We start from the raw sequence: 271,537 nt of genomic DNA, 5'->3' as shown, positions 1-271,537 counted from the left end.
TAATGAATTACCACTAGGAAGCGTTGCACGACGTCTTGGATCATGCGGGTGTCGTTTCTCCACGTAATCACTTTCTCGTTTCGTCTACACAGCGCCCCGTTCAGCCCAATACCAGAAATTGGCCATAGGGCACTATCGATTGGCATTTGTTGTGTAATCCTAAAAAATGGTGTAAGATTACAACAATCAGCTGTGAGGAATATCAAGACCAGCCGCTGTATTACGCGCGTTTAAACGACATCGACTCCCAACATTCCTCATAACCGCGCCCCTCACTACGCCCAAGCCCTTGTCCGACACGTGGCGAACCCCAAGGATGGGGCGTACCCTCGGCGCGTCCTGCAGCTTGAGCCTCCTCGGAGGCGCCCTGCGTGCTGGCTGCGCCAACGGGCCGCCGCGACCGATGCCTCTGGCCGCGGGCTCTTCGCCGGCGTCGGGGTCGGACGCTGATCCGGCAGCGGCGCCTCCGAAGCCCCACTCCCAAGGCGCCCAGCGTACGGCGGGCAGGCTGATGAAGCCCACCAGGCCTAGCACGAGCACCAGCAGGCCCGAGACGAGGCCCCAGTAGACGAGGTAGCGGAGACCCTCCCAACGTTGCGAGCCCGGCACCAGCAGGAGACCCGTGGCCGGAGACCCGGGGCCGACGCCGTCGGACGCCGCCGCCGCCGCGACGACCTCGGGCCGCCGCACCTCAGTCGCAGCGCGAACGCTTTCGGTGGCCGCCGCAGGGATGTGGCCCTGGGTGGCCGAGCGACACTCGGGCTTCGCGCGAACTCCGTGAGAAACGGGCGCCTCTTCTATGACGACGTCTTCGGCCCTGGCGGCGCTGGAGCGGGACTCGCGGGCTCGAACGAGCATGGTGCTTCTGGCCGAGGACTGTCAGCTTCGTCTCGTGCGACACGAGAGCGCTCGTGTCTGCTTCCTTCTCGTCTTTGGCGTTGGCTTGGATAGCTTGCTTGCTTGCTTGGCTAGCGACATATGTATGGCGGAGAGGTTGACCTCTCGCGACCCCAAAATAGCGCCACAAAAGGTGTAACGAAGGTCTGATAGATAAATAAAAATACCCTCATAAAAAAAGGTAGCAATGAGTGCAGTTAGTGGTTGTAGGATAGATAGGTTAATGAAGAACGAGTGAAGAAAAAGTGTAGTTAGCCCCGTGAATAGTTAATTAAAACCTAATTAAAAAGTCCCACTTGCACCCTGAAAGCACAGGAAAGTGCCCTATATAGGTCCGCCGTACGTCAACATAGGAAAGTGACGTTTGGTGGGTACGTAGCAACCAAGTGTTGTGCTGGGAAGGAGTACTTTGTGTAATACTTAATTAGGATTAGTTAAGGGTCTAATAAGATCATAGAACGCCCATAACTTCGCTGCAAATAGAGCGATGAAGACGAGGCTTGAGCAGCAGACACAAGTAGTAGGCGCGTAGCGTGACGTGTGCTTCTCGCTGTGCTCTCGAAGTGGCGCTCGTATCGCGCCTTCCTGTCCTTCCTTCGCTACTCTCCTCTCATTAGGCGCTCGCTTGCGCCGACGCGTTCGGACACGTCGGCAGTCGCCTGTCGATAATTCGGCAATTACGGAAGTAATTAAGAAAATTAAATTGACGTTTTAATTAGTGGAGAAAGGCGGTCGGGTCAAATGGAAGAATCGAAGTCCCTCTTGCGAATTTGACTTTGAGAGAGGCTGGTTCACCAGCCGAAAGGTTAGAAAATATACTGCGCAAGTAGAAAGTGCGTCGCACTCTTTTTTTTTTTTTGTTCCTTATTCCACCGGGGCCAGCGTGATTTACATGCTACTGCATTGTAGCAGCATGTAGTATTTCTGAACGTATTTATCTGAACGATTCGAGGCTACTACGTCAGCGTTGTGGAAAACACGCCGGCCATCTCAACGCGCTTTCACGCACGCGGGTCATTTACAAAGGCTTACTATTACGTCTGTTGAGGCCTGTAACGTAGTGATTAGGGCACTGGGCTTCGGCACTGGATGGCCAGAGCTCAAATACAGCCGTGGAAACATTTCCGTGTGCTGCGCTCACTCACGCGTATGTGACAAAACTCGCGCTTCGAAATGTCGTTGAAACCGCCGGTGGTAGCTAAGGAAATGCTGCACACATTAAAAATAGTACACCAAACGGTACATTATGACGGCAATGTGTTTATGATGGGTGTGAGATGCCTCTCCCTACCAACTTTCCATTGAGACCCTGTGCTCATATTTAGGTGCACGTTAAAGAACCCCAGGTGGTCGAAATTTCCGGAGCCCTCCACTCTCATAATCATATCGTGGTTTTGGGCCGTTAAACCCCAACAATTATTATTACCAACTTTCCATAGAAAAGTATACTTTTCGCTAGAACAGCGGGTGTTGTAGTGAGTGTGTACTAGCGTCTGGTACAGGCATTGCCACAAGTTTCCATATGCCGCAATTGCGAAGTTGCTTCTTGAATTCATCCCTATGAGTGTCAACAGGTGATTTATCAGGTGATTCTAGTTCATCGTGTCACTGCGCACAGTTACAGATACCAAGAAAAGAAATGACGACCATGGCATAAGATAACGATTAGAGCATTGGCTGCTGTGGTTCGGTAGTTTGAGTTTGGGTCTCTCGCGTCGGACATGCATATTGTAATTTTATGAAGAAAAGCAAAAATAAAAACAAAAAAACACCGGGCTATCTAAGCATTGTGCCTGGGATTAGCCAAAGAAAACTCACGAGGTCCCTTATGCATTCGCCTAAGACGACTCGAAGGCGAAAGCCACCTTCTTCTTTTTCTTCTCAGTTGGCTGCATACCGCTTGATACCGCCTCACCCGTCGAGACCTTTCTACGTCTAACATGGTTTTGCGCTGCCTCCGGGATGGGAGGCCTTGCAGGCTTTCTGCACCTCACGTGATTTTGCAGTGCCTCCGGGATCGGCCGAGCTTTGAACAGGCGATGATGTCATGTGATGACGTGATCACGTGACGTCAGAAACTTTAGTGATCTGTGACGACATGATGACGTTACATGATGACGTCCTCACATAATGATTTTTTGCACCCCTTTGTGTTCACGCCGACGGTCACTTTTCGCGTTTGATGAGGCATCTAAGGCTTTCGTATTAATAATTCTCATTAAAGAAAGCCTTCCATGGGTGTTCAGCTGAGAGCTTACTCCAAGACTCCCTCCCAATAGGCTCACATATTATTGCCATTATCATCATTATTACATCTCCGCAGCGCTAGTGTTTCCAGCAATCTTCGGAGTCGTCTCCGAACAGCCGTGCCTACGTCCACTATCATTAACCCTATAAGGGGTGGCAAAGTTAGGAACGGGGCTTTTGACTGCTAAAACAACAACAACAAGTAGTAGTAGTAGTAGTAGTAGTAGTAGTAGTAGTAGTAGTAGTAGTGTAGTAGTAGTAATCATCATCAACCATCATCACTACTGGGCATTTCACACGCCTAGACTGTTAGGCTCCAGTGACGCCATAATCTGTAAAAGGAACAGCCCGCAGAATAGGGCTTCTCCGCACTGGGACGCTATATGCGGAGAAGCCAGCTCCCATGAATGCCTTTCGGTTCAGTTGTTTGCGCACACAAGCACGAATTTCTGTGGATTATGAAACTTAGGCGCACACCAGAAACACGTCGGCTTTGAGATGTGAAGCATTTTATAGCGGAGTTCAATCCGGTGGTGGTGTGCGGCGTGACCGCCCTTACGTACTGCCCATCGTACATTACAGCGTAGTCACCGGCGCTCGCGTAAGCTCTAGAATGTGCATAGCTATTCGCATCGCGCAGGCGATCTCATTGATATCGTCGATAACATTCGAGAAGCTTCCAATAAACAAAAGCAAGCCTTTCGTTGAGAGATAAAATCGCGTAACATTTGTTGAAAAGTGCAAAACTACCACACAGAAGAACGTATAATTCTGGGTGCGTTCCAGTTCTGGCCAACATCGTAGACAGTCTACGCTGCCAGCTAAGAAGAGAGAATCGAGCCCCAGTACTCCGAGAAATGCGACGCGTTTAAATGGCGTCTGCGCGACGTGACGCCACCTTACGTCGACGAGAGAAAGCTAAAGAAAACAAACAGAATCATTATTTGCTCAACTTTTATCGTGCTAGAATTTACGAAAAACAGAACGTAGCTTACATTAAGCGCGCGAGAAAGCGTCTACTTGTCGGCAAACGATCATACCGGAGAAACTTAAGCATTGCGCTCAGCCGCCATCTTGTTTGAACAGCAAAGTAGCCTTCCTCGTAACCTGTCTCCGATGCTGTCTTCTTGAATATGTCTATTATGCCGGCTACGTGAGAATTGGAACGACACATTGGGTGGCCACTGTCCGCTTAGCTGTCTATTTTTCTGATGGCGCTAAGTTTGGAACACACCCACTGACACGTATTTCTCCATGTCGGACATCGTCACTCTCATCGTCACCATCATAGTGGATGTTCACCTGCAAAGGCCAAGACCTATTTTATGGTCTAGTAATTAAGGTGCTCGAGTGCTGACCCGCAGGTCGCGGGATAGAATCCCGGCCGCGGCGACCGCATTTTCGATGGAGGCGAAAATGCTAGATTCCCGTGTACTTAGATTTAGGTGCACGTTAAAGAACCTCATGTGGTCGATATTTCCGGAGCCCTCCACTGCGGCGTCTCTCATAATCATATCGTGGTTTTGGGACGTTAAAACCCAACAATTATATTCTATTAAGACCTATTTCGTGTATATCCAACAGCAGTCACGTAGCCCCAGTCGACTTCCCACCTCCCTTCATCGATGACTCGACTTTCTATCTAGACATTCCTGAGGCGACAGTTCACGGCACACGAGATGCTTTTTTAAACCGAAAGCTGTTATCAGATCACAACGGCAGTGGGGTAATTGTCCGCCGCCGCCGGTGTCCGTAACCACTATCGCGCGTAATAAGAAAAAAAAAATGAAACGAGAATAAAATTCATCAACCTGGTCGACGGATCCCACCGGTGGTGCGTGTTATTCTTTGCTTCCACCCACCACCTACGTAACCATTGGTAAGCAGCCACTCTGTGCACTCGGCCACGGCTTTTTTTTTCTTTTTTTCATGGTATTTATTATAATGCGTATTTGAAATGATCACAAACGCTGTGACGTAGTGATGCATTCACTTAGCGACAATAATCGCACAAGCACTGCAGAAGCATTCAAAGGCTCGCATGCATATATACTGTGCAAGTCCAGAGTAACAGGAAAAGTTCTTCAAAGCTTGTCACACAGGGAGGCTGGTAAGGATGAATACCTCATCAAGATGGGATGCCAGTCTGGTCTGACGTCAAGTTCTTCGTAAATGTCCTTTAGATGGAGAGCCATACGCATGAAATGCATACTTGAAGCAGTGGTTAGTTCTGCATTAGTCTGTGGAAATCGGCCACGGCTTTGGTGACTGTGGTGGTGTTTGGGGCCCTTACATATATTATAGCGAAAGCTGTTATGAGATTACAAGAGCCGATTTTGGCGCCGTAGTTGTCCGCTGCCGCCGCCGCTGCCCGTACCCGAAGAAAAACTGAAGATAGAAACAAATTCTAGGAACGGATGAGATTTGAAGCCCGGCCCCGCTGCATGGCAGTCAAGTATTCTACCACAGGGCCACGCTGGTGCTTGAAACTTCTCGCAAAAATCCCCTATACAGGTCTTATGTCGGGCAAGCAATCGTGTTAACATATGTGATAGAAGAGTAAAACAACGACCAGGCGTCACACAATGTGGATTGCGCAACGAGTGACCGGGTCGTTCATAGCTTCCAACCCATTACAAAAGGTTCAGCCATAATTCTTCATCGTAATCAGCCACGGCACAACAAAGTGCACATAATGACTCACAGATGGGTAGCGGGTACCTCGATTATCCGCATAATGACGAATAATGGCATAGTCATGGGTGCTTCCCTACTTCGTGAAAGTTACAATTATTTATGGTGTAGTGGGTACCTTGCATGTGTGCTTGCATTTGTTGCCCCAGGAAAATCGATTATGGGCTCTAGAAAGGCCGCTCTTCCCGCTTTCGCTGTGACTGTGCTGCGTGTTTCGAGCAAACCTGGCGATTTTTTTTCCTCGCTTAACGAGACAGAGAAATATTTAATATGAAGGGCACAGAGGGCGCCACGAGGTCGCATTTCTTCCGCCACCTACTAGGCGCTAGATGAATGGGAAAGCGGAAACACTCAGTTAACCTGACTCGTCATAAGTAAAAGAGACAACGAGCAGAAAGCGGCCACTCAATTCCTCGTGCGACTTGATGGGAAACTTGATCCCGAAGAAACTCCCCGCGCACTCTAATGTTTCCACGTTGTTCCAGACTAGTTAAGTCTAACTGCATGAAGCGAAATATCAGTCAGGACACCCTGTTCACTCATGAATTCACATTCGCACGAAGGAGTGACGCGCAAAAGCCACCACCGTCGGAGTTCTTTGAACGCCACGCATTAAAGAGAAAAATCCTGTTCACTGATGAAGATCGGATTTTACTTTCGGTTGTTTCAGAAAACTGCCTCCCTCAGTTTTTCCTTCTGTTTTCACGATCCTAATTTTCTAGAAGATGCAGGAACGAAAAAAAAAGCGGAATAAATATAGAGCTGTGGTAAAACCCGCTCGACGTCCTATGTAACGGCTTTTCAAGCTTCGATTAGACTTCCTTGCCTTTCTCTCTTTTCTTGTCTCGCGTGACGGCGATACCGCAGCACATTCGCATTATTTGTCGCAACGCGCGGAACTAGAGAGGAACGAGCACCAAAAAAATAAATGAGTAAAGCGATGGCGGGGGGAGTCGAAAGAAAGAAAAAAAAAGCAAGCAAACGCGAAGTCTAGCATTCTGCAGATGAACCCCGGCGCGCCTTCTTAAAAGCAGGCACATTAAGAGCCCGCTTCCGAAGACAGAAATGACGACTTTCTCGTATTCATTTTTCCGTTTATTTTTTATTCGCGGAGTTGCAATTAGAATAGCTCACGCGCCGTAGGGGCGCGCAAGGAGCTGAAGCGGCGCTGCATTAACGACGAAAGTCTTGCAAGACGCCGCGCAGGGCGACATCAAATCGCTTTCGAACGACGACGCGCGCATTTCAAAGTCGTCCAAAAATGGGAGGGCGAAATAATCATTATGATAGGGGAGGGGGTATTCGCATGGAAGAATAAGAAAGACACGCAAGAGGCCGTGGGCACATAGGGGGGCAGTGAGAGAGGCGAAGGCTTTGGGATGGAGTCTGCTCGAGAGAGAGTGAGAGAGAGTGAGTGAGATAGAGAGAGGCCTGAGTGAAGGTAGAAGCAGGCAGGCCAGAGGAACGCGACGGTGGGGGCCGTGCGGAGCGACTATCTATTTCCATTGCACGTCGTCGCAGATGGAGAAATGATTCCCTGTCTCGCTACTTGCGAGGCGGCGGCGGCCACATATGCGCGCCGCGTTTTTCTCTTGGCGCTTCGAACAGAGCGACGATGTATCGAAAGGCGTCGTTCCCTCACGGTGCCGACGGAGCCCTCCACGCCGGCACGAGGCAAATGAGCCGTGGCGATTCGCCGTCGCTATCTCGCGATGTCGCAGCCGCGTGCTTCGCCTGGGTTCCGTACGAAGGAACGAAAAGAAAGAATCGAGAGAAGATGGAGAATAATTTATAAAAAACAAACAAACCAGAAAAAAGAAAGCGGCGACGAAAGAAAGCCTGGAATCGACCGCGAGAGGACGTGGGGAACCAAATATGCGCGAGAAATCGACGGTCGTTTCGAACACGACGCCGATACGAGTCGGCATTTACGTACATGCGCGTCGGCGTGTACCATATGTTACTTGCATGGACAGAGAATAGACAGGGAGAGGATCGCGCGCTATTTCTGTTGCGCCGCCGTACGCAGCGCCACAGGTTGCACGAATGCGACGATAAACCGCAGGCGGGAACGCTACACGCATCGAAAGCGATATGCTTGCCACATTTCCCGCTGCCGCGTCGCAGATAAACAACGAAATATACTGCGAGGCAACGCTCTTAGATTAATTTTTTTTAATCCAATTGTAAGCACGAGGTTGCCGAGTTTTTGAGAGCGCTTTACTTGCCACTTGATTTCTTCTCTGCGCCGTACATACGGGTACGCGCTTTGAGCGGGGCTTCCCTATTTTACGACGTGTCGCTCATAACGGCCACGCATCGATCGTAATCTATGCCCTACATCCGCACGTCCAACTTACGGCCGCGCCACATTTCTTTCAATCGTTTTCATCGCACATTTCCATCCGGCCACCCAGTGTTTCACGGCGTTCCTTTCTTTTTTATCTCCGCACGCCAAGCCAGTCATTACCAGAATCGGCACATTGAAGGCTGTGTACAAATATATATATATATATATATATATATATATATATATATATATATATATATATATATATATATATATATATATATATATATAATATATATATATATATATATATATATACGTAGCGATCATAAAAACTGAAGAGAACAGAAAGAAGAACGGGAAGGAAGATGCGCAACGACGATATTTCCTCCTCCTCCTCCTTCCAGCACCCGCTTTTATTCCCAGTCATCCTTTCCTGCCGTTTAGGAGGTTGCTCGAGCTTTCCCTACCACAGTTTCTATATGGTCGCACCGGCTTCGAGCGGTCCCTTTTATGGGTTCCATCCGCGAGTTGACACGTTTCTGTATTTCTTCCACGTCTTCCCGCGGCTTCTCTCCTTCACATCTTCAACAGCCCCGATCCCAAGGCAGCCCCTTCCGCCTCGTTTTTTTTTTTTATCGGCTGCCCGGATTTACGATCAATTAGGGCGAAAACGAGATAAGGCGAAAAAAGGAGGCAAAATGGACGAAAGGGAGGACGACGTTGCGCCCCTCTCCCCAAAACGAGCGGGAAAATGAGCGTCGGATTTCTTCCTGTCGCGACGGCTGCCGTCGTAAAAAGATGGACGCAGTGCGACACGGACAGTACGAAAAGACAGCGCGAGAGACAGCGTCTAAAACCAAAGCGACTACTTCAGAGACGCGTTAACGTAAACGAAAGAAATAATACAGGCATCGACGATGATGCGGTTCATGCACCATGCAGTTCATGCATTTATTTATTTATTTATTTATTTATTTATTTATTTATTTATTTATTTATTTATTTATTATTTATTAAGTTGTAAAGGTGTTTATTTGACAGCACTCGGCGACGATGCGTAATGGCGACGGTCAGGGCAGAGCACGGACTCCCAGCACGAGCGGCGTTCTTTCAGAAAGGAGCCGAAGAGGACGACCCACTAGAAGGCGCTGGAGATGGAGACCCATTAGAAGGTTCCAAGGCTTCGCTACAATTACCCCGGGTACGAAAAGAGAGCCGCCCGGCGACATAAACAGTCTGCCATTATGAGCGGGTCCTGGTAGGCCTTGAGACGCTCCACGTCGACAATGTCGCGCCCTCAACGGCGCATATGTCCGAAGAAGGTTCGATGGGTTCGATTAGGTAGTTAACCGGAGATGTGCGTTCGACGACACGATAGGGGCCCTCGTATTTTGGCAGCAGTTTTGAAGAGAGGTCAGTTGCAGTGGTAGGGACCGAGAGCCGTACGAGCGCTCCAGGGAGGAACGTGGGCTCAGAAGTGGTGGTGTCACCGCGAATGCTTTTCTGCCGCTCTTGTTCATGCGTTGTAAAGATCTTCGCAAGCTCGTGACACTCTTCAGCAAGTCTGACCGAGGCAGAAATAGGCGCACACCCAGATGGACCCGGCTTGCATGGAAGGATCGTGTCGATTGTGTGCGACGAATATTTGTGGGATTCTGCGAGACGTAACGAAAACACTGGGCGCCCGTGCTGTCTTCGAGTTAACAGAAGATAGAGCGACTTCAAAGCACATGGTTTCAGATTAGAATTCCTAGAGTATACTTAGCTAAATACGATCGTCATGAAAGCATACATTAACACTGTTCTGCTTAAATGATCAATTCGTTCAAATGTGTCTCGTGGGCGATTTTGTTTCATATTCGTGTTGTGCCCTTCATAGCTGATACAGTATTTCGCCGCTGCACACTAAAGTTCCTGCATATGGTAAGATTGGACTTGTCCTCAGGGATCCAGGTATCCGCAAGCTATATCTTTCTGCAGCTTTCTGTCTGAGTTGTACTTCCTAAATGACTGGGACCTAGAGGATTCATTCATTCATTCATTCATTCATACTCTTCCTCCACGCTTCAAGACGTTTCGAACGAGGCGGCGATATTGAAATGTGTTCGCCTCCACCATGGCGTCGCGTTAACGAGCGCACGAGCTTCGTCTCGCCAACTCAACGCCCTACAGCGAAGGCAAATCTCGTGTCAGCCAATCAGGAACGAGATGCTGCTGCGAAGGGGAGGAAAGCTCACCCATCGTACGCATGCGTGAAGGGATAAAAATCTTGTATGCGGCCTTTGATGTACAGGAAATAAGTAGAGCGCAAACAAAGGCAATAGCATAGTAATACGCATACAAAAGCGCCGCCCAAAGGAAGCGTCTACGTACGCATTTGTATACAACCTGCGCGTACGTTTTTACTACTTATCCATACATCTACTATCGACTACGCTGCTTCTAAGCGTGCTGTGTAACCTGCGTGCCTTACCCGACAGTGTAAGCGAAACTCAATGGGTTGAGGTACTACATAAAAACGGTAAGCGTTCTGAAGGCGCTGCGGTAGCTTTATCCACCGCAAATTTGTTCATCTATGGACAAAAAATATACTACTAAAAAGCATCCACACTACGTATTTGCATATGTTCACTCTTCAAAGGCACCACGGACGTCACCGCTAAGAGGTCCATACTTTAGTCCATTTTGCCGGATTTTATATATATTTTTTTTCGCTCCTCGACTACGTCTTGATCGGGTAACAGTTTTATCTAGCGAACTTGCTCCCCATCTTGCGTCAATTTGCTTTCTGGGCCATCGTGGCGAATTTTTAATCAGAGGCGGAGAATTCCTGACATGGTTTTCGATCGATCTACCAAAAAATTCAATAGAGACTGCTCGTGTCGCAGCGTGATCGAAAGAAGATCAGCGCTCCTTCTTCTTCTTAGCTTATTTTATACTTTTTGTCGGTGAGCAGTTCATCATTAGTTGGTGAGCAAGACCGCCGCATCGACGGAACTGCGGAGGATCTTGCGAAGTATAAGGAAAACGGTTCGAAGCGAAAAATGTGCCAACGTGTATTTTCCGAGGTCCCTCCGTTTTTCTTGGGAAAGTATGGAACCGCTAGAAAGACCGAAGTAACCGCGGGAGTTTCATTTAAGTGTTGTCGCTGCAGAATAAATCTGACATCGTAAAAAAAAAAGCGCACTCTTGAGCTAGGCTGCCGCGGCGAAACGTGCGGTTTGACAGGGTCTTAAAGCCTTAATTATGCGGTTTTTGAAGAGACAGTAATGAAGTATATTGCGCAATACCTTAGTCTTTACTGGTTTATTTAGTTATTAACATACTGCAGACACCAAGAAAGGACAGAGAGTATAGTAGTGGAAGGGCACACTTTTAATTAGCCTAATATTTCACTTCTTCGCTCTTTTCTAATACGTAATTCCCGTCCTTTCATGTGCCGATGTACAGACAGCGTCCAAGCAGGTAATGCGAAACATGAGCGAAAAGTACGAAATAATCAATACATTAACAAGTGACCTTCGCGACAAAACGATGCAGACAGGCTACAACGCAGATCGCCAATGAGTACATTTCACTCCTTTACATTACTGGATTTTTTTTTTTTCATGAGCACAGAGTTCTGGCGAACACTGGGTCAGTTCACAGAGTAGCGGTACCGCGTCTGTCCAGCTGTCAACGGGCACCGTTATTAAGGTCAAAAGATGTAATAATAATTCGTATTTGGGAAGAAAAAAAATAAGTTTAAGTGTTCTGCGACCATTGATGCAAGTCCTTATTTACCATTATTTGTCATTTATTTTTGTGGCCAACTGCATTCGGTGCGCCTGAACTGTTTCTTTCCCCTCATTTCACCTTCAGACCCCTTGGTGAATGTATAAAAACGTGAACCATGTTTATCTCTCCCATACTGAAGCTCTCGAAATATCGCATCACATGTGACATACCCTACCAGTCATGGACAAAGTCACACTGTGTGATGCAGCACCGTCCAGCAGGTACGGTCAGCGAGCCAGCTACGGCTGATCGACAGGACCAGCACGGCACGAAGCCACAGGAACCCCGTACTAGGCCCCAAACCACAAGAGCCCTCGATAAGACCAGACTCTCATAGCAAATAAAGCGTAACCTCTCTTTCGCCATGCAGACCAACGCGAGTTTTAAGCTCAAGCACAAGGACACACAAGGACAGCCCACACAGGCAGCGTCGCATGCATCCTTATGTGCTGTGTCCTTTTGTTCTTTTTACGCTAAAGACTTGCCTCGAAATTAAGAACCAGCACATCGGAACCATGGTACTTCGCCGCACGGTAAACGGGAGTTTTTTGCCATTCTTGTCATATTATTGCAAGGATGACGCAACAACGGTAACAATAACCTCGACGTGCGAGCCACCCTATAACTCTAATGTAATGGCGAAGGTCCCTCATGGTGATCAGTAATACGCCGTTATCCGCACAGCTAACCACTAGCTGTGAAAATTCGATCAACAACATGGGAAAGCAAAGAGGAACAGAGTGACTTCAGCGACTCTTTCCGTTGTAGCAATGTAGATGCGCTGAGTGAAGCACAGACGAGAAACGTAACAAGGGACAGGACTAGTGGTGCTTCACTCAGCGCATCTACATTGCTATGCCGTACCAACTAGCCCAAATTGAAGCTTTGCTGAACGTTATTCCGTTGTATATTCGACAGCAGCATTATCTTACAGCACAGACTGCCGCCGTAATGTCCGCTCATTAACTATACGACGGCATTGCTAGCGGTTGTAACTGTACATAAAAGGGCGCGAAATAATACAAAGGAGTGAAGAAGTACAATACGAAGCACATGAAATTGTGGCCTCCAATACTACCGCGCTGTCCTTGCTTGAGACCGCTATTTCTTTGAGCTAAGTGACCCGTATAGCCTATATTATAGTCCGCATTATATGAAAACTAAAAGCGCCGTTTGGCTGAACTGCGCTGTGACTTTCTTTGCGATCGAGGCAACTTTATTTCTGAATGTTCTGTAAGCGTACCACCTTTTATCGTCAGGCTCATCGTTACCATTGGCTCGCATCGATATACTGACGAAAAAAGACAGAAGTATAAGAAGCCCCAGAAGATAGGCGCGCATCAAGTTCGCTGCCCCACACTGATACTAAATGATACTAACAAACCATTCGCGTAACATGTGCTTTCTCTAATCGGTGTCTGGCGTCGATACTTACTATATGTCAATACATAACAGTGATACTACATTGCACGAACAATTTTGTCGAATCGAGGACTCGGCCTGCTATGACAGAAAGAGAGAAAGTGGACGAACGGAAGAGCACAAATAGGACAAAACACCGGCACGGTATGAGGCGCGCGGACGTACGCGTATAGAACTTAGAAAAACAACGCCAGAAAAACAACCCCCATAATGAAATGAAAAATCGACAACTCGGAACCTCCGTTTCCAGCAACGAAACACGCGCCCCAAATCCGCTGGGTGCCCACCTATCCACGGGCAAAAGCTAAATGCACTTTCACAAAGGAACGTAAAGAAAACGACACGAACAATATGAAAGATAGAAAAGCGGCATAGAAACGGGACCGCGCTATCACGAACCACGCTGCAACGCCGCGCCGTTTGCATCGATGCCAGCGTCTGGCTTTTTCTTCACGCTCCAGAGGAGATCAGCATCTTTTACAAAGGCGAACGAAGAAGAAGACGAAAAGAAACAAATGAGTAAAAAAAGAAGGGAGGGCGGCCGCCTGCGAGCCGAAAAGGAAGTAAACCCACGGGCACGAAGCAGGCTGCGCAAGATGCAAACTCGTGCATCCTGCGAGTGACGCGATAGGAAATAGGGTGCTCGTGAGAATAGCGCTCTTTTCACGTCCCCCCAGAGGCACTGCTCGCTCTAGCTCCTGCGTAAAGGGGGGGCCTTCCCCGAAAACCTCTTGCCTCCTTTCTTGTACAACACTGTTTGCTTTTTATCCTCAACGGTCTGTACCGCTTGCGCCAGCGCGCGTCCAGCGGCGGGTTTGCAAGCATCCCTATATACAACGCGGTTCCACTCTGTTCTTTCCCGTTCAGAGCCCATTCGACACGCACCGTCGGCGCACAACATTGCAGACATGCACCAGGCGGTGAAGCGTATGGTCTCATTGCTTATATATATGTATTTTTACCGTGACCGTTTTTCGGCAGATTATCGCTGCTATCGACTTATCGCGTGGCGCGCGACACACGCGCGCTATATCCGCTAACCCGAGAGCACTGTCTCCTTTTTTTACAGCGAAAGAGCCCCGTCCATGTGCATAACCGCCGTGGTATAGCTTACGAGATGCAGTATCGCACTGCTAGGGCGCGGGTTCGATTACAGACCGCGGCGGCCGCATTTCCATGGGGGCGAAATGCAAAGAACATCCGGGCGCTTGGATTTATGCGCACGCTCCCAGGTGGTCGAAATTAATCCGGAGACCCCGACTATCAGAACCATATCGTGGTTTGGGCACGTGATGCCCCAGCAATGATTACCACTCTTATTAGCCCTGTCTACTTAATCACACAACGCGCGCGGCACTTTCCTAAATGTAAGCGGGGCACAAGCGATTTTTGCGGACTGTACGAATAAGAAGCAAATCTACTTGTTCCATGAGAGCAGATTCGATTGTGCTTGCTGCTATGATTGTAATCTCAGAGCTTGTTTTGTCCTTACTTCTTTTCTTTTTTTTTTTTGGTGGGGGGGGAGGGGGTATGAGTTGGTCCAATAAGGAGTTCAGTTCTTCGCGCGCACCTCTTAACGTGACGCGGACTAATTCAGCTACTGTCGTTGCCAAAGTAATCTTTATGTTTACCATGCACAGCAGGTCCCAACTTAGCTTTTACTATGGGACTTCCTTATACCTCGATCAGTAAGGTATTTTGTCAAATAATAATCCAGCACCTCCACCACTTATGGGCAACAGCTTTATTCCAGTTGGGCGAGCTATCGCGCACCGATGATGATATATACTGATGAGGAAGTCGTACAAATGATGACGATATGTCGACGTGACAAAGATGAGTTACTGATTTGTTGCGCTCACAATATCGATTGGTTTGTTGCGTGAATGATTGATTAACTGATCGACTGTTTGGTTCTTTTGCACCGCTACAAGCAGACAAGGCAACAGTGCGGTGGTGTGCCCCTCTTCTTCGTCCTACGCCTTTGCGTACTGTTTCCTTTACAAACATCATTATCACTGCTGCCCCCTAACATATCCTACACATATGTCTTGACGCTTATTACAGCGGACACGTTATGTTTTTCGTTATGCCATTGCGCTTACACAAAACTATTATCATCACGAATGGCCTGTACCTTTCTAGCGCTTGCAACGTAACAACTCGGCCGGTGCGTGCTCTCTTTGTTCTGTTCTTCATCTTCTGCTTCGCTACCCGAACATGTGCGCTGGGCTCCCGCTGCGTCGATTTCTCCGGCGTGGGATGCAATAACTCAGACTGGCGAGAGAGCGAGTACAGGGAGAGAGAAAGAAAGAGAGAAACACAAATATAGAAAGAAAGAGAAAAGAGAGGAATAGATAGAAGGAAAGGGAAGAAAGAGAAAGGACAGAAAGACGGGGAATGAAGTACGCAGAGAGAGCGAGAGAGAGAGAACGAAATAGACAAAAAGAGACAGAGAAAACAGAGAGCCCGGGAGAAAGAGAAACTAAGAGAGAGATAGAAAGAAAGAGGGAGCGAGAAATAAAGTGAGGGGGAGAAACAAAAGGGAACAAAATGAAAAAGAGATAGCAAAAAAATACAAAGAGAGACAAATAAATAAATAGAAAGAAACACAGACAGTGAAGAGATAGAAAAAACAGACAGAACGGGAGAAGTAGAAATAAAGAGAGGAAGAAAGAAAGAGAAATACTAAGAGAAACAAGGAAGGCCGCCCAGCGCCGATGTTTCTTCAGGCTTGGCATCACTACTGCGATGCTGGCTTAATTTTTTTTTTTTATTGGAATATCCAAATATACATAAAAAATAAGATATAATTATGGTCAAATTCCACGAAGCCTTGGTGGTTTATACACAGTAATGAACGGTCGGACAATGGAGCAGAAAAACATTAAGTAAAATACGTTCGAAACATTGGGGCCACATAGGTTGGGAGCCGACGGAGTAACGTTGAATAAAAAATCGGGGCATATACTCTCAGATCGCTGGATCATATATTTATTGTACCCGTCAAGCGCTTATAGAGGTAAAACATACAAAAATATAGTAATGTTGCATATTATCTTGCCTTAGAGGATAGGCTGCCCTGAAACGTGTCGCGAGCTCGTTTTAAAAGCAAATCCACTCCTAATAATTAAAGTATTTTTTTCATGAAGACGCTGTAAAGTATTGCTAACATAAACAGCACAAGCCGCCTTCCAGGGAGAAAGCACAACTGTAATCGAAAAAAAAAAGGATAAATCAGAAAGTGAAACAGAAAAAACGTTAGGACAATCGGAGCGCAGTGGCAGAACGGAGGGATATCCATAAAAAATACAAAACAGGACGAGATGGCGAAGGACGGCGGCTAAAATGAGCATGCGGAGGTCACACAGACGCGATGGCCTTTGGAGGGCCTCGTACGGTGTTCGGATATCTTGGCTTCGGCAGCCGCGGCTCGACCGAGGGGTGTCGCCAGGAAGTCGGGCGCTAAGCGCTTCCGGCCCCCGCAGAAGCCCTGCTGCAGCGCTTCCGCATGCGACCGATAGCGCCGAAACGCCCCGCGCCGTTAGACCTCGCGCGGTGGTCACCACCTCCGCTTTCTCACGCAGACTTCGTGTTTTTTGTTTCAATTTTCTCTCTGTCCACGCTTTTCTTTGCACATTACGAGAGAACAGCGGTCAAGAAAAAGAAAAGAGAAAGGAAAGAACGAGCCGAAGTTTATCGACGTCGAGTTTCGCCACTGCGAGATGGCGATGACACGCAAAGCGTCGATAACCCCCGCTTAATATATGCATAATGCACAACGCGCCGTTTTTGCTCCGTACGATTTTTGATACAATAATAATCGTTTGGGTTGAACGTCTCAAAACCACGACATTACTATGAGGGACGCCGTAGTGGGGGGCTCCGGAATTTTCGACCACCTGGGGTTCTTTAACGCGCATCTAAATCTAAGCACACGGGCATCTAGCACTTCGCCTCCATCGAGATGCGGCCGCCACCGCCGAGATTCGATTCCGCGATATTCGGGTCAGCAGTCGAGAACCACAGCCACCACGCAACCGCGGCGGATTCATTTTTCATACAATAATTCCGATTTCAACGCGGCAATCTTAACGCGTAATCTACACTGAGCTTTTATTTTAAAGGTGGACGCTTCAGCAAACTAATCACAACACTTGACTTTATACGTGTGCATGTGAACTTATTTTAGTTACCTGCAGTCGTTCTCGAATATTTCTTACTGATGTGCTGTTGGAGCGTGTTTTCGCAGATCTGGTGTTACAGTGAGTGAAATATTTTGAGCCATTTTTTCCCTTTTTTGTACTTTACGTTTTGTTTGGTAAGCGAGAAGCAGCAGCCGGTGCCGCCATTAAGGCACCGACCACTCCTATACATCTTCAATAAGAGAAAATTATTATATGCAAAAGAACTTATGACTCAAATAACATTTTATTGGCTTTTCTATGCGCCCGCAGTTACACTGCGTATGGACAGAAAAAACATGTTCAAGAAGTCGTTCTAATTTTTCGTGCGATGTAACTATACGTCTTCACGCTTCAGTTTCAGTTATTGAACGTACTTGGTTGGGGGGGGGGGGGGGTACATACTTATTTATTTTATTTTATTTTCAACTCAGGGTGTCTACCGAGTTGACATTTCTAAATTCCCTGAGATTTCCAGGTTTTCCCTGAGTGTTTTTGCTAAAATTCCCTGAGTGAAACAGAACTTTGTTTTATGTCGAGATGGGTAGAGACCATATCGCTCGGTGATGTTGATGTCACTTTCTAATACGCACGTTAGAAAATGAGAACGACTTATTAATCCCATTTGAATAGTACTAGAACAGATAAACCTCAATAAAGCGAAGTTGGTAAAAGCGGCAACTCACTTAATTATATCGAAACTTCGTTAAACTGAAATTCGACCTTTCATGCAAGGCATAGTTACTGAAGGATTAATCTTAACGAAAATGCCACAAGAATGCTCGACTAAATATGGCAACATGAAAGAACTTTTTTTTAATTTTTTTGCTAGGAAAAAAAAATCAATTTGTTGAGCCTGAGATGCAGCAATCACAGTTAGATGCCTTGCCAGAGTGTCACATGTAAAGACGAAAGAAATGCTGGTTTAATGCACTGTGGAATTGCGCTTGTTCTGCTGCTGCAGGTTGTTGTCAAATCCTCGCGTATTGCCCAGAGCAATGCAACGCCTTTGCTATCATGTTGCCCAACCGAACCATTTGCTCTCCACGAACGCACAACATTGAAAACTATCCCACGTTTGAAAAAAAGTCACAGTTTCACCGTGAGAGCAAAATAGTAAATCCGATAGCAACAAAGAGGAATTTTATATGAATGTAGGCTAGCAGCTCGCACTTTCAGGAAACGCAGCTGCTGCACTAAGAGAAGTGCCCTATCTATGGCTCAGGGGCGGATTCAGGTACATAATGAGGGGAGGGGAGGGGGGGTACAAAGGCTGAAGCCACCGCTCAGCAGTGCATTTTGGTGGGTCACGCATATTTACAACAGCCCAGAGGGGATTATGGCGGTACCTAAGAAGCCTTCATTGTAAATGTGCATAGGGAAGCAGGAAAGGGTAGAGCGATGAGAGAGGTAGAGAGCAGCGACAAGATTACCCCTTTTTGCAGTGGCAGGCAAAGTAACCTGACAAAGGGGGCACACTCAACAGGCAGCCTGACAAAGGAGGTGGACGACAGGCACTGAAGGGAGGGGGGGGGGGGGGCGATCGCCGCTAACGCCCCCCCCCCCCCCCCCCGGGATCTGCCACTGCTATGGCTTCAACGGAAGTTTTGCAATTAGAGCACAACACCTACAAAGGTATGAGCCGTCTGCTGATCCCCACTAAAGATACCGCGGCGCACGCGACCACGCCCGCTGGTACGAAATACGCACTTCCTGTCGGACTCACGCAGCCCCCCCCCCCCCCCTTCCCAAAGCGCCGCTTCTATCTCCATGTGCCCATCGCGCGAATGAGACGGTCGGCTCGTTTCATCTCTGCTTAAGCCCCGTTCGTCAGCAGCGCTCGCGCACTTTCACTCGCACATGGAGTATACAACGCGCGGGGTGATGTAATCGCGATTTGGACTTGATAAGGAAGATCATGGCGAAGGCAAAAACATTCGTGTCGGAGTGTCTATATAAATGCTATCGCAAAAAAACAAAAAAGCAATATAACTGCGGGCTAAGATCGCATGAAAGCACGGCAAGAGCCTGAATTACGGCACCTCCGATTATGGTGGAAACGTTACTGTTTTCCGACATCGCGCGCCGAATCGAGAAAGTGGGACCCGTGCCGGTGTCGCGAATTTCGGTCGCCGCTATGCCTTGGCTCTGAAAAAGTTTTGTAATTCGGCTTTGTAGCAAACATCCACTTGGTGTGGCTGGTAATTGCGAGCTGCAGCCCCCAAAAATATGAGTCGACTGCCTAAAACTTGTTTCAGCAGTGCCTTCATCGGGAAAAAAAGAAAGAAAAAAGCTTTCACTTGCTGTGAATGGGCCCGTTAGTTAGGCTCGCCTGGAAATTTATTCTATTCTTCACGAAGTCCCAAATAGCATCTTTGAAGCTCGGGATCAGAGCGAGTGAGCTCTCCGATAATAGCCAACAAGCGTCGTCTTTTTCTCGCCGATCGGGATGGCTTGCAAGATACAAGCCTTGTCGAAGACATCCGCTTCCTGCACGATTGCGATCGCTTGCAAGATAACTCAAGCTCGTTACATCTACTGCTACCGCTTCTACAACTAATCATGCTTGTTACTTGACACGCGGCGATAACAAAAACACCATATCGGGCGCTAACGCACAGCACGCGCGAGAAAGATTACAGAACTACACCGCGTACTCCCAGAACACCCAGACAACATTGCGCGATACGATGTGTCGTGGTTCGCGGTTCCCGCATGCCACGCATTAGCCGGATTCTCTCCCACTTCACCACTTCGAAAGGCGATGACAGCATCGAGGTGCGCCACTTCCCCGCAGCCGCAGCGGCCGTTTGATTTGAAAAATGCGTTCAAAAATATCGAGCAAGCGCTACTGCGACTTTCGTCGCCTTTCAATAAAGTTACTGTGGATTTTCCCTGATGGGAGCACAATTTCCCTGAGTTTTCCCTGAGAATTTCCAGACTACCCAAAATCCCTGAGAATTCCCGGTTTTCCCGGTTTTCCCGGTCGGTAGACACCCTGCAACTACTGCAGCCAAATGCAGGGCTATCGCAATAGTGGGGTACATACAATAGGAAAGAATAACAGTAACATCACAAGTTATTCAACAGAACAAATATCGCCACCTCCTAAGCACAACCGCGCACAAAACGAGAGAAAAATAGGACATTAATGTCCTTCAAGTGCCTCTAAAAAATCTGATATGTTCATTTCACGAACCGAACCAGTTAGATCGTTCCAGTAAACAGTAATTTTCGGAAAAAAACTGTATTTGAACATATTAGTACGTGCGAAAAATGACCTGATGTTAAGATTGCGACCACGTCTAGTTGGCAGAGCATTAGCATACACGATGTGATTATCATTAGATAGCCGGCATGACGAGTGAACATAAGAGCGCAAAAGCTTCAAAGAGTCGATATCACGCCTAGTGCACCATGGAGGTAACTTCAAAGATTTCATTGCAGATGGGGGCGAAAAATCATGATGATAGCGATGAAAAATGAAGCGAACAGATTTCCTTTGGACAGATTCAATTTTATTCACTTCACACACTTTGTATGGATTCCACACACACGAAGCGTACTCTAATGTAGGGCGGATCAGTGTTTTGTACATTAGTAATTTGGTGGATTTTGTAGTAATTTGGTGGATTTTGGAGATGTATAGATGACGCACGTCTTAAGTAACCTAATTTTTTAATGCTTTAGATGTAATGTAATATATGTGATGCGACCATGGCATGTTGTGTGTGAACATAACGCCAAGGTATTTGCATGTCTGTGCTCGGGGAACTGCGATGTTGTTGAAGGAGTATACATATTGCGATGGAGAATGGCTGTTCGTGAAAGACAAAACTACTGTTTTTTGGCACTTTATGCGCATCTGCCAATCCAAGCACCATGAACAAAACTGCTAGAAAGAATCCTGAAGTATGACGTGATCATTAGGAGAAGTAATTACCTGGCAAAGTACACAGTCGTCGGCGTAGAGGCGAACTTGGGACCTAATATTGCTGGGAAGGTCATTTATAAAAATCAGAAATAACAGGGGACCCAGAACGGAGCCCTGTGGGACACCAGATGTAACATTTACTGCTGAGGACGACATAGGGAGAGATATACAGAAAGAGGTCCCTCATGTGAAGACTGCTACAGAGTTAAGGGATCAACTCGTACTGTAGGTGAGCAACAAGCAATACTACTACCGATGCTGCTACTTCTAGTACTACTAATAAGTTTCGCACCTTCCACATAATTACGGACATAAATACCCATTACTTGATGTAGTTATTTCGTTTATTTGTTTTTGAGACCTCCCATGTATATTAAAGGACGTAATAGGGGAAATATGGTGGCACAAAATACAAAGCAGGGGGAATAAACGTGCCAAGCAAATGACAAGTAAGTATCTGCGTGGCCGAACGAATAAAGAGGTACAATAATACTACACCAGAATCGTGGTGTAACAGAAATATAAGCCTACGACAAGTTTACAAACGCAGTGCTGGAATATTTTCGGCCAGCATTCTGTTTCAGAAACCGGCGAATCAAGAAACTGAGCTGCGGGAATTGTTACGACAAAACAACGAAGGAGGCGAGGGAGATGAGTAGTAATAAAAGCAAAAAAAAAAAAGTTTCTCATTTTAAGTGTTAAAACCACAAAGAACACCGTAGCGGGAATTAATTCTGACCACTTGCGGTTATTTAACGTTCATCTCAAGAACACGGCTGCGCCTCGCCTCTATTCAAATGCGGCCCATGTGGCCGGGAATCGAACCCTGCACCTGAAGCGGCGTGGCGCGATGCCATAGCACTTACATAGGCTACCGTGGTGAACGAGCTCTTACCAAAAAAAGAAAGAAAAGGACAGACGTCATTCCCGTTCCCGTAGCAGTTAGTTTCCAGCATTTACGACATTTAAGGCTGCAGTCTAATCTACTTAGCAGAATGGCCTATTAGGCTAGCCTGTGGTAGATAATCTTAGGTTTACAACTCGAAAGGGACGGCATTTTCGTACTCTTAGAAGCCACTTTGGTTTGTTCTGTCTTTGTTTTCTGTACGCATTGTTACTCCCTTCTGCAGCACCTTCGGGCGTTGGAGGTATTCTAATAAATAAATAAATAATAAATAAATAAATAATAAATAAATAAATAAATAAATAAATAAATAAATACGCCAATTTCATTATTCATTTTCTGAACACGAGCTAAATCAGTAGCGCCGCTACACGAACGCGACGACATTTAAAGATAATTATTATCGTCATGCTAGAGGCGAGCGCATAAAGCAGGCACTTCTAAGTATTGGCCGGTGGCTTTGCGATACTTTGAAAGAAATATGGACGCTAGCAGAGAAGACTGAAGACAAGGAGCCACGCTGTGAGCGAAGAATGCATAAATGATGGGAGGAAAGATACGAGACGGCGCTGTAAAGTAGAGATAAAACGGCGGCCGCCAATTCGGTGGAGCGAGACATGTAATGCGTAGGACAGATAAGCAGTCGGCGGTTGTTACATAGTTACAGAACGAGCGACAAGCGAAGGGAAGCATAGTCGCAGCAGGAGCTTGATGTGGGCGAGTTGGTGAAGCATACTGGTAAATGTAACGTTGCGCAACGTACACGAGGACGTCCTCGTGTACGTTGCGCAACGTTAAATTTTACCAGTAACCATAGTCGCGGAGGGCTGGAGATTAGACAGCGCGGTCAATTATCGAGTTCACACGCAGAATATGCGAGTGCAAATGACACAAGGTGGATGTTATGGGAGTTGGCTGGGATTTTATGCAACGGAGAGCGATAAAGTAGGGCGGAAAGGAACCGTGTGATATTGTCAGGAAAGACGCTCAGAAAGGCGAGGTAGTGATTTCGCTTTCTACGGTTGCTATTAGGGGTGTGCGAATATTCGAGTTTCGAATTCGAATCGAATAATACCTAATCGAATAATTTGATTCGACTTTCGAATAGCTAGCATTCGAAGTTTGGAATAATTCGACAAGACGAATATCTAAAACCCGACAAAGGCCAATGGTGCAACTTTGTTAGGGTGGGGTGGCTAAAAACTAACCCTAACATCATTACAGTAGGCCTTTCGTTAAAACTTTCATCCATATCCTGGTTCAAGAGCGAGCTACATGTTTATTGTAAAAGAGATTATGTCGTTTCTGCACGTCGTGGATCGAGAAAAGAAGGCTAAGGAACAGGCTGGGAGGCTGTCGAACTGCTAGCGTCAAAAAATAACCCGCACACTCAGATCTGATAGTCATGAGGTTCAAAAATGCTTCAATGCGGCCCTGATCCCAAGAAAGGATGATCCTCTGAAATACTGAAAAGAGCATAAAACTGCACTTTATCCATGGCATCGCCAAAATTGCTTTGCCATTCCTTCCCATCCCTGCATGCTACAGAGATGCCCACAAGCGCATGTTTTCAACTGCAGGAAACACCGTAAAATTTCGGCGAGAGAGCCTGACGCCAGCTCATGTGGAACAGCTTGTGTTTCTGCATGATAATTTGTAGTCTTTCGGTAGCAGTCACTCACAGCGTTATGTGCTCGAGGACATGAGCAGATTTCATTTCTTTGTTCTTTCTTTCAATGTTGAACAAAATTTTTCATATTCGGTATTTTTGGCCGCTCTTCGGCACTATTCGATTCGAATTGGATTCGAGATGAAATTTCACTATTCGCACACACCTAGTTGCTATATCTTACCGCTCTCTCATTCTCTCTCTCTAAAATGCAACGTTCATACAAACTTATCCAGTCGTTGTCCCGTGAGACCAATTAAACGCTCGGCATGCATCTGAATAGCGAAATCGAAGAAAGGTCCCGAGCATGGTTTCGGCTTTCGGCGAGGAGAGTACTTTGCTTACTTTAAAAAAAAAAAAATTGTTTCATGCGCCTGCCAAAAAAGGAGCACAGCGCTGACATGTCGACCAGCGACCCCGGCCATGCACTCCTCCACACCGGCATCTTTCGGCACATGAACTCAGCCGGTGTTCGTTCAGTAGCCCCTAGCCCACACACCGAACCTATATACCGCACAGCGCTGCAAATAAACAGAGGCAAAGCGCGCTCGGGGCCCATTTTTCACGACCCAATAACCGGCCGTGTTGTTCCTCGAGGAAGAGAGACAAAGAAAACAAACACGAGGCGCCTCTGTCCCTTGCCCCGTCTACTATACGGCGTACCGTATTTTCCCTACTGCAGACCACACCCGGAGTAGATAGACTCCATAGGAAGTACAATGGGACTTAGAATATCGCGTAATGTCGTCGCAATACTTATCGACGGTCATCGTTGCCGTTGCTGTTTTTCTTGGCCCTCTTGTACGCGGCAGTATTTTTCCATATAATTTAATTTAAATAACTTCTTTGGTAAATTAATACGGTCCTTATAAACAGTACGGAGTAAATAGAAGCGTACCGACTTCAACATCTCCAACTGTAACCCTACACGCACGTACGTGCCTCGTGTCTTGGGTGAATAGTTGTTTCGGTAACTACAGTCCTCATTCCACAAATGTCACGTAATGAGATTTCACGAATGAATTTTCGGTACCATTACAGTCGTTTCTCAACAGAAAACTGCGTTTTGCCTTTCGCTTATTTCTTCGTTGAAGCGGTAGAGTATTTGATGAACATCGTTGCACTTGACGGCGTTCTTACGCACGTTCTCACAAGCACAATCACTGAAGAATAGCCGCCTAAGTTATCGCAAGTTGGCATGCCTCCAGTTGAAACAATGCTGCTGCGCTACTGTGATACTCGGGAAATTCATTTCGGTGTCAGGTATACATGGGTCAGGTATAGCGCGAACGGTAAAGCGGTTGCGGCCGCAGTAAGCTCTCACTTATCAAGCGCTCCTGCGGCCTTATTTATTTATTTATTTATTTATTTATTTATTTATTTATTTATTTATTTATTTATTTATTTATTTATTTATTCATTCATTTATTTATTTATTTAAAGCAAGATGAGCAAATAAAAAAAATAATGGTGCAGTCCCGAAGAATATGTTGGAATCTAAGTGAAGCGAAGCTTTAGTGAAGCGGTTACTGAAGTGGTTTACTGTACATATAAATCCGACAAGTGCACTCGTGCTTCTTTTCAACGTATTTAAGGCGTAGCCGGAAGAAGCCTTGAAAAAATGAATAAGTGACGGACAGAATATTTGCTTTACAGAAGCGCTGTGGTGGCCACTGTCACGGACAGCTGCGAAACGGGCTTTTCCTAAATAAAACAAACATCTAAATCTTAATAACACGGGCGTTGGTCCTACAGGCCCTGCAGCTAGGTGCGTTAGCGGTGCTTAGCGACCACGTTAACTGCTCATCACAGTGCACAAAACTGAGAAACTGCTCGCATAAAAGCCCAGAATGTCAGTTGGTTGGTTTGTTGAAAAAATTTACTGAGGTCCTGCAAGGCGCGCGTCAGCGCGCAGCGGGCTAACTCCCACGTCGGGACCGTCAGGTCAAGCCTGCCGGCCGCTCAGTGGCTGACCAGCTCTAGCCCAGAATGTCAGTGCTCCCGTGAATCCAAACTGAGGCATACAGTATGTAGTCGACACGCAGACAGCTCGCGGAAATTCGGTTTCCGAATGTATATAATATCATTAATACTTCTTCTTGGGCGAGTTGGTTCATATTGTAGATTAAGGGGGTAACAGCGCGAACACACACCCACCGTGTCGTCTCTCTTGTGGGTGTGTGTTCGCGCTGTTACCCCCTTAATCTACAGAATGTATATAACACTGGCCGCGGACTACGGCCTGACGAAATACGGTGCATAGGCCGGAGCCGAAAGCGGGGCGGCTTCTGCTCATGGTCTCGTTGTCTACGAAGCGGACGGCGAGCAACAAAGTTTCGACCCCCGTGCAATAAACCCGCCAGCGCCCTCGGCCCGAAATGGCGACCGCCCGCGAGGGGGCGCTCGTATCTGTACGACGCCGTGTCAACACTGACGTCAGCCGAGACGCAAGCCAGCTGCAGCGAAGACAAGGGCTGCGGTGCCTTTTTCTTTTATCGATATACTTTAGGGAAGCGATGTACGGGGGGGCCTGAAATATAAACGCTTTCTTTACGACTGCCTGTATCAATAACAAAGTACAGGGTCGCAATAACGACGCCTTCTCGTTGTTGTGTGCTCTCAACAAACAAAATAAAAAATTCTGATTTAGAGGCTCGTCATTCCAGTCGCTTTCGTTTTTTACGTTCTCGTAATTTTGGTGCGGCAATGTCTCGGTATCCGTTATTGTAGAATTAACGGGGTAAACATACACTTAAATTCCCACCCCTCAAAAGATCAAACAAGCGATGAGAAGTCAAGTAAACTTTGGACAAAGTCTTCGTCAGGGCAGCAAAATGCAACAAAAAAAGGAAGAAAAAATCAATAAGGCGTACGAATGCTGTTGCACGAAAATGAGTGAAAGAATCTTTAGGGCAAAACTGTTTGTTCAGATCCCGAATAAACTCCCAATAAAACGAAAGAACCGCCGACAAAACCCGCGAATGGCCAGGGAAAAGGTACAAACACTGTGTTTCTTGCGAAAAAAGTTCATTCCTTGAAAAACCTGCGCTCTAAGTGCGCTTGCTACTCTGATATCGTTGGAACATTCAATAAAACTAATTCAATAAATTACGCGAACTTATTGGAACGCATGATTGCGTCACTGATATACACATGTGGCAAGCATCTTACGCATGGCGTAGTTCAGCTGGACTCGGGCGTAAAACGCCGCGCCCTACGCTGTATGGTACGCGTTACGTGACACCTTATAAAAAAGAGTCCCGATTCTGCGCATGGTAAATAGTAGTTAGTGCGAATAATGAAGAGCGCACGCACGCGCGCGCACAAACAAGCGCACGCACAAACCGACGCACACGCACGCACGCACAAACACACGCTAACGCGCGAAGAAAGCGTTATTTGTCCAGTGTACACACTCCTCGCGCAAAGTTAGTTAGTGAGGATCTTCTGCTGTTCACTGCAAGGATTTACTACCACTGGGCAAAGTCAGCAAATCCCATGCAGCCAAACTTAACCCAGAGGTCTTGACTATTCGTATAGCGTGGCGTTTCTATACCAGCGTCTGTGTTGCCCTAGGACGTTAAACTCGCCGAAACAACAACGCACTAATTGGGAGCAAAGTTAGGCGTAGCACATGCTGAGCCTGTTTCGTCCATCTATCCGTCTGTGTGCATGAGTGTGTTGATGTGCTAATCGTTGCTCCAACCTGATCCGACTTGCTCACCAACTGTAGTCCTACTTGCGCACGCTGTGATGCCATCCCTCCAATGCACTCACGCACGTTTGCGAAAAGTAGCAGAACACTCTTGTGAGAGAAAACAGTGGCTCAGTTCGCGGTGGTCAGCAAATGACAGCTAATATAGGCAACATGACAGACACTGAAAAAGGTGACGAAGAGTTTGGTCAATATTCAGGTTTTCTTTTTAAACATTTATCATTTATAGTTTCCACTCCTTTCACTTTAGGTGTCTGGCTACGATGATGCCGAGATCACAGCGATCTGTCCATTGGCAACAGGCAATGAAGAACATGTCGTAAAACGGATCACTAAGAAACCCAAACCCCTACTTCAATTAAATCTGGTGTTATTTTTACTTGCACGATAATGTGAAAATTAGACACGGAAATTATAGTGACATTATATTGTAGCTGTTCGAGTATCCAAATTGGCAGCATATAAAACTGTAATTCGCATATTATCGTGCTTAATTAGCAAACTGTATTAATTAATATTATAATGAGAACTAACAGACAATAATGCCAAGGAAAGTATAGGGGACGTTATTTGTAGTAATTAGAATATAAATGTGAAGAAAGCAAAGTGGACGAAGACATAACTTGCCGCCGGCAGGGACCGAACCTGCGACCTTCGAATAACGCGTCTGATGCTCTACCACTGAGCTACGGCAGCGGTCATCCTCTCGTCCACTTTATGAGGTACGCATGTACATTTAAACCTAGGAGTGTTAGCCAGCGCCGATCGCAGCCATGGCAGCGAGTGTGGAACACTCTTTTTCTGCCTATTGGTGTCACGTAGCACGCGATCTTTTTATGACCGGCAGCTGACCAATAATCCCTCGCATGCTACCTGAAGGCATCAAGTCTGCCAGATCGAGACCCTCGCTATGAATGAAGGAAATTAATACATTAATTAATGTTGTATCGAAGGTGGCTAAATCATAAAAATGAAGTCCTTACAATATTGTAGCTGAGTAAAGCAAATTCACTTAAAGGGGTCACGAACCACTTTTCCAAGTAATGATCTAATGATCTTCGTATCGGAGTTTGCTGCCTCCTGAATTGATTGCCGAAAAAATTTCTCGAATCCGTCAAGAATCAGCGGAGTTACGGGGGTTTGGCGCACGCTCTCAGCGCTTTCTCTCTTTTCTCGTGCCGACGAGTGCACTGGAAGGTAGACAGGGAGGGATGGCACGGGGGTAAGAAGTTACGTCAGCGCGCGTCATGAAACGCGATCGCTCTCCCGCTGTGATCCGCACGCGCGAGTGCGGCTACCGTGTAAAAGTTAGCAGACTGAGGAGTGCGGCGCGGGCAAGTGGCGGCACCCCGTGGCAAGAGGCGCGTCTCATCCGGCTATCGGCCAATAAGCATGCTTTGTCTCCGCGACGTCAACGTGCAGACGCCCCGCCCACCGACGAGAGTGAGAGCCGGCCTCTGTTTGAAAAGAGGGCGCCTGAGGAAACGGAAACTTCGCGCTCCGCTTGTGGCCTTTACGCGGCGCGCACGACTGTAATATTTTGCAGAGCAGTTCATAGCCGTGTCAGCTTTCCGCAGGTTGTGTTTTTTCAACAAGCCCAAGGGGTGCTTCATGACCCATTTATACATGCCCGCGGGAACACAGCTGCACGAACAAATATTTCACATTCAAGGGTTCTGTGAAAGCGAAACTGACGCCGATAAAGAACTGCACACAATATCTTGAAGTGTGGTTAATATGCTCAGAGAGCAAACGAATTTGTTCGATATATAAAAAGAAGTTTAGGGCTGTCCGCTATTTCTTTGGGCAAGGCTAAAGACCGAGTACTTAAGTCAAAGTGAACTCAGTCAAGGGGACTTGATCTAGCTTTTCCAAGTTCATAGAACTTGTCACTGGCCGCTTGTGTGTGTATATGACCTTGCGCGAGTTGTGCTACAGAGAGTCCATGGCGACGCTGTTACATGTCACAACACGGACTCGTAGTCTGGTCATTGCACTAAAGACGACTGTTCTTACATCCCACTTGCACATTCTCCAGCAAAATTTTGCGGGATGCGAAGTCTCCGAGAAAGCCATATTCCCGCTTTGGTTGGTTGGTTGCAAAACTTTATTTGGGTCCTGCAAGGCGCGCGTCAGCGCGCAGCGGGCGACTCCCGCGTCGGGACCGTCAGGCCAAGCCTGCCGGCCGCTCCGCGGGCCTGCTGGACGGCCCAGAGCTGGTCAGCCAGGAGGGAGCTGCGGAGGGGCGCCTCCCACCTGGCCGAAGCAGTAATGTCTGAAAAAATTGCCTCCAATGAAGCGTTCAAGCCTGTCAATTGTAGTTCTCTCGACCTATACAGATACCCGCTAGATTAGAAGCTTCACGCACTAACAGGTTAGAAATTAGCATTCGCCGTGGAGCCAACGACCCGTAAACTTTTGCCGCCGGGTGTACGTAACGATTTAGCTGCAATCACTTAGATGCGATAACACCGCAAGAAAGACACGCAACGGCTTTTCCTGAAGTGCGGCCCGTTCGACTTCCAGGGAAATTGGTTTTGACGACCCTCGTTGGTTTTAAGTTTTGCAGCCCTGGTGCAGACAAACAGTTGCTGCGTCAGGTTTGCCCATGGGCGTCCGGAGGGCGGTGCAAGGGAAGGGGGGCACCCCCGCCCACCCCTGGAATTTCGGATAATATTTTTCTACGCAGTAGCAATAAGCTACGCCGGTTGATTAGCACACTCAGGTCCCGCATATCCGTGTGAAACGCCCTTCAGAATTGCGAGACCTTTTCACGTTACACACCGTTGACTAATCTTGCCGGTCATGTCACGGCAGTGAAAGACAGGATGCCCCCTTCTCCCTGCGGATGCACCCCCCGGCAAAAAGTTCTGCACCCCTTGCATTTGCCGCTTGTCAGTCGCTTTTGACTTAACTGAATAAGGAATGTGAGCATTCCTCTTCTTCTAGCTCACTGCTTGAAAATATGTAGTCTTTAACATTTACATGTCGCGGTCAATATCCAGTGTTCAGTTCGTGTCTGGATCGTCCTGCGCGGTTTTATGTCTGTCGTTTAGAGCTGTCACATCCGTACATTTTGCATTGCCTAAACAAACGGGGCCGGTATTCATAAAAGGTTCTTACGCTCGAATTGTTCGCAAGAGAAAATTACGGCCAATCGCGAAGCTGGACATATCATTATCGAAGGTCGACGAGGCAAAACAGAAAAGAAAAGAAAAATCTTACTAAAGTAAAGCTTTTAACATTCAGCCCCACGCCTATTACTTTAGAATATCATTTGATCTTTGCTTTGAAACAGCAATAACTTTTTTAAATAAAATAAAATATAAATGAAGGATTTCTTGTAGCCATTTCTTGATGACAGTTACCCCTGCCCACTTGGTTGTTATGATAGAATAACACTATATAACTTGTTATTATTTCATCCTTTTGATGAAGCTCTGCCTCATTCTTCGAACATAAGCAACTAAACCATTTCTTAAGAGAAGCTAATTATTCGTCCTTGAGTCATGACAATTGGGTTATTGACTTCACATAGACGACTTCAAAGATTTCGAAGAGCAAATTACATCACAGTGGTCCGAAATAAGCTAAACCAGTTGTGTGAAACGCAGAACTGTAGGACATTCTCTGGGCCCGATCTTTGACTCAAATTCCTTTAACGTTTTATCAGACTCCGATGAAGAAGGCGGAATCAGAATGTTTACGCAATCGTTCGAATCACCGCAGCGCTGGCACAAATTAGCAAGTCGAAGAAAATCCACAGAAGAAGCGATTGGTGGCTCGAACAAAGCGAGGCATGGGCCTGTCGGTTCTCAATAAGGAATCGACGCAGAGGAGAAACCTAGGACGGAGATAGAGGGCGCAGTTGGGCGCACTGAACACGGACAGTCGGTCGACCGCACTCTGCCGCAACAAGCAATAGCAAAAGGAATCAAAACAAAAAAAAAGAAAAAAAAGGAGTAAAGGAAGCCTAGGATGCTCAAGCTGCAAAGCAGATAGATCCGAGCAGCTTCGATGCCTCTGTTGTCCCACTAGTTTCTCAAGCAAAAACAAGGCTAACAAAGCAAAACTCGATAAGAGGCAGGGCGGTGAATCCCTGCGAAACCGCGCCCTGCTCAAGGACAACGTACACGTATAAGCAACGGCAAACACCGCAGGATTCCCCGCCTGTTTGTTGTTTCTTCTTCTTCTCGGGTTTCCCGTCTTTCTCCGGGCTGTCTTTTTAGTGAGACAAACGGGCCTCGGCTCGAACACCGGGGATCAATGCGGGAGCGCGGTCGCGATTGAGGCCCACCGCCGCCGAAGAGCGCAACCGAGGAGAGAATTCCTCGATGGTGCAACTCCCCCCCCCCCCCCCCCCTCCTATACAAGCGCTTCTCTCGAACCGATTGCGGGGCAAGCCACGAGGGATGGACCGAGAAGACCCGTGGTCGCCTCGCCTCACAACACCGTGCAATGCGGCTGAGGCTGTGTGTCGCACTGTCAGCCAATCAGCGACGAGAGTGTGGGCTGTGTGTGGGCTCGCAAGTTGTGATCTATGGTCAGTAACATCCTAAGAATAAATGTACGCTCCGCCCACAGCCGTCGCAGTTGCGCAAAGAGAGAATTTACATAAAATTCGCCGTCCAATGGCAACTGACTATTTACGTGACGTCAAGCACCTCTCGCGTATTTGGTGACGGTGACTTTCCCCGCACAGTGGCAAACCATCGCTGGTTATCGGTCGAAAACTGCAACTCCCTGCCAAATTCCAGAAAATATTCCGGCTTCACTGCTAAGCCAAACGTAACATTTTAACAAGGCACGGCGAACTTTTACATCGTTATAATAGTAGTACTTACATTAGGAGCGAAAAAGCATTTATGGTTAGGACGTAAACCACCTAGCATGACTGTCTTGCACAGATGAATGACAGGCGTGTCGCACTTTTGGGGGCGATAAGTGGAACACACTTGCAAAAAAAAATTTACACTTGTGAAGCGTAACTAATGTGAATACAGGAGAATGCACGCAAAAAAATGTTATCTATTACTATTTTTGGTGATGTCACATATATAACTCTCCTCTAAGATCCACGTCAACCCTCTTTGGAGAATCGCGCCTCCCACTACACTACGAAGAGAGTAGGATTATGTTTAAAAGAGAGTTAACGTGCGTCTTTAAAGAGCGTTTTATATGTAACAGGCACTCTTTTTTTTTTTAAGAGTCTAAAGCGCGAACACATGCGTAAGTAAACCTATAAGCATAGGCGAGGAGAAGACAGTGCTACCAAGGAACCTTGAAATGAAGTAAAGCAGAAGTTGTTGCTGGGCGAGTCGGTTCATACTGAATACATCACTTCTTTTCCGGTACGCTTTCTCGGTTCGCGTGTGCATGTGTTTACGCTTTATTTTGATGTATTCAGTACGAAAACCCTTGCACAACAAGACGTAGAATATGGGTCCTTAAACTTGTTGCCATTGTTACTGTACAGCCCATTAGATTTCTTCTACCACGTAAGTTTCAGTAAGCTTAACATCTCATTTTTGGTTGGACGTAGGTTTTATCGACTAAGTGAATCACATTTACAAAATTTTTCTACTTAGGAGAATTTATGTCGAGCGAGATAATAGTGAAATCTTTAAGCACAATGCTTCCGTTCAATCGGCGTCGCGAAGACGATGTTCAGAGGCGGTGTGGTCCTTGTTACTTATTGGCTGAATGACCCGCAGCTTACGCTGCGCTGCACGCAATTGAAAGTGAGCACAGTATCGTGGTTTCGGAGGTTGGGACCCGTCGCCACCCAAAGACAGCAGCCGGCGATGCGGATTTTTATTGCACCGAGCGGCCGACTATAATCCGCCAGGCTCAAGCTTAGGAGGGCAAGTGAGGCGAAGGGGAACACTTTGTGGGGAACGGGCACATCTGTTCCCCTGGTGCGGGCGGCCTGTGGAAGACAGGCTCTCGCGATTGCCTCGCGATAAATACAGAAGGCCAGCACTCCTTGCACGCACTATCAGTCTATACACAGTATCTACAGCAATAAGAAAGGCTGAGAATTGTGTGCATACAGTGTGCACCTTTATCACTTTCTTCAGGGCTCTTACCGCTAGGTCTATCATGAACGCTCATTATTAAAGGCAAGCCCAATTACGCGCGAAAAATGTTGTCATATGGTATACAATAAGAAAGAGAGATATACAAAATTAAGGAAAGGCAGTAATGTCAACATGAACTGAAACATCTGGTTTGCTACCCACACTAAGGGGAGGGGGAAACAAATATGGAAAGAAGAGCGGAGAGAAGGGCAGGCGCGCAAAACAAACAAAACGAAAATGAAAAATGATAGGTGAGGAGCAGGAGTACTATAGTCTGTCCAAAAGGCCGCTGCTGAACAAGAAAGATGGCTGATCCCTGTCACAGGAATCGGCATAACACGAAAGTGAAACGTGTCGTCACAGAAGTAGTAGATTGTTTATGGTGCATTGGTATATGAGAGCTTGTACAATGTCTACTGTTGTTTGACAGATATAACACCACTTGATGTGGATGCATCTCACTCCAGTTGACGCCTAGTGGCACATCTCCGTACCGACGACTAATGCCCATGATCATGATTTAACCCTTGCGGTAGCTGAAGTTCTTAACATATACGTGGACACCGCATGTGGTGAATCCAGCGCAAATGTGACATCAACAAGCACATAATAAACACTGATACCCGATATGCACTCCTTCAAAGCGTCGTGAAACGCGAAGAGAAACGCTACGCGCGTCGTATCTTCCTTCTAACCTGGCCGTTAATCCGCCTTTTTCACGACGCGCCGGCGCATGCGCACTCCCCTAGCGGAAATGTCGCGAAACGTCTCCCCACCCTGAAGGCTTTGCTTCTGGCAATACCGGTTCTGCAATACTGGTACCCCTACCAAAACGGCAGAGGGCAGCACAGGAAATTGAAAGAGGCGGATTTTCACAGGGCGAGCGTCGGAGAGCTATTTTTCGATATGGATGGATGCTATTAGCGAGGCTTGGGCTAAAGCCACCACCTTGCGGTGCGTTAAAGCGTTGACGAAATTACACTTATGTTGGAAACGCGCCGAATGGGACGTTCGTAGCAACTGCGCGTTTTTTTTGTTTTTTTTTTGTTTTTTTAGCCTGGTGGCACACATGTCACCACCCCGTTATAAAGGGGACGCTCATAGCATCCATCCATAAATCAAAGATCACTGTGAGAGAAAAGTGTGAAAGAAAAAACGCGCGTTCATGTAGCTTCCGTTATGTGTTTGGCAGTAGCTCATCATTTCCAGGGGAGCAGCCACGCCCGCTTGGATAGAGCCTATGTTGGGCCCGAGCTCATACCTCTGTGTCAAGAGTATCGTGTGGAGTGCGTGTCATTTAGCGATCACTGCTTAGTCAGTTTCTTCATTAATGGCCGCAAAGGAAAAAAGTTTGACTGGCATCAATGGAAATTAAATTCTAAATTGTTAAATGACGACATCTTTTCTGCGGATGTCGAAAACAGCTTTGAAAAAATGGAAAGTGATAGACCAAAAAGGTGGGGAGAAAAGTGGGAATTGTTTAAACAAGAAATTAAATTGAAAGCATTTGAGCGTTCGACCGCCATAAATCGAAAAGCAAGAGAAGAAGAATCACTCCTCAAGGCTAACTTGCAAAAATTGTTAATCGAAGAGAATGAAAGACCAGGCATGTTTGCTGATGACATCCGTGTGGTGAAACGAAAGCTGGAGCAGTTTGACATAAGCAGATATCGTGGTGCACTTGTGCGGGGAAGAATGGAACGCATAGTGGCTGGTGAAACGCCGACAAAGAGAGCACTTGGCTTAGAAAAGTGGCATGCGCGACGCAATCAGATGACAGAAATCGAAATTCAGGGTGAAGCCGATCAAATCGGGAATGCCTTCTATGAACACTATCGTGGATTGTTCGCAAGTTCTACTGTAGAAATGGCGCGATATGAAAAAGAGTTTTTGCACATGATGCCGAGAGTTAGCGATGAAACTAAGGCAGTCTTAGAACATCAAATCTCTGTAGAAGAAGTTAAGTACACAATAGAAAAAATGAATGCTGGGAAATCGCCTGGGCCGGATGGATTAACGGCAGAGTTTTACAAAACATTTAAGCATGCTATTGCTCCAGTTTTAGCGGAAGTGTACAATGAAGCTTTTGGCCTTAACTGCTTGCCAACGTCGTTTTCAGGATCGCACACTATTCTAATTCCAAAATCAGAAGACCCGATGGTCCTCCGTAGTGACAGCATACCGCTCCACATAGCATACCGTTTAACAAACTGTGATTATAAAATTTTTATGAGAATTCTAGCGAAACGTCTCCAAACTGTCATTAAAGAATTAGTAGGGCCGCATCAAACATGTGGCATTAAAGGTCGATCAATTTTCACGAATATACATACAGCACGCAGTGTACTAGAGTGCTGCGACGTAATGGGAACCGTGGTGGCAATGCTGCAAATCGATTTAGAAAAGGCCTTTGACAAAGTCCCTCATGAAATACTTCTCTGTCTTCTAGATTATGTCAACGTAGGAAAAGTAATTAGAGACGGAGTGGCTATGGCGTACCGCGATTGCTCAACACAACTGATTGCCAATAAGGTTGCCGGTGCGCCCATCAGTGTGTAGAGATCTGTGCGTCAAGGGTGCCCCTTATCTCCGCTGTTGTTTTGTTTATACATTGAACCATTTTGTCTCAGCGTTATAAACAGTGAATGTATACGTGGATTTAAACTGCATGAGGTCGAAGTGCGGCTTCTCGCCTATGCAGATGACATCGCCATTCTTTGCACTGACTATGAGAGCATTACACATGCGGTAGAAAAGGTTAAGCAATACTGTTCTGCAGCCGGAAGTACGGTGAATTGGGGAAAGTGCATAGGTTTCTGGCATGGTGAATAGCCGCGAACCCTGAAATTTTTGCTAATATCCCTTTCGTTAACAAACCCGTGAAATATCTCGGGGCGCCCTTACATCACTACAAGGACAGTGACCCATACTGGCAGGAACAGGCTGCTGAGTTGCGTGATCGGACGAACAAATGGAATGGATGGAAATGGTCAATATTTTCTAGAGCAACTGTATGTAACTTATTTTTGGTGAGTAAGATTTGGTATGTGCTTCAGGTTCTTCACTGCTCGAAAATTAACATCCAAAAATTTCACCGTGTTCTTTCAGTGTTCGTGTGGGGGTCAACATGGGAAAGGACAAGTCGGACTAATTTGTTCTTGCGAGTCAGAAATGGGGGGGCTGGGATTGACACACCTCTTTTTGCGCCAGGTTGTAAATCGCTTTCTGTTCTTACGCAATGTACAGGACCCTTTTCTGCGCACTGTGTGCCAGCTTCGCCTGTGCAAACGGTTGCCGAACATTGCTGTATCCACGAAATATTTGCCTGGAAGCTTGCATGAATTTTTAAAAGAAGTAGTTTTAACTAGTTATTTTTTGTCCGCTCGCTTTTCTTTCGATTATCTTTCCACTGTGGCACGGAAGAAATTGTACAAGGACCTTTGTGACGTTGTACTACCTGTACCGCTGTATAGAACCATTTACCCTGCGGGTCGATGGAGAAATGTACTAAAAAGGGTCAAAAGAATGATGGTACCTGCAGGAATGAAAACATTCTTCTTTCAACTACATTCAGGTACACTTCCTGTCAAACCTTGGCTGGAGGAAAAGGGCATGTTTGTGCCATGGGGAACCGATTGCTTAATATGCAGAAAAGTAGAAACAATAGACCACATGTTCCTCGACTGCTGGGACGCTGTGTTCTCTATGGGACGTACCAGCGTACCATAAAAAAAGATTTCCCCTTAGACCCCCCTGGAATTCGATATCTCTCTGTTGAAAGTGATGATGGGACACCTTTTGATCTGATAATGTTGATTACACTCCACAGCATATGGAAGTGCAGGGTGGCCATACGGCACGCTGATCTGGACGCCCGTCCGGCGCGCCAATACTTCAAAGAAAGCGTAACCCGTTTTGTTGAAGAACAAAAACTTCTTGAAGATGTTCCTGATTGGTTAGATCGTGTAGAGCTTCTTTTACAAATGAAGGAGGTTTAGAGCGTCCTCATTAGTCCCAGTATGGCCTTTCCTTTTATTCCTGTCGATCCCTCTCCCTTTTTATACATTCAGTGTTTGTATTGCAAATAGCGATTCTTCTTGTGTTTGTTTGTTTCTTGTCAAATGCAGGCAATAAAGAAAAAAAAATTGGCGGTAGCTCAGTTGGCTAAACGCACGACAGCCATCGTAGCGGAGAGAGAGGTCATGGGTTCGACTCCTGTCAACGGAACTTTTTCTTATAGTTTTTTTTTTCTTTGCCATTTGATGGCGTTCATTTTGCCGACGTATTTCCGTGACGGAAATACGTCATGAACCTCTTGGTGGACCCCGGCATTAAACGCTATCGTGTTAAAATAAAAAAAAAGAACCAGTAAGACCTTAACAGAATTCCGGCGCGCCGACAGTTTAGGTCAGCATTCTAGTACTGACTGCTCCAAATGGGGCCTGTCGTCAAGGCGGGCCAACACGGCCACTAGCGGCAGCCTGTGTGCGCCATTGCGAGAAACAGCGACAAAGAACTTGTTCTTCGCTGTCACAGTGGTTGCAATCAGTACCGTCGTCCATGCCTATTTGGAAGGCAAAAGATTTGGTGAAATTGACACCAATACACATTCGGCAAAACGAGTATTCTTTGATGGCTGTAGAGACAGATAAACCAGCTCAACTAAACCAGGGATTTACTGAAGTCATGAGGCAGAAACTAATTAATCACTCACGCATGAAGTCATTATGCGAAAGATGGTCACACGGGATCTGACACTTGCTCCGACTTTCTCGGTCGCCTATTGTGTCGTTACTGAAATCCAATGAAATCAATGTTTATTTTCCCTTCCTGGAGAGGACATGAAAGGGGCAGCCTCGGCAAAGATCTCAGCAATGAATAAAGCAAAAAATTTAAAAGCAATGAAGATAACACTAAGCAGCTCAACGAGGTGACGCTCCCTTTACTGGAAAGCAGTGGACGGTGTGCTCAGCACAGTTGATGGACCTGAACAAAACTAATAAATACATACAACATAATGTGCATCAAAGGGGGGAAAAAGTTTGTCAGGGAAACACAGAAAAGAAAACAAATACACTACGAGAAAACTGCGAAGAAGTTTGTTAGCAGCAGATGCGGGCGAACGGGCTGCGGTCAGCAGCGTTCTACCAAGGGCAGCAGCAACCACGAGTTCATGCCGATGGCGATGCCACTGAGGCATTCTTCTTTACAACAAAGCTAACATTTTTCGTAATTGGTGACGGTACAAGAAGAGATAACATATTTTAATGTCAGCTTGCGGAAGTGGCAATATCAAAAAGTACAAAATCGAGATAAGTTTCTTGATTGTGAGAGGAGCTGTTCTGAAGCGTTTATACTGATAATAGATGGATAAATGAAGGTATCTACACTGATTTCGTTCAGAAATGTGGGAAGGGTGAAGCTTGGCATGTGCTCTCCGTAACTTGTGCAACAAATTTCAAATTTCCAGCTTTCAACGTTCTTTAATTGCTATGCGGATGTTGGAGATTCCCTAAAAGAGTTAGCGTCTTGTCTTTCTGGCGGCTGCTAGTTTGTAGAGACGACACAGTCTACATTTGGCGATACGAAACTATTATTAACATAGGTGCAGAGTGAGACAGACGTGGAATCCGCCGAGGCTGTCGCGATAACACTTTTCTAAAATAAAAAATGTTCATATTTTTACTTGTTGTACACGAAGCCGAAACGCCATAAATAAAGAGAGAAGACAGCATCGTAATTATTTGAGTGTGGAAACATCGTACAATGCTATGTGACGTAGTTTATTGTTGGTCACGAATCTACTACAGAACACTCGAGTATCCCTTAAAATATTTTCTCAGTATTAAAGGGGTCATGAACCACTTTTCCAAGTAATGATCTAATGACCTCCGTATCGGATTTTACTGCCTCCCGAATCGATTGCCACAAAAATTTCTCGAATCCGTCAAGAATGAGCGGAGTTACGGGGTTTGGCGCACGCTCTCAGCGCTTTCTCTCTTTTCTCGTGCCGACGAGCGCAATGGAAGCTACACAGGGAGGGATGGCACGGGGGTAAGAAGTTACGTCAGCGCGCATCATGAAACACGATCGCTCTCCCGCTGTGATTCGCGTGCGCGAGTGCGGCTACCGTGAACTGAGGAGTGCGGCGCCGGCAAGTGGCGGCACTCTGTGGCAAGAAGCGCATCTGAACCGAACGCCGCTCTCGATTTATGTCGGCTATCGGCCAATGAGCGTGCTATGTCTCTTGCGACGTGAACAGGTAGATCGCGACGTCAACGGGCAGACGGCCCGCCCACCGACGAGAGTGAGAACCGGCCTCTGTTTGAAAAGAGGGCGCCTGAGAAAACAGCAACTTCGCGTTCCGCTTGTATATCCTTTACGCGGCGCGCACGACTGCAATATTTGGCTGAGCAGTTCATAGCCGTGTCAGCTTTCCGCATGGTGTGTTTCTCAACAAGCCCAAGCCCTTCATGACCCCTTTAAACGCCAAGTGTGGTAAGCGACAAAACGTATTCCACCTGCGCGCTGTATAGCGACAAAAGGCGACGCTGAACCTTTAACCTTCGCGGACGGAATTAGAGCTTTGGCTTTCTTAAAATTAAGCTCGTTGTTATTACCCGCCCAATTATTATGTTCACGCCGAACTAGAAAAAAAAAAGTAAGCATAACTATGAGCTAATAGCTTCAGTTAAGTATAAAATATAAAGAAATGGGCCTGGACGGCTGCTTTAAGATCTCATGAAGTAACTAGTGTTAGCGCCGTTGAATAACAAACAAAGTAAACGAACTGCTTTCCCGACTGCTAATGAAATGGCCATAGCGAATGTGCTCGACTACCATTCGCATACATGCCTCGTTGCGAGGACCATGTAGCAGCTTGGCAAGCGATCGAGCGAGCCGGAGCGAATTTCTAAATGTTGCAATCCTCCTGAATACTTTCTGCGTAGTGACACAGTAGGAAGAAAAGCAAAACTGGTGGGAGAGAAGATACTACAACGAATTACCTAAGGCAGTCCGAGGTCCGGAAGTTTTCCTTCCTGTGATTTATAGGACCCACAACAGCAAAACGTGAACAGTCAGTCAGTGCTTCTTTAAATAAAGGCAGCTTAACGATGCAGGAAAATTGAACCAACTAGCCCCTCAAGACGTCCTGATCAGCTTAACGATAGTTCCCACTATCGCGACACTTTCGAATAATGCTATGCTGCACAAAATCCAGAACGGAACGAAGCACGTCGGAGTGTCTGAGTAGCTCAATCAACCCAGGCTCAAGACTTCACTCAAGCGGCAAGCTATAAGTTAGAAAAAAAAAAGAATAACAAATACACTGATCGCCGCTTGCAAGAGCCAATGCGTCAGGCACTCTGCAGGTAAGCTACCTAACGAGGGTGAATTGGAGCAGTCAGGGAGCAAAGGTACAAAGGCAACTCGCTCGAAAAAAATAGGCGACGCGAACGAAGGGCTTTGCGCCGCGAACGAACATCTGCAAGTCAAATTGGGATTTCGAGAGTAGCGAATCTCGCGTAAAAGATTGCCGATAATGCGGGCAAATCATTAGGGTTCCTTCAAATTTATCATACAGTATGCAAATGCAGAATAGACGAAGTGCCCGTTGTTACTACGGAGACGAACTTTAAAAAATTAATAAACAAGAATGGTGCAAGTATAAAGCGCGACATTTGGTGCACATTCGATGTGTCCGCGTGCAGCGTATGAAAGAAGTAGGAGAGCTCTCAGATATGCGCGCACGATGTTACTTATTTGAAATCGAGTTTGCCTATTTCTCGACGCAGTTTCTCCAGGAATCAATCTACGACACCTAAATTGCAGCGACGACGAAATAACACGTTATTTCTATAGAATGGAGTTCGCTTTCCAAAATTTTCTAGAGCTTGAAAGCACACTGGATCCTGTCCATTTTCACTCAAAAACAGTGCCGAGCTTTACATTTTGCTCTTCAAGACATTGGTATGATTGAGAAGCGCTAACCTTTCTACATCAATACCATTCGCATTATGATGTTTGTAGACGCTATTTAATTCTATTTTTCACATCCTCTTCTATGCCTCAATGCTTCTTCTCTCTCTCTCTCTCTCTCGCAGTAGCCCAGCTTGAACTCAAAACAAAGCTGAGATGACACCTTTAACTTTTTGTTGCTGTCTTCAAGAAAAGACCCTTCACTTCATAACCATTAAAAAAGAATACTGGCAGTGCATCAAATTACCGTAATAGCTTTAAACTTTTCTACTGTATAGTTTCGCTTTCGCTTCCCAGCGAGCGCATGTGTCGTGACGTCATGATACAGGTGGTCACGTGTGAGCGACCAGCTGCTGGCGTTTCTAGCACTCGCACCGGCTGGCTCTCTCGTTTTTCAGTTATGTCGCTACGTCGGGAAGCGCAATGACCACGTGTACGCGCGAAGCTTCGTGTAGGTGCCTTTAAAAATCACTTCGGAGTTGCGATCGCTCATCCAACTTCAGAATGATGGGTTTAACAGAGTCATTTGACTAAGGGTCGTCCTTCTGGCTTCAGACTACCTTCCTGACTTTCCAAGTTGAATACATTGGTCAAGGTACTGCGTCACACATGCTACGTGCTTCGTAGCTTCGGGATACGAACGAATATATACGAACGTCCCCTTTCACGAACATTCCTGCCCCTTGCGTGCTTCAGCAGAACTGATTCGCCACAGATGCTAATATTAGCAATGGATATTCGCGTGGCCAATATATATATGGCCACGCGTTTTAGAAAGACGAAACTTTATAAGAGAGATGAAAAATGCTTCCACAGGGCCGTGTCGCTGGAGCCAACGATTGGACGAGTTTTGTCTTCTCGATGCCTTGAAGCAGACAAGACCACTTGTCGAAAAGATGGCTCCAGTTGAAGCATTTTTCATCTCTTCAAGCCCCCGTCTTCCCCTGAGCTTCTGCCTTATTTAAAACTTTACAAGGAAACAAAATCACGGAGATTGCACAAATCCACGTACCATCTATCGTTTCCACGTCAACTGAAAGGTCGCGACGCGGGAGTTTCTTCTAGAAATATTTACATACTAAAAGCTACAGCGATGACGAACCGAAGGGCTCGAGCGCTTCTTTTTCTTAGTAACAAAAGAGAGGTCGGAGAACCCGTCTCGCGCATCGTTCCGGCCAAAGGAGCCGCGATTAGGGCCGCTTAAATGGGAGAAGAGTCGCGACGCAACAATCACGACCGCGCTAAACTCGACCGGAGCGGGGCGCGCATCGGCAAGGCAAGCAGGTGCGCCAATGTTTATAAATGTTTGTTCGTGGTCGGTGTTTGCGCAGGTAGTATGCGTAGGCGAGCTCGCTGAGCCCAGCGGTCATCGTGACCGCCCCGCACGGGACGGCAGCCGCATCTCCGAACAGCGCCAACACCTGTCGGGGCACGCCGCCTGAACACGCATGATACGCGCCGCACGGTGTGTGTGTGTGTTACACTTCTTTCCAGCGTTGAAGCCAGTCTACCTCGACAGTTATAAAGACAGGTTCGAGCATGCCTCGTAAGACGAAGCGTGACGTAACGAAAATGTGGCGGCTCTTCTGACAAGTTCACTGCAGACGAGAGAGACAATGACGACGAACTTGGCCTGAACTTTCTTGGAAGGCACGTCAGTAGGCATCGCGCAGTTTCCGAAAGTAATTTTCCTAATATCCTTTTACGAAGCGGCTACTAACGAAGAAGCGTCAGCGTGTTGACCTGTATTCGGATGCCTGTCTGTAATAAAGATGCAGCTTGCACAGTGCTCACGGATTGAAACGTGCCATCAAAACGTTTATTATGACGAGTGGTACGCGCAGTTGCTCGAGATGATTGCGTCATGTCACTACGAATGTGGCCGCTAAAGGCGATGTCGACTCTGATGTAAGTGTTCGAGTCGAGAATACGCCGATACCACACGAACTGTATAGACGCTGGAAACGAAAGTACGTGCATTACATAGCCCTAAATGGTTGCGTTTTGAGCACTGTACGATGTAAAGCGTTCCGAACATGGAAGCATACACCTTGGCGATAATTCGTGTCCACAAAAGACAACTACAAATGAACATTTCGTAAATTAAGAAAAATTTTAGAAATGTTGCGGAAATATTTCTAAAATGTTCCGCTGTGGAAGTATAAGCGAACAGTCAACTTACACGGAAGGTGGGAATCCGCCCATTTTGCGTCCACTGCCGAACGAAGGCCTCTCCCAGCGACCTATAATTCAGACTACCTCGCGCGAGCCGATTCCATTTTATCCCTGGCGGACTTCTTAGTTTCGTCGCTCCATCTCATTCGCTCCTTTCTCTCGGTATCCATTCCGTTGCTCTATCAGACCCTACGCATTACGTGGCAGGCCCATTTCTTTCTCTGTACGTCAGCTAGAACACCAGCTAACCCCGTTCGTTCTCTGGTCCACACAGCTGTCTTCCGGTCTTTTAATCTTACGCCCATCGTTTTCGGTTACGCCGCGCAGTCCTCGGCTTCTTGTCGCGTTCCTTTTTTGCTCTCCACGCTTCTGCCCCATACGTTAGGTTATAGATAGGCAGAATGAAGTGATCGCGCACCTTTAGCTTCAAGCACAGCTGCGCGAACGTTCTCGAATCTTCCTAGTGAATTCGCTTATTCTCTGGCATGATTATCGCTCAACGAGCAGGTTCTAAATGTTCCTTGTATATGTTTGACTTTATGTTTCACATGCAGACGCTCGCAATTTAAAGCTCTCTTTATTTCTCGAATGAAGCGAACCGCGGTCACTCGTGCTTTCCACCGACGATTCCGTCACCTGAAATTTTCATAGCACGCGGCAACACAAAGAGGCTATTGAGCTTCCCTTGCGCAGTACCGCATCTAACGTTACCCTTGTAAGAGCGGTCTTAATTTCCTATATAGTACGCGCACTACACGCCCAGTCGCGCTCAATATGACTTGCCTCACGAGCTCAAAGATTGCGCATGGCTTCAAATTACCTTCATTTCCACAAGTAGATGACATTTTCCTATAATTTTGGATCGTCCCCAAGTGAAAGAACAACAGCGTTTAGCTGTGAGTATAACAGCTAATGGAGGCCATGGGTGATCTTTGAGCTCTTGAGGCCACGCACTCCCGTGTTGCAAGTCATACTGAGCGCGACTGTACATGCCTTCAGCTACAAGCGCTCGACCCATGAACCAGCGCCGGCGGTGAGTCCCGTACAACGAAGGCAATCTTAATCACTCCGGAAGACAGCGCGGCCTCAATTTGAATTAGACTGTACATTGCATTATGTAGCGTGTTATGCAGCAGTGACATGCATTGCGCATGCCATTTTTTTTTCGCGTCGTTTTCGTAAGAAAAATTCCGTGTTTCTCATCTATGTACATATGACCACTCTCGATTCCTTTTTTAACCTACCATATCCAGCTGCCGAGAACTAGGTCGCGGGTGCGATTCCCAGACACGGCTTCCGCGGTTGGTAGTGATTACGAGTGCCAAAATCGTTGCAGTACCGCGGCTGGTTCGCGTGCACGGTGAAGAAGTACCTTTCAGATAATCCGAAACAATCCAGTCCTCTAACCCACTGTAGGCTTTCAGGCCGCTAAACTTATTATTATTATTATTATTATTATTATCATTATTATTATTATTATTATTATTTATTATTATTATTATTAAACGAACCTGAGACGACTGATCAGCATCGTCATTCTTTTCGCACCCACAAGAGAAGTCGTGCTCGCACGAACGACGAGTCGGCACGCATAAAACAGAGTGGGCCCCATATATGAAGGCGCACTGGTTAGGCGCGTAGAGAAGTTGCATGCTAATGCTCCGGAGAAGAACATCTGCGTGACTCGAACCGAGCTCGGCGTGACCGCGTTGCCTTTCTTAATCGCAGCAGGTGATCGAAGCTGTTGTTGTTGTTATTGCGGCTGTAGCAGTGAGCAAAGAAGAAGCGTGCGCGGAACACGTTTCGCGGACTCTCGAAATTGAGCGAACGCTGCAGGTGACGCCGCTGCGTGCACTCGACGTGCCGGCGAACGCTTTAAACGTGTGTGATTAGCATTAGCGCCAATCGGACGGCGGTCGGTTCGCGGCTGCGTGGAAAGAATACGCACGTCCACTCGACTTCTGAGCGCCGCACAACGTCACGAACCGGCCGGTGCCACACGAATACATCGCGCAATTCGTTCAACGCGGAAAAGCCTAACGCAGAACGAATGTATAGGCCTAAGGACATGCTAAAAATGCACACTAAATTAAATGTTAGTCTAACGCGAAATACGCATTACACTGTTTCGGGCGGTGCTTGCAGGAGTAACGTTCGCAGCCGCGAGCGATCGAGGTATATAGTTCATAGGTAAAAAAAAAAAAAAAATGTGACGTCAGGCGGCATCCTGAACGCAAATGCAGCCAAAATTCTTGTGACGTCAGATACAGATACAATGATCTGAAATGATTAGATGCAAAAATTAAAGTAAACTCAAGGTCAGTTTGCAGTGAATCAACGTACATTAAAGTGTCAGGAGTGAGTGAACTGAACCAATAATTATTCAAGTGACTTGAAAGTCCCGTAAGATAACATGCTTTCGCCTGTGATCTAAGCGTGAGCTAAAGGGAACCGGTAGTATTTTCATATTAGGAGAAGTAATTAATGGTCGTATTTGTTTTTGAATGTTAGGTCTCCCGGTGATGAAGCGGAAACACTGGATTCTTCTTCCTCCTTTATTGGAAATCAAACACAGGTCTCGTTTTAAATAGCTTCTTGCGGCGTAATTCCTTCTAGTTTGCTCAAATTTATAGTTGAAAAGAAAAGCTAGGACTTAATTACGTCTCACGCCGTTTTTGAAAAAAAAGGCAAGACGACGCCAGCCCTATGAAGTAAACATGACAAGACTATCCAGAACATGCACGAGTGGACCAGTAGTTTCTATTTTACCTGAAACGGCTTACATGACAGCTTTGAGATAGAGGAAATATTGTTTGGGCAAAGTGAATGAAAGAAATGACCGATGAAAAAAAATTGAAAGAATTTTAACACATCCGATTTTGCTAGAATAAGCAAGCGCGTCTAGACGATGAGAAATTTCCGTACCAGGATACGCTATTTCCATAATGCCCGCTCTATTCAGAAGACACAGGTTTACCGTGCGGCATCGTCAGCATATCTTGTCAGCTGCTTTCGCGCTCTCACAATCATTATTCTCCACTGCTGTAGCATCGGCATTGTTGCTGATATTCAGCGTGTCCGTTGAACGTGCTACTGCGCCAAAGACCACGCAAGTCAATTGAAGTGATTGAACATTTGACACGATGGGCCACGGTGATCTTTAAACGGAAGAAAAGGAATCGAGAGTGGCGCGATATCCATAAATCTTTTTAGTTTTCTTTGGAATAAGGTGGATGCTTGGGCTGGTTGGTAGTACGTATTTGACGAGGAACACATTTTTCGGTGCATACCGAACAGTTGAAGAAAAGTCATAACGTGTTTCCTGTCCTTGAAACGTAATTCCGCGCACTAAAAGAGGTTTTTCTTGTCATATTTCTTTGGAAGATGTCATGGAAAATGTCACGGCCTCTCAACCCACTACCACATAACGATCAATTGGTCAAAATCTGCTGCTGTCGTTTAGCCTCAAGCTGCGCAAGAAATACCGCCAGATTGGCTCCTTATTGGTCACTTGAACTTGCTTGGCTTACTTCTTCGTGTGTGTTTCCAGGTGAGCTTCCGTTGTGTTTTGTTTTCAAAGAATCAGCTACACCCATGGAATAAAGAAAAGAAAATAAAGATCACAGGCTCCCTCATGCGATTGCCTAAGACGACTCGAAGGCGAAAGCCAACAGGCGTGGCTAAGTGGTCATCATCGCAACCGTCATGTTCTTCGATGACGATGGCTTTTGCCACCATTCGTGTTGACGACGACGACTACGCCGACGGTCGCGTCTCCCGTTTCATGAGGCACCTAAGGCTCTCGCCTTAAAAAAAGAAGAAAAAGCTGCGCTGATGGTATACGCCCTTGGTCAGCGAATCTTTGAATCTTTTGGTTCTCGCAGTACAGTGAGAATTCAGGGGTGGAAGCGGGCTTGAGCGTTTTGGAGCAGCTCAGGGAGCAGGCATAATGCTGTTTTGGAGCAGCTTTGGAGCACCAAAATGTGTGTTTTGGAGCAATGCAAGTTAATTTTGGAGCAGAATTGTAGGGTCAAACATCATTGTTGTTTAATTTTTATTTCTGGTAAACACAAGAAATTCCAACGATTTTAGAAAACATTCAATATTGATGAACCAACAGCACTTCAACAAATGATATATATACGCACACGCGCGTACGTGTTATCATTAAAACATCACAGCTGTGATAGAGCAATGACTCAGGAAAACGAGATAAGCGATGTTTTGAATAGCTACACTTGACTAGACTGACAAATGAAAAACGTTCATGGTAATGAACGTTTTTCAGCAGCGGCGTTTTTGCGCCGCGTTTGCCGGGTTGCTTTTTCGTCAAAAGCCTACGCCGGCTACAAAAAGTTCCTTCGAAATGCGCGGAGGTCAGCGCCGTCTGGAGGCATTGGAAGAAACCAAACAAACACGCGTCTGCACCCTAAACTCCACTTCTCGGACGAGCGGACGATGCGCCGCGCGAGGCGTTTTCTTTTCTACTTCGAGTAGGAAGACGCGGCGGCGCGATTTTTGAGATAGCATTCATCAAAATGACGCGCGCGACCCTCCGACCACGCGTCAGTCGCGCATGATATCAAGCCATTAGGGACGCAACAGCGCGATTTCGCGAAGGCGTTCGTCAAAAAACGCGCGCGTCCCTCCAAACGCGCGTAAATGGCGCCAAAAATTGCGCCACGCGCTTCCACCTTTTCCCTTCAAGTTCCAAGATTTGTCAATTATTGGTGTCGGTTATATGCACGCAAATATGGCACTTGAGGTGCGATGATACTAGATGTCGCAAGTGCACAATTTGTATCCCGTGGTTCTGTTTTCGTACCACCTCACATTCGTCTTTTCAGTAATAAACGTTCCAAGTGTCTATCTTGTTCTTTTTTGTATATTTCTTCACTCGCCACCTCATGTACAAAGCCACACACAGCCACGGCGGCGAGCGGCATGTCATGTTGTGCTGCGGATGGTACGAGCTACAGCGTACTCGACCACGAGCCGAGCGCAGGTTCTGACGAGCCAAAATCGAACAACGTGACCGATCGCACTAGCGAGACTAAGCTCGTCGCTGCACGAGCGCGTTTACATGCTGCATTTATAACGTCTAAGGGCTTGTGTGCAATGCAACAAATTCTGCACATAGAGCGGCATGCTCTCGCTAAAAAAAATGAGTTTCAGAAATGGTCCAACCGACTTACACAAACCGAAGCCCTGTGAGTGATTTCGCAGTTGGTAGTGGCCTCATTGACCGCAAACGGATAAAACAAATTTTTCGTTTTCATGCAGACTTATGAAACAAAATCCATGTTACACATTCAGCTATACAGTGGTTTCTTTATAATGCAAAGTTTCTAATAATGGTCGCGCGTTTACATTCGCGGCAGCTGCTCGCACTATCTTCATGGCTTCACATCAAATTAAATATTCGCAGTAAATAGAACCTTTTCGACCTTATGAAGCGTGAACGCACTAACTTTTATTCATGTTCGCAATCCGGCCACGATGACAACAACCGCCTCGTGCGCGCAGCGCACCAAAAAACTCCGCTGCCGCCGGCGTCACAATCGAAATACGGCTGCACAACTCACTTTCTTGTTCGCTAGGTTTTTTGCGCCTTCGACAAGGTCGCGAGAGCGCGCCAAGTGATGTGATGATGATATAATGATATAAGCTCGCTTGGGCGCGCCATGACACGGATGACAGCGGCACATGAAGGCACCAAACGTAGCCTCGGTGATCGGTTCCGGCAGCGCACCGGAGCCCATCGCGGAGGCCGTGCCCCAAAGACCGCTTGGGAGCAGTTTTGGCGCAATAATGCGTTTTGGAGCAGGATGGCGCAGCAGAAGCGCATTGGCGCAGCGTGGCGCAATTGGCGCAGCACTTCCACCCCTGGAATTTGAACTTGCGAACTTGATACTAGAGGATCAGCTGCGGGAAATACCGACTCAGAACGGTGTCCCTTACCCGGAATGCACGCTGCATCAGTTAGAATTCTTCCGTATTGCATTTTTCAGGCTAAGAGGCACGTTGACAAGAGCAGCAATGAATTTCGGTGCAGATTTTGAGAATACAAATATCCGAACTGGTTCAAGGCACAATTTTCGTAAATGTCTCTAAATTCATTAATGATAACTAGTCAAGCGAGGTGATTAATCGTACTGGATTTTATCACACAAAATGTGACTGTCCCCGACGTAAACTGCAGCTACAAAGAGTGATAAAGAGAGATGCTGCGAATGACGTATTTTTCGCCAACTCAGAAGAAACATGCGGCATAGAGAAGTTAACATACGTGTTTATAGGTGCTATTTGTTCAGAGCAGCTAAAGAAAAAGAAAACAAGAAAGAAGATCATTTGGCATGCACATTTATTACCTCTTGAACACGCACTCTAAAAGCGACATCGTCATCTTCGCACTCTCACCCACGTCGGTGGGCAGCCTGAAGATGTCAGTGAAGGGACAGCTTGCACTAAGACGCACTGAGCGGCTCGATACGTGCCTGCACAGAGCAGTGGGGGCCAATAGCTGCAGGACGGCATTAGCGCGACGGTCTGTTCGACAATTCCAGCGCGTGACGACACGTTCGGAACCGAGGCATTCAGGTGGATGGCGGCGGGGTGACGTCAGGTAACGCACATTGTCGACGCGCTCTCGGTGCAAGCGCCGGGCAACGCGCGCTGACCGCACGTGATCAGACTCGCGACAGGATGAAGAGAGTTCGCAGGAGTAGTGCGCATGATGACGAGTACCGTACGACGAAGCACTGCACAGAAAGAAATCGCACACATCACTGGCTTCGTGAATGCGTCAAAGGGCGTCGCTCTTCGCTGTACCGTGTCTTCGAGATCTTCGTCGCACAGAGCCGACATCTGCAGAAACGCGTGTTTCGTGATTGGCCAAGCCCCTCTGGTTACTGATCACCGACTCACAACAGGCTTACAAGATGGCAAAATGAACAGCTCGGGAAAAGCGGCATCCTCCGTGTTGCGGGTCCGGTAGACTCGATGCGAGCACCGATGTTCAGGCGGAGAAGGCGGACGTCACCTTCTTCTGCATGACGACGAACCCGATGGCGATGACGAAGCCGATGGCAACCACGATGCCAACGGCGGTGCACATGTACGTGCTGTGCGTGGATAGCAGCGGCTTGGGTGCGGCACCCCCGCCCTCGGCTTGCATGAGGGACGCCTGCGAGCCCTCGAACATGGCCAGGCCGACCAGCGTGTTCAGTGTCCACGGCGGAGGAGGCCACGCCGGGGGGCCTCGCCCAGTGTGTCTCTGGCTGGACGAGGTCGCAAGTGGAGCAGCAGCAGGAGCACAACGCGGCGCACGGACCAAAGCTTCGTCGTCGTTGTCTACGAATTGCTTGGCGGAAGAATGCGCGGTGCAGATGGCGATGGCATTAGCCCTAACCGTGCACTCGCGCTCGTTGACCCTTTAGAGACATGCACCAGCGCACATAAACACAACCCGTTCGTCCTCGTTTGAGCGCCCGGATATAGGGGCTCTGGCTTTTCGCTCAAGGTCACTAGAAGGTCGCCGATAACGGGAGCTAAAGGCATTACATGCTTAAAAACCCGGACGCGCTGCGAGTAATAAATTTCGAACCTTTTGCGAAGACACGCAGCTACCACGGCAATGCCTCTCATGATCTACCTCTACATAAAAATTACATAATTTGAGTGAAAATCGATGTTGTAGTTCGATTGTGCGGTTAGCTAATGTATTCGCACGGTATATAGTCCCCAAGTGCAGTAAAAACATTTTGCACGTTATCTGTAAATGTAAACTGAAGTTATTATTAAGCTTAAAACTACTAGTCTGCTTAGGTGATTATTACAGAATGGCAGCACAGAGGGCGCAGATAATATCTTCAATAAATAGGAGCCCGTACCATACAAGAAACGCTATTAACTAGCAAAACACAACGTCAGGTTTGTGGACATGTACTTGGTTATGTTATTAATACGAATGTTTCAAAAAGAAAAAAAAAAGAAACCAGACAGACAGAAATAGCACAGGCGATATTATTTTCGTTTCACGAGTGGAACAATCGAATTAATTTGCGAGTTAGCGTTTGTCTTCACATCACCTTTCTTTGTCCCTTATATTTCAACGGGCGCAATTCCTTGCCTTTCTTGCGCATGTCGCCCAGCGCCGCAGTCCCAATATTTGCTGTTAGCCAAATATAGCCCAGAAATCAGAATTCTCGGTTGATCTTTATACATCTACGCTTATACCACTGCCAACGAAAGGTGCCCATGGTCGCCATGATGCCCCCGGGACTGTTGTGTACCAGCTAAAGGTACGGGATAAAGCACGAGGGACATTGGCGACAAACTACCCTCAGGCGCACGCAGAATATTACACACAGGGTCGTTCTTTCCACAGCTGTTGAAAGCGATATACATACGTACGAACGCACACCTTACGCCCACGCGATGATAGAATCCTGTCCATCAGACTCCATTTATATACATATGTACCGGGATCCCTTCATACCCAGATAGATACTTATACGTCGCATGCATACGTCTATCTATCACTATTATAGCATCCCTTTTCACCTGCGCCAACATCCGTCCATCCATGTATCGGTGTCCTTATATACCAAAATCCATCCGTCCATATACCAACGCCTGTCCATCCGTATACCGGCGTCCATTCATCCGCGTACCATCCACCCATCCTCCGTGCATTCAACTATGCATGCATCTGAGTGCGCAACGTTGAGCGCCGCGTGCACTTTACGTTCGTCCTGCCGCGGTTATGGCGGAGGAGTCATTAGCCGAGGTTAGAGCGCGCACCCAGCGAGGCCCTCTCGCCGCAAGCATCTGTCAGCTCGCGATACGAGCCGCACCCGGACATTATGCGCGCGTGATTAGACGTTGCCCACGAAGAGAGCGCATCACCGTCCAGCCAACAACGACTATACGCGGGAGGATGGAAGGCGAGCTCTTTGGGTGGCCTCGCTACCGAGTCAGTCACCGGTCATGAATGAGGAAAAAAGGGCGGCCGCATGCGTGTGTATGTACACACACGGGGTGACGCGGAGAAATTCGGTTATAATAGAGACGGATCAGTGTTGACGCCCACTGCTGCTTCGCGAGGTGATTCGTTAAAGGATCGAAGTTACAGTATCACTTTACCACGCGCTTCTCGCACGGAAAATTAAGGCAGTTAGCGAGCACGGAGGTCGGAGCGCAAAGGTGGTCCACGAGCGTCGGTACCGGCTCATGGGTACAAAAAACCGGCATCGGCGCTGAGGGATGGTATAAAAGGGACGGCAATTTATTAACCATCTCGTGAAAACTTTCACCTGAGCTCTCTTTAGCGTTTGCTAATAATAATATCTGGGGTTTAACGTCCCAAAACCACGATATGATTATGAGAGACGCCGTAGTGGAGGGCTCCGGAAATTTCGACCACCTGGGGTTCTTTAAAGGGACACTAAAGGCAAATATTAAGTCGACGTTGATTGTTGAAATAGCGGTCCAGAAACCTCGTAGCGCTGCTTTTGTGCCAAGGAAGTGCACCTAAATCTAAGTACACGGCCCTCGAACATTTTCGCCTCCATCGAAAATGCAGCCGCCGCGACCGGGATTCGATCCCGCGACCTTCGGGTCAGCAGTCGAGTGCCATAACCACTAGACCACCGTGGCGGGGCCGTTTGTTAAAAGGACTGCCACTTCTTGTTACGTGTGTAACTCGCTCTCAATTCACAGTTACCCCGGCTTGAGAACCTCTGGTCGACGCCGACTTTTGTCCACCCCCTCTCTCTCTCTCTTCCCGGGGGACAAATGGGAAACCTACGCCTCAGCGCCACATAACGAGTTACGTAAACAATCGTTTCATTATACCACCTGACATTGCTATATATACGTATTCACGCTCGTACAAGGCCTCCCAACAACGATATGTGGGGGTGACGTTCCGTTGCTGCTGCCGATGTACTCCTCCTTATCATGTGATCTGCGGAACTCCGTACCACGCGACTCCTGTGCACGCCATCGCCTCTTAGCTCGACGCCTGATCTTTGCACTATTTAGGGTTTCAACGTGATCGCATTAATGACTAGCTTGTCCCTGAAGAGATAGCTTACGCCGTTAGTCAGTAACATTGTTTCAGCTTGGGATTCGGCGAGGAAAGTGCTAAAACATGAGAATAAACCACGTTTACGGAGAGCCGAAGCTCCAGCTCAAAGCTCTGCAGGAAAGCCTGCTACAACAGTACACGGCTGCGGGTCTGTCACGACGAAGGATTAATCGCATTTCATTACATTAGAGAAAAGAAACTAAAACGACAAAAGAAAGCAAAGAAGAAGAAGACACACTTTTGAGGCAATCACTGAGCCGCGTGCAGATGACTCTTAGCGCGATCACTCTTGCGTTGAAGCGGTGACAACAGCCGCTGATTTACGGACGCCTTTCTGCTTATAGTCCCTCTCAAACGAAGCACATTCTGCAAAAAAAAAAAAAGACGGAGAGAAATATGTATAAAGGTGAACATAACGATGGAAGCTAGGCACCCCTATAGCAGAGCGATTCGTTTGAGCAGTAAAGACAAGGATAATAAGAACTAAAATTTTAAAAAGAGAGAGAATAATAACAAATAACCGTATAAAAGTGAACAGCAGTGCCAGATAATCCCAGCGGCGCTGATGAGAAGCCTTGTTATTAGCGCGTCCTCAAATTGGAGCAACCGAGATGGCAGAGTCCGCTTAATTGAGGTAACGCTGACACGGTCCCCAAAGAATAGAAAACAAAAAAAAGAAAAGAAAGACGCTAATATTTCAAACTAGAAGCCACAAGAGATGGACCTCAATAAAAATAGGCAGAAAATGGGGGCTCAGTGGCTTCAGGCAAGAGGGACCAACACACGCCATTATATTTTCGTCTAGCAGCACGCATATCGTGGTTCCAGTCACCCCTCTCCCCCTCAGGGACACGCGCAAACTTCACTAAAACCGTGCAGCGCTGTTGAAAGTGCTCGTGAAGCCTGAGTACAGTACTGGAAAAAGTAGCGCCAAACTCTGACAGGCGCTTCGTATAGGGCACTCCGCACCATTTACCGTTCAAAACAATACCTATACAGAAAATTCTTCTAACGGACAATTGCTGCGCCAATAGACAGTCTTAGAATATGGTTGGTAGGGCATGGCTTGCTCGGGTGCGCGCGCTATTCTCGAAATATAACGTGCTTAACCAAGAGGTTAGCGTATGACGCATTCGCCGTGGCGAAAAACGCGTAAAGCAAAGCTTTGCATGCGCAATTATAAAGCTGCCTGTTATACAGACAACTTTTTAATAGGGTACGCAAATCTTTGCGTTCGCATTTGTCGCCACGGCGCATGCGTTACACGCTAACCTCTTGAGTACGCGCATTATATTTCGAAAATAGCGTACACACCCGAGCAAAACTATAGCGCTAAGAACCCCATTCTAAAAGTGTCTATGTCTTGCCTCGCATCGTTGTGCCTGCGTCTTACCGTGTTTGTGCACAACCATATTGTGGCCCCTGCGAAACGTCATGTCGAACGAATTCAACTATATATGTATGTACTGACAAAGAGCGCGAGCGTCGGGCTGCAGAGTCGTTACTCGCAGCGGACGACGCAGCAATAGCGGAGCAGCGCAGGAGACGCGCATTTAATCCGTACACACACGCGGGACATCGCTAATTGGCTCGAAGCCGAGACTTGGCTTCAGAAAATATTTAACAAACGGCCGCAAATATTTAGAGCTTCGTCCGTACAGGCCGATAGATCGCGTGTCGCGCCGTTGCCGAAGCGGTGCACATTTTTAGAAAGACGCCCCGCTTAGCTCCCGCCTCTCCTAAACACTGCCGGGCACGCTGGCGCACTACGTATATAGGCCCGGGCCCAGCACAATTATTCACGCGCACACTTCAGTGGCAGACCCCGGTCGGCGTTGCAGCGAGCATCGCGAGGGCGTCGGCCGCCATCGCTAATTGTTCGCTCTCCGCCCACGCTTTCTTTTTTCCTTCCCTCTCCCCCACGTGTGTAGAGAGAGCAGTGGCCCGCGGAGATACACCGTTGCGGGTTGAGTCCACCGGGGCAAGTTCGACGGCGTAAGCGAACCCTCGCGCGCACACAAACACGAGCAGCGAACACTCTCCGCACTTTTACTTCGTCTGCGTTGAAGAGGACCCCGCCCTTCGGCGCGAGCACGCACGCAAGCCGGTCATTACTCGTCCTGAAATGCGGCAAACACTGTGTACCGGCAGCATCCGGTGGCGGTGAATACTGCGACAAGGACCATTAATCATTCCCCACAAAAATGTTTAAGAAGACGGGAATTTACGGAAAACCAGGGCTGTCGTGGGTTATGGGTTTATAGTTTCGATTTCGAAGCTTCACTGTGCAGTTTGGTTATTACGACCAACACAGTGATCGACTAAACTGGAAGCGGCATAACTTCGCACGGCCTCTCATTATAGGGAGCATATATCGCTTAATTAACTTGAGCACAGAGAGAACAGGACATAGAAAATGAGCTCAATCAATGCCACTCGTAACGGGAAATTTTGTGAATTCACGTGCGTCGAGAAACAACCTACTCAGAACGTTGGCACTACAGAAACGTTGAACATAACCCAATGAAAAGCCAAACGTTGCAGGTACGCAAACTATCGCGGAAATCAGCGGGCAAATACACGGACCAAGAAAAGAGCACGGCGCTCTTCGGCGCGGGTGTGTTTTTGAGCCGGTGTTCATGCTCCAATCATACCCACTCTTGACGGAACGTGCAGCACAAGGCGGCAGAGAGCATAGGGAAGTGATATTGTCGGTCTGCCGGGGTGATTCAGCCAAGCCATCATAGACTATCTCTGTGTCCCGAACGATTGCAAGAAAGCATATCAAGGAAATACGCATTTTGTGACGCGTAAGATTCGATAGATTACCTACCGAACTCTCAGGGACCGAGCACGCCAAGTTCGTACGCGGCCGTTACGTTGGAGAATAGAGAGGATTGAGAAACCAAAGGTTGATTAACACTTAATTTGTCGAGTTAGCGAATCTTCAAAGTCAAGAAACACTCATTCAACAACGACGGCGGCGGGAAGAGCCGTCGGTATAGTAAAAATATCATATAGAGTATAAAACGAGGCTGCTAATCTCAACACGATACATCGCATGCATGTTCCAACGTAACCGTTTTCTGCTGGCGAAAGTTCCAGAATGCCCTGCACTACTGTTCGCGTCGCTCACAAAATCAGGTTTCATGGGCAATATATTTACTGCATGCGAATCTTCCCAAATGGAAGTAAACTGGGATTTCAGAAGCTGGATATACGTGAAAGTGTCCTCAGAAGTTTCACTAAAGTGTGACAATCAATCAGTTTAGACTGATAAGTTCTGTCGCTAATTTCACTATCATAGGTTTATTAATAGAGCAGTAACTCAAGTGCAAAACTTCATTGTTAAATATCGCGCCGAAATCTTCGCACGTGACGTCACGCATTTCAAAGTGTTTCTTTTTTTCGTATTTTGCCGGCATTGGCTCAAGGAAATTATCTGAACCTTGATATGTTAAGTCTCGGACCCCACCAGAAGAAAATGTGCATCATTTTTAACGATTAGGAACTACGTCGGCTCCAGTAGACGCTGTCGAAATCTATGACGTCACGGCGATCGGTGCGGGAACGCCGAAACGTCCCTGTCGTTCCTTCTCTATCCTCGCCGTATAAGCGCTGTTTTTCCCTTTCGTTATGCAACAAGTGGCCCAACGTCGTTCACTTCTGAAACTGTTATACACGTTTTTATTGCGCGTGTTATATCACTCTTAACTCAGAACTGGAGCTTTTCTGAGAAATTTCGATAATCCATATAACTTCTTTCAAGAAATTGATGGCCTAAAATATAACCTTACTTCCTACAGTGAATGAATTTCAGCTTTCTATTAACCGCAACGAAACACTCAATGAAATTCGGTGCAGCAGATATCGAACCCACGTATTTAGACAAAATCTCTTCTTCATACATGAAATAATAACGGCAGTCGTCTATCTTTCGCTGCGTGACAATCACGGGTTCATGCACGATTGAACAAGAGGGCACTGTTTCTTTTTGTAGCCTCACCCCTTCAACACCGCTTCACCGCAATGCATGACAGGCGCAACGTGACCGTTAATGAAGAATCGTTCATGTCCGTTCCTACGTTCAACCGACACGCATCTCATTAATTCGCCTTCCATCTCGCTAATCTCCTCACGTATCGAATCGCGAAAACGCCGAGTTTAAACGGCGACGGCTTCTACGTAAGAGGGCGACGCCACGGGCGACTTCTCTGTCAGGCGATTGACAACGCGAGGCCAGGGGCAGACAGCTGAAGCGCTGCTCGTCTCTGAGCCACTCAGTTCGTTGCCCGGGGCGCCGCGCAATTTGGCGGCGGCGGCTTCAGCGGCCTACGCGCTCTTCGACTGTATTCGTGCATGCTGCGCACTCTAATTACCACGTTGCAATTCTGTCGGAAGGAGAGTCCCTCTTTCTTGCTCCCTTTCGCCGCCCTCCCGAGTGCAGGCGGAAAAGAGAGCCTCGACCTTTCGCCGGCGTGTCGTGCAGCCAGCCGGTGGCGATCAGCTGCCGCCGCTGTGTGTGTGTGCGTGCAGTGGAGAGGGAAAGTTGTTGTTGGCTTCACCCAGAGATGCTCCGCCGAGCGATAGAGTGAAATTGCTCCCGGCCGCCCGTGGGCTCCTCGGCCCGGACGTCGCCGCGGCAGCCTCCACCGAGCTAAATTGCGATGAAGGCCGGGGGGGGGGGAGAGGTGTCTTCGCTATCTATCTATCTATCTATCTATCTATCTATCTATCTATCTATCTATCTATCTATCTATCTATCTATCTATCTATCTATCTATCTATCTATCTATCTATCTATCTATCTATCTATCTATCTATCTATCTATCTATCTATCTATCTATCTATCTATCTATCTATCTATCTATCTATCTATCTCGTATGTATGTGTGTAATATTATAGGTCGCCGTAACCAACACCGATAATCACTCGTTTTGTCCCAGTGAAGCGAAAAAAGACCTCGGGACCATCGTGCAATCGAACGTCGCAGCAGCATAACATCACAAGAGCGCTGCCACTACACCTTGCAACCACCCTGAGTTGCGCAACTGTTTGCAAGGCAGTACTGAACGTTCCTAGTTTACATGCGTGCTCATCCATTTCGTCGCACAGGTGTAATCTGCTTGCCTTACCTTAATCTCTCTTTCCAGCGGCGTACAGTATCGACACTAGTCGCCAACTGAGCCTCAAGTCGCGCGTCCTCGCACGTTCCCTACCGCTGCACACATCTATATTTACTTCGCCATGGAATTATAATAATAACTGCTGAGGTTTTACGCCGCAAAACCACGATTTGATTATGAGAAACATAGTGGAGGGCTCCGCAAATCTCTACCGCCTGGGGTTCTTTAATGTACACCTAAATCTAAGCACGCGGGCTTCCAGCATTCTGCCTCCATCGAAATGCGGTCTCCAAGGCCGGGATTCGATCCCGCTACGTTTGGCTCAGAAATCGAGCACCATAACCACTACACTACCGTGAAGAGTTGAACCATGGCATTAAATTCTTGCAACTATACTTATCAGCATAGCAGGTAAGTCGTCGCAGTGCTAACCTCGAAGACGCGGGCTCGATTGTCGACCAGAGCGGCCGCATTTCGATAGCGGCGATGTGCAACGATATCCGTGTCTTCCGAGTATGTTAAGGAACCCTAGGTGGTGAGAATTATTCCGGAACACCCCCTCCCCCCCATTCCCCCCTTCAGTACAGCGTGCCGCATAATGATAACACACCCGCCACGTTGGTGTAGCGGTTATAGTGCTCGACTGCTGATCCGAAAGGCGCGGGATCCAATCCCTGCATGCCACGGCGGCCGCATTTTCGATCGAGGCCGAGATGCTTGAGGCCCATGTATTTGGATTTAGGACCACGTTAAAGAATCCCAGGTGGTCGAAACTTCCGGAGCCCTCCACTACGGCGTCCTTCTTAATCATAACGCCAACAATTATTATCATAATGATATAGTGGTTACGGCACTCCGGAACTCCGGAAGTTATTATTGCTAATTCTTGCAACGCTTCTCTAAGGCAGGCGCGCGTTGTGCGACTGTGTTTTACACGTCTTCGTGAGCCCCCTAACAGCTTTATTCTATATATACCTCAGGCCTTTTCTGCGATTCGATTCCACTCCTCTCCTCCCCCCCCCCCCCCCTCCACACACACACGCACGCACTTCTTTTCAATTTCAAAAACTGAAAAGTGAGGAACCACAGAGTTCAGCCCGAGGCAACCAAACGCTCTACTGCGCAAGAATTCAGCCTGTCGTGCTCGCTCGCCATGTAGCGTGCAGAGAGAGAACACCAGCGCACTAATCTGCAAAAGCGGAAAGCAAGCGCGCGTCGCGACGTCGTTTGAAATCACGCGATGCGTAACGGACTGCCCTTCGGTTGAGGGGAGCCGCACGCAACCCTCGATCCGGCTGCGTATCTTTTTTCTATCTCCACCCTTGGCTTCATTCGCGCAAAGCTACTCGAACCCTCGTCGGCCTGTGTTTCATTTCCTGTCCTCCCCCCTCCCTTTACAGCCACGCATGCAGGGTGCAGCCACGCGAGACTTGTTGCTGCAGCGCCCTATCGCGCCTCTTTCGTGCGCCGACTGCGCGCGCTGTTTTGACGACTCGCTAATAAAGGCGTCGAAAGACGACAACCACAGGCGTCGCCTATTTGCCTGCCTGCAGAGTTAGGCCTTCGTTCAGGTCTTATTTATTTATTTTCTTCGGTGACTCCAGCGTACGCGACGCAGTGCAAGCCAATTTCCTAGGGCACCGATAAGCTCCGTTACTCGAAGGAGAATGACACATAGTGACGTGCTTTTTGAGGATGCAGGCCGTAGCGGTTTGTTCGGATGACAATAAGAAGCGGCGGTTTCTTCGTGAAATGGGCACAGTGCAGGCTCAAGTGCGCCGTTGCTTTGAGTGCCTGGCGGCGCAGTGTTATACAGGGTTGGCCACATTTAGAGGAAGCACCTAATTAGTATCCAAAAACCTAGAGAAGTCGATGTTCAGCGCCATATTAAGCAGGCTTATCAACACGATCATAACGCGACGTTGAAGGCAAGTTCCCCTCGTCAAGTAGAAGAAATGTTCCGCTTGTACCGGCTCGGATACTCTGGTGTTTCCATTAAACCTCGAACACGGAGATTTCCCGCAAAAAGACTAGGCAACGACACAACGTCAATTTTAGAGTTCGTTGTTTTCCTCCTCCTTTTCATTTCACCGCGGTGACCCATATAACACAACTACGGAGCCTTGCCTTCGATGTCGACACTTAGGCCTGAGTAGTGGATCGCGTCTCCCGTGAGAAATGACGCGCACCGATCGACATACGATGCGGCAAGCAACCTGACACGAGGCAAAACAAATCTGAAATGAAAACTGCGTCGCGTAATATTGAATGATAAATAAAATGACAAAAACTACCTCAAGTCCAACAAACTTTTGAAAACTTTTTTATGCCAACGTAAATCTTTTTTCTTTAAAAAGATTGCCCTAACGAACAACTATAAGCGGCAACATCCATACATTTTGCCGACGTTTGATGATCTTCGTAGACTATTATTATTGTGGCCTGCTTTCAAAACGTACATAGAATTAAAAGTGAGGAAAACAAAGCAAGGAGCGGGCCTGCCATCTGCCACCAAAGGAGGCACAGCGCCTGCCTAAAGGGGCGACAGAAGCGTAGGTATGAAATATGCAATAAATATATGGACAGATGAGAGAGAGAGAGAGCTCTATGCCTCGAGTAAAACAGCCAGCTCGAGTAAAACAGCAACGCAAATACAGTACGGCGGTAGAAACCGAAAGCAAAAAAGATAACTGCAAGCCTTGATTTAAAAACGATGCTAAAATTATAACAAACGTGGTCTCCGTGCAAACTATATATATATACATAGCATCCAAAGTTCTACAAGCCCAAATTGATCTAGCAACATTGAAGTATCTTCCGGTCGGAAAATTACAAAGAACACCGTCACATGCTGCCACACGAGTCGACACCGGACAAGAAAAAGATAAAACAAGTAACTTTTTGTTTGCTCCTTTCTTTTTATTTCTCCGCTCTCATTCGGAAACAGCGACAGAGTACAGCACGCCCGCGCTCGCAGCGCGTCAAGCTCGCAAACATCGCAGCATCGCGTCTGGCGCTCTCATAAACTATACATGACATGTATCCGGTCATGGGCGTAGCATAAGCCTTCCTCGGCGCTTCATTCCCGTCTCGTGACGCCATGATAGACGACCAGACATGCTCGTTCCTGTGTTCGCCAATGAAGAAAACCGACGAAAAAATGAACAGCACCGCAGTAAATACCAGCAAAAACAAACAACACTCGCTCTCCGAGGAATGTATTATATTATACCGCGCAGAGGAGCGCGCGTCGCACGGTCTTCGAGGGGGCTTTTGAAGCGGCGAGTAAGCCATGCGCCACAACCACGCTCAAGGGGCGCGCCCGATATTTCTGCGCATGCATGCATGCATGCATGCGCAAAACGCGTTTTTCTCGAACCGTGGGGTGTACGTACACGAAGCAGCCAGCTCGACCGATTGGCCTTCGTGTTTTGTTTTTTCCCGTTCTAGTATACGCGCCTCAGCTGGGCGTCCCATCTCTCAGCCCTTTCTTTCCGCGGCCACGGAGCAGGCATTTCCCACGGCGGCTGGTGCATGCATGGCCGATGCATGCGCGCGTTGATTTTGCTTTTGGAAGCCGAGACGCAGGCGTCGGCTCTCCGTGGTCGCCCTGTAAGGCGTCACGGTGCCCATCTCGAAACGCACCAGCCGGCTGATGCCTGTTGCTCTTGTTCCTTACGCGAGCCGCTGACGACCGAGAGCGGCGCATAGTTGGCGTGCCTGCCGCTTCGTAGCAGGGAAGCGTATCTTCCTGCGCCCCTTTCAGTCGCGTTGTCTCCCTACGAAGACGCACAGCCGCTGTAGCTTAGTGGATGAGGTGCTGCGCTGCTAAGATCGAGGACTCGGGTTCGATTCCCTGTCAGGACGGCCGCAGATAGGTAGGAGCGATATTAAAAATAAAGAAATAAAACAAAATAAAAAGAAAACAACCGTTTACTGTTTATTTAAGAGAGGAGATGGGAAAAAGTGCAAACATAGGGATGTGAGCCCGTTGTTAGACCGACTGGATACACCGCACTGGAGGAAGGGTGCAACGGTGAAAAAATAGTGTAGCGTCTCCCTTCTATATTGACTTAGGTTCACGTGAAAAGGAACCACAGGCATATTATTTTTCCCACATTACACGCAAGTTACATTTCAATATTTTCGATCGGTAGCGACATGACCAATTTCAAACATCGCGCTAACTGTAAGGGAAGCTATCTGCTAACTAAAGCAGTGCAATACTCTTTACCAATAAGAATACAATGCGAAATTCAAACAGATGTGCTATCATGCTTGAAGAGAAGTTAAGTAATTTCCGGGGTTTTATGTGCCAAAACCACGATAATATAATGAGGCACGCCGTAGTGGAGGACTCCGGAAAATTCGACCACCTAAGGTTGATTAATGTGCACCTAAATCTAAGCAGATGGGCCTCTAGCATTTTCGCTTCCATCGAAAAAGTGATCGCCGTGGCCGGGATCCAAACCGTGCCGTTCGGTTCAGCAGCCAAGCACCGTCACCACTGCACCACCGCAGCGGCTGTGTTGCCCTGTATCACTGTTGCCCGGTATCAGCTTTCTTTCTATCATCAGGAGCCTGTAAACTTAACAAACAGCGCATCAATGCGTAACAAATACTTCAGATAATTTCACGACGTAGTAAGTATTACGCAAGTGGTCAATATCAGTATAGCTAATCACATCTGTTATTATGAGGACTGGCTCGATATAGAAGGTGCGGCTTTTAACTTCTTTCCGTGCTGGTTTTACGTAAGTCTTTCTAGCAAAATACATCCACATGAACGTTTGACCCTTTTCCTATTTTCACCCTCCAGGACGAGCTCCGACAGCTTAGTTTGCACGACGTAATACAGGGCAAAGCGAGAGCGAATAACGAAGAGTGCGCGTGCCGCGCTCTCCTTGTCCTTTTGTGGAGGTGCGCTCTGCAGTGCAGCATCATGGATCCAGACGAACTAGCCCGGTCCCATATCTTGCCACAGCTTAGTGTGCAGCGGGCGAGAATTGCTGCTACAAACACGCCATAAAAGAGGAGGTAGAAAATCTAACAAAAGAAATGTGAAAGATAGAAATTAGGTTCAGGGCAAAAAAACCCAACGCAGGGTATACCTTTGCCATTGTGACGCGTCAGCTGCAAAGACGGCGATCGTTCGATGCTTCCTTAAAAAACCTTGAAGCAGTTCATTTTGAGTGAGTATTTGTGAAGAACTTGACCTGCTTTTAAAAAAAAAACATTGTGGAACAATATTTCTAGAAATTCTTAATAAATCTTACTCAGAATTTCTGCCCTTCCGTCATGGAGATGGAGCGATCTTGGCTTCGGGTCTTTTGAGAAGGGCTGCAGTTTGAAATGTCCTTTAGAGGAATGCTCGTTTTAGGTTCCATAAATCCGTAGTCGGCAAGGTGAAAGACAGACAGCGAGTCTATGGTATAGCTAGTATTAGTATAGTATGATTGATATTAGTAAAGTAGGTTACCTCGACTGCGCATGTAATCAGGCAGAAGCGTTTCTACCAGTACATAGATCGCTATTTCAACGCACTGAAAACGACAAAAGTTAGGAAGTAACACACAAAAGAAGCATCGAACACACGAAAGAATACAAAAAAAGCACCCCCCGCCCCGCCCTTTCCCGCCTTGTAATGCTTTGCGGCGATGTAAGTATTGAATAAATTCATCATCCACCGCACTAGCCAGGCTCATCCGCGGTCGAAACACCCGTCGTTAAGCACATGGCTTCATTGTCAACTTCCACACCGTCCGGAGTTGCTGAACATGGACCTTAATTGTAGTACTTGTTTTTGCACTTAAGCCCCGTCGAAATGCTACGGCCACGGACCGAACTCCAACCCGCACCCTTGCGCAACCGACCGAGCCAGCCGCGGCGGGTCCGTTTTGTGGCTCTCATCGGCAGACGCGATATCTTCGGCTGCACTGCACAGATGAGGCGACGAGACGCTTACACTAAATGCCGGCGGAGGAGAGACTACGGCAACTTAGCGCGCACATTATTCATCGTCATGCGGGAGGGCAAGATGGGGGGCTGCCGACGGCGCAGCCAGTTCGGCGAACCCGTCGTCTCACTCCCGCGATGGTGACGTCAGCCGTCGCCCCGACGCGGGAGTGACGGCAGGCGGAAGTCGGGGCTCGCGCACCACGTGCTCCGCCGATACCGCGCAAGACACCGCTGGCCTCGCGTGCCCCGCTATCCTGTGTTTACAAGGCGGTCGAATTTGTGAGCATCCGCCGCACCGAGTTTAGAGTTCGAGGAAGGCGAATGCAACACGTCTTGTCGTCTAAAGGAAAAACAGGCTGCCGATAGTGTGCAACCTACTGCTCTTGCTGGAGGAAACTGCCGAGTTTGTAATCAAAAAGGCGGTGTGGAGCACGAAGAAAAGGTTCCCATTCTGAAACGAAACAAGCCTCAGCGGCGACTGTATGGACGCTGCAACTTTCATGGCGAGAGAAACGTGGTGACAACAGAAAAGCAAGCAGCACAGCTCCACTTTGACCGAATTCCTCACATCACGTAAAAGGTGCAAGGCGTGATGAGGTGAGCAGCAAAAGCTACATGAAGCTACGTGATGTAGCAGACAGTGGTTGGGGTACAAGATTTGATTATCGGGCTGGTCCTTCACAAAGTGAAGTCCTCGCATGAAGCGTTACTTACATCCATATATTAAAACATACAGATCCCATACAGATAAAGACTCCAGATTTGATGACTTCGCTCAACCTACGCTTGATCCCGTCGTGTTGCGGTGCATTCCGGACTCCTCACCTCTTGTTTCAGCGGTCGCCATCGATATGAAGTTGACCTCATCTCAACTTCGTTACCGAGGTTGACGTCGTGTACCCAAGCTTAAAGGGGTGGTGCCACCAAATTTGTGGCTTGCGCGTTCTTTGCTGTAGGTGTTTCCTATAGCTCTAGGAAGCATGATGCACGCACCAAGATTCATGTATTCTCGCTAAATAATTTAATATAGCCTTTTGATGTGGACAACTTTCGGTTTCGGTTTCTGGGCGCCGAGGTTGGGCAGTGACGTAGAAGTGTAGGAGGCGTGGTCGCGTGACCACACAAGGCTGTGACGCACATAGCCAGGAAGCGATCGAAACTCGGCGAGTTATGTAGCAACCGATGCTTTGCCGGTACTATAGTGAACTAGAATGTATTCTAGTTCACTACAACCGGTACGTACGTTGCGGAAGTGGCGGAGGTCCGGAGGTCACTCACGCTAATACAGTAGATTTGGTGTGACGTCACTACAACTTTCGTTTCCTACAGATCTACGTCAGTGTTGGCGCGCTAGCGATGGGTTTCGATCGGGAGAATGGGCATTTAGGTACACTTTGGCAGAAAATTAAAATATATTCTAAACGTTTGCTGTGTCCGACCCTTCGTGTGGAATGTCCTTGCATACAGAGGAAACCCATAACAGGCTTGTTATAGCCTCGAAATTTGATGGCACCACCCCTTTAACTTTACTTATTGAGTTCAAGGCCACGCACTCAATGTCAAATGCGTTTCACAGAGCGTGACTCTAAGTAGACATGTTCTAGTGCCTCTTGTACAGGAAGCTCGAGGTCGTACGATACGGTAAAAAAAAAGGGGACAAAAATGATTCTATGAAGCATTCACTTCATAGTCTTAGCTGCGAAATATACTTTCAAGGAGCAGTGAAGCCTGAATAACCTATTCAGGCTTCAGCGTGCAACTCAGACTACCATGTAATTTCCACACGCCAGCTGCACCATGTAGAAATTGACAGCAGAATGTAGTAACCACCGTCGACTCGGTGTTCATTCAGGAGAAGTCATGAACATAACTATTTGTGCAAACTCTAAACTCGACTCAACCGTGCATTCAAATCTTCCTCAAGCTCACGTGTGAGACTGACGTCAACAGTATTGGCGTCACTCAGAGACTTCGTGAAAGACGCCATCCTCACAGCAAAAACTTTTCAGCGCGCTACTAGGAAACGAAAGACGACGCAGACAGCACCACAGGGCACAAAGCAAGCGCGAACTAACAACTGTTCATGTTACAAAATCACGACGAAATATATGACGAAAAAAGGAGAGGGGGTAAAACCATTCACACATGCGCAAGAAACACATCAGGGGTAATCCTATCCTTAATATGACGCCCACTATGGAACAGCCACCTGGCTCTTCTGGCCATCCTCACCTACATTCTGCGAGGTCATCTCGACGTAATGTGGTCGAAACCTTCGGGAGTGTGCGTACGTGCTTATGCCTTTCTACCATCGCGTCTTCAATCGATATAGTCTTATTAATGTGAGAACGGTGCCAACATAAAACCTGATGAGCCGGCGGAGTTGTCAAACATGAACTCATCTGACGTATGAAAATAAGTTCTGACGTATGATGCGTAAACAAAGCCGTTCAGTGACAGTGCCAGCGCTAACACAATGGACGCATCTGGACCCAGAAGAATCTCTTTCAAAGCTTGCGTTTTGAGAAAAACGATGTCGAATAAAAATAAAGGAAATTCCACTCTGTTTTCACCGCGCACCGGCATACTCGTATCACAGGGAGGAGGAGGGGGAACACAAAAGGCATAAGATTCCGTATTCGAGCATTCGTATCAAACATAAAGGTGTGGTGCCTCGGTTTCAATTTCAACTAGCGCCGCAGATCACTCCATGGGCGAAGCGTTGAATCGGGGCAGTCGGAAACGCGGTCCTCAATCGGCCACCGCTGACGAACTGGGCAGAAAACGCGACAGGGAATAAGCCGACCGACACGCTTACCCGAGACCGCTCGCGTAACTGTATCCGCTCAATCTCTCGCCCTCGCTTGACGCTATCGCAGTGCCCGGAGGAGGCACCGAACCTGACACGAGAAATGCGATTCGAGCACCGGTTTGGTCCGTCCCTTTGTGCGCTGTAACGTATAAAAAAAAAAAAGGATTCTCACAAAACTAGACTCGGTGATTCGAGAACACGGAAGGCGATGGATATGTCGAATTCAGGGGAACTGCCGTTGTTGGTCCACTGGACCCGTACGCGACCTCTGTGAACGGGCCACCACAGATAATTAGACAATATGGCAGAAGTCTCCAAGCGTTCACAACAGGTTTCCGGGCTCCGCGCACGGTGGAGGTTTTATTTACGAGCGGCTATCTTATGGGAAGCTTTCGTTGTTCACTGCGACGTAATATCCAACGTGGCCCTCTGTGTGACATGCACTGTATGTCACATTGAGTTAAGGCCTCGTTGGATACGACGGCCGCCCCAACGGGGGTTTCGACAGCGGTGCGACGTCGAAACAGCGCTAGTCGAACGTGTTGAGTACCGCTTTTTTCACACCCACTTCTGGGCAGGTTTATCCAGGGGCGTAGGCAGATTTTTTTTTTTTTGGGGGGGGGGGGGGGGGTGCACGTCCTTGATCTGAAGTGGGGGCTGGGCAGGCAGATGTGGTCAAGTGTCATTTTGTGCTCTGTTTGCCATGGCAAAAAAATAAAATTTGGGGGGGGGGGGGGGGGGTGAGGCACGGGCCTGGTGTGCCACCCCCTGGCTACGCCACTGGGTTTATCCAATATGTCAACGAGCATTAAAAAAGATCGATCGAAACTTCGTCTCCACAGTTTTCCAGGCTACAACCGAGCGTTGGCTCAAGAGTGGCCACCATGCACTGACGCTGGAATGGTCAAGGATAGACAGTTAACAATTTTTAACGATTACCCCGGAGATGTTAGCCTGCATCGCCTGGCTTGCTACTCCATGTGACGGCTATTGAATACGATATATACAGTGATTAGGTAAACACACAAGATGAGCCAAATCTCGACGTCAAGTGCGATGAGCTAACGTCATTGCGTTCGTGTATAGTATGCAGCGATGAACTCGTAGCTAACCCGTACAAAGCCATAGGTGCAGTTGCTTTGTAAACGACCATTCGTAGAAACGCTCCCGTGTCCTGCTGCAAGCCGGCCTCCACTGCAGTGTCATAAGCAGCCATGAGCAGTAGATACACGGTGATGGATTCCACAAAATACTGCTCCAATTCACACGCAACACAGGCCTTACGGCACACGCATAATAAACACCGAGCATTACGCCTTAAGGACAAATCTTCGTAGCAATAAAAAGAGTGAAACGTGAGATGAGCGTTAGAAATAACAGAATGGCTATATTCACCTGTCCGACACTGTGCAAGTGTGGACCACGACTTCAGAGTAGAAAGCGAGCTTTTAGCAAACGGGCGAAAACTACACGATTCTGACAATACGAAGTATATACGGAGGAAATTGCCGCGGCACACTGCGACATCGTCGTATTTCTGGAAAGAGTTGTTGTGTGCGTGATTAAAACTTTCCCCTTCATGCGAACTCAGTGTGTTTGCGATTGCATCCTGGTTCGCCGACGTGTTTACATCGCCGCGACAGAGCGTCGGCACCGGCGGCGAGTCTCGTCCCGCGAAAGAGCGATCGCGTTTCTCCGGCGATGGGTCAACCCGACACTGGTACACGTCAGGGACACACCAGCCGAACGGGAAGGAAATCACGCCAGCAACGCGAGAGAGTGCGAGACAAGCCGTCAAACGCAATCCGCAGTATCACTTCGACGACGATTACGAGACATAGACGAACAGGAAAATAGCTCAAACACGACTATAGTTGTTTCGTGTTCGTGGTCTACGTTTCTCAATACGAGCGCTGTCATAGCAAAACTTGAGGACGCTTGAGCTTGACCTTCGAGAGTAGAACGTCAATAGCGTGGTCGGGCCCTTTAGCACATCGTGGTCTCATTCGCTCGCTACGCTTTCCTTCTAAGTGGAAGCCTTGCCACGTGGAAAGCAGCGCCTGCGTGCGTAACATTTCTAATCCATAGGTCTATTTTCACGAGGCCGTAGGAAACAACTGACTTAACAGTCGGTAGTGCTTTTACGTACCAAATGGCACAAGGGGCGTTGTTCTCCCCGTAAATACTCCCGCATGAACACTACGGCGCTTACGTTCGTTATTTCATCGTTAATGCGACAGATTGACCTGATCGTCTCTCCGCAATGTTCTTGCTTGGCCTACTCGCACAATCGCTGCATTCCTTCTCTCCGCCTTTACGTATCGGCAGGTTGTGATAGCTTCACGTGACCGCCTGCCTCGCCTGTATCGCTCGGACATGTCCAGGCTCGCGGAATTTTCACACGCGCAGGCGCGTGTTAGCGGAAAATAAAATGGCGCGATAGCTTTCAGGTGTCTCTACGTTAAAATTTAAATTTCGATGGACCGAAAATTCTCTTTTCGATTTTAAGAACTTCCCGGTTTAACGAAATAATTCGAGCGCACATATCACTTCGTTAAATCGAGTTTCAGCTGCATCATGATTTTTCGCTCACAACGAACGACGCCGACACCGACGCCGACACCGACGCCGACACAGGAGTTTATGTGAAACGAGCTATTTAACGTTGTCGCGTGAAAATCGTAATGAGAAATCAACTGGCCCACTATTGCCCTGCAAGCAAGAATCCACAGAACGAGCAGCAACTACCAAGCGAATTGTTTCAGTGATTATGGTTCTTTTAAAGTGCTCCTGGTTGTGCAAGATAGCACAGTTTGAATCCTTAAATTTCTTCCTTGATTTGGCGGGCTCTACTCACAACAAATAACGATGTTTACTTGACCAATATAATAAATAGTTAATTACATTTTGAGCAAACTTTATAACGGTATGGGTTGGAAGCAGGCCCGTAGCCAGGGAAAGCCCCCCCCCCCCCCCCCCCCCCGAAAAAAATTCCTGGCTACGGGCCTGGTTGGAAGTTACGAATCATAGCCGATGAGTTCGCAAAGCCAACACTTCAAGCAAAATCTGAGAACGGCGCTCTATTGTAGTCTGACACTTGCTTCTCTTATTTAACGATTAGAAAGTTCTATGCAATGAACAATAAAAATAACCAAGACGGCAATGTATATAACACCGCACACTTGGGGAATAAGAATCTTGTAGCAGGTGACATCTCGAAAATTCGTGCCAGGAGGATACCCTTCCTATCTCATCGCCATCGGCTATGCGATTTGCAAGTCGTAATGTACCGCTCATGATAAGCTAAAATGTGAATTCGTAAAGGTGTCGATTTCCTGCGCAGGTTCTTTGACTATCCGAGTTTATTGACAAGAAATGTGACTGTGTGGGCTAGTTGGTCATGACAAGAGCTGTAGCGCAAAACCGGGTACGAAGTTAGAGACGTGAGTTGGGCTAGTTGTTGCCTATTATAACTGCAGACACAATTGCTGATTAGATCGCGAACACAAATATGCGCTCCGTCCTGTCTGTCGTCTCTACCTTGTTCGTTGTTTTTTTGTGCTAATCAGTTATGTCTGCGGGTACGAAGAGCGTAGAACGCACGAGGACGATAGCTACTTTTTTAAATACAATTTTTCTTCTTTGGTTTGTCTTTGTTCAGTCTGGTATCTTTGCATTGCTCATTTCCACGTGCTCTTCTTTTCAGGCGTTCTTTTTTTTTCACGTTATATACATATACTCGCGATCTGCATAATAAACTCAATCGGAGGTTGGCGCTCGTACTCGTGTGTTCTATGTTCTTAGTCCCCGGTTTTTCGCTATAGCTCTTGTTATTCACATCACTTGTGCTGTAACGAGCGATTCTTTAAAATTTTGCGAAGTTTAAAAAAAAATTAAGGCAGCTGCGCAATAGTGATGAAGGAAGAGCGGAGCCTTCTTTGTTTCTACTTAGTTTGCTCTATTTCTTTCGTTCCACTCTTCTCTCAATTTCTTTTAAGTCTTTTTGGTCTCTGTTGGTTTCTATTTCTCTCTCTCTCTCTCTCTCTCTCTCTCTATATATAATATATATATATATATATATATATATATATATATATATATATATATATATATATATAGATATATATATATATATATATATATATATATATATATATATATATATATATATATATATATATATATATAATTCCAAAGAAACTTCTGCAGGTCCGGTGCACATGTAGTTGAAGAAATGAAGGAGCACACGTAAATGAGTAAAAATATGCAATTTTCGTAAGTGTGCTCCTACATTTCTTCAACTATATATATATATATATATATATATATATATATATATATATATATATATATATATATATATATATATATATATATATATATATATATATATATATATATATACGCGCTAGAAAAGTAGAGACCATTGATGATGACGATAGTTTATGCGAACGCGTAATGGCATGACGAAAAGCATAACAGTTCCTCTGTCAAAAAATGCAAGAACACCGTATCGTGATTTTGGGGCGTAAAACCCCAGCAGTTCTTATTACTGCATACATATTCGGCACGCTCTTGTGACACGCGCAGGAAGAAGCGCAAGAGCAATGGGCGGCGCAGTCCATTCGATTTGTCACGCACAGCGCACCCCTCCGAGATGCATGCACCGGGCCGACTCCGGGAGTCCAAATATAGCAGCGAGATTTGAGCGAGCGATTCAGCGAGAAGTCACAGCGACGTGTCCCGCGCTCGTTGCCACTCGCCTCTGGGCGTGTCGTCGTCGTCCTTGACCCTCGAGAGAGAAGATGCGACCGTTATAGCGCCGTGGGGCCTCACTCGCGTGTATCACTTAATAGCGTGCAGCACTTGCGGAAGCCAGGGACTCGCACCGTGCAGCGTGTCGCCGCATCAATTCCACTGGAAGTTGGAAGACCGCCGTAGAGTTTCCTGCAGAAATTACTAGCGATTGGAGGCATATAGGTCGGCAAAAAAAAAAAAAAAAAACTGGAGCTCACCCATGACTCACTCAAGAAAATCTTTTTGCTCGTAGGGCTCACTCGAACTTCGACTCACCAAAATTTTCCTCAACCGGACTCAGTCAGACTCGGACTCACCAAAGCATTATTCACCCGGACTCACTCGGAGTCACACTCACGGCCCGAAAGTCTGAGTGAGTCGACTCATGAGTCAGTTTGTCGACCTACGCTCGGAGGTACAGTGTGAGGTCGTAATGGAGGTAATAATGTTTAGTGCGTGTAGCGGTACACTGCGTTTCACGTAGTTTCATTCCTTCTCCGTAATGACTGCATTTATTTGCAATATAGTACGGACGTGTGTGTGCGTGTGTGTGCGCGCTTGAAATCCCCAACATATGTTGCTGTGCGCAGCCAACCAAGTCCTGTCAACCTGCCTGTGAGAGCTTTTCGCCTAGGGGACCTTCAACTTGTACACTGGAAATTAAATTGAATTCATCTTGCTCTCCTACCTAAAATTGCCAAAACTTCACACCTCTCGCTTCAAGCGGCCTTGTGACTTTGCAAATTGGACATTTCCAATGAAATAATGAGCAGTAGTGCAATGATCCGCCGCGATTATGCCTTTCTGCGAAGTCGCATTGCCTTCTGCGTTTAGGAAAACAAGACCAAAACCAAGCTCGTAAGAGTTAAGTATTTCCATAGCCGGGCAGTCGGAGTTCCTTCGGGTGATATTATGAACTTTACGCAATATCATTACGTGCTATCTTTTCGTGGCACAGTGTAACTAGCTCAAACAGCCTCAGAATTAGGTATTCTGTCGGATCCAGAGATTCATTCGCATACAAAATTTGTCACGATCAAAAGCAAGCCAGTGCACTGGATTATCTGAATTTCGAACGTCGCAGAGAGACGCCTCTGCCAGGCTTCAAGATGCCTGCCGCCTATTCTTCGTTTTTATCACAAAGTATAAATAAGCTGGTAATGCAAAGTTATATAAGGCTATCCAACTGATCGGCAGCCAAGCTAACCGGCAGGCTAAATAAGTTGCTGCGGCAGATCTTTGCTGAAGAGGGCGCCGAGTCACACGTCGTTACGACCCGGCAAGTGCACAGGCGCCGTCGCCAATTTGTGCCACGACGCCCGGCAATACTCCAGCGCGCGGCCTCTCGCTAATCAGCTGCTCATTTGTTCGTTAACGACGTTTCACTTCCCAATGTAACCACGCGCCTCCTGCGACGAACGCTTCGAGGTCGCCAGAGAGACTCCCACGGCGGGTTCTCTCCAGCCCGTTACAAAAGCTCAGCCAAATACGTACTGCTATAGTCTTCTTTTCGTAGTAGTTGTCGGAAGAGGTTTTTTTCCTTTCTTTCTTTTTTTATGGAAGTAAAAAATAAAGAGGTCTCGTAAACCACCACGCTCCTAAATTCAACGAGGTAGTTCGCACGCGAAAGAGCATGCGAACCGTTACTTCGCCATGCTTTATTTCACGCATATGTTGCTGCACGTAATGCCGTCGTCAAATGTATGTGGAATAAAGAAACGAAGGTAAGGACTGAATACTTCCTCAGCCTCGGCACAGCATGGTATTCCGGTTTCATTTACGTCGGTGAGGTTTATTGGCGTAAAAGCTGCTATACATACGGTAATTGTTAAGCATATACGGTAATTGTTACATTGTTACAAGCATATACATATACGGTAATTGTTAGCGGGTAATCTTAATACATGCGTTCACAAATTGCCCGGTAGTTGGGATTTCTCAAGTCCCAACTCCCGTAATACATTTTTCGCCGATTCATTCATTCATTCAAGAACACACATCGCCCTGATGGGCACTATTACAGGTTATATATTAGTGTAATCTCTCGGTGAGCGCAACATTTAAACGCCAGTGATCGCAAAAGCAAAACCATGCATCAGAAACGAAATTCGAGCGCGAAGAGGGCTTAGAACAGAGGTCATGCACTACGTAGTACCTCGACAATATGAAATTTGTTGCAGAGACTGCCAGCTGCTGCCAACTACGCGTTGTAGACTGACCCAGGTGTAATATCAACGCATGTGTCGAGAAATATGCCCATCTTTGTAAGCGAACAACCATAGGCGTGTGAAGTAGCATGCTTTCGACGACCCTATAACCTAACCGATTGCGTGTTCGTGTATGAATACCGCCACACTCGTGGCGTTTCGACCGAAGTAATTCCGAGCAGGCTAGATTATACCATAGAGAGCTTCGGCTGGCCATGTAGACGAAAGGTGCATTACCATGCACTGTCAATGAAGTTCGTTCAAGTCCAGAGTTAAGGACTAGAAAGGTGTCGGGGGTGAGACGTTGTGCGCAAACAGGTTGTTTGCTCACACTGCTTGACTTCATCAGGAGTTTTTTTGAAAAAGCGCAGCAGCCCCGTTAAAAGACGTTCATCCCTTCAACAAACACTGTAGCGACGAGCCGAGTGACGCGTGCATCAGTGTTTACTCTCGGTTATACGGAGATCAATCGTTTTGAATCGACGAACTCTCGTAGACGAGGTGGTAGTTGAACATAACTGCCATTCATCCATCCATTTATGTATTCATGCATTTATCCATCCCCTGCTGTCCACATTAATACAACTAAGTTCCAGTCGAAACCAAAAACAATAACGTGCAGTGTGAGGCTGTTTGCTACTTTCGCTGCCGATAAGAACGTTTCTGCACGCGAATCTTGCAAACTGGAAATAACCGTCACGCTTGACTACGTCGTTATATACGCTGCTGATCACGAGGCTGCGGGTTCGATAAGCTACTGCGGCGGCCACGAAAACAGTCGTGTGCTATAGCACAGTGCCCAGACTGAAGAACGTGACACCCTCAATGGTTAATCCAGAGTCCCTCCCAACCACGACGTCTCTCAGACCTCCGGTGGCGCTTCGGAGGGTGTTAAGGGCAACAAACGATTCAACCACGTCGTGAAACTTATAGAGACACGTGTAAGTGGAACTCAATCACACCTAACGGTACGTACCACAAGTGGAAACGTGCATTCGGCACTACCACAACTTGAGGTCCACTTTTGACACACGCGGGCTGTAAACAACAAACATTAAATTCTTTGCGAGGAAGATGCGCTGAGGTGAGCTGAATGGGATCCAGCCAGGCATAACCAGTACAATGCCCGACAGAGTTAATAAGGAAGGCGATACAGGCGCGTTCCCGTTAACTATGGCAGTGAACGTACCCAATGAAGAGGGAGCGAATGCGCCGCTTCGACAGAGAGCGTCGTCCGCCGCATCGCCTCCCACGGGCCCCAACTTTTCTTTGCGAGAGGGCAGACGAGAAGGGAGGAGGGCGTGCCTCGATGCAACGGCATTTCCGGAGAGCGACGGAGTCGTCAAGTGGCGTACCACTACTGCAGCCGGAGACAAAGGCAGGCCGAGATCACGCGCTACGCTCAGTGGGAGAATGCAGCAGTAGTCTCCAAATGATGAGGCCGCCGAGACCCGGTCAGCAGTCGTCTCGTCGGTCGGGGGCGGCGCTTTTCTTTTGAGTTGACCGCGCTCGCATCCTCTCGAGCGAGCTTCGGTGGCGGTACGCGAGAGCAGAAACGACGCCGTCTCAAATCTCAATGTGTACGCGTTCTTTTCTTTATCCTTTTTTTTTTTTTTGCGCGACACTTACTTGACGAGAACGAAAACAGAGCCGACTACGGAAACCTCGCGTGAGATAGCGAGGAGACTGATGAAGGCCGGAAGCCCATAAACAAAAGGCACCAAAGGTGGAGGGCGAGGACCGGCGAGCACCAATGCAAGGACAGACGCGTACAATAAACAAAACAAAGCGTAGGCAAGAGAATGAGCAAGCAAACGCGCGCACACACAGAGGAAAAGAAACTCGGGCAACAAAAGTCCAGCGGCAGCGGCAAACGCTCCGTGGGGACACCAGTGTGCCGAGACTGGCTTTGATGGAGTGGCCGAGGCGAGCGGACAGGCAGCGGCAGGCCACGGTTCACGTGCTCTCTCGAGGAGGGAGCCGCGACAGACCCACAGCTCTCGGGAATGTGCGACGTCTGACTGAGGGCGTGTCCGCGAAGCGAAAGAAAGTACGCGCCGAACATCGCAACACCAAAAGAAGAAAGTGCGGTAAGGTTCGCGCTCGACCCTCCTCCCATCTCCGCCGCCGCCCCCTCGCTTCACACGGTCGCGACTCGCAGCGAACACTTGGATGTCCTCCTCCTCTCAAGCCGGGGGGCCCCACTCGGGCAAAAGGGAACGACGGGAGCCGATAAGCTTTCGCCACCGCGTGTTAAAGGACGGCGCGCTGTTTAATGAGGCGTCCCGCTCGCGACCTGACCCCGCCGTCGAATCGAAGGGACCCAGCGCACTGACGAAAAGTAATTACGGCGCGAATTTACTGCGACGACAACGCGAACGGCCTCTCTCAGGTGGGCTTCCGAACGTAAATAAAGCGAGATGCAACGACCAACTCGCGATTGTTGACCGACGCTGCGCAGCTAGTCGATCACAAATGCCTAGTACGGATACTTGGGACTCGCGGAAAGAAAAACCTGTAGCAGGGTCTGTGTAGGTCGCGAGTTCATGGTTTGAATATTTGACAACTCGTTTAAGTAACGTGGTTCAAGGTAGCAAATCAAACAGCATTTAGTTTGAGGACAGTTGCCAGGAATTGAGATTTCTGTTCTTAGTGATGAATGTTGGAATGTATTAACTTATCTTTTCATTTGTTGCTTTTCTGGCGGAGCGCCCATTTTTATCCTGCCAGTCTTCGACAACAAAGTTTGTTTTCTACATGCACTTGAACATACATTGCCCAAGTGTGCCGTTTGAAGAAATGTTGAAGTCGACGAGATTGCGTAATGGCAACGCAATCTCAAAGCTTTTCATAAATACAAATGTTTCCTGCTCCATTACACTTCCCTACCTCTTCGCAGACATTAACGTCTTCTAGAGTAGAGTATTTTGCAATAGGATTGGAAGGTGGCTGCGCAGCACGTACGGCAGACACTTTTTCTAACCTAAACTACCGGTCAACTCCTATGACCAGTGTCCCTGCAAACTTATCGAACGCATTACTGATTCACGCCTCGTATCTTTGTCGAATCAATCCAACATGACCTCAAATCAAACAGGGCTCGTTTCTTTGTTAGACACAACCGAACGAAAAGAACAGAGAATGAAGACTACGAAGCTACAGGCGACATCTGTGGTTAGGATATTTCATGAAATAGTCAAGAAAGTCGACGGAAAAAACAGCCGTAGTTGTTTTTTCATCCACTTTAATCTCTTTCCATTGATATCATTATAGCTACAATACAGCTAAAGACTATACAATGCTCCCTCTACCATCCTTGCTTTCACTGACCGTTGATTTCATTAGGTCGAATCAAATACGTCTTTCCTACTGCAAAAAAGGCTTCAGAATACACTTTTAGCGTGATACTCGTTTATGTTCATCATAAACAGTTTCTTACTAGCTTTAGATTGAAGATTTACAACTGATTTGAACTGATTAGATTTCGCTCATGCCTTGAAATGATGTATCACACTGTCTCGTTCTAAAGATGAAAGAGTTTAACATTAATTTGACATCCTAGATTCAATTATGTACCTTCTAATTAACCGCTTCGAGAGAGAGATAGATAATAAAACGAGAGAAAAGCAGGTAGGCGAACCAGAATTGTAGCATCCGGTTTGCTACTCTAGACTAAGAGGAGGGGGAATGGGAAAGGAAAGCGGAGAGAAGAGCAGGCGCGCGATATCAACACGCCAATGACTGTATAGTTTCAAGACTGTTTCTTGTCAATTCAAGTGCACCCTATGGATCGGTTTAAGGACCGTTACCATTTCGTGTTTACATTTATGACTCACTGGTAAGTACGAACTGTTGCATTAGGCTCTTTGCTGATGATTGCGTGCTTTGTAGTCTATTCATAACACGCGTGACGTTTCTGTTCAGCACTTTATCGCACAGTGAAGTGGTGCGGTAAGTTACATATGAAAGTGATTTGCTGCCCAATGTAAACCAATGATGGCAACGCACTGCAAAGATGTCAGCGAAAACGCTGCCTAATAATTCGGCATTAACCACCGTCGCTTCATAATTATATCTTGACATCGAGGAATACGCACGGCTCAAACATGTAATTAACAACGGTAATCGCATGCTTGCAGTTCGGCACTGAAATTGCACCTCCGTTCCCTCAAGTTTAAAGTCTGACTTGTAGACGACGACCAGTTAGATCGAAGTTAGAATGTGTCATCAGCGCATTTGAATCCATTGAGAACGGCCACACGCCAGTTATTAATTGCTCCGGCTGCCCTATAGCTTCGTCAATGAGATATACTTTAAGTAGACAGCCAGAACTTCAATCGAGCCGCAAGTATTTAAACTGAAGCCTAGTTCACAAAATTGGCTACACTAACCCAACTTTTCAGAACAAGATAGTATACACGCAAACCGTCATTTACGTTTGAGAGCCAGCGGATGTTTAGGTAACCAACCACGCCCACGTGGAACGCTGGCAGCAAAATAAACCCAAGTCGTGTGTTTTACACATACAATAGAATATTTATTGCATTAGACAGAACGTAAACTAGCACACTAACACTACATCAAACAGCAAAAAGAATCTAAAAAAAAAATTAGGGAGGCGACGAAAGCTACATTATTGTAAATTCAGAAAACTTGGAGGAATGCTTGCGCTTGGTCAATATTTGTCTGAGTGTTAATCAGCCTTGCGTGGTCTATGGCATCCAGCGTAAAATGTGACGCGCAAATCATTGCACGATCACAAAATCAGAACGAATGTCTTACAGAAAAAAATTAAACAACTAGAAAGTAATAAAGCCGTTGGTTCGAGAAACTTGGCGATATATGGTCGCCGTCACCGGTGGAGACAGTGACGGATCGGTAGAGAAAAACAATAAGCGATCCTTTAAACAAATGATCAAAACTTTCCGATCGAGGCTACGGACAACATGAGAAATCGAGTGTCCTTTCGCGATTTTAAAGACAACGCGCGCCCGCAATCCCCAGATCCGATCACTGATATCAATAATAAGAAATGGCATAACACGTCGTCGTGTGTCATTACGAGGCCAGGCATTATTCCGTGGTTTCTACGCGTGGCCATTTCGGTGCACTGCAACGGCGCGCGAATATAAAGAAGAAAAAGAGGCTCACCTTTCGCTCGCCTGTCGCCTTTTGACTCGTCGAAAGGCCAACGTAGGGTCCACACGACGAGCTAGGCGACAAAGAAGCCTCAACGTCTGCGAAACTGTCACAACGAAGGGAGGGCTTTTGGAATCGGCACGTTCACAAGTCCAAGCGCGACACCAGCGAGCACGCCGCGCTGTTCCGAGTCCGCAAAGCAAATTCACGCGCTTTCCCGCCTTCGACAGCGCAGCGCGAGGCGCGACAGCGGCGGCCGGCACGCTAGGACGCTTGTCCTAGCACCCGACGCAGACACAACACGGCCATGGCCTTCGCCAGACGCGCGGCACGAGACGAATCGTCCGGGCTGTACACTGCGAAGCCAGTCTGCCGACATCAACGGCTGCGGAGAGCGCGCGCGGGCAGCAGCCGCGGCGGAGCGACGCACGCCGGGAAGACCCCGGGAGAATCCATTCGACGTCGCCTAGGGGAGGCTTCGATTGCACTGCGCCAGATCGGCCCTCCTTTTGAGAGACGCGTGCCGACAAAAGAAAGAACGGTGGTCGTAATACTGGCCCCGTGCCTTTGTGACAAAAGCCGTGCGACTTTCGGCTTCTCTTTCTGCGTGCCTCCGTCTCACGCTCGATCGTCCCGCTCTGCTCGTCTGCTGTAAAATGCCACCGCGAAGTCGCGCTCCCAGTTTTCGAAACTTTCGGAGAGTGAAGAGAAGGGGTCTCTATTGAAAATAAAAGAATAATATAAAGCGAAGAAAAATATGCATAACGGCCGCCGTGCCTGTGTCCAGACCAAGACAGGCCAGCGGGCTACGCGGTTTCCTGTAGTGGCCTGTCATGCGCAATGACCCGTAGGTGCCGGCGAAGGTGGCAAATGGCGCGAAGTAAGCGCAGTTCACGGACGACATCCGACAGGGTAGGGAACCATGGAAGATTTACTTCGAGTACATTACCTTTCTTTTTTTCTTTTCTTTCCTTGTCGTTTCGAGCACATTCGACGAGGGAGGGAAACTACCAGCCCACGGTGATCGCCGCGAGAAGGGCGGCGCACGATTACGATTCAATTGATTCCTCTTAGAAAGACTAAACTGAACTACGGGTTACGGACGTGCAATGCCCGGGAATAAAGAGAAAAATTACCCAAATGTCCGAGTGCTCCTTCTGTGTGTACGTATTCACCTGTATAAACACGAAGAAAGGAATCGAAGGAATGAGGGCGCATTCATTGAACTGGGCACACACAACCTCTGAGCATGGAAGAGACCAACCGATTCAATAACGGCTTCGCTGGCTGGCTGACTCGCTCGTTGGGCTCAACGTCTCAAAGCATTGACCGTTCTGTAGACAAGTATACAAATTGAGAATCAGTTCTGCGGAATCCCTCAAGGTGGCGGAAGGGTCAAGAAAAGGTAAAGGACAACCACCCATTAGTAACACGGAGCCACAAGGAAATCCATGCGGATTTCTCAGAAAGAAAGGTTCTATAGTTGCCGAAAAATTCGTCCTGGTCCGGGGACGGAACCCAGGACCAACGCCTTTCCGGGGCGGTCACATTACCAATTGAAAGAGCCACCGCCCCATAAAGGCGTTGGTCCCGGATTCGATCCCCGGAACAGGACGAATTTTTCGCTAACTAAGAAGCTTTCTTTCTGAGAAATCCGCATGGATTTCCTCGTGGCTTCGTTCTAGGTCGTTGTCAATTTCCCTTTCACAACTGCAAATTACTTGGACATCCGGAGTTGTTGAGGTTGTGCAGTGTCGAGTTGCTGTCGAATCTTCTGTTGACTCCAGGGGCGTAGCCAGGATGTTAATACATTTGCCTCGTCATTTTAACGCGATAGCGTTAAAGGGAGAGGTCGTTTCGCAGAAATGTCGGTTTCGGCATCGGGGACGGCGTCGTTGGTTGTGAGTGAAAAATCAGCGTTTTCCGTGAGCGAAAATTCGAGATAGATGCAAATAAATAAATAAAAAATTGCGGCTCAAGTGCGAATCTAACTCAGGACTGCTGCGTGGCATGCAATTAAGTGTTCTACGACAGAGCTATTCCAGTGCTCATAACTGCTTCGCAAGAGACCCTGTACGAATATGATGTAGTGCGAGGAGTCGCTTTAACGCGAGTAATACTGCGTGGCACAAGCGTACAGTCGCACCTGGCGCCAGAACATTTGAATTGCGCAACGAGTGGTTGGTTTAAAGGCCCACTAATTACAAAGCGCCCTGACATAATTAACCATCGTCGTCAGTAACAGCATCAACAACGTGTGCATCGGCGCAGGTGCTCGTGTTACGGGTAGTGGGTAATTCGACAATTCGCGAAAGAAAGAATTAAGGCGCAGCTCACACCGTCATTCGCAACTGTATACTTGCGCAGTAGGCTTTATAGGATGGTTTGGAACGGCCAGTGTTACGCGCACAGACGTTACTTTCGTCGCGGCGCGGTTGAGGTGTCCATCCAGAAGCGAAGCCAGTCCAGCGATTGAGAAGGCGATGCGAACGGGGCCCCATCGCGTGCTACTCTCGAAGGCAAAGCTCAAGCGTCCTCCAAGTTTTTTTTTTTCTATGAGAGGTAAGGATAAATTCCAGCAACTGCAGCAAGCAGAGTGTCGGTTTACGATCTCGTAATTATTTTATTTGTGACGTAATGCAGTCATGCACAGGCGCGCTCGGTTGGCGGCAACGCCCCCTGTGATAGGATGTATATATAAGAGCGCGTTTTCGTTCAATAAACATTCCTTTGACGCACTCGACCCCGTGCAAGCCACATGGTGTCAGAAGTGGCCGGACTGCAGCCGATGTACGCAGCCGGCGAACGAACAGCGGACGGGTAGCAAGCCAACAAGGGAGGCTCGAAGGTCCCAACCAACTACAAGCATGCCGAACGGGGAACAGCGCCAGCAGGCCAGCGGTCCAGTCACCACGCTATTGCCACCGCCGAAAGCCCTGGACATCACAGGAGACGTATGGCAAAGCTGGAAGACATGGCGGCAGGAGTTCGAGCTCTTCGCAACGGCAACATACCTGAACCAGCAACCGAAAGAGGTACAGGCAGCCACTTTTCTCATGATTATTGGAGAGGACGCGCGCAAGACGTATAGCACTTTTGATTTTGCAACTGACGAGGAGAAGTCGGACGTAGAAGTACTGAAAGTGAAGTTTGAGGCATTCTACAAACCAGCTCTAAACTTAGCCTACCATGAGTTCCGCTTTGGAAAGCGCGACCAAAAGGACGGCGAAAGTTTCAACGACTGGTTGACAGACCTACGAGTGCAAAAAGTTGCGAGTTTGGGCAGCTTGAAGAGCGTATGCTGAGAAGCCGTATTATTCTCGGAATTAGAGATAAAAAGCTTCAAGAAAAGCTAATCTCCGAAAATGCTTCTTTCACGAAGACCGTAGAAATGTGTCGCTCACGTGAACAAGGCAAAGAACAATGTGAGGAAATACAGGCGCGCCCGAAAAGCGATTACGCAGCCGAGATGAACGCGCTATCTGAAGCGAAAGGTCGGCGTTGTACAAAGTGCGCAAAGGTTCATCAGACCGACCGTGTGTGCCCAGCAAAAGGACGCAGATGCAGGAAATGCGGGGGAAGGAATCACTTTGCGTTAGCCTGCAAGAAGATGCAAAAAAGATTCCATTCGAAAGAGCAAGCAGTAGCATCTGTCGAAGCGCAAGAAGGCGATTTCTGGTTAGAAACGCTATCGCATGCCCGTGGAAAAGACGACCGCTGGACGGCTACCGTTCAGATAGAAGGAAAGCCTATTTTTTGCAAGCTAGACACAGGCGCAACCTGCTCGGTTATAGCACGTAGCCAGCTGCAGAAAATAACAATCAGCCACTGGATTGCAACGTTGTTTTAAACACATTCTTTGGCTTCCAGAAAAAAGCAACTAAGCAAGTTAGTCTTGAAGTAGCAACGGGAGAAAGAAAGGTTCTGACAGTTCTTCGTCGTGGATGACGACATCGCCGTGACCTTGAGCGGTACAGTCGTCGAAGAGCTTGGCTTGCTCCAACGAGTCTGCTCAATCGAGCAAACGGAGCTTTACGGCGCTGCCAAGCCTTACGAAGACGTGTTTGAAGGTCTAGGTCAACTCGAGGGCATCGTCTACCATCTAAAGCTCAAGCCCGGTTCCCAAGGAGTAGTGAAACCAGCACGGCGGATTCCAATAGCATTGCAAAGCAAGGTGAAAGCTGAGCTCGACCGCATGGAGACGGCTGGAGTCATCGTGAAAGTGACGGAGCCGACAGAGTGGGACAGCAACATGGTCGTTGTTACGAAAGGAGAGAAGGTACGCATTTGTCTTTACCCTTCCGACCTGAACAAAGCTCTTCTTCGCGAGCACTATCCAATGCCAACATTGGAAGACATAGCACCTTCGATCAGTGGGGCGCAGTACTTTACAACTTTGGACGCAGCCTCCGGTTTCTGGCAAATCAAGCTAGATAAAGAAAGCTCTATGTGCACTCTATACGGCCGGTATAGGTTTTTACGCATGCCGTTTGGAATCTCGTCGGCGCCGGAAATATTTCAGCGTGCCATGCACAGAGTGCTAGAAGGCCTCGAAGGCGTAGCAGTTGTCATGGACGACATTCTAGTTTGGGGCCGAACTAGAGAGCAGCATGATGTTGTTATGCCAGGGCTCCCAACCCAAACTTCCTTGCTTCGACAAGGAATTTAAGCTGGTAAAACGTCTGACGCAACCAGCGTCAACACCCGCTGATGCCACGAAGCGGGAGTCTTACGCAATCCCCGGCAACTCCGGCGATGAGGCTGACGCAACCAGCGTCAACACCAGCTGATGCAACGAGGCGGGAGCCTTACGCAATCCTCGGCAACTCCGGCGCTGCGCCTGACGCAACCGACGGAAATCTCTCCCGCTACGTGCGGCAAGCCCTCCTCCCCGCGGATCCGGTTCGAGCCAGCGACCAACGGCGGTTCCTGATTGGAGGCTTCGCGCTCCTGGCTGATGCAAGCGATCGCCCAGGGCTATAAAAGAACCAAGCTGCGCGGAGAGAGAGAGACAACGAGACAGCGAACGAAGAAATCCCGGGTGGTCGTCGCACCGCTGTGCGAGCCCCAGTAAGCTGTCGGCCCCAGCGCCGAATATGTAACGCCTCTGTATATATGTATTTAAATTTGCCTTAACTCACCGTCGCCTTGATCGCTCCGTCTATCAGCTCTGCGCAGAAGCAGTCGCAAGCTGAGACACCTGTTACTCAACAGTGGATGGCAGCTGCGGGATCGGCCGGCGTCAGCTACCTCGATGCGGTGAGTGCCTGATGTTTTCCCTTCAGTTCACCAGACTTCTCTAGCACAGGTTATCGTAGTTTAGAGAAGGTTGTGTGAAGCATTGGAGTGAGCTTTGATTGTTTCGAGCCAAGTCGGAGCGCTTTGAAACCAAAGTTAATGCGGAGGGCGTAAACACGGCAGGTTGAGAATTGCTTGCGTGTCTTTCTAGTAGACTTATATGGGATACGGCAAGTAGATTCTAACGAGGGCAAATAGCAAGAGGCTAGTGTGAACGATGGAGAACCTTAAAGTGAAGGAACTCATCGAAATTTGTGAAGAACTCGGCCTTACTCTGGGCCGTGCGAAGCGAAAGCAGCGATCCTTGAGATCATGCAGAAGGAGGGAGTAACGGCTGAGGAAGTCGATGAGGCCTGGACGGATATCAAAGAACGCCGCGAGGAGGCCGAAAGACGAGAACGAGAACTTCGTGAGCGTGAAGAGACGGAAAGGCAAGAACGCCGCGAGCGCGAGGAGGCCGAGAGACGAGAACTCCGTGAGCGCGAGGAAGCCGAAAGGCAAGAACGCCGCGAGCGCGAGGAACGCGAAGAGCGCCTCGAGATGAAAAGAATAGAATTGGCACTCCGTCAGTGTTCGCAAGCGCCTAGCGTAGCTTCTGCGACGGTTCAGGCTAGTGGACATAGAATTCGGGACCAACTGCCACCGTTCGTAGTGGGCGAGGACATGGCGAAGTATCTCGTGAAGTTCGAACACGTCTGCGATAGGAATGGCATCGAGCGGTCTCTTTGGGCACAGAACCTGTTAGCTCTTCTCCCCGGGGAAGTATCCGACGTGATAACGTGCTTGTCGAGGGAGGCGTTTGAGAGCTATGACGAGGTTAAGGAGGCCCTGTTGAGAAGATATAAATTGTCACCCGAGGCTTTCCGGCAAAGGTTCCGGTATGCAAAAAGGGGGAATGAGTCACACGTTGACTTCGCGTTTCGTCTTAAAGCCGATTTAATTGAATGGCTCAAGGGCGAAGATGTCTATGACGATCGCGATAAAGTGGTAGAGTGCATAGCATTGGAGCAATTCTACCGCTGTATCGAAGATGATGTCAAGCTTTGGCTGCAGGATAAGCTTGGAGAAGTACAGCTAAACAAGGCAGCAAAGTTAGCTGAAGAGTACTACACTCGTAGAAACTTGCACAGTAGGGCCGTGCGTGTTGAAAAAGCTGAGAGAAAAGAGGGCTTTTCAAAAAAATTCGGCAGATCCCACGCACTGTGGGAATCGATGTAATGCGAAGCAGCCAGCAAGGAGCTGCATACATCGCCTTGTTTGTCTTTGAGCCAAATGAAATCATACATGCCATGGCATCTAGTCCACCATATATCTCATGGCCCCGCCACGGTGGTCTAGTGGTTATGGCGCTCGACTGCTGACCCCAAGGTCGCGGGATCGAATCCCGGCCGCGGCGGCTGCATTTTCGATGGAGGCGAAAATGTCTGAGGCCCGTGTACTTAGATTTAGGTGCACGTTAAAGAACCCCAGGTGGTCGAAATTTCCGGAGCCCTCTACTACGGCGTCTCTCATAATCATATCGTGGTTTTGGGACGTTAAACCCCAGATGTTATTATTATTATTATTATTATTACCATATATCTCATGTTTGCCATGCACGCATGCATGCACAATAGAGTGTACACCATGCCATTGAAACGCATATTCTGGTATATAAATGCATGACCTGTCGTTTATGTTCGTCACGCACTCGTGTCATGCCATACCAATTTTGGCATATATCACGTTAACAAAACGGCCGGAAGCGCACCATGACAGTGGGATGTAAATAATACCGTACATGACATGCATAACACGATTCGCATGTTAAGACCTCTCATTTATGTTCGTCATACAGTCACATCGCGCAATACCAATTTTGGTGTATATCAAAGGAGCAAAATGGCCGCGAGTGCACCATGAGTAGAGCATGTAAATCATGCCATACATGACATGATTATTATGGTTTTTCATGTTACCACCTGTCACTAATGTTCATCACACAGTCACATCGCGCAATACCAGTTTTGGTGTATATCAAGCTATCGAAACGGCCGCGAATGCACCATGAGCGTGGCATGTAAGTCATGACATACATGGCATGCATGTCATAGTTTTCATGTTACCATCTGTTATTCATGTTCTTCATACAGTCACATCGCGCAATACCAATTTTGGTGCATATCAATCTAGCGAAACGGCCACGAGTGCGCCATGAGCAAGGCATGCAAATCATGACGTACATTTCATGCATGTCATGATTATCATGTTACCACCTTTCATTTACGTTCGTCATACAGTGGCGTCGCGCAATACCAATTTTGGTGTATACCAAGCTAGCGAAACGGCCGGGGATGCATAATGAGCGCAGCATGTAAATCATGACATACATAACCTGCATGTCATGATTTCCATGTTACCACCTCTCATTTACGTTCGTCATGCAGGCGCGTCGCGCAATACCAATTTTGGTGTGTCAAGCAAGCGAAACGGCACGAGTGCGTCATGAGCATGACATGTAAATCATGTCGTGCATGTCATGCATGTCATGATTTTCATGTTACCACGTCTCATTTACCGTCGTCGTACAGTCGCTTCGCGCAATAGCAATTTTGGTGTACATCGAGCTAGCGAAGCGGCCGCGAATGCATCATGAGCGTGACAATTAAATCATGACATACATGACATGCATGTCATGGTTTTCATCTTACCAACTGTCATTCATGTTCTTCCTACAGTCACATTACGCAATACCAATTTTGGTGTATATCAATCTACTGAAACTGCCGCTAGCGCAGCATGAGCGTGGCATGTAAATCAGGTCGTACATGACTTGCATGTCATGATTTTTATGTTACCACGTCTCACTTACGTTCGTCATACAGTAGTGCCACGTAACACCAATTTTGGTGTATATCACGCAAGCGAAACGGACGCGAATGCACCATGAGCGTGGCATGTAAATCATGACATATATGACATGCATGTCATGGTTTTCATCTTACCAACTGTCATTCATGTTCTTCATACAGTCACATCGCGCAATACCAATTTTGGTGTATATCAATCTACCGAAACTGCCGCTAGCGCATCATGAGCATGGCATGCAAATCAGGTCGTACATGACTTGCATGTCATGATTTTCATGTTACCACGTGTCAGTTATGTTCGTCATATAGTCATGTCGCGTAACACCAATTTTGGTGTATATCACGCAAGCGAAACGGACGCGAATGCACCATGAGCGTGGCATGTAAATCATGACATACATGTCATGGATGTCATGGTTTTCGTGCTACCACCTGTTATTCATGTTCTTCATAAAGTCACATTGCACAATACCAATTTTGGTGTATACCAATCTAGCGAAACGGCAGCGAGTGCGCCATGAGCGTGGCATGTAAATCATGTCGTACATGACATGCATATCATGATTTTCATGTTACCACGTGTCAGTTATGTTCGTCATACAGAAATGTCTCGTCATACCAGTTTTCGTATGTATCCCTCCATTTAAACGGCCGCGAGCGCCCCGAGACCATGTCATGTAAATCATGCTGCACATGACATGCGCGTCATGATTTGCATGTTAGGACCTGTCATTATGTTCGCCATGAACTCTTGTCACGCCGTACCAATTTTGGCATATATGTAATTAACGGAACGGCCGCAAGAGCCCAAAGGCCGTGGAATGTAAATCATGCTGATCATGACATGCGTGTCATGATTTTCATGATATGACCTGTCATTTATGTTCCTGATAAGGCCATGTTATGACACACCAATTTTGGTATACATCCGATTAACGGAACGGCCAGGGAGCCCAAAGGCCGTGGAATGTAAATCATGCTGTTCATGACATGCGTGTCATGATTTTCATGATATGACCTGTCATTTATGTTCGTGATAAGGCCATGTTATGACACACCAATTTTGGTATACATCCGATTAACGGAACGGCCAGGGAGCCCAAAGGCCGTGGAATGTAAATCATGCTGTTCATGACATGCGTGTCATGATTTTCATGATATGACCTGTCATTTATGTTCGTGATAAGGCCATGTTATGACACCAATTTTGGCATACATCCGATTAACGGAACGGCCAGGAGAGCACAAAGTCGTAGGCGGCTAGATAGATAGATAGATAGATAGATAGATAGATAGATAGATAGATAGATAGATAGATAGATAGATAGATAGATAGATAGATAGATAGATAGATAGATAGATAGATACGCTCAAAGTCGCAGAAGTTCGCTAAGAAATGCTTCGCATTTAAAAACCTGATGACCGAAAACCTGCTCCGCACCGTAATTTCAGAAAAGACCCGTCTTTTACGAAGGAGACTGTGAGGGAAGGGCAAACGGAAGCGCAGAAGTCGAGTGAGTTTCCCAAAGAGCGCACTGATACTACACGGGCGTTTGAGTCACGGAAGCCGCTAATCTGTTACAATTGCAAAAAAGAAGGGCACATCGCGGTAAATTCTAAACAAAAGGTTGCTTTCGCAACGATCCGTGAATCAGAAAAGAACATGCGGTTGTTAGAACCGTATATTCAGGAGATTAGCGTCAATGGGAAAACGTGTCGAGCACTTCGAGACTCAGCGGCAACTATGGACGTTGTCCATCCTTCATTAGTGTCTCCGAACGACTTGACAGGAGAATGCGCATGGATCAGGCAGGTCGCCGAGGAGCAGAGCACTTGCTTACCGATCGCTACGGTGATCATTGAAGGCTCTTTCGGTAAGCTTCACACCGAAGCGGCTGTGTCTGCCGCTCTCCCAGATTGTTTTCCTTATCTTTTTTCGAACAACTCGGAGCAGCTTCTCAAAGAGCAGGGTAAATCGTTCTTTCCCAGCGTTGCGTACATGGCCCTCACGCGATCGCAAGCGCGGAAGCTTTCACAGGAACTTGATCTCGTTCCATGTAGTACGCCACCACCGGCAAAAGTGGCCGAGCTGCGTGACCTTGGCAGCGAGTCGAGCGAGCCTCGGACAGAAAACTCTCGGGGTGGGTTACTCGAGCCACCTGCAGCTGAAGCGGGTAGCGTCGTCTCCGTCGGCGGAGAAACCGAAGTGGCGCCGTTGGGCGAGGCGGGCAATACGCTCAAGCCTGTAGCTGAAAGTTGGTGTGAGCTGTCGAGGGTTGATCGAGCGACGCTCATTCGAGAGCAGCGTGAAGACATCTCGATAAAAGCGCTAATGGAAAGCGTAAAATTGGGAGTAAAGAAAAAGAATGTTTCTTTTTATGAGAAATCTGGGCTATTGTATCGTAGCTACATAGATGTACAAGGTCGCAGGTATGAGCAACTCTTGATACCGCAAAAGTATCGTCGCCAGCTATTGGAACTTGCGCACGAAAACGCGTGGGCAGGGCATCTCGGCTTGAAGAAGACCAAGGCTAGGATTTCCCTTGAGTTTTACTGGCCGAAATGTTGGAAAGATACCGAAGACTTTGTGCGCTCTTGCGACACTTGTCAGAGGGTGGGGAAATCCACGGACAAGTGGAAGGCGCCCATGAAGCTTGTGCCAGTTATAACAGAACCTTTTCGGCGCCTAGTTATCGACATTGTTGGGCCTTTGCCGGAGTCAAGGCAAGGTTGTCGATACATACTGACTGCCCTCTGTGTGGCAACGAAATTTCCAGAAGCGGTACCTCTTAGGGAGCTCAATTCTCCTCACGTCGTGGACACTCTGCTCTCGATATTCGCGCGTGTCGGATTTCCTTCTGAAATTCAGTGTGATAATGGCAGCGTCTTCACCAGTTGCCTTACCTCTACCTTTTTGGATAAATGTGGAATCAAGGTGGTGCACAGTTCGATCCATCACCCACAATCTAATCCGGTAGAGCGTATGCATTCAGTTCTGAAACGTATACTGAGAGCTCTTTGTTATGAGCACAAATGCGACTGGGAAGCATGTATTCCTCCCGCTATGTTTGCTCTGAGGTCTGCTCCTCATGAGAGCACTGGCTTTAGCTCCGCAGAGCTTGTATATGGCCGGAGCTTAAGAACACCTTTGCGAATGCTACGCGAATCCTGGGAGGGATATGATGAGGACCCGAATGTAGTTGCTTATGTTCTCGACCTCCTTCAGAGGCTCGGAAAAACAAAAGACCTTGTGGAGAGCCACATGAAGGCAGCGCAAGTATTGTCGAAAGAATACTACGACAAATCAGCAAAAAAACGTACCTTCGAAGTGGGAAGTCAGGTAATGTTGCTGCGGCCTTCCAAGAAGAACAAGCTTGAGGTTCATTGGGAGGGGCCCGCTAAAGTAATATCGAAGCTTTCCGATACCAACTACGAAGTGAAATTAGAAAAGCGGTCTAACAAAATTTATCACAGCAACTTGATGAAACCGTACGTTCAACGTCAGGCGGTCGTAAATCTGCTGTTGAATGCTTCAGAGGAGGAAGGAGCAGAAATTCTGACTTCTAGCGATGTAAGCGAAAGGGGTTCAGAGGTGATGTTGGAACAGTTGAACCTGGAGCCAAGGTTAAGTCAAGTCCAGAAGGAAGACTTGAGGAGGATTGTTTCTGAGTTTAAAGACGTGTTTTCCAGCCGTCCCGGAAAAACGACGGTTATTAAGCACGACATCGAGCTAACATGTGAGGAACCAATCCGTAGTAAACCATATCGATGTTCCCCTGTGCAGAAGCAGATCATGAAAGAGGAAATCGATAGAATGCTTGAGTTGGGAGTCATAGTACCGGGTGAGAGTGACTATACATCTCCTCTAATATTGGTTCAAGTGCCGGGAAAGGATCCTAGGCCATGCATCGATTATCGGCGCCTTAACGCCATAACTCGAGACCAGACCTATCCGATACCAAATCTAGAGGAAAGGGTGGAAACAGTGTCAAAGTCAAACTACATTTCCACGCTAGACCTCGTGCGAGGTTATTGGCAGGTCCCTCTTACCGAGCGTGCTAGCCGATACGCCGCGTTCGTTTCTCCATTCGGAACGTATCGTCCACTTATGCTGAGTTTCGGACTGAAAAATGCGCCTTATTGCTTTTCGGGTCTAATGGACCGCGTTCTTAATGGCCTGTCCGAGTTCGCACTACCGTATCTCGACGATGTCGCCATCTTCTCGAACACCTGGGAAGAACACGTCGAACATTTACGAGTCGTGCTGAACAAGTTGAAAGAAGCGGGTCTTACAGCGAAACCTGCTAAATGTCACTTAGGATGCGGCGAGGTGTCTTACCTGGGACAGGTTGTGGGGCGTGGCCGGCGTCGACCTTCAGAGATCAAGGTAGCCGCCGTCGTGAACTATCCACGACCAACCACCAAGTCTGAGATAAGGGCTTTCTTAGGACTAGCGGGATACTATCAGCATTATGTGCAAAACTACTCTACCATTGCCAGCCCTCTAACTGACGCACTTCGAAAGTCGGAGCCAGTTAAAGTGACATGGGACTCGGAGAAAGAGAATGCGTTTTGCAAGCTTAAACAAGCCTTAAGCGAAAAACCCGTTCTCATGGCGCCTGACTTTTCCAAGGGCTTTATCATTCAGTGCGACGCGAGTGATCGCGGAATGGGAGCTATATTGTGCCAGGAAGATGACACTGGTCACGAAAGACCAGTTTTGTATTTAAGCCGAAAACTGAGCTGCAGGGAAGAGGCATATAGTACCTCTGAAAAGGAATGTGCCTGCCTCGTGTGGGCCGTTCAAAAGCTGGCCTGTTACGTCTCCGGTTCCAAGTTTGTGGTCGAAACGGACCACTGTCCTCTAACCTGGTTGAATAACATGTCGTCCAAAAGCGGCCGGTTATTAAGGTGGAGCATGATACTCCAACAGCACAACTTGAACGTTCGTTACACGAAAGGAAAGCTAAACGCGAACGCAGACGCACTGAGTCGCGCGTTCTAATCAGTGCCGTCTTCGGCTATCCTTTCGGGTTTTCGCTGGCAAATTGGGGCAAAATTTTGTCCTCATTGCGGCCTCAGCTGAGCGCTTCCGTCCTGAGTGATCTCAAGGGGCCAACATTATTTTGAATTCTGTTTCATTGCGTTTGTTACACGTGTAATATTTTGAGTTCTGTTTTTAAGAGTTTTGGTGTCTCACATGTGCCTCTTGATATAGAGGGAACAAAATTTCGTCAGAAACGTAGTTAGGAATATATTATTCTATTTATGTCTGGTGTTCTGTCGGGTGACCGAGGGCACTTGCTTGTGTCGTGTGTTGTTTGTTGTCGGACCGTTCTTGACAAGTTGCAGAACGATCAACAAGTGCTGATACGAAAGATCGTCAGAAGAGACGAGCAAAGCAAGTCGACACATCTTGGCGACAAGCCACTGGAGCCGGGATCCGGCCTGGCGACTGGGATCTGTTCACGGAACGAAGCGTGGAGCCAAATGTCCCCATGGCCCTGGAGGTGAACCTGGATGGACCTGGCGAACGAGCGCGCCCGGCATCCGAGCCACGTGGAAGCAGCTCGTCTTTCCGGCGCATTGTCTGGCGGCGGGGGTGCTGTTATGCCAAGGCTCCCAACCCAAACTTCCTTGCTTCGACAAGGAATTTAAGCTGGTAAAACGTCTGACGCAACCAGCGTCAACACCCGCTGATGCAACGAAGCGGGAGCCTTACGCAATCCTCGGCAACTCCGGCGCTGCGCCTGACGCAACCGACGGAAATCTCTCCCGCTACGTGCGGCAAGCCCTCCTCCCCGCGGATCCGGTTCGAGCCAGCGACCAACGGCGGTTCCTGATTGGAGGCTTCGCGCTCCTGGCTGATGCAAGCGATCGCCCAGGGCTATAAAAGAACCAAGCTGCGCGGAGAGAGAGAGAGAACGAGACAGCGAACGAAGAAGTCCCGGGTCGTCGTCGCACCGCTGTGCGAGCCCAATAAGCTGTCGGCCCCAGCGCCGAATATGTAACGCCTCTGTATATATGTATATAAATTTGCCTTAACTCACCGTCGCCTTGATCGCTCCGTCTATCAGCTCTGCGCAGAAGCAGTCGCAAGCTGAGACACCTGTTACCCAACAATGTCTACCTTGAAAACGTCCTCCGACGCTGCCGAGATTACAATCTGAAATTGAACAGAAAGAAATGCCGTTTTTTGCAGGAGTCCGTCCGGTATCTGGGACATGTTTTGACGCGTGACGGACTGAGCCTGGATCCACAGCGGCTAGAAGACATCTTGCAAGTCCAGACGCCATGCAACCAGAAAGAGCTGCAGACGTTCCTGGGCATGGTAAATTTTGTCTCTCGCTTTATTCCGAATATGTCAGACCTAATAGCACCGCTTCGAGAACTCTTAAAGAAGAATGTCTCGTGGCTTTGGGAGGACCGCCAAGACGCAAGCTTCAAGGCTCTGAAGGAAGCGCTTACGACAGCCCCTGTACTAAGCTACTACGAGAAGGGCAAACCAATTAGGCTATCGGTAGATGCCAGTCAGAACGGAATTGGCGCAGTAATCATACAGGACGAGCATCCGCTAGCGTACTCGTCGCTATCCTTGACGGAAACACAGCAAAGGTATGCCCAGATCGAAAAGGAGATGCTGGCAATTGTTCACGGATGTGAAAGATTTCATGACTATCTTTTCGGGCAGCCCGAAGTTGTGGTAGAATCGGATCACAAGCCACTAGAAATGATATTTAAGAAGCCGTTATGCCAATGTCCTCTAAGGCTTCAGCGCATGCGCCTCAGCCTGCAAAGGTACCCGATAGTCGTCAAATACACACCCGGAAAACAACTATTTGTTGCTGACGCTTTATCGCGGTCCCCGAGCAAAGCACTATTGCAAGAACAGTGCCTGAATTATCAGTTGAACACCATTGCTCACCTGCAGGTTTCAGACAGGCGGCTGAGCCAAGTTCTACATGAGACCGACCGGGACCCTGTGATGGTGAAACTTCGACACTACGCAAGCACACAGTGGCCGGAGAGCAAAGCTGACGTCAGCAGCGAGCTACGTTGCTACTGGAGCTTCCGCGACGAGCTGCATACGCAAGATGGCCTCGTGTTCAGAAGCAACCGCCTCATCATTCCTGCGAAGATGCGCAGCGAAGTTCTTGCTTGCCTTCATGCGGCGCATGCACTCTAAAAAGTAAAGGAGGAAATGGGGGGTCGAGGTTACTCCTTTAGGGGAGTAACTAACCTGCCACACCCATTACTCCTTTTTGGGGGTAACTGCGACGGGACGAACCGTTACTCCCCGTAGAACTTGCTCCTTCAGGGAGTAACTGACTGGAGCAACGGATGCTCTTTGTGAAAACTCCCACGGGAGCAACGGTTACTCTTTCTCGATACTCCTCAAAGGAGGAACGGATAGTCTTTTTCGATACTCCCACGGGAGGGACGGTTACTCTTTCCCAATACTCCTGAAGGGAGGAACAGATAGTCTTCTTCAATACCCCCAAGGGAGCGACAGTTACTCTTTTCAATTACTCCTCTAAAGAGCAGCCGTTGCTCCTTTCCTAAACTCCTAAAGGGAGGAACGGATGCTCTTGGTCAATACTCCTATGGGAGTGACACTTGCTCCTTACAAATACTCCCCAGGGAGGAAGAGATAGTCTTTTTCAATACTCCCAGGGGAGCGACGGTTTCTCTTTACAAGGAGGAATGAATGCTCTCTGTCAACACTCCCACGGGAGCAATGCTTGCTCTTTCTGGACACCTAAATGGAGTAACAATTACTCTTTCCCATTAGTCCCGCAGGGAGAAATGGACATTATCTCTCAATACCCTCATGGGAGCGACAGTTACTCTTTCACAACATTCCTCATCGGAGCAGCATGCAGTTAATCATCCTCAATGCCTCTCGATGGAGTAACGTTTGCTTGTATTGAGTGCTCCTCAAGAAACCAGCAATCTAGCTCTCCCATCGGCAAATGAAAAAAAGTTGTGAGGAACATGATTTTCATCGGGTTGCGCCAAGTCTGACACAAATGCTCCAGGAGAGGGCAGAAATCCAGATCTATTTGTGAGAAAAATACTTTATTGAAATCAGTCTGGCTGTTCACTGGCTCAAGATGGTTAGAGCCACACGGACGAGTGACGTCGGCCGCAAGACGCTCTGAACTTTCAGAACTTGACACAGGAGATCGAAGGTCCGCTGAGCTTTCTTGCTGAAAACAATGTTCAGCGCCCAGTATAGCGCGATTTGTGTGGCAATGGCTGCCAAAAGGCTAGTCTCCTTAATAGCAAGGCCCTCCAGGCGCACAATAAATTCCCTTGAAGTCAACAAGCTTCCATTGTATGTCACTGTCGGCACATGATGCGTCTTGGTGGGGTCCTACAAAACAAACCAAAAGGCACATTTTAACACAAGGCTTGTTGCTTCATTATTACAGCAGCTGCTTCATGTAGCAACAGATAAAACCTAATGCTTTAGGACACACTGACAAATAAATGAAATTGCAACTTATTTGCAAAACATGGTTCGACACTGGTAAGAACATTCTTAACAAGTCAAAGCACTTGCAGTAAGGCTACAGGTTTATCCACAGGTTAGAGACTGGTCTCGTTTACACGGAAGCCAATTAATTGGTTCTGAAAACAAACAAACAGGGGTATTTGCTGTTTGCAGGCAGCACGTCATGAGCATACTTTATAAAGTAGAACCCTGCTGATACATTTTTCAAGGCCATGTGCAAAAAGAATGTAGGAGCCAGGAAATGGGGAAAAAAGTAAAAGTGAGAGTCGTAGTGAAATCGACAATCATATCTCAGTGGTTATTGATGAAAAAAAAAATGTGCAGCGTTGGCTCCTGTACCTTTTTTCCATCTGATCAGCACAATGCGAGTAAATTCGTTGTGGTAGGTGGGAGTTGAGCTGTTAGAATGAATTATCGACTTGAGAGACTTACTTTCCTGCCCTAATTAGATACCCATTGTGCCACGTGGCTCCTACCATGATAACTTGAGTGTACATTTTTTCCGAATAAACCCAGTGTCTTTGGGTGGCCAGCACCTAAAACGGTATCTTGAAGCGACCTTCCGTCGTGATCCTTTCACATCCATAAACAAGATTATCGCTGGATGCACCGGCGGTAATGCCACGAGCAATGACGTTCTCAGCTCACTTGCTCAGCATTTTCGGCATAGTGCCAGGTTGGTGTGGCTTGTAAATGGCCGCATGTCTCGCAACAGTGAAAGACCAAAAACACATCGCTTTCTCCTAAACTTCACCACCACTGCACGCATTGGCACACTCGGCCATGATCTCATCAATCGACAGAATTGTGGAGTTAAGAGCTGCATTATCGACGAAAACATTATTGTAAGCGATTCCATTGGAGGCATAAAAGAGCCGAGCATGCACAGCATGCTAGCATGACTACAGCAATGACTTGCAAGTAAACAGAGTGCGAGAAGACCATGCCTTCTCTGGTCTTGGTGGCCTTAATTTTGCCAACACCTCGCACAAAAAACATTTTAGAACTATGTGACCTTACAGATGGCTGTAAATTGCAAAAGATGATTGAATAAATGTTTAGGGGTAAAATAGACTTCAAATATTCCCGAAAAAAATTGTGAAGTTAGAGAAAAGCGATTTGTCGCATGTTTGACCGTATTTTTCATACTGATGCGGTCCAAGTAAAAATCCTCGTCATGCGGCGTTTGATAGAAGACTTCGTCGTTAAGTAATGAGGAAAGTCTAATGAAATAATTTTTTTTGTTTTAAGGAAGAAAATAATTTTTGAATTTGGCCCTCCGAACGCGGCCTGCATTTTATTTTGTTGCCACTTCGCCGCAAAGCACGTGGTCGCCCTTCCAGCTGACACTCGTCACAGGCAGCGGCAAGATGCGAGATGTATGTCAGTGGCTCGTGAGTGCTCGAAAGTCTTGTCGCGTTGATCTCAGGGCGACGAGTAATCAATTCGCGTTACAATGTGAGCTTGCTTGGCGGGCCCAATGGGAAGTATGGACGCCCGAGAGCAGCCTATGGCGTCGTTGGCACAATGTGCTAGAGGCCGTCTGCACAACTAGCATACACATACTGAAAGAAATAATGCACATTGTATACACGTTTTTTCGGGGTATACGTGTTGTGCAGACGGCCTCTAGCACATTGTGCCAACGACGCGTCCATACCTCATTGGGCCCGCCAAGCTCACATTGTAACGCGAATTGATTACTCGTCGCCCTGAGATCAACGCGACAAGACTTTCGAGCACTCACGAGCCACTGACATACATGTCGCATCTTGCCGCTGACTGTGACGAGTTTTAGCTGCAAGGGCGACCACGTGCTTTGCGGCGAAGTGGCAACAAAAAGAATGCCGGGCACTTATGGAGCGCCAAATTCAAAAATTATTTTCTTCCTTAAAACAAAAAATGATTTCATTAGACTTTCTTCATTACTTAACGACAAGTCTTCTATCAAACGCCGCATGACGAGTATTTTTACTTGGACCGCATCAGTATGAAAAATACGGTCAAACATGCGACAAATCGCATAAGTTCACAATTTTTTTCGGGAAGATTTGAAGTCTCTTTTACCCCTAAACATTTTTGTACTATAACACACTTTCCTGAAAATCATACTACTATTAAGATTGGTTAGAGGGAGTTCGAGATAGCAGAAGAAAAAATCACGAACATTGAAGAGTTTTGTAGTTTTTGAAGATACGTAGCTGGTAGTGAAACACAAAAATTTCGGAATTAGTGAATAGGACATCTAAACAGAACCTCTGCGATAGCGCCAGCGTGGTTTCAAAGCTGAACACAGAAAAATAGATTTTATATACAATTTTCTATTAGGCGCGGTTTAACAAATACAAGCGAACTTCGAGGGGGCGCCATGATCGTCAAAATTTTTATCGAGCAAACATGTTTTGCCACAATACTCTATGTGGCACAGGAAAAAGGCACAAATTTTATCAGCAAAATCTGCGATGTGCGAGCGCCACGTCTGGGACACTTGGGATGGAATGACCCAATAATAATATCTGGGGTTTAACGTCCCAAAACCACGATATGATTATGAGAGACACCGTAGTGGAGGGCTCCGGAAATTTCGACCACCCGGGGTTTAACGTGCACCTAAATCTAAGTGCACGGGCCTCAAACATTTTCGCCTCCATCGAAAATGCAGCCGCTGCAGTCGAGATTCTATCCCGCGACCCGAAGGTCGCGAGATCGAATGACAGGGTCAGCAGTTGAGTGCCATCCATAACCACTATACCACCGTGGCGGGGCTTATCCATTGAAGTTGCAACTAGCAACTGAGCAAAGAGGCTTATCCATTTGAGAGGCCTGTTTTATAAAGAAACTGACTACGAGCAAGACTTCGATTTGGGCGAGTTGGTACATGCTTAGCTGGGGAAAAACAGCGCAAAAAAGGACGAGGACGCAGGAACACAATACACTGTACGAGCGCTGAACTTACAACTGACATCTTTATTGCACCAACCGCTCGTTTTTACAGCGCATCAAGCCGAGCACGCCATTCCAATCAAACCGCCAATCAAAATCATCAGGTATGCGAACTACATTGTCACTGAAAGCTATCACACGTACATGAATTACACCGTGCGCATGCATCTTCCACACTCAGATAAAATGAACAAACCAGTTCCTAACAAGGATGAACAAGCAACAACAACAACAACAACAACAACAACAAAAAAAAAAAACCAGCAATACCTTCCACGTTTTCTATGATGAAAGAAGTGAGGGCTAAATTCGGTACAACAATGTTGTCATCAAGGCTTAGATGGGACCAAATTTGGCAATAACGTAAAATTTAGCGCTGCCGGATTTTTTATATATATAGAGTATGGACGAAGCTCAAAAATGTAACCCAACGCTGCAGTAATCGATGACAAACGCTGCTGCAACCGCTACAACATGAAGATCAAGCACTCACCGTTAAACCGATGGTGGAGACGTCAACTTCAGAGAACATGTCCAACTCCTTTATATGTTCCATTGAATCCCGCCCCGTCCACGGCTCGTCGAAAGTGACGACGGCATTTCTGTCGCCGTATGTAACGAGACACTTCGATGACATTGGGCGACAACGGCGCAAGACAAAGGACAGTTCTCAAGCCTGCCGCGGTACATGCATTCGCTCACACATACACGGTGTAGTGTCTCTACGACTCGATTGCTCTAGTCCTGAAACACCCAAAAGTGAAACGAAGCCAGTGATTAAAACAAAACGAACTTATTTACTGATACACCAAAATAGGAAACGTCTACGCAGCTCGAAAGGTTCGCTGGCGACTGATGTTTTGCCGGTCCGCTGGGCCTGGATTCTCCTCCTTGCACCACAAACACACGCACACAAAAACAACCACCGACACTGGCATGGGCGTCAACAGGATTTTGCCATGCTTCTGCAGTTCGTCCTTCGAGGGAGTAAAGCGCCCTTTTTCATGGGCGCGTCAACAGGATTTTGCCTTGGGGGGGTGCAAACCCGTGTTACATCGCGTCTGGGGGAGGAGGGGGGAGAGAGAGAGAGAGCTGGCATAGCTTGGGGTGGGGGGGGGGCAAGTGCCGGTGTGGCTTGAGGGGGGCAAGTGCCCCTTTTGCACCCCCCTGCCTATAGCGCCCATGGACACTGGTGCACGTGGTGTCCCCCGTTTTATGGCCCACTTCGGAGTGGAGAACAGTAGCGGTTTCAGTCAGGCGCGCTTTCAATGTTCCAAGGCCACGGTCGCGGGGGCCGTATGCTAGACGCGTGGCTTCCCAGCACTCCGAAACAAACTGTCCGCGCCACACGGCACGTATCCACGTGCATGCGGTCCTCGCTGCCATGACCGCTGATTTATCAGTAGCTCTACTGATGTTTGTAATTTCTGCTGATTCAGTGAAAAGGCGACGGAATCTACTGCTTTTTGGTCTTTTTAAAAATGAAAGGAACCTCTACGTTTTTTTTAGTAAAGTTTACATTAATATGATATCACCAGACAAACAAGAAATTTCCTTCCTTGCGATGTTCTCAAACGCAGCACTCCTTTTGACTGACGAGCCATAGACACCATAGAGTTTCATAGAGTAAGTATTAGGAAGCTCTATGTTATGAGCAAATACCAGCAAGTCGTGAGACAGAAATGTGAATGCACAACGCGCGCCACAGCTACGAAACCACAAGCAATATATCTGGCTCTCGCGCCAGTGCCCCATACCCCGTGCGAAGAAGTATGGACCCTGGAATAAGGGAAGTATGGGCCACGGTGCACCGGTCTGGACGTATACATACCGTCGGGCAAACAGGGCCCACCTCCACCGTTCAATAAAGGTCATCCTGTCATCTCTCTTAACAATTTTATTTTAGTTATTTATTCATCCACTTATTGCTTACAAGAAACGAACGAGCATTGTCACGGCCACTAATATACATTTTCCAGGAACTGACACTTCGCAATGCACTTAACGTGAAAATATGCTCAGTAGTGAAAGGAGATCTACCCGCTCACCCCCTCACCCCCGCGTCCCTCCCTCTCCTTCTCGAGGCATGCGGGAGTAAGTGTTGCCATTCGTCCTCCCGTTCCTCTCATTTTGACGAAGGACCAAGCAGTTACCCTCCGAACTTTGCGCACGGCACGCATGCTTCTGCAGTTCGTCCTTCGAGGGAGTAAAGCGCCCTTTTTCGGATGAACTGCGCAGTTGCTCCCGAAAACTTTTTAGAGTGATGGGGCCCCCGCTCCACTGGTGCCCCCCACACAAGAACATCAAGCCGACGTGGGCCCCGCAGAGCCACAACTGCGCAGAAGCGAACGTAACCGCCGGTCACCTCGAAGATACCCAATGCCGGAACATTAGCTTTTTTTGTTTAATAGAAAGGGAGATGTGACGTAATGCAGTCATGCACACGCGCGCTCGGTTGGCGGCAACGCCCCCTGTGATAGGATGTATATATAAGAGCGCGTTTTCGTTCAATAAACATTCCTTTGACGCACTCGACCCCGTGCAAGCCACATTATTAAAAGCCGGAAATTAGCAAGTTAAAAGAACGAAGCACGACGCTTGCAAATCCGCTATTCCGCAAGTTTAGTGATCAAGAACTGCTCTGAAACGGACGAACTTGATGCACGAGTTTACAGATTACAGGGAATGGTTAATGATCGCAATAGCTGAGAGAAAAGCCTACTCCTGAATTATCGGTGCAGTCGAGAGCGGTGTATATATAACGCACATATTGCGTCCGCTTCCCATGTTATAATACGTACGCACTTTACGAAACGGTTACGTTCTTATATATTACAGAGCTGGAATTTTGACACTGCCGCTTCTTTTTAAGTTCGCATGTGGGAAAATTGACGGCATAAATAAAGAATTACCTCTTACAATCGCTATATTTTTATCTTTTGTTCTAATTATACAAAACGTCGCCTCCAGCAAACGCCGATCAAAGGGTTTTATTTGTCGCCATGTATATGTATAGAAGCAGCGCCGGTAAGGCTTCCTAGTGGGTCATGTTAACGCCTTCTCTTCTCCTCCTATTCATCATTCAAAATATGCAGGTTCGTGTACTCGGAAACAACTACCGACAGACATACACATCTACGCGTTTCCTTTGCAGCACGAACGCAACGCAGTTGTTCCTTTCTGCGGAGGCGCAACTTTTCCATTTTCCGAGTGAGGGCTGAGTCGAAGTAACTGTGTGTTGAAAACGGTGCACAAAATTGCTCAGTCACGGTTGTGATCAACATTTTTAAGTTTATGCGAGGTTCATTTAAACAGTGTAGCCGCTATTAGGGTTGTTGGAGTTTCCAGCCGGTAGAATTAGAAAAAGAAAGGGGGAGGGGGAGGTGGGGGAGCGCACCCTGGACCATAGATCAGATCATATTATCTTCGTAATTGTAGTGTATAGTACTACGCTCGCGATTTTTTTTTGGAGGGGGGGAAGGGGGGCATATATCACGGTTTGAACATAATGCTCGATGTTAGGCGTCCTCAATTATCTCCAATATAGTAGTGGCCGCACTTCTTTCTTTTGTTACATGGTGGTTCTGAGTTCGCCAGTGCTGACATTTTTTAACCCCGACCAACCAGTGCGGTTGGAATGCGATGCATCACCGTCAGGTTTAGATGCCGTCATCTCGCACCGCATGGGCAACGTGGATAAGCCCATTGCTTTCCGCTCACGCACATTGACACGCGCCAAAAAGAATTATTCTCAGCTCGAGAAGGAGGCTCTGGAGCTGGTGTTCGGAGTAGCAAAGTTTCGAGACTACCTGCTGGTCCGCGAGTTTGTGCTGGTGACGGACCACCGACCACTAGTGGGTCTTCTACGGGAAGCTCGACCGGTGCCTCCAATGGCGTCGGCACGTATCCAGAGGTGGGCCCTCTTCCTTAGCCAATATCGGTACCGCATCGAGTACAGGGCCGGGAAGCAATACGCCAACGCAGACGCGCTTAGCCGCTTGCCAGCGCCGACAACAGATGCGGGTCACTCAGGCACCTTACCAGAATACGTGCTGTCTACCGAGCATCTCGACAGTTCTTTCGTGCCAGCGGGTGCTTTACGGGCGCTGACGAGCGCAGACAACGATCTCTGGGTTGTCCGGAACTTCGTTTAATGGATGGCCTAAACGCCTCTCACCATGTCATAGTTATCTTCAACATTATTTTTGCTAAAGACTGGAGCTGTCGAGCGCAGAAGGCCTGCTCTGGGGTGATCGAATTATCATACCCCGCAAAGCGCGAGGGCACATGCTCGCTAAGCTACATCGGTCACACCAGAGAGCGTCGGCGATGAAAAGACTGGCTCGGACGCTGTTCTGGTGGCCAAGTTTGGACGATGAGTTTGAAAATCTTGCACGCTCGTGCATCTCATTTGTACAAGCGCGACCAATGCCACATCGCCAGGCACCTATCAGTTGGCCAGAAACTGGGAGGAAGTGGTCGCGGCTTCACATTGATTATGCCGGGCCAATTGAAGGACGCATGCTGCTGATAGTTGTCGACTCGCACACAAAGTGGATCGAGGCACTCACGGTCAGGTTGGCAACCACCGAAGTCACAATCACGCGGCTTCACGAATTGTTCACGAAAGCAGGGGATCCTTTTGCTGTTCAACCGGCATATCCGTGACGTCGATGGTTGACATAGCTTCGAAGAGCGTTGATGGGGAAGCTACATCCGAAGGCATCGGTGATCGAGACAGCGCATCGGCGTCAGAGTGCTTCCTGCCCGATCTGTAGACAACGCGAATGTCATACTCTTGTAAGCGGAGCGCCCATCGGCCGAGGTGACCTGGCGGATCTTTCAGCGAAAAAAGCCAGCAAAGGGCGTGGTGGTCGGTAACAACGTCGAAAGCACGACCATATATGTATGGACGGAATTTGCCGAGAGCCCAAATGATGGCCAAATACTCCTTTTCTGTCACAGAATAGTTCGTTTCGGCCTTTTTCAAAGTGCGACTGGCGTAGGCGACGACGTACTCATCGTAGCGGCCTTTCCGCTGAGCTAGGACTGCGCCAAGTCCGATGCCGCTAGCGTCGGTATGGATCTCCGTAGGTGCTGTGCGGTCGTAATGTCGAAGGATATGCGGTGAAGTGAGTAGGCGACGTGGTTGCTTGAAGGCTTCGTCGTACGAGGTTGACCAAGCGGACATACCGCTACTAGCCGTAAGCAAATTCTTCAGTGGTGCTATGATGGTTGCAAAATTACGTACAAAGAGCCGGAAATACGAGCAGAGGCCTACAAAGCTGCGGAGCGCCTTAAGGGTTGTGGACTTGGGAAACTTTGGCTTGCCGTTTTGGCTTGCCGCAAACAATTGTGTCAGATAACGGGCCTCAATTCGCAAGTCAGCAGTTTGCCCAGTTCATGACGCACAACAACACAACGCGTCTACGCAGTGCCCGTACCACCCACGGCCTATTGGCCTTGCAGAGCACGCAGTCCGCACTATAAAGGATGGCCTTCTCAAGCACTCGATGATGAACGATCTCGAAGCAAAACTAGGCTACCGACGTACCCCCCTACCGTGTGGCAAGTCTCCTTCGGAAATGCTGCTTAGTTACCAAGTTCGTTCACGCTTGGATACTTGTGTGCCATCTCAATCTCGGAGTCATTCTCAGCCTTCCAGATTGCAGTCCGGTGACCCGGTGCGGGTGCGACTTTGGCCACGGAAGGCGCTGGTGTACAGGCGTCATCAAAGGAACCGAGGGCTCTCGGCTGGCAACCGTCGACATTTCAGATGGGCCAGCTAGGTGGCACTTGGACCAGATTCAGCCAGATTCGCCGGCGGGTGTCTATGTCACCCGTGGCTCCAACGGCGGAGGTTGCCGATTCGGTACCGCCGAACCCTGCGAACGGGGAACCGCAGGCGGCAGCACGAGCGGAGCGGTTAAGCCCTTCGACTCCAGTACCCAATGACACCGATCCTGTTTCTTCAACAACGTCGCCAACAGCTTTTCCAGCCGAAGAGGCTCCCTCCAGTCCACCGGTCTTACGGCAGTCTACCCCAGTACGAAGACCCGTGCAAAGACTGTACCTTTAAGAGAAAGGGAGAAGCGATAAGAACTGCAATACCAACACGTGTCAAACATGTTCGCCATCCTGTGTTACGTCATAGGCAAGCAGCCTGTATATATTTCGTTGCCTGCCAAATAAAGCTGTTCTGCGTCTGTTCCTGGTCCGACTCTGTCACCCGATACAACAGTGGTAATTGAATTTGGCTGTTCCATACTAACTGAAATTCTAACGAAGCAATGAAGGATGCTCTACTGCACCCCCGTGACATTGGCGCAGCTAGAAATAATTTGCGAGAGCGTTATACGGCATCGGTGAAAGAAAATAAAAGAAACGTACTTAATTTTATTCCTTTTTATTATATAACATACTCTCAGGCCCTTGCCCAAACAATATGTTAGTCATATTTCTACTTTAATAAAGCCAATGGCTAGTTGTTTCGTTCATTGTGCCATACAGGCAGAAATACGAGTGGAAAGCAGGCAGAGAGGGCGGTATATACAGCACTCAGATAATTTCGGAGGGTGTTCCGACACCGAAACACCCCCCGCCCCCCTCGCATCTACACCCTGCCCAGTGACTACTCTCCCATTTTATGATCATTTGCTAAATGCAAACAGCGTTACTCTTCAGTCTGGCTGAAAATATTTACACAGATGACAGATGCCGGCGCATTATGTGCCAACGTTTAATTTGTCCCGCGTCATAGCGTGTGACGGTGCCTGACTCATGCTGCAAGAATGACACTCACATGCGGGCCAAGTAACTGATCGAGGCGCGGAATGGCATAAACGGAGCGCGCATTAGTGTATACAACCCGAGAAAAGATTAGGGGGGGTATTAAACAACGACCGCGTATAATGACTTGGTTTGCGTAACGGCTCTTAGCGAACCTCGCGGGAGTAATGAACATTAATGATCACAAATACAGGGTCTGAATAACTGTCGTCTCTTCTTCGCTCGGGTTTTCACTTTGTATTATTATTAGTTCTTGCACCGGCGGTATCTCTAAAGCGAGTAGTGCGCGCGAAGCAAGCACCGAAATTAGTGTGTGCTGCCTCTGAAGGAGACCTCGCGAGAGACGCTTAGCGGGCAATTAGCCAGCCGCTACATGGCTTGCGGTCGTTTTACAAGCGTACAACGGAGCACCGAGGCTCCCCTGACGAATCACCTGCACGCTGGCGACCCCCCGGAGGTTCCCACAATTGATGGAGGCATGCAGACGCTGAAAAAAATAACAACAGGAGAGTGAGGATTTTTTTCTTCTACTACGTTATACGCTGCGAGGAGGCAGTTTTGGAAATTCAGATGTCACACACAGTAAAGCTTGTGTCTGTGTATGCGTCGTTCGTATTGCGTGCGCCAGACATTGCTTCGTGCACTTAAGCTGCACTCTTTCTGCGCAGTTGCTCGATCCGGCCATTCGTCTCAATTTGCAGAGCGATCAGTCGTAAATGGGTTTACGTAACTCCTAGGTGGCCGTACTCTCGTGGATTTTCTTTTTTTTTTTTTCGTAGCATGTTCTTTATCGACACAGAACGAAAGGAAGCGACACGAAAGAAATTAAAAAAAGGATGAACTCGAAAGAAATCTATAGAAATGAAGCAGCACAAATAGATGAAAGAAAGGGGATTGACTGTGGAGGAGACAAAAAAAAGATAATATTCAGTGAAGACATAAAACAATGGAACGCATTACAAGAATATAAGGAAGCCCATAAACAAAAGAAATGAGGAATTCGACAAATATCATTCGGCGTTGTACTCTTTATGTCCGTGGACGTGCACTCCAGATGCGTGTTATTCCATATGCTGTTCCGCACATGCTATTAACATGTGGAAATAAAATGCTACATGTTATTCCACATGCTATTTCACGCAGCTGCCAACAAAGACGGGTGATGTGAGTCGCAAAGTGAACTTGCGAATTTGTAGCACTGCTTGTGAACTTTGGTAAATATTTCCTGTAATGAATTAGCTGAGCGCTGTTGATGTACTTGTTGCCCACCTCACGTTACGTGATTTGTAAGACGCAAATTGTGACATGGTCAACCCTGCGTGAACTGTACAAAAGAGTCATAAGCACGAAAAATAGCAGGAACTGCGATGATTCCAAAGGACCTCACCAGCTTTGAGCCTTGAAAACGAACAAGCGTGGCACATAGTTAATGCGGTGACGATTTTGACATCAAGGTTTAAAGGGACACTGACGTCTAACCAACAAGGCCAGAAGTCAACCGTAGCTAATCTTGGAGGTAGTGAAATACTAAACTGTACTTTACAGGTGAGCTGCCCGTGTGGGATACTGGGCACAAAATGACACTCGACCCCACTTACCTGACCAGACCTTCACGCCGGATCACGACGTGCCCCCCCCACCCCAGCCCCCCTCCCCGAAATAAATTTCTGCCTACGCCACTGGTCACCATATGACGTCGTCATGACGTCACAGATCGTAAAAATTTGCGACGTCATATAAGGTGATGCCTCATCATGACGTCATCTCATGACATCTTCACCTGGTCAAAGGTGAGCCGAACACCGGGGAATTGCAAAACCAGGTGTGGTGCTGAAAGTTGCAGTGCCTCCAATCCCAGTGCAAACCACGTTAGGTGCAGAAAGCTTTCAGGGAGGTGGGAGTGTTGTCAATGCAGCGATTGAGATGAAAAGGAAGATGGTGACTTCGAGTCGTCTTAGGCGACTGCACAAGGGACCCTGTCAGTGTCTTGCTCCGCCCATAACGAACCAATTTGAAAATTTATTTCTGGAAAACGTTCCTGGATGGCGCCTTACAGCTTCAGGTGTGTAAACAAATTTTGAAATGGGGACTGCTGAAGGTCATTCAAGCGACATTAAGTGTTGGAAGAGACAGCGTTACAATCTTCGTAGTATTCCTCATCGAGCAAAAATGTTTATCTCGAGTCATTATCTTTAAAGCCAATAACTGCCGCAAAATTTTGCACCACAGAAACAGCCTGTAGATTAAGGTAGTGTAGATGTGGAGCAACCTCAGTGACAAATTTGATACACCAGTGGATGCATCGAAAAAAATATGATAAATGTAGACATTTCGATAGCGATAATACTAAAAAAATGTCATTACAAATTGGCGGGACTGACGCATACAAACAACGCGCCGCCTTTCGCTTCACCTGAGATTGAAAAAAAAAGCAGTGCGTTAGATCGGTCTAGTAGGCACTCCCTTAGGTGTAACACCGATACCGAAACAAAAGAAGGTGTGCATTGTAAAGCCAATTACCAAGGTGAACAAATTTTGCACCTGCATTGAAAATACCGATTTTCTTTTTTTTTTTTCTTTTGCCGGTACAGGGGACGAAGTGCCATCATGGCAGAACGCCGAGCGTTTCGATTCCACGTCTTTTTGTGCATAATTTTGATTTCACCAGTCAAGTGCGGTTTCCTGCTGTGCTGCGATGGAGGTGAAGCCCCACGCGAGACCGCCGGAGTGCCCGCGGGTGTTGCTTCCAGGAATTGCAACAGCGCCGAGAGCGACACTGACAGCGACAACACCGCGCACTACTTCGTCAGCAGCGAAGAATCCGGTGGCGAGACCGAGCTGGTGAGGAGCCACAAGGCAACGAGACGATTTCTGAGCACTTCATTCAATTTGTGTGCGTCCACCATGCGAGCTTCGCACGATACCGAAGTACTAAACGTCCTCTTCGCGCCAGTTCTCGCCAGAGACAACATAAGATGTATGAACCGGCAAGCCGTGTCTGTACAGCTAGAGGCACTGGTGCCAAACGAAATAAAGGAAGTCAAAGTGAATACCCTCAAGAACATCCTAGCGAGTGACCTTAATCACGTGGCTGCGCTGGACACATTGCGCGTTACGGAACGTTACGTAGCTTAACTAACTTACGGAACTTAATGGTACTGAAGTCCGCTCTCATGTACCGTTGGGCAAACGAGTGAGCACTGGGGTAATTTATGATGTTGACGAAGCCATCACCAACATCGACCTGCCAGTCCTGATCAAGCCTGCGTCGGGAGAGGCGGCACCGTGATCGCAAGTGTGTGTCGTATCGGGACGTCACGATGCGTAAAGATTAAATTGTAAGGGCGGATAACTCCGATCACATGTAAAAGTGGACCACATCCGACGCCCAGTTCGCCATTTTGTACCGAAACCGCTTCAGCACTTGAAGTGCACGAAGTTAGGTCACGTGAGTAGTGTCTGCACGAGCGCTACTCTTTGTTCCCGATGCACTTGGCCCCACACCACAGACACGTGCCCGGCCACGACAATGGAATGATCAAATTGCAGCGGGCCTCATGATGTCTCTTCGAAGGATTGACCTGTCATTCGAATGGAGATAGTAATAATGAAGAAAAATGTTAGAGATCACTCGTCACACCGGGAAGCGGCTACTTCCAATACGCGACGATGGTCCCGTCGCCGGCGGTGCACCAAAGCCTCCAAAGCCTGCTTGCCATGCGAACAACGTCCAAAACCACCTCTGTCACTCAGGCCAGACGCTGTCGGCTATAAGCACAAAGGCGCTTCTACCAGCAATGGAGCTAACGCTTCGTTTTTACCACACAGACCAAACCCAGCCGCCTCTAAGCACAGGGACGCTCCTACCAGCAATGCAGTTGAGGCTTGACGTGAACTCCCTGAGCTACACTCGCCTAATGAGTGAGGACAGACTTTGACAGCAAGGGACACTTCGTCTGTATCTTATAAATTGACGGACGAAGATAGACAAGTCGTCGGCATGGCCAGTACTCTAGTGAGTGCTACTCGTGTGCTGCTGCGCAAGATGCAGACACCGATAGCTCGAAGCGTGTTGAAACTGCTGGACACCATCACTCCAGTTCTTGCAAGCTTTCAGAATTACATTGCTTGAGAACACTGGCTTCACCGTCGACAAGATTTTGGGGGGCAAGGGACCGCGCATAAAAGTTGCATACAAGTTGTATAAATCAACGAATGCGCTGCTCTAATTTCAGCCACGGGACTGACACACCGTCTGTGATGTCAAGTACGGAACTGCTGTTACGTCGACGGCAACAGTGACATTTCTCTCCTCCTCTCTGACTTTCTTCCCCCTCCCCCTTCCCCAGGGCAGGGTGACCTACCGAGCTCACCCCTGGTTAGCCTCCCTGTCTTTCTTTTATCTTTATTATATCTCTCTGTCTCCGTTCTCTGTGGAAATGCGCATCAGAGTTGTACGTAACGCGTTACAAGTAATCCATTACTAGTAATAAATAACGTTTTCTTTTAATTTGGTAATATATTCGATTACTTTTTAGAAACATTTAAGTTCTGGGTAATTCAATTACATTTTTTGTAGTTGATTACCGGTTATCTGTTATATTGTTTTCCAAGATCAAGTTGCAACCAGTCTTCTACGGCAGTTCTCGTCCCAAAAAATATGCGACCGCTCAGTAGGGACCCCTCCGTCTGACAGGACGAGGGGGGGTGGTCCCCTACAGACTCTATTTTTTCAACTTTTCCTTGGTCTTGCCTGCAATGCCCTACTCGAGCGCCAACAACAGCGAAGCGCCACGCTTCGTAGAGGATATGGACACTATAGCATCGAAGCACTGCGCAACTACGAGCTGGTGCGGAAGGGTTTGCGTATACGTTATATCGCCCTGCCCTCCAGCGCATGCAGTGAGAGTGTTCAGTGTAGCAGTTGACTTCTTAACGAGGAAACGTGGAAGAATCAGCGACGACAACTTTGAAAAACAAGTCCTTTTGAAAGTTATCAACGTGTAACACTATATAACAGGAGCCACAGTAAGCCTCCCCGCCTTCACGCAAGCCCCCAGCTTTCTCTCGACCCTGAAAGCCACAGTAGTTCGTCGTAGTCTGAGCAAATGTGTGTTATTGTGTTACAGTAACAATATTTTGAAGGAAAGTAACGCAAAAGTAATCGATTACATTTCTGCAATTGCACAGTTACTTTTCTGGGGCTGTTCTCGACCACTGTAATCAATTACATTTTAAAGGAAGTAATTGTAATTGTAATCAGTTACTTATATTTTGTAACGTGTACAAGTCTGGTGTGCATGTATGACATACCAAGTGGGGCATCAATAAGCACAACCAGAATGTCTAGAGACAGAAGAAGAACCTCAATTTACGCACGCCTGCCTACCGTGATTGTGGGTGTGCCCGATATTTTCAAAATATTGTGGTTGTGTTCTGTCGAAACCACACGAGGCAGTGGCAGTGATGGCTCTGAGTGCGTGTGCTCACAAGTTCCCTTGTTTCCTGGTGCCAGCTGGTGACCGATCGAAAAAGCAGTCGACAGGTCTTATGCTCTATGACGAGAGAGAGAGAAAATTTATTGAAAGGCAGAGAGGTCGGCCTGAGCTAGCGCGCTCTAGCCTGCTACTCTACACAAGGGAAAAAGGAGTGATGAGGGGTGATGATGGGGAGAGGAAAGAGTCATGCGTGTGTACAATAACCGTAAACCACAGGGGTTTCGCTAGAGTTTCGTGTCCAGTCCTGTGCTATTCAGAAAACCTATAACAGCCTTGACAGCAGCTGCTAACATTGCCGGACTCAGCGTTTCCACATCGATTCCTGCCAACGTTGAAGCGAGCGTATTTCGTTGCGACACGTAATGTGGGCAATCACGAAATAGATGCTGTTGTTTCATGCACTTGGCAGTGTTCACAGTTCGGGCTGTCCGCACGGCGGATGAGGTGTGCATAGCGGCGAGTGAATGCAACTCACATACGAATCTGGTGCAGCAAACTGGCGTTGCTTCGGTTCATTCTAGCCGGGAGGCGAAAAGTCATTTCAATTGGATAGCTTCCCGTATCGCAACAGCTTCTGCAGCTGTGGAAGACGACTTGCGATCTAATTTGTAGTTCCGGAAGGTACTCAGATGAGAGATCGCAAAGGCCGCAGTCGAAACACACGGAGCCGCAGATCCATCGGTGTATGTGCAGAGTCGTCGTATCGCGGAGTCAAATGTACCAAGGTGAGTTGTTTGAGCGCAGCACAAGCAACACGACACTTCTTCATAGTCCCGGGTATGTGAAGGGACACCAGTGGTCTGTTCAGCGTCCACGGTGGCACTGCGGGGATGATGACTAGCTAAAGTTATGGTGAGGCTTTTTAGAAAAGAACATAAAATAAAGCGCCTCTGCCCGTTCCACCGAGGTATAACAGGCGTAAACCAATTGAAAGAAAATGAATAGGGCTTGCGCCAACAAATGTGTTGCGTTCTAGAAAAAAGAAAAAGAAAGGAAAAGGAAATTATATCCTATCATCTAGCGCCTCCCCAGCTACGAGAACGTACCCAGACAGCGAAGATCTATGTTCTTATAGGGGTTACATATTTCCTTTACGCTCTTGACTGAGGGGATGATGACTGGTGTAAAGTCAGAAGGGATGACGTGCCTGTGTGTATCGAGGCATCGTGAGCAGGTGCAGCCTGGTCGATATTTCTGTAGCGAAGGCAAGAGATGGGTTGCGTGTCGGGTCAGCAGTCGAAGGTGGACTCGAAGGGGCTCGCAAGATAAGTAAACCTCTATAGGGCATGTACACGTCTCATCTATGGTGCCAGAGGTCGATGTAGACCTTGGAAGCCCTAGGCACGTTCGCAGCGCTCGCGCTTGAAGGCTCTCCAAAGTACGGACGCATGTTGCACGCATGCTCGAAAGCACAGGTGCTATGTACCGCAGACGAATCAATAACGTATCTGAAGAGCTGTAATTCTGCAATCTGTACGAATCTGGTTACAGCGTTCCCTGGCCTTATAAGGGTTAAGAGCTCGCTTACAGATGTACAAGCACAATGTCGCAACCATCCTCACAGAACAAATAAAGTAACAGCGCGAATGAAACAAGGACGACAAAGGAACGAAGACCACGGGACAAGCGCTGACTGCCAACTGAATGTTTATTTCAAGAAAAACCAGCCTTTTATACATTCTCAGAATGAACATGCGCACAACAAACACTCGCTAATCACATTCTCAATCTTTCTTTTAAGAAGTTTATTTCTCTCTCCGAGAGTAGCAGAGAGGGCGAACTGATACACTTATCACCTTCGTTATGGATCCAAAAGGCCTCTAAAATTTCCCTTTCCTTCTTAGATTTCCCATTTCCTATAAATTTCGTTTTTGCAAACATGGGAACACATGCGCACTTCTTACAATGGTCAACTAAATGACTGCCATATCCATTTCTTACATTATTGCAGTGCTGACGCGCGCGATCGTTGAAACATTGTCCAGTCTGACCTATATAAACTTTTCCACAACTCATGGGAATCAGATAAACCACATCACTCGTGCATTCACTGAAGCGGGTTCTGTGTTTAGTTGCGGGTTCTGTGTTTAGCAGGTTCTGTGTTTAGTTAAAAGGGCAAGACAAGAGACCAGTGCATGTAGTTCCATACTTGCACAAGTTGTCACACAATCTTAAGAAAGTATCAAACAGGCACAATGTTAACTTGCTTTTCAGTGCGCCTTGCAAGCTGTCCTCGATATGTGCACGCATGAAACCAAGAAACAAGTCTCCCGCATGCTCCACTAAACACAGAACCCGCTTCAGTGAATGCACGAGTGATGTAAAAATGGATATGTAAAAATGGAATAATGTAAAAAATGGATATGGCAGTCATTTAGTTGACCATTGTAAGAAGTGCGCATGTGTTCCCATGTTTGCAAAAACGAAATTTATAGGAAATGGGAAATCTAAGAAGGAAAGGGAAATTTTAGAGGCCTTTTGGATCCATAACGAAGGTGATAAGTGTATCAGTTCGCCCTCTCTTCTACTCTCGGAGAGAGAAATAAACTTCTTAAAAGAAAGATTGAGAATGTGATTAGCGAGTGTTTGTTGTGCGCATGTTCATTCTGAGAATGTATAAAAGGCTGGTTTTTCTTGAAATAAACATTCAGTTGGCAGTCAGCGCTTGTCCTGTGGTCTTCGTTCCTTTGTCGTCCTTGTTTCATTCGCGCTGTTACTTTATTTGTTCTAATTATGAACCAACTAGCCCACATCAAGTTGTTACCATCCTCACAGAGTACCCGCGAATACGCCACGAAACAAATGTAGGGTGTCGCAGCTGATGAAGTGTGGCAACTATTTTGTGGATGCACTGATCATTTATTAAGGCGAAAGTTTTAGATGCCTCATCAAACGCGAAAACTGACCGTCGGCGTCGGAGTCCCGTGGCGTCGGGGATGTGTGATGCAAAATATCACCGTCACGTGATGACGCCACCATATCACGTCATCATGACGTCATAGATCGCAAATATGTGAGACGTCAGCATTACTTCCCCGTCACATCACGCGACGTAACGTCATATGATGACGGCGTCACATGACATCGTAGTTTCGTCAAAGTTGGGACGATCACGGAGGCACTGCAAAAATCACGTTAGGTGCAGAAAGCCTTCGGAGGGTGGCGAGGCAGGATCAATACGTTGACTTAGGAGAAAAAAAAATGCCCCCGAAGGGAATCGTAAGGAAATGCGAATGCATTTCTTGCGCCGAGAAAGGGTATCGTTGCTGTCAGACATTCGCCTTCACCGACTTCTGCCACGGCCGCTAAATAAAAAAGAGGTGCGGCCTGCCGAACGCTCTTTTGCGCCGGTGACAGCGCTAGTTCTTGCTCCCGCCGCCGCAGCGCTGCACAACGGTAAAGAAAACCCGCTCGCACAGGCGGCCAGCCGGCTGCGTGCATTCGTTTTAGTGTTCATTACAGTCGCCTCACGTTGACCTGTGATTGCATTTCGGCTATTTATGAGCAAGACACGCCAGATGACGTATCAGTATGGTTTCCTTTGCGGTTATGGCTACTATACGCGAGAAGTGCATGCTCCTATGAAGATACACCAATAAGAGTGCTGCACAGCGATGCTGCCAAAAGATAGATGGATGAATGTAAAACTTTATTGAACAATCGTTCTTTTTTTTTTCTTCTACTGGGAAAAAAGGTGGTCCACTGCTGTTCGATGATGTTCTCTGTCGTTTGAATGCTCTAGCTTTTGTTACTCTGTGGACGACTTCCTCATTGCGGGGGATTTTTTAGAGATGCGGGATTACTTTCTGCTCTTCAAAATAAACTAGCGTGACATGGAATATCTCCCACGTATATAGTTGCTAAATCTGGTGTATATCTGCTTCGCATTGCACCAATAAGTGCCATTTTTAAATGACACCCGATTCAAACATGAGTTCTTACCGTTGAACTACATTATTGAAACACAGTAAATACAAACGTCTTGCTTACATATTGTAGCAAAATAGCAAATTGGGCGAGTTGCCGCGTACTCACCTCCTGAAGAAACAGCGCAGATTGAAAAACGAAAAAAAGAAATGGCAGAAAGACACACAGAGCTGCACACCGAACTGGAGGTTCATTGGGTTTTAACTCTCGCGTTTTAACGCAGTCTTCCACGGCAGGGCTGTGTAGGCGGCCGTCCAGTCCAGAGAATCCTTCCGCGATCGACTTCATTCCACTCTCCACGCTTTCTGCTTCAGCAACTTCTGCACCCAAGGCATTGACAACTTCTTTTCTTGAGCTTTGACACTCGTCTAGTCAATATTGTTTGCTGTTCGATATGGAAGGAGTAGGCAAAACACGAACAAGTGGTCTACCTTTCAATGAGGACGCGGCTAGCTTGTAAGCTGGAAAAGATGAAAATATGGTCGGCACGGCTGTCGCTCGCAGCACCTTGCGCTCTACCTTGAAGTCGTACTGCTTGAAGTGAACGAAGTGAATGTGCGACTTCTGTGAAATGTTCAATCACATTAAGCACTCACTGATAGAGCCAACGCAACAGAAAACCCGCACCTTTTCTACCTCGTAAGCAAGTGTACGGCTGCTCATTTACAGCAACAGCGTTTGCTTGCGCTCGCCCGAGCCAACGCCCCGAGCGTTCGCTTGCTAGCGGCCGCTGTTTACCGATGTGCAGCGCCCCCGCGGTAGCGTCTCAAAACTCTGCATATCACGCGTTCCCCATTGAAAACGCACCCATTCGGCAGGCCGCACCTCTTTTTTATTTAGCGGCCGTGCTTCTGCCATCGCCTTGAGAGGCGCCCAGCCAGCGAACGGTCGACAGTGAGGCGCGAGCGGACAGGAGAGTGGGGCGCCAGCGTTCTCGGTTCGGCGTTGGCGTTTCACAGCGGCGTCTCGAGCACACGTTTCCGGATCTTCTTGAGAGGCGCCCAGCCATCGAACTGTCGAGAGTGAGGCGCGAGCGGACGGGAGAGTGGGGCGCCAGCGTTCTCGGCTCGGCGTTGGCGTTTCACAGCGGCGTCTCGAGCACACGTTTCCGGATCTTCTTGAGAGGCGCCCAGCCATCGAACTGTCGAGAGTGAGGCGCGAGCGGACGGGAGAGTGGGGCGCCAGCGTTCTCGGCTCGGCGTTGGCGTTTCACAGCGGCGTCTCGAGCACACGTTTCCGGATCTTCTTGAGAGGCGCCCAGCCAGCGAACTGTCGAGAGTGAGGCGCGAGCGGACGGGAGAGTGGGGCGCCAGCGTTCTCGGCTCGGCGTTGGCGTTTCACAGCGGCGTCTCGAGCACACGTTTCCGGATCTTCTTGAGAGGCGCCCAGCCAGCGAACGGTCGAGAGTGAGGCGCGAGCGGACAGGAGAGTGGGGCGCCAGCGTTCTCGGCTCGGCGTTGGCGTTTCACAGCGGCGTCTCGAGCACACGTTTCCGGATCTTCTTGAGAGGCGCCCAGCCAGCGAACTGTCGAGAGTGAGGCGCGAGCGGACAGGAGAGTGGGGCGCCAGCGTTCTCGGCTCGGCGTTGGCGTTTCACAGCGGCGTCTCGAGCACACGTTTCCGGATCTTCTTGAGAGGCGCCCAGCCAGCGAACTGTCTAGAGTGAGGCGCGAGCGGACAGGAGAGTGGGGCGCCAGCGTTCTCGGCTCGGCGTTGGCGTTTCACAGCGGCGTCTCGAGCACACGTTTCCGGATCTTCTTGAGAGGCGCCCAGCCAGCGAACTGTCGAGAGTGAGGCGCGAGCGGACAGGAGGGTGGGGAGCCAGCGTTCTCGGCTCGGCGTTGGCGTTTCACAGCGGCGTCTCGAGCACACGTTTCCGGATCTTCTTGAGAGGCGCCCAGCCAGCGAACTGTCGAGAGTGAGGCGCGAGCGGACAGGAGAGTGGGGCGCCAGCGTTCTCGGCTCGCCGTTGGCGTTTCCCAGCGGCGTCTCGAGCACACGTTTCCGGATCTTCTTGAGAGGCGCCCAGCCAGCGAACGGTCGACAGTGAGGTGCGAGCGGACAGGAGAGTGGGGCGCCAGCGTTCTCGGCTCGGAGCGGCGAAGCACTGCACCTACCCTCTCCTACACTCTCTCGCACCACATGCTCCGGTTGCTAGGGGCGAGGATAAGCGCGCGTGCCCGCAGCTGTTGCTATGGGAGAGGGCGCCGCAGACAACGCCGGACGCCTGACATAGCCCGACTAAGAAATGCATTCGCATTTAAAAAGAAGACGAAGGTGGCTTTCGCCTTCGAGTCGTAATAGGCGAGTGCATAGTTTGAGTTTTTCGAAGGAGTTACTTGAAGACATTTATGTTCTGCATTCGCAGCCGCTACTCCAGTTCTACGCGATATACGGCCATCCGGGAAGGTGATTCCTGCCTGTGGAGTATGAAAGCCTTGCATCAATTACACCATGAACAGAGTGCCACTTTCACCACAGTGGAATTCTGGATGACGTCAGAAAGGGTAAAGCGGCAATATGTTGGCAAAACAAATGCGAGCCACTCAGACTCTCTCAAAAAATACTTTTTTGCTTAAGGCTTGCTTGTGCTCAGACTCACCAACATGTTGTACATCTGTGCTGACTCGTACACAGAATCACTAACATTTTCTCAGCCATGCTCGTTCGGATTCGGCATCATTAACTCGGTTGGGCTTATTTCAACTCAGACTCGCTAAAACCCAGCTTAGCTTGGCTCACCCGGACTGAATGTTACCGAAAGTTTCCTCGACCGGACCAACTCAGACTCAGCCTCACTGCGTCACCCAATTTTACTCAGCCTGAGTCCTAATGAGTCGACTCGTCAGTGAGATTTAGGTGCACGGTGGGCCTAAGCATGAATACACGCCCGTTTAGGCCCATCGTACGTTCATGACCACCGGCCGGGATTGAATCCGCAACCTGATAAAATACCGCGAAATGTACAGCTACGCGTAGCTATATGGGAAGTGATGTATTGCTCCGTATACTATGGGTAGAACTTGGACAGAAATGCGTGCGTGTGAAAGTTCCATTGCAAAGTAAACTCCTGCAAGAGAATTGCCCATTGTCACAACATTTTCCTTATTTATTTCAGTAATTCTGCAATCTGTACGAACTTGTTCGTTTTTGTTTTTGGATAACCCTTCCTCATCCTCCTCCCCCCTTTTTTTTGGCTGCAGAACTTATAGAATGGAGTAGCCGAGGTGCTATAAACATTAACCTCTTTACAGCAAGCCAGTTGAAACAGAACAGAAAAATGGGTACATGTGTGCTTTAAAATAATGCACTAAGTAACGGTTGTGATTCTGGAATGCGGTACCACAGAGTTTGTAAGCAACGTTACGTTAGCGTAGATCTACATTAACACTGTATCAATACTCCTTAACGCTAATATTGCACATAATCGGTGCAGTTGCCGGCGTCGTTGTAATATCGACCTCAAATACGTGTCATCACTGGTCGCTGTACAGTAACAATCAATTTATTTTGTAGAATATGAGTGATATTGTCTGATAATGAATGTTCGCGAGGGGGATGCTGCACATCGGATAAGAAGTAACGCTCTTGTTTGTATACTAGTTGGCGCATTCTTTAACTCGTAAATCGGCAGCACAACAAAACAAGGACCTATAGGAAAGAAACGTACGCAGCACCATTCTCGGTCCTTGTTTTCTTGCGCTGCCGATTTACGTGTTACACAAGAAGCACTGCGGCGCCGCTGCCTCTCTCTGTGATCTGTTGACGCTTCCAGTTGTCGGAAATCGACATCGCTATCCGATAGGATATACTCCGTTTCATACGTCAGTGGCAACGCTATGTACACTATGCATGAAGTTCGGTCAGCCAAATGTGTAAGACCGCGCGTCTCGTGCGGTCGTTCCTCCGCGATTCGCTCCGGCTACGCGCTACCCGGAACTAATCGCTGAGGTCGCGATACGAAAACAAAGAGAGGCTAAGCGATCGAGAGAAACCGGTCTACAACCGTTTAAATAACGGGCTTTGTTTAATTGTGAAGCACAAAGCATCTTCACTTATTACCCTGTATAAAAACGAAAAAAAATGTCATTACGGGTGGTAAAGCCATTAAACCATTTCTTTGTGTGAAAGCATCGACTGCAAGAAGTCGCGCTAGCTTCCATAGAGTCGCACCTGATATACGAAAAGCAGTACTCGTGGTTAGCTCAGTTGTGGTGCAGCGACTGCGCCAGAGAGGCGTTGGTCCCTGTTTGCACTGGCGTAGTCAGGGAGAGTTTGGGGCGGGTTTCAACTTCGCCGAAAATTTTCAATTTTGCATACAAACGCACGCATGAGCAGCATACATCGTAGGGTTGAACCCCTCCCAGCCGGAAAAATTTCTGCCTACGCCCCTGCCTGTTTGAATACCCTGATTGGGACGAAGTTTTCTTCAGCTGCGAAACTTTCTTTCTGAGGAGTAGTTTAAGTTTCCTTTCGTCGGTTTGTGCTGCTCCGAGTCAGATAACCATTGTCCCTTTGATGCCGCCGTTTGAATTCGTAACACGAGGCGACGGCACCAAGAGGAGAGAAATACTGCAACGATCCTGCAAAGGAGGGAAGAAACAAGGACGACAGTCGATGCATTCCTCACAGACATAATGGCGCCTCCTGTCCCTTCCACAGCTTCGAAAAGAAAAGCGGGTTTCTTATTTCGGTTCCTGCGGCCTCCTTTCCGCAACAGGCCACACTCTACGTGCGGAGGACGAGAAGAATTTAAGGGTCGCATCCATTCTGACATGAGCAATGGTCGAGCAACGCAATTTCGCACGGCGCAAACAAAAAGACGGAAGAATGGGAAAGCCGACTGAGCCGTACATCTACGCCGGGCCTTGCCCAGGGCGTCGTGTATACACCCGTTATTTTGAGCCTCAATGCCTCGTCCTCCACACCGAACCCGAGAGGGAAACAACTCCAAAGCCGCACGAAGTTCAGGATTTGATTATAGATTGCCAGGGCGGGCTATAGTTCCGAGGAATATGTTGCGGAAGCCTCTATAAATCCTTCTCCGACGTTCCTTTCGATGGAATAAAATGAAAAACGGCCAGGCATGGAGACCCTGGAAATAGCTTTATCTTCTTATTTTTTCTTTCTTTTTGACTGCACACAAGTGCAGAAGCGAGGATGCATGACTATGGGAACTTTTGCTTGTAACATGCGTGGCTGTTCCTGCGCAAGCTCACTTTTTATTGACTAGTGTCTTTTTTTTTTATTCTTCATTTCTGCACCTAGGGATGTTTTTACATCTTCCCTCAGTCCGTCATCGCCGTTTCCATCTCTCTTTATCTCATTTCTATCCTTCAATTTTTTTTTAGCCACGACGTTTTTTTTTTTTTTTTTTTTTTTTCGGGACTCCTCAAAATTGCGGCGCGAGAGCAATCCTTTCGTCTTTCCGGAATACGCAGAAAACAGGACGCACTCGGCTTCGGAGGAGATCTCCTTTGGTAGGGAGACAAAAAAAAAAAAAGCCTAACAGGAAATCACTTTTCGCATCCACCCGCAGAAAAAGGTTTTTCAGCGCACAAGACGTGCCCTACGGAAGCGCCGAAGCAATGACGAACAAAACTTCGCTTCCAAACAGAGCTCTTTGTTTTTCTACCCTTTTCGTCTTCACTCCTTTCCTCTGTTCTCTGTTTCTTTCCTTATCCTACGAACTGCTCCCAACGCGTGACAAGATGGAGTTTCGTTCAAAGGTCGATTCGTTCGCCGCTCAGAAAAAAAAGCAATATGTGCATATCTACGAATGCGCTTGGAAGTGAAGTACCGCGTCATGACAACGCAAGAGCAGCCAGAGATGGCGAGCGAAAGTTCGAATAGGCAACCCTCGCTGAGTCAGTATTCCGGGATAAACAAAACCACCACGGGTCCCTCTTTGCGTCACTCGTACGATTTTATTGCTTCTGTTTCCTTCAACGATCGTATTGGTTCCCAGAACGAGACACTTTTTCGAAATGCGTCAGCATCGTTCGGGTTATTCTCCTCTAGACCAGCCTTCATTCGCACGCTTGCGTCATCACCCTTTCCCTCTCGCTCATTTTTATTCTCCCGTTCTCTGTCTTTCTCGCACACACAAACGAAAACCTGTACAGAAGCTCACACCACGCTTAACGCGCTCGCACAGCCACACAGGCGACCAAACGTTTAATCCATATACGCTTTCTCAGCTCACAGTATCCTCGCCTTCGAAGTACCGCAGCAGACTCTAAACAAAGCCAACGACGATGCAGATATTCACGTTATAGCTTATTTATGGCGAGGCTTTCCTGACGCGCATAAAACATCGGCGGTTCTTTTTTTTTTCGAGAACTAAACCTCGTTGCCATTATTTATGCGCCGTCAGATGCAGGCACTGTGGCACGAGGTTTCGTGCGAAGCCACTAACTTACTGAACGACGCAGCGCGTTGTACAAGCGCGCATGACGACGTCTTCGTCGTTTCCGCCGTTGTTAGTCGCCCGAGCCAGAATGAATGACCCTTAAAGCAGCGCATGCAGAAAGTGCTGAAAGTTTAACGCCCGTGTTTCCGTGCCATGCATGCTGGCTCGCGTTTCCGTCAGTGACTCCGCAGCGACTCACCGTGTTAGCAGGCGTCTGCATAATAAAATGGAAAGATTCACTTAAGGGGCTCTTTGAAGATGCACCGGCACTGAGCGCGATTATATTAATTTACGGGCTATAACGTCTATAGCGCCGTTTACATGAATGCGACTAATGACGTATCGCATCGCAATTATAGCACGTCGCCTTCGTGTATACGGTTTTAATGCGCTAAAAAGGCGAGTCAAATTAGTGCACCAGGAGAGATCGAATCAAGACGGGTAAGTCTACTTAATTACGAGGCCCACGTGAACGCTCTCGCATCGCATCAAGGGAGAAAGAAGAACTGAGGTGGCTGCCGGTGTGTACTACACTCACCAGGGTAACGAACTCGCCAGAAACATACTCTTGCGTCATTGTTGCGGCGTATAGTGTTACGCTGAGGCGCTAGGAAACGCGATATGCTGCCGTCACATTCACCTATTGGTTGATGGCGCTAACTAAACACACACACGCATGAAAGATTGACGGAAGAAGCCCATAATCGCGACTAGCTTTATTCCGTAACGAAGCAAACATGATAACGCATGCGCGTTAAGCACCGGCCTAATACGATGAAGCTGTCTCATTTCGACTATAGACATTAAACAAAATGAACTCTTTTTTGGAAAAGCGTCATCTCGGGCCGGGGAAGACGTTTGTATAACGCGACGACTGCATCGTATGCATAACGGGCAAGCGGACTATACTTTAGTGACGTATGTAATTGAACAAGTCACGAAGAAAAGTATCTGATTACAACAACAGTTACCTCATTCAAAAGTATAACCGCTTACAGTAACGAAATACTGCACATAAAAGAAGTTAAGCGACCATGGGTTCTTTAGCGAAAAATTACATATACCCCTCAGATATGCATCTCCCACTCCTGTGGTAATTTAATTAAATCTAATACTGATGCATACAAATCAATGTGAATATCATGGCCAGCTGCCACTGGAAATACCAATTAAAAAAATAATGGTCATTAGCTATATGAGGTGAGTTCTCGAAAACATCGCGGCATTCACGCTATAGAAATAATTTATCCTGCAAAGTGCGTTTTCAGCGCATTAATAACAGCGCCAGTAACACGCTTAATAAGAACTTGTTGCTGGCCGAGTTGGTGGTATACACAACATCTTGATTTTTGCGCTAGGAAAGGCGAACACATGAGAGAAGACCGTACAGGCGCTTCTCTGATGTGTTCGTCTTTCTTAGTGCAAAAATCAACACGCTTAGTTTTCTTCGCCGCAACTTCTCCCGTGTCACCGTATCTTTGATATTGGAATATGCGCTGTGTCCTGTCGTCTGTCTCGTGTTGTTTTGCTTGCGCTGAACGTTACTCTGGACACGCACCAACTAGACCGTCAAGATATTGTGTTATACGTTGATGATCTTTCAAGTTTTCGACGATTGCATCTGTTGAGTAGAATAGAAAAGTGCAGTCGTATCCCGTAAGTATTACTTAATATGTGCCCGGAACATTGTACAAGAAGTAAGGCAACATTTGGAATTCGATTCATTATTTGCGTATGTCTATCAAGGCGAAAGCGTTATACACCCTTATTTCGACCTAAGAAAAATAGACTAGAGCTTATTGTTTAACCTTTCGACACCACAATTGTGGCTTCTGTACTAAAACTAGATCAAGTGCATTCTTTCTGAGACGCATTTCATTCCATCATTCACTTTAACGCGAGAAATCTTCGTAAACACTTTGACATATTTCACGATTTTCTCACCTCGCTAATTTGCTCATTTTCATTGTTTGCCATAACTAAAACTTGGTTATCTGACGATGACAAATATTTGTGCTGCTTTCATAACTAGAACTATGAATATTGCAATAGGATAACGAGCAATCATGGTGGTGCAGTTTCTTCCGATATTGCTTATCGAAGAAGACGATGTAACGTAACCGTTGCTAATTGGGAATCTGTTTGCATTGAAACAGATAACTGCTTTCTAACTCGAGACAACAAGCATTTCATATTTGGCTGCATATACCGCTCTCCTTCATGATCAGTTACTGAATTCTGTACCAGTCTTGACCATCTTTTGCATACAATTTCACTAGACAATAAAAATGTTGGCATAATGGGCGATAATAATATTAACTTACTGGATGAAGTATCGTCTACCTGTATTACCTGTATCTACTTGTACGTGTATTACCTATGCTATGGAAAACAAAACTGCGCCTACATACAGGACACAAGAAGAAAGAAGTGCACGGGACCAGCTTTCTTCTTGTGTCCTGTGTGTAGGCGCAGTTTTATGTTTTCCATGTCTTACCAACTAGCCCCCCACCGTACGCTTCTTAACTATGCTAGTTTATTTCATGGTTGAGGATATGAATGCTTAAAGGGGCCCTGCAACACCTTTCTGAATTATATTGGAATAGTCTCATTATTGACGTATGACTCTTCACGAGTCATATGCCGCAAAAATTTTTCGAATCCGTCAAGTCTAAGTGGTGTTACCAAATTAGAGAAATCACGTTCCGCAGCTTTCGCCCTCCACTCAACTCCGCGAGCGCGCGGAAAGCTTCGCGGGGCGCGAAAGGAGGGAGGACGGAGGTGCGAGGAGGCGCCGAAGAGTTACGTCAGCGCCGGCGGCATTTTTTTTCTTCATTTTTTTCTCTCTGGCGTCTCGGCGCAACCACGTGGTCTGTGGCGCCACTTCCGGTCGGCTTGCGTGGACGTCGTCTACATCGCACCGTGTATCGCGCGCGCTTGAAAACTGCCAGTCGGTTTAGTAATGTTGGGTGTGCACCTCGAACTGCCGTAGTGTTTTCATTGCTCTGCAAAGCATGGACGCAAACCTGCGTGCGCGTTTGGAACGAATGACAGCTGAGATGGGTTTCGACCCACACTCCGATACACCGCCTCGTCGCACTGCTCGCGCTTGAATCGTATTCAACACGGCAAAGCTGCGTGCACCCTTCTCCCAGTGGCGGTACTTCGACGCTGTTTGCTCTTCGAATGCGGGCGCACAGCGAGTGCGGGCTGACAACAAAGAACTAAAGACTAGAAGAAAGGATGGTGGGGCATCGGGCCGGCGCGGACCCATACCCCGGCTGTCTGCAGCTACCGTGAAAATGCGAGTCTGGTTGCTGTGACGCGGTTTCTCGGGAAGGTCAGCCTACGGGGAGGATACGCCGACGTAACACTTACCATCAACTTAACATCAATACCACATATCACTTTGGATCTCCACTCCCTCTCTCCTAGCTCATGTTCTTCCTTTCTTGGAATTCCTCTTGATAGTAATTTAAAATATCAGAATCATAATGCTGACATAAAACAGAAAATAACTTATGGTTATTAAAACGCGCCCTTACTTCTCACATACCACAGTACTGTCTCTTTATCACTATTTCGTCCATTCCCATTTTACTTATAGTATAATATGTTGGGGAAATACTTACAATAGTCATATTGCGTCTCTCCAGATGGTGCAGAACCATGCTATAAGAATGCAGCTCACACTTTTCCAATGTCAACTCACTATTACACGAGAAAAAACATCCTTACCATTGCTGAACTCACTAAATACAACCGAGGTATTTTTTCTACAGAATTATTAATAATAAACTTCCGCCGGCCATATTTATGCCTTCTAACTTGATTGTTTATAGTGTAAAGGCGTTTATTGACGGCGGGATTGACGGCGACGATGCACAAAGACGACAGTCACGACGGAGCGCAGACTCGCCGACTCTCACGAGCACGAGCACGAGGAGCGTGCTCTCCGAGAAGAGACGAAGAGGACGACCCACTAGAAGGCGCTCGAGAGGAAGACCCATTACAGCGTACCAATGCTTCTCTACAATCACCCCGGGTACGAAAAGGGAGCCGCCCGGCGACCCAACAGGTGGTCATTATGAGCGGGTGATGATAGGGCTTGAGGCGCTCCACGTTGACAATGTCGCGCCCTCGACGGCGCATGTCCGAAGATGCTTCAATGGGTTCAATCAGGTAGTTGACCGGGGATGTCCGTTCGACGACACGGCAGGGGCCTTCGTATTTGGGCAGTAGTTTGGAAGAGAGGCCAGTTGCAGTGGTAGGGACCGAGAGCCATACGAGTGCTCCAGGGAGCAATGTGGGCGCAGAAGCGTTAGTGTCACCGCGAATGTTCTTCTGCCGCTCTTGGTCATGCGTAGTAAAGGTCTTGGCAAGCTCGCGACACTCCTCACCAAGTCTGGCTGTGGCAGAAAGAGGCGCACACTCAGACAGATCCGGCTTGTATGGAAGGATTGTGTCGATTGTGTGCGACAGGTACCTGCCGTACAATAAGAAAAAGGGTGAGAAACCAGTGGTGCTTTGAGGGGCGGTATTTTAGGCGTAGGTGACGAAAGGCAGAATGGCATCCCAATTTGTGTGATCGGTGGCGACGTACATCGAGAGCATGTCGCCGAGCGTGCGGTTAAAGCGTTCGGTGAGCCCATTCGTCTGCGAGTGGTAAGCAGTAGTTTTGCGGTGAACGTTGCACTCTTTGAGGATGGCTTCGACGACTTCCGACAAGAAGACACGTCCTCGATCGCTGAGCAGCTCCTGGGGTGGACCGTGGAGCAGCATGAACCGGTGAAGCAGGAAGGAGGCTACCAGGGGCGTACCCAGAAATGTTTTTCGGGGGGGGGGGGGGGTGTTCAACCATACTTTATGTATGTTCGTGCGTGTGTTTGTATGTGTGTGTGTACATTTACACATGCAAAACTGAAAAATTTCGGGGGGGGGGGGTTGAACCCCCCCAACCCCCTCCCCCCTTGGCTACGCCTCTGGAGGCTACATCGCGCACTGTAGCCGCTGGGAGGGCGGCAGTTTCGGCGTATCACGTGGTGGTCTACAGCGACGATGGCCCAGCGGTTACCAGCCGACGTCAGAGGAAGTGGCCCATACAAATCGATGCCAACGCGCCCAAACGGCCGGTCAGGGCACGGTAAAGGTTGCAGACCTGCTGGTGACTGGTGCGTTGAAGTTTTGCGGCGCTGACAATCGATGCAGGAGCGAACGAACTTCTGCACGTAGCGGTACATCCCTCGCCAAAAGTACCGTTGGCGAATGCGGTGGTATGTTTTCGATACCCCAGAGTGCGCACACTGCGGATCAGCGTGGAACGATTCGCATATGTCAGAACGCAGACTGCAGGGTACGACTAGTAGCCACTGGCGGCCGTCGGCGTCGTAATTGCATCGGTGAAGGAGGTCGTCGCGAATGGCGAAATGGTGGGCCTGACGATGCAACGCGCGAGTGGATGGTCTTGCCGATGGATCAGTGAGTGTGATGGGCTTCTTGAGAATGAGGAAGAGACAAGAGTACGTTGCGTCGAAGACAGTAACGTTCTCCAGAAAAAGGCGAGGCTGTTTTCTGTTTTTTCGCTTTATGGAGAAACTCACAAACATAGCACACACAACATCGAACACTAATAATAAGACGACTCTTTACAACCTATGAAATCAAAGAAGACACATGAACAAGTTTAGTCCCAGCGTGAATGAAACAGTCTCACAGGTGAGTTCTATGCGCCGACGCGGGACACGTCGATGTGGAAGGTATGTCAGCACGGGACTGCCGTTGTCGCTGGAGTTCGGTGAAGAGCAGGGCACCGCTCACGTGGATGCCTCGACGGAGATGGCGTGGAACAAAGACCGTGGACGCCGAGGCCACGCAGTCTTCTACTCGAACGTGTGGGCAAGGGACCACAACCAAGCACTCGGGCCTACACCCGACGGTGTTACTGGTGGCTGCGGTAGCTCCCGGCTGGCTCCATGGACTCGGCGTCGAAGTTGAGGCCAAGCGAAGCAGGCCACTCCGACCCTTGAGCTCTGCCAGGCACTCGGGACTACACCCGACCGTGACGCTGACGACCAGCCTCCACGTTCCTTCCGCTCGATCGAACACTGCCGTCTAAACTGCCTCGCACACCACGCGCACGCTTCTCGCGCCCACCTTTAGCTACGTCATTCGGCCCGCCAACTCTTTTCCACTCGTGGCCTCGTGGCACAACCCATCGTCATCTTCGTCTTCGCGCGCAAGTCTTGCCGCTGCACTTCTTCCCGTGTCGCTCTGTCCATGTCGGCTCCGTCACACCACACACGATATTCACGCACTTCTACCATCACAGTGAGCAAGTCTATCAGTGAAGCGATCCATTGATCCTTGCGCTGTTCGGTAGCGATGGTGTGAATGTCGATGGAAGAAACGGCATTGTGAGACATTGAGCTGTGGGTATTGTCGTCAGGCAAAGGGGAGCGCGAGACTGCGTCGGCGTCAGCATGCTGGCGTTCGTTGCGGTACAGCACGCGGATATCGTAGTCCTGTAGGCGGAGTGCCCAGCGGGCGAGGCGGCCTGATGGATCCTTCAATGATGACAACCAGCATAGTGCATGGTGGTCGGTGATGACATCAAATGGGCGACCATAGAAATAAGGTCGGAACTTCGTAAGGGCCCAGATGATCGCCAGGCATTCCTTTTCGGTGACGGTGTAATTGGTCTCGGCTTTGGTAAGCGCGTACGACTTGCATATGCCACGACATATTCAGGGAACCCTGGTTTGCGCTGCGCAAGGTCAGCGCCAAGGCTAACACCGCTGGCGTCTGTGTGTACCTCTGTAGGGGCCGTAGGGTCGTAGTGGCGTAGTATGGGAGGCGACGTCAACAAACGACGGAGCTTTGCGAAAGCGTCGTCGCACTCTGACGACCACGAATTGAGGGGCCCGTTACTTCCGAGGAGCTTCGTCAGCGGCGATATGATAGTCGCGAACTTTCGAATGAAGCGCCGAAAGTAGGAACACAGTCCTACGAAACTGCGCAGTTCTTTGACGGAAGTAGGTTTGGGGAACTCGGTCACGGCCCGAAGCTTGGCTGGATCGGGGAGAATACCGTCCTTGGAGACGACGTAACCGAGTATTGTCTGCTGCCGTGCTGCAAATCGGCACTTCTTTAGATTCAGTTGCAGACCGGCGTCGCTCAAACGCGTCAAAACATGCCGCATACGTTGAAGATGCGTGGAGAAGTCCGGAGCGAAAACAACGACGTCGTCGAGGTAGCATAAGCATGTGTGCCATTTAAGGTTGCGCAGAACGGTATCCATCATGCGCTCAAAGGTGGCGGGCGCATTACACAGCCCAAACGGCAGGACGTTGAATTCGTACAAGCCGTCAGGCGTGACAAAGGCGGTATTCGGTCGAGCGTCATCAGCCATAGGGACTTGCCAGTACCCTGAGCGCAAATCGAGAAATGAAAAGAATTCTGCTGCTTGCAGGCTGTCAATCGCGTCGTCTATCCGCGGTATAGTGGATACACGTCCTTACGAATGATCTTGTTGAGTCGTCGGTAGTCCACACAGAACCGCACAGAACCGTCCTTCTTCGCAACAAGGACGACAGGAGACGCCCAGGAGCCGTTAGAGGGTCGAATAACATCGCGTCGAAGCATGTCGTCGACTTGCTCGTTGATTACACGGCGTTCTGTGGGAGATACGCGATATGAACGTTGCCGCAGTGGCGGCTGGGCGCCAGTGTCGATGTGATGCGTAACGGTGGACGTGCGGCCGAGAGAAGTTTGAGCGACATCGAAAGAAGAGCGAAATTCTTCCAACCGGCCCAGAAGCTGGGAACGCGGACCGGCGTAAGGGTGTCAGCAATGGAGGAACCAAATACATCAGCCGGTGATGAACCAGACGTGGAAACAGCGCCGAGCGTACTGGAACTGTGGCAGTGCATTTCATCTGGTTCGTCCATAACTTGTGCGTCTTCGATGGGTTCCACGCTGCCGAGACATTCCCCTGGCCCCAACGTGACACTGTATGGGGATGGATTGATAAAAATCACACCATCTCCCGCTAAAGGGGACCATGAGGCGATGCGAAGCAGTGTTTCGGCATGTAGAGCCCGCGTTTCAGAGGTGGAGTGGTGAGGGGGAAAGGGGAGAGGGGAAGTGGAGAGGGGAAAGGAGAGGGGGAGGGGAAATGGAAAGGGGGAGGGGAAAGGTGATGTGGAGAGGAGGAGGAAGGGGAGGGGAGGAGAAAGGGGAGGGTGGAGGAGGAGTGGAGAGGGAAAGTGGAGTGGGGGAAAGGGAAGGGGAGGGGTAAGGGAAGTAAGAAGGGAAGGGGACAGGTGATGTGGAGAGGGGGAGGGGGAGTGGAGAGGGGAAGCGGGGAAGGTTTGCGCATGCGCAGTAAGGGTTGTCACGCCGCACACCAATACCAACGGTTTGAACTCCGCTATAAGATGCTTCACATCTAAAATAGAGGTGCTGCCCTGAGTAACTTGCACGGTCGCGAAAGGCACCAGCAAGCCTTTCCTCGTGCAAACATGGTCAGATGGCGAGAGGAGTGCAACGGTGTCGGAGAGACTGGCGCAGTAGACTGACACCGCCGTTGAAGAGTTTGCAGGCACCTTGGTGTCGTCTTTGACGAGTACCTCGCCCGCAGCCGATGGACTCTCTGCCGCCGTCAAATCAGAGAATGGCGACAGCTCTATTTCGGCTGGTGCACAATGAGTTACGGCGTCGTGGCGGGAGAGAAAATCCCATCCTAGGATGACGTCGTGAGAGCAGGCACAAATTATGATCAATTCGACGGCGTACAGAGCATCCTGAATAATGACGCGGGCTGTGCACACCGCTGTAGGGTGAATACTTTGGGTGCTGGCTGTACGGAGGGAGAGCCCGGAAAGTGGCGTCGTCACTTTTCGCACTAATCGGCTAAGTTTGGCGTCCATAACGGATACGGCGGCTCCAGTGTCGATAAGGGCAGGTGCGCGAACACCGTCAACAAACACGTCTATCACGTTCGATGGGCTTCGCTGAAGGCTTTCGCAGTTCGATGGGGTCGCAGCCCTTGCCTCGTGGACTGCGACGAGTAGTTTTGCTAGTCGCGTGAGACCGGACGTGGCCGCATCGGCAACAGTGAGCGACGTCGTGGAGACGGTGAACGGCGGCTAGATGGTGCGGATCAGGACGTCGTTGACATAGGTTGCGCTTGGTCATAATAAGGGCGGCTTGATGGGCTGGTGAGGGTTGATGCTACCCGAGACGGCTGCACGCGATTTCAGTAGCGTGCGACGTGACCGGCGCAACCGCACGCAAAACAGATGGGGCGGTTGTCGAAAGTGCGCCATCGGTTCGCGGGTCCCATCCACGTCGCAGAACGGGATGGACGAGGCGGCTGGTGATGTATGCGTTGGGGGCAGCAGTCGGGGCCTGGGGACGACATCGATGTATGTAGGCGGCACAGCCGCGTCGAAGGCCTGAGGTCCGACGACGGCTTCGGCGTAACTTCGCGGGCCAACCACAGGAATCGCTGGGGCGGCCTGGCTACAGCTTGCGCGTAGCTTAGTGGCGCAGGAACTGGAGGCGGCTGGTGGTATTCAGGAATGACCTCCGCGATTTCTTGCTGAATCGCTCGGCGGAGGGGACGCAGAAGTGTAGTTGGCGGCTGGTCAACATGCTGCGGTGGAGCGAAAGCCAGTAGAGAGACCTGGCGGGCAATTTCCTCACGCACGAACGACTTGATTTCGGCAATCAAGGTGGAGTGGTCAGAAATGGCCGACAAGCCCGCGAGATCAGCATCGCGTGATGGCGGTCGGGCCATCAAGCGCTGCCGGCGCAGCTCCTCGTAGCTTTGGCACAGCGTGATGACCTCTGCCACTGTGCGAGGGTTTTTGGCCAGCAGCATGGTGAAGGCATCGTCGTAAATGCCTTTCATGACATTCCTGATGCGATCAGACTCCGACATGTTCGCGTCGGCTTTCTTGCACAAGTCAAGGATGTCTTCAATGTAGCTCGTGAACGATTCACCTGCCTGCTGGGCTCGTTCACGTAAACGCTGTTCGGCTTGCAGCTTACGAACGGCAGGGTGGCCAAACACGTCGACAATGGCGGTCTTGAAAGCGGACCACGTCGGAAAATCGGATGCATGGCTGTTGTACCACATGCCTGCCACACCCGCGAGGTAGAAAACCAAGTTGCTCAGCTTGCCTGCTTCGTCCCATTTATTGGGGACACTCACCCGTTCGTAAATCGCGAGCCAGTCCTCCGCGTCGGTGCCATCTGCGCCGGTGAAGACAGGAGGGCCGCGGATACGGGGGACACCGGGACAAGCGGTCGGAGCAGGAGGCGGCGTTTGCTGAGCGGCGTCTTGCAGCATGGTAGATGGCATGGTACGAGATCGAAGCTCCAGGGGCATCGAATCGAGACCGAAGGTATTTTGACGGTACAGCACTCTCCACCAATTTGTAAAGGCGTTTATTGACGGCGGGATTGACGGCGACGATGCACAAAGACGACAGTCACGACGCAGCGCAGACTCTCACGAGCACGAGCACGAGGAGCGTGCTCTCCGAGAAGAGACGAAGAGGACGGACGACCCACTAGAAGGCGCTCGAGAGGAAGACCCAATACAGCGTTCCAATGCTTCTCTACAATAGTATTACCTTATTCGCGTTGAACAACATTTTTCGTTTACACAGAATTCGTACAAATTATGGTTAACCAAACTTTCACCTCAATTTCGTTATGGAACACTCTTGCACTTATCATGAAAACTGCAAGATCACTACAGCAATTTAAGAAAGAGCTAAAAATGTACTACCTTGGCGCAGACAAACCAGAATAGTTACTGTTTCGTTCATTTAATGTGTGCTTTGTTGTCGGTGTAGTTTGAATAAAGGTTAATAAACTGTTGTATCGCTTGTTTTTCTTTTCTCTATTTTTTGTTTTGCGGTCATGTGATATGTTAAAATCGTAATATTTTATGTAATCACTTGTATATTTTATTCTGCTAGTGTTATGTTTTTTGCTGTAATGCTACTTTTCGCTACGGTTGCTTTTAACTGTTTACTACCATAATCGTCTTTGTACAGGATGTCCCGATACTGTCTCTGACTATGGGACCTTCTTCTGTATACTAAATGCTTGTAAAATTACTGAACTTTTAATAATAAAATTCTGATTCTGATGCCTCATTAATCGAAACATCTGGCGCAGTTGGCGTCATTACGAGTGGTAAAAAATAAGAAGAAGAAGAAGAGGAAAGCTGTCGCTCGAGGCGCGGGAGCTCTGCGCTTACTTCTTTGCGAAAGGATTAAGCCAAGGCGATAAAGACGACTCAGGAATTTGTCCAGAAAAACAGTTGAGTTTAGAAATGGATTCAACTGTGAACTTGCCTCGCGCATGCGTCTTAATCCAGCATGCAGAACTAGTGTTGATGTCAACAAAATACTTTAAAAACAACCCGAACAAGTAGACTTTAATGCATGCCTGATAGCCTTTTTTAAGTCGTCTTAGCGTTAGGCTCTGTCACAGTGGTCTAGTGGTTATGGCGCTCGACTGCTGAGCCGAAGGTCGCGGGATCGAATTCCGGCCTCGGCGGCTGCATTTTCGATGGAGGCGAAAATGTTTGAGGCCCGTATACTCAGATTTAGGTGCACGCTAAAGAACCCCAGGTGGTCGAAATTTCCGGAGCCCTCCACAAATAATATCGTGGTTTTGGGACGTTAAACCCCATATATTATTATTATTATTATTAGCGTTAGTTTAGGGACCACAGAGATTTTTTTCCACGTCTTATGCTTGACTCGATGGAAAATACGCTACTGCAACTTATAGGCAAGTAAAACTGCGCACGTTCATACGCCTAAGATGTCTCGAGGGCGTAAGCCATCCGGTGTGGCTATTTTACCGCGCATTTTACATCGCGCGAATGCCGCAAGAACGAAGTGAATGCCCAGTTCGTGCGCTGATGTGACATTAGAGAGTTTTAGTGCCGGGGACCCCAAGCGGCTCGCGCACGCGTACGCTCGTGCGTTCCTTTGTTCCTTCATTTTCCATAGAAAATGGAAAGGAATGCAAAGGCTTGCGTACGCAACTTGCTTTGGGGCCCCGGCAACAAACTTTGTTCTTTTGTTTCATTTCGCTCATAGGGCTCTCGCCTGCTTTACATTCAAGGTCACGTTCGCATAAAACATATATCCTAAGTTTCAATCCACATATATACCTTATAAAGTGGACGGGGAGATGACCGCCGCCGTAGCTCAGTGGTAGAGCATCGGACGCGTTATTCGAAGGTCGCAGGTTCGGTCCCTGCCGGCGGCAGGTTATCTTTTCGTCCACTTTACTTTCTTCACACTTTATATTCTAATTACTACAAATAACACCCCTATACTTTCCTTGGCATTGCTGTCTGTTAGTTCTCATTAATATTGTGTCTAACAAAGAAAACGAGCCCTTAAAAAGTAATCTTCTTTCCTTCATTCATAGCGAGGGTCTCGTTCTGGCAGACATGATGCCTTCAGGTAGTATGCGAGGGATTATTGGTCAGCTGCCTGCTCGTAAATAGATCACGTGCTACGTCACGCCAAAAAGGCAGAAAAAAGAGTGTTCCACACTCGCCGCCATGGCTTCGACTGGCGCTGACTGACACTCCTAAGTTTCAATCCACATATATACCTTATAAAGTGGACGGGGAGATGACCGCCGCCGTAGCTCAGTGGTAGAGCATCGGACGCGTTATTCGAAGGTCGCAGGTTCGGTCCCTGCCGGCGGCAGGTTATCCTTTCGTCCACTTTACTTTCTTCACACTTTATATTCTAATTACTACAAATAACACCCCTATACTTTCCTTGGCATTGCTGTCTGTTAGTTCTCATTAATATTGTGTCTAACAAAGAAAACGAGCCCTTAAAAGTAATCTTCTTTCCTTCATTCATAGCGAGGGTCTCGTTCTGGCAGACATGATGCCTTCAGGTAGTATGCGAGGGATTATTGGTCAGCTGCCTGCTCGTAAATAGATCACGTGCTACGTCACGCCAAAAAGGCAGAAAAAAGAGTGTTCCACACTCGCCGCCATGGCTTCGACTGGCGCTGACTGACACTCCTAAGTTTCAATCCACATATATACCTTATAAAGTGGACGGGGAGATGACCGCCGCCGTAGCTCAGTGGTAGAGCATCGGACGCGTTATTCGAAGGTCGCAGGTTCGGTCCCTGCCGGCGGCAGGTTATCTTTTCGTCCACTTTACTTTCTTCACACTTTATATTCTAATTACTACAAATAACACCCCTATACTTTCCTTGGCATTGCTGTCTGTTAGTTCTCATTAATATTGTGTCTAACAAAGAAAACGAGCCCTTAAAAGTAATCTTCTTTCCTTCATTCATAGCGAGGGTCTCGTTCTGGCAGACATGATGCCTTCAGGTAGTATGCGAGGGATTATTGGTCAGCTGCCTGCTCGTAAATAGATCACGTGCTACGTCACGCCAAAAAGGCAGAAAAAAGAGTGTTCCACACTCGCCGCCATGGCTTCGACTGGCGCTGACTGACACTCCTAAGTTTCAATCCACATATATACCTTATAAAGTGGACGGGGAGATGACCGCCGCCGTAGCTCAGTGGTAGAGCATCGGACGCGTTATTCGAAGGTCGCAGGTTCGGTCCCTGCCGGCGGCAGGTTATCTTTTCGTCCACTTTACTTTCTTCACACTTTATATTCTAATTACTACAAATAACACCCCTATACTTTCCTTGGCATTGCTGTCTGTTAGTTCTCATTAATATTGTGTCTAACAAAGAAAACGAGCCCTTAAAAGTAATCTTCTTTCCTTCATTCATAGCGAGGGTCTCGTTCTGGCAGACATGATGCCTTCAGGTAGTATGCGAGGGATTATTGGTCAGCTGCCTGCTCGTAAATAGATCACGTGCTACGTCACGCCAAAAAGGCAGAAAAAAGAGTGTTCCACACTCGCCGCCATGGCTTCGACTGGCGCTGACTGACACTCCTAAGTTTCAATCCACATATATACCTTATAAAGTGGACGGGGAGATGACCGCCGCCGTAGCTCAGTGGTAGAGCATCGGACGCGTTATTCGAAGGTCGCAGGTTCGGTCCCTGCCGGCGGCAGGTTATCTTTTCGTCCACTTTACTTTCTTCACACTTTATATTCTAATTACTACAAATAACACCCCTATACTTTCCTTGGCATTGCTGTCTGTTAGTTCTCATTAATATTGTGTCTAACAAAGAAAACGAGCCCTTAAAAGTAATCTTCTTTCCTTCATTCATAGCGAGGGTCTCGTTCTGGCAGACATGATGCCTTCAGGTAGTATGCGAGGGATTATTGGTCAGCTGCCTGCTCGTAAATAGATCACGTGCTACGTCACGCCAAAAGGCAGAAAAAAGAGTGTTCCACACTCGCCGCCATGGCTTCGACTGGCGCTGACTGACACTCCTAAGTTTCAATCCACATATATACCTTATAAAGTGGACGGGGAGATGACCGCCGCCGTAGCTCAGTGGTAGAGCATCGGACGCGTTATTCGAAGGTCGCAGGTTCGGTCCCTGCCGGCGGCAGGTTATCTTTTCGTCCACTTTACTTTCTTCACACTTTATATTCTAATTACTACAAATAACACCCCTATACTTTCCTTGGCATTGCTGTCTGTTAGTTCTCATTAATATTGTGTCTAACAAAGAAAACGAGCCCTTAAAAGTAATCTTCTTTCCTTCATTCATAGCGAGGGTCTCGTTCTGGCAGACATGATGCCTTCAGGTAGTATGCGAGGGATTATTGGTCAGCTGCCTGCTCGTAAATAGATCACGTGCTACGTCACGCCAAAAAGGCAGAAAAAAGAGTGTTCCACACTCGCCGCCATGGCTTCGACTGGCGCTGACTGACACTCCTAAGTTTCAATCCACATATATACCTTATAAAGTGGACGGGGAGATGACCGCCGCCGTAGCTCAGTGGTAGAGCATCGGACGCGTTATTCGAAGGTCGCAGGTTCGGTCCCTGCCGGCGGCAGGTTATCTTTTCGTCCACTTTACTTTCTTCACACTTTATATTCTAATTACTACAAATAACACCCCTATACTTTCCTTGGCATTGCTGTCTGTTAGTTCTCATTAATATTGTGTCTAACAAAGAAAACGAGCCCTTAAAAAGTAATCTTCTTTCCTTCATTCATAGCGAGGGTCTCGTTCTGGCAGACATGATGCCTTCAGGTAGTATGCGAGGGATTATTGGTCAGCTGCCTGCTCGTAAATAGATCACGTGCTACGTCACGCCAAAAAGGCAGAAAAAAGAGTGTTCCACACTCGCCGCCATGGCTGCGACTGGCGCTGACTGACACTCCTAAGTTTCAATCCACATATATACCCTATAAAGTGGACGGGGAGATGACCGCCGCCGTAGCTCAGTGGTAGAGCATCGGACGCGTTATTCGAAGGTCGCAGGTTCGGTCCCTGCCGGCGGCAGGTTATCTTTTCGTCCACTTTACTTTCTTCACACTTTATATTCTAATTACTACAAATAACACCCCTATACTTTCCTTGGCATTGCTGTCTGTTAGTTCTCATTAATATTGTGTCTAACAAAGAAAAACGAGCCCTTAAAAAGTAATCTTCTTTCCTTCATTCATAGCGAGGGTCTCGTTCTGGCAGACATGATGCCTTCAGGTAGTATGCGAGGGATTATTGGTCAGCTGCCTGCTCGTAAATAGATCACGTGCTACGTCACGCCAAAAAGGCAGAAAAAAGAGTGTTCCACACTCGCCGCCATGGCTTCGACTGGCGCTGACTGACACTCCTAAGTTTCAATCCACATATATACCTTATAAAGTGGACGGGGAGATGACCGCCGCCGTAGCTCAGTGGTAGAGCATCGGACGCGTTATTCGAAGGTCGCAGGTTCGGTCCCTGCCGGCGGCAGGTTATCTTTTCGTCCACTTTACTTTCTTCACACTTTATATTCTAATTACTACAAATAACACCCCTATACTTTCCTTGGCATTGCTGTCTGTTAGTTCTCATTAATATTGTGTCTAACAAAGAAAACGAGCCCTTAAAAAGTAATCTTCTTTCCTTCATTCATAGCGAGGGTCTCGTTCTGGCAGACATGATGCCTTCAGGTAGTATGCGAGGGATTATTGGTCAGCTGCCTGCTCGTAAATAGATCACGTGCTACGTCACGCCAAAAAGGCAGAAAAAAGAGTGTTCCACACTCGCCGCCATGGCTTCGACTGGCGCTGACTGACACTCCTAAGTTTCAATCCACATATATACCTTATAAAGTGGACGGGGAGATGACCGCCGCCGTAGCTCAGTGGTAGAGCATCGGACGCGTTATTCGAAGGTCGCAGGTTCGGTCCCTGCCGGCGGCAGGTTATCTTTCGTCCACTTTACTTTCTTCACACTTTATATTCTAATTACTACAAATAACACCCCTATACTTTCCTTGGCATTGCTGTCTGTTAGTTCTCATTAATATTGTGTCTAACAAAGAAAACGAGCCCTTAAAAAGTAATCTTCTTTCCTTCATTCATAGCGAGGGTCTCGTTCTGGCAGACATGATGCCTTCAGGTAGTATGCGAGGGATTATTGGTCAGCTGCCTGCTCGTAAATAGATCACGTGCTACGTCACGCCAAAAAGGCAGAAAAAAGAGTGTTCCACACTCGCCGCCATGGCTTCGACTGGCGCTGACTGACACTCCTAAGTTTCAATCCACATATATACCTTATAAAGTGGACGGGGAGATGACCGCCGCCGTAGCTCAGTGGTAGAGCATCGGACGCGTTATTCGAAGGTCGCAGGTTCGGTCCCTGCCGGCGGCAGGTTATCTTTTCGTCCACTTTACTTTCTTCACACTTTATATTCTAATTACTACAAATAACACCCCTATACTTTCCTTGGCATTGCTGTCTGTTAGTTCTCATTAATATTGTGTCTAACAAAGAAAACGAGCCCTTAAAAAGTAATCTTCTTTCCTTCATTCATAGCGAGGGTCTCGTTCTGGCAGACATGATGCCTTCAGGTAGTATGCGAGGGATTATTGGTCAGCTGCCTGCTCGTAAATAGATCACGTGCTACGTCACGCCAAAAAGGCAGAAAAAAGAGTGTTCCACACTCGCCGCCATGGCTTCGACTGGCGCTGACTGACACTCCTAAGTTTCAATCCACATATATACCTTATAAAGTGGACGGGGAGATGACCGCCGCCGTAGCTCAGTGGTAGAGCATCGGACGCGTTATTCGAAGGTCGCAGGTTCGGTCCCTGCCGGCGGCAGGTTATCTTTTCGTCCACTTTACTTTCTTCACACTTTATATTCTAATTACTACAAATAACACCCCTATACTTTCCTTGGCATTGCTGTCTGTTAGTTCTCATTAATATTGTGTCTAACAAAGAAAACGAGCCCTTAAAAGTAATCTTCTTTCCTTCATTCATAGCGAGGGTCTCGTTCTGGCAGACATGATGCCTTCAGGTAGTATGCGAGGGATTATTGGTCAGCTGCCTGCTCGTAAATAGATCACGTGCTACGTCACGCCAAAAAGGCAGAAAAAAGAGTGTTCCACACTCGCCGCCATGGCTTCGACTGGCGCTGACTGACACTCCTAAGTTTCAATCCACATATATACCTTATAAAGTGGACGGGGAGATGACCGCCGCCGTAGCTCAGTGGTAGAGCATCGGACGCGTTATTCGAAGGTCGCAGGTTCGGTCCCTGCCGGCGGCAGGTTATCTTTCGTCCACTTTACTTTCTTCACACTTTATATTCTAATTACTACAAATAACACCCCTATACTTTCCTTGGCATTGCTGTCTGTTAGTTCTCATTAATATTGTGTCTAACAAAGAAAACGAGCCCTTAAAAAGTAATCTTCTTTCCTTCATTCATAGCGAGGGTCTCGTTCTGGCAGACATGATGCCTTCAGGTAGTATGCGAGGGATTATTGGTCAGCTGCCTGCTCGTAAATAGATCACGTGCTACGTCACGCCAAAAAGGCAGAAAAAAGAGTGTTCCACACTCGCCGCCATGGCTTCGACTGGCGCTGACTGACACTCCTAAGTTTCAATCCACATATATACCTTATAAAGTGGACGGGGAGATGACCGCCGCCGTAGCTCAGTGGTAGAGCATCGGACGCGTTATTCGAAGGTCGCAGGTTCGGTCCCTGCCGGCGGCAGGTTATCTTTTCGTCCACTTTACTTTCTTCACACTTTATATTCTAATTACTACAAATAACACCCCTATACTTTCCTTGGCATTGCTGTCTGTTAGTTCTCATTAATATTGTGTCTAACAAAGAAAACGAGCCCTTAAAAAGTAATCTTCTTTCCTTCATTCATAGCGAGGGTCTCGTTCTGGCAGACATGATGCCTTCAGGTAGTATGCGAGGGATTATTGGTCAGCTGCCTGCTCGTAAATAGATCACGTGCTACGTCACGCCAAAAAGGCAGAAAAAAGAGTGTTCCACACTCGCCGCCATGGCTTCGACTGGCGCTGACTGACACTCCTAAGTTTCAATCCACATATATACCTTATAAAGTGGACGGGGAGATGACCGCCGCCGTAGCTCAGTGGTAGAGCATCGGACGCGTTATTCGAAGGTCGCAGGTTCGGTCCCTGCCGGCGGCAGGTTATCTTTTCGTCCACTTTACTTTCTTCACACTTTATATTCTAATTACTACAAATAACACCCCTATACTTTCCTTGGCATTGCTGTCTGTTAGTTCTCATTAATATTGTGTCTAACAAAGAAAACGAGCCCTTAAAAGTAATCTTCTTTCCTTCATTCATAGCGAGGGTCTCGTTCTGGCAGACATGATGCCTTCAGGTAGTATGCGAGGGATTATTGGTCAGCTGCCTGCTCGTAAATAGATCACGTGCTACGTCACGCCAAAAAGGCAGAAAAAAGAGTGTTCCACACTCGCCGCCATGGCTTCGACTGGCGCTGACTGACACTCCTAAGTTTCAATCCACATATATACCTTATAAAGTGGACGGGGAGATGACCGCCGCCGTAGCTCAGTGGTAGAGCATCGGACGCGTTATTCGAAGGTCGCAGGTTCGGTCCCTGCCGGCGGCAGGTTATCTTTTCGTCCACTTTACTTTCTTCACACTTTATATTCTAATTACTACAAATAACACCCCTATACTTTCCTTGGCATTGCTGTCTGTTAGTTCTCATTAATATTGTGTCTAACAAAGAAAACGAGCCCTTAAAAAGTAATCTTCTTTCCTTCATTCATAGCGAGGGTCTCGTTCTGGCAGACATGATGCCTTCAGGTAGTATGCGAGGGATTATTGGTCAGCTGCCTGCTCGTAAATAGATCACGTGCTACGTCACGCCAAAAAGGCAGAAAAAAGAGTGTTCCACACTCGCCGCCATGGCTTCGACTGGCGCTGACTGACACTCCTAAGTTTCAATCCACATATATACCTTATAAAGTGGACGGGGAGATGACCGCCGCCGTAGCTCAGTGGTAGAGCATCGGACGCGTTATTCGAAGGTCGCAGGTTCGGTCCCTGCCGGCGGCAGGTTATCTTTTCGTCCACTTTACTTTCTTCACACTTTATATTCTAATTACTACAAATAACACCCCTATACTTTCCTTGGCATTGCTGTCTGTTAGTTCTCATTAATATTGTGTCTAACAAAGAAAACGAGCCCTTAAAAGTAATCTTCTTTCCTTCATTCATAGCGAGGGTCTCGTTCTGGCAGACATGATGCCTTCAGGTAGTATGCGAGGGATTATTGGTCAGCTGCCTGCTCGTAAATAGATCACGTGCTACGTCACGCCAAAAAGGCAGAAAAAAGAGTGTTCCACACTCGCCGCCATGGCTTCGACTGGCGCTGACTGACACTCCTAAGTTTCAATCCACATATATACCTTATAAAGTGGACGGGGAGATGACCGCCGCCGTAGCTCAGTGGTAGAGCATCGGACGCGTTATTCGAAGGTCGCAGGTTCGGTCCCTGCCGGCGGCAGGTTATCTTTTCGTCCACTTTACTTTCTTCACACTTTATATTCTAATTACTACAAATAACACCCCTATACTTTCCTTGGCATTGCTGTCTGTTAGTTCTCATTAATATTGTGTCTAACAAAGAAAACGAGCCCTTAAAAGTAATCTTCTTTCCTTCATTCATAGCGAGGGTCTCGTTCTGGCAGACATGATGCCTTCAGGTAGTATGCGAGGGATTATTGGTCAGCTGCCTGCTCGTAAATAGATCACGTGCTACGTCACGCCAAAAAGGCAGAAAAAAGAGTGTTCCACACTCGCCGCCATGGCTTCGACTGGCGCTGACTGACACTCCTAAGTTTCAATCCACATATATACCTTATAAAGTGGACGGGGAGATGACCGCCGCCGTAGCTCAGTGGTAGAGCATCGGACGCGTTATTCGAAGGTCGCAGGTTCGGTCCCTGCCGGCGGCAGGTTATCTTTTCGTCCACTTTACTTTCTTCACACTTTATATTCTAATTACTACAAATAACACCCCTATACTTTCCTTGGCATTGCTGTCTGTTAGTTCTCATTAATATTGTGTCTAACAAAGAAAACGAGCCCTTAAAAAGTAATCTTCTTTCCTTTATGACGGGACCAGCAACTTTAGCAACTGCTTTAGCAACTTCAGCAGCATTCTAAATGTTCGTCTTCCTTTCTGTAGAGCTAACAAGTGAACAGCAACCGCGTGTCAGCAGAAATAGCTGCCAAAGAAAAAAAAAGGATTCAGGACTACCGGAGGCGGAATCCTTAGTGTCCGCATTGATTCCATTGCATCCGTTAAACCTCTTATGATGTTTCTCAGCGTAGGCGGCGTAGAAGTCAGGCCCTTCATACCGGAGTCATACACGCGAAAGTAAAGCATGTACCGCTGCAGTATCATCGTCAGCCTGACTGCGTTGGCCGGACTGCAAAGGCCTCTCCGTGTTTCTCCAGTTAACACGGTCTTGTGCTTGCTGCGGCCACGTTATTCCTACAAACTCATTCATCTCATCTGTTCACCTAACTTTCTTCGCCCCCTTCGTCGCCTTTAATGACCGTCGCTTATTTTTCCTTTACATTACATGCCCTGCCCGAGCCGATTACCTCTTTCCGATTTCTACTGAGATGTCATAAATAGGCGTTTGTTCCCTGACCTACTCCACCTTCTTCTTGTCCCCTAAAAGGGTCCTTTTTGGATCACTTTTTGAATATAGCCAGAAAACACGGCCAATCAGTAGTCAAGACTCCTGTGAACTTGTGAGACAAATTATAACGCTCCACGCCGCAGGAAACTTACAGTTTAATTTCAAGAACAGCTTGAAATCGCTCGCCTTCTCTCTGAAAACTAGGTAGCCGAAGGGAAAGATGGCGTAGACGACGGGAGGGACACGGCCATTGGCTGATTTCATGATTGCGGAAGCATCTTTCTTGAGAAAGGGAGGGAGAAAAATACTTCAATAAAACAGTAAGATTTTCAGGGGCTCTCAGCCTATAACCTCGCTGGCGAACTTCTTCAAAGCCTACTCAACGAAGCTCGCCCTTGCTCATCCGATGCGATACCTTCAGTCACCCAGTTTGGGAGTAAAGTTAGACGGGATGGAATGAGGAGCTGGGCGAATAGGTTAAGATTAACCTGAAGAGCAGCTCAGAAGACGACCACACGCGACATAGAAGACCGGAGGACAGGCGCTGAAGATGGGTGTTCGTGGTGAGGGATGCGGCCGCAGTTCCAGAGTTTGTGTGGCGAGTCAAAGTATTATCCGCAGCACGCGGATTGTGCTGGGCCGTCAGTGGCAAGGCTCTATATCAGACGGAGTTGAGCCGGTGTCAGTAGGCCGTCCGTAAGGGCTTGTCCTCTCTGAAACTTTGGTGTGACCTTCAATATAGCGATGTTTTCAGATAGCGAAATCGGCCTGCTATACAGGCGCACAAGAAAAGTGTGCTTTACAGCCAGATGTACAAATAAACGTTAAGGGACACGATCGAGAACCGTTTTAAGTCAATGAAAGTACGTATGGTGCTAATATTTAAAAATTGAGCGGCGAAAAAGGGAGCATATGGCGAAGTGTACGACGGGACGGGCTGTACTTGGCCACTCATTAAGGCAGCAACTAGACATAATCGATAGACGACCTGTCCGCCACGGGGGTGTCGCGGTTACGGTGCTCGGCTGCTGACCCGAAGGTTGCGGGTTCGATCCCGGCCGTGGCGGTCACATTACGATGAAGGCTAAATGCTAGAGGCCCGTGCACTCTACGATGTCAATGCACGTTAAAGCACACCAGTTGGTCGAAATTTCCGGAGCCCTCCGCGACGCCGTGTCTCATAATGATATCGTGGTTTTGGAACGTAAAGCTTCAGATATTATTATTATCGATACACAACCTTTCGCACTGAGCGATGTGGTTGGGCCATAGCCACGCCTTCATATCCAGAGACGTGCTGTCAGCGCTATCCGCGATCGCTTAGTGAACGCAAATTAATTAAACTACCTGCAACTGACATCAATATTTCCTTAACCACGTTGCAATATTAACGGTTACAGCTCATAGTCATTTGGCCTGCAAGTGCATGAAAAACATTTCTTTAGACTCTATCCGTGGTAATCTTGGTGATCCGGGTATAGGTTTCGGACTCTGCCAACAAATACATTCATTGTAGTACACTGGCGACTGTACGTGTACAACGCTCACGAAATGAAACGCGACATCAGAAATTTAACAGCAACCGGTATGCACGATTGCTCGACATAACCACGTTATCACTACGAATGCGCTAGCTATGTGTGACGTTAGCTCTTATGTAAATACACGAGCCAATGAAAGCGTACTAGCGGAAACGAAAATACGGGCATTATATAGCCCTCAATTGTCGCGCTTCATTGAGTGAGCATCGTACGAGGTTATTCAAAAAGTAAGGGCCGTTTGGTCCCCATAAAATTAATATTCGTTAGTAAAAATTTTTTATTGGCCGGATTAGTTCAGTACAAACCTACTTCACTTTTTTATATAATCACCGTTAACTTCTAAGCATTTTTCGTACCACTACACCAGTTTCTTTAGTCCCTCTGCATAGAAGTTCGCCGCCTGGGAATTTTTCGCTGTTTGAGTTCGTCGGTAAGCATTTTGAGTACGCACCTTGCGCACTCTTTTCTACGAGCTTTTCAGCTACAATCATGCAAATTGTAGTGCGGCCGACAAGAGGAAGTTCATCCGACAGACCACTAACTGTCCGTCGTCGATCTAGTCGCAATTCCCGATCCACTTGTTGAACAGTTTCATTGGTCTGGATTCTGGGCCTGCCACTCCGCTCTTAGTCAAGCCCATTTGCGTTGCCATTTGTGAAGTCTCGACATCATTTTCTGACCTTTCCTTCACTCATCACTTCAAGTCAATAAACTAGGCACAGCTCTCCACAACTTTGAGAAGCTGATGATCCTTTTGCATGCAAAAATCGAACTACAGCTCGCACTTCACAACAAGCGGGAGCAACGATTTTCGCAGACATTGCATTCCCCGACAAGCAGGCTACTACTGAGCCAGAAAAATAACTTCAGTACCTTCGCTAAAAACAAACAGATGGCGCTGCACAAATAAATCTTTATTCTGACGTGTAAATATTAGGGGTGTGCGAATGGGGAAATTTCACCTCGAATCGAATTCGAAACGAATAGTGCCGAATAGCGGCCAAAAATGTCGAATATCGAATCGAATAGTACGTTTATACGAAGTGTGTACCGCCGGCTACGGCAACACAAAGAGAAAAATCAGGGACGCTACGGCGTGCCGACAGTTTTATTACGCACTCGTTCGGCAGTGGCTTTTGTTTCCGATTTTATCGGCACGCAAGCATGTGGATAGAAGAGCCGCCATTCCAGTCAGCAGCGCCACTCCTAACCACCTAATGACTAACAGAGCGGGTACGGTAGCTAGCTTTTTCCCCATGGTCGCGCAATACGGCTCATCACGGCAATGTTGTGCTTCAACGCCATGGGCGCTCCGGGCCCAAAAATCTTCGGGCACCCGTTCACAGCAGCGTTTTAACTGCGTGCCGGAACGTTGGGAGTTTCTCAACGAGTGGTTCGGTGCGGCAGTGTCAACTTCCCAGCGTGCATGAATTTTTACATGCAAAGCCAATGACTGAGGGTTGCGCAGGCAAAAGCCAGGACTTTTTACGGCGCTCGCGGCATACGCGACCGAACTGCGCAAGAAATCCGCGCCTTCGTTTCGGGAACGAAGTTGTGAAGAGCTTGAGAGTTTTCTCATGTGTTCTTCTACGTGCGGAAATGATATAATCTCCTTTAAGATCAGCATGCGCTCGCTTTTGAACCAGGATGTCGGTGAAAGTTTTACCGAAAGGCCTACTGTAGTTACGTTAGCGTTAATTTTAGCCACCCAACCCTAACCAAGTTGCGCCTTTGGCCTTTGTCGCGTTTTAGATATTCGTCCTGTCGAAATATTCGAAACTTCGAATACTAGCTATTCGAAAGTCGAATGGAATTATTCGATTAGGTACTATGCGATTCGAATTCGAAACTCGAATATTCGCACACCCCTAGTAAATATTTAAATATTAGCAGACGGCCCTTACTACTTGAATAACCCTCGTATATGGTGTTTTTATTATTTATTTGTCTTTTTTTCTTATTTGTATGTTTATACCATATCAATTTCATAATAATGCAATAGGCTGCTCTAACACAGCCTACCTTCCTGCAGGTCTTTACAAATAAAATAAAATCCAACTCCAACCGTTGACATATATCAAACTGGCCCCTAACATTTACCACATTGCTACTCTGTACTGAGCATTCCAATAAATTCACATAAAGTTCGTGCTCGACGCTTCACCACTTTATGACGGCATCATTTTGTTCGTGATTTTATGCAGCGGAGAAAAAAGAACAAAGAAAAATTCCCATTCCGTCTTCTTCCTCCCCGGTGCCGGATTTCTTTTCTCGGCAAAAGTGATAATCCTAGTTAGCAGCGAAGCTCAGGCATTACTTGTACAAACAAGAAAGCGCTGCTGTGGTCTCGGCATGTTACACAATAAGGCCTCATAGCGGCCACAGGAAGTGCGGTCTCCCGGAGCTGCCGTGGTCACATCAGGTGCCTCGTTCGCCGCCGTAGTGCCGTGCTGATCGGAACCTTGCCGACCAGGGAGTTGTGCATGGCTGTGGCCAGGTCGCTCGACTAAAAAACAAAACAAAAAAAGCAAATAGTGATGCCAGACATCCGTAACTGCTATCATTATTATTTACATTATCGCCCAAGCAGAATTCGATTAGGAGCCAAGTGTGAAAAGTAACAGAAGTGCGGTGCTTAGCTAAATCAAGAATAAGAAATTGTGCGCCTAGCTGATTCGCATTATGGTGATGTTACTCTTATTTGCTTTACTTGCATTAGACTCAGTGATTAGATATGTTGTAAACACCCCAGAGGGTAGGGAATACATTGTTACAACAGTACGATGCAATTCAATAAAAATACCAACAGTAGGCAACTTATTTCTTTACCTATGTAATTCCTTATACTCTAAAGGCCCTCTCGTAGAGGGTATTACGTAGGTGAGGGAGAGGTATGCAGCATACTAAAATTCAAGTAGTGTATATCAGGCAAGATAAAAAAAAGGAAAGGTTTTATGCCGACGCACCAATAAATCATTTTATGATATAGGACATACTGCAATATGTCACGTAAGCAGAGCACGTGTTAATGCTATGCGATAAAAATACCGCAGTTATACACTGGAGGACACGGAAATATAGAAAGCATGCGGAATAAATAAATAAATAAATAAATAAATAAATAAATAAATAAATAAATAAATAAATAAATAAATAGATAAATAAATAAATAAATAATCGCGTTACAGATGATAAGTAGTCAGAGATGAGATACGAGCAAACAATTTTCTAAGATTTATTCGAATCGTGTTCTGTACCAATGTTAGAAGTTTGGCTTTCCGTACAGCTGTGCAAGAATGTGGGTATCTGGATGTGCGACAAAAGAGAAGTTTTAGTTCGGAAGAATGGCCACGACGAGAGAGTGTAGCGGACGGGGTACGCAAGAAATTGTCTAGAAGGGCCGGGCGGTGATAAAGTTTATGAAAGAAGGTGACACGCGCTATTTTGCGACGAACTGACAAGCTCTCGAGTTCAGCACGTTACTTTAACAGAGTGACGACAGTTGTACGGGAACAATCTTAAGTTGTAAAACTGGCTGCACTATTTTGTAAATTTGTATGGCTTATATATCATGAATAAGGTACTCCTGCTCAGAGTCCCATAAAGATAACGCGAACTCAACCTCTGAGCAGCTGTAGAATTGGGTATAAAGAATGCAATCGATGGTACGCTATACTTGGCCTTTCCCGGCAGGAAGATACAGCGTTGTGCCGTCTGCGTTTGGGTGCGGCATTCACCAACGCCAACACATTCAAGATCGAGATGGCCGAAGCGCCAAGTGCAACGACTGTGCTGTGGAAGAGACTATTGAGCACCTCTTGCGTTACCGGCCGTCTTACGCAAACGAGAGGCTTCAGCTGCGTACTGCTCTACATCAGCTACGCGAAGACGCTTTCACCGCCGAGAAGATATTGGGACCATGACACAGCTCATCACAGTTCGGAAAGGCGTCGAAAGTGCTGCTGCGATTTCCTAGGAGTACCGGACTGATTCACCGTCTGTGATATGAAACGCGGAACTGTTGTTACGTCGGCTGCAACAGTGACTTCTCTCCTCCCCTATCTTTCCTAACCCTTCGCCAGTGCAAGGCAGCCTAGCGGACTCAGCCGTGGTTAAACTGGACCAAGTAAAGTTGTTTCACTCACTCACTCACTCACTCACTCACTCACTCACTCACTCACTCACTCACTCACTCACTCACTCACTCACTCACTCACTCACTCACTCACTCACTCACTCACTCACTCACTCACTCACTCACTCACTCACTCACTCACTCACTCACTCACTCACTCACTCACTCACTCACTCACTCACTCACTGCTTTTCTTTAATCCTCCTTATCCTCATATAACCTTTGAGCGAATTAATGCACCCTATGCTAGTTTCGTAGTGTAAGTTGAAACATGTCTTACATTACGGTTGATGAGGCCAACACAGCAGTTAGCAGATGCAAGGATTGTTTCGATATCTTCACGTAAAGTCGCTTCAGAAACGGAGACCTAGCTACTTGTGTTCGAAGTTATTGCAATGTTAGTGTTTCAGAAGTAGGAAGTTCTGAATTCTGGAAGTTAAATTAGTTAAATCCATAAATTAACTCTTGGAGATATTTAGAGTCACGAACCAAGCTTCGCACTAAGCGTTTACTATTACTGATTAATCACAGAAGAAACATGACGATGAATTACGCAGCCACTTGCAAAACGTCTGATTCGGGATGAAATTCTGCCTGGTAGGGCGGTAATAGAGACGTACTAAATATAGTACAGATACGAAATATTATTTATTACAATACAGAGAGACAGTGAACTGCTTCACAATATACTTAAGAGCATGAACGTTGAATCATCCATTCGATGAAAAAAAATGCTTGATGTGGCGTTCAATTCGTGGCTCTCTCTTTATGACGGATGCAGCCACATGAAAAAAAGGTTAATCAGAGTTAGGTTGTCTACCCTACAGGGGAAAAAGGATCGAAAGGCTGAAAGACGGAAAGTAGAGGAGGAGAGACGTACGCACTTTCCGTTGACATACACACACTGAAGCGCTCATTGCACAGTTCGCCCGAGACGGTCGTACACACTGTGCTCCTCGAGAAGCGCAGTAGTGGGCGTTTGGCGGACTCACGAGCCAGGCCCGCAGGACCTCCCGCAAGGAACTTGTCCACTAAAAGACGTAAAACTCTCTGAAGGCCAAGCCTGTCATCTTCGTATTAGGAGCATCTCCGAAAAGACGCTTCTTTATATTTTTTTTTATAAGTACGTTACTATAGACCATGAAAGGTTACAGCGCACATAGACGGAAACGAAGGAAGAATGCACAAGACATAGCGCTGAACTACGACTGATACTCTATTTCTGATGGAGCTAACTTATATAGGCTTCACAAGCCAATGACAGCCCTCTTTAAGCCAAGCACCAAAAAACAAATTTAGAATAGAACACTCACCATTTCGCACTCCGCCTATGGCTTATGAACGTTAAACATTCATCTTCTTTTTTTGATAGTGTCAGGGAAGAAGCTCTCACGCAGTTTCCTTTGTGACGATCAATTTCATAAGCGTCTATTACTTCTCGGGTCAGCTCGTCCTTCTCTTTCCTGAACACTGCCCGAAAAGCGGTTCACAGGTACAACTTCTACAGTGAAACGACAAGTGGCCTGAAACGATAGCCTTTCCGACAACATTCTTGTACTCCCTGAGCCTCTATAGTTCAGACACCCACCATACTGTCCAATATACATTTTCCCGCAGGTCAAGGGCAGAGAGTAAACGACGCCATCGTCACAGTTACAAACCGTTCCCTGTGTTTCTTCGAACATCCTGCTTTCTTCTTGGCATCAGAATAGACAAGCGAAGAAATTTTTGGAATGTTTAAGGGCGGAAAAGATTACGTCTACACCAGCACGCATGCCTGTCTTCTTCAGATCGTGCGCGACTTTGTGTATGTAAGGCACCACAACGAACTTTTCTTTTTTCTTCCTTATCGGCTGGCCCTGCTGGTCACCGTTTTCATCTCTTTTATTTATTTATTTATTTGTAGATACTGCAATCCCACATGAGGGATTATAGCAGGGTGGGATGTACAATCATAGCAGGACGCGAGCCACTGACATGACCATACGGCACTGGTACCCAGCCGAAACCAGGCGGGAAGTCTGAGCAAGAAAACTAATCTCTGTTAAATGGACACATGACTTCTGTAGAGAATTTCTTAAAGACGCTATAATGCCCCGTTTTACAAGCTTGGTGTGATTGGAGGGGTGCGGGAGCAACGGTTTACTGGCCCTTGGTTCATACAACCAGCAAACATGTCCTATAGTGAAATGAAGCCTGAGGTCAAGAAACTTAAGAGAGCTATCCACCGGAAGTTCGTGCGTTAACTGCAGTGGATTACGACATTCGATTAGGTATGTCGATGACTATCTCGTTATTGTGAGAGCTGCTGCCGAAAAATTTCAAGCGTCTGTTTCGCGTGTTTTGGCCATTTTTAGCGACTGTCTTACCTTCTGCAGTTGACGCACGAACTTCCGGTGGATAGCTCTCTTACTATTACACCATTATGAATCAGTACCAACTAGCTCGCCTTTCCGTTTTGCTTCAGCTCTCTTAAGTTTCTTTTTAACAGAGATTACTTTTCTTGCTCAGACTTCCCGCCTGGTTCCGGCTGGGTACCCGTGCAATGTGATCATGTCAGTGGCTCGTGTCCTGCTAAAAGAGATGAAACATGGTGACCAGCAGGGCTAGCCGATAAGGAAAAAAGAAAGAAAAGTTCGTTGTGGTGCCTTACATGCACAAAGTCGCGCACGATATGAAGAAGATAGGCATGCGCGCTGGTGTAGACGTCATCTTTTCCGCCCCTAACAAACAGTCAAAAATGTTTTCGCTTGTTAATTCTGATGCCAAAAAGATGCTTCGCTTAAAAAGGGCTGTCATTGGCTTGTGAAGCCCACATAAGTTAGCTCCGTGAGAAATGAAGTATCAGTCGTAGTTCATGTCTTGTGTGTTCTTCCTTCGTCCCCGTACATGTGCGCTGTAATCTTTCATGATGCAGCACCAACTAGCCCACCAAGCCTTGCTATAGACACTCCCCTATTACAGCGATGAAAAGCCGTTAAAAAAGCCTTCTCGCACGCGGCATAGCGTAAAATGCGTCGCATAACAGGCTTCACTCCCGACTTGTTTTCGAAAGAAGTAAAGGGTGGTACACTAATACTGACCGGGTACCCTGAGCTGAGGAAAAGGGGTAAATGGAATAAAACATAATAGAAGAAGACGCTACAAAAATAAATAAATAAATAAAAAATTCGGCAGATCCCACGCGTTGTGGGAATCGGTTTCATGCGAAGCAATCAGCGAGTACTTCTATGCTGTATTTTGTGGCTTTGAGCCAAGCGTTACGAGGTGGATCGACGTATTTCTGTAAGTGTAGTAACTGTGAGCACATCGTGGGCTTACCAGGCACGTCGACAACACTGGCGTTTAAAAGGTATACCTTATGGTGCGACGTAACGTCAGCCCTCACGTTAGAGTACATACGTCAGTATTGTCACGTGGTCGTGACGTCGACGAAGGCAGCAGTCAGCACGTCCGAGATGAAACTCTTTATTAGGCCGAACTTGTGGCCGGGAAAATGAAACTCCAGCTTACAGCAATAAACTGATAGCGGCGAACAGAGCGTCGACCGTCGATCAACGGACAGGCGGTGAAGCGCGTCGGTATTTAAACATGTGCCGTCGAATATTCCAGCATTATCGCTGGCGGTCGTGCAAATTCTAGAATAAGCTTGAGTGTGCGCGTCTTGCGCGCAATCTTAACAAAACGATCTACAATGATCGCGAAGGTTCTCGAACAATGAGGCGCGGTTCGCGCTGAGCGTTGCTGACAGTCTTTGTGGGCGAAAACCGAATACAGCAAAAGCGATAAAGAAACTCACGTGGCAATGCCCCCCTCTGAAAAAGCGTCGTCCCGATGCTTCAAACAGAACACGGGGAGGGGTGGGTGGCCAATACATGCAACAATAAACAACAGGAATAAAGCAAGAAAGTACAATAAACAATAAGCAAAAGTACAGTCCTCAGATTCACTAACGCGCGTAATATGGCTTGAGGCGCACGACATGGACGACTTCAGGTCGCGCACGGCGCCGCTGAGAGTTCGTAATGCCGTCAGGCACAACCTCGTAGTCGAGGGCGCCGAGGCGTCGAAGTACCCTGTACGGTCCGAAGTATCGTCGAAGAAGCTTCTCACTAAGTCCCCGTCGGCGTATTGGCGTCCATACCCATACACGGTCACCCGGTTGGTATTCCATATGGCGTCGTCGAAGGTTGTAGTGGCGGCTGTCAGTCGTCTGCTGGTTCTTGATCCGTAGGCGGGCGAGCTGTCGTGCTTCTTCGGCGCGCTGTAGGTAGGTGGTCACGTCGATGTTTTCCTCGTCCGTCACGTTTGGTAACATGGCGTCGATCGTCGTTGCCGGGCTCCGTCCGTAGACCAACTTGTATGGCGTCATTTGTGTTGTTTCTTGTACGGCCGTGTTGTACGCGAAGGTCACGTACGGAAGGATGGCGTCCCATGTCTTGTGTTCGACGTCGACGTACATGGCCAGCATGTCGGCGATGGTCTTATTTAGACGCTCGGTGAGGCCATTGGTCTGCGGGTGGTAGGCGGTGGTGCGGCGGTGGCTCGTCTCGCTGTACTTGAAGATCGCCTGAGTTAGGTCCTCAGTAAAGGCGGTACCTCTGTCTGTGATGAGGACCTCTGGGGCGCCATGACGCAAGACGATGTGTTCCACCAAGAACTTGGCTACCTCGGCGGCACTGCCTTTGGGCAAGGCCTTTGTCTCGGCGTAGCGGGTGAGGTAGTCAGTCGCCACGACGATCCACTTGTTTCCGGTATTGGACGTCGGGAACGGCCCCAGTAAGTCCATCCCTATTTGCTGGAACGGCCGTCTAGGTGGCTCGATAGGCTGCAGAAGTCCGGCTGGCATGGTGGGCGGTGTCTTGCGTCGCTGACAGTCCCGGCAGGTCTTTACGTAACGGGTGACGTCGGCAGAAAGGCGCGGCCAGTAGTACTTCTCCTGTATTCTTGCTAGCGTGCGAGAAACACCCAGGTGTCCAGACGTCGGGTCGTCGTGGAGAGCCTGGAGGACCTCTGGCCGCAATGTCGAGAGTACTACGAGAAGGCAATCGGCTCGAAGCGGTGAGAAGTTCTTCTTTAGGAGAACACCGTTGCGCAAGAAAAAGGACGTCAGTCCCCGCATGAATACCTTCGGAACAACGGTGGTCCTGCCCTCGAGGTAATCCACAAGGCCCTTCAGATCCGGGTCGGCTCGCTGTCGTTCGGCGAAGTCGTCGGCATTTATGGCTCCCAAGAAGCTGTCATCATCCGGGTCGTCGGGCGGTGGTGGGTCGACGGGGGCACGAGACAGGCAGTCGGCGTCTGAGTGTTTCCTTCTGGACTTGTACACGACGGTAATGTCAAACTCTTGAAGTCTTAGGCTCCACCGTGCGAGGCGACCTGAAGGGTCCTTCAAGTTAGCTAGCCAACACAAGGCGTGATGGTCGCTCACAACTTTGAAGGGCCTGCCGTAGAGGTAGGGGCGAAACTTTGACGTAGCCCAGATGATGGCGAGGCACTCCTTTTCTTTTGTGGAATAGTTTGCCTCTGCCTTAGACAGCGACCGGCTAGCATAACTGATAACCCTTTCCAGTCCACCCGTCCGCTGCACAAGGACGGCGCCAAGTCCTACGCTGCTTGCATCGGTGTGAATCTCCGTATCGGCGTATTCGTCGAAATGCGCAAGTATCGGAGGTGTCTGCAGGAGTCGTTTGAGTTCATGAAATGCTTCGACTTGCGCTGTTTGCCACCTGAATTCGACGTCGGTCTTCGTGAGCTGCGTTAGTGGCTCGGCTATCCGTGAAAAGTCTTTGACAAAGCGTCTGTAATAGGCGCACAAGCCGAGAAATCGGCGCACGGCCTTCTTGTCGGTGGGTGGCGGGAAAGCGGCGATGGCAGCTGTTTTCTGCGGGTCTGGGAGCACTCCAGTCTTGCTGATCACGTGACCCAAAAACAAGAGCTCTTGGTACGCGAAGCGGCACTTTTCTGGCTTCAGGGTGAGCCCGGAGTTCTTGATTGCTTGAAGTACGGATTGAAGTCTCTGGAGGTGTTCGTCGAAGTTCGAGGAAAACACAACGACGTCGTCCAAGTAAACAAGGCAAGTCTGCCACTTCAAGCCAGCTAATACAGTATCCAGGACTCGTTGGAAAGTCGCAGGTGCCGAGCAAAGACCAAAGGGCATGACCTTGAACTCGAATAGGCCGTCGGGTGTTATAAAAGCGGTCTTTTCTCGGTCTCTCTCGTCGACTTCGATTTGCCAGTAGCCGGTCTTGAGCTGCATCGAAGAAAAGTACTTCGCGTTGTGTAGTCGATCCAGGGCGTCGTCTATACTTCACTTCACTTCACTTTTATTTCCTTAAAGACCCCCTGTAGGGGTATTACATAAGGGGTGGTGTATAACAAAAAAAGAACTATACAACGGTGTTTTTAATGGCTTCTGCAAACATAGATGGGTTAGTGATGGCACAAATGGCGTGAGGCAGGCCGTTCCAGTCCTTTGCTGCTCTTACGAAAAAGGAGGCTTGGAATGCAGTGGTCCGGGTACGTGGTATTGCGACTTGTAACGGATGACCAGTGCGATGGGATATGTGCGGAGGGGGCGTGATGTACGGTGGATGATTCAGTGAACTGAAATAAAACATATGAAAAAGAGAGAGGGTGGCACACTGTCGGCGTGAAGCAAGGGTTTCCAGACCTGATTCCGCCTTTAGAGATGAGATGCTGATATCGTATGAATATGCAGAATGAATGAACCTGGTAGCCCGATTTTGAAGTGATTCGAGTTCTCTTATGATGTATGATTGATGAGGGCTCCAGATGGAGGATGCATACTCGAGTTTGGACCTGATAAACCTTTGGACCTATACGTGGGAGAGGGTACACGTCCTTTTTCGTGATTTTGTTCAGGCGACGATAATCGACGCAGAAACGTAGGGTCCCATCCTTCTTCTTCCCTAACACCGCGGGTGACGCCCACGGACTCTTTGAAGGCTGGATGACGTCGTCGCGTAGCATCTCGTCGACTTGTTTCTTTATCGCGTCGCGCTCTCGAGTAGAAACTCTGTAGGGGCTCTGACGGAGTGGTCGAGAATTTTCTTCTGTTATAATGCGGTGCTTCGCGAGGGGCGTTTGTCGGACCCGCGATGACGACGAGAAACAGTCCTTGTATTGCAAGAGCAGGGTTTTGAGCTGGTCTTGCTTGGCCTTCGAAAGGATCGGGTTGACGTCAAAATCCGGTTCGGGACCTCTATTCGTCGAAGCAGGTTCGGCAGCATCGAAGAGGGCGAAAGCATCGCTGGCGGCTACACATTCGTCGAAGTAGGCAACCGTCGTACCAAAGTTGAGGTGCCTATATTCGTGGCTGAAGTTTGTCAGCACTACTTTTGCTTTACCGTCACGCAGCTCGGCTATACCTCGTGCGACGCATATTTGACGGTTCAGGAGTAGGTGCTGATCACCCTCGATGACGCCTTCAAGGTTCGCAGGTTTTTCGGTGCCGACGGAAATAATGACGCTGGAGCGCGGCGGAATGGTCGCCTGCTCTTCTATCAGATTCAATGCATGGTTGCCTGGCGTCGCGTGGGGCGGGAGCGCTTTGTCCGAGTTCAGTGTTATCGACTCAGACCTCAGGTCGATGACGGCGCCGTGGTCACTTAGGAAGTCCATTCCAAGTATCACATCCCTGGAGCAGTTTTGTAGGATTACAAAGCTCGCAGGATAAGTCCGGTTATTGATGGTGACTCTCGCCGTGCAGACACCAGTCGGCGTTATCAGGTGGCCTCCAGCTGTCCAGATTTCGGGTCCACTCCAAGCGGTCTTTACTTTCTTCAGCTTGGTGGCGAATGGCCCACTGACGACGGAATAGCCGGCCCCAGTGTCGACGAGAGCGGTGACGTTGTGGCCGTCGATGATAACGTCGAGGTCGCTAGTTCGTCGTCTTGCGTTGCGGTTGGGTCGCGGCGTCGGGTCACGGCTGCGTCGGTATGTTCCGCTGCTTCCATGTTGCGTCGTCGGGTCTTCTTCGGTCCGCGAGGTTTCGTCGGCAGGGCTTCGTCTGCTTTGCGTCGTGTTCTGAAGGTCTCGTCGCGTGGTCGTCGGCGGCGGCCGCGGAGGATCTTCGGCATTTCGTCGTACAGCAACCGCACCTCCATCGGTTGCTGGCCTTAGTTTCCCGGATACGGGCTAGGCGACCGGCCCCGGTTTGGGCCGCTGTACATCTGTCGTCGCTGAAGGGAACGGTAGCGTCCAGGCGACGGCGAACGCGAGGTACGTCGAGGTGCCCATTCAGTGGTGGCCAAGTAGTCGGCGATGTCACGTGGCAGCTCACCATGCTGTGGAGGCGGTGCATTGACGGCGAAGCCACGTAGGCCCATCTGACGGTACTGGCAGCGGCGGTATGTGTGGCCGGCTTCCCCGCAGTGATAGCAGAGCGGTCGGTTGTCAGGGGCACGCCAAACGTCGGTCTTTCGGGGGGCGCAGCGTTGTCCTGTCGGCGGGCGGTATGGCGTCGGTGATGCTGTCGTCGTCGTTGATGTGGTGGGCATGGTCGGGGTGTTCCTGGTCTTGTCAGGTAGAGGCCCGTACTCCGGTGGTAGACCTTGTTGCCTACGGCTAGCTCGCTGGTCGTAGCTGGCTGCAATGTCTTCTCCACGCTGTGGGCTGGGTTCACGGCTTGACGGGGGCGTCCGGATCATGAAGGAACAGCACCTCCACCAGATGTCACGTGGTCGTGACGTCGACGAAGGCAGCAGTCAGCACGTCCGAGATGAAACTCTTTATTAGGCCGAACTTGTGGCCGGGAAAATGAAACTCCAGCTTACAGCAATAAACTGATAGCGGCGAACAGAGCGTCGACCGTCGATCAACTGACAGGCGGTGAAGCGCGTCGGTATTTAAACATGTGCCGTCGAATATTCCAGCGTTATCGCTGGCGGTCGTGCAAATTCTAGAATAAGCTTGAGTGTGCGCGTCTTGCGCGCAATCTTAACAAAACGATCTACAATGATCGCGAAGGTTCTCGAACAATGAGGCGCGGTTCGCGCTGAGCGTTGCTGACAGTCTTTGTGGGCGAAAACCGAATACAGCAAAAGCGATAAAGAAACTCACGTGGCAGTATTATAGAAACTAAGTGCACTTTATGGTGCAATCATGTGAATATCATATGTAACTTTCGTTATAGTATTTCTCCGGGGCTTACCAATGCTTCAATGTCGCTTGCTGAATCATAGGAATACAAATCTAATGTTTATTAGACTGCTATAAAAGTGGAGCCAACTCAGGAACCACAGACGTTAATCTGATATGACGCCTGTATCGTAGGAGTAGATATGTAGCGTTTATTGCTTTTTTTGTAAAATTAGATAGCCAGCACCACAACCACAGTTGACGCTGCACCGACATTACCCCTGAATAGGCTGTTTTTCCAAAGCCGTTTATAGACCTGGCGTGGCTCTGTGGTAGAATACGTGATTGCCACGCAGAATGCTTGGGTTCGATTCCTGCTGGGATACTAATTCTTATCCTTTCCATTCGTCGGGTCAACGCTGCCGAGGTCGGTTTTTCTTAATGCTCTCGCATTTAAATTACCAATGTCTGCAATCGCCGTTCCAGGGTAGATACAAACTGTCAATCACCTGTGGCGCATATCGGTACACCGGGGCCCCTGGTCAACGGGTACGTGCCACACGTGTCTGGAGGAAAGGGTTCGACGACGTAAGCGACAGGATTTTCGCGTTATTCATGTCAGGACCCGACAGTCATATTCGTCAAATCTTCTTACCCTCCCATGCCAATTATGGTCTACACCAAATTAAGGAGGCGATCATGAGAGCACCCAGACGTAGGCGGCTAGATAGATAGATACGTAGATAGAAACGCTCAAAGTGCCAAAGGTTCGCTAAGAAATGCTTCGCATTTAATAAATAAATGAGGAAAAAACTGCTTATCAGTCAGAAGACTAAAAACACGTTCGACGCTTTTTTTGCCGAGGACGGTCTCGGTCAGTGCCCAAGGACAGGAAACGCAGAAAAAAAAAAAAAGATGGGCGATTGTTTCCTTACAGCTGTATACAGTATCGCATTTAGGGTTGTTGGCCATTCTGATAGGAAATGAGTTGGCATTCGTGAAGGCCACGCGAAACAGAATGCGGCGCGGAAGCTTTCGCTCAACTCGAGATATTTCCGGTGAAAGATATTTCGCGCAGGCGCGCCATGCCCTCAGCAGAACATTACAAGAAACGAAAAAGGAATCAAATGAAAAATTGGGAGATGCACAGTCACTTGAGCACTGTTGCCTAGAGTGTTTCAGCTTCAATTATTTAAGTCAATAATATTGTGCAAAATGCCCAAGTGCAAGGTGTTCACTCCGCCACACCGGTTCGCGAAGCGTATATTATCTTTATTTCTACGAACATCGAAACTGAACCGGAACGAAATAGAGCCAGTTGAACACGAGACCAAACCTAACCCTTTCAGACGTTAACACAACGTAATTGACACAACGCTATTTAAAGGCGCTCGATGTTACATTGCAACAAAAATAGTGTTTTAATACGTTAATTTGTGTGTTATAGTAATTAATCCGAATTAAATTGTAATCAAAGATCTATTTATCCTGAAGTCATTCTGGCTCTGTTTTTGCGGAACTAGAACAAAATCTCAGGATATAAATACAGAGCAAATTCGTTTTCGGCTATGTTCATTCTGAGCAAAGAAAAATTATACTTTTGTCACGGCTCGCGGTAAGTGGCACGTCGAACTACTCGTTGAACATGGTAGTTCCTTCAGCAAAGTGACTATATTGAACAGTAGACTGAAAAATTAACGTAAATGAAGACACATTTATTATGCAGGAGGTTCAATTCATCAAAAGATCAATGTATGTGCGCTTCCTTAGCCATTAGTCGGCACAACTAGCAAAAACAAGTGGTGTACACAATTGTGTACATAGCGTCCCAAAGGGCTAACCTGCATCTTCTTTTCGGTTAGTCCCCGTGACCTAAACGAGACCTAAACTGCTCCCTGACCTTGGCGTTCTCGATGCGATTATGCAGCATTCTCCCTTTGCGACCAGTGGCATTCTTCTACTGTGTGTACATGTAATACTCAGGGATTGAAATAGGACAATTCAGAGCTCATTAATGCACATGTTTTTGATTCTACCGTCTTCAGTTTGGGTCATATCGGCGCGATTTCGACTCGAACGCGTAGATCAGAGCCAACAGCTGCTCTAGTAACGCGCAATATTGCCACAACGTGGAAGCAAATTTCTCAATGTCTCGGCAACGTTGTGTCAACATTTGGTGCTACTAGTTTCTTTGGAGACCAGATTCATCGCGACGTGACGTGGTTATCTCGAGCAATTGCACATAGAAGCCGTTATACTAAAAAAATTTATGTCGCGTTTGAATCCGTGACTACTCTACATTGAAAATCAGACTCGGTCATGAAATAAAAATATAGTAATACAAAAGGAACAAGCCATAGCGCACGCTATTCTAGGTGACAGTGAAAATTGTATGACGCTGCTGAAGTATGACATTAATATTATGATAATTTTTCTTACGTCAACAGTGGTGCGTGATCTTACATTGGAGTTCGCTTCCTGGAGGCTTTCGTCTCGGAGCTTGTTCCTGCGTTGTTCCATTTCGTCCTCTGCATTGCACCAAACGCAAGTGATCCGTGAACTTGTGTAGAAAAAGGACGTTGTCACATACAGAAAATCCCCCCCCCCCCCCAAAAAAAAAAAGAAGCATCCACATGCTATTAATACGCGGAGACAGCACAACTGAAATAACTTTTACAACTGCGGCACTTTTTTACGTGGCAAACAAACGCCGCGTTGTCAAGAAAGTATTGGTGCCAATTAAGCGCACTTTTGCATTACGCTTGCTGCCTGGAGGCCGATAATTTATTTCAATTGAATGGTACGTGGTTATCGGAACTCTAAAAACACAACAAATATCCATTTCCCTGCTTATCGTATATCTCGCGAAATACATGAAGAACGTGAACTGCCTATTGATGTTCCTATGAGTCACACACAAGTGCAATATGTGGAGATCAACTTCAACTACTTAAATGGATGCATCTGCAAACGCGAAGCCCTAGGCGCACGCGCAGCTTCTTCTGCCATTCGACCGACAGCAGGCGAGTATTTCGAGCACCGCATCCGTTGTCACCAATAATTGAGGAGCTGGCAGCGATCGATGTTGCTCCGAGGTACGTACAGGAATTAAGAACTTGTAAGCTTGTCGTCCTAAACACTCCCGGCGGTGTCTTTAGCGGCTCATGGAGAAGGGACGCGGGTCGCCCAATGCGGGCTATCACGATTGAGTCTGCCAGCCAAATAAAATATTTTAGATCGCACAAGTAGAAGTGAAAAGAAAACAAGAAAGACAGAACGCACACCAGTCAACTACTCGCGCCATCCGAAACATTTGCTTACAGTGACACACCAACAAGTCCAAACTGCCACTACAGGAAAATTACCTCTTCTGGGGTAGCCCAGGCTGAACACGACAGAAGATACCTTCCACGTGCGTATCACCAAGAATGATGAGGCTGCTGGACTCGTTTGCACTTACAACGAATGTGGCTGGCCACAAATTGTGTAAGGTTCAGAGACACCCGTCTGTTGGTCTATCGATAGCTCCTCAAGCAGCACACAGATCAGCGTGTTTCAAATGAACCGTTATCCCGCTATGTTGGCGGTGGAGGCTTGCCTCGTCGGGCTAGATTGAGCACTATAGTACTCGTGTTCAAAGGATGCCCTGCATCAAAAGGGCGCTTACTAGGGTGCCCCGTATACTGAACAACGAAGTAGCGACTGGAAACCTTATTGCTCCGTATTTGAGCTTTTTACATTTGAATACCACGCGAGTCTAGACACGCGCTGCGGCCGACTGCGTACATCGAGACGTGCTGACAGCTGATAAGGAACTCGGGCGCGAGCGCGCTTTATCGACGACGACGCACCTCTTGTTCTTCAAATACCCAGCCCTTCTGGAGGGCGTCTAGGTCGCGCTGATCGGCGGAGTTGCGTTGGACCTGCTTCAGACGCCCACGTTTCTCGAGTCGGAAGGGGAGTCGCTTGGCTTGAGTGCGCGCGGCGTTGCACCTGCTTCTCGAATCTGAGACCGGCTGTGTTTCCTCTAAACTGCAGCCGAGCATCGCTGCGTCCTTTTCCGGCGTGGCTAGCCGTGTCCGCAATTGATACACGTGACGGCGCTGTGATGTTCCCAGGGGTCCATCAGATCACCGTTGTGAATACCGTCCCTGGCAGCTATTCCCGATATCGTTGTTAACTGGCAGGACCAGATGCGCTTTTCGGGTGGGAAGAATGGTAATGTAATGGTCGATGGAAGTCGTTCCCGGATTGCACGGGCTTCTGCAGGTACCTGGCCTTCTGGGAAGTGCGCAGACAGCATCGTCCGGGGTTCGAATTCGATGAACAGTTGTGCTGGTAATTACTAATTTGCCCCTCTTCAGAGGCGTCGATTTGTGACAACTTTTTTTGCATTGTGGCGCGTTTGTTTTTCTTTGAGTCCGTCTATTATTGTTCGAACAGCCCGCTCCACTAATAATCCATTTGATAGTGGGTGGTATGGCACCGTCCTGACATAGCACCTGCTATTTCTGTTCTAGTCTGTCGTGACTGCTTTCAGCAGTATACTTCTATCCATTTGGTTTCCGCGTCAACTAGGACGAATATTAGGCAACAGAGCCTGCAAAATCAATGTGCAATCATCCCCACCGCTTCCCTGCCTTGAGCCACGGAGACGAAAATTTCTTCGCATGTATCTTAGCACTGCACGAGCTGAAAGCAGTTTCGCACCGTCCTTTCAATGTCTTTGCCTGATACAGGGTACCAGAATAGCGTAACAGCGAGCTTCCTCATGGCCCCGACACCTGGGCGTGGATTGTGCAGCTCGTTATGTAAACACTGCCACGATGACTCAGGCACATGAGACCATAGGCCTGCGCAGGGTTACCCTTCAGGGGGGGGGGGGAGGGGGAAGGGGCGAAGGTTCGTCGCAGCGCCCCCTTTCCAAATTATGTCAATGTATGGCGCTGACAGTGCGGCCCCCTCCCTAATATGCCAATGTGTGGGGCTGACTTCGCGCCTCCCCCCTCTTAGGTGAATAGGGGGGCGGCCGCATCACCCTCCCCCCCCCCCCCCGTGCGCACTCCTATGCATGATGCCACACGATGACCCCAGCGAATGAGACTATGGTTCACGACAAGCTGGTGTCGGCGGGTGAAGTACGGCAGCAGATGATGCTGCTGCTGCCTTGCCAGATATGATCACCAGCCGTGCTCGATCCATTATCGAACTTGCTGAAGTGCATATGTGCCGTCCTCCGGGGTTGGAGCATTCACTAGGTTAGAAAGAAGGGCGCTTGCATCTAAACCATGTACAGTACATATTCCATTACCTCTTGACTTTCGCGTTCATGATCCCATGGCAAAAGCAAGCGACTAAAGGTGCCTGCATTGCCATTTTGGTATTCCTGATTGTATTTCTAAGCCGATAGAAGAAGCGTCGGACGCTGCATTCGAGCTTCCGCAATCCGCGGAATCGGCTTCTTGGGGTGGAAGAGCTTGGTGAATGGCTTATGATGCGTCACTAACGCGGAACAGTTACCCAGATGGAAATCGCGGAACTTACAAATTCCAAGCACCATGGCCAGCCTTTCTGTCTCTATTTGGGAATAACGGCGTTCTACGTAAACTAGGATTAGGGTTCTTGAAGGCAATGCTATTGGATGGTCCACAGCATCAGTGCGATGTGATAGTACTGCATCTAAGCCATTTGATGAAGCATAACACCCTAGCCGCAGTTCTCTTGCCTTTAAGAAGGCACAATTCGCCTTTAAGAAGGCACACATTGCTTCCTCGAAAGCTCTTCGAGTTTAATGCTATTCTTTGCTGCCAGCTTTGTTGCGTATTTGCTGCCGTCGTACCGGAAACATTGGACAGCCTTTGCTCTCATGGGGTTCAACTTGTAGGCGACCAATCGATGCAACAGCCAACTCCCATGTCGCTTGTTGCTTTGCTCGCAAAATTGCTTACATGGAGTTTATACTTCATGATCTAACATTATAGCATAACGGCTGGATATCGTCTCACTTCTGTTTTGTTAGTCTTTTTTTCTATGCAGGCAAATTCATCTGAGCCTGCTGAGAACAATGTCGGGCTGGAAGATGAACCAAATGCGCAGGATGAATTTCCTGTAACGGTCAGCCAGGTCCGCGGTAATTAGGAAAGTAGTCAAGAGGCTCCTGAGGGTGTTGAAGTAAACAACCTGCATAGTGGCCTCTGTTAGCGTATTGCAAGAAATTCGTCAGTAACGCCACCTGGTCTCTTTGTAAGCAGATTGCAGGCTTTGTTGTTAGTTCTTACTGTTGTTGTAACAGCCGGACTGACATGGACACAAGTGGATGGCTTGCTGAAGCTGCTTAACGCTATACTTCGAAAAGAGGTTTTTACATCCGCTTAAAGGTGTACTGACACCAATTTTCGCAGCTGACTTTACTCCGTCATACAAATCTACTTTATACGAAGACGGCTGTGAGCAAGTGGGAAGCTCCGGAAATGCTGAGAAGGTATTTTATGTTGACCATTAAAGTAAATTTTAGCTTGGCACACCTTCTGACGACGACACTATAGCGTGACGCCCGGCTACAGTAACAGTTCTGGTGACTTCACGCAACAGTATAGCAAGGTGCGGTGACGTCAGGAACCAAAACAGACAAACTGGCGTCACTAACGAAGCCCCGGAGCGGAGTGGCCGTGCAAGCGCCGCAATGTATTGCGTTAGCACTCGACGAGAAGCTCATAAGGTGTCGTGACGTCATGGGGCGGAAGGAACTAATACCAGCTTTCAAAATCATGTCGTAATTAATTTTTCAGGGCGCACTTACGCTTACCATTACACCTTCTAGGCTCTTCAGGGCTTGGTCTTTCATTTGACACAAAAAAAAAACGACAACTGAAAATTTTCGCGTCATTCAAATTTCGCAGCCTATAGGTCATGTTCTTTAAACTGTTCTTAAAGTGTAGACAAGAATTTAAAGCCCCAAACAAAGGGCCGAGATTTACAAAGATATTCGATTTGCAAGCTGCATCGCCTGTCTGCATTGCAGTGAATAGAAGCTTGTGCTTCACTTAGAAAAGAAGCTAATATATTATCACAATAATTTCATTGTTCTCCACATTGTGTGGAAATACTTAAATACACCGAACAGATGAACACCATATCAGTTATCAGTGTACCTGGGATGCCATGCCAATGGGCCCCTCTCGCACATCTGCAGATGTGCGTTTGCCGTGCACCAAGCTTGTGTGCCAGCTGTGTGCTAATGACTGTTTCAAATCGACTTTCAATATTTATTTCTATGTGAGGGCATTGCATCAATTCAAGACAATGCAGAATTTAGGGGCTCTTATATTTAAATACATAATTTGCACACTGTTCCTTTGAATTTTTCATATATTTCTGTATCTGTTGGGCATGTATGAACATTTGCCTTGGACAGTTAATATAGAATCTTGTACATATCAGTAGGCAGTAGAAAATCTTTGTGCTATTGTAACCGAATATAAATACTGAAATAAAGTGTTCCCACTGCTGTTTGGCTTTGTTTGTGTGCCTTTTGTTGGTCATCAGTTCCACATTGAGTACAGATTTCGCTTTCACAATAGGCTGCAGGGTTGTCTTGTGTTCTCTCATGTGCTGGAAAGTATTTGCCTGGGCTAGCCGTGTTGTGCTGCGATCGGCGCTGACTAACACTCCTAGGTTAAAATACACATATACACCCTATAAAGTGGACGGGGGGATGACCGCCGCCATAGCTCAGTGGTAGAGCATCGGACGCGTTATTCGAAGGTCGCAGGTTCGGTCCCTGCCGGCGGCAGGTTATCTTTTCGTCCACTTTACTTTCTTCACATTTATATCCCAATTATTACAAATAACACCCCGTATACTTTCCTTGGCATTATTGTCTGTTAGTTCTCATTAATATCTAGATATAGTAATACGTAGGGCGAAGAATAATAGAGGCTTTCCATATTAGAAGAAAGAGAGAAGGGTGCGTCAGTGAACCCTCTATAAGCCTGTCGGATAAGGAGTACGCATATCTCAGTTCTACATGCTACTGTTGACTTACGTGGCCTTGCACGTGCACCTTTTAGAATTTTTGTGTGGGTTTTTGGTGTGGCATTGCGGTACGCTGATAAACTTTGACTGTGACACGTTGTATTTTTGCTGGACACTAGATAGGTCGACTACGTTTACAATAAAATCAGTTGTGAGTCGCCTGTCGCTTTCGTTCCTTCTTTGTGTCCCGTCTTCCGCGCAGTTTGCTAGAAGACGAAACCTTACCAACTCGCCGAGCTTTCGACGCTTGTTAAGCAGTCAAAACGGGGTATTAACTGCGTTTTGACTGCTTCATGAAATGCTCTTATGTAGGGATGCGCGAAAGGTTAAACAAAGCAGTCAAGCGAACTTTTTTTATAATGACATCAGAAGTATTCTTAAAAATGGTGACTCATTAGTCTCCACAATAGATACATGCTCAGCTGATATAACAGCTCTAACTGAAACGTGGCTCTCAGACGACGTGCTTGACTCTGAACTTTTTGATAGTAGCGAGCGGTATTTGGTATATCGCTGCGATGGAAAAGAGCGTCGTGGTGGTAGTGTACTTCTTGCTATCTCGAGAGGTATCCCATCATCATGCATTCACATGAGTTCGAACTTAGGAACAGTTCGGGCCACAGTAACACTTAACAGCCAAAAAATAATTTTAGGTGTTGGCGTCCACATTATTTTTCATCCTCATTTATAATGATTTACATGATGTAGTTTCTACCATTACAACAAAGTTCCATTCTGCGCACTTTTTTTTCCTGCTTAGTGACTTCATTTTTCCTAACATAACATGGAATGATGGCCAACCTATCTTATCATCCTCTTCTGGCTCTCAAGAGTTTTTGGATTCTTGTTCTACTTTTTCCCTATGTCAATTGGTAACGCAAGCCACAATAATTACGCCAAACACTTCTAACATTCTTGATCTCAACCAGTAGTCTTGAATATGCATCGGACACTCATTATTTACCAGGTATTATAGTGATCATTTGATAATTACTTTTCACCTTAATGTTCCGTTTCAAAAACTTCTAAAAAGCAAGAAAATTATTAGAGACCATAAAAAAGCCAACTATGAAGCAGTGAACAACGAAGTGTGCGAATTTGTGGATGAGTTTCTGAAGGACTTTGATAACCGTACTGTGCAGTCAAACTGGAATATGTTCGCGGCTGAGGTAGAGCGTCTAACAAACACATTCCAACCCGAGCCATTCCAACCCGTGTAATCCACGCGCGCCTTGGTACAACAATTCTTTAAAACGCCTGTCTAACAGAAAAAAGAAAACGTCTGTATCGTTCGGCAAAGCAAACGCCCACTGATTATCGTTGGAAAGTTTTCGCACTTGCATCTAACGCCTATGTAGCCACTCTAAAACATGCTAAAGAAACATTTTTATCAACCACATTGCCATCTATGCTAACAACCAATGTCCGAAAATTCTGGCGAGTCATACATCCGCTTTCCGATAATTTCATCACCCTTAATGGTTGTTCCGGCAACCCTCTTCCAGAAAGGCATTGCGCAGCTATCTTGAATAAAGTTTTCGTAAACAACGTCTCGCGAACTACCGATATTACTCTGCATGTACTGAACAGCTATAACTATTTACCGATGCCTCCGATAATTATCGAGGTTACCGGTGTAATTCGACTAATAGATTCAATGAAGATGCATTCGTCACCTGGGTTTCACAACATCAGTGCCAAATTCCTAAAAAAACACTTCGTATAGCTCTATTGTATCAGCTAAAATTTTCCAGCAATCACTGAACACATCATCTCTCCCACTGGCATGAAAAACAGGAAAAGTTATTCCTTAACATAAATCTGAAAGCAAAACCTTACCTAGAAATTATCGTCCCATACCATTAACTAGCACCTGCTGTAAATTACTAGAACATATCATTTTTACTAACCTGGTCAATTTTCTTAAATCGAACTAATTTTTTACACCTTCACAACACGGATTTCGCAAAACTCTATCTTGTGAATCTCAGTTATCGTCTTTCACTCACAAACTACCCCAGATACCTGACCTTGCTGATTGCATTTTTGTAGACTTTTCAAAAGCATTTGATAAAGTAAGCCATAGACTTTTACTTCATAAACAAAGCATACTAAACCTTGAGCGTAACCTTCTAAAATGGATTGAGTCGTTCCTTGTTAATCGTTCCCAGTTCGTAACAGCTAATGATCATGACTGACCACTTAGTATCGTTCTGTCCGGAGTGCCACAAGGCTCGGTTCTGGGACTGCTTTTATTCCTTATTTATATTAATGACAACTTCGGCAGTAACTTCTAATATACACTTGCTTGCCGACGACTGTGTAATTTTCAAAGAAATAACTACCCCACAAGATATAAATACTCTTCAGGCCGATCTTAACAACATCTGCAACTGGTGTCAACAGTGGCCAATGGAGCTTAACATTAACAAATGTAAGTTTATGAGGATATCTAGATCGAACAGCTGTCTGCCCGTGTACCATCTGAATAACACTTCTTTAGAAACTACCAATTCATATAAATACTTGGGTGTACATATAACATATAACATAACATGGAACAAACATATTGTGTACATAACTAATCAAGCCAACCGTTTGCTTGGTTATTTGCGCCGTAACTTTTCTCGCGCTCCATCGATCGCCATTAAAATTACTACTTTATAAAGCATTGCTAAGGCCGAAGCTAGAGTATGAATCAGTTATATGGGACCCCTATCACGACGACCTAACTCATTCCATCGAACTAATCCAAAATCACTCTTGTCGTTTCATTCTTTCGAATTACTACCGAATGGCAAGTGGATCCTCAATGAAATCACGCCTGGGTCTTGAGTCACTGGCTACACGCCGTAAAATTTCTCGTTTATCATTTTTTCATAAAATTTATCACCATCCTACTTTACACTGGGAATTCATGTCACGACCATATTACTTGTCTCACCGCATTCATCACCAGCACAAAGTTAGAACTTGTTTTTGTAACACTACATGCTTTTCAGAATTATTCATCCCTCGTACGTCACGTGAATGAAATGACCTTCCGGCTGATATTGTGTCTATTTCAGTTTCAGTTTCAGTTTATTGAACGTATTTGGATGGGGGGTTACATATAGGAAACGAAACTTCTCGTTAACAACGAGAAGTTTCGTAAAGCATTAGCTAAAGCTGTATAGTAACAATCACTTGTATGAACTAATGTTACCTGTCCGCTTATATGGTGTGCTATTAATGCTACATCTGTCAGCCTCATGATGTCATTTTTAAAAAGTACCTGCAGTCTTGTTTTCAACGCTATTTTACATGCCCAGCAAATGTTGTATATTAAGCAAATAACACACATTTTATTTTTTCAAATTTTTCTTCATTTTCTTGTTGTACAGCATATTGACATACTCAGCTAGCATTGTATGACTAGCAAATATCGTAATCGCGGTTTAATGTTACCATTGTTAATAATCGCACCTTCTCAGCTATTTCCCCTGTAACCCAATCCCCTCTGTAATGCCGAAAGGCCCTGAGGCCGGGTAAATAAATAAATCAATTCGGACGTTCCTCGGAGCGCGCCGAGCGCGATGCCCCGCAAATGTACGACGCAAAGGTAACTAAAACGACATTCGCGTTCAGCCGAAGCGGCCGCTGGCTTTCAGAAGGCCGTGCTCACCACCCACAATCGCTTTGTTGGTACGCAATAAGGTATTGGCTCAGACACGTGGGTATTGAGCCGCGGTCACAATGTCAATGAAGTCGCGAATGACGAAAATTGCGGTTATTGCACTGCTCTTACACAAAATAATTACTGGATTTACATATCCCTCAAGAAAACTAAAGCGCATTGATGTAACAGACATTTAATTATTGTTTTCGTGATACTTTTGATAATTCGTCATTCGGCTAATTCGGACAGTTTTTACGGTCCCGTGAAATTCGACTCAACGAGCTTTTACTGTAATCTAATTAGAAGCACCGATAATACTCGAGATGTTCCAGTATATTTTGAAGGCGCTGCCCGTGCTTTAGCCGCTCAGACACGGCTATTACGGAGGAAATCAACAATTACGCGTGCCAATATTGGGAAGTTTCTAAGCTCACTCACTGAGTGACTCCAAGTACTCCCGCATCTCATCTTTGGTCTTCTTTGGATTGTGGTCCGATGTAGACCACCCCTGCGGGAAAATAAGAAAACGAGGGTAGTGGAAATAACATTACATACTCATCACGTGTTATGTATAAATATCAGGGCAAACGCCTGAGCGGAAAAAAATCAAGTGAAAACAATCGCAACATCATGCTACAGCATTTTGTGACAAACTGCACCTGCCATAAAAAAAAGCTATAGCATGATGACGCGACTCACTACGACTGAAAACGTCATCTTTTTACGTGCATACTTGTTGCGCCCCCCACGTGCATTCCTCTGCCTTTATGCTCCTTCACAAGACAAAAAAAAAAAGAAAAAATCACAGCATATCCACGGAGTGAATGATGATGAGTGGGCGAAGCTGCGGAGGTTCATCGGTAAACCGTGAATCTTCCGTGAATTCTGCCCAGTACATCATCACCGACGTGAGATCGGGCGCGTTTATACTAAAGGTTCGATGAGTTATGACGACTTGCAGCGCACTTTAATTTTACATGTACGCTGTGAATTTTCATTGTTTAGAAAACCATTGCTTAGAAAACATCTGGCGTCTTTCGTTAAGCAGCTGGCGTCTTTTCGTTTTGCTTTAGAAACATCTGGCGTTCTTTCGTTTTGCTTTTACAAAACATCTGGCGTCTTTTGTTGGTTTATTTCATCAATCAACGGCGTTTTGAACAAACTTTTTATTGTTTAATCACGCACAGGAGAAATCTCACCAGGCACTACCTTGGAGGTAAAGAATGGCTGCTAATGGCAATGAGAGACACAAGAAGTCGGCTTTTAGCTAACGCTGCGAATTTTTTATTGTTGAACAACGCACAGGAAAAATCTCCCACCGGCACCACCTTGCAGGTCAAAGCGTAAGACTGGTTACATACTACGCTACGAGGGACGAACGGGTGCCGCTATAAGGAGCTTCGCCCCTAAAAATCACACCATCTCCCGCTAAAGGGGACCATGAGGCGATGCGAAGCAGCGTTTCGGCATGTCGAGCCCGCGTTTCGGAGGGGGGAGTGGAGAGGGAAAGTGAAGAGGGGGTGGAGAGGGGGAAGGGGGAGTGGAGAGGGAAAGAGGAGAGGGTATGAGAGAGGAGTAGTGGAGAGGAGAAATGGGAAAGGGGAGTGAAGAGGGGAAACGGGAGAGGAGATAGGGGGAGAGGGTTTGTGCATGCGCAGTAAGGGTGGTCACGCCGCACACCACCACTACCGCATCTAAAAAGTCTGTTGTACCGTCCAAGGGCATAGAAACCACGGCGCAATGTAACCATATTCACTCTGACGAAGGCCGGTTCACCGGCCGCAGCGTGAGTTAATAGATTATCAGTTGTTTTTGTTTTGTTGAACGTCTGTATCTTTATTTGCAAATAAATAAATAAATAAATAAATAAATAAATAAATAAATATATAAATAAATAAATACATAAATAAATAAATGTATTTTAGCCAGAAAGCGAAGCAATGATTGCGGTGAACCACTGTTCAGACGAGTTAATCGTCAGGTAACTTCAGCGCACATACGGCTGTCCACGTGTATTTCTTTTACGTCGAAGTTCAGGAGCCGAAATTGATGACAATAAAGTGAAATGTGTGTTGGCAAAATGGGCAGACGTTCCCATAGAGCGCCGAGCAAATATTCATCTATATTCTGCTACCATGAAAAAGGGAAGAGCAACGTCCTTGAAAAAACCGAAAAAGCAAATAATTTCTTGATACTCTGATTCCAACTTGTCGTAACACTCCAGTGCTGGTTGATGCAGTCCTATAATGACAGCTGGAGTTTTCAGAAGCAGCCCAATGATTCAAAGTAATCCACCAAACAATCTAGTGAGCACTTCGTTGAAAAGCAGAGACAGAATGCGAGCAGGCGAGCGAGTGAGAGATAGAGAGAGATGTCCGAGGTACCGAGCGTAATACTGCGGGGCTTTGCTATCAGGGAGCATTTTCTTTTAAGTTGTAACGGCGTAGCGTACAGTTTCAGTGCACCATATACAGGGCTCCAGTCTGTTACAGTAACAGACCTGAGTAACAAGAGTAAGACGGAGAGGCATTAATCTACGTGGGCAGATGAGATTAAGAAATTTGATAGGGATAACGTCGTTGCAGCAAGCACAGGACCAGCTTAATTGCAGAAACATGGAAGAGGCCTTTTCCCTGAAGTTGGTGTATAGTCAGGCTGCTAACGATGATGATACGCAACTCTGGACACCTTTCCCCGTCGGTCTTGCATCTTTGAAATGTTCATACCTGATCACTCACCATTTTCTCGCGAAAGGTCATTCCAGCCAAAGGTCTCTCGCGGGGCGACACCCTGTGTCTTGCCCAAGGAAAGGTGTCGTCGGCGTCGCCGTCTGCAGGTGAAGGCAAACCAGGAAGTTGGAAAGAATGCGTGAAAGGTAAAAAATTAAAAATAGAAGTGACCCTACATAGGATGTAGAGGAGAGAGTAATGTTCTATCAGTTTTTTGAGGGAGTACAAGTTCGCGGAACAGAACTGGGTGCGTTCGAAATGCACTGAGCCGATAATAATGAGCTAAATCAAATTTTACTCTCGCTGCCTCTCACGCAAATGGAACGCGCTTTATACTCACAACGGCCGCGCACATGCGCGTTGCACGCTGCAACACGACCAGAAGGAAAAGAAGGCTATACCTAAAAGTAGGGACATTTAAGTGGAAAAACCTTGAATAAGATACAGCACATGTAAATGTAAGCCTCAGCTGCCTTCAAGCAACTGCGGCCGTACGGCGACCGACTGCCTGCTTCTTGGGAATTGAGCGAACAGTGCTCCAACCAGCCATTTTCCCTGAGTTTTTTTTTACTCTCATAACGTATAAATTCTGTTCGCTGAAACACTTATCACGTTTGCAACGACCTTGATTTGTTGGTACCCATAACGAGATAGCGATAGCGCTTTCGTTTATGCTTCCCCTCCTCTGTTTCTACGCTGTGCTCTGGATTTATGATCATATTTTCTACTAACACAATAAGGCTCGTGTGATTCGATTTACGTTCGTGCCATTAAAGAACCCCTCTGGTCTAAATTTATCGAGAGCCAACGACTTTGACGCCATTCTAAGCGTACTGAACCGGTTGGGAATGTCAACACAGCACAGTTTGGTTGTTCGTTGAACACTGCGACAGTGGTTAAAAGAGAAGAAATTAGGACGAAGTGTCTCGCTATAGCCAGAACGAAAGAATGGGAATTGTCTGAGGAGCTCGTTGCTCAAATAGACACAGCCAAATGAATTCAACAGACGTTTAAGCTTAGGAAAGCATGGGGCACATTGTTTGCAGTCTTTAACGGTACTGTAGTAATTATGAGGTAAATTGAACTGAATTGAAGTGCATGAGAAGAAACACCTTTTCCGTCGGCAGGGCCCGGACACAGAGCCTACGATCTACGTCTCCGATGCTTTACCAATTGATCTACGACGGAGGGCGTTCCCTCGTTCATTCCGTTGGGTATTTCTGTGCGTTTAGTCCCTGGAAGTGTAGCCAGCGCCACTTGTTGCCAATGTGGCGATAGTACCAGCTACAGTAACAGCTACAGTTTCACCGAATCACAGGGTGGCGTCTTTTTTCGGCTCCGGGCCGCATTTTCTTCGCTTAAGCACAACTTGTGCAAGGGCCAGTGTGTTAGACACTTGTAGAGCTACAGGTAGCGCAAATAAGCCGGGTAAGAACAAGTGCTTCGTAGAAGATGGTAAGCAAAAGCGCAGACTAAGGCGGCATTCACATCAGCGACAATGTGACAAGTCCGCGACTGGCTGCAGAGCAGCGTACTCGTGTGTGCCGATGTTCACACCGGTTGATCATGACGCTCTCTTTGCCACACCCGCGATCGCTGCTAACACTGTTCATTCACTGGCAAAGGTAACTCAATAATAAAATAGGGCAGGAAGAGCGCATGTGCAAAGACATGACACAGAAGGAGTATCTACACATGCGTGCTAAGAAAACTATTTTCCCTATTATATATTAAAACCTACTCTTTAGTCTTGCAGATCTGTTCACTGAATTGCATATAGCTCCAAATTACTTTGTTTAGACGTTTCTTGCAGTCACACAAACCGACGTACTGCATGCGTCCTGACGGCAGAAAAATCCAGCGCAAGCAAGCTGCCAGGGCTTACCTTCTTGAAGGACGACGTCACTCGAGCCTCGGCTTCTGGCTCTACTCGGGAGTCGCGCAGATGAGTTGCTACCAATGAGGAACGGTTGGTCCTGCGAAAATATTAACAAATCGAGGCGGCCCGCTATATCATCAGTGATGAAAAAAAAAAAAAGCAATAGGCGACCTTAAACCTCCATATAAGTGTCCTTAAAGGCGTTAGCCCGTAGTGTTTGGTGAACTTTCCGATGACTTGGTTAGATGTGACCTTCAATTTTTGGTAGTCGACTTCCTTAGCCTCGCGTAACCCTCTAGGAACGGCTTATTCACCGTCATCCACTTCTATTGTTCACGGAGAAAACAAGCGCACGGCCCTTGTCTTTACAAATCGTCACTCGCTAGATTTGCAGCACTCAACGCAGCTAGGGTCACTCGTAGTGTCCGAGAAAAGAAACCTCGCGATAAGCAACGTCGCGCAGGCCACGCCAACACGGAGTACGTTGTAACACAGGCCGACGACGCTCGCTGTCCGCCGGAAATTCTATGACGTAGGCTGGACATATCCAATCAGGTCGGTCGCCAGTGCCGCGTACAAGTCGAAAACTCGTTCAGCTGCACCGCCGCGATCTGTAGCGACTCGCATGTTCAAAGTCGTGCAATGAATTATACGCTTTACACAGGGAGCTTAAATCTGTCTGCAAATGACCCATCGGACTTGCTTTACCGGCTTAACGCGTTTGCACCAAATCGTCGAAGTAGCTTCAGGGTCATTTTAACGTACGAGGTCTTTTATTCATTTCTGAAGCGTATTCATGCGCAAATTCTCTGACGAAATATATGAGCGTTTTAGTCACCGTTATGCCTGGTCGCCTAAAGCGACCTTTTGCGACGAAGATATCTGGACCAGCGCGCTCTTCCGCAACGTTTATTGTGCACACATCGAAATGCACGCCACCCTAAGATCTCAGGCTAAGTGAATATGCCTTGCAAATTCAACGACTACAGTGCGTCCATTGCAATGTCTCATAATGTAAACAATTAAAAGATAATTAGTAAAGGTCCGTTAGTTAGACGATTTAGGATTTAAAATGTTCGTGCACGCGATGTCTGCTGCGAGGGTAACCGAGCTCATTATGCTCTCAAAGGCGAGTTTCCAAATTCTGTATAATCTAAAAAAAAAGAACAAAAAGCTGCACCCTCTATAGCAGGGGTCTCAATCTTTAATCCCCCAATGGGCCGGAATGTTGAAGAAGGTGGGAGCGGAGCTGGCGGAGGATAGGAATAAGTTTGAACAAAATGTCAATAATAATAATAATTGTTAGGGTTTAACGTCCCAAAACCAACATATGATTATGACAGACGCCGTAGTGGAGCGCTCCGCGTATTTCGACCACCTGGGTTGGGTTCTTTAACGTGCACCTAAACCTAAGTACACGGGGCTCAAGCATTTTCGCCTCCATAGAAAATACGGCCGCCTTGGCTGGGATTCGATCCCGTGGCCTGCGGGTCAGCAGTCGAGCACCATAGCCACTACACCACCTTGGCGGGTCGAACAAAATGTCAGCTAACATTGCCATTTCAAGGAAAGCATTTCCCATATTTTATACATGGGTCATTACTGAAGGGGATTTAACATCGGATTTCGAGAAACATATTCATAGTGAACTCCAGAATGACTAAAATCTGGACGCCGATTCTGAAATATATAGTTTTTGTTCCACGGTTATGCTTTAACACATGGTGACCGGATGGGGCGCCTCATGAAAAAACTGCTTGAGGCCAGTTACGTCCGTGTAGCTCATAAACATACTTATTGAAATGATATGTAAAGTATGGGACGAAGACCGTCATGTACGGCCCGGGCCGCTAGCGAACGGTGCGTGGGCCGCGTGTTTGAGACCCCTGCTATGTATCTTTACGCTTAAACATTTTTTGCAGAGTAGCAGATTCATCGTTGCGGAGCTTGAGGAAAAGAGAGTGTCTCGTTATGCGACGTTCAAATGGCCGTGTACCGTGGAGTGGGCCTCCTCTGCGATGGTCCTCTCCCGCGACCGCCGCCTGAAGTTCTGGTTGGGTGAAGGATTGCCGACTCCCTTGCCCCACGGACTGTAGCGCTGCAAATCGAGGAACTGGCATGAATCTTCGAAGTGAGGCAGCAGCTGATCAGCGACCACCAGAGCACCTGTTACGTGAAGTTGAGCTAGTCTACCGTTGGAAGGGTTGGTGACCAATCGTCATGTAGCGTGTGCGTGAGCAGTGCTCGCGACAGGACAAAGGGGAGTACACACAAGTACACAAGGCGCCCGCAGCCCTCGCAACTACTTGATAACAATATACATTCATATCAATGTACAGGAAAGCGGCGCAACACCGGACAAAGACGTACAAGCGAACATATGTTCCCTTGTCTGCGTCTTTGTGCCGTGTTGCGCCGCTTTCCTATATTTAGCTATGCAAGAAATAGCCCAGCGACGAGTTTTATTAGTGACATCAATGTACCTGCGCACCTTCAAGCGTCGAAGATAAGAGTTGTAACAAGGCGTGTTGTAATTGGTGCATTAGCATCACATTCTTTGATGCGCTCTATCAGAAAGCGGCCTCGTGTTGGCTCATGTTTGGTTGACTGATGCAGCCGTCTTTCTTTTTGTCTTTTTTTCGTTCATACGCGAAGCTTCTGTTCCTTTTATAGTTTGCTAATCCGCATGGTGAGACAGAAGTGTTGTTACGAAAGAGTTGCAAGCACCCACTTTTTGAACCATTCCCTTCAATGTGGGAAAATACGGGGTGTCCCAACTATCGAGCAACATTTTAAAAAAGACAAAAGGCGTTACACTGATAAAATCGCTAGTGCATATTTTTCACAGTACACCGATGTAAATGTGACTATTTTTTGTTAATAAAATCTAATTAATTGATTGCAGTGGCTTTTGTCACTTGAGAAGTGCTTATATATTATAAAGTGGTCAATGAGGAATTTCTAAGCATTTTATGGGACATGTGACTGAGCAGCTTTCCGAATCGTACTATAATTGCGTGCTAATTTTCTTTCTGTTTGTAGAAGGCACGCGAAATATAAATATACCACGTGACTGCAGTTCGACGCGCATCAAGAAGCGGCGCCCTCACACAGGCTGACTGTGAGGTAGCCAGGATTATGGAAAGAAACTAGGAAAGAAAAAAAAATGAGGAGCCACTCCAAGCCTACGTTCCTTGCCTGCGGAGCATTGGTGTCTTGGTTCAAATCCAGCTTCCCGTGAAAATAGCGCTATAGCGCTAGTGCTATGCCTACCACGCCTTAGACAATGCAACGCATCGATTCGGTCTTGGCATGAAACGAACTTTGACAGCTCGTGTTGCAGCGTCGATAAGGCACACGGATAGTTAGCGAAAAACATTTTGCCACGAAAGCCAATGGCCAAAGTCAGGCCGTGGTCAGAACAGCCTTCCTACCGCGTTATCAGGGGGATTGGTCGTCCGTTAGGCGTGGATAATGACAGTGGCATACAATAGGCTTCCAAAGCAACGTCTAGCGGCGTCACTGCTCTTATCGCAACTGGGGGCATCCGCGGCCACAACACTGCTACCCCCGCTTCCGCACACGTGCAGAGCTCTCGGATTGTATCTGTGGTTCGTCATAATGTAACTATTTGCTGACTAGCACTGCTCCGGGCCGAATGAGGAGCGCATGCGCGCACGTGTCCTTGCCGCCGCCGCTGGCAAATCCGGCGACAAACTACCTCCGCGGGCAGCGTCTGCCCCCAGTAACGCATAGCTCAGCCGCGCGAGCGTCGCGCCCAAACTTCAGCTTGGATTCCCTATGGACCAAGGAATTTGTGAAAAATTGCCACGCTTTCTGTTAGCGCTTGTCCAATACCTATGTCGAGATACAGAACGCTGAACCTTGTGACGAACAACAGGCAAAGCGATTGTTTGCACTAAGGTTATTTCAAGGCGCTGACATGTGGTATTCTTCATATCTTGCGTCATTTCTTTACCAGCCGGAAAACATTAGTACGTTGCTAAAGTACGTTGTACGTTGTTGTTAATACGTTGTTGTTGTACGTCGCTAAAGATAGCTGGCTAGGTGTCACCTAAACATGTCTGAATATGCCTAATTGGTCATCTAATAATTACGTGAGTACTTCTAGAGTTACAAAACTGAGCAATTAAATATTAATGAAAAATTACTGACGGCTACCCCCAGTAGGCTGGCAACGATATGTTATAGGTTTTTTCTTCGCGTGCTGCAGTTACCCCCTTTAAAAAATGTTGGAGTGGCTTAGGGTCAGGAAAGGTTCAGCTGATTGTTCTTAGCTTTCCTGATTGTCTAGGATTAGCTTGACTATCATGCTTACTGCTGCTCCAATGACACACACATGGTATACGTATTATGTGGCACATGTATATTTATTTTGCCAGGCAACTACTTCGGGATCCGATGAGTTAAGCTTCTCCGCTCTTCTGCGCCGTTGAGCAGCATTTGCGCTCTCCTTCTCCATAGCTAAACCACACTGGCAAACTCCAGTCAGAGGCGCTATCAAGCGGCTCCAGCGCAGTGTCAGACGGCGACTGCACAGCGAAGGCGAATAGCTGCGCGCGCGCCGGCGCCAGTACGTCTACCTCGGCTACGACGTCACTCCTCTGGAAAGCGCAGACCGGCGGCGGCGAGTCGCGCGCGGCAGCGGCGGAATGCGCGGGAGGTGCCGGCTCCGATGCGCCAGCTTTGTGACATCACTGATCCTCGCGCATGCGCAGCACGGCTCTTGAGGAGCCACGCGAAACCAGCTCGGATAGGCCAGTGTAGCTAACGCTACAAAAATGTTGATGTTTGATGGCTGGGACACCCAGCATGATTCCTACCAGCGACCCTTTCTCCTGTCTATGAGTGACAAGACAGCGAGCGTCCTGTTTAAGCGCATTTCTCTGCTTTTGCCTGTTCCCTAAGCTGCTCCATACATGCAACTAGCACAAGGATGCGCTGTGTGTATGTCTCTCTTTCTTCTGCGCCCTTGTGATAGCTGTGCTAGAGAAAAATAATACTAAACCTGCAACAAAACCCGGAGGAGGCGTCAGCTTCGCCTTCAAGAGTAGAACGCGATAGCGCAGTCGGGCTCCGTTCGCATCGCCTTCTTATTCGCTGGCCAGGCTTCGCTTCTTCGTAGCCACCCCAACGGTGCCGCGACGAAAGGATCGTCTGTGCGTCTAACATTGACCGTTTTAAACTCTCCTGTAGAATGCATGCCTGCTGCAAGTACGGTTGCGAAGTGCGCACAGTGTCATAATTCGTCATTTGGCGAATTAGCGAAGTAGTATACGCCTGCTTAAGGCAATGCGCGCACCCGAGCAGCTGCACACTTTGTTGATGCTGTTGCTGCGGCTGATGATGATTAGTCATGCCTGAGCTCTTTGTAATGGGTGGGCAGCTTTCAACTACCCACTCGTTATGCATTTCACATGGTGGGACGCCTGGCGCGATTCTACTCTTCTGCCACGCAATATTACATGTGTTAACCCTACTCGACGCACTACATGACATCTGTATAGGTTTTTTTTCTTTTTCGAAACAGTTTCATGCACTGGCGTGGCTCTGTGGTAGAACATGTGCTTGCCACGCTGAAGGCCTGCGTTCGATTGTGGCGCGGAGTCACCGTTTGTTATTACTTGCATCCATCAAAATTTTTCACTCACGGTCAACGCCGATGTTTCACTCACAACCAACGACGGCGACAACAAAACCGGAGTTTCTGTGATACGGGCGTCGTTAAAACAAATAAAAACATATCGAACCTCGATTTCCTCAATGGGCGAAGCCGCCGAGGGTCGCCTGCTCCCGGACATCATGGCCATCCTGGACTCTGCGAGCGGAAATAGGAAATTTTCATTTTGTTAATGTACTTTCATTGACATTTCAATGACTGCTGCATGACAACCTAAAACATCTCACAACAAACGGCATGTTATAAGAAAACGCAGTGCTTTAGGGTCAGTCACGAGTTCGATAGTACCAATAGCTGGGTAAGTTGACACGCACGCATGGCTTGGAAAGTAACAAGCAGGGTGCATAAAGATTCTGGCGAATCCCATTTAAAATTATTGTTTAGGTCATCGAAGAGCTTTCGAACCGCACACATACCTCATTGAACTTCCATCACAGCCTATTGAAGAGTGAGTGACACGGCGTACGTTTCGCTTACTTGCTTTAGCAGCCAAACACACTATGCGCAGACCTTCTATTATAGTTTCGAGCTGACTGTACTTCTCTCCCTACACGTAAGACTCGTACATGTACGTACGTTGATATTGTGGCCGAACGACAATGGTCACATTCTTCCGCTATGCTATCGCGCAATATCTGCGCCCCCGAAACTGTTGGGGCGAGGATAGGCACTCACTGCCACCTGAAGGCCCGGGTTCGTTCAAACCCAAACCGCCAGCCAAGCCAAATTACATAGGACTGCCCAAATAGATGGTCTCACACTTAAAAAAAAAAAACACTTGACAAGGGACATAGAAGCAGCGTTCGTCTGTTTTTTACCCCTTTGTCTGTGTTCTGTCGTGCTTTTTTTAGTTATCCATTCATTAGGCAAAAGTTCGTAAGAGACATAGCGGTTGATGGTTCCAGGCTACTTTGGGAAATCTGGGATCTTAAGGGGGCTCCTCCCACCTAAACTTGCATTACACTTGCACTTGCTTCTCACAACGCGTGGCTTTCCACCCCAAAAGGAGCGAAGAAAAAAAAGGCTGTCGATGTTTATGACGCACAGTCATCTCAAAAGTTTCTAAGACACTCAGTGATTGATAAGAAACATCGTCAGTGTTCACTCAAGCGAGAGGGAGAACTATCCCTCTCTCCGCTTAAGGCACACAATAACTTTACAACTATATATACGAGGCATATAGCTAAGCCGTATTGACAGATGAACTAGTGATGGTGCCAGGTAGTACTTCAAGGTGGTACAAATCTAAACGCTAACGACTTGTGTGAAACTTCCCAGATCTACACCGCAATATACGGAATGGTACGGAAGCCGAGGTTTGTTGCTCCTTGGCTGGTACGCCTAGCAGGTACGGTCTCGGTGAAAAGTGAAAGCTATGTCTAAAAGTCTGAAAGTACTAAGAGTTAGCTGGCAACTCGTGAGTTAGAAAGGGGGGGGGGCGTTTAAACCGTTCCCTGATGTAATTGAGGGTGTCAAGAGCGAGCGAATCACATGACTTACGTCATAGTAAAGAAAAATGAGAAAGTCATCAACAAATAAAAAAATGCGCACGACTTTCCTGTCACAGAAAATAGAAAATAACATTCTCTGTTTTCTTTTTTGGCATTTCGGGAGTACATATCGGTACACTCTCCGAAATACTCTTTGTTGAAAGTTATCGCTCATCTTGGTCCCTTCTCTTGTCCTGTGTCATATTTTTGCGCTACGTGAACAGTTATGATTATGGACTGTGTAGAACTTCCAGTTGGGCGAGTGTCCGCTTTCGATCGAGAGAGTTTCAACTATACAGTGTTGAGAGCACGGTGGCAGGGTGGTTCCGGAGACGCTGCGGCCGGATTTAAAGATTACGCCAATCTGGCCGGCCGCCTAGACAAAGGTCCGGCTGTGTTCATCGTGCCAGTCCCCAGGTGATAGAGCTTTTGTGAAGGGGCACGACGAAGAAACAGAAAAGGACGACATACTGCGCTTTCGAGTATCCTAAAAAGGATAGTATTCTCTGAGTAAGTGCTACATTTAAGGACGAGCGATTGGGTCTGGCATTTACTAATGAGTTGCCATCTAATATAATGAAATTTAATTTTTAGACTTGAGGCTAAAATTCAACGCGCAGCACATTTGTTGCAATATATCCCTAGATTGTGTAGACAAATATTAAATTTTTTCGTCGGCTCACTCAAAATTAATAAGAAGGGATGCAGCTGCAACTTGTTTGGATTCTGCTCTCAAAAAGCCTCGTCAACATGTCGCGAAGTTCAGTTTTTCGCAACAGCCTAGGTGGCCAGACGAGACGAGACAAATTTTCCTAAGCCTATTTGCCAATATTTCCTCAAGGCTATCCTTTTGTATTTGTTGCCGTCTCTGCCACCACTCCAACTTTCACAGAATAGTCTTTACTATGCTTATTTTTTTGACCTGTATGTTTTTGACAACAAAATCATAGTTATTTAGCTTCACGCTAATTTAAAGGGACCCTGAAACGGTTTTTCTAATTTTGTCAGTGTTTAGGCTACGGCACCGTCAAGTCATTCGCCCAACATAGTGGACGAGGCAGCGCCCTCCGTCGTAGCTCAATTGGTAGAAGCGTCGGACGCGTAATTCAATGGCTCGAGCCCCACCGATGGAAGGGGTCTTTTTGCTTCCACTTCAATTCATTCAAATTTATGCCATAATTACTACACTACAGTTTAACACAACAAATAATGTCTCCTATGCTTTCCTTGGCTTAACTACGCGCTGGGTTCATTTGGTTGTGTGTCTAACAAAGAAACGAGTCCCTCGAACAATTCCCCGTCTTTCGTTATATGAAAAGATGTACTTGATACAAAATTCATACATTATAGCTAGAGGGCTCATGCACGCTGAGCGTTACAATGCACGAAATATAATCACGTGGCCCAGTTTTTGTGCTCACCTGGTCTTCTGCCGAATGGATAAAGCGTGTCCTGAAAGAACAAGGAAAGCATTTGTAACGAAAGGGACCAGTTTGCACTAAAATCGAGCCATCATACAGTTGATAGGTCATTAGTTGCAACTAATCGGTTGTGACTACAATCGAGTCCTTACGCTTGTAAGGAACCACAACGCGAGCCAACATGAATCAAATAATTACATTACGAAAAGGCGCCTCTGCGGCACATTGCTGACATAGATCACCGATGAATGACGATACCTGTGCCACAGCAATATCAAGTTAAATGGGCAGACGAATACTGCGAATACCGCGTTTTACAAATAATTTATTTTGCAAAGAAATAATTCAAAGAATTTAGAAAATTTATTACACTAACAGCGACCATGCAACGCCACAACATAACAGTACATGTGAGGAACTCCGAACCTTATATAAATTACAATCCATTAAGCACAATTTGCCGAAAATTCTTAATGATTATATTCACACTTCTAATCTATCTGTCAAAGAAATGAACACGTTTCGTTCACTTGTAAACATACAGAGTGCTTTTTAGACAATACAGATTTTTAATAAAAATGCTACGATAGCATTTTAATAAGGCAATACAAATATTTTTTAGACAATACGGATTTTTATTAAAAATGCTATGATAGCCCCTGTCGTCTTCGCAATCGAACTCTACGCCGAGGCGGAAAAACTGTGCTGCACCCAAAGTTTCATTAAAATGAGTAATTAACAAAAAAATTTAAATCTTTTTTTAATTATTGAATTTAGGGTCGTTCTTTATATTGAAGAGTTGTAGGGCGAGACAATTTATCGCATGCCCATTTTTTTAAAAAATCGCAGAAAACGCACGAAATTTGAGATATTGATCACCGAGGTTCAAGACACCGATCGGGGCGATACGGAAACTGAGCGCACCGGGCGCGCAGGAATTCCGTCAGACCGGTTACGTCGTAGCGGTAGATCACGTGACAATTTTTGAAGAAAGGCGCGTCGCCGAAGAATATGGTCTGCAAGAATGGCGTCCCAAATACCCAAATGCACCGCTCATTCTCTGCCTTTGGTGCGCAGCGCTTATCCGTTTCCTTGTTAAACTCGAAAGAAGTGGGAAAAAATCGTGCGCTTCTCCGCGAGAAGTAGCGCCGCAGTGGCTGCCGCCTTGGTTTAAGGTGTACAATGAAAGAAAAAGTAGAAATTGCTGTTTTCTTGGGTACAGCGCGAAAGATACGCAAAGACAGCGTCGCTTTGAAAGGGAAGCCTTTTTTTTTTGTAGTGAAAAGGGAGTTCGATGCCAAATCTTCAATATCTCCCACATCGTTCTTGAATACACTTTTGGGAAGTCTCTACGTCGTACGAGCGGTGAATAATGAAGGACTCTGATGATACTGAATAGTAGTCGAATAATTTTCAATGGGTACAGCATTATCGGTTGTTACCTGTATGCCTGCTGTAAGCCCTACCCTCTGTAAGGCCCGAGGGTATAATAAATGAAGAAATAAAAGCCGCTTCTCTGTTTGAGGGATGGAAAGTGGAACAGCATCAGTGACCTGCGTAGTTCTCCACTGCGCACTCTAACATTCACCTATGAAGGTGAACTACACCACAATTTTGATAAGGGTCAAATGCACGAATAGCATACTCTGAGGCGCTGTTTCTTTGTTGTCTGGCATTTTGTGTTTGTGCGTTGTTAAAATTACATAATGGTTCACCTGTTATTCAATACTACTAGCCTCAATTTACGTTTTAATGAGCATACAGACAATTAAGCTTACACGAACATTGAACCATCACTGTAAACGCAATATACGAATTTTATGATGATGATGATGACGATATCAGTATCCCCTTTGAGGAAGGCTGGCGGCATATATGTCGCCCAATTTTTGCTGTACCTACTCATAGCTGTACTATACGCCACGAGCTGCGTTTAGTGACGTTTAGTAATGCCAAGAAATAAAAGCAATGCGCTGTGTGTTTGCTATATAGACATTCTTTTTTATGGAACATGCAACCTGTTCAGTATGGATTACACAGATAAGAAGCAACAGGCGACCGCTTTGTAAAATATAAGCCAATATATGACCGAAATTCACTAAGAGTGCACTGTGCCGTTTGAAAACAGCGCAGGGAAATATCACCAATAGCCTAGCGCACCTGCGTTCATCTTGTGAAACCGTCCGGCAGGCCCCATATACTGTTGCGCAATATAAATATAATGATGCTGGCACGCAAAAAAAAAAAAAGAGAGGATCCTTGAGCTTTGCCTTCAAGAGTAGAATGCGATAGCGTAAATGGGCCCGTGCATCGTTTTTTGAATCGCTAGCCTGGCTTCGGTTCTCGGTGGCCACCTAACCCGTGCCGCAGGGAAAGGAACGTCCGTGCGCCTGTAAATCGGCCCTTTCGAACTATCCTAGAACGCCTGCTGCAAGTACACTTGCCTACTACGACGTAATTCTTCCTTTTGCGAGTTGGCGAGTTGCCCACTACGTAAGGCAACACGCGCATGTGCGCAGCTGAACACGTTCTTGATGTTAATAATGATAATTAATTATGCCTGTGCGCTTTGTGATTAGTGTGCTTTTAAAGCAACTACTCCTTGCGCAATGCACATGTTTTGCAACTTGGTGTGATTCTACGCCTATGCCGCGCAATATTGCAGGGGTTAATGACGCTCTTCGCGCTACAAAACATTCATATAGCGTTTTTTTCCCGAAGCAACTTCCAGCACAGGCGTTGCTCTCTGGTAGAACACCTGCTCTCCACGCAGAAGTCCTGGATTCCATTTCCACTAGGGGCGATTTATTTGCATCTATTTCGAATTTTATCTCACGGACAACGCTGATTTTTCGCTCATAACCAACGACGCCGATGCCGGGATTTCTGCGAAACGAGCTCTTTAACGCTATCGCGTGAAAGTGATCACATGTTAGTGGAGCATATTAGAAATTAAGGAGGAGGCTACCTGTTAAAGAGATCAATAAATTAGACTACTTGGCTGCTCACAGCTTCTTCTCGCGCTAAATGCAGTAATGGGAACAGCGACGAATGCAGTACGTGGAATCTGTGATCGTCGTATCTCTTAAAGTTTCATCTTTTTAGTGCAAGAACAACCCATGAATATCGGAAAAGAAGTTTGCAAGCAAGCAACCGCAAACTTGAAGTAGCCCATGGAATACCTCCAATGAGGAATTCGCTAATGTAGCAAAGTACTGTATTTACAAGATTGTAAGTCGACTCAAATGTAGGTCGACCCCCTAAAATCGTATGGAAAAAAAAAGAAAAGAAACACGCGAACGAATTTTGCAAAGGAAATTTATTAATAAATGTCGCTGAAGAAAGACACGAAGAAAACTCGAATTCCGGTTTGCAAAAGTTGCCTCACGGCAGTGCTTTCCGGCTATGCAGAAAAGCTAGCTTCGCGGCATTGCGCGGGATTCATATTTAGAAAATTTTCCGCCAATCGTTGCTGATGGTGCGGGTTACACACGAGAAAATACGGTACAAATTACAGGTAGAGGCGGAACGTAAAGGTAATGTCGTAACCATGTAACCATGCCACAGCATGCCTGCTTTCTCGTTTGTTTCGGTTACGGTTAGAGGTCGACCTTGCAACCGAAACCAGTTTATGTTTCAATTGTAAGTCGACCATACCAACTCCGGATTTCAAATTTAGATAGAATGGGTCGACCATGTAAATACGGTATCTTCAGATAGCAATGACAAGTATTTCATCGGATACAGTTCCGATAAGTATCAGCTAAGTAACGGATAAGTACAGTATCGGATACAGTTGTATCTCGACACGACTGCAAGGTAGTGCCCAGCCCTGCCGTCTACCCGCTGAATCAATTTGCCACAGATGCATGCGCCCTCCTGATAGGTTCGCCTCCTCTTCTACCATGTCTGCTGCACGGGGCGTCAGATGGAAGTGGAGAAGGAAGATGCGGACAGGAAGGTGTATGACATGCGGCAAGTGCAACCAGGATTCGTGTTCGAATACAGACGACGCGTTGCTTGGATGTGCCCTTCTGAAGGACTCTACGTCCTCTACGACGACGTCGAGGACCGTGGCGCGTAAGAGCGCGGAGCGCAAGAAGGAAAATAAGAAGTAAAGAAGATCCAATGCGGTAAAAACACGGAGCTACCTGAAGCCAACGGATGATCACCACGCAGTTCCTCAGCGCCAATCAAAAGGAAACCAGTGTGCCTGAGGTCGAGGAAAGCCTGGAAGACAAGAGAGTTGGCAGTTCGAGGCGAACGGGACAGCAAGGCGGTAGCCGGGCGCTGAAGACGGGCAGTCGGGTTACGGACCCGAGCCTTGAGGACTTCACCCGGCCGGGACCTTCGGACCGCGGCGTCCAGGGAGGGCGAACTTCAACGGTATGTCCGTTCGAGAGCAAGGCCTGCTGATCCCGGTGCAGGCAAAGCAACGGCAGTTGGGCTGCGGGCCCGAGTCTTGCATCGAGCCGCCTCATCGGGCTAATCTTGGCTTCGCCATGCATCGCCGAGCATCGACCGTCCCCTCGTCAACACCAGGCAGACCCGTCAACTCTACGGTCCTCCAGCCAAGCCTCCGCTAGTGGGTGAGACCAGACTAGCATTCTTCCCAGCTCCGCTGTTCAACCGCGCCGGAACTTTACCGCTTAACTTAAAACTTTGAACTTGTGCTTTGTTGTGATTAAGAAAGTTTTGCCGTGTGTAGTGAACCTATTGTTCAGTGTTTAGTGTGTTGTAGATTTTTTCCCTCTCTAATGGTTATTAAAGTTTTTTTTGTGTGTGTTTAAACCAACGGCTTCGTCCCTGATAAAGCTCTCCGACGCTCACGTCGTAAAAAGAGCTGTCGAAAACAGAGAAAAAGAGAAAAGAAAGAACCTGCATCACAGCCTGCTCTTTCTTCTACAAAAGCCCGCACCTCAACACAGTCCAGGCTAGCTTGGCGTCGCTGACTCGTGCTACGATTCGCAAAATGCTTCGCACCACGATAATTCCCTTCGGCCGCATTTTTGTTCTTCTTGCGAAGGGTAGAGCTCCTTTAATGAATGTCATACTCTGGCAGCGGGGTTTCAAAAATAGACCCACTTGTTTTGAGCCCGCTTCTTTTTAATGGCAGTGAGGCGCCCTGCTGTTGGTTGCGAGGACATGCGTTGAGGGGATGGCCGATGCGAAGCAGAACTTCCCCGTGAGCTCCACGCCTTCAAAACCAAAACGAACACTGGGAGCGACATTATCGATCTGCACGGGTGGGCTCGCGCTGTCCATCAATACCTGTCTGCGTACACCACCTACTTCCTGCATATCCAGAAACATCAGTACACGGGCAAGCTTGCTTTCTAAGACGTTGCCATGACTGCGAGTATCGTGAAAACGCGGGCCCGAAACACTGCTCACAACTGCTCACAACGGTATAAAGAAAGCAAAGTCGCGATTTAATTTTAGCTCAAATGCGCACGCTTTTTGAAACTCGGAATGTTCACACGGAATACGATTATACTGATAAAATCAAGGGAAGAAAGCTGTTTTACGCATTTGAAGTAAACAAGGAGCAAACTAACGTCACGTCAGCAGAAATAACTGCGTAAAGCACAGCCAAATCAGCATCTTACTTCTAGCTAAGTCGTCTTGTTGGTTTGTCATCACAGAATGAGCTTGGAGCGTCGCATAGCCGCCAAACAATCGCATAAGAAGAAACGACAAATGAATCGAAGCGCTTTCTTCTTCTGTCCTTGCTTTCTGCTCAAAGCGATTCCATTACTTCCAGCAGCCTTTCTACCCCAGTTTCAATACAGGCATTTCTTAGTATCCCGCCTGACGACGTTTTCATAATAAATTATTCAGCCGTAAGAAAGTGCCCCTGAAAATTCCTCCGCTCTGAAGTCGCCTTGCATCAAAGAGAAACGTTTTAACAGAATTTACGGATTTTCGCTACGCTAACTGACGCTAACCTCAATTTTCCTCACTCGTGGAAAATGGAGTTGGTACCTTCAGTTTCGGTCGGTTATTGTTACCTCTTTGCAGACGACAGAGCCCCGAAAAACGAAGGGGGAAAATCGTGGCAAGCATTGTCGAAAACGGCCTCCGGTGCATTTATTACTGCACAAGTTGAAGCATGAAAAACAGCATTATTTTCTTTTTATTTCGCTACGCGGGGTTTAACAGAGCGGTAACTAGAACCGACTGTGTCGGTCTTTCGTTCTTTTCAGAGCCAACGTTTTCAGAAGTTAACAAGTTCGCAATGGATAAAATGAAATGAGCCCGCACAGGATTGAGTAAACTGGAGATCGTTGGGAGAGACCTTCGTCCTGCAGTGGACTAATACAGGCTGACAATGATGATGATGGTGAATGATGATCTCTCTTGCCAGCTTTACCGAGAAACATTTCCCGACAACCATGGACATCAATTTGGGTAACATCAAGATCGGCATTATTTCGTTATCGTTTCAATGAATATCAGAAAATTAGAGACAAGAAAATTCGGCAGATCCCACGCACTGTGGGAATCGATGTAATGCGAAGCAGCCAGCAAGGAGCTGCATACATCGCCTGGTTTGTCTTTGAGCCAAATGAAATCATTCATGCCATGGCATCTAGTCCACTACATATCGCATGTTTGCCATGCGCGCATGCATGCACAATCTAGTGTACACCATGCCAATGAAACGCATATTCTGGTATATAAATGCATGACCTGTCGTTTATGTTCATCACGCACTCGTGTCATGCCATACCAATTTTGGTATATATCACGTTAACAAAACGGCCGGAAGCGCACCATGACAGTGGCATGTAAATCATACCGTACATGACATGCATAACATGATTCGCATGTTAAGACCTCTCATTTATGTTCGTCATACAGTCACATCGCGCAATAACAATTTTGGTGTATATCAAAGGAGCAAAATGGCCGCGAGTGCACCATAAGTAGAGCATGTAAATCATGCCATACATGACATGAATATTATGGTTTTTCATGTTACCACCTGTCACTAATGTTCATCACACAGTCACATCGCGCAATACCAGTTTTGGTGTATATCAAGCTATCGAAACGGCCGCGAATGCACCATGAGTGTGGCATGTAAGTCATGACATACATGGCATGCATGTCATAGTTTTCATGTTACCACCTGTTATTCATGTTCTTCATACAGTCACATCGCCCAATACCAATTTTGGTGCATATCAATCTAGCGAAACGGCCACGAGTGCGCCATGAGCATGGCATGTAAATCATGACGTACATTTCATGCATGTCATGATTATCATGTTACCACCTTTCATTTACGTTCGTCATACAGTGGCGTCGCGCAATACCAATTTTGGTGTATACCAAGCTAGCGAAACGGCCGGGAATGCACAATGAGCGCGGCATGTAAATCATGACATACATAACCTGCATGTCATGATTTCCATGTTACCACCTCTTATTTACGTTCGTCATGCAGGCGCGTCGCGCAATACCAATTTTGGTGTGTCAAGCAAGCGAAACGGCACGAGTGCGTCATGAGCATGACATGTAAATCATGTTGTGCATGGCATGCATGTCATGATTTTCATGTTACCACGTCTCATTTACCGTCGTCGTACAGTCGCTTCGCGCAATAGCAATTTTGGTGTACATCGAGCTAGCGAAGCGGCCGCGAATGCATCATGAGCGTGGCAATTAAATCATAACATGCATGACATGCATATCATGGTTTTCATCTTACCAACTGTCATTCATGTTCTTCATACAGTCACATCGCGCAATACCAATTTTGGTGTATATCACTCTACTGAAACTGCCGCTAGCGCATCATGAGCGTGGCATGCAAATCAGGTCGTACATGACTTGCATGTCATGATTTTCATTTACCACGTGTCAGTTATGTTCGTCATATAGTCGTGTCGCGTAACACCAGTTTTGGTGTATATCACGCAAGCGAAACGGACGTGAATGCACCATGAGCGTAGCATGTAAATCATGACATACATGTCATGGATGTCATGGTTTTCGTGCTACCACCTGTTACTCATGTTCTTCATAAAGTTACATCGCGCAATATTAATTTTGGTGTATATCAATCTAGCGAAACGGCCGCGAGTGCGCCATGAGCGTGGCATGTAAATCATGTTATACATGACATGCATATCATGATTTTCATGTTACCACGTGTCAGTTATGTTCGTCATACAGAAATCTCTCGTCATACCAGTTTTCGTATGTATCCCTTCATTTAAACGGCTGCGAGCGCCCCGAGACCATGCCATGTAAATCATGCTGCACATGACATGCGCGTCATGATTTGCATGTTAGGACCAGTCATTATGTTCGCCATGAACTCTTGTCACGCCGTACCAATTTTGGTATATATGAAATTAACGGAACGGCCGCAAGAGCCCAAAGGCCGTGGAATGTAAATCATGCTGATCATGACATGCGTGTCATGATTTTCATATGACCTGTCATTTATGTTCCTGATAAGGTCATGTTATGACACACCAATTTTGGTATACATCCGATTAACGGAACGGCCAGGTAGCCAAAAGGCCGTGGAATGTAAATCATGCTGTTCATGACATGTGTGTCATGATTTTTATGATATGACCTGTCATTTATGTTCGTGATAAGGCCATGTTATGACACACCAATTTTGGTATACATTCGATTAACGGAACGGCCAGGAGAGCACAAAGTCGTAGGCGGCTAGATAGATAGATAGATAGATAGATAGATAGATAGATAGATAGATAGATAGATAGATAGATAGATAGATAGATAGATAGATAGATAGATAGATAGATAGATAGATAGATAGATAGATACGCTCAAAGTCGCAGAAGTTCGCTAAGAAATGCCTCGCATTTAAAAGAAATTCGGCGGTTCAAGTTACGATATTGCCACGTACGTTTCTTATTATTACTTTCGCTGTATTCGGTTTTTCGCCCACAAAGGCTGTCAGCAACGCTCGGCGCAAACCGCGCCTCATTGTTCCAGAAGCTTCGAGGTTATTGTAGATCATTTTGTTAAGATTGCGCGCAAGACGCGAACACTCAAGCTTATTCTAGAGATTGCGCAACAACCACCGATATCGCTAGAAAGTTCGATATCGCCTGTATAAAAGCCGACGCGCTTGACCGCTTGTCAGTCGATCGACGGTCAACGCTCTGTTCGCCGCTATCAGTGTATTGCTGTAGCTTTCAGTTTCTCGGCCACAAGTTCGGCCTAATAAAGAGTTTCATCTCGACGTGCTGACTGCTGCCTTCGTCGACGTCACGACCACGTGACAATACAGTTCACTACCAGGGGTGTGCGAACGTTCAAAATTTCGAATATTCGATTCGAACAGTTCGGTAATCGACTTGATTTGAAAGATACCTTCCCTATTAAAAATTTCCGAACACCACAATATTAAGCACATTAAGCACTTTGAAGCCAGCACAGAGAATTAAGTACCTGCGCTAACTTTCGCAGAACTTGATGCACAAATAGGCAAATTGTTTTCAGTTGCCACGTCCGATCTCCACTACATGCACTTACGCAGAGTTGGCATAGTTGCCAGAGCGTGTACATTTGTGCGAGCCCGAGCACATTGTTGCAATAGAGTGCCGAGATTATTGTGAACAAACCACCGAAACAAATGGGCAGCCGTGAAAAAAAAATTAAGAATGCCTGATAATAAGAAAACCCCGCATTATTCTGGGTTATCCTACGATGAAGCAGCCGCAATGAACATTTTGCTGATGAGTTGTCATTGCACCTTTCAGAGAGAGAGAGATAAACATTTTAATGAAAAGCTGGAGGTGATTGCCTGGCTGTTCGCCTGACATGCTACTCCAGGTGCTGGGTGACGATTATGATATATACAGTGATAAACGCATAACACATACAGCTTTCAAGTTAGATAGCATGTTTATACAGTGTGATGAAGTGTAGTGAAACACACAGCGCGAAACAAGGACAGGGACACAGACAGGAAACACACACAGCGCTGTGTGTGTTTCCTGTCTGTGTCCCTGTCCTTGTTTCGCGCTGTGTGTTTCACTATGCTACACCAACATGCCCAAATTCACTCTATGTTTAGGATTAAACTATGATGAAAAGTTAAAACACAACACTAGTGTGCCTAGTGAGTGGCTGTTATTGTTATCTGGAGGAATTGTGACATGCACAGTGGTGTTGCCACTTCGCGAACATACCAAGCAGTTATCCTCCCTTCATGACAACATTAAACAACTGTATAAGTGGTGCTGTCAAGAAGTAGTGCCATACAATGCATAAAGCTCTGTCCTATATACAGGGTATCGAAAAAAACGGCAGGAAGTGGAAGATGGAAGCTTGCGACAGTGGTTGGGTGCTCGAGCCGACGTTTCGACAAGTGGACTTGTCTTCTTCAAGGCTGGAACGTTCCAGCCTTGAAGAAGGCAAGGGCACTTGTCGAAACGTCGGCTCGAGCACTTACCCCCTGTTTACGGATTTTTTCATCTATATTGTCACGTGGTCGTGACGTCGACGAAGACAGCAGTCGGCGTTTTCAGGATGAAACTGTTTATTTGGCCGAACTTGTGGCCAGAAAATGAGAACTAGAACTACAGCAATACACGCTGTACAATGATAGCGGCGAACAGGGCGTCGTCCGTCGATCAACTGACAAGCGGTCATGCGCGTCGGCTTTTATACAGGCGCTATCGAACTTTCCAGCAATATCGCTGGTGGCGGCATTATCTCTCGACAAAGCTAGAACATTCACGGGCAGCGCGCAATCTTAACAAAACGATCTACTACGATCGAGAAGCTTCTCGAACACTGCTCTGCGGACAGCGTCGATCGTTGATAAACGTCCTTGCTGGTCAAACCCGAAAACTTCAAAATAAAACAAAGTGGGCGTGGCATTGCCCCCCTCTGAAAAAGCATCGTCCCGATGCTTGTGACAGAACAAAGAAGATAGAAAAAAAACAAGTGCATACATAATAAATTACAATAACAAAGGAAAAGTAGAGTCCCCAGGTTCGCTAACGCGCAAAAAACGGCTTAAGGCGCACGACATGGACGACTTCAGGTCGTGCGCGGCGTCGCTGGGAGTTCGTAATGCCGTCCGGGATGACCTCGTAGTCAAGAGCGCCGAGGCGTCGAAGAACCTTGTATGGCCCGAAATATCGCCGAAGGAGTTTTTCGCTAAGCCCACGTCGGCGTATCGGCGTCCAGACCCAAACACGGTCGCCGGGCTGGTATTCCACGAAGCGTCGTCGAAGATTGTAGCGACGGCTGTCGGTGTACTGCTGGGTCTTGATGCGCAGGCGGGCGAGCTGTCGAGCTTCTTCGGCACGTTGTAAGTAGGTGGTCACGTCGATGTTTTCCTCGTCGGTCACGTTTGGTAACATGGCGTCGAGCGTCGTTGCCGGGCTCCGTCCGTAGACCAACTTGTACGGCGTCATCTGCGTCGTTTCTTGCACAGCGGTGTTGTATGCGAAGGTCACGTACGGAAGGATGGCATCCCACGTCTTGTGCTCGACGTCAACGTACATGGCCGAGCATGTCGGCGATGGTCTTATTTAGCCGCTCGGTGAGGCCATTGGTTTGAGGGTGGTAGGCAGTGGTCCGGCGGTGGCTTGTCTGGCTGTACCTCAAGATCGCCTGGGTTAGCTCCGCTGTAAACGCCGTACCTCTGTCGGTGATGAGGACCTCTGGGGCGCCATGACGCAGAACTATGTCTTCAACAAAGAACTTCGCTACCTCGGCAGCACTGCCTCTAGGCAGGGCCCTTGTTTCGGCGTAGCGGGTCAGGTAGTCGGTAGCTACGACGATCCACTTATTACCGCTAGTCGACGTTGGGAACGGCCCCAGGAGGTCCATCCCGATCTGCTGGAACGGTCGCCGAGGTGGCTCGATCGGCTGAAGAAAGCCCGCTGGTCTTGTTGGCGGTATCTTGCGTCGCTGACAGTCTCGGCATGTCCTTACGTAGCGAGTGACGTCGGCGGCAAGGCGCGGCCAGTAGTACTTTTCCTGTACTCTTGCCAGCGTTCGGGAAACACCGAGGTGTCCTGCTGTCGGGTCGTCGTGCAGGGCCTCGAGGACTTCTGGTCGCAATTCTGGAGGCACCACGAGAAGGTACTTGGCTCGTGTGGCGAGAAGTTCTTCTTTTGGAGAACGCCGTTGCATAAGAAAAACGACGCCAGTGCTCGCTTGAACACTTTCGGAACGACGGCGTTCTTGCCCTCGAGGTATTCCATAAGGCCTCTGAGTTCCGGGTCGGATCGCTGTTGTTCAGCGAAGTCGTCGGCACTTATGGTTCCCAAGAAGTAGTCATCATCCTGGTCGTCTTGCGGCGGCGGGTCCACGGGGGCACGAGACAGGCAGTCGGCATCAGAGTGTTTTCTTCCGGACTTGTAAACGACGTGAATGTCGAATTCTTGCAGTCGTAGGCTCCACCGTGCGAGGCGACCGGAAGGGTCCTTCAAGTTAGCCAGCCAACACAAGGCGTGGTGGTCGCTCACAACTTTGAAGGGCCGGCCGTAGAGGTAGGGGCGAAACTTCGATGTAGCCCAGATGATGGCCAGGCACTCCTTTTCCGTTGTGGAATAGTTGATTTCTGCCTTTGATAGCGACCGGCTAGCATAACTGATGACCCTCTCCAGCCCGTCAGTCTTCTGCACGAGGACGGCGCCGAGTCCTAGGCTGCTTGCGTCGGTGTGGATTTCCGTATCGGCGTCTTCGTCGAAATGCGCTAGTATTGGAGGCATCTGAAGGCGTCGTTTAAGTTCTTGAAATGCCTCGATTTGCGCCGTTTCCCACTTGAATGGCACGTCGGTCTTCGTCAGGTGCGTTAGTGGCTGGGCTATTCGTGAAAATTCCTTGACGAAGCGTCTGTAGTAGGCGCACAAGCCGAGAAAACGGCGTACGGCCTTCTTATCGGTGGGTGGCGGGAAGGCAGCGATGGCAGCTGTTTTCCGCGGGTCCGGGCGAACACCATTCTTGTTGATCACGTGACCCAAAAACATGAGCTCCTCGTACGCGAAGCGGCACTTTTCAGGCTTCAGGGTGAGTCCGGAGGTCTTGATTGCTTGAAGTACAGCTTCAAGGCGTCGAAGGTGTTCGTCGAAGTTTGAGGAAAACACAACGACGTCGTCCAAGTACACAAGGCACGTCTGCCACTTCAAGCCGGCCAGTACTGTATCCATAACGCGTTGGAAAGTCGCGGGCGCCGAGCAAAGACCAAAGGGCATGACCTTGAACTCAAACAGGCCGTCTGGTGTTATGAAGGCAGTCTTTTCTCGGTCTCTCTCGTCGACTTCGATTTGCCAGTAGCCGGTCTTGAGGTCCATCGACGAAAAGTACTTGGCGTTGTGGAGTCGATCTAGGGCGTCGTCTATTCGTGGGAGAGGGTACACGTCCTTCTTCGTGACCTTGTTCAGGCGACGATAGTCGACGCAAAAACGTAGGGTTCCATCCTTCTTCCTCACTAACACCACAGGTGACGCCCACGGACTCTTGGACGGTTGGATGATGTCGTCGCGTAGCATTTCGTCGACCTGTTTCTTGACGGCCTCGCGTTCTCGCGTCGAAACTCGGTACGGGCTCTGACGGATTGGTCGGGCACTTTCTTCTGTTATGATGCAATGTTTCGCGACTGGGGTCTGTCGAATTCTTGACGACGACGAGAAGCAGTCCTTGAATTGTAGGAGCAGGGTTTTTAGCTGGTCTTGCTCGTGCTTCGGGAGGCTCGGGTTGACGTCGAAATCTGGTTGGTTTCGTCGATTCGTCGAAGCAGGTTCGGTAGCATCGAAGAGGGCGAGAGCATTGCTGGATTCCACGAATTCGTGGATGTAGGCGACCGTCGTACCAATGTTGAGGTGCCTATATTCGTGGCTGAAATTTGTCAGCACTACATTTGCTTTGCCATCACGCAGCTCGGCTATGCCTCTTGCGACGCAAATCTGACGGTTGAGAAGTAGGTGCTGATCGCCCTCGATGACACCGTCAAGGTCTGCGTGTTCTTCGGTGCCGACGGAAATGATGATGCTGGAGAGAGGCGGAATGGTGACGTGCTCTTCTATCACATTCAATACGGGCTTTCCTGGCGTCGTGTGTGGCGGCAGCGCTTTTTCTGAGGTTAGTGTTATTGACTCAGATCTCAGGTCTATTACGGCACCGTGTTCACTTAGGAAGTCCATCCCAAGTATCACGTCCCTGGAACAGTGCTGCAGGATAACAAAGCTCGCAGGATAGGTTCGGTGACTGATGCTGACTCTTGCTGTGCAGACTCCAGCCGGCGTTATCAAATGACCTCCAGCGGTGCGGATTTCAGGACCTTCCCAAGCAGTCCTAACTTTCTTCAACTTCGCGGCGAATGACCCACTGACGACGGAATAGTCGGCCCCAGTGTCGACGAGAGCGGTAACGTTGTGTCCGTCGAATAGTATGTCGAGGTCGCTAGTCCGCCGTCTTGCGTTGCGTGTACGTCGCGGCGTCGGGTCACGGCTACGTCGGTTTGCACCGCTGCTTCCGCGTTGCGTCGTGAGGTCTGCTTCCACGGGTCGCAAAGTTTCGTCTTCAGGACGTCGTTCGGCGTGCGGCGGGGGCTCGGAACTTCGTCGCGGCATCGTCGTCGACGGCGGAGGATCTTCAACGTTTCGTCGTTCAGCAACCGCACCTCCATCGGTTGCTGCCCTTAGTTTTCCGGATACGGGCTAGGCGACCGGCCCCGGAATGGGCCAGTGTACTGGCGGCGTTGGGGAGAGGCGTAGCGGCCTGGCGACGGCGATCGGGAAGGTCCTCGGGGGGTCCACTGCGCTCCTGCCAGGTAGTCGGCGATGTCACGTGGTCGTTCACCCTGTTGTGGACGCGGCGCGTCGATGGCGAACCCGCGCAGTCCCATCTGTCGATACTGGCAGCGGCGGTAGGTGTGGCCGGCTTCTCCGCAGTGGTAGCAGAGTGGACGATGGTCGGGGGCGCGCCAAACGTCGGTCTTCCTCGGCGTGTATCGCTGGCCTGGTTGGCGGGCGGTATGGCGTCGGTGGTGGCGGCGGTGGTGCCTGGCGGCGGAACTGCTGGGGCGGCGCGGCGTCTTGACGCGGGCGAGGAGGGGGGGGCGTTGCGTCGGGCTGCAGCAGCATAACTCATTGCTTGAAGCTGCGGCGGTGCCGGCTGAGGAACAGCCAGCGACTCTTTGATTTCCTCGCGGACAATGTCTGCGATTGAATCCACTTGAGGCTGCGGCGAAGGTAACAGCTTGCGCAACTCCTCCCGCACGATCGCTCGGATGGTTTCGCGCAAGTCGTCGGTGGCTAGTGAGTGCACTTCGGAATAGGTTGCAGACAGCGGCGAGCGGTTGTACTGTTTCGTCCGCATGTCCAGTGTCTTCTCAATAGTCGTAGCCTCAGTGAGGAATTCGGCGACCGTCGTGGGCGGGTTGCGGACAAGTCCCGCGAAAAGTTCTTGTTTGACACCCCGCATGAGCAGGCGAACTTTTTGTCTTCCGCCATCGCAGCGTCGGCCTGACGGAAAAGTCGAGTCATCTCTTCCGTGAAGATAGGTGACGTTTTCGTTTGGCAGCTGCACCCGGGTCTCCAGCAAAGAAGCGGCTCTTTCCCTGCGGACGACGGCTTGTGAACGTGTGCAGGAATGCGCTGCGGAAAAGCTCCCAGGTCTGCAGTGAGGACTCCCGATTCTCAAACCAGGTTCTGGCCGCGTCTTCGAGGTAGAAGTACACGTGACGCAGCTTGTCTTCATTGGTCCAGTTGTTAAAGGCGGCGACACGGTCGTATGTTTCAAGCCAGGTTTCCGGGTCTTCAAACGACGATCCGCGGAAGGTTGGCGGCTCCTTGGGATGCCGAAGAAGGATCGGCGCAGGCTGCACGGGGTCGGTCATCGTCGCTGCGGTCGATGTTGGGATCTGCGGCTGTCTGTCTTTTTCGGGAAGGAGCCCGTGCTCTGGCGGCAGTCCCTTCTGCCTGCGGCTTGTTCGACGATCCGGGTTCTCCTTGCCGTCGTCCTCGTCGCGGCTTGGGCTTGGGTCAGCGCTTCGCGGGGGCGTCCGGATCATGGAAGCAGCAGCACCTCCACCAGATGTCACGTGGTCGTGACGTCGACGAAGACAGCAGTCGGCGTTTTCAGGATGAAACTGTTTATTTGGCCGAACTTGTGGCCAGAAAATGAGAACTAGAACTACAGCAATACACGCTGTACAATGATAGCGGCGAACAGGGCGTCGTCCGTCGATCAACTGACAAGCGGTCATGCGCGTCGGCTTTTATACAGGCGCTATCGAACTTTCCAGCAATATCGCTGGTGGCGGCATTATCTCTCGACAAAGCTAGAACATTCACGGCAGCGCGCAATCTTAACAAAACGATCTACTACGATCGAGAAGCTTCTCGAACACTGCTCTGCGGACAGCGTCGATCGTTGATAAACGTCCTTGCTGGTCAAACCCGAAAACTTCAAAATAAAACAAGTGGGCGTGGCAATATAGAGGGTGATTCTTTTAGAAGTGGCCTATGTGACTGGGCTGTAGTTTAACTACAAAGTATCCGATTTTAATGCGGTTCGCCGCAAAAATTTTCAGGAGGGATGAAAATTTATTGGCCCGTCCCATAGTTCTATGTGCAAGGCCCCGAAAGATAATAAATAAGAAACATGAAAAACCGCGAAATGCTATACAAGGAGGAATAGCTTGCACCTATAAAACATTGTAAAAATTCCGATTGCCATCGCGGCATATACTAAAGGTGACTAGTTTGAAAAGATAACTAGCCGCCGGCAGGGCAAGTTATATTTTCGTCCACTTTACATTCTTCACATTTACTACAACTACCATCCCCTATACTTTCGCTGGCTTTCTTGTCTGTTAGTTCGAATTATTGTTGTGTCTAACAAAGAAAAACGACCCCTTAATATTCTCCTTCTTTCGGTCAGTACAAGAGGATGTTTTACAGCGAAAGCTGTTATGAGATCATTTCACCGGCCGTTTTTGGCGCCGTAGTTGTCCGCCGCCGCCGCCGCCGGTGTCCGTAACCAGTATCGCTCGAAATAAGAAAAAAAAACGAAATAAGAAAAAAATTCCAGGATGGAATGAGGTTCGAACCTGGGCCGTCTGCGTGGGAGCCCAGTATTCAACCTCTGAGCCATGCCGGTGCTTGAAACTGCTCTGCAAAAAGGTCCTATACAGGCTGCATGTCGGGAAGGAACCACATTAGCATATGCAATATAGCGTGGTAGAAGAGTAAAATAAGCACCAAGCGTCGCACAACGCGAATTCTGTAACCAGCTAGGCGTCACAGAATGCGAATTGCGCAACGAGTAGGTTGTTGAATGCTTCCAACCCATTACAAAGGACTCTGCCATAATTCTTCATCGTCATCAGGCACAGCATCAACAAAGTGCGCATAATGCCTTACATGGGTTTAGCAGGTACCAACGCTCTCCGTAGAATCGCGAAAAATGGCACAGTGCCTGCTGCCCTACTTCTCAAAAATTACAATGATATATAGCGTAGTGGGTTCCTCGCAAGTGCACTTGTATTGGTTGCCAAGGAAGCCCATAAGCGCATGATCCACTTCCTCGGGGTCTCAGTAAAATTACAATGATTTATAGCGTAGTGGGTTCCTCGCAAGTGCACTTGTATTGGTTGCCAAGGAAGCCCATAAGCGCATGATCCATTTCCTCGGGGTCTCAGTAAAGTTCTTCGCCCCCCCCCCCCCGTCTCTCTCCCACGTCAACGTATGTTATACAGCATGACGGGAGAGGGAAATAGCTACCTGGCGTCACCCAATGCAAATTACATAACTGGTGGGCCGTTTAAAGATTCCATCCCATTACAAAGGGCTCAGCCATAATTCTTCATCGTCACTAGTAGTCAGGTCAACAAAGTGCACATAATGTCTTACAGACGTGTAGCTGGTGCCTCGCTTCTTTGCAGAATGACGAATAATGGTTTAGTAGGCGCTTCCCAACTTCACAAAAATTGTGATTTATGGCGTAGTGGGTACCTTTCTAGTGTACTTGTATTGTAGCCACAAGAGAGCTTAACGGGCTGTAGAAACGCCGCTCTTCCAGCTTTCGCTGTGACTGTACTGCGGTTTCAGCGCAGGCCTGGCGTTTTTTTTTTTGGATTTGGCCGCGCACCTCTTAAGGCGAAAGCCTTAGATGCCTCATCCAACGTGAAAACTGACCGGCGTCCAATGTCGGCGTCGGCGGCGTCGGTTTCAACACGAATGACGCAAAAGATCGTCCCGTGATGCCGTCACAGATCATCAAAGTTTGTGACGTCACCATGACGTCGCTATGAAGTAACATACCGTGACGTCACATCATAACATCTTCACATGGCACCGTCGCTCGGTCAAAGGTGGGCCGATCACGGAGGCAGTGCAAAACCAGGCAAATAGACTCAGTCTTGCAATGCCTTCGATCCTGGAGGCAGTGCAAAAACATGTTAGATGCAAAAAGCTTTCAGAGTGTGTGTGTGTGTGGGGGGGGGGGGGGAGGACGAATACATCGACTGAGAAGAAAAAAAAAAGATGGCTTTCGCCTTCGAGCCGCCATCTTAGGCGAATGAATAAGGGACCCTGTGATTTTTTTTCTTTCTCGCTCCGTGATGCTCCAAATATTCAAATTGCAAGTGAAGAGGGTCTTGTGCGAACGGAAGCTAAAGAAAGGGTTTTATCGTCTCTCTTTCTATCGAGGACTCTTGAGATATACTCGCAGCCTTTGTCACGTGTCCCTATTGCCTGCATTGTGGCAATGAAAGATTACGCATTGTGTTGCTGCACTTACCGCGATCTCCAGCTGGCGTTGCTCCGACAAGCGCTCCTGGCGGCGGGCTTCGGTCTTCTTTTCGAGCAGTTCCTCTGCGAAACAAACGGAACATATAAAACACGAGCCTTGAACAGGAATATTGAGCTGTACTGGCGGTACGGAATTTCCAAGTAACAGACGGCCGTCCCGGTAGAACAGCTGGTGGTGGGCGGGGGCACAAAAATTAGACAACAGAAGACAGGAGGTGCTCGGTTCCCCTCCCGGACTAGCTAATCTTGCACGTAATAAAAAATAATACGTCTTTATGTATATAAAAAATAATACTTGTTTCATACGTCAATTAGCAAGCCTAAAACAACGCTCTACCACACGTAATACAAGAACTATGGTAAGATAGTAAATTGATATGACACTCTGCGACACACGAACATGAGCGCCCATTCATAAACTGCTGTTTGGCGATCTTGGCGAAGATCTCAACATATGGTTTACAAATGTTAAAAAACGTCGGCTACCGACGCTGTTAAGTATGTTGCGCGAGAAAAACACAGAACCCGAGAACTTTACTTTTAAGAAACTTCGTGACTATTTATTAAAAGCATGAAAATAATTATCTTAATTGCAAGAGTGATCGGCGATGGCCGGGCGCTGTAAGAGGAGGAGCATAGACTACGCGACAGAAGCTTTCGGTAAAGACACAATTCCCGGCATTGAGGAAGGAGAGGTCTAGGAGGGAGCATGGCACAATCTGAAAGAAAGAAAGAAAGAAAGAAAGAAAGAAAGAAAGAAAGAAAGAAAGAAAGAAAGAAAGAAAGAAAGAAAGAAAGAAAGAAAGAAAGAAAGAAAGAAAGAAAGAAAGAAAGAAAGAAAGAAAGAAAGAAAGAAAGAAAGAGTCATAGTAGTTCAGACACGTACATGCCAAACTTCGTTTGACCCGATTTGAAGAAAAAGACCACGAAAAGTTTTTAAGGAAAAGACAACGAAAATTCTTCTCTGGGGTGCCGTTCCTCGTGTTCTTTTCTTTTTCATTCATTTTTTCTTCACGCAGGCAAGAAATCTTGGCTATTCGCCGCGAGATCGAGTTACAGGTGGCAGCACCATCGCCGCGTTAGTGTGGATAGGAGGTCGGCGGCACACATCCAAATGTACACGGCGGCGCTTCGCTGTGAGTGGCTTGAGCCGACTGTCGGCGAATAAAGCGCGTTGACTGCAGCCTAATGGCGATATATAAGCACTCCATTGCCCCAGTAATGCACGAAGCCGGCCTAATAACTTTCCTATTAAGTGTGAGAGAAGCGGGATTTGCGAATCAATGGTGTGCTGGCCCATGGTGATAGTTGTGTTCCGCAATGTGTTCTGCTTGTTTTATCTGTACGTGCATAGCTGGTGTTCTGCCTCTGCCGCATTATAAATGGTGTTGTGCGACTGAGTCAACTAAGCACGTACTTCTTGTTCTAGCGGCAACAAAAAAAAAAGTCTGTATTTCTGTGTAAGTAGTTGAAGTAGAACTTTGTGCACTCTGCTTTTCTGTTTGCATGAATACGTGTACCACTACCGGGTGTTGAAAGTTCAGCTTTATGGTTTTGTTAAAATTCCGCACTGGGAAGAACGTGAAAAGCACCTTTGCAGCTAACTTATGTATCCAGGGAGACACAAAGTGAGATAGTAATTATCGCTGTCAGACGCCCAATGATATAAGACTCAATAAAGGAATTTTTAGTGACTGCAGTAAGCGGGCATGTTTGTATTGAGTAGTTGGAGGCAGCTGCGTTGCTACACGGTTACACTTAGGATCATTCTTCTAGCACGTCTGTGCCCCGACATATGCCGCCGCAAAGTTTAATTGCGATTTGCATGATTACGCATGCAAGGCGGAGCGGATCGGCGCAGTGTTCCTCGTTGATGTGACGAGCAGTCCTCGCTTAATTGCTGACGCCAGCCGGTAGCAAAAGGGTAATCGGTATCAACTTTGCCTATGTCTTCGACCCGTTGTCAGATTAAACGCCGCACGCAACTGCCGCGACACATCGGGGAGGAGCTTTCCACCAGCGCTCGCTGTCTTGGATGCGTAATCATGCAAACGGCAATTAAACTTTGCGGCGGGATATCTCGGGGCACATACATGCTAGAAGAATTCTTCCAAGTATAACTGCGTAGAAACGCGTCTGTCTCCAACTTTCCGATACAAACATGCCCGCAGGTTGCACCCATTCATTATTTAAGTTCATTAGTTCATTATTTAAGTTCATTATTTAATCTTAGTGAATTGGGCGGCCGACAGCGATAGTTATTGCCTCACTTCGTGTTTCCCGGATATATAACTCATTTGCAAAGGTGGTTTTCACATGCCTCTCAGTGTTGAATTTTAAGAAAACCTAAAGCTTAATTTTGAACACAGTGTATAGTGCGTGGCTTGAGGTCTTTTTTGCCGCTAACCGGTCTTTGCAGCCGCTAGTTCGTGCTTTGCGGTATATAACAAGAATTTCGAAATCGCCAACATTTCACAAGATAGTGTCGCTAAAATTCTGCATTAACACCTCCGCATTTAGTACCTACGTTTAAGACGGCGCCAAATGCACTATCTGTTGTGCTTCAATGACGAGGAGACACGCACATTGAAATGATTTTGGTGAATGGCGGGTACGATTATTACACCTAACGCCATACCGACACGTGCATGTACTCCCTTATTAGAGTGCATAAAAGGCTCGGAAAGCGAAACGCTTGTGTATATCGTGCAGACATACGTACAAGCATTCTATGCAATGGTATAAGCTGCCCTCTGAGGACGCGCATGACGTTCGCATACATGCGAACACGGTGTGACTAGCAGACGACGCAAGGGGCCATCCAGGCTACATGGTTCTGTCCATTCGCCACTAGGTGCCACCTCTGTTCGATCTGGAGCCAATAATATGCAGAGACCACATCCCATCGTAAATCAATAGCGCTACCACGCAATCGTACATGAATACACTAAATACCAATGGCCTTCCACATCCCATAAAAATTATAATGTATAGACATATGATGCTACCACGGCCCATAATGTAAGGACCTATGATTAGGCACGAGTCAGGTGCAATGTGCGGTTCCACAAATGCGTTCTTTCGTGCGATCAGAGCCAGTGTAGCTACGATGGCCTATTATGCAGTCTGCCTTTCAGATCTCACACGTAAACGCTACGTCAATTTCTCACCATAAAAATGGGCCACGCATATTCAATGAATAAACACGGTTTAATTTTAAACCCTTTCCCACAGTCAGGTGCGGGGCATATGCCCATACCACGACCCATGCGGGTATGCGCCACAGGTGATTCACAGACTATACCAACTCAGGGCAGCGAAAATAGACAGTGAATACTTCATACGACATGCCGGCTCCAAGGCGGGAATCCACCCCGGAGGTCTGCAGGAACTAAATGAAATTATTCACTCACTCACTTTGCGTGGATTAAACAAGACATACCCTTTGTTATAGCTGAAAATTTTAGCATAGCACACAGACGCTTAAATGCGTACTTCTATGACTCAACAAGCTATAGTCTACCATTGCTCGTCGCCGCAGGAATGCACATATGAACACTGCTCAGGCTTCGTTTCGATGAAAGTGACGTCTGCGCTATGAGGTGAGTGCCGGGAAAAATGAGCTACCCTTTGGACGCCAGTGTAGTCAACGTGCCAAGTAAGCCCACGATATGCAAACTACGTACTCAAATTATACAAAAAATGTCGATGCATTTCGTAAGACTTGGCTCAATGTGCGGAATAAGCAACTCCTCGCCGACTGCTTCGCATCAAATCGATTCCCACTATGCGTGCGGGATCTTCCTGATTTTTTTTCTTCTGTTCGAAAAATGGTGACAGGAGGTCTCACCGAGTGTGGGCCCGTGGTCTTCGGATGCGGGGCTGGCTCGACGACGCGTCCGGGTTGCTGTTCCGTGATCCGTGATGGCCGAGCGTAGGCCGAGTGGGTCGGTGTCAGCACGCATCCTGGCTGCAACACCGCGCCTGCCGAGGCGCACGATGGGCTGGAAGGAAGGCACGAGAAAAGCAACTCGTACACTATGAGTTCAGAACTTTAGGGCCTGCATACAATGCACGTGTGGCTTTCTCTCATTTCTATCCCATTCGTCGGGGATAACGTGGGCCGTGCACCGTTGCGAAAACGTATATCGAAAACGAATAGCACTGGAATGGCATTCCAATGGCTACATATATTGCGGCCGAGGAAAAATCATAATCAAGCACATCAGGGGCGTAGCCAGAAATTTTTTTCGGGGGGGGGGGGGTTCAACCATACTTTATGTATGTTCGTGCATGCGTTTGTATGTGTGCGTGTATATATACGCAAGCAAAACTGAAAAATTTCGGGGGGGGGGGGGTTTGAACCCCCCCAACCCCCTCCCTTGGCTACGCCCTTGAAGCACATTCCTTATCGTTGTAGCTGACTTGCCATGAGATTGGCGTGGTATGTCTGTATACACTCGGCGCTGTGTCCTGTCTGCCGTCTTTACCTCGTCCTTTGTGTTTTTCGCGCTAATAGATATGTCCACAGTTAGTATGTATGTATGTATGTATGTATGTATGTATGTATGTATGTATGTATGTATGTATGTATGTATGTATGTATGTATGTATGTATGTATGTATGTATGTATGTATGTATGCATGCATGTATGTATGCATGTATGTATGTATGTATGTATGTATGTATGTATGTATGTGTGCGTACATGTGCGTGCGTGTTTGTGTGTGTGTGTTTGTGTGTCCTTTATAAAAAGAACAGACACATGACATTAATCCTTGAATTTCCTTACATAGCTGTCACAGGACAAATGCTACGTGAGCTGTCGATATGAGCTCCGAATATGTCGTACCTCGTCCAGCATCAAGTCATCGGTAGGGCTCCGAATCCCAAGACGGTTGGCACCTCGGCCAACTCCGTTATCCTGGTCAAGAACCAAAAGAAATGGGCGTTGTTACGACATCGACAGCCAGCGACCGAAAATTATCGCCATCTAAAATGGAATCTAGGTATCAAATGCACGAAGCTCTGACTTTACAATACTGCTCCTTATTGCTTGTCAGTCACTATCGTGGGTATAGGTGTATATACGAACCAAATTACAAGCGTTCGAAGCAATAAGCAAAGAAAAAAAAAAGAACCAGGAGGACGCGTCGCCTTCTCAATCGCTAACGTGGCTTCGGTTCTCAGTGTATGCCTCAACCGCGCCGCAAGGAAACGAACGTCTGTGCGCGTAACATTGGGCGTTTCAAACTATCGTAGAATGCTTACTGCAAGTAAATGTGCAGAGTTCCCACTACGCCATAATTCTTCCTTTTGCGAATCAGAGGCAACACGCAAACCTACGGAGCTGCTCACTTTTTTTGGTGCTTTTGCTGCTGATGATGATTAAATATTTCTGAGCGCCTTGTAATGGGAGGGGCTTTAAAACATCGACTCGTTGCGCAATTCACATGTTTTGACTCCTGGCGTGATTTTACGCTTCTGCCACGCAATATTACCTGCGTTAAGGGGACTCCTCCCGCTACATGACATCTATATAGAGTTTTTTCAGCAGCGGTTTCAAGCAATGGTGTGGCTCTGTGGTGTGCTTGCCACGCGGAAGGCCTGTGTTTTTGTTGTTTATTTTATTTGCATCTTTCTCAATTTTTCCTCGCGGACAACGCTGATTTTTCGTTCACAACCAACGGCACTCTGATAAAATATGTACAAGATCTTTTATTAGACGGCCCACGATATCATGACCAAAGACAACATCTACTGCGACGTTTAGTGGCAATGGACCTAGGCCCTGTCTATGGCCAACACATGCCTTGCAGAAATGGGCCCTATTAGCAGTAAAAAAGATTTTAGAAGCGAGTGGTATACTCGAAATTATTGAAAAAAAATTTTAGGCTGATTTTATGCATATAATTTTACCTCACGGTGTCGCGTTGGTGTGTCGCTTCATGTGTAGACTTCCGTTTCCCTCTAACTGCACAGTGACAATTTCAGTGTTGTTACGTGACTGGGCGTTATGTGTAGTGTTATTTTCAGCATATGCGGTGTCCGTGCGACTGCGTTTGATGTGAAGCACAGTGTAATGTGGCTGGACTGTACTTTGTGTCGTTTTTCATGTCCCTATGTGACTGCACTTCGTGAATATGTCATCATATCTATCGCTTGGCTCACTTACATGAACTCCCCATAAACGCTCGTTTATGGAGAGTTTATGTAAGTTCATTTAATTACTGTGTTTTTCACGAATTCCAATATCTGTAAAAGGGAGTAGCCGGCGCTATATAAAAACGCTAACGTATCCTAAACAATATATTATTAAATAAAAAAAAAACGTCTTGCTGACTGTGATTAGAAGCTTTGAGGACGTAGATTTCCGCAGAAGGGAATCTGTGGACCAACATTCAGGAACAGTGTCCTTGATGCGCGTAATAGTAGCGTCGGGACCGCCGTACAGACATTGAATTCACGTGCAATCACGTCTTTCTGTTTGTCTATGCGGCATCTGTCAATTGATTCAAGAGTGGTACGTGCTGGCACGTGCATGCCGCTGGAAAATTTGTGCACTGTTACTGGAACCACGACGTTGCATATCACCGACAGGAGATCGCTAATGCGCGCCATCGGGTATCAGGTATGTTACAGTGCGTAACGTACGCAACTTTAGCGCCACTAGACTTCAATATTATTTTACGCACGAGTTCATTTTTGTTTTCTGAGGATGCGTGGTGCGCACTAAAACTGCAAGAAGAGCATATTGGAAAAAGAAAGCGGGTGTGGGAGGCCGGGATACCGACTTGTCCTGGGAGTAACAGTGGAAGGATTCAAGGTGGAGACACTAGTGATGCAGAACTATCGGTAAATTGACTATCGATAGTATCGATACTTTTTTTGAAACTATCGATAGTGCTACTATCGACAAACTATCGATAGTGCAATCGGTAGTACCATCGTTAATATTGCTAGCGATTTTACTGCAACGCGTGTTTATTGCTTTGTTTTGATGTATTCGCGCTTCATCCACAAAGACTGTTAGCAACGTTTGACGCTGACTGCGCCGTAATGTTTGAGAAGCTTCACGATTGTTTGAGATCATTCTGTTAAGATTACGCGCCGGAGGCGAATAGTCAAGTTTATTCGAGAGCTTACGCGAGCACCAGCGATAACGCTGGAATGTTCGATGAGTGATTTATCAATGACGACGCGTTCTGCCTATGATAAGATTACTCGACGGACGACGACAGTTCTCACCGCTATCAGTGCGCAGGGCGTGTATCCCTTGTATTTTGAGTTTTCATTTTCTGGACACAAGTACGCCCAAATAAAGAGCTCCGTATTTCACAGTCTTGCTGCAGCATTCTTCATCGCCACAACCACGTGACAATACTATCGATAGTGGTTTGAATCATAGAGTTTCCTAAAATGACCTAGAGGGAACTCTGGCGCTGCGATCGTTCAGCCACCATGGGAATGATTGGTAGTACACGGATTTGCCTAGTCTTCGTGCTTGTGGGCTTCGAACGCACTTGTGGCTTTGTTTATTGCTATGTTTTGGTTTTCTTTCGGATAAAAGAATGGATCGTTGTGAACTTCGTGACCAGATTTGAATCGGTGAGCCTAAAGAAGTTAAAGTGGTGAAGTGAAACTGCTGATTTTTGCTGTACTTCATTTTGTGACAAAGCGGATGCAGGCGACGCGGAGCCAAACGGAGCCGAAAGAACGAAGTTTAGACAAATCCGTGTACTACCCATGATTCCCATGCTAGCTGAAGCGTGATGCATTGCAGCTCCCATAGACACTAGCGCCAGAGTTCCCTCTAGTAAGTATTGTAGGAAACTCTATGGTTTGAATAATGATGGAGTTGCTGGCCGGCCATATTGCGAAGATAATTGCGATAGCCTACTACCAGCTTCGCTTAATTTATGAGCAATTTTTGGCAGAGAAATTAATTATTTCCGCAGTGAAAATGGCGGAATATATCCATCAATAAATTCGTATCCAAAAGCAACCACTTACACCTTGAAGTCGAGGTTTTGACGGAAACCCGTCTGGTCGGGAAGTAACATGATAGAATAAAAGCAGGACACCGACCATGAAATAAAATGCGGAAAAAGACGTTTCGGCTCCCCTGACGGGAGCCTTGTTCACAATGAAAGCGACGACGAGTGAAGCGATGCTTATGAGGGCTTTAAAATATGACGTAAGCAGCGGCTGTAGATAAGAGGGAGCGTTCCGTCATTTCGGTTCAAAGTATGATCCGTCGTTTGAATCACGATGGATTCTAAATGGTGTCTTGCGGACAGTTTTTTCTCCTTTTCCAAGATCGTGGCGTTATCGAAATCAATGTGGTGGCTCAAGTTTTCAGCGTGCTCGGCCAAGGCATTCGAAGAAACTTTTTTCTTGTTGACGTCATTGGCATGCTGTTTGATCCGCTGTTCAAAATTTCCTGTCTCGCCGATATATACACTGTCACAGTCTTTACATGGGATCCGATAAACTACGCCAGGAAACTTTTCTTTTTGAAGCTTGTCTTACACTTACACCTTACAATTAACTTCATGATATTTTTTTTTTATTTTGAAATCATAAGATGCAATATCAATTTGAAGCCGCGCAGTCCCACTACATGTAAAGGCTTCCTTTCCGCTACAGCTGAACAGTTTGACTTTATAATCATGTGTCAGCAAAGTACTCTGGTGAAGAACTCAATCATGTCAACTTTCTTGCCCTTCAGCCTGCTCCGGCTCCCCTATGTACCTCGAGAGCGGGGAAACAAGTTTATTCTGCAGTGAGTCTGCGCTGTTGATTTTATACTATCGATAGTACCATCGAATTTTTCACTATCGATAGTTCGATAGTGACTCAGCTATCGATAGTATCGATAGTACCATCGATAGTTCTGCATCACTAGGAGACACACTTCACCATGAGGCGCCCAAAACAACGATGTGCGACGCACCTGAAACAAGGCTAGCAGATTATTGGGACCCCTAAAGTTCTTTGTGATACAAACCACTTTATCCAAAAGATGGTCTCAGAGTCTTCTTTCGACTCCATCGCTAGAACAGAGAATTCAGGCGAGACTACATGATGTAATTAGTTATGGTCACGGCCCAACGCCATGACCTGATGCCATCTGTATCGCTGTAGTTACATGTGACCGAAGACGTTCTGATGACCTTAGCTCCAGGACACTTCCAGAGTTAATGTGCTGCGTTGGCAGATTCTTTTGCGATATGGTACATTTGAAAATTAAGCCTATTGAATCAGATTGTTCGTATCTCGAACAGGTCGTTGACGTCATCTTTTCAGTACGCTAGGTGTGAGCGCATCTCCAAGTCTATGGTACCCGTCGTAGGATCCCTTCTGTCGGGGCGAAATGTCAACGGTGCACGGTGGCATTGAAGCGTGAGCGTCCCATCCTATCTTTCTCTCCTAAGTGCAATTATCATTTTCGCAGGTACACGAATCACGAGACTCCAGACGTAAATAGACGGTGAGTGAGTGAGTGAGTGAGTGAGTGAGTGAGTGAGTGAGTGAGTGAGTGAGTGAGTGAGTGAGTGAGTGAGTGAGTGAGTGAGTAAAAACTTTATTTAAAAACTAAGGTATTTCGGTGGGCGGTTTTGTGTTTAGGCGGCCACGAGCCCCTGTACCCGGGTGGCATCTTCTGCTCTCTTGATAACCCTGGCCTGCAGGTCAGGGTCAGAGCAGCGCAGCACAGCCACCCACGGCTCAGCATTATTAAGGCCTCACTAAACACGAAGTTCGACCGTCGGCGTCTCGCGTCCTGCGGCGTCGGGGACGAGTTTTGCGAAAAATCATCACGTGATGACGTCATCGTATGAAGTCATCATGACGTCACAGATCGCAAAATTTTGTGACGTTATCATGACGTCAGAAATTTTGGCGTGACGTCATGTGACGTAACGCCACGTAATGCCATTTTAGCGCCCTCCTTTGGGCGGTGAACAAAACCGAAGAGCGCGCGACCTCAAGAGAAGAAAATAAAGACGGCGCTTCGCAGTGGCACGTGAAGCGACGGCTCGTGTTCCCTGCCGGCATCGATTCTGGTTCAGCCGTCCCGTTTCTTCACTGCTGTGGCATAAGCCTACACCGCCATCGCATGACATCGTAGCTTGAACACTGAAAGAATAAGCGCCAAAAATTGACGAGCACAAAAAGAAGAGCAGACAAAGGACTGGCGCTACTAACAACTGTTTATTTTTGTCACACCCACCGAGAGAGAGAGAGAGAGAGAACAACTTTATTGTGGTCCGTTACAGACGTGGGGAAGAGGGTCCCCCGCGCCCACCCGGCCATTCCCACGTGGGGTTAAATACATATACTCAAGGTGTTGCGCGTGCGCAACATGCTATTGGAAATAGAGCAAAAAAAATCACCAAGTATAATAGAAAAAAACTAATATACGAAAGCGCTTGCCGTATAACAAGGTGCGAGTTACAGCTGCGCATGTCAAAGGGGCCTTGCAGAAATTCAAATTCGGAAGCACACAAGGATATCGAAGTCTCGAGCTGCTTCTGGTTCTTCGTGTGACATTTCGATTTCTTGCTATCGCATTCATTGATTCTCTCTTGCGGCGAAACTGTGACTTTTTTCTTTCATTTAACACGCAACGCATTTCTTCTCTACCGATAAAAATACGTAACGTGCGATAGTCCTCGCGTAGGTGTTCTCACCGTGTGGCCGTTCTGGAGCCCGCTCCTCCACGAATCGGAACTCTGTAGCATTTCTTCGTCCTGCGATACCATGTAATGAGATGCGATTATTTGCTTCGCAATCGCAAAACATACGCGGTTTTCCCCACGCACGTCGCTGGGACAGTTTGCACAGCAAAACTGTCGACAACACAGCATTGGTCCTCCTTCAGCCAACTTATCCACATGTGAACGCAAGAAGCTGTGCTCCCAACAAAAATGAAATGTAGTAATACGCTGTTATACATGTTAACAGCTTTCTGTGATAGTAGGAGCAGAAGCTATCGCAACGGAAATGTTTACAATGTAGAAAATATTTAAATTTATTCATAATTAGTCAAACAAAGAGGTTCCGGTGATACACACTAGCAAAAACTAAAATAAGTGAAAAGGAAAATAAAAGACAAACAACACGCACTTGGTTACAGGATAAAAAACGAAAACCTTAGCGGATACAAATGAATTGAAAGCTGCAAGATCAATTGGGTTACATTATATATTCACGTTAATGCGCCTGTAGCGAGCAGTGTGGTCAGCAATTATATCTTCGCGTTGTTATTGAACATTAACTTTGTGCGGCAGGTTTGAAGACGGTGTGGTAGTTTGTGTAAATCTTTTTACCACCTATAAGAAACTACTTTACATAAGTAGTGCTTACTTGAGGGAGTAAGAAATTGTTCCGACAGGAAAATCTCGCGATGTTATTGTTGGTAGAAGTAAAAATATTAATGGCATTTAAAAATATTTATTGGTAACATCAGTGAGGCTGTTTTGCGATGAAGCACATGGTGAAATGGTAACATGCCTAAGGAACTACGCATAATTAAGTGCTTCATGCTGCATATAACTTGAAAATTGATGATTCTCCAAGTTTGATTTGGTGAATATTGTTGATGTATTATGTGCGTCGGAGATGTGTTTCCCCACTGAACAGGAATGAAATATCGTGATATCTCCGTCGCACCGGCCCTGGAAAGCCATTTAAACAAGAAGACTTGCATCGGAAGAAGATCCACGACAGGGAACAATCTCCTCTTCAGAAGTGGTCTTTTCCGAAAACGGTCTCGTTTACGGCCAAGAGAGTGTAGCCTCGAAACCAGTGGGCACAAGCCATTATTAAATGATAAAAAAGAAGCAAATTAGCATTTTTTTCTGTAGCCTAGGTTCATCACAAACACGAATTTTGTGTCTCGTAGAAGGTGTTGTAAAACTACTGATTGTTTTCTGGTGTATTCTCGCAAGCAGGTTGAACCACCTACATCCCTGCATTCTTTCTTTGCATCAAACGGATGCGATATTTGTCGACTTCGCGAAGGTTTTTGACAGGGTGCCTCACATGCGGCTTATTCATAAACTGACAGGTCGAAATTGTTAGGTGGATTACAAACTTTTTAGCTAACCGGTACCGATCAGCTTTAGTTAATGACCATTCGTCTCCGTTAATACACGTTAGATCTGGAGTGCCGCAGGGTTCCGTCCTCGGGCCTATTTTGTTTTCAGTTGATATCAGTAACGATATGCCTTCCACAGTAAGCTATGTGCTGATGATTGCGCGAGTTACAGATGAATTACTAGCCCTGAGGATACCCACTAACTTCAACTTGACCTAGACAATCTCACGACGCAATGTGTGACAAATGAAAATTAACGTTACTAAAACACAAGATGTTACATTCAGAACTAAACCTAACCCCGTGGTAATTGATTACATATTGAAGAACGTCCGCGTAGCCTCTGTACACACAATAAAACATCTGGGTGTTCATTTGTCATGTGGCCTATCAAGAAACTCTTATCATATAGACGCAATTCTTAGCAAAGCATCCGCATCACTTGACTTCATAAGGCGCACTTCGCATTCGGCTAACTCGGAGAATAAACTTCTTGCTTACAACACCTTAGCACGCTCTAAAATTGAGTACACCTCCTCATTTGGAATACGCATCAGGCCTACCTCAAATAGAAACTGTACTTTCTGCAAAATTAGGCGTCTCGCTTCATTACAAAAATCTACATACGAACATCAAGTGTAACCGAAGTCGCAGCTTCAGTTAATCAAGCTCTTCTCGAAGAACACAGGTTACTCACACTACTGTTCTTCTTTCATAAAATTTACCACAATCAGTCGTTCCACGATACTTTAACTATTAGGTCAGCATGTGCCTTCGCGATCTAATCACCAACCTAAAATTGAATCTATTTTCGCACGCACTAATCTGTTTTTTCACTCGCCACACCTTCTCGTCATCCGTCAATGGAAACTGCTCCTTGCGAATATATTGCTAATCATGACTCATTTGTAAATAGTTTAAACTAGTATTGAGAACTGTGAGCTAATGGTTATCGGCAACACTTGTCCCAGTCCTCTAAAGAAGAGGGAAAAAAAGCTGCTGCTATTGCGTTACAATAGCATTTTCAATTTACTGATATAATCTGTAACTTGTTATTACGTTAACTAACGTGCGCCTACAGTTGTTTTAGTTGTCTTGTGTTTTGCGCTGTTTTTTAGTCATTTGAACGTGTACTGCTAATGATGATTGAGTGCTCGAAGTATATTGGAAACCAGAAGCGTAGTCAAATATTTTTTTTTTTTTTGGGGGGGGGGGGGTTCAACCATACTTTTTTTATGTTCGTGCGTGCGTTTGTATGTGTGCGTGTATATATACAAATGCTAAATCGAAAAATTTCGAGGTTTCAACAACCCCCCCCCCCCCTTGGCTACGCCCCTGTTGGAAACCTTTCAACTTCTGATTGCTATAAGTGATTGTCCCTGTACCAATTCATGTTTACTGATTTTTGATGTTATATGGGTCATTCCACGCGAACTGTCCCAGCCTTGGCGCTCTACCATCTGCGATTTGAATGAAAAAATCTAGGACTATCTATGCAAAGCAAGAAGTCTCGCGCCGAAATATTTTTGGCAAAAAAAATGTTCAGTGCCGGAAACCACATGTGAAGTTTTTCGGAATGCTCGAAACTATGGCTCGTAAAACGCGTTTTGAAGAAATCTCTTCTTTCTAAATTAGGCTAGGACAAAATTTTTCCTACAAACCGATCGTAGGCTTTTCTCTTAAAATAAGTTCCGCGAACGTTTACGCTTTTGTGGGTTTTTTATGCGGCCTTAAATATGGACAATGTGGTCCATATTAGGGATTTTTCATAGAAAGGCGACATTCAGTGAAATGTAATATTTTCTATTAACTGATCGCCAGGAAGTTTTAATGTAGCCAAAAAATAGTTTGAGACGTATATGGCGTGAAATAGTGTGTACAGCTGGCGACAAAGTTGGAAAGAAGTTCCTTTTCGCACATGTTTGGTCGTAAATTTAACATTGAGGTGGTCCTAGTAATATTATGCTAAATAGCGCGTTTAGTAGCAACATTAGTTGTCTACTGACTGACTGAGAAAGTTTTATCAAATTACTTTTTGTTTTAAGCAAGAAAAATGTTTTTGAAGTTGTGTTCTGCCGGTGTCTGTTCTTGCTCGTGTTTTGTCTTCGCAGGAACGCGTCCAGCGGTAAATACAACCTACATGGGCGCGAGGTTTGCCACGGAACAGCTAGAGAACATAATCACCTTTGCCCGTGCTTATTTGAACACTTTACTAGCGAGTATTCGCCTGAGTCAACGAGAGATGCGTACGCTGCTAGAGTGCATTTAACCACATGCAGCTGTCCATTGAAGGCAGGCATAGTGTGCTTACGCAACAGCGAGAAGTGGCACCGATGCGTGCAACACCCAGTTGCCTGCGCAAAAATGTAAAAGTTGGAAGAACACTACGATTAACAAAAGTGTCTGTGGTTGTAATATGAAATACACGTTGTACTTTTGCACCAATTCACGGTCACTGGTCAAACATCAATTACGTACGATTCACTTATAAATATACTGGTCACTTACATACGATTGTGTTTGTTCATAAGTGCAACGTATCGAGTGTGGCAAAACAACTGATCTGTTTCGTTTCCCACTTTTTAATCTTTGCGCAGGCAACGGGGTGTTGCACGCATCGGTGTCGACAAAGAGCAAAACGATTTGTCTCGTATTGGTTAACTACTCTTTCACGATGCCAGAAACGCTGCGCTTCCTGCGAGAAAACGCTTAGTAAGCGAGAAATCGCGCAAAAAGTAAATGTGCGTGGCGACGCCACCTTGAAGTTTCCGCACCATTCGCTGTGACGTCAGACATTTTGATGGCGCCTACTAGGGCCTACGTAGTTCCTAAACGCTAAAAATGAAGCACACTGTCCTCTGAAGGGGCCATAGAGTTAGCATACCAAGTTTGAGCAAATTTTGTTGAGCCAATGGCGCAACAATACGATAAGTACGCTTTGAAATACGTGACGTCACGCGTGGAAATTTTGACGCGAAATTTAAGAATGAGACTTTGAACTTCATTTTCTCCTTTATTAATACACCTATAATGGTAAAATTAACTACATTATAGTTCTCAAAGAACACTTTATCAATCTAAACCAATTCATTGTTTCTCTTTAGTGTCCCTTCAATCTTCTTCTTCGTTCCCAGAACACGTGCGCCGATTTCTTCGGCGTTGGACGAAATAACTCCGATGGGCGAGAGAACGAGTACAGAGAGAGAAGGAAAGAGAGAAGTTCTTGGAGAGGGGGATTCGAACCCGTGTACCAATGATCCGAAGGCGGGCGTCCTAACCACTCGGCTATCCAGGCACGCTAGCAGCGCATAGCACAGCCTTGTCTAGTACAGTATGGCAAAGAGGTGGGCTATGGAAGTGAGGGTGAGGAGGGAGTAAAGCATGACGCAGAAAGAAAGAGAGAAAGGGAAAGGGGAAAAGGAAAGAGGGAAAGAGAGAGAAGGAAAGGGAGAAAGACAGAAAGAGAAAGAAAGTGGAAGCGAGAAACAGAGTTAAGAAAGAAAGGTAGAAAGAGCGAGAAATAGATATAGAGAGAGAAAGAAAAAAATAGAAATAAACAGAGACGAAAAGCAAATACAAAAAACAAAGAGAAAAAAAAGAAAGGAGGACATGAAGAAAGAAAATAAAAATAAAGAGAAATAAGGAAGGCCACCCAGCTCCGCACTTCCGTTAGGCTTGGCATCACTAGTGCAAAGCTGCCTTAATTTTTTTTTACTTCTCTCGCGAGCATAGCCCGTCGCTAACAACTTGTAACTAACTCCGCTAACGTGATTAACATGATTTACACTGAGTTAACATTATTCGGTAAGCTGCATCTGGTAATACATCAATACTTTAGAATGTTTTGCAAAAGGCACACTAGAACTTTTACTTCATATTGCACAGCGCAGTCTAATGGATCAATTTTGCCCGCTTTGAATGTCTTAAGTGTCCTTATTTCAGGGTGTACATGTAATCACAAAACTTTATTGCGAGCAATGGAAAGGAAAATGATAGGTGCAACCTTAAGAAGAGAGCAGAGTGGGTCAGTGAACAAAGGGGGTGTTAAGGAAATCTTAGTCGAAATCAAGAAGAAGAAACGGACATGGGCAGGTTGTGCAGCGCGTAGGCAAGATAACCATTGGTCATTAAGAGTAACAGACTAGATTCCAAGAGAAGACAAGAGAGCGAGGCAGAAAGTTAGGTGGGCAGATAAGATTAAGAAGTTCTCGGGTACAACGTGGCCGCAGAAAGCACAGGACCGGATTGATTGGCGGAACATGGGAGAGTTAGGCCTTTTCCCCTGCACTGGGCGTAGTCAGGCTGATGATGATCATGATGATATAGTCTGGTTGCTTTGCGGTGAATTCGCTCTCCTAACACTTTTTGTATTTTTGGTTTCTAGAATTATTGCAAAATATATTCCATAAAATAAAAGTCCACTGTCTACTACCGGTATGAAGGCTAACTTTCACATTTAAATGCAGAAGTATCATCAATGTAGCGGCTGTGATTGCCATGCCAAACGGTTTCTGCATTCCTACGTATTTGGATAAGGGCTTTTGCGGTAGGCATCTACTTTAAAGAGGAAGAAACGGAATTGAGGTGGGTCGTAGGACAGATAAGCGATGGTTTACCTCATTTAACGAATGGGTGCTAAGAAAATACTAATATAATAATTCTTGGGGTTTTACGTCCCAAAACCACGATATGATCGTGAGGGACGCCGTTGTAGAGGGCGTCCGAAATTTTGACCACCTGGAGTTATTTAGCGTGCACCTGAATCTAAGCACACGGGCCTCTAGCATTTTCGCCTCCATCGAAAATGCGGTCGCCGCGGCCGGGATTCAATCCCGCGACCTACGGGTCAGCAGTCAGACACCAGAACCACTTCAAGACCGTGGCGGGTACTAAGAGAAGACTACCGCACTCGAAGACGTCAGAAACGGCGCGACAAAACGAGGCAATTGTACGCAAGGACTCAGTCAACTGACAAAGACCGGTTTAATCGAAGGTTGCTGTGGTGTGTATTCGTCCTTTATTCTAATAAGGTTATGGTAATCGTGATGACTTCAAGCTGTGCACTTCAATATGAGGCGGGCAAAGGTGGCACAAACGCTCAACGAAGTTGAGACAGTTTAGTGGACGCTTTAGTTCGTAAACTATTTGTAATGGCAGCCTCGTTTCGTGTCTGCTTCCCTCCATTTCTTCCTCGCGCCCCTACTATACAGCACACAATGCGTATAGTACTGTGTTGACAACTCACGTACCCTGCGTCGTTCTTCTTCTCTAAGACGCTCTCTGAAGTGATGCATCACATCAAGTCCGAGGCCATGCGGCGAACGCTACATGGTCAGCAAGTAGTCGACTGACCATGAAGATACTACTGCATGAAAAAAAAAAAGAAGGAAGTAATGATTTCGAAAAAGTATGAGTAGGCATTTTGGTGCGTACAGAAAAGCACCTCTTTGAATTCAGGAGAGGAATTGTCTACAATTTCAGCATGAACCTTCGTGAGCACCGTTTTCGAGAGAAAACACTTGAGTCTTGGGCCTAATCGGAAATGCAGTATGCCCTCCGATGAAAAATTGCATTAACAGAAGAGGAGCTATGCGCGAATGCAATTCGTTTTTAAACTAAACAAATAACACGCAAAGGTCTACGGTTAGAGTAAAAGTCAAGACATTAAGTGACCTTGAAAACCGCAGGATAATTGTGAATGTAAGGATAGCCTTGCAGTATATTAAAGAAGATATGAAGATAGGGATGCTATATCTAACACAACGTCAAAAGGCTATAGAACTAGTTCGTAACGACCCTAGCCTATTTGTATATTACGTTCTAAATCAAGACGAGGCATTACCTTGAGTAGCAGTCTTATTTCGTAAATGCTCATTGGTTAGATCTGCTGGTTAGTGGCCAACACGTGCTGTGACAACCTCCCTGCCTTCCAATGCTTTCCGCAAAAGCTCAGGACACTATCGACTAATTGCATTTCATCCAGTATCAGAGGAGCCATTAAACTCTTGGGAGCACCGCATCTGCTCAGTGACTTTAAGGCTAGTCGACAATGTCAACGTTTCCAGTTAGCTGTCTCCGGGGTCAGTCCGGATCTGTCTCAGGCAACGTAGAAGAAATCGTCAAAGAAGGACTCCCCTTAAACAGTTGTTCGCGACGAATGGAAGCTGCCGCGAAAGGTGGGCATCGTATTTAGGTTTCTTCAGATTACACTGTTGGCGTGAGGGGCCGTCACGGTGTTCTACTGATAATGGTGCTTGACTGCTGCTGACAAGAAGGTAGCAGGATCGAATCCCGGCCGCGGCGACCGCGTTTCTATAGGAGCGAAGTGCTACAGACCCGTGTGCTGAGATTTAGGCGCACGTAAAGGAATTCCAGGTGGTCAAAATTTCCAGAGCCCTCCACTACGCCGTCTCTCATAATAATATCGTAATTCTGGGACGCGAAACCCCAACTATGATTTATTTTTACACTGATTATGTCCGCAGTTGACTTAGAGACCCGAGATAGCCAACGAACGAGCCAATCTTACTGTGGAAAACACCGCCGCTCGCGGGTCAGTTATACGACTCAAGATAAACGTTTCTTGCTTCGCTTACTCTTCGCGCAAAAAAAAAAAAAGTTCACAAAAGAAGAAAGTGCGATGAAGTTGCGCCGTCTTAGGAAGCTGGGAGTTGAGGAAAGAGTGGGTGTCGCAAAAGGCTAGGGAACCCACCTTGGCAAAAGGACACGGAGCTTTCCCGGTAAGGAAACCCTTTGGCGGCGAGGAATGCGAGGTCCACTATCGATCCAGCGAGCACAACACGTGCACTGTGGATGCCAGAGTGCCTCACTACGCGTAGCCAAATTCTGGCAGCACAGCCAACTCTACGGGTTTCGTCAGTCAATCGGGAAGTAGGAATAACGGCATTTCTGGGAAATAAAACAAACGGCTTACTCATTACGGGCCGCTTATTCTTTATGACCGTTGATTTAAGGTCGTGTTTGTAAATTTTGTGAGTCCTGAGCAATACGAACGTTAATGCTAAAGCTTTTGTTAGAAGACTGTAGTAGTTTAACTCAGGTGCCCCGCAATACGTCGCTGGCCGAGGCTCAATTTTCTACGGAGAAGTCAGCTCTTGCATATTAACGGTGTATGTTCAAATACACACGCTACGAGCAATCGTAGATTAAAAAGGAATTCAGTGTTCTGTCTCCGCTAACACGTTTTAAAGGCTTCAATGTCGTCGATCACGCTATTTCGCTTAAGTTTGCTGTCCGGTCCTCTCTCCTTTGTTCACAGTATCCCAGCAGCTTCTCAGATGTTCCCTTACAGGTCAGGTATTCCCGTGACTTACGACATTTTTATATTGTTTTCTTAACGAGGACAGCCAACTAGCACAACTACCTTTCAGATCGCGTCACTTAAACAAAATTGCGATTCCGTCTTTCTCGGTTCCCGTTTCTGAATGAGCGGGTAGATCTGAGATATGCTCTTCTAACAGGCAGCATCTTTTGTGCGATCATGATACCGCCCTTTCTTTTTTCAGATGCCCTAAGCCAACGAGCACCCGTTCTTATATTTAAATAGTGCGCACTCGTTCCATTCTGTGATCACGTGACTGTGTTGTAGCAATCAAGGTAGCAATCGCAAAGAAACTGCCACTCAACGTGTTCCAGTCCTCTGTCAACGCTATCGATGATGCACTCAAGCACCAGCATTTATCGTTTTCATATAACAAAAGCCCACAGGACTACCTCGGTTTTGCAGCATCACATCATTTCCCGTGGAGGTCGTTCCTGATCTCGCGATATCGCCGATTGCAGCACATACTTCTAAGATGCACCAACCTCCGATCAGTAAAAATGCGAGTTGGCAGGCTAGTACACATATGGAGGAATATTTTTGTCAGACGTTCGTTTTTTTTCTTTTATTGACCCTTGTCGTTAACTCTGTTAACTTTCTTTTCCTTTATGCTGAAAACCTTCACTGAGACCACGATCAGTGCTGCACTGTTTTGATCGCGCTACCTGTAGTTTCCGCAGCCCTGCACGAATTTACCGAGACGCAGCAGAGCTTCGCATCGCGTATATACGGCTCGGATACTGGGCCGGCACGGACTCACTCTCGCGAGTTTCTCGTGGCACGCAGAGGACAAGGTATGCGCGACACTTGCGAAGAATGCGGCTGTTCCGAGACGAACGCGCATTCTCCGCACGCCCGTGCATGCCGGCCATCGAGATGCTCGGCTGGCATGCGTGTGAAAGGCCATCTTGGAGCCGAGTTACTTCCTTCACGCTCGATCGACAAAGTTTTCCAGCCCGGGAAAATCCACCACGAGCTTTCTGGCGTTGGAAGGTATTGGCGCAGCTGCCAACTAAGCCGGAAACGGAAATACGAGGTCCCTCTTTCCTTTCCGGTGACGGTTAAAGCTCAGTGGCGTAGCTCAGCATAGATTCTTAAAGGGACGCTAAAGTATAACACTCAGTCAGATTAGACAGATAAACTAGTCTTTCGGAACACCAGTATGATTAATTTCGCAATCATAGGACAATTAATAGAAAAGGTCAAAAATTTAGTTTTCGAATTTCGCGCCCGAACTTCAGCATGTAGAGGTCAGTGTGACGTCACGAATTTCAAAGCCTTTTGAAGTATTTTAGCCACATTGGTTGAATATAATTTGCTGAAACTTGCTATGTTAAGACTTTGGGTCCCTCGGAACACAGTGTAAACAATCTTTACCTTAGCAGGCCCCGTCAGAATTTATGACGTCACGTCGAGCTGGTACGGCAACTTCAAGGTGGCGTTGCAACCTGTACTTTGCTTTCGCGTGTTTTCTCGCTTAACAAGCGTCTTCGCGCGGTAAGAGTGGTGCTTTCGGAATTTTGAATTTGTAATTTACTAATACGGGAAAAACTTTTTCTCTTTAGTGTCCCTTTAAAGTACGCTATTCCATTGGGCCTGTGTTGAGCGGTGATTTTCAGGAACAGGGTGCTCGGCGTTCGAAAATGACGCGGCACTTCTGTAATGTCATAAAAATATGCCTATTCTAAATTTGTTCGCATTTACTTGATGGACTAACGTGAGCCTTGTCACTTGAGACTTACATACCGATGTTGAATGAGCATAAGTTTGTAGTAACTATTCTCAATCCGTGTTTTGTTAAGTCCGCATTCTCTGCATTTCGAACGCCGTAATTTCCCCTACACTAATGATACTGCGGGAGCTGTGAATGAATGAATAAATAAATAATAAATAAATAGGTGATTAAATAAATAAATAAATCTGCGTTTTTGTGACTTAGTGCGCCGGTTTTCAAAGTAGACACAATATGCGACGAAAGTACAAGGACTCAAGTACACAAATATGTGCCTAAAAGTGCGCTTGTAGAGAAGATTTAGCGATGTCTGCAATACACGGAACACATCTCACAGTTGTCATGCCATAAATAGGCCATAAAATACTCCACACTGAGACCGCTTCTGTCACAAATGGCTGAGCTTCCTTATCCCACCTCAAACGCGCTCGCGCTTGCAGTCCTTCCACATTGTAGCTGTTTATCGTTCGAGAACTGACGGAATCGTTTCAACTCGTACTAACCATGCTCCAGTCTTGTGCGACTTTCAGCTCCGGTCCTCCACGGCGTGCCTTCAATGCAGAGTCTGTCGGAGCGAACTGCGTACTACCGGTCCCTTGCCATTGATTCGCGAGCGTAGCTGAAATAAGCCGCCCTCGGTATCGACTGAGACTCACCGGTGACGTCGCCCAATGCCTCGCGCCTGATTGGTTACGTACCACGCACCGCGCGAGGTAACGTGCTCACACCATCCCGATCCGTGCCTAATTTACGTAAAGCGTACCGTCCACCATGGGGGTGCTTCCATTAGACGCGATGACATTACACGATGGGTCTACATTGATACGTGCTGGTGTAGATGTTTGCATACGCCGCAGAAAGATGATTGCGAGCGTGTGCTGCCGGCCTGCCCGTCGATAGAGTGCCCGGCGTCACCATCGATTCCACGTACTGCGTGCAGAGTGCTTTGCGTGACGTATACGCCAATGGACGCACATAAAAAAAGTGAACTCCAGACGGCCAGACGTTGTTGTTCCGGCGACGGCGCAGCCAGTGCTTATCGAGCATTGATCTCCCGCTGTCTTGGCGACTTGCAAAAACAGCAGCAAAGTACGTCGGTCCGTTTCGAACCAAAGTCTCTCTGCTTTTCTCGCGCTCTTTTATTTTCCCATCAGGCTCGGTACTCGTTCGAGGCTTTACGCGGTGAATGACTCCGTCCCCTTGATTCGTCACAACAGACCGAACGTTTAGTGATCGTAGGTACAACATTTACGAAAACAGAAATATAAACTGCCATGCGTTCAGTCGGCGAATAGTGCTCTCAGATTGCAATAGCTGTACCGTTTAGTACATCCAGCTTTTTCATAAATAGTATTATCTCAATTCCGGTCTTGTAAAGTACGCTTTACCACATTGTGACAATTATTGCAACAAAGCACGCTTTACGTAAGCTTTATTACAGGCGCAAAAGAGCTTCGAGGTCTTCCGTAGATGTGCGTTTCACAGAAACTACGTCATCGCCTGACGCGGTGTGCACTAGACCTGCCCGCTTGAGACCGAAAGGCCAGTCGCATCGTTTGTGTTTGTCACTTTAACGAAGAAGCTACTAGTGCCCTATGAACTTACCTTGATCCCACGTCAGCAGCGGTGTTCGGACGTTATCTCGACGATATTCTCATGCAGAATAGCTATCGGCACTGCATGACGAAAGCGAAGTTAGAACATTTCAACCTTCACAAATGCAAAAACGTGTCAAAGGGCCCTATGGTGCGAAACAAACTACATACGGTCAACGTCCAGCGTTATACTAGTCCTAGTAACCATCATTGCAAAACGCTTTTAAAGACACACAGACGGAACGCATGAAAAATATTTAGTGCATCACGGCTACACCCTCCAGAGAAACTTCCGTCCGTAACTTAGCCCGTAATTTTCCGTGTGCAAGTTCTGTACCGCCGAATAACCACGACTAACAATCACAAGGTTCTACAAAACGACATATACTTAGTTGAAAACAGGTGCTCACTCTGGATGATGCGTACTAACATTTCCAAATCTAAAGTCAGGCGCGGTATCTCGCAAGCTCACTCAGAATACGCCTACTGTCTAAACTCAACGAACCTGTCATATGTTGACAAATGCCGATACATTGGCGTACTAATTTCTAACACTTTCATGTAGTCCTAACCAGTGTTGCGGAGTGGGCGCCTCCATTTCATTCCAATTCCAATCTGGGGAATTAGAACTTGCCGCAATTCCATTCCTTTCAATTCCTAGGAATGAAAAAACATAGCCCATTCCCACTTCGGGAATGGCCGGCTAGTTCAATTCCTTTCCCGTAATTTCTCAACGTAGGAAAGGCATGTTGATAGTTTTATCGAGTTAAGAATGAACGCCCCATAAAGCTGATGTCATCAGTTGCATTAAGAACTGCAAAAGTGCGCAAAACACATTACCAAGGTTGAGGGATAGTAGCTTGGTGACATATCTCGTGCAGTACAACCACCCTACTAATTCCCATAGGGGCAGTTCTCACGCTACCTATAGTATTTGCATGGTCAGCATGTTTGAACGAATGGTGATGCTTTATTATTGTTTAAGCTTAAATGTGTTAATGCTAAAATGACGACATAGCGTATTTTTACGGTGACAAAAGTAGTGTTCAAAAACTAAGCAGTTTTGCCACGCGTCTGGAAATGTAGTGAACATGGAGAAAACTAAAATTTCGTTAATTGGGAACAACAACCTCTAGATCTGCTGGTATTAGTTGGAACAGCGCACCGCTCGGGCGCCTTGTGCCTTTGCATCGAGTACAGAACACTGGGCCGCACTGCTCGTCAGCACTGACGCTTGTCAAGCGCGCCTCGCAAGCATGGATGGGGTGAGAACTTTCTGTGTTTGCCTGTGCGCAGGTATGCAATGTCTTGTTGTTAAATTGTTAAATTCGAGGCTCAGACTTATTAATGTTTGAAGTTTTAAAAGCAGCGCGTAGACGAAAACGTGCTCTATTTTCGGAAAAAGACGTAATTCCATTCCCATTCCATTCCTCCAAGCGTTGTCCCCATTTCATCCAGGGTCGCGAAAATATGGAATGATTCCGGAGTCATTCCAATTCCGGAGTGGCAACTCCGCAACACTGGTCCTAACATACGAGATGCGATCAAAAAGTTTTGCAACTCGCATATCAGGAAAACTGCCAGACCTTGAAGAAAAAGTATTTTTCAACACAATCTCCTCATACACTAACGCACTTCTCCGATTTTTCCGGAAGGCTTTTGATACCCTGCAAAAAAAGCTTTCTTCCTGGTTGCCAAGCCACAGTGCGGGAGTTTGAAGAGAGTTCAAGTAATCATACCTTGTTCCCATGAGGTGTTTACTGAAATTCTGAAATAGATAAAAGTCACTCGGTGCCAGGTCGGCACGGTAGGGTGGGTGGTCCAGCTGTTGGAAACCACACTCTCGAATGTAAGCCTGGGCAACACGAGACCTGTGAACCGGTGCGTTGTTGTGCAGGAGGAGGACACCTTTTGTCACTATTCGTCGGCGTTTTTCCACGATGGCTTTACGCAGTTTTCGAAGAACGTTGGCGTCGTATTTGCCTGTGACTGTCTTACTGTTTCCATGGTACTCAATGAGAAGGATCCCCTTTGCGTCCCAGAAAAGTGTCGCCATCACATTCCTCCCTTAACGTTGGGTGTGCGAATATTCGAGCTTTGAATCTGAATGAAATAGTATCTAATCGAATAATTCGATTCGACTTTCGAATAGCTAGTATTCGAAGTTTCGAATAATTCGACAGGACGAATATCTAAAACGCAAGAAAGGCCAATGGTGCACCTTGGTTAGGGTTGCAGTTAAAACGCTGCTGTGAACGGGCGCCCGAAGATATTAACTTCGCTAGTTAAACGCTAGTTTAACTAGCGTTTTAACTGCGACACGCAGTTAAAACGCTGCTGTGAACGCGTGCCCGAACATTTTTGGGCCCGGAGCGCCCATGGCGATGAAGCACAACATTACCGTTGTCAGATGAGCCGTATTGCGCGACCACGGGGAAAAAACTAGCCACCGTACCCACTCTGTTAGTCGTTAGGTGGTTAGGAGTGGCGCTGCTGATTTGAATGGCGGCTCTTCTATCAACATGCTTGCGCGCCGATAAAAGCGGAAACAAAAGCCACTGCCGAACAAGTGCGTAATAAAACTGTCCCTGATTTTTCCTTTGTGTTGCCGTAGCCGGCGGTACACACTTCGTATAAATATACTATTCGATATTCGATATTTTTTGCCACTATTCGGCACTATTCGATTCGAGGTGAAATTTCCCCATTCGCACACCCCTAGTCTTAAAGATTTTCGGGTGAGGGAACCCCGGATACTTCCACTGCACAGACTCGTGTTCTGTTTCTGGGCCTCAGTGATACAGCCATGTCTCATCCCCAGTCACAAGGCGGGAGAGAAAATCTTCTGGGACGCTTGAACAGAGGTGCAAACGTTCCCTTGTTGAATGAACGCGGTGGTGTCCAGCTCGCTTGATTCTGAATAGTAGCGGAAAGAAGCACACGGACGGCGACAGATCAAGACGGGACACAGCGCTGACTACAACTCAGCGTTTATTGCACATGATCGCATATATATAGACACACGACACCGTGTGAACAAAAAGGAGAAAAGGGGGGGGGGCGAGTACACAACGCAATCGACCCAGCAAATCAAACAGGCGGATGACGCGACAAAAATGTCATCTCCGTTGTCGATAAACAGATTGAGGGGCAACTTACAGCGTCTCTATATTTAATCTCGGCCGCTTCAATAATTTCTCTCGTTAGCTGGTCAGGATTTTTGGCTAGCGAATGTGTGCGGTTGAACAGTGGCTTGCAAGCGCAACGTGCACAATGCGCAGCGAGGCGGATAAGCTCGCCTTGTCAGGCCACCTCGCTTCGCCATGGCATTTTTGTCGCGTCAGCCTGTTTGATTTGCTGGGTCGATTGCAATGTGTACTCCCCCCCCCCCCCTCTTTTTTCTTCGCGCGGTGTCGTGTTCTATATATATGCGATTACGTGCAATAAACACTGAGTTGTTAGTTAGCGCTGTGTCCCGTCTTGATCTGTCGCCGTCCGTGTGCTTCTTTGCGCTACTGTTCAGAATTACCAACTACCAACTAGCCCATCAGTCTGTCCTTTTGGTCCAGCTTGCGCTGAGAGGTTCCGTAGCACCCATCACGTCGAAACCTTGAACATACCCAAAACATTGTGGATGATTGTGAAAGCACTGACATATGAAATGTCCAATTCTGCCAGCAACTTCGGCACACCTTGATTCGGCGATTATTCATGATAAGGCTCTTTGCAGAGGCTGAATTGTCGAAATCGGCTTGAAGCGGTCGGCCGCCCTCACCTTGGGTCGTCATCCCGTGCGCACGGCCATGTTTAAACTCATTGAACCACCAAGCCACCGTAGCGTATAAAGGGCATTCACTGACATACACATTCACCATCCTACTGTGGATTTCTATGGCGGAACCTCCTTCTTTGCACAAAAATTTGATAATGTTCCGGTACTCGAGCTTGAAATCGTGGGAGGGGGCCACGTTTGACTGACTGATGCAGACCAAGTAACGATCTGGAAGGCTTGATATGCAGACTTTGCTAAGCTGCAGAGATGACCTAAACAAAAGGTAGAGAGATCACTGTCACATATTTGGTTATAGCCTAGTTGCAAAACTTTTTGATCTCCCCTCGTATCACACAGTTAGTGGCTGATGCACCGAAGAAGCTTGGTTGCATTAGAACAACGTTATTACTAGTTTTCGCTAACACTGTCAATTATGGCTTGTGACAGCTAGTTATAGCTTATTTCGGCCAGTGTTGGTAAACAATGATGGCCAAGTGATGGGTAGTTACCGCTGATGTTGGCTGAATGGCGCCTAATATCATATACTGTTGGTTAATTGCTGCTTTATGATTGCTTGAACAGGCTATATGATGCCCAATATTGGCTATTGTCATACGTTGCATGAAATACGAAATTACACAATATACTTACGCACAATCAAACAACTTCTCGGTAGGAATTTCCGGATTCAACTCTACTGATTCTTTCTGATTGCCTCTAGAGGCGACTGACACTAGTACTAGCATTTACGATGGCCAACATACGAATCTGTCACAAGTGAACCGCTTTGTCATTGGCTCGGATTGGAGTTGCTTAGTGCCTCAACGCATGAATGGGATACCATCACCGAGCAGATTCCCAGGACTGACGCATCGGTTCCCTGAAGCGTACAACGAAAGCACGGACAATTTAAGAGTAGGTCCTATTCGTGCGCCAGCGAACGCCGCTTGTGGTCCAAGGACAAAGTCAGGGCCTGGAGCTGAGAAACATAAAAAAACGTATATTCTTAACTCATGCGCATTTTCAAACATTTCATACACATGCACACTTGCCTGGTTACTTCACAATAAAACTCAGTTGGATTTAACGATAGTCGGGAACCAATAATGCATTCGCGCTACAAATACAAGCTCATGCATTAGAGAATGTTGTCACGGGGTAGTGTCGATGAAGAAGGTGGCAGCCAAATGGTGGAGACGAAACTCTTTATTGGGCGAACTTGAGTTTTCAAAATTAAAAGTGAAAGCACAAGCAACACACGCTGTACACAGATAGCGACAATCACAGTCGTCGGCCGTCGGTAATCTGATACGGCGGAACGCGTCGTCTTTTATACATCGGAGATCAGAAGAATGGACATTTGGGCAAGCTGGAATTGATTATGCATCTTCATCGGTGATCGAACCTTCCAGCGTTATCGCTGATGCTCGCGTAAGCTCCCGAATAAACTCGAATACTCGCGTCCTGCGCATAATCATAGCAGAACAATCTGAAACAATCGTGATGCTTCCCAAACAATGCGGCGCGACCTGAGCCGAACGATGCTAACAGTCTCTGTGGGCGAAATCCAAAAACACACAGGGTCCCTTAGCACTCACCTAAGACGACTGGAAGGCGAAAGTCCATCTCCTTCCCAGTCCATGTATTGATCCTTCCCTGCAACCCTCCGAAAGCTTTCTGCACCTAACGCGGTTTTTCAATGCCTCCAGGATCGGGGCACCTCACCTGGTTTTGCACTGCCTCCGTGATCGGCGCACCTTTGACTAAGCTACATCAATACCTCTTTTCGGACGAGTTGGTTCAATGCAGAGCAAGGGAGTAACAGCGCGAACACACACCCACAAGAGAGCGTGTCCGTGTCGTCTCTCTTGTGGGTGTGTGTTCGCGCTGTTACTCCCTTGCTTGACTAAGCTACGATGTCCTGTGATGACGTCATCATGTGCCGTTACGTCACGGTGACGTCACGATTACGTCATAATGGCGTCACAATAGTTGGCGACCTGTGACGTCATATGGTGACATCATCACGTGATAATGATTTCTTGCACCACTCGTGTTGACGCCGCCGACGTGGGACCGCCGGTCAATTTTCGCGTTTGATGAGGCATCTAAGGCCTCAATACATCACAATAAAGAAGTATTGCAATATTGCGCGTTGCAATATTCCAGCACATAAATGTTCTTTCATATTCACCAGGCTTGTACACAGTTTGGTCCACGACGTAATGTCGTGACGTATCTCGAATACAATTTTTCCGGAAACTCAGGACGCACGCCACGGATCACGTTGACTGAAGCACTGGCCGTCGGTTCCCCTTCGGCAGTCGTCTGGTCGCACGTATCTTCTCGGCGCCACTGTCTGAGAGACCGTGACTGTCCCCCCTCATTTCTTCACATAACTCCATCAGCTGACTCCTCGTCTCCGCGCGCTTATATTAACAGCCTTAACAGTTTAAGGTCGATGTCATTCTCCGGGGAGTTATCGCAGTTCCTAGCGAGTACGCGCCACACAAACAGGACAAGCCCCATTACGAACCACTGGTCAACTAAAGATGAAGTCCGCGGGCGAAGGCGTATGTGCCACGGGGAGAGAGAGAGAGCAAAAAAGAAGGAAAGAAAAGGAAAAAGAGAAAGAACGAAAAAAAAAACACGCCAGGCCTGCGCGGAAAGCGCAGCACAGTCACAGCGAAAGCTCGAAGAGCGGCATTTCTACAGCCCGCTATAAACTCTCTTGTGGCTACTAATACAACTACACTAGCAACGTATCCACTACGCCACAAATCATAATTTTTGTGAAGTTGGGAAGTACCCACCACGACATTATTCGTCATTCTGCGGAGAAGCGAGGTGCCATCTGTAAGGCATTATGAGCAGATTCTTGATGCGATGGCTGATGACGATGAAGAATTACGACTGAGCTTTTGTAATGGGTTGGAAGCTTTAAAGGACCCACTAGTTACTTAATTCCATTATTAAACGTAGCGCAAAACAACACGGACAAAGTAAAGTGGTAACATACACAGCGCAGACTATCAACTGAAATTTATTGAAGAACATTCACACATATATACACAATGAACAAGACACGTGATGAAAGCATAAAAACGTGTTTTAGTGACTAGCACTCAAGTAATCTATTTCGATAATCTATTCGCATTGTGTGACGCCCGATCGTTATGTCACTATCCCACCACGCTTTATAACATACGCTAACGTGAGAAAGAGATAGAGAGAGGGAATTAACTTTATTGAGACCCTGAGGAAGTGGATCATGGGAGCCTTATGGGCTCCCTTGGCAACCAATAGAAGTGCACTTGCGAGGAACCCACTACGCTATAAATCATCATAATTTTTGTAAGTAGAGAAGCAGCCACTATGCAATTTTTCGTCATTCTGCGGAGAACCGTGGTACCTGCTAAACACCTGTAAAGCATTATGTGCACTTTGTTGATGCTGTGTCTGATGACGATGAGGAATTATGGCAGAGCCCTTTGTAATGGGTTGGAAGCATTCAAGAACCTACTCGTTGCGCGATTCCCGTTGTGTGACGCCTGGTTACAGAATTCGCGTTGTGTGACATTTGGTTGTTGTTTTACTCTTCTACCACGCTACATTACATATGTTAATGTGGTTCCTTCCCGACATGAAGCCGGTATAGGGTGTTTTTGCTAAGCAGTTTCAGGCACCCAGATGGCCTTAGTGCGGAATTTTACATAAAGTTTCAAGAACTTCTGATTCCTTTTCTTGAGCAACTTTTTAAGGAGGCCTATGAACGTGGTGAGCTTCCTCCATCTTTCTATCAGGGCCATACAACATTAATACCAAAAAGTACTGACACTGAAGCGTTAAAGAGAGTTAACGGATACAGGCCTATATCATTATGTAACGTTGATTACAAAATATTTGCGAAATTGCTGACAAATCGCCTGCAGGCAGTGATCACTAGATGCGTAGGTGAACACCAAACATGTGGAATTTGAGGCCGCTCTATACAAACAAATATCCATATAGCGCGGTCAGTCCTTGAATGTATCGATGGTAGTATGGACCAAGTAGCCCTTCTTCAAATAGACCTTGCTAAAGCCTTTGATAAGGTACAGCATGCTTTCCTGTTCAGGCTCCTAAGACATCTGCAGTTGGGTGACGTACTGTACAATGGCATTTCACTCTGTTATAAAAAGTGCACTACAAGGCTCATTGTAAACCGCACACTTTCGGATATAATAGAGTTCAATTCATCCGTACGTCAGGGGTGTCCGCTCTCGCTTTTGCTCTTTGCAATATACCTGGAACCACTATGTTTAAGTGTGCTTCTAAATTCTAGCATTAGAGGATACCGATATGAGGCTGAGGAAATTAAAGTTCTAGCTTATGCCGACGACATCGCCTTCTTTTGCATCGATAAACCTAGTGTTCAAGAAGCAGTAAACACTACTTTACGCTTCTGTGAAATCGCTGGAGCCAGTATAAATTTTGATAAAAGCAGAGGATTCTGGCTGGGAATGTGGGCTCAAACTCCCTCAGTGTTCTCAAATATCCATTGGAATGCGAATGCTATGCGGTATCTTGGTGTGCCTCTTGATAACTATCGTAACAGCGGCCCACATTGGACGTCCGCGATAACTAATATACGTCGAAAGGTGTCAACATGGCACGGACGAGACCTTTCCATTTTTTCAAGAGCTAAAGCGTGCAATATATTTCTTGCATCAAAGCTTGTCTATGTTTTGCAGGTATTGCACTGCTCTCGTGTGCACATTCAAGCATTTCACAGGATATTTGCTTGTTTTATTTGGGGCTCTTCATGGGAACCAATGAGAAGAGACAACCTTTTTCTTCCAATTGAGAAGGGCGGCCTCAGTCTGGTGCATTTGTTTGTGCGACAGTTGGTGTTGCGATTTTTTTATCTTAAAGACGTCTGTCACCCATTTCTTTTGGCAGTTCTTCGAAACCGTCTGAGTTACCATCTTCCTTTTCTTTATGTCACGACAAATGTTGCCAAGGAATCGCAGTTGTCTGGAAATTGTTGATACTGTCAACTTTTTGAAAACCAGATTTGCATTAGAGTATTTATATAATATAGACAGAACAACGCTAACAGCTGCACTTGTGAATAACCTTTTCCCAGAACCTGTATACCGACTGCCATATCTGCATTTGCCTGGCCATGATGTATTATTCCGTGTACGTAGGATGTGCATATCGCCAGCAGCGAAAACGTTTTTCTTTAAACTGCACACATCCACTCTACCAGTGAAGAAATGGCTCAATGAAAAAGCAATATATGTGCCCTGGACTGTAAATTGTCGACTCTGTAACTGCCTGAGACGATAGAGCATTGTTTTATCCATTGTCGTGACGCATATTATTTCTGGGACATTCTAAAGAAAACAATCAGAAAAGACCTTCCAATCACAGCTCATGGTATTCGGTTCCTCCCTTTCAAAAAGAGCCCCACCAATAATACACCGTATGATTTATTTATGTTATTAGGACTTTATGCGCTATGGAAAAGTCGCATGATCGACAGGCACGCCGAGCCACCACGATCGACGAGGTCTGTCTTCCGAGAAGAAGCTGCTCAAGTGCGCAGTGTTGTTGAGACGTTTGAGCCCGTTCCGGAGTGGCTTGCACTTCTGGACGCTTGTGTGTGTTTGCCTGACTTTTGAACAGCCTCTTACTGTGGGCAACAATGTGGGTGTTCTGCTTGTTGAGGTAATCCTAATGTGACGAAGTATATAGTGTGTGGTTCACAGCTATAACGGGTCGTCTTTCCATGAATTAAAGAAAAAAAAAACTGGCATGGCTCTGAGGTAGGACACTGGGCTCCCACGCAGAGGGCCCAGGTTCGAACCTCGTTCAATCCTGGAAATTTTTTCTTATTCGTTTTTTTTTTTCTTATTTCGAGCGATAGTGGTTACGGACACAGGCGGCGGCGGCGGCGGACAACTACGGCGCCAAAAACGGCCCTTGTTGTGATCTCATAACAGCTTTCGCTGTAAAAGAAAGACGTTGTGGAAGACATTTGGTTGGGAGAGCAGCAGGAAAATGCGTATGGTCTCGCTTATACCGATGCAGACCGTGCCTACCCATGTGATGCCACCATCTCCACTGTTTAACCAGCTTTCGCGGAGTTAAGTCAGTGAAGCTGCTTCAATTTTCGGTTTGTGCCACATTCTGCAACTCTCGATCGTTCACAGTACGTGGGAAGCTAGCGAGAGAGGTAGAACCTTCTCGTTGCGCGAGAAAGTTCTGCCACACATTGCGCGTCACTTCACATTCACAATGCAATCCCCAATTCAGTATGATTTCACAGTACATTGTAGATACGCACAGATCCCACAAGTACGATCTTCAATCACACATTTTATACCTAACAACGCGGACACGCAGAATTGTGTACTTACAGAAATTTCATAGAATGTTGTATCAGGATTGCTCACATAAAGATGCACAAGTGGACACTTGGGCTCACTTGCCATACAAACTTCACACAAAACAAAATGGTTGTACACATTTAAATTTGACTAAAGTAATCGGCACTGGCGTTCTCGATATGTTCGGCTCGGAAATGGTATTCATGGAGGAGCAAACTTCACCGTAAGACATTGCTATTGAGTTGTTTGGCTTTTTATGCATCAGGGCGGTTGGTGATCTGCCTGAACCAAGAAAGGCACTCCGTACAAGATACATGATGATATTATGGATACCCCAACCCAGGGAGAGGAAGTCCCTTTCAATAGTACTCATAGGAAGCTTCTCGGGATGTAATTTGCAGCTGGCAAAAGCTATCGCGTGGAGAATCCCCTCGTCAGACTGCATGAGTGCAACACTCAGGCTTGTGCCGGAAGCGTCGGTGCGCAGAAGAAGCTCCTTCTTCGAGAGACCGGGAAAGCAAAGCGCCGGCTGGCATGAGATGCACTGCTCGTGCTTCTCAAGTGCCTTCTCATTTGTCGCAGTCCACTTGTGTAGCCAGGGATTTTTTGTCAGGGGGGTCCGACTCTACCTTATCAATGTTCGTGCGTGTGTTGTCATCTCCGTACAGGAGCCTTTAAAAGCCTGCAAAATTCTAGGCTATCAGGCTGTACATTCGAATCCTATTTCCCCGTGGGCCACCACATATATACACAGGAATATCTCGTTTATAGCACACGATCTCCCCGATCTTTACTCTGACTGCATTGTTCTTGAACTTCTCCCGCGTCGTACAGGAAAAGGTACATATTTTATCCTAAATATTTATTGTCATCCTCGAGATGGCCTCACTGCGATCACACGGATGATCCACCTATGGGAGGCCGATCAGAATTTGGAGAAGCGATGGCTCAGGCAAAAATATAATAGGAAATTAAAACGGAAAATGGCACAAACGCTCCAGCTCGTAACTGAACACGCCGCCGAGCTTTCATCACAGCCGTGGAACCAGATATGCAACCGACTTGACGGCAATCTACATTGAAGAACTCATGGTCCCTGCTTCGTCATATGTTAGATCCATGCTCCTCGCGCTCTGAAAGTACTAAGCAAATTACGAAACTCTTGTTTGAGGTAGAGAAACAAGGGCAAGACCTTGAAGCTGCTCTTAAAACCACGTATTTCCCTGACCTAAAGCAAGAATCGTTACCTACCTATACAGGAACTCCCAATCCAGACTTGGATGCACCGATTGCAGAGACGGAAGTGTGGGCTGCACTAAGCAAGCTTCGCACCACATCCGCTGCAGGACTAGATGGAGTTACAAACAAAACACTCCGACATTTAGACTCGCAGTCATTGGCCGCTTTTACCAATTACATGAATCAACAATGGGAGCAGGGCACGCTGCCCCAGGAATGGAAATCAGCTAAGGTGGCTTTCATCCCCAAAAATAATAAGCCGTTAGACCTTAAGAATATGAGACCGATCTCTCTTACCTCATGTACAGGAAAACTGATGGAGCATGTGATTCTAAATCGCCTCAACCGCTACATGGAGAAGGAAAAACTCCTTCCCTTCACCATGTATGGCTTCCGAGCGGGACTCTCAACTCAGGATGTCATGTTACATCTTAAGGATGATGTGCTCAATCCAACTTTCCCACACATCACCAGAGCCATCCTTGCATTGGACCTGAACAAGGCCTTCGATAATGTTTCTCACTTCTGCATTTTACAGTCCCTTAGCGAACTAAACGTGCGCTCCCGCACGCACAGGTATGTCACTGCCTTTCTCAGCAGCAGGTCCGTCCGCCTACAATTAGGCACATTGAAAACCGATGTCTTCACGCTAGGAAGCAAGGAAACGCCCCAGGGAGCGGTTTTGTCCCCGTTTCTTTTTAACGTTACTCTAATCCCGCTAGCACGGAAACTTGCCCAACTTCCTTCCTTCAATCACTCCTTGTACGCGGATGACATCACCATCTGGGTCAATGCCGGCAACCATGGTGAAATTGAATCGAAACTACAGTTGGCCGCTGACACTGTTGTTAAGCACGCCAATAGTATTGGGCTCACCTGCTCGGCGGCTAAATCGGAACTCCTAGTTACTGACCTTAAAAAGCGGGATACCTGTAACATTCAAGTCATACTAGATGGCACCCCCATTCGCAGGGTTAATAAAATCAAAATTTTAGGTCTTAATATTTCTGACAATGGCTCCAACGCTGAGACCATAAAGTTAATCCGCACATCGGTTCATAATGCAGCTTCCCTAATTAAGCGCATTTCCAGTCGTCATCGCGGCATGAGAGAAGCAGACACACGCCGCCTCATTCAGGCATTTTGCCTATGCAGAATCACCTATTCCATCCCCTACCTTTATCTCACACCCACGGAGACCGAGCAACTCAACATACTAATCCGCTCTGCCTATAAACCTGCTCTCCATCTCCCTAAATCAACAGCCACGGATAAATTACTGCAGTTAGGGGTGCACAACACTCTGGGAGAGCTCGTAGAAGCGCATCTCTTTAGTCAATATCAAAGGCTATCGCTTACAGAAACTGGTCAAGTACTGCTGCGCCGACTTGGAATCAACGTTCCTGGTCATACCACGGCCACGCACAAACTTCCAATCGTTGTTAGCAGCAACCTATGCATTCCGCCACTCCCCCAAAACACTCACCCAGAACATAATCGAGCGAGACGGGAAGCTAGAGCCAAGGCTCTTCACAAGCGCTTCCCTCCTAATTCTCCAGCAGTATACGTAGACACGGCCGAATATGCAGATCCCCCAGCTTTCGCAATAGCCGTTGTAGGCGGATTTCAAAACCTGGTCGCTAGTGCGTCCATTCCAAATTCGACAGAATCCCTGGAAGCAGAGGAGGCGGCAATTGCCTTAACCATTGTTCACTCCTCCGCTGAGTATATTTTCTCCGATTCTAAAACTGCAATTCGTAATTTCGCCACTTTCAAAATCCACTCTCCGGCAGCTAGAATCCTTGAGTTACCTCCGCCGCCTGATCGCCTCATCACCCTCCTCTGGGTACCTGAGCAAAGTGGACAGCCAGGCAACACGGCCTCCCACACCCAAGCCCGAGCACTCGTCAACCGGGCTCAAAGCGACCTGCCTTCGCTTCGCGGTGCCAGGAATCGACTCCTCAGCTACCACGACATCACACTCTTTTACCGAAATTCCCGCCTAACGTATCTCCCACCACATAAATCTCTCTCTAGAAGTGACCAGACTTCAAACGGCCACAGTCACCACTCCTTTCCTTCTCTCCCTTATTACGCATGGCGAAAGTTCTCATTGCAACTTGTGTCCGAGCACCAGAGCCGACTTCAATCACGCCTTTGTGAATTGCCCAAACAAACCCAAGCCCCCGTGGCAAGGGTCAGAACACCAGGAGCGATGGGAGGCTGCTCTGCGCAGCTCGAAACCGGAGTTACAGCTCCGGACAGTTGCCTGGGCCAGAGGGGTCGCCGAAGCACAGAAGTGTCCGGCCACCTACAGCGGCTTCCCCCCCTCACATGATTCTTTCACAAATCAATAAAGCTGTTTACCTACCTACCTACTCGTTCCAGGCCTGCCAGAAATGTGAATCGACCTACCGTTGTCTCAAGGGAAGCGGAGTCGGTACCCGAAGGCCAATTGTCCCAGAGCTCACATACTCATCGACCCATCATCCAAAACATCTACCCCGGCAGGCCTCCCACCCCGGGTCACAGGGAGGAAGATATTTGCTCTGGGCAAACGGTCCTACCCGGACACGGGTGCCGCCGCTCGGCGCGAAGCGCCGCACAGACGCGGCAAATCTCGCGGCCCCACGCCAACGAGAAGAATGTTGTCTTACCCATACAAGGGGACCACTCTTTTGCCCAACAACCGAAGTCGTTGCACACGGAGCTGTAGTCGATCCATACAACTGTCCTACCCGGACACGGGTGCCACCGCTCGGCGCGAATCGCCCAACAAACGCGGCAAATCTCGCGGCCCCACGCCAACGAGAAGAATGTTGTCTTACCCATACAAGGGGACTACTCTTTTGCCCAACAACCGAAGTCGTTGCACACGGAGCAGTAGTCGATCCATACAACTGACCTACCCGGACACGGGTGCCGCCGCTCGGCGCGAATCGCCCAACAAACGCGGCAAATCTCGCGGCCCCACGCCAACGAGAAGAATGTTGTCTTACCCACACAAGGGGACTACTCTTTTGCCCAACAACCGAAGTCGTTGCACACGGAGCAGTAGTCGATCCATACAACTGACCTACCCGGACACGGGTGCCGCCGCTGGGAATGGGAACGATGGGTAGTAAACGAATCGTTCTTTCGGCTCCGTCTGCCTCCGCGTCACCTGCATCCGCTTTGTCGCAAAACGAAGTCCAGCAAAAGTCAGCAGTTCCACTTGACCAGTTTAACCTTTTTGGGCTCACCGCTTCAAATCTGGTCATGAAGTTCACAACGGTCCATTCTTTTATCCGAAATGAACGCCAAAACACAGCAATAAACAGCGCCACAAGTGCGCTCGAAGCCGTAAGCACGAAGATTAGGCAAATCCGTGTACTATCCATCATTCCCATGGTGGCTGAACGATCGCAGCGCCAGAGTTCCCTCTAGGGAATTGTAGGAAACTCTATGGCGAGAGGGAGCGAATAAACGTATGGCAGCTCCACCATTGTGAAGCCTGAAGAACCGCGTAGCACAGGCACCCAGCGATTCCCGTTCATAGAGTTTCCACTGCTCCGTTTACGAAAGCGCCGATGACGTCAATGTTTGAGGTAAGCATGAAGGGTTTCCCCAGCACTAGTAGAGTCTTGTTAGGGAGATTCGCGAAATCGGCGTGCCACATGGGCGTTACATTTTGCTACGCTTTGTCGATTTCCTGCTTGTCGAGGCAGCTGAGACACGCGTCGTCGGCAGCGAGTTCCGTTAGGTTGTTTCCCCCATCAGATGTAGCGACGCAGCACCGGCGATGCGTACGCGGAGGGGCACTCGCTCGCTCGGCGAGGCGCCCTGTCTTGCACAGCCCCGGAACCAGTCGCAGGTTTCCGAAACGTATTTAACAATTTTTGGTCAATTTTGCGATTACATATGCGTCATTTCTATTATATTATTTTAGACCTTCTCGGTCTACTGTAACCCGCTCTTGGGCATGGCTGGCCTTCTTGTAGCCTGTAGTGACCGCTTTACTGTGAGCCAGGCCGTTCAAGTGCTCCGCAAAACAGCATCGCGCGAAGCATTGGTGCTTGCGCGGGCGCTACCAAGCGGCGCCGCGCATGTAGACAGACACACATTCACACACACATATAAGCAAACACACACAGAGACAGACAGACAAACACACATACACACACACAGACGGGCACGCAAAGACAGACAAACACGGACAGACACACAAACACACACACGCACAGACAGACAAACAAACATGGACAGACAGACAGGCACACACAAGCACAGACAGACAAACACGGACAAGAGACAGACAAACACGCATGGACAGACAAACACACACGCACAGAGAGATAAACACGGACAGACAGACAGACAGGCACACACACTCGGACAGACAGACACACAAACACCGACATACAGACAAGCAAACAAACACGAACAGAGAGACAGACACACACACACGCACAGACAGACAGACGAACAAACGTGGACAGACAGACACAAACTCGCACAGTCAGACAAACAAACACGGTCATACAGGCAGACGAACACACACGCACAGACAGACAAACATACACTGACAGACAGACAAACACACACACGCACAGACAGACGGGCACGCAAAGACAGACAAACACGGACAGACACACAAACACACACACGCACAGACAGACAAACAAACATGGACAGACAGACAGGCACACACAAGCACAGACAGACAAACACGGACAAGAGACAGACAAACACGCATGGACAGACAAACACACACGCACAGAGAGACAAACACGGACAGACAGACAGACAGACAGGCACACACACTCGGACAGACAGACACACAAACACCGACATACAGACAAGCAAACAAACACGAACAGAGAGACAGACACACACACACGCACAGACAGACAGACGAACAAACGTGGACAGACAGACACAAACTCGCACAGTCAGACAAACAAACACGGTCATACAGGCAGACGAACACACACGCACAGACAGACAAACATACACTGACAGACAGACAAACACACACACGCACAGACAGACAAACACGAACAGACAGACGGACAAAGAGACACACACACACAGACACATACAGACAGGCGCACGGTCATATACACAGACAAACACAGGCACAGACGGACACAAACACGGACAGGCATACACACACAAATACAGACATACACACGCACGGCCACAGACAAACACACAGACACATACACGCACGCACAGACGGGTACAAACACAGACAGATAGGCAGACTAATTGTGGCACACTGCAGCGCAAAACCTTTATGGGAACAACCTTTATCGCAAAAATTGCTCATATACCTATGCTGTCCGACACAGACGTCATCAACGACACATGTGTAGATATGCCATCGCTTTATCTGTTAGTTGTATGGATCGCATGCTTGCACACCCCACCTCCAGATAGGAAATACGTACTGCTTCTACGATTTCTGGGGTAATTCGCGCTTTGCTCTTCTTCATGACATCCGTGTTAGTTAGGTCGGGTGAGCAATCCTGACAGGTTATGCAATGGCTAGCCAGGAAACCTTCGAAATTTCTTCGGCCACGCACATTTACAGTGGGGAGCACTTTAGGGGCCCGGCTTGTTGTCCATCCATGCATCTCACGTGGCGAGCTCACGCTCGCAGTAAAGCGCTCAATACAGGCCATAACAAGGCTATCAATGCTCAAAAGTGGGATCAAATGAACGAATAAGGTCTAAAACAATATAATTAACAGAAATAATTAAGAAATAATTGGAATATTTAACCTAAAATCGCTAAAACGCTTCGGAAACATGTGTCTGACTCCCGTAGTTCAAAAGAGGTGGCGCCACCGCCTCGTTATTAGCACGATAGCTCCTCCCAGATGCATTTCGCCGGCGCTTGGTCGCTACATCTGCAGGGGGAAAGAACCCGGCGGAACTCGCTGTAGACGACACGTGTCCAAGGGCGTCCTCAGAACACTTGTAGTGTACTTATGGGCGAAGTTCCTCTAGCCGGGGCTTGGTCCCTCGCGCCGTGTACGCTAGTTCTCACTGCTCCCGCAAGAGGCGCAGCTGTGCCATAAGGCTAAGAAATATGGAGGAGAGTAGATGGGCAGAGAAGGTGTTACGTTATTTGTTTAGGAAGAGTGTGGACATGCAGTGGAGAAAAAGAACTAGGAGGCTCAGTAGTAAATACACGGCTGGTAATGTAAGCAATATGTCAACAAAGAGCGTTAGGCGAAAAATCAGAGAGGCGGAGAGGATTTACTGGATGGCAGCTACGGAGAAAAAACCGGCTTTGAGTAACTACCGAAAGGGCAAAAATCAAATGAGGGAGGCACTTCACGATAATTCAACGGGAAGCGCTTTACTGTTTAAAGCGAGTTCGGGTTGCCTTAGAACGCATAGTTATAAAGCGAGATTCAGTAAAGAAGAAGAACAATGCACATGTTGCAGGGAAGATATTCCAATCCCCCAGAGTGGGTGTGAGCCATTTATAAAGGCCATCATCATCATCATCATATGGAAACGGCGGAGCATGTTCTGATTGAATGTGGAGATATCCACCCAGGTGTACGTTTGGGCACGAGCCTACATGAAATCTTGGGTTTTAGAGACGACAATGGAAAGCTGAACGCACCCCCGATTGAAATAGGTGAGGGACGGTTAGACTACTGGTTTGTCGAGCCGAGTTTTTAGATGTGAAGCATCTTATAGCGGAGTTCAATCCGGTGGTGGTGGTGGTGTGCGGCGTGACACCCTTACTGCGCATGCGCAAACCCTCTCCACTTCCCCTCTCACCATCGCCTCTCCACTTCCCCTCTCCCCTCCCCTGTCCCCCTCCTCATTATCCCTCCCCCTCTCCACTTCCCCTTTCCCCCTCCTCTTTTCCTCTCCCCTTTCGCCCCTTATCACTCCCCCTCTGAAACGCGGGCTCTACATGCCGAAACACTGCTTCGCATCGCCTCATGGTCCCCTTTAGCGGTAGATGGTGTGATTTTTTGTCTAACTTTGTCCAATCAAGTGGTTGTATACCGAAAAGTTCGTTTTCAAAGCACTGCTGCATAGTATAATTTGTTGCTGCACATTTAAAGCATGGTCAGCTTGTGCTGTTTAGCCTCATCCGAAACTTTTGTTTCCCTTATTATCACGAGTGCCAGCCTGTATAACACCTCTTTCTCTTAAAAACCAAAAAAAGTAGGTGGGGGGGGATGGGGGAATCGCAGTTTCGCTGTTCCTTCCAGGCTTGGTTGGTTGGTTGATTCCTCAGTACTTTGGTTCAACCCACTGCGGGGGATAGGCCATGAAGCGGACGGTGCCTTGCTTAGGAAACTAATTCACTTAGTGAAGGAAAAAGTTGAAATGAAATGTTTAGCCTTTACATATAAACTCGCAAGATTTAAAGAAGAGAAAAAAAAGAAAAACGCCTATACGGAAACAACAACAAGAACAATAATAAATATAAATATATACAGTTGCATTTAAGACAACTGAGGCTACACTCAACATTAATTTCTTTTGGATTCTCGTAAAAAATTAGAGACAGCATTGAAAACACTCCTGTGGCTAAAACTAAATATGGTTGCCCCAAATGAAAGAATCACCGGAAGTGACAAATTCAAGCCCAACTTCCGCAGGGGTTCTTCTAGTAGTCTTTTTCTTTGTGTTTTAAATTTTCGGCACGTCAAAAAGAAGTGCTCCAGAGATTCCCTCTCATTACAGTGGAGGCATAACGGTGACTGAGCCAGACCCGACCTGTGAAGGTAAAAGTTCAGTGGTGGGACTCGACAGCGTAGCCTTGTAATTAGTATTTGTTCCTTCCTAGATGAACACCACCTGCTCTTCCAAGGAAACTTTAGCTGTGGGAAACCTGATGAAAACAAAGGAGATTTATCGAAGTTATTGGCCGTGGTACGCTTTTCAAATCTCGCTGCTGTGACATACGCTGATGTGGGCAATACAGACAAAATAGGGCCATCATGGGATGATATTGCCAGTGCATCCGCATATTCATTGAGTGCTAGCCCTCTATGGCCTGGTACCCACACTAATCGAACCAGTCGTACATGCCTGGGAATCAGCGAATAGAACGTCTGTGAGGTACTCGATAGATTAGGTGCACTTAACGCAGAACAAACAGAGAGGCAGTCTGTTAGTACAGCCACTGCTGATAGACACTGGGGCAATTTACTCAATGCTAGGACTATTGCCAGCAATTCAGTCTGGTAAAGAGGGGTGAAGTCCGGTAGCCGAATCGAGAATGACCGGTCTAGAGAGAATGATACAATTCCCACACCTGCCTTCTCTTCACAACGGAAGCATCAGTCGCTATCACAGTGTTTGTTTCTAAAGTGGTCAAATGATCTTCCAAAATGCAATTCAGATATTTATATGGTAAATTTTTCGCGTTCATCAAATTCAATCCTAATTGTTTCTACAGTGCTGAGTATCTGTACTTCCCAGAGGTGAACTTTTAATGGGTCCAAAAGTATCTGTGTAAAAATGACCTGGGGGCAACGTAATCTAGACCATTGGTGGTTAAAAAATGAGGCTTGCTGGTTAATGAAGACATACTGTGACCTCCTCTGCGGAGAAGCATAGATTTTTAGGAATGTACGTACTGTTAAAATATGAAATCTTTTGATAAGAGACGGCAGGCGTGATTCTTCGTATAGAATATTGTTTGCAACAAATTTTGGTAGCCCCAGATATAGTCGTAACGATTCACGTTCTAACAAAACCAATGGTCGAACTTTATAAGCCGGAGCGGCAGAAAACAAAACGCAGCCGAATTCCAGTATTGGTCGAATGTACATGCAATAACTCATGACGAGCACGTCTCTGCGCAAACCGGAACGTTTATTGCTGAGCCTACGCAGCATCCCTACTGTGCGTGCTCCCTTAGTAGCCATGTTTTCTATATGGGGTCTCCAGTCAAATTTGTCGGTATAGGTTACTCCTAAATACCTAACTGACTCGACCGTAGGTATCACGGCTTGTCGGTAATGTAATGAAATTTGCACTGGTACATTTTGTGCGAAAACAACAACTGCACTTTTATTAATATTTAGCAATAAATTAATACCCTCTAGCCACGTTTCCAGGCTATTCATATATTTCTGCAGGATTTGGTAAAGAGTGTGAATGTCTGCTGACGTAGCGAAAAATGCGATGTCATCGGCATACACATACACCTGCACGTTCTGCTGTATGGGAATAGAACATAGCAGAATATTAAATAATAAGGGATAAAACTGAACCCTGCGAGAGGCCTGTCGTTTGCTTATATTTTGAGGAACTGACACCAGATTGCGAGCAATAAAATTCTCTATCACTCAAGAAAGCATAGACCCATGCCACAAAGTATTCTGGCAGTCCTAAGTTCTGAAGCGAATTTATCAGTTTCACGTGCTCCACACTGTCATAGGCTTTGGTGATATCTAAGGTTACTAAAGCTGAATATTGTTCCTGATATCGAGCAAGCTGTATTCTACTTTCAAGATCAACATGTGCACACCAAATGGAACAACCACGCCTGGAACCAATTTGACATGGGCTCAGTGTCATTTTTTCTGACATCCAGCGATCTACCCGGCTATGTAAAATTCTCTCGACGAGTTTTACTTGATTTGATGTGAGTGCTATAGGCCTGATATTATCTAAGGTAAACCCCGCGCCTTGCTTTTTTAATAATGGAATAACTTTTGCAACTCTCCAATCAGCTGGGATCCAAGAATTTCTAATTGAGTGATTAACAATTTCGTGCAGGCCAAGGGGGTATATTTTATGTACTGCTTTTATTACCGATGTCGTCATACCATCAGGACTTGGAGCGGAATTAGGCAGCGTTCTTACCACATTTACTAACTCAGCAGCTGTGACCTCCTCAAAATCCTCATCCCTCTGAGGGGTCTGGGGTTGGTATAAGAGAACAGTCGTAAAGCGATTCTCTAGGCCCTGAGCTATGTCTTCGAGAAAAAACTTCAGTTCACTGGTGTTGATACTACAGATTCTACGGTTTTCAGTACTGGAAGAACTTTCTTGGTTCTCACAAAGCGAAATAGTGCTTTTCTGTTTGCTGTCTTTGAGAGAAACTCAGGTCGTTCACTGTCAAATTTGTCCTTCGCAATGGCAACGGTTCTTTTAAAACTCGCGGCGGCATACTTATAGTCACTCCAGTTGCGAGGGCACTGGTTGAAAAGTAATTTTATATGCGAAGCATTTCTTAGCGAACCTTTGGCACTTTGAGCGTTCCTATCTACGTATCTATCTATCTATCTATCTATCTATCTATCTATCTATCTATCTAGCCGCCTACGTCTGGATGCTCTCATGATCGCCTCTTTAACTTGGTGTAGATCAAAATTGTCATGGGAGGGCAAGAGGATTTGAGGAATATGACTTTCGGGTCATGACATGAATAACTTGAAAATCCTGTGACGTACGTCGTCAAACCCTTTCCTCCAGACACGTGTGGAACATACCCGTTAACCAAGGGCCGCAGTGTACGGGTATGCGCCACAGGTTATTGACAGTATATATCTACCAGGAGCGGCGAGAACTGACATTGGTAATTTAAATGCGAGAGCATTAAGAAAAACCGACATCGGCAGCGTTGACCCGACAAATGGAGTAAATAATATTTAGGATCCCAGCAGGAATCGAACCCAAGCATTTTGCGTGGCAATCAGGCATTCTACCACAGAGCCACGCCAGGTCTATACACTGGCTTAGAAAAAGAGCCTATGCACGCTTAATGTCGGTGCAACGTCAATTGTGGTTGTGGTGCTGGCTATGTAATTTTACAAGAAAGCAATAAACAGTACATAAGTACCCCTACGATACAGGCGCCATATCAGATTAACGTCTGTGGTTCTAGTGTTGGCTCCGCTTTTACAGCACTCTAATAAACATTTCATTTGTGTTCCTATGATTCAGCAAGCTACATTGAATCATTGCTCGACCCCGGAGGAATACGTTAACGAAAGTTACATATGATATTCACATGATTGTACCATAAAGTGCACTTAGTTTCGATGAAACTGACGTATGTACTTTAACGTGAGGGCTGACGTTGCGTCGCACCAAAAGTTGCCCTTTAAACGCCAGTGTTGTCGACGCGCCTGGTAAGCCCACAATGTGCACACACTACACTTAAAAAAACACGTCGATCCCCCTCGTAACGCTTGCTTAAAGCCACAAAATACAGCATTGAAGTACTCGCTGGCTCCTTCGCATGAAACCGATTCCCACAAGGGGTGGGATCTGCCGAATTTTTTTCCATGTAGCTTTTCTTAATCTATACGCCCGCGAACAGTCCGCATTCCACCAAGGGTTGGTCGAAGCGCTTTTGGAGCTGTGTATGGTGAATTTGGACTTATTCAACGATTCTTTTAGGATGTCGCTTAATCTGATAGCGTCTGGTTCCCTATCATCTGCTCGTTTAGATAAAGCCGCTCGTAGTAATTTTCCAAATGTACTGAAATTTACAAGCGTAACCGATGTCCGAGTCATGGAAGTTACTGGGCATACCATCTCAAAAATATAGGTATATGGTCGCTACTTGTGCCAGAATTAATAGCAGACCATGTTGAGATGGACAAATTAACACTAGAAAAAGTCAGGTCAAGCACAGAATAAGACTGATTATACACAAACGTGGGAGTTCTGGTGTTGATACCCATCTAGTTATTCTCATTAGCCAAATCCCACAGACGCTTCCCATTCAAGTCAGTTTTAAAACCCCACGAAATATGATGAGAATTGAAGTCCCCCACTAATATAATATCTTTGCGGCAATATGAAACAACGGTATCTAGAACGGCAGAATTTTGAACACCCGCTGGAAAATATGAATTAATTAACGAAAATGGGAGGTATCCCGGAATAGTAATGTCTAATACTAGAATCTCGCTATCTGAAGTCATTAACTGATATGTAATTTTCCCTCTATGAGCAATTTTGGAGGATATAAAAATTGCCAAACCGCCGCCGCGAGAGGGCCGGTGTAATCTAAATGAGCGGTAATTTTTAATTTTAAAGCACTTTTCCTCTGAAAGCCAAGTTTCTTGTAAAACAATAACATCGGGGGAATAATGATCACAAAGATGGAATAAATCGGTATTTGCTGAAAAAATAGAACGGCAATTCCACTGTAATACTTTTAAACTGCCTATTTTGGTGAAATACCAGCAGCACTCACTGCTTTCTCCAAAATGCTATCCTTCAAAAAATCCTTTTTTGATGAGGTTTCCTTCTGGTACTTCTTACTCTTTACTTTGGAGTTCTGTGAAGACCCCTGTGCTTCAGGGGAAGCACGTCTTTTCATTTTTCTTGAATCAAGGTCCATTTTCTCCGGTATCGAGTCATGGGATCCGGAGTCAGAGCTCCAATCTACCTCGTGTTCAGTAGGTACAATTATTTTACGACCTGTGTTCGACGTGCTTGGCTTTGGTTTCGAAGGGCCTGGTTCAGATGAAACCTCAGTAATCTCACCTGGAGAAGGTAGTAGATTCTCAGCATATCGATTACCACCCTGCAAGATTTGTGTCAATTGAGTATTCACTACTTGTGCCAATGATTCGGTTAGGCTCACAAATAGAGTTCCCATCAACTTCGTCATCGATCTTTCCACCGTTGATGCTATTATATCCGTCAGCGACGAGTCGAGCATCTGATTGGCCCGGTTGGCAGCGGTGGCATAGCCACGTGAGCACTCTGAAAGAACAGATTGGGCCTCACGCCGGGAGCATCGTTTTTGTTCAATTATCTCTAGAAGTTGCAACTGTGTCCTCATAGGGCAACCTTCATCATCAGCTGCGTGAAGTCCACTACATAAACAACACCTCACTTCTTGGGTTGAGCATTCATTAGTGTTGTGTTGTTCAGCGCATGTACGGCACCTCACCTCCGATCTGCATCCCTTTAAGGTATGTCCGTACCTCCAGCATTTTCTACACTGAAGTGGGCGAGGGGATAGCGCTTCAACACGATAAATCAGAGGCCATGCTTTAATTTCGGTCGGACGAGTCGTCCCGGCAAATGTCACGATCACCGACTCTGTAGGAACCTTCTTGTTCTCAACGTTACGCGAGCACCTGAATACGGACATTGCTCCTGCTACGGCAAACATTTCTAGTATCTCTAGTGGTGTAAGGCTCGAGTCCACGCCATGAACTAGACCCTTCACACAGGTCAAATGGGCCGGCACGAAACAGCTCACCGGATGAGAGGCAAACGTTGTGCATTTCAGAAGATCTGTGATGCAGGCCTGGTCCGGCGAGCAGCACAGAACGCCACCACGTCCAAACTGACGCACCTCGGTGATCAGTTGGAAATGATCAGTTATCTTCCGGAGATCTTCCTGAATTATTCTCGGGTTTTTCATGCGAATGGATTCACCATTGCTTGGAACAAGGGCCACAGGAACGCTGTTCAGACCACAGCGCAAAAAAAGATCGATTGGCAGGTCATTGTTAGCAAGGGAAGCCGACCAGGCAGAATATGCCTGGCCGGGAGACGAAAGAGACATTAGGTTGAAATGTCTCAGAGCAACGCCCGATTCGGCCCCACCCCCGCATAAGGATGCACGTAGACACCCTTGAAGGAACCGCTGAGGGTGAACGCGACTTGGATAAGGAAGCTCAGGGCATGACCACGAACTGTCTGCGTTCTTTCGACGTTCTTTTCTTCCAATCCCTCCCGTGGCACACTTCCTCGTTCCTACTCGTTCCACGCCTGCCTGAAATGTGCATCGACCTGCCGTTGTCAGATGGGAAGGGGAGTCGGTACCCGAAGGCACCTTGTCCCAGAGCTCACATCCATCGACCCATCATCATCCAAAACGTCTACCCCGGCAGGTCTCCCACCACGGGTCACAGTGTGGAAGATTTTTGTTCTGGGCAAACGGTCCTACCCGGACACGGGTGCCGCCGCTTGGCGCGAAGCGCCAAACAGACGCGGCAAATCTCGCGGCCCCACGCCAACGAGAAGAATGCTGTCTTACCCAGACAAGGGGACTACTCTTCTGCCCAACAACCGAAGTCGTTGCACACGGAGCTGCAGCCCATACATACAATCTAGCGGTTTTCAGCCACCGAGGCTTCCGTCTTGCTCGGACGGGAGCGCTACCCTACGGCGCGACGATAAAGATCACCGCACGCGAAACAGGTGCAGCCCAAGGATGCCTCCTCGTTTCCAGCCAGAGTAGAGGTGTGCACCGCCGCGCCGTTTGTTTTTGGTCACGCCGCTCGCGCCGCCGCCGAAGTCGCAATAGAGATCACACCGCCGCCGCCGCCGCGCAATAATTGCGGCGCGCCGCCGTTAGTGTTTTATCTCTTAATTCGAATAGGGAATCTGGAAATAAAATACAGCACTTCGCCGGAGGAGCTCTTCTCGATGTGTCCATGTAATGAATTGTCCATTTCAGTGGCCGCTAAATAGCGGGAGCTCGGCGAGAAACGCGCCCCCTGTTTCCGGTTCTTGTTCTGCAGCGCCATCATTACATCACGAAGCTTTCAAACACTCTCGACACAAATGATAGGGACGGAATGCGCTTCAATGCAACGAACGCAGCCCCCAGAGATCCGATTTTCAGTGCACATGTCTTTTTATCGTGTTAGCCAACGGTTTAGGTTTAATGCGGCCGCTCGTCTAACGCAGCTGTAAGGTCGGTACGCATTCCCTACATCGTTCTCAAACATATGGGACACATTAATATGTAAATTCAGACTTGAAAAGTTCCTGTTTCTGTGCATTTCGTCCACTCTCTTCTTACGCTAGGAATGTGCTGGCGGGTTCGGTGCGGCGACGTGGTCAAGAGCGAGGTGGCATTGTCTGACCTTAACGCTGCCGCGTCCTCCAGCCTTAAAGGGCGACGACCCCACTCGGTGAATAGCATAATCCTGCAGTCTTGGACCTAGTACAATGTGCATAAATAAATAAAATAGATTATTATATATACATATATATATATATATATATATATATATATATATATATATATATATCGGTGCGTTAGTACACTTTTTCCTTTCATTCTTACTCGAGTGAATCGATAAATAAATAACTACAGAAGTAAAGAGAATGGCAAATTTGGAATACAACTGAGCTAGTTGGTAGGTATTCATGTTAAGAAGACATGACTTGGAAACACGGACATAAGAGAAAAGTCGGAAGAGTGAACAGCTATATCTCACGTAGACCACTACTAGCACTTGATTGATAGGTATGGCCTCTTACGTGGGAATGCGGAGATAAATATTTGTGTCTACCTTCGGTTCCGCCGTTGTGTGATTTTTCAGTTGTTAGCGGCGTTTCTGCCGTCTTTACTACTCTCCTGTGTCTGTGTTTGCACGCCCTGTTTTTAGAAAGGGCCCCTAACAGCCTCTGAAAATACAACAAAAAACAAAACCCATGAGCGCGTTATTCTCTCTTGGCGTTTCTTGTCTTTTAATGCAATTCGTAATGCCATAACAGTGATTCACGTGACATCATCAGGGTACATATACTCGACTGGTCCATATACGAGAAATAACAGTTGTGAATTGTCTCCCACACTGCTTTGCTGTGCAGCCGTCCACCCGCTCTTGCTTCGCACGACTATCGTGCGCGATTAACTGATTTCGCTCCATTTTATGCGTTTGCGACCGCGCATGCAGAGATAACAGATTGTAGCCGACAAGCGCGAAATCATGATAGGTTCAACGCTTAGTGCAGATATTGTACGCGTGCTTCACGAAGAAACAAGTGGCGAGGAGATGTCCCCTGTGAGAAGGGTATTGAAAGCGAGAACGAAACCAACGGAGAAGGCGCCGGATTATACGATTCTTCCAACGGACACACTCTTTACAGCGGAGATGATGCAGCTTTCCATAAAAAGGGCGAGTCCGTTTCGACGGATTTTGTATATTTTTTGTTGTGTTAGGAATTGTATGGACACTCAGGTTTTCACCGTCGCCGTCATGTTTCGTATAAACTCTAAATCGATAACATTACTCCGCGCATTCTATGTTCTACCCGCGAGTAAAAGCTCGCGAGCGTTGGCAGGGAACATGGCTAAAGCAGAGATGAAACAAGCTGGCCATCTCCGTCACACGGAATGACATCAACCCGCGTGCGAGGCCTGCCGTCGTGTGCTCCTCAAGCAGAAGGAAACGCCCCGCCCGTCATTTGCTGGGCGAAGGAGCAGGAAGGGATGTCTGGGGAGAGGGACTGCGTAACTCGAGCAGCAACTGTGAACTTTCACTATAAGGGTGCGGTCGAGAGCGCTAGCACGCGCGCTATTTCAGCAGACATCCCCCAGCGAACGGCTCATATACCTTCTACGCGCTGTGAACGTTGTGAGCGCTATGATCTTCTGCTTCGCGCTCGGACCACTGATATGACAAACTGACCGAAAACCGCTTCTCTCCCGGGAGCGGCAGCATTACCATACAGCAGCGTATTGTAGAGTTAAGTGAGATCGGAGCAAGAAGAGTTAGCTGCTAGCCCTCGTTCATGTAACAGTAACATTACGGCGTGTACTTATCGCATTCACTGCTTCGCCTTCCTCCCCCCCCCCCCCCTAACCGCGCCGCCGCCGGTGATTTTGGGTCCGGCGCACATATCTAGGCCAGAGAGAGGCGCGGATTGTGAGCGCTCGAGTATTGGGAACGCAAACAGCACACCAGAGCGTAAAGCGTGGTATGCGGGCGCACGAGTGGAACAAACAAGCACGGGGAGCGACTAAACAAGACGCGAGAACGGGTGGCGGCGAATGGCATAGTGTCCTACAATATTTACTACAGGGAACTCTGGCGCTAGATTCTACGGGAACTGCAACGCTTGGCTCTTCAGCCAGCATGGGAACGATGGGTAGTACACGAATCGTTCTTTCGGGTCCGTCTGGCTCCTCGTCACCTGCATCCGCTTTGTCGCAAAACGAAGTCCAGCAAAAGTCAGCAGTTCCACTTGACCAGTTTAACCTTTTTGGGCTCACCACTTCAAATCTGGTCATGAGTTCACAAAGGTGCATTCTTTCATCCGAAACGAACGCGAAAACAGAGCAATAAACAATGCCACAAGTGCGTTCGAAGCCGTAAGCACGAAGATTAGGCAAATCCGTGTACTACCCATCATTCCCATGGTAGCTGAACGATCGCAGGGAATTGTAGGAAACTCTATGGCGAGAGGGAGCGAATAAACGTATGGCAGCTCCACCACTGTGAAAGCTGAAGAACCGCGTAGCACAGGCACTCAGGGATTCCCGTTCATAGAGTTTCCACCGCTCCGTTTACGAAAGCGCAGATGACGCCAATGTTTGAGGTAAGCTAGAGTTACTGTATATGCTACGCTATATACAGTAACTCTAAGGTAAGCATGAAGGGTTTCCCCAGCACTAGTAGAGTCTTGTTAGCAGGGGTGTAGCCAGAAATTTTTTTCGGGGGGGGGGGGGGGGTTCAACCATACTTTATGTATGTTCGTGCGTGCGTTTGTATGTGTGCATGCATATATACGCAAGCAAAATTGAAAATTTTCGGGGGGGGGGGGGGGTTTGAACCCCCAACCCCCCCTTGGCTACGCCCCTGCTTGTAAGGGAGATTCGCAAAATCGGTGTGCGACATGGGCGTTACATTTTGCTACGCTTTGTCGATTTCCTGCTTGTTGAGGCAGCTGAGACACGCGTCGTCGGCAGCGAGTTCCGTTAGGTTGCTTCCCCCATCAGATGTAGCGACGCAGCACCGGCGATGCGTAGGCGGAGGGGCACTCGCTCGCTCGGCGAGGCGCCCTGTCTTGCACAGCCCCGGAACCATGCAGTCGCAGGTTTCCGAAACGTACGTGTTTAACAATTTTTGGTCAATTCTTGCGATTACATCTTCGTCATTCCTATCATATTATTTTAGACCTTCTCGGTCTACTTTAACCCGGTCTTGGGCATGGCTAGCCTTCTTGTAGCCTGTGAGCGTTTTACTGTGAGCCAGGCCGTTGAAGTGTTCCGCACCTAAAACTGCATCGCGCGCAGCATTGGTGCTTTAGCGGGCGCTAACAAGCGGCGCCGCGCATGTAGACAGACACACACATTCACACACACGCACACACACACACACACATCATCATCATCAAACACACACAGAGACAGACAGACAAACACACATACACACACAGAGACCGGCACGCAAAGACAGACAAACACGGACAGACAAACACACACACAGACCGACAAACACGAACAGAGAGACAGACAAACAAACACGAACAGACAAACAAACACGGACAGACAGAGATACAGGCACACATACGCAGACAGACGGACAAACACACACACATGAACAGACAGACACACACACACGCACAGACAGACGAACAAACGCGGACAGACAGACAAACACGCACAGACAGGCAAACAAACACGGACATACAGGCAGACAAACATGTGCACACACACACACATACACTGACAGACAGACCGACAGACAGACACACACAAACACGAACAGACGGACGGACAGACACACACGCACACACATACAGACAGGTGCACAGTCATATGCACACAAACACAGGCACAGACGGACACAACCACGCACAGACAGACAGACAGACACAATTAGAGACATACACGCACGCACACAGACAAACACACACAGACACACACACACACGCACGCACAGACGGGTACAAACGCAGACAGATAGGCAGACTAATTCTGGCACACTGCGGCGCAATACCTTTATGGGAACAACCTTTACTGCAAACGACACAGACGTGATGAACAAGACATGTTTAGATATGCCATCGCTTTATCTGTAAGTTGTATGGATCGCACGCTTGCACACCCCACCTCCAGATAGGAAATACGTACTGCTTCTACGATTTCTGGGGTGATTCGCGCTTTGCTCTTCTTCATGACATCCGTGTTTATTAGGTCGGGTGAGCAATCCTGACAGCTTATGCAATGGCTAGCCAGGAAACCTTCGAAATTTGTTCGGTCACGCGCATTTAAAGTGAGGAGCACTTTAGGGGCCCGGCTTGTTGTCCATCCATGCATCTGATGTGGCGAGATTGGCGAGATCACGCTCGCAGTAAAGCGCTATAACAAGGCTATCAACGCTCAAAAGTAGGATCAAATGAACGAATAAGGTCTAAAACAATATAATTAACAGAAATAACGAAGAAATAGTTGGAATATTTAACCTAAAATCGCTAAAACGCTTCGGAAACATGTGTCTGACTCCCGTGGTTCAAAAGAGGTGGCGCCACCGCCTCGCCATTAGCACGATAGCTCCTCCAAGATGCATTTCGCCGGCGCTTGGTCGCTACATCTGCAGGGGGAAAGAACCCGACGGAACTCGCTGCAGACGACACGTGTCCAAGGGCGTCCGCAGAACACTTATAGTGTACTTATGGGCGAAGCTCCTCTAGCCGGGGCTCGGTCCCTCGCGCCGTGTACGCTAGTTCTCATTGCTCCCGCTAGAGGCGCAGCTGTGCCATAAGGCTATGAAATATGGAGGAGAGTATATGGGCAGAGAAGCGGTTCCGTAATTTGTTTAGGAAGAGTGTGGACGCAGTGGACAAAAAGAACTAGGAGGCTCACTAGTATAAATAAATATACGGCTGGTAGGGTAAGCAATATGTCAACAAAGAGCGTTAAGCGAAAAGTCAGAGAGGCGGAGAGGATTTACTGGACGGCAGCTATGGAGAAAAAACCGGCTTTGAGTAACTACCGAAAGGGCAAAATTGAAATAAAGAGGGAGGCATTTTACGATAATTCAAGGGGAAGCGCTTTATAGACCTTATGCAAAATTGCTGCCATCTGTCGGAGGTTTGACGAAGGTACCGATTCGGCGCCATGTTGGAGGCTTGTGTCCGAATCGTATTGCTGTCGCTGCTATTTCTTCTGTCGCTGCTATTTCGGTAGCTAACAACGGTAGCGTTGTTAGCTACCGGAATATCATGCGTGCAGTGTAGGATGGTTGGGAGGAGAAATTAGCGCGCGACGCGGCTAGGCACGGCGACGACGATAAGGGAGTGCTGTGGACCCATTTCAAAGCGTATTTCATAAGGGACAGCCTACGTCGACGTAATGTATTGTGCATCTTATTTTAAATGAAACGTTGTCCTGTTTGTTATTTTTGAACAAGAAATATTTCACTGCTGTAGTCACCGACGTATGTTTTACATAGAATTACCGCACGGTTAAAATGTAAGAAAGGTCCGCTTCTCATGCACGTGGCAAGTGAACATGAAAGGCGATTGTTGCTCCAAGAAGTAGGCGCCGATTAGCTGCCATTTAATCAAATATCCTCCCGACTTGTACGCGTAAATGATACATCGTCGCTTTCTGGGCCTACTGGCGCCTTAAAATTTCAGCCCGTTGCAGCAAGACATTTTCGCGTCGCCGAATGAACGCCTGCGAAACCACCTCAGCGCGTAAGCGACGGTAGCGCACCCGCGGTCGAATGTAACACATCTGGGGGAACAGCATTTCTTTCAGTTTCATACAAAAAGTGCCACACACAAGCATCTGTTAACATTTCATAGCACACAGCTAGGGGTGGATGCAGGATTTTCCCGAAAGGGGATCGCGTCAGCTGGGAGAACCTGATATGTGCTCTTCTTGGGGTACAAATAAAAAAGAAAGTGAGGGGATCGCGTCAGCTGGGAGAACCTGATATGTGCTCTTCTTGGGGTACAAATAAAAAAGAAAGTGCGCGGGAGTCAGGTGGTCCGGGCCGCCCCTCTGTATTAGGCAGTAATAGCACATGAAATGCTTGAAAAATACGCATAGGGAAGCAGTACGCGCGAAGCCCATCCCACCAAATAAATACTACCTTCACAGTCTAAAACAAACTACGAACAACATGCTCCAGCACAATCGGTCCGTTCGCTGAGAATCGATGACCACGCACGAGCTACCTAACATGTAACTGTTATCGCAATGTGATAAACAAAGTAATGGTGTCACCAACTGCGCAGGCATGCGCGAGTAGCCGCGATGCAGCTTTGGAGCGCCCACACGAAGCCGGTTTGTCTGTGCCTGCAAGTACACAGCTCGAAAACTGTCTCGTTCCGGCATGACACGAAAGAGTATTCTCTGATGAGTACCGATGCTGTCACATATCGCATCTATTAGGAACGGCGAACGTAAACACGGCGTTAGTCGTTAGCAGAAGCCGGAGCAACGGAACGATCTGCCGCTTCTAGTCGACCGCAAGGAAACCTAATAACATATGGAGGCTAATTTCCTGCAAACCTTTTTTCAGCATCCCAATTTCCTCAGTCTCAGCAACACGGCACACGAAAATATGTCGGCACTGCCGTTCCCATCAGCCGCCACACGTCGACACCTACGCTCCGTGTATTCACGTGCGGAGTGCGCGGCGAAAATGCGCACGGCGGCCGCTAGATGGCAGCAGATTTTGCATAAGGTCTATACTGTTTGAAGCGCGTTCGGGTTGCCTTAGAGCGCATAGTTATAAAGCGAGATTCAGTAAAGAAGAAGAACAATGCACATTCTGCGGGGAAGATAAGGAAACGGCGGAGCATGTTCTGATTGAATGTGGAGATATCCACCCTGGTGTACTTTTGGGCACGTGCCTACATGAAGCCTTGGGTTTTAGAGACGACAATGGAAAGATGAACACACCCGCGATTGAAATAAGTAAGAGACGAGAGTATTGGTGGCAGAAACTTAGAGAGAAAGGAGAAAAATAAATATTCAAAAAAAAATAAGGGCATTCTACCGTAAAGGGCAGAGAACTGGGCTGAGAGTTTAGTTTTTTGTGTGTGTGTAGTAACATAGATTTAATTGAAGTAGAGACACTAGGCCAACACTAAGGGAAAGAAGAGTAAAGGGAATTTTCTTTTTGTCGAGCCCGGCGGCACACTTGTCACCGCCCCTTTATAAAGGGAATGCTCATGGCATCCATCCAGCATCCAAAGGGCGCCCGCTGCACACTCGGCGCGCGCGCTAGTTAGTGTTGGAGCTTCGCCCCACTCGTGAGCATTCACTTCGTGGAGTCGGCGTGGGTTTTTTGCAGGGTGGTGCATCCGCAGAGGGGGCGGGTGGAGGGAGGGGTATCCAGCACAGGCAGCCTTTCCTTCACTGCCGTGACATGACTGGCAAGATTAATCAATACTATGTGTAACGTGCAAAGTTGGCTGGCAATCCTGAAGGCCGTTTCACACAGACATGCGGGACCAGAGGGCGCTAATCGTGCTGTGTAGCTTATTGTTACTGCAGAGAAAAATATTATACAATATTTCAGGGTGGGGGGGGGGTGCTTGCAACAGCTCCCCCACCCCTTGCACCCCTCTCCGGACGCCTTTGCACGTGTCTGAACTGCCCAGACTAGCAGGGGTCAATAAAGCACATCAAAAAGTGGTGCGCATGTTGCACACCGAGTTTGCGAATCTTCCTAACAAGATTGTATACTCGTGCCGCGGAAACCCTACATGTTTACTCAAACATTAAAGGGACACTAAAGAGAAACACTGAATCGGTTTAGACCGATAAATTGTTCTCTGAGAACTCTAATGTCGTTAATTTCGCCATCATAGGTTTATTAATAGAGGAGAAAATCGAGTTCAAAGTTTCATATTTAAATCTCGCGCCGAAATCTCCCTGCGTGACGTCACGGATTTCAAAGTGCATTTATCGTATTTTGGCGCCATTGGCTCAACAAAATTACCCCGAACTTGGTATGTTAAGTCTATGGCCCCCTCAGAGGATGATGTACTTCATTTTTACCGATTAGGAACTACGTAGACCCTAGTAGGCGCCGTCAAAACATGTGACGTCACGGCGAATGGTGCGGAAACTTCAAGGTGGCGTCACCACCCACATTTTGTTTTTGCGTGTTTTTGGTATATCGCGAAAGAGTGCTTTACTAATATGAGAAAAATCGTTTTGCTCTTTAGTGTCGCTTTAACGTCGTCGTCGGTGTGGTAAACGGAGCAGTGGGTACTGCACGAACGGGAATCGGTGCGTGATCCTCAGGCTTCACAGCAGTGGAGCTAGATTTGGTTTTAGAGCGCAGCTCTTAGGCGCCCGTTCCTGCATTGAGCGGCGTCGCCGTCGTCGTTGTAACCGATAGAGCGAACGAGGACGAAAAAGAGCGAACGCGGAGCGCAGCGAGCCGTTGTGTTAGCGTCTGCAATGCCTCGTACCTGCTCGCGCTTCTTGTGGCAGCGCAACACATGCCTCTCGCCCCGCCACGATGGTCTAGTGGTTATGGCGCTCGACTGTTGACCCGAAGGTCGCGGGATCGAATCCCGGCCGCGGCGGCTGCATTTTTGATGGAGGCGAAAATGTTTGAGGCCCTGTACTTAGATTTAGGAGATTTAGGTGCACGTTAAAGAACCCCAGGTGGTCGAAATTTCCGGAGCCCTCCACTACGGCGTCTCTCATAATCATATCGTGGTTTTGGGACGTTAAACCCCAGATATTATTATTATTAACACATCCCTCTCGGGCACGAAAAAGTGGTTTGACTTGCCAGGCTTGGGAGAGGAAGACGTGCGGTGGTTGAAGTCACACTTTGTGTTTGGAACGCTCTAGCGGACTCTTAGATTTTGCATCTAGTTTAGAGCGCAGCTCTCAGGCGCATGTTCCTGCGTTGTGCGTCGTCAACGTCGTCGTAAGGATGAAAGACGGCGATTGCAAGGAGAGCGCGAGGAGGAGGGAACGACAATAACGAGGCGACAGGTTCCGCGGCGCCACAGAAGTGCGCGCCGTCATGCGGTCGCCGATGACGTCATCACCAAGGTATGCGGCAAGGGCGTCCACCGATACCATATATGGAAATAAAGCGCTGCATGAACGGAGGCCTCTCAGCAACGGCCGTTGTGGAACGCGCCCACGCGCTGCCTTCCACGGTCTCCCGGTTAGCGAGGCAGTCGCGCCTCAACTTATCGAAAAATCAATACACCTAAACAGCTGCGCTAAGAATTCGCATTAGGCAGTATCGTACTCATGGAGGACTTTTGTGTTGTTTTTTACATTGTTGGCATGCTCCCTTAAACTATCGTTGATGCATCTCTCAGTTTGGCCAACGTACACCTTTCAAGGAATTTCTGTGCTTTGTACCACTGACCAGCTGCATCCTTGCCTCCGGGTCGGTCATTCTGCAGAGCAATGTAGATGCGCTGGGTGAAGCACAAACGAGAAACGTAACAAGCGACAGGACTAGTGGTGCAAGTTTGAAAGTTTGCGCACCACTAGTCCTGTCCCTTGTTACGTTTCTCGTTTGTGCTTCACTTAGCGCATCTGCATTGCTATGCCGTACCAACTAGCCCAAATTGAAGCTTTGCTGAACGTTCATTCTGCAGAGCTTAGACAGCCTGTGTGGTGCACTGAGTACGACTTTCACCTCGTAGCGCTAAGCCAGCTTTTTCCGGTTGCGTGAAAGATAGTGAAAGATTGCTTCACAAGTTTGCGAGCGATGGCGCATTTTCTTGAGCAGGCTCTCTGCGACCAAAATGAGGAGGGTCCAGCTGGGTATCCCCAGCGCTTAGCAGTCTTTGACGCTCGAACGCTTCTGAAGTATACAGTGTGGGCAAGATTTACCAAGAGCGTTCTTGAGGCTCGACTTGGCAAATAGCTCGTTTAACGAACGTAGAGTGGACGGACTTGAAAGATAGAAGTGGTTGTTTAGCGCGCGGTTCATAGCACCAGCAGACACCAACACCTTTGAAACTAAACCGGATATCTAGAAGTCTAATTTGGCCATTTACTGGAAGTTCGTAAGTGGGCCCATCACATCAAAGAACTAATCAAGCAGACCTTTGTTATTTAGTTCAATGTCCTCCGGGTCACAATTTAAAACAAAATAATCACCAACGTACCCGAGCACGCTAAGAACTATAGGGGAGTGCGAATATTCAAATTTCGAATTCTAGTCGAATAAATCGATTCGATTTTCGAATAGCTAGTATTCGAAGTTTCGAATAATTCGACAGGACGAATGTCTAAAAATTACACCATCTCCCGCTAAAGGGGACCATGAGGCGATGCGAAGACGATCGCGTTGCACGATCGCGTTCCGTTGGCGTTCGTTGGGCATGCTAGCGAACTCGGGCATGCTACTGACCTCGCGTCGTGGAACGCGAAGAGTAACGCTACGCTCGTCGTGTCTTCCCTCTAGCCTGCCCGTTAATTCTCACAGGGCGAGCGGCGAATGCGGTCGACAGGCGCACGAGAGGGTGCGGCGTAGGAGAGGAGAGAGGGGGGAGGGGACGCGCATGCGCTGGCGCTCATCGCGGCGTTGCGCAGGAGAGAATTTCGGCATGTCGATCCCGCGTTTCAGATGAGGAGTGGAGAGGGGGAGGGGAAAGGGTGAGTGGAGATGAGGAAAGGGAAGAGGGGGAGTGGAGAGCTGTGTGGGAAGGGTTTGCGCACGCGCAGGAAGGGTGGTCACGCCGCACTCCACCACCACCACCACCGGTTTGAACTCCGCTATAAGATGCTTCGCATCTAAAAAAACGCGACAAAGGCCAATGGTGCAACTTGGTTAGGCTAAAACTTACGCTAACGTCGTTACGGTAGGCCTTTCGTTAGAACTTTCACCGATATCATGGTTCGAAAGCGAGCGCATGCTTATATTAAAGGTTATGTTATTTCCGCACGTCACGGCTCGAGCAAACAAGGCCAGTGAACAGTCTGGGAGACTGCCAAACTGCTAGCGTGCAAAAAATAGCCAGCACACTGAGCTCAGACCTCGTAGTCAAGAGGTTCGAAAATACTTTCATTAGCCCCTGATCCCAAGAAAGGATGATCCTTTGAAATACTGAAAAGAGCATAAAACTGCACTTTATCGTCAAAGTTGCTTTGCGATACCTTCCCATCCCAGCTATTGAGGTGCCCGGTGAGCGCATGTTCTCAATCTGAACTGCAGGAAACACCGTATCACGACGAGAGAGCCAGAAGCCAGGTCATGTGGAATAGCTTGTGTTTCTTCATGACAATTTGTAGCCTCGGTAGCTGTCACTCACCGCATCATGTCCTCGAAGACATGAGCAGGTTTCATTTCTTTGTTCTTTCTTTCAGTTTTGAATCAAATCATTTGTATTCGATATTCGATTCGATATTTTTCGCCACTATTCGGCACCATTCGATTCGAATTCGACTCGAGATGATATTTCACTATTCGCACACCCGTACTAACAACATTTTCATCGGTGAGCGAAGCGTTGGTATGACGATTGAAATGAGCAGGAACCAAGTGTCTATAAGCATAGGACGATGCAAGAACCAGTGCAAACGCCTTGCTTTTGCAGGTGTGGAATCCCTTCAACCATTGTGTACGTAAATCGCAAATTAAAGCTTAAAAGTTCTGAGAAACCACTAGCATGAATCTCCGCAGAGTTTTGGAAAGCAATAGAACCGCATTTCTCAATAGAACGCTCAACGTATTCAAGGATTAGGTTATGAGGCAGGGGATATAAAATTTATATTTAATGTCAATCGAGAATGCTTGGCAGCACTTCTCGGTGATAGCGTCGAAAAATTGCAAAACCTTGTTAGAGTTGGTCGTGATGAAGGGGTCTTATATCGATAAAATCTTAAAATTGTTCTTGCTCTTATCGATCGCCCCTAACCGATTCGGGAAGGTTAAGCCTGTATGGCTTTTTTTTTTTTTTGCACTAGACTTGTGTTCACTCAGAGAAACCTTATGGCAGGAATTCAACGCTGTGGAAACCGCCTCTCTCGACTTTGATTTGTATATTTCACCTGATAAAACAGCGAAACCACACTCTTTGTCCACCAGAAGAATGCGGAGGGAGTGGTCGCGTAGAAAAGAAGCCCCTAGTCTAACGAGTGGACCTGGTTTTAAGTTCTTGCCACTGTTAAGGACCTTAACACCTTCCGAAACACAACGTGCGCTCTCATCGGCCGAGGCGTGATGCGAAACCTTACCTGACGTACAAAAGAAAGCTGTTCTGGCCTTGAATCCCTGGGACCCAGGGCAAACTTCGATCCAAGGGAAAGAACACCGATTACGTCGGCTGGCAAAGTTACGTCACCTACGTTGTGTACGTTGCATTGTGACCCTTGCGTATCAGGTCCTCAGTCTTCTCAGGACTTGTTGTCAGAGGAACTCGGCTGATTGGTCGGCGATGGCGTGGAAGGCCGGCAACTTTCGTTGTTGCGACGATACGTGAACCCTGCTGCACACCTGCACACTCAGAGGGTCATGATACAGGCGCGCCTGGCGTCTACATTCAGGCGGCAAAAAATCTTTACTACACGTATTCTGTGTCCAACAGAAGGCGGTAGTCCACCGAAAAGCACACTGACTCCCTGAGGTAGTCGCTTGGTGAGGAGACAAAAGGAAAATTCTCGTGCACGGCATACCGTGACAGCGATATGCGAGACGATGGCGCATGGGTCGCACTGGTAAGAGGAAGAGAACGAGCCGATAGTATACTTGACTAAAGTGGCGACTTGAGCTGGCGAGATGCGAAATCTTTTCCAATAAAGGTTGCTACAAGTTAGCGCTCACCGTCATCGTTTGTGTTCCGTACGTGTGTTTTTTTGCACTGCAGTGTGCCAGAATTATTTACCGACAAGCCCAACTCGCCACTTTAAACAGACACACACATAGACGCACCAACAGACGGGCACAAACACAGACAGACGAGCACACACGCACAGACGGACACATAGGCGTGCGCAGGGTTCCCCATCAGGGGGGGGGGGGCAAAGGTTCATCGCAGCGCATCAATATACGGGGCAGATTTTGCGGCCCCCCCTCTTAGGTGACTAAGGAGGTCAATGTATGGGGCACATTTTGCGCCCCCCCCTCTTAGGTGAGTTGCGGGGGCGGCCGCCCCCCCCCCCTGCCACCCTCGTGCGCACGGTTATGGACGGACACAAAAACACACAGATAGACAAACACACAGACGGGCACGAACACGGACAAACACACACGCACACAGACGAACACTTACACAGACACAAACACACACACAGACAAACACACATACACAGACAGACAGGGAGAGACACACACACGTAGACAGACACACAGATACATGTACACACAGAGAGACAACACAGAGACTGACAAACGCGCTCACAGAGACAAACACAGACAGACACAAACAGAGAGAGAGAGAGAGAGACTGAAAGACACAAACAAGCACACACACAGACGGGCAGACAAACACACAAAGACAGACAACAGAGAGACATGTACACACAAACACAGACAAACGCGCCCATACAAACAGACACACACCGACAGACAGACGGACACACGCAGACAGAAAAACACAGAGAGAAAGAGAGAAACACACACAAACAGAAAGCGAGACAAACACACACACACACACATAGACAGACAGGTACCCACACAGAGAGACCAAAGACAAGAGACAGAGAGACAATGTACACACAAACAAACACACGGACAAACGCGCTCATACAGACAGACAGACAAACACACACACACGCACACTGAGACAGACGGACACACGCAGACAGAAAAACACAGAGATAGAGAGACACACGAACAGGAAGCGAGACAAACACACACACACATAGACGGACAAGTACCCACACAGAGAGACCAAGGACAAGAGACAGAGAGACATGTACACACAAACAAACACACAGACAAACGCGCTCATGTAGACAGACAAACACACACACACACACACACACACTGAGACAGACGGACACACGCAGACAGAAAACAGAGAGAGAGACCCACGAACAGAAAGCGAGACAAACACACACACACATAGACGGACAGGTACCCACACAGAGAGACCAAGGACAAGAGACATAGAAACAATGTACACACAAACAAACACACGGACAAACGCGCTCATACAGACAGACAGACAAACACACACACACGCACACTGAGACAGACGGACACACGCAGACAAAAAAACACAGAGATAGAGAGACACACGAACAGGAAGCGAGACAAGCACACACACACATAGACGGACAAGTACCCACACAGAGAGACCAAGGACAAGAGACAGAGAGACATGTACACACAAACAAACACACAGACAAACGCGCTCATATAGACAGACAAACACACACACACACACACACTGAGACAGACGGACACACGCAGACAGAAAAACACAGAGAGAGAGAGAGACACACGAACAGAAAGCGAGACAAACACACACACACATAGACGGACAGGTACCCACACAGAGAGACCAAGGACAAGAGACAGAGAGACATGTACACACAAACACACACACAGACAAACACGCTCATACAGACAGACAGACACACACACACGCACACACACACACACACACACACTGAGTCAGACGGACACACGCAGACAGAAAAACACAGAGAGACACACACACACAAATAGAAAGCGAGACAAACACACACACATAGACGGACAGGTACCCACGCAGAGAGACCAAAGACAAGAGACAGAGACATGTACACACAAACAAACACACAGACAAACGCGCTCATACAAACAAACACACACACACACACACACACACACACACACTGAGACAGATGGACACACGCAGACAGAAAAACACAGAGACAAAGAGACACACAAACACAAACAGAAAGCCAGACAAACACACAAAGACAGACAGACAGGCACCCACACAGAGACAAATGACAACAGACAGACATATACACAAAAAGAAACACACAGACAAACGCGCTCATACAGACAGACAAACACACACACAGCGAGACAGACGGATCCACGCAGACAGGAAACACACACACACACACACACACACACACACACAGACAGGCAGGCATCCACACAGAGACCAATGACAACAGACAGAGAGACATGCACGTCTATGACGGTGCCGTAGCTGTAGCCACTCCAAACGGGCGGTGAACGCACGCGCGATTGCCGAACGCTCGCGCTTTCTCACCTGTCGTGCGGTAGGTGCAGCGACCTATCCTCAACAATGGTGAAGTGAAGTATTCTCTGGGACCCCTACTGCTGGCGTACCTCAGTTGGGAGGGCATAGAGGCGCCCGTGCTGCGTCTCGAACAAACGCGATCTGCGAGAGCGGCATGACCAGCTCTTAGGTACGCACGCACGGATCGCATGCGTGCGTATGTGGCGGCCACGTACTACGTATCGCGATACGTACGCTTCGCGGTCTGCGCATGCGCACTACACAATACGTGGCGCCCTTACGTACGCAACGTCGCCACGTACGGTACGTACGCAGTACTAAAACTCTGCGCTACGCGAAGACGGTTGCACGGCTCTAACAAACGTACCCACAGTATAGAATGAACGGCATCAAGAATGCAGACTAATTTCCTCACAGCAAAGCTCTAATGACGCAGCAAATACCTAGTTTGATTGAGTGAGTTGGTCCCATAATACGTGCTGTCATAAAACAAATTAATAGATCAAAGAAATATATTTACTTATAATTAAAAAATAAAGGCCAGGGAAACACAGGCTGAAAAAAAAAAAAAATTGGCGCGGGAATATGACGGGAAATATATGCGGAAAAAACAGGCGGGAAGAAGTGCCGGCACATCGTCCTGCTGGCGCGAGCTTTTTCTTTTTTTTTTATTCGGCTAACATTTCTCGTTCAAGCCGCGACAGAAGCGAACATCGTCGACGAGAAAACGGTCGAGAGGAGCTGCACGACTGGGCGTTTCGATTCATGTAAAACACTGGATACAATGCGCGAAAAATACCCAACGTAACGCGCGAACGCGACGTACTATCTTGAGCAATATGTGCCGGAATACCGAGTTCACGTTTATTCAATGATTACTTTTTATGTACTGATATGAACGTGACGTATTGAATTGCAAGAGATACCTTTTCACTCGAGCATTTGGTGTTATGAACACTCTTGTGCTTGCCAATTGCGCTTAGCCACTGACCTTTAAAAGGTAATTGCAGAGTTCCGTCTCATATTGCTCATGACTATACAGTACGCATACATATATTCGCACAGCAAGCTTAAACCTATGGGCCTCACGTAATCGTCAAGATCCTTCTACCCAAACCACGTCTTATACAGCATGCATAAAAGCCGCTTCTAAAGCCATTACGTAACGAATCGTGCAAGAATTACGTGGGTGAGAAGAGTTCTGCGTGGCACGCAAAGTGTAATCTCATAGAAATACGAATTGCGAAGCTGAGGATTGTTGCGTATGACTATAGTATAAAGCACGAAGCATCACTCACCTTCGCAAGATAGCGGCATCGTGACCCAAGCGGAGAGATAAATGTCGGCTTGTCGCTTCGACCGAAGGAACGAAATAATCCACAGTCCAGTCACCTTGGGCTTGCCGCGCAGCACAACGAAGTTGTGTCGCCAAGCGGAGCACAAAGCCTGAACACGGTGACGCGAAAATACTCGGGGAGATGAAAGAAATGTGTGATGCTAGCAATCACAGCAGTACACCGGCTGTAACAAAAATGGCGGGAAGCGACACTTTTACCGCTGCATACTATATACGGTAATCGAACTTACCTCGATCACATAAGCAAGCGCACCGCCTCAACATGACACTGCATAATTCGCGCTTGACCTTTGAAACACGGTAATCTCAGTTTGACACGCTAAAGCACGGTATAAGGGGTTGTGATTAATAGAAAAGAACTGGAGCGAAACAAAAATCGTCGACACCTCGCTCGCTTGGCTCCGTCCAACTGACGCCGCGGCGCCCAAGCGCCCAAGCACGGCCGGTGCGGCCGGCGTAACTGGCGTAACGGCCGAAGTCCCTAGACCGATTGCATTCGTAGCCCTTTTGTTTCTTGAAGAAAGCGTTAAATCTAGGGAATTTTTGTCTGCTTTTTGCAACCGTTATTGCCGTTATCCCAATGCTTCGCGCGGCTTCCCCCTTCGTTAACCCCTAGGCTCGATTTTGAATTCTCGCTATGCTTTGGTACGTGGCAACCTTTTGATGATGACCCGGATGATAGCGTGGTTTATCGCCTGGTTTGCTGCTCCAGATGTCGAGTGACGATTATGAAATATGCCATGACCACACGTGCACGAAAATGACGAACAAGGGAGGAAGGAGAGACTTGAACGCGAAACGTAGCTAGCGATGACTTTGTGAACTAATAAGCATGAGTTTGAGGGGTTTCATTTGAAATTCGCGGCTTGACATGCATTCGGAACGAGATAACACACAGTGAGAGAGCCCCACGCGCAAGTCGGCAAGTGTACTTACGGTTGTTTTCGCATGAAGTCTCTCTGATCTCTCTATATTTTATCGTTGCTGCGGGAGGGGGAAGCTCACTACAGCACAGCCGACCATAGGCGTGCGCAGGGTTCCCCATCAGGGGGGGGGGGGGCAAAGGTTCTTCGCAGCGCCCCCCTCCCCTCTACTAAATCAATGTATGGGGCAGATTTTGCGCCCCCCCCCCCTCTTTGGTGACCAGAAGGGTCCATGTACGGGGCAGATTTTGCGCCCCCCTCTTAGGCGATTAGGGGGGGCGGCCGCCCCCCCCCCCTGTGCGCACGCCCAGCCGACGATACAAGCCAGACTCGTGGCCTTCGTCGCGTCGATTTTCTTGGTTGCGCTTGGCGTTAAAATAGTGTGTAAGCGCTGGCCGCAGGTGCGAAGGTGAGCCATGAGATCGTTTAACCGTCACCGCATCAACGAAAGTGCTTTTGGAACCGGCCACAGCCATCTCTGCTCTGTACTACGTACGTTTTTTCGCGGGCAGTGAGAAGAAGCAAGACCAAATGGCTTAGCTGAACATTGTCAGTGGCTCTTGGCGTCGCAGCCAAGCCATAGGCGTGAGCACAGGAAAAGCACCCCCCCCCCTTAATTATCGAAGGGCCGCGCCAAATATGTCCCGTAACTTTACTCAGTAGGACCCATCCCGTCATTGTATGGTGCGCAGGTTTTTGACGATAATGGCGGCTAGGGACCCCTGATATTGCATTCCCAGAACTGTTTACATCCCACTTAGCCCCCGGAAAGTCTGGGACCAAGGGCAGGCCGTTGTGGTGGGCACGTCATTACTTCATTTTAATTTTCGCATCAGCTGCGGAGGTTTGAACGCGATAGCGTTAAAGAGCTCGTTTCGCAGAAATTTCGGTGTCGGCGTCGGCGTCGTTGGTTGTGAGCGAAAAATCAGCGTTGTCCGTGAGGGAAAGGTCGAGAAAGATGCAAATAAATAAAATTCGGCAGATGCCACGTACCGTGGGAATCGATGTAATGCGAAGCATGGGGCGGGAGGGGACTGTGGCGTAATTTTTTACATTGAGCGAGACGTTACGAAATGACGCTAAATAGGCGCAAATGACATGCGCACACACACATATGTTGAAGAATCGCAGATGCGTTATATAACCAGTTGTTTACAGTTGCGTAGCAGCAACATAGTTATTACCAACACCAGACGCCGCAAGCCGATATGTTGTGCTTATACTTGTCCGTTATGACGGAGAATGCACGCACGTTTCACGAACCCGTGTGCATGTGCGGAAAGTGTTCTTGACAGTTCTCACGTAAATTGCGGTGAGTGCAATGTCTTTGTTATTGTGATTGATGTGTGCAACGCAGCTCGCCGATTCCGCTGCTCGTCTGCGTGTGTTCGGTGCCTGGCGGCCGGCGAAATGGGATGCGGCCTATGTTGAAGTTGCGCATCGCCGTGTTCTTATCCGTGCCCACGCCGCCGCAGCTTCACTGAAGCCGCTTGCTGTGGACTACACATTGGAATCCCGTGATTGCAGTTGGCTCATCGCTCCATGTTTCAGAAAGTGCTAACACGCTAATTTCTGTGAGCAGAGCGTCTTTTTCGAGGTTGTGCACGTGTGCGTGCACAGACTGTACGTTGAGAGCGGCGAGCGTTAGGTGACTGTTGTGGTTGTGGCACCGAATGTAGGTGGTAGCCCGGTCCAAGACGACGTCTAGAGGCCTGTTTGCTAGCCGGGTCATGTCGTCGACAGAGCTGGCGACATGTCGGAACCTGAAGTCACCTTTTTGCGTTGCTGAGGTATAGGTCGTCGAGACTTGTAGCCCTGGAAAGTGCTACTCGTACGTAGACCAACTTCAGTGGATGGCGCTTATTGTATCCGAAGACTACCTGGGCGTATGTGGCCCAGGTAGTCTTCGGATACAAGACAAGTAGGTAGTTATGGCATTTGCTTGCGCAAGGGGAAACTGTGTCCTTTTACACGAGATATTTTTCTGGCGTATGCCATGGTTGTGGTGGTTGTGGTGGTCCCACGGGCATTCATTTCAATTCTATTGAGGGTGTGAGGTAGTGATGTGCTTCGTCCTGGCTGGGACGACATTTCCTACCGTGGCCATTGTAAATTCAAGCCAAAGTCGGAAGAGGTTGCCGTGTTGGTCACGCTCGATGTACCACAAGGTGCCCATGTTTCCATTAACGAGGCCACCGCTTACGTCGATGTTTGCCGTGATCATGTACGGCTTGCCGATGCTGAGGTAAATTGAGGCCGGCAGGCTACCCCTGCCGTTTGCGTTCATGTTGGCCACCATGGGTCAGGACATCCCTGTGTACCTGCTCGCTATGATAGCCACTTATGTTATCGTATGCGGGATGACATAACACGTTGTCCGCAGCGTCGAGGCAACGTGCGTTATAGATGTCGACGTCCGCATTGCTGTAGTATAGCCGTATGCCGTCGGGGCACTACGCGGCGGCTTCTTCGCGTGTCACAAAGCAAAGCCGCCCTCAATCAATCTGACGTCATCGCCCAGCCTCATATGAAATTAAGTGAACGCTGCGTCATTCTGGCGGGCAACGTGGACGATTGGATGGCAGCCGAGCGTCTTCCAGAGGTGTTCTGTCTTCAGCTCCCTCACTTGCAATGGCGTAGTCAGGGGGGGGGGAGCAAACCGCCCCCCCCCCCCGAATTTTTTTTTTGTCATGGCATATAAAGCCCAAAATGACACTCGACCACACGTGCCTGCCCGTCCCTCACTTCAGGTCAAGGTGGTGCCATCCCCCCACTCGAAAAAATTTTCTGCCTACGCCCCTGCTCACTTGCCGTGCGTGTCAATGTCTACCTTCGAATCAACTGTGGCACATCTAGTCTAAATAACTTCAGTAAAGTGACTTATTGTTGGGCGAGTTGGTTCATCCTTACGGTAGAATAGCGCAAATACCACGACGAGAGAAGATGGCCTGTTCGTCTCCCATCTTCTCTCGTCGTGGTATTTGCGCTATTCTACCGTAAGAATAAGTTAGTCTAAATAACTTTATTTGGTCCTGAGGAGGCGATGGCCCCCTACGGGGCCTCGTCTGCGGGCCGCGCCCGCGATGGGACCGGGAATTGAAACTTGACGTCCAGAGGGCTCACGACCTGTGGCACACACCGGCATAACATGAACTGTGGTATGCGGGTATGTGCCACACGTGACTGAGGGAAAGGATTTTATGACGTACGCGACAGGCGTTTTGCGTTATTCATGTCATGTCATGACCACTGAATCGTGTTCCCCTGCTCTGATCCCCTGGTATGCCAATTATTATATTACAAGTAATGGAGATTATATTACAAGT

General features: G+C 47.6%; 3 protein-coding genes across 3 annotated transcripts in view; all 3 read right to left on the bottom strand.

Moving 5' to 3' along the window:
* The window catches only part of LOC119395114 (phosphate-regulating neutral endopeptidase PHEX), a 15,906-nt gene extending 15,048 nt beyond the window's left edge, over positions 1-858 (bottom strand). Inside the window, exon 1 of the mRNA XM_037662403.1 lies at positions 328-858. Within this exon, the coding sequence (XP_037518331.1) occupies positions 328-858 (531 nt within the window). The remainder of the gene's footprint in view (positions 1-327) is intronic.
* Positions 1-80,508, bottom strand: part of LOC119394463 (LHFPL tetraspan subfamily member 2a protein-like) — a 116,687-nt gene extending 36,179 nt beyond the window's left edge. Inside the window, exon 1 of the mRNA XM_037661764.2 lies at positions 80,118-80,508. The gene's annotated coding sequence lies outside the window, so the exon portion shown is untranslated. The remainder of the gene's footprint in view (positions 1-80,117) is intronic.
* A 66,547-nt stretch (positions 80,509-147,055) lies between these two features.
* Positions 147,056-267,391, bottom strand: LOC119394461 (uncharacterized). Its single transcript, XM_049415791.1, has 14 exons — positions 267,226-267,391; positions 219,277-219,389; positions 212,619-212,678; positions 206,777-206,848; positions 205,774-205,927; positions 201,913-201,986; positions 183,151-183,181; positions 180,310-180,377; positions 176,535-176,636; positions 174,545-174,635; positions 172,669-172,760; positions 170,369-170,438; positions 160,678-160,766; positions 147,056-147,507 (listed from the first exon to the last, which is right to left on the bottom strand). The coding sequence occupies exons 2-14, from the start codon at positions 219,319-219,321 to the stop codon at positions 147,415-147,417; spliced, it is 1,041 nt and encodes a 346-aa protein (XP_049271748.1). The 5' UTR covers positions 219,322-219,389; positions 267,226-267,391; the 3' UTR covers positions 147,056-147,414.
* Positions 267,392-271,537: the final 4,146 nt, after the last annotated feature.

This window comes from Rhipicephalus sanguineus, chromosome 5 (assembly GCF_013339695.2).
Source record: "Rhipicephalus sanguineus isolate Rsan-2018 chromosome 5, BIME_Rsan_1.4, whole genome shotgun sequence".
NCBI lineage: Eukaryota > Metazoa > Arthropoda > Arachnida > Ixodida > Ixodidae > Rhipicephalus > Rhipicephalus sanguineus.
The sequence above is the reverse complement of the archived record's forward strand: the minus strand, read 5'-3'. Positions and strand labels throughout refer to the sequence as shown.

What these genes read in the sequence shown, in the direction of transcription:
- LOC119394461 (XM_049415791.1), bottom strand. Translation starts at nt 219,321, where the DNA reads ATGCATCACTTCAGAGAGCGTCTTAGAGAAGAAGAACGACGCAGG. An exon ending in AGACCACGGGCCCACACTCG is followed by an intron (nt 201,987 to 205,773) that starts GTGAGACCTCCT and finishes TTTGTTTCGCAG; the next exon opens with AGGAACTGCTCGAAAAGAAG. An exon ending in TGACCTTTCGCGAGAAAATG is followed by an intron (nt 170,439 to 172,668) that starts GTGAGTGATCAG and finishes ATTTTCCCGCAG; the next exon opens with GGGTGGTCTACATCGGACCA.